The 288358-nt window shown below is 48.0% G+C and overlaps 1 protein-coding gene across 1 annotated transcript; it reads left to right on the forward strand.

Moving 5' to 3' along the window:
- Nucleotides 1-13817: 13817 nt before the first annotated feature.
- On the forward strand, nt 13818-229115 carry LOC138535513 (14 kDa phosphohistidine phosphatase-like). The gene is made up of 3 exons (XM_069641301.1): nt 13818-14152; nt 122585-122709; nt 228465-229115. The coding sequence occupies exons 1-3, from the start codon at nt 13867-13869 to the stop codon at nt 228555-228557; spliced, it is 504 nt and encodes a 167-aa protein (XP_069497402.1). The 5' UTR covers nt 13818-13866; the 3' UTR covers nt 228558-229115.
- Nucleotides 229116-288358: the final 59243 nt, after the last annotated feature.

The following is a 288358-nucleotide window of genomic DNA, read 5'->3' on the forward strand; positions in this document are numbered from 1 at the left end:
AAACTCGCAATGAGGCCCAATATTTAAGAACAGAGAGGGTGGAAAAACCTACTATGCCTTGTGAGTATTCAGAACGTGCAAGTGCGGACAGGAAGAGGTGGTAAGTGCTGGGGGTCTGAGCTCGGGGGAGAGCCATAGATGAAGTGCTAGGAATGTTGAGTGCTGTATGGCCTGGGTAGCGGGAGGTGAAAGTGCGAGCCTCCAGAGTGGAGGGTGTGCAGATGCTAAGTGCTGTGGATAGGCAGGAGCTGGGAAGAATTGGTGAGGGAGGTTGAAGCCCGGGGGATGCATATGGGACAAGTACACCGATTCAGAAAATGTAGGATTAACAGAGGAGAGAAGGAGGGAAAGAGGAGAAAAAGAGGAAGGTCTTAAGGAGCTTCTGGAATTTGAGAAGATCCTGCTCAAGTCATGGGGGATGGGGAGGCTATTCCAGAGGAGGGAGCCTACAGAGGAAAGAGAGCGACCACCTGCCCTCTGTTTAGCAAAACACTTTACACACAGAGAGTTGGTGCCAGAGGAACAAAGTGGTCTAGAGGGAGAAATTTAGTGAGATAAAGTTGAAAATAGTGTGGTCCCGGGCCCAGACAGCCTTGTGGATGATGCAGAGCGATTTGAATTTAATCCGTGCAGCAACCGGGAGCCAGTGAAAATGTTTTAATGGAGGAGAGATGCAGTCCCTGGGCTTGAGGCCAAGGATAAGTCTTGCAGCCCTTTTCTGGATAAACTGGAGGGGTCTCAGAGTTGTGGAGGTAAGGTTCAGCAGGAGGCTGTTACAATAGTCAAGTCTAGAGAGAACCAGGGCTTGAGTCACATTGAGCCTCTGAGGGAAAGTGAGAAAAGGTAAGATTCCTTTGAGAAGGAAGAGCTGATAGTTGAACTTCTTGGCAATGTCCTGAGTGTGAGGGAGGAAGGAGAGAGATGAGTCGAAGATGAATCCCAAGATTTCTACCTTCAGTTGAAGGCTAAAGGGGAGAGGCCAAGGAGGAAGGCAAGAGTGAGGGGAAGTAGGAGGGAGCAGGGGTCCCAATGGGAAGGATCTCAGTTTTACAGGTGTTGACGCAGAGATCATTGGAGGCGCACCAGAACTGGATGGCTGATAGACAATCACGGATAATGTAGGGTGTAAAAGGGTCAGCAGGGAGTCTATAAAAGAGCTGTGTGTCGTCTGAGTAACACTGGAAGTTGGAGAAGGAGGATATGAGGCGTGCAAGGGGAACAAGGTAGATATTAAAGAGCCAGAGGGAGAGACTAGAGCCCTGGGGGACACCACAGGTGGAGATGGAAGTAGGAGAAGAGAAGGGGCCAAGGATGACTTTAGAGAAGCGGTTAGTGAGGAAAGAGGATAGCCAATACAGTGCCCGTTCCGAGATACCAAATGTATCATGGAGCCTTTGTATGAGGATGGAATGGTTTACTGTGTCAAATGCAGAAGAGATATAGAGAAGGATGAGGACCGTTGGAAAGTTGGAGTCCAGAGATGCAAGCAGTTCTTCATGGGTGTTCAGAAGAGCGGTTTCTGTGCCTCTTGATGCTCGGAATCCAGATTGATGGTTGTGGAGGCCATCAACAAGTTCAGTGTGAGAGTTGAGTTGGGGCAAGGCCAGCTTCTCCAGGAAGGGGTTGATGGAGATAGGGTGATAGCTGGCAGGGCAGGTAGGATCAGAGGATGTTTTTTCCAGGAGTGGGCGCACAAGGGAGTGCTTAAGGGGGAGGGGGAAAATCAAGTGACAAGAGTGATTGCAAAAATCAGCGAGAGCAGGGGCAAAAGAGACAATGTTATCCTTGATGGTCTTGGAAGAACAAGGGGAGACATGTTTAGGAGAGACCTTCATGGAGCGGACAACTCTGGTAACTTCTTCAGGTGTGACAGGAGAGGAGAGGAGTAGGAGAAGGAGGAAGGAGATGGAGGGAGGGGTGGAGTTTAGATGGGGGTGGGATGGGATGTGAGGGAGTGTAGAAAGAATGTTCTGAGTTTTTGTGGCAAAGTGTGAGGCCAATGTATTGCAGAGGGCCTGGGAAGGAGAAGGGGAGGAGGAGACTGATGAGGCTTAGAGGCAGCGGGCCATGGTTCCCCCAGTCAGGGATTCATCAAGAGGCATTGAGCAGTTGGGGAAACCTGCAGGCAGCATGTCCGGGCTGTGCCAGGATGCCCCCCACACCCTAAATAGGAGTTTCACATGCAGAGCCCATCGGCACCGGGGCTTTCCCCTGGCTGTGGGCTGATGGCAGTCCTTGTGGGTGCCATGCCGGGGAGGCTGGCGGATCCTCCTAGTGCCAGGGAAGCCGGCGGATCCTTGTTGGGTAAAGTCCTTGCCTTGCAGGCAGTGAGGACTCCCGCTGGCAGGAGTCACTGCCGGCAGCATGTGGGCCGCGCCGGGGCTCCCGCTGGCAGGAGTGCTACCAGCCGGACATGTCAGTGCTGCGGGGAGGCAGCGCACCTCGTTGTGGCCACCATCCCGGCCTGGACCGGCTCCCCCTTTCGGGAGCGTGTCCGTATTGGGAGTCAGGGAGGCCGACATCCGGGAGGTCTTAATGGCCCCTAGTGGCGCACTCGACCCAGCTTCATCAACGCCGGTAGCAAGCTTTACGATGCCAGTAGCATGGCAAAGGCTGGCTGTGTCCCTTTGGTATGAGGGATTGTGGGAGACACACATCCCACCTTCTTTGCAAGTTGTTGTGTGGCCCCGGGGTGCAGGGCCAATGACATGAGGGGCTCTGTAGGGCAGGCCCTCTGCCTTGGGATGCAGTGCTGGCGTGTGCTGAAATGGCACGCTGAAGGCAGGAGTCTGGTGGCATTGACTGGAAAGCTGGAGTACTGCTCGCCTCTTTATTTCCATTGTCACATGGTCTGTGCCATTTGTACATAACACATGACGGTGCACGAGCCCAGGAGGTGCTAGGTCACATAGTAATCATCATAACTTCTGGTCCTACTCTTCCTCGTCCCAGTACTTACCTTTGAGGCCCTGGCTCGGCCAGCAATGCCAATCTTCCTGATTTGGACAGGAGACTCCTGGCTGTTAAAAATAATGCTATTTATTCTCCCGCATAAAATAATTCTAACCCCAATGCAATCCTATGGGAAAATTCAATTCTATGTCAAGACTCAGAGGCTCAGATTATGCTCTGAACTTTCCTTTACTTCTCGAGCAGCAAAGTATCGATAATCAATTATGAAAAACATTAAACATAAAAAACTACAATTCCCAAAACTTGCAGTGAATTTGTAGTCCGTTTTTCATAAGCTCACAAAACCATGTGATTTTTCCATTACAATCATATCTCACCATCTCCTATAAACACTGCTTAAACCACAGTCCTTCCTCTTTCTTTGCTGCTTGAGCAGCCGCGATAAGTAACTTGCTTATTATCACAATATGAATGTTTTCGTTATGAATGAATGTTTATAGCGTTTATTATGCATGTATGCACGTACGTAGATAGTGTATGACAAAACACGTGGCGCGGCAGGGATCATTGGCGGAACATATCCGCATAGGAGTGGAACGATGGGATTTTCGTTCCGGCGTCTTATCTCGCCTCGTTAGGAGGCATTATGGAACGGAAGTTCGCAACAGTGCGACAGGACTTTTCGGTTCCAGCGCCATTGCGAACATTCATAGATAGAGAGCAGGAATCATTTCAAGTTATGAGCGACTGAAAAAGGGCAAACTTAACTCTTTATCAATGAGTGACAGCCTTTGTTCAACGCATACTTCATGGGGGAAGAGAGCAAAGCTCTGTGAATGCACTGCAGACGCCATCTGGTGGCCGAAAGCAGCACCGCAGGCTTGATTAGCCATTTCAAAGTAAGTGACAGGCTCAGTCCCAAGTGAAACTACGAGCAGACCCCTCATTAACTGCCTGTTTTATGAGGTAATACCTTTTAAGGTATTGAATAATAATTAACTCTCTCAATCAGACAGGCTTAGTCCCAGGAAAAACTATAATATTACTAAAGAGCCGCCTAGCTACGAACAAAAGATAAGCAAATTGACGGGGCAGCCCAAAAAAACTGTGCATTAATTACACGTCACGAATTAAGATGAGTGGTTACTCTGATGGCTCTGAGGGACCGCATGTTAGCGGTCTACGCATGAGTGAAGGTGTGCAGACGATGAATAGTGCCGAAAGACCCCATAGAGAAAGGGGCATAATGCAGGACTTGGCTGCTTATTCGGAACGGAACAAAGCGTGAAGGTATAGAGGGTCAAGCGAATCAGCTGATGAATACTGCAGAAGCAGTTCTAAATCTGACGAATATAGTACGTCAGAAAGTCAGACCTCCTCAGAAAAGGAAGAGTGGGTGCCCAAGAACAAAAATGGCAGGAGGGAAGATGATGAGTCCCATAAGGACGAATTTGACCCGGACAAATTGGTGCACCCAAGGTCAAATGAGTGGGAACCCCCCCCCCGAAAGAATTACAGAATATATAAGGAAGAGACTGAGAACACCCCTGAGCAGGCATGCTAGAAGTAAGTTAAGAGCTGAATGCCCCAGGCCTAGAGTGCCTGACGCGATGGTTAATACCCCAGATATCAACGAGAGAATAATCACGTTCCTGGGGAGATACGGCAGGGACCTGAAGAAAAGAATCGACAGATCCAGGAGATCCTGTCATGATAAACTGTTAGACATACTGGGTCCTATCACTAGGATATGGCAACTCCCTGAAGAAGCCAAGGTAAAGAAAGAACCCATCGATCCGGAGATAGTGGCTGGATGGGTGCAGAGAACCCTATGCCTGATGGGGAATGCCAACACAGCATTGGCAACAGAAAGGAGGATATCCATACTAATGAAAGTGGACTCTAGACTGGGAGAGCTGGCTTCTTCTGAGCAAGCAGCAGCAGCGAAAGGCAAACTGTTTGGGGATCTATTCATAAAAGATATGGCAAAGTTCGCCAACACGTATGTGTCCATGGACAAGGCACAATCATCCCTTAAGAAAATCTTTGGAAGAAAGTTTTTTGACAGGGCTGGAGGAGGAAAGGGCCGCTCGTCCAGCCATTATCAATACAGAAGGTGACAGAGCCAACTGGAAGCAAGAGGACCGGAGGTTAAACCCTTTTTTCCCTTCCAGAGAAAGAAGCAGGGGTAGAGGCTGTAGAGGAAACGGTAGACAGCAACACCAGAATAACACAGGTGAGAGAAATAAAAGCGCTGGCAGAAAAGATGGAAACACACATTCCTCCAGTAGGACGGAGAGTGAAGTTGCATGTCGAAAAATGGGAGGAGATATCCTCAGATGATAGGTGATGCAGACAGTTCGACGTTTTCAATTAGAATTTTGGCAGGAGCCGTCACAGGTAACCACACCAAGGCAGATAAAGTTCAGCAAACAAGACGAGGATCTGTTAGACAGAGAGGTAGAATTACTCAAAATAAAAAAGACAATCGACCAGCCTCAGAAGGACAGGGAGGTTTCATAAGCAACCTGTTTTTAGTGAAAGGCAAGCACAAGGTAAGACCAGTAATACATTTCAAGGGTCTGAACTATTTTCTAATATACAGACACTTCAAAATAGAAGGGATTCACCTTTTAAGGGACATCCTACAGAGAGGGGATTGGTTAGCAGGGATAGACTGCAGGGATGCATATCTAACGATTCCAATTCAACAGAATCAGGGGAAGCTGTTACAATTCCTCTGGAAAGGAGAGACGTGAGAGTTCAAATGTCTTCCGTTTGGTCTGGCTTCAGCTCCATGGTGCTTCACCAAACTATTGAAACCGGTGGTAAGTCGCCTCAGAGAACAGGGAATCAGAATAATTATTTACCTGGATGACATTTGTCTGATGTGCCAGAACAGAGAGATTCATGTAGAACAGATTCAGAAAACAACAGATTTATTGCAACAACTGGGATTTCTAATAAATTGGGAAAACTCAGAATTAGAGCCAGCTCAGGAGATGGAATTTCTAGGTTTCATTTTAGAGACAGCTCAGGGTTCACTCAGACTACCCTTGGGGAAGGTGAATTCCATAAAGAAGGAAATAAAGAGTATGATGACAAGACAGGTCATTTCTTTGAGGGAGATAGCGAGACTGGTAGGTTGTCTGTCATTGTCAATACAGGCAATCTTTCCAGGACCTCTGCACTACAGAGCATTACAGAGATTGAAGATAGATACCCTCAGGAAGGGTCTATCTTACGAACAGAAAGTGCCCATATCTCAAGAAGCGAGAACGGAGCAGGAATGGTGGCATTGCCACATGGAGGCATGGAATGGCAGGGCGATATTGGGCTCATTCCCGGACCTGGTAATAGAATTGGATGCCAGTCGGTGGGGATGGGGCGCCCGATGTGGCGATCAATCGACCGGGGGGGAAATGGTTGAGCGAGGAATTGGGATTACACATCAATTGCTCGAACTTCTAGCAGGATCCTTCGCAGTCCGCTGTGGGACACAGGAAGGAGTGAAATGTGTCATTCTATTAAAGATGGACAATGTCTTGGCAGTCAGATACATAAATCGACTGGGCGGGATGAGATCCAGGATGCTGACAGAGATAGCCAATGAGTTTTGGCAACTATGCCTCCAGAGGGGAATCAATGTGAAGGCAGAGCACCTGCCGGGAGAACTCAACCAGGTGGTGGACTGGAATTTGAGATACATGAGGGACTCCAGCGATTGGCAGCTGGACAACTTAGTATTTCAAGAGATCATGCATTGGAGAGGTCTGTGTTGGACAGATTTGTTCGCGTTGAGATTGAACAGGAAGATCTCCCGATTTTACAGCTGGAGACCAGATCCAGAAGCGACATCGACAGATGCAATTCTCCAGGTATGGGGATCAGCGAAGGAATACGCTTTCCCTCCATTCGCCATGATAGCACGCAGTGTGGCGCAGGTCAAGAGACAGGAAGCAACTGTAGTTTTAGTGACACCCGATTGGAGAGGTCAAGCATGGTTCCCGGACCTGTTGCAGATGTCATATGATTTTCCAATTCTGTTGCCACACAGCAAGGACATAATATTAAGTTCAATAGGAGAAATGCACCCATTGGTACATTCAGGGAACTTGAACCTGATAGCATGGGCGATTTCAGGAAGGCCTGGGCCAAGCCAGGACTTTTAGTGTTGGCTCAAGAATGTATCAAAGAGTCATGGGCCACAGCAACTGGGAAGGCCTACAGAGTGCCATGGCAAAGATGGAATAATTGGTGTATGGAGAGAGAAGTTAATCCCATACGAACTGATGTAATTCACACAGTGAATTTTCTGGCAGCTCAGGCAGCTCAGGCTAAAGCTTACATTACCATTAACAATTACAGATCTGCAATATCAGCAGGTCATGAGTACATTGAGGGAAGACCAGCGGGTGAACATCCTTTAATATGCAGATTACTGAAAAGTGTCAAGTGCATGAGATCACCGGCTCCTAGATATTCGCATCTTTGGGACGTGAGTGTGGTCTTGAGGATGTTTGAGACCTGGCCGGACAATGAGAACCTTTCTAGGAAAGCTCTATGGGCTAAATTAACTACTCTGTTATGTTTAATTTCATGCAAAAGAGTGTCAGATGTCAAGGCATTAAAGACAAACAGGAAATCTTTCTCGCATACAGGGGTTATATTTTACATTGAGAAAAGGTCAAAAACAAATATTAAGACTGTAGAATACATGGCATTCCTGGATAAGCCCAGGTTATGCCCTGTTAGGTGTTTGAAAGTTTATGAGAATAGGGCAATATATATATATATAGCGCCTATACACAATGGCCCTCATTAGGACCCTGGCGGTAAGGGGTTTACGCCAGCGTTAGCTGCGCCGACCCCTTACCGCCAACTACGAGTTCCCAAAGCGCCATGGTCACTTCTACGCCCGCTTTTTGCGGGCGTAAAAATCCATGGCGCTATGGGACCTTGGTGTTAATTACGCCACCGTAATGTACGGTGGCGTAATTAACGCCTTCCCCACTCCCATTGAGCCCTATGGGGCCGAAATGGGAATGGGGAAGGGTAAATGGGTCAATGGGGACTTACCGCCCCGCCAACCTCGGAATGGGGCGGTAAGTCCGCCATCCGCCATGGCGTAAACGGACTTTACGCCATGGCGGAAAAGTCCGTCGATGGCGGAAAAAATCCGCCAGGGTCCTAATGAGGGCCAATGTGTTTCAAAGCGCTTCAAGGCAGGGAGGGAACAAGGGAGAATACAGTGACATTCTTACAAGTCCTTGATATATTCAGAATGTGAAATTAACTATCGTAATCAGCCTGGTGACACTTCAGATAGTGCAAGAGCTATTGACAATGATAAAGAGGGGAGGGCGGTGGTAAGGAGAATTAGACAGACAAGCGGCTACATTATTATGCCTGACGACAATTGAGATAGTGCCGGAATTTAACAATAGGTGGGGGAACAGGGCGTTGGAGTAGAGGGGGAATGAGAAGAACAAAACAGGCAACTATCATACTGGGCCTGACGACATTTCAGATAGTGCAGGAGGGGAAGAGGAAGGAGAAAACAAAATGAGGGAGAGGGAGTGGGGGGAGGAGACATACAAGCTGCTATCAAACAGGTCAGGAAACATTAGTGATAGAGTAAGAGCTATTGACAATGATAAGGAGGGTAGGGTGTCGGAAGGAGAATGAGACAGACAAGCGACTACATTACTATGCCTGACAACAATTTAGGTGGAGAATACTACCACTCCACAACCAGTGGCGAGTGGTCCGACAGGACTCTCGCTTTATATTCCGAACTCACTAGTTTCCCTGTCAGCTCCGATGTAGCAAACACATAGTCCAGCCTTGTATGTAAGTCTTGCGGTACTGCGTAATGTGAATATTGTCTATCTTGTGGGTGGTGCATCCTCCATATATCTACTAGATGAAAGTCTTCCAATATGGTTTGGAGGACCTAAGCTGCAGGGGTGGGCTTCGCTGTCTTCCTGTCCAATCTATCTTTCCGGGGATTTAACGTGCAATTGAAGGCCTTACAGTAGTCCACTGTGTCCTGGTTCGAGGAGTACGTATTGATAATACTCAGTTCTCTATTTTCTACCAGGCCCTTTATCAATACCATCCTCCCATCCAGTTCTATGGTGGACTGTAACAACTTGAAGGGGACATGCAGTGCTATCCAAGTAATGACTCCTATGGCATATGCAGAGTATGTTGCTCCTATAGTGGTGCCTTTCCATTTCCTTCCCACTTTTTCCTGCTTCTCCCTCGTTAAGTGAGTTTCCTGTAAGAGCACAATATCAATTCTCTGTCGTTTCAAATACAACATGACCTTATTTCTCTTCAGGTAACTGTTTAGCCCCCTAACATTCCAGGTACCTATCTTCAGGTCCCCCATCTTACCCATATCCACTCCCGCCCTTTTCTTCCCTTCTCAGCCGCACCAGACACAATGGTGTACAGATGTAAGCTCGCTCCCGGACTATTGTTACCACACCAACCGACCCAACCCGAACATAAGCTCCCTAACTACCACTTCCCTTTCCCCCCTCCCCAACCCCAAATGATGCCCAGCTTCATCCCTGGATCTCAGGCTACCCCGCATCTAGCCCTTTCTTGGCTACTTCCAATATTCAGGACACAGCAGGGGGTATCACCCTACTGGTGATCCAACTAATCTAACTACTGGGGGTAAAGTTGTGCTCCTCTTACATCTCCCGAATTATGCTACAGTACGCCACACCCACTCGCCCCATGTGACGTTGTTCATATATATATTCTAGTCCAACAAGTCCACATGATGAGTGTGCAAAATGGTCAATTTCTACGTATCGCTTACGTGCCCAATATACCCCCCAATTTCCTTGCTACCGTAACATCTGTCTAAGCAACCAGTAGGGGAATGCAGATTCACTTACCCTGTCTGCCCTGGTCTGGGTCACCTGCATCCACCGGGCAGCCATGGGCTTCCAGCCAGTTCGCCGCCTCCTCTGGCGTCTCGAAAAACAAGGCTCTGCCCTTGTGTAGGACCTTGAGTTTCGCAGGATACAAAAGCACGTATTTGAAGCTAGCTGCTCTCAGTTGCCTTTTCACAGCCACATATTTGAAGCGTTGCCTCTGTACCAGCATGGTGTAGTCCGGATACACAGTGACAGTTGCTGATGCCCTGTCTATCGTTCCACCCTTACAGAAGAACTCCAGGATCTTTTCTCTGTCCCTGTAGTTCAATATTTTGGCAATAATTGCTCGGGGAGGGGCCCCTGGCTGGGGCTTCCTGGTCTGGGCCCTGAGTGCCCTTTCGACCGCAAACCCCTGGGTTAGCGCTCCAGCACCTATTTCCTGGATCAGCATGTCTTCCACGTAATTCATTGGGTCCGAGCCCTCTTCTCCTTCAGGTAGCCCAACCATACGGATGTTGTTGCGTCTTGCTCGCCCTTCCGCCTCTTCAGCGCGGTTTTCAAAATTGCGCTGAAAGGGGCCCCTAGGGGTCCCTAAAGTCTATGGAAACAAGGCGAGTCACCACACACGATAGATACGCCAGACACAAGATTGTATTCCCAAAGCTAGGGTTTATTGCAAAGCAAAAGTCTCAGTTGGCCAACTCGGTCTCACGCCCCGCGACGTGTATCTCTAGACCTCGAGGGACGCAAGAGAGTGAATTACGTACATCAGTTACATATATACAAAATGCATATCAAACAATCAGCTATGACATGTTCAACACCCCCCTCCATTGGGTTTCTTTGAACTTGGTGTGATGATGGACATCTCCGACAACTATGACACCTTCAAACATCTATTCTAGTAACAATTTGCAATTTGTGAGTGCGGAGGCATCTTTCAGTTGTTGAATAGAACACAGCGCTTCTGTTCTTGGAAGCGAGCTACATACGGGGGGAGATGTTGCATTCCAGACCTTGCTATCTATGAGGGGCTATTCATGTCCTTGGAGCCGACACGCTCTAACGGGGCTCCGCAATGGGGGGGCCGTAAGAAAAGCATTACTTCAAGCCTTTAGCTGTATTATTCTAACATATTCTACCATATAACGAGACTGGCTGGCAGCTGTGAAATGATTAAATGCCCTGCAGCTCTGCTTCAAGGCTACATTTGGGAGGGAGCCGGGCATTCTTCCTGGCGCTGCCTACGTTATGTTTCAACAAACTCTTGTTATCCTCACAGCCCTGCGGCCTTGTCCTTTTTACGTGCAGACAACAATGTTTTACAGTTGAGCAGTGTAAGCAGAAAATATACTGCGAAGCAATAGGAACAGAAAGCAATGAGCAATGGTTAGAAAACAAAATGGCGATTCTTGTTACATTAAAATGGCCGTTCATTGGCAAACTCGAAAACCTATATTCTGTCATATGGTGCATGAGACGGTTGGCCCAAGGCCACCAAAATACGTTTGCGGTCACACAGTAGAGGTATCCATTTTTCTAGACTGAGAGACGTGTTGTTGCAATATGTGGACCTCCTTAGCGTTGGCTGTTCTGCTATCTGTATTGGTTTCTATTGCGCTTTCCAGGCCGCTCGAACGTTCCGCCAGTGCTCTCACATCCTGTCGTAAGAGGTTTACGTCCACACCAACCATGTCTATTTTGAGTTCCAATGCCGCTTTCAGTACCGCTATGGCCGTGTCGATCTTGTCCACCCACGAGGATTTCAGTTCCGTTATGGCATCCAGGATCAGACTGTCGTTCCTTGTAGAGGCTGACGCCCCGTGCGTACCATCTTTGGCCCATGTGGGCATGCTCAGAGATTGTGGCGCTTTGGTGAAAATGTCCATCATAGGCTGTTTTCCATTAGCTTTGCCGCTCTTGAGCGCCATTACCCTCGCTGTCTACTGGGCCGGATTGCCTACTTCACCAGGGCATGCAGTGCCAAATGTAGCATCAGTTTACGGCTAGGCACTAACTCCCTCTCAGCAGTAGTAGTCTGGGGTCCCCAGTTGTAACAACTTCATATGTTCTCTTTACTGCCATGGATATTCCATCCCGAGGGGAGTGTTTGCGTCGCCTTTCAATAATCTCATTTGGTGCTGGGCGCCCACCGGGGGCTCTTAGTGTTTCTCTGCATTCAGCGTCCTTTGTTCAAGGACTACAGGGTGTTCCACCCATAACTATTTTTGTGTGCTGCCCTCGTCAGCTGCTTTGCATGCCCAATGAGTCCTGTAATGTACATTAGTTAGTGTGGATCCTCCATATAGGAGTGCTCCTGCACGTCACATCATTATCACCGACCTGAGGGGGCGCCTCCATTAAGCTGTGTCATGCCGGCAATGCTGTTAAGACTCCTTCTCCTGCAACACTCCCCACAAGAGACTTTTGTCTCGTCTCCCCCTTACCACTGCACGCAGTGCTATCCTGTCCACAGTGGCCCCATACACTGGGGCCAGGAGGTGTATATCACGAGCAGGGCAGTCTCTCTCCTGCGTGTGGGCCCCACAGTAATGTGCAGTGTTTACAATCCTACCCAATATATGGGCACAAGGTTCCGCTCAGCAGTGCGCTGGGGGCTCTCTCTGCAAGCCACGCCTATATGGCAGGCACCAGCTGGCCCGCCGCGCTGAGCCGGGGAGAGATACAATGTACTACTGTTATGCTGGAGCGTCTGTACCTCCAGCAGTGTAGCCACGATCCGGCTCCCATATACTCAGTAGCGCATTCTTATGAGGAGACTTTGTAGCCGTCCTCTTCGCGTCAGCTGGGGAGTGGCCGTGGACATTCCAAGCCTCTCACGGGTGAGACACGTCCTGTGTCAATGGCAAAAGAGAAGGGCACTATTCGTTCAGGTGCCACTGCTCTATGTCCAGTGTCAGGCTGCGCTGCGGTGCCCTCTCATGTGCACGGCCATTGCAGGGCGTCTGATGGATGTTCCTTGGGGATCGTATCGGCACACACACGCATGCCAGTTGCAAGCTTCTCTCCGCGCCGTTTCAGATGTCTTTCTGATTATGACACATCCCGGCACGAAGGGGCTGCCTCCACAAGTATATCCGCTGCGGTGTTGGGCACAACTCACAATGTGTCACCCCCGCCGCTCGGGGCTCACACTACGCACAGTCTCTCTCCAGCATGTTATCAGGCGTGTACAGCTATCTGCTGCTGTGGTCCGCTCTGGCGTCTGTCCAGCTGTTTCTTTGTCCTTTGTTATCACGCGGGTGCCATTTTAAGTGCCTCGTAACTGAGCTTCTGCTGGGCAATTCTAATGATTTTTGCAGTTCTGCTTCGCCAGTCTGCACCAAAGTTCACTCAGCGTGTGCACCTCATATTCACACAGCAGCAGTTACAATCATAACTCAAAACATAGCTCTCAACTCACATGCTTTTGGCGGGTGTCACCCACCCTGTAAAGGGCTGACTCCAATGGGCGTCTCACCCGCCAAAAACAAAATCGGGTGATTTCACCCGCCTTTGCAACACAAATGGTTGAGAGCTATGCTCAAAAGCCACAGACTCCTCAAGTGCTTCTGCAGGATAATGGTAAGATCTCCAGGAGCACCTTAGAAATAAAACCTAGTCCATGGCTCGTTAGCCAAGCCCCCCCCTCATAATTGTTTATTGATACTTTGCTGCTGGAGAAGTAAGGGAAAGTTCAGAGCATAATCTTTCACCTCCAAGTCTTTAATAGAATCATGACTTTTTGTAATGAATGAATGGAAATCTCTTTACTCTGCCACTTTCTGTGATCAAGTTTACTGGCGAATAATCATATAATTTCTACTTTTATTATGTGCACATGTTACATGTGATTTCCTTTAAGTTTTTTGAAAGTTAGTTAATGTCTTTTTACCCACCAGGTTTTATTGATGTGAGGGCACCGGTGATATCACTTCCTGCCATGTTTGTCAAAGTCCATCTGCAGTCCTTCCTGCTATATCATTGAATATGCAAATTAGTAGTATTAACGCGTAAGGAAGGATTTTGAAAACTCCAGAGCTCCGAGAGCAAGATGGCCGCTGTGTTGAGGAGGTTGCGAGGCGTGTGTTCCTTTTCTGTTTCTACTGATTCGCCAGCTTTCACACCTGCTCCTTTCCTTCTCTGCTTCGCACGCTTCAGTCGTTGTCACCCTTTGGGTACTGTGCGACTTGGTATCATGGCTGGTGCCCTGCAAAGCCTCACCGAGGTTGAGATAGACCCCGAAGGCACTTTTAAGTATATCCTAGTGCAGGTAAAGGTGCCGGGAACGGAGGAGCACCGGGACATCGTGCGCGGAACTCGCAGCGCTGAGTACCATAGTAAGTGCAGAGACACTGGAGAAGTTTTGGGTCAGATATGGCGGGACAGGGCATCTGTGGGTATTTTGGGCTTTGTTAACTGCGCGGTATCCTGTGAACTCCGGGGGTATACGTGCGGGTTGCTTTTCTTCCTTCGTCCCAAAGCAGCTTTTTCTCCTGAATTGTTTCTTCAGATATGATGTCAAGGAATGCGATTATTAGTTTTCAGGATGGCGACTTCCCATCTCGTTCAACCTTACTTAATGCAAGTCAAAATGCAAACCCCTGATGCATTTCTTGCATGTTTTCATATTGGGATGCTGCAAACTTTGGTATTCAGACTTGCACAGATACACTAGATGTAAACGTCAAAAAGGATTGATGCCTCACGTTTACCTCAGTGCCAGTTGAGAATATTTCAATCACCCACACCTCTGCTACAGAGAAGAGTGTAAAGGGGTGCCAGAAAGCAAATTTGTTGGTATAACAATTGGCAATGCTGTGGCATAATTCCACCCACTAAATGTTGTTTGCTGGTCTAATGCCATAGTGGCGTGTACCATGTCACGTTTTCGCTGCCAGAAGAAGTTGAGCTGTGTTTGGACTACTTTCCTGGCCCCTTTGGGCCACAAGTAAGTTTCACTTTCTAATACAAGCCAACGTTTTGAAGCACCTTCGAGGGAGATTTCTTCAGAGAAATCGTGAGAAATAAATTTTCCCACAGGAACGCATTTGGCTAGAATTATTTTAGATGGGAGCAAACGAAAAATAGCAATATTTTTCATTTAAAAATCGTGAGTCTCCTGCCTAAATCGGGACGATTGGCATATTTGCTTTCGGATACTGGTATACACTTTTTTTTTGAGAGGTGCAATACTGATGTCCACATAAGAAATTGATTTCTTATGAGGAAATATGTATGTTCTCTGTGATACTGCGCTTCTCCAATATCAATGTGATTTCTTATGGGGACATCTGTAAGGTGTAGTTCATTGGTGCAGGTGCATTTCCACTGAAATGTTTTCTCCTGCTCACAACCTATTTCCAGTTTTATTTCCTGTTTCCCTGGTTTAAATTGTGAGGATATCTTCAGGTTGTAGTTCATTGGATAATGACAGCACTACTGACAACATACTGGTGTCCTTGTAAGAAATCACATTGAGATCAACACTACAACATAGGACAACTTTGAACAAAGGTGGCTTCAGTTTTATATGCAAGCAAAAGCTGTCGCTCCCCCTTTGCACTGTTGGTCCTTTGCCCCCCCCCTCTAGTGCTGTTCCTCTTCTCTTGCCCCAATGCCCCCTTCAGAGCTGACCCTGAAAGTTATCAGTTCTGACTTTGCACTGCTGGTGCAAATGATACTTTCTGTATAGTGGAGATGACATAAAAAAAAAAGTGTCCAACATAGCTCTCGAGATGTGCTGTCTGGATTGAGAAACTTGTCCAGTCCTGCTTTTCGTCTGTATTCCATTGCTTGAAGTTCTGTTTTAATGATAGAGAACTAAGGGTACCAGAATGCAAAATAAAAGCCAGCACAGCATAAGGTATATGAAGAATATGGTGTGAAATGCTCTTGGGTTACTCCAAATCCGTGTCACTTAAGAACTATGATCTGAGGACCTTCATTATAACTTTAATGGGCCTGCATATTCAAAGAGTATCCCAAATAGTTGTATTCATTGTCACAGTAAAGGATTAGTGGCCTAGTTAATTAAAAAGAAGAGCCATAACATGGTTCACTCTAGACCTGTTGTATATAACCTAAGCCTTGTACAGCATGCTTGTTTGTTTATTTTTTGTATCCTTGAGCCTGGTCATAAGGTGCATCTTCCTCAGTTTAACCCCACAGTGCATGACAACACCAACAAGCTGTGCTTTGCTTTATCGCCCTATAATCCAGTTTACCCGGTCTTCCTTAGTCTAAAGAGATTGTGAAGTCATTGCATGGGATGAGAGGGGGGAAGTGCAGGAACGGGAAGAAGGGATGAAAACAAACAAAACACATTCCTACTAGGTCGTGAGAGGATTCGGATCATGCAAGTGCTGAACATGAAAATGGGGGATATTGGGGCGAAGGGAAGTGCAGGAGCAAAGGAGGAGAGGTACATTAAATGTAAAACAGGTTAAAGTGCTGGAACAAGTAAGTCAACTGCATTAAGGAAAAAACAGACGTGCAATTATGACAAAGCAGGTATGAATGCCTGCAGCCTGGAAAAGCCTTGCCTCATGGCATGAGGGGCTACATCAGGCATGTGGATGACAGTGCAAATAGGAGGGTGAGGGTTGCAGGAGATAATACAGAGGACCATAGTGCAAGGTGAGGAGTCAAGAAAGTTAGCTGCAAGCACATAAGCAGGCAGCAAAGGCTGAATAGAGTCAAGAGATTGCAGGCAGAAAGGGATGCAGGAGCTGCCAGGCTGATGAGGGGAGAAGGCGTGAGGCGCAGGCTAATAAAAGTCATTTCTTGGATCTTGCCGGCGAAATGGAATAAATATGCAGGTAACATAAGGAACGGTACACAAGGGGTTGTGGGTACAACTAAAAAGTACAGGTGCAATATTCTAAGAGCAGCAAGGTCTGATATACTCAATCCAGTGATGAATAGGTAAATTAGGTAAGAAGCAGCAAGGGTTGAGAGTTACAAACAGAGTTATGAGGCAGAAATGTGGCTAGGTCCCAACCTGGAGGCGCAGCGAGGGCTACAGAAGTTGCAGGAGACCAAGCCAGGGGTTATTACTAACACGTGTTTTGGGGCTGGCTCGGGGTGTACGAGACATGCTGAGTGGTTAGCAGCACTGGGAGGGGCAGTGAATGCAGCTGGGTGAGTGCGCACAAGGCATGCCAAGTGCCGCAGCGAGTGATTACAGTGGGATAAAAGGAGAGCAAGGTAATAACAGTCACAGGGCAGGAGTGGAGGCCTCTTTACCTTGCGCCGTGCAGATTGAAGTGCAGCACATCAGGTGGAACGTGGGACTCTTGATGCGAAAATGGAGCTGAGATGTTGAGCGGACGCAAACAAGGAAATCTAGGAGGAAGCTTCATGGCGCCGTCCGTGACCAGACATGCCCAGACAGGTGACAAAAATGAGGCCCTTTGATGGGAGCTGGCTTCACCTGCCGGCGCCATCATTGAATGATGTAAAGGAGGTCTTATCTAATTTGCTTAAAGCAGAGGCAGGATCAGGCAGCAAAGGTGAATGGAACGCTGCAAGGGCCCAAGGTGGCCATGATGAAACGGAGCAGCACTCCTTGCAGACAATGAAGCCCCACGAGGCTTAGCTTGGCAAAAAGTAGTTTCATGATACAGACTGTGCATGCACTGGGCCAAGATCTAATTTAATTTAGGTTGCACGTTCTTGGGTCACATGTAGTTTAATACATTGGTTTGCTGCAGCCTTTTTCAGCTGTTTTTTTCCCCCCTTAATAGCGAGATTGGAGTGGGCTACAAAACCATTAGCTGCAATGCGTGTGAAACTAGAAGCATGCATCACATGTGGAAGCGATGGGGAGCAGGTAGGGGTTTGCTGTTAAAGGCAGTGATGGAACCAGGGGTTTGCAAAGTCCAGGTTTGCTGGAAAGTAGGTGCTGGTTTTTATTCTGTTGCAAGATCGCACTATGGAGATTGACTGGCAAAAATTAAGAATGATAGGCAAAAAGCTATCATGGGTGTTGGAGCAGAGATCGGAGGCCTGCACCCAGAGATTCTCGAGGAATCCTGTGAGCACCCTTACACATGCAAGCAGCACTCAGAAGGAAGCCAAAGGGAAGACCTAGGCTGAGTCGGAAGCGGCCTCTGAGACCAGAGAGAGGGAGAGAGGTGTGGCTTGATTCACGCATCATCCCACGTTTAGAGGTTCCTTCCTCTAACTCCACTTACTCCTGCCCCCTGTGTGAGTCGTCGCATTACTGAAGCTTTGGCTCCTTCTGTCCGTGGGAGACCGGTTAGAGCTAGAGCATCGGAGGGGAGCCACGGAGGGGAGCCTGCAGGGGAGTGCCGAGCTGTAGGGGAGTACCGGGCGCCAGGCACAAGCTCCGGAGCTCTGAGTCAAACAAGGTTAAGGTTATCACCCAGCAATCTGCCAGGCATTCCAGGCACACCACGGAGAGCGTTGAAAAGGTTCTATGAGTTTTTAGTGCTGCAGGGGTCGCCAGCCGTGTTTTGCTGTACTCTAAGTTATTGGAGCCCATGTGGGGAGGCAGTAATCAACCTACCTACCCTTTTTTTACTCTACCTACCCTGTTATAGATAAAGCATTGTTTGTAAGGGCACAAAGCACAGGGTATTTAAGTAGCTCGACCGGTCGGCAGACTGGGAAATGGATCCTATAATCCCGACCGGAGCTTGAAACTTCCATCTACTTTTTATTAAATTTAAAATCTGTCAGTTGACAGAGTTGACCAATAAGGGAGCGAGTTGAGCCGAGCTCACTAAAAGGAGTGATGAGAGGAAAGATCTTCTCCTCCCTCGCCCCACCCCCTTTTTTTTTCTTTCTCCTTTTCTGCTTGTTTTAACTGATTTTCAAGGCCAGAATGAAGTTAGGCAGTAAGGCCTTCCTTGATGATATCAGAAGTCCAGAATTGGACGGCTCGTATGTAGAAGGGGCCCCGGTACAGGGGACAGACTTCAATGCAGAATATACCAATTTAACATCTATTCCCTCGACACATAAGGGAGCGCAAGTGCATGCGCAAAGCCCCAATCTGGGTAATTCTTCCTCCAAAATAACACAACTATGGAAGCGGGGGCTCGAGTATACTACTACGACAAAAAAAATTCAAAAGAAAATAGATGACCACTTCAGCAAGAAAAGAACTAAAGGCTTAAATGACCTAATAAGGTAACAGTACCTGTATTGGGGGAGAATCCTGCACGCCGGAAATTGCAGAACCTAGTCTCCGTATGAGGATGAGATTGAAGAAGGAAACAAAGGAAATGAGTTTCAAGAAATCAGAGTGGGTCCTTCAGACGTTGAACTAACGCAAAAGGAGCAGAACAAGAAGAACAGGGAAATTATGACCAAGTAACTAAGTCGCATCCCCAGGCCACGATAAAGATGGAGGTGACCGACCAGCTGGGGTTAGCAGCACTTCCAGGGTTGAATTTCGTTCTCATCTCTTTAGTAACAGTGTTTGAGCATCTCAAAATAGAAGTGCAATCGCAGGCAGGATGCCTCGTAGAACTGACAAAAAAGACATCAGACTTTGAAACGGCTTTAGTGGGGCTAACCAGCACAATTACCACGGTCATTTCACCAACCTTAAAGATCTGAGGCTGGAGATAATGAAACAAGGACTTGACCTCTCAGCCACACAAGTGGTTCTCGGAAAAAAAGGCAAAGAGGAGGAAAAGCAAAACCTCATGCTTCAAGAAGTCCTCCTCTCGCTGAAAAATCTTTTGCGGGAAAGAAATGGAGTAGAGAAAGAAGGAAGGATAGAAGAGTGTTAGGGAGAATTCTCTGTTTAGGCTGAATTTCCTAACCTAGTGAGTCCCCCAGCAGCTTTGCTGGATTTTTGGGGTTTATTTTTTTCTCCTGCCAAAAGTGAGACTTTTACCCTCACTCTTGGGCATGATTTGAGTGTGTTTCTTTCACTCTAGATGTGTTTTATGGGCTATGGGGTCTTTTACTGCATAGGGCTTCATGTGTTTTTGTGATGTGTGTTACACAGCACCCTCAGTGCAGTAACACAGGGGTGTCATAGTGACCCCCCAGTATAGACTCCATACCCTGGGACTGACTACTGTCTCCCAGGGCATGTAAAGTCACCATTGACTTTACTAGTCTCAAATTCTGAACAGAACCAGTACAAACCATCATATTGTGGACGTACTGGCCGGGGCAATTCGACTGCCGCGGGGTCTGTTAACCGAGGGGGCACGTCTCCGTCCCCCCTGATCGAGTTTTGGCTGGTGGCAGTGGATACTAATTTTTATATTCGACCGCAAATATATTCCTATGGGATTTTCCCATTGTTCGAGGCTACCAACTTTAATTATTTAATTCCTATAGCCTCGAACATACCGCCGGTTTATTTAATGAATATTAATTCTCCGGTTGGTATTTTTTGCCAAGACTCGGTTCTAAAATGGCGGTTGTGTTCTCTTCTGTGACTCCAACCCAAGTCTAGCCCTTTGTTCCACTTTTTGGCGGGCTTCTCCACAGAAGCCTCCAAAAGTGGTGCCACTCTGTCTGGGTACCACAGGGGGTGTGGGAGGGGGTTTAGGCACCCTGGACTGAGTTGCCTAGGCAACTCAAGTCGCACTCCGTCCTGATTGGCCCAAGTGGTGAGCCGGCCGGCTCAACACTTAGCATGTTTGAGTGACAGCTAGGCTGAGTGAATGGGGGTTTTCTGCATAAAAGCAGGGCTTTGGGGACTGGAACTTCAGAAGTCGCCACAGGACCTAAGAATCCGATGAGGGAGAAGCTGAGCCGACCTGCTACGACGACACCACCGGTGGAGCCCTTCTGAACCGTCTCACCACTTTTCCCAAAGACAGAGGAGATCTCCAGTCCGGAGAGTCTTCTTCCTTCGACTGGTGGGGATAACCAGTCTGCTTCCTTTTTCACTTCCTGGAACAACTCGTGGCCGCCTTGCCTGTGCCAAGCACCCCGGCAACCGGGATACCATCTTTTACCACTACCGCGAATCAAAGGGTGGTACCTTTTTAACCGGAAAACTCAGCGGCTGGTTTCTTCCTTGGCAGTGCAACGACCTTCATCTTTCCTCCACGTCAAGATCTTCTCTTCCTCTGGACGATGCCGCCAGGAACAACTGCCCCCGCTGGAGGATCCTTTCCACCTAAGGTACCGTGTTCCGCCTGGCTTCCCTTTCAACCGACTGTACGGGGTAGATTTAGCCCCGGCTTTCGAACCTGGGTTAGCCTGGGACACCCTGGCTAAACTTTTCTGAGCCTAACTAAAACCTCTCTGAACTCCCTGCAAGACTTTTTAAGCCTGTTGTCATTGTGTGATCGTGGGTTCATTTGTGCCCTGCTCTCTCCAAGAGTGGGCCCGGCCTATGGACTTTGGCTCACAAGTAACTTTTGACTTTCCTGCCTTGCTTAAGAGTTCCGAAGTATTAGTGTGGTGTATCTTCCTACATTCTTCCTTTTCCCTCCCTTTTTTGTTAACTTATTGGAGTGCCATCTGTAGTTAAGCACTCACCTCTGTCTGGAAATAAGTGGTGTTAACTAAGACTTGTCTGATCAGTAATAAGGGATGTATATATAATAATAGTAACTGTTTAGAGTGATTTACAATATTAGTGCTGGAGTGTTTCAATAAGTGTGTGGTTTTTTTAAAATTTTTTAAAATTGTTTTTAAAATAAATAATTATATACCTTGATACCAAAGCTCTGGTCAGTGTTTGCTTGTGCTATTCTATCTGAGTGCCTATTGTGTATACTTTACATACTGCCTAACTCTTCTTGAGGGAAGCCTGACTGCTCAGCCACAGCTACCAGGTAAATCTGGGTGGTACAGACTGCTACCAAGTGGGTTTACTGCCAACACCTGTAGTCCTAAATCTTTTGCAGTGGTCCCCAAGGGAACTGCACAGGTTTCTGCCTAACACTGGTGTACAGCGGTGGGATTTGTATTAAGTATACACTTTAGAGTGCTTTAGGATACCTTAGTGCAACTAACCACAAAGCTTAGCACTGAAAAAGTAATCTTTCTAACATGTCAACTATGGAAAATTATAGTCAAGAGTCCCTTGCTACAAAAACTGCTGATTGTTTAAGAGTTCTCTGTAAGCATAAGAATCTCCTGACTAAAGGTAAGAAAATGGAATTAATAGAAAGGTTGCTAGCTAACCAAAGTGTGGATGATGGTTAAGAGGAACCTACCATGCCAGAAACAGTAGATAACAGTATAGAGATTGATATTGATCAAAATGTTGATAATCTTGAGGAAGAGTCAGAAGAGGAGGGGTGAGGCTGCTGTGACTGTCCCCCCTAGGCCTCTGCCTGCTCTGCCAGCTGTACCTACTGGACCTTTGCCAGGTCCCACACTTAGTCCTCAATATCTTGAGCTTGTAACGCTCACCTGACTCCCACGGAGGCGCTGGCCTGGTTTGGATTGCTGTGGCCTCTTCTAGGGTGATGCGCAGAACTCGGAAGATGGAATGGACCGGACCCCCAAATCTGGCTTGTCTGGCTCGTAGAAATATCCTTCTGTGTGTGAAAAGGGAGTATTAACAATCTGCGGGATAATGCGTAGGCCTCCCACTTCCCTTCTCACCCTCCACGAAACCCTTCTGCGATTCCCCGTGAAGTCTCACCTTAGGGTCTGAAAGGACGAGCTCTCCATCCTGCTTCTGATGCAGGGGCGCGTTGTTATCCAGTTACTTCACTGGATCTCGGATTGGTGAGAGTTCAAGTTCGCTTGACTTTTCCGGTAAGGTACCGTAAGAATTCTGTTGCAAGTTCAAGCTTTAAATAACCATTGTCTGTTTTCTCTATTTCAGGTGCTGAATGAAGATTCCGAGTTAGGAAATGGAACCGTCGAAGGAAAACTCTGGTGAGTTTTTGATGAGTGGTTCCTCTAGTGTTCTTGCATTAATGCACTAATGCTTGTGTCTTTTTCCCCTTAGGGGCCGGGGTTCGGAAATGCCGAAGCTATGGCGCCGACCCGAAGTGAAGAGGGAGTGACCCAACAGGTAAGTCTTATGGTGGAAATTAAGCCTTTCTTATTCTCTTCCCTCGCTCACCTTTGTTCTTGTCTTTTTCTCCTTTAGGCGCTGAAATGCGGCGGATGATCCAGATGGTCGCTGATGGGCAAGAAGGCGCCTGGTAAAGGTGAGTGGAATGCGGCGCTGCAGCGAGCAATGCGATGTGCTTTTAAAAATGAATGTCTTCCCTTTAGGATCGTCGGCGAGATGACTCCGGAATGTGGATTAAGCAGGTAATGTCTCTTCTTTCTCCTGTTCTCTTCTCCCTTTACAGGTGTTCCAGGATGCTGTCGGGCGTGGCTGGAGTCCGGATGCAGGAGCGGACACGGTGAGCGTCCAGCTGCTAGGTGCAGAACAACGCGAAGCGTGAGTTGCTGCTTGGGCGTGGCTTAAATAGCCTTCAAAGTAGTTCCAGGTATGTATTCTTCCTCCGGCCACACCTGTGTTCTAAAGTAGTCCCATAGGTAAAATAGTCCCATTCAGGCCTCTAGGTGGCCTGGATTTTGCAGCACGGTCTGCATCAGGTAAGTTCACACAAAGCACTTCTTCACACACAGTCATCCTTTATGAGCCTGGCGCCAGGACTGTTGTCCAACATGAGCCTGGCGCCAAGACTGAGTCCAAAGGGCCCCTACCTGGGGCCGCTGGGACTTCCCTCGGGAACATGATGTCTGCCTCTGGGGTTGCTGGACCTGGTCTGGCTCCTTGGGGGTAGGCATCATGACAGAGCTAGAGAAAATGAAACTTGAATTAGAATTCAAGAGACTAAACAGGCTGAACAAAGACACCAGGAACTGAATCAAGAACTCAGGCTAAGGGAAATGGAGCTCAAGCATGAGCTAGAAATGAAGAAATTATCTGTAGACCATGCTTCTCTCTCCGACTCCTGTAGAAGTTCCAGTCCTAAAAGACCCCGGATGCCAAAGGAATTGATTGGTATGTATGAGCCTAAGTTGGATGTGTTGGATTGGTTGTCTGTTTGAATATAATCATGGGCTCCAGAACATCACAGGAAATGACTTACTCACCTGGTTGTTCTCTAAGCTTCCCCCTGATGCAACTGATGTGGTAATGGAAATGGGGCAGGAGGATAAGAAGGATTACGAATGTGTGAAACTAGCTTTGATAGCTAGATTTGGGAACACCCCTTCCCAGTATCTTAAGAGGTTTAGGAGCCTCAAAAAGCATGATAGTACCCCTTGGGCTACCTGGGTGAGTGAAGGTTTGAAAAACTTAGAGGGATGGATTAAGGGTTACAAGGTGAACACTTATGAAGGTATGAGAAATTTGTTTATGTTGGAGTCAATTTATGATGCCTGCTCTCCTGAGCTCAGACAGCACCTGGCTGATTCAAAGGAATTAGATTCCAGAAAACTAGCTAAGGCTGCTGACTTGTGGGTTGCCAACAGGGCCACTCACAGGGATTCTGGGCTAACTCAGAAAAAGGATGAGGGGAAACAGCCTAAAAAGGACTCCAAAGAGAATTCTAATACTGCAAATTCCAAAGAGGGCCCCAAACAAAACCATAAGGGTAAGCCACAAGGGAAACCGAAATAGGCTAGTGTACCTTCTGGTCCCAGACCAGAAGGAGGTCAGAACAAGCCTCCATTCCAGAGAGCCTTTGGCTCTTGTTATGTTTGTAAGGCCATTGACCATGTGAAAGGAGATCCCAGATGTAAGGGTAAACCTTCAGGGATCCAACTTGCCTCCTTAGCCTTCGCTCAAGAAGAGGAAGTCCCAATGGCAAGTGGAAACTTTCTACTGCTGGCTTATGAACCCATGGGAGTCTCAGCCAGTGTTTCTTTAGTCTCTCTGGGGTTGAGGGAACAACAGAATTTAGATGTATGTAATTCTATCCCAGATAATACTAAAGAGTATTATAAGGACAGTGTCCAAGTGAATGGTCAGGAGACTCCTGCCATTAGGGACACCGGGGCCAGCATAACTGTGGTGGATGAATCATTTTTCAAGGCAGAGGATGTTGCTAAGGCACCCAAATGCCTCACCAAGTTAGCTGGAGGGCCTGTGCAGATGTGTCCCCAGTTACCAGTTCTCATCCAGTGCAATGATATGACTGTAAAGATACCTGTCAGTGTACAATGCGAGGTGCCAGGAAGGGTTCTGTTGGGTAATGACCTGAAAGCTCTTGGAGTTGTCACATACCCCCAGACCACCTAGTAAAAGGTTACATGAGCTCACTAAACCTGCAAGAGAGAAAACCTTGAGAGGTTCTTCTCTGGAGATGATGAAAAAAGATATCACTCCTCCTCCACTGGAGCAAACTACTGCAGTCTCAACCAGATCAGGAGCCAAGGGGCAACCCAAGACTCCAAGGAAAAAGCCAGCAGCAAGCACTCCAGTGCTTCCAACAAGGACTTCCCCTAGGTTGTCCAAAGTTACACCAGTAACTCCCCCTCCAGCTTAGGCTGAGAGGGTGGATGAACCCTGTGTGGTTGAACTAGACTCTGAAGAAGAGCTAGTAAGGGGCCAAGACCTTATAGGAGATTTAGATCCAGCTGACCATCCTGAACTGCAGTCTTTACTGACGGAAGGTGGGCCCAGCAGATCAGCTTTCCGTAAGTGCCAAAGAGAATGTCCAACTCTGGAAGGCCTCCGCCAACAGACAACTTCTCAGGCTGATGGGCAAGAGCCGGGGAAGTACAGGTTACACTGGGAAGATGGCCTCTTCTACAGTGAACCAACTGAGTCTGAACCTGGAGACTACAAGCACCTTGTAGTACCTCAAGAAAACAGACAACAGTTCTTACAACTAGCCCATGAGATACCTTTGGCCGGTCACTTGAGTTTCAAAAAGACCAAGAAAAGGCTCTCTCTCTACTTTTATTGGCCACAAATGGGGGCTGAAGTAGATAAGCACTGTAAGAGCTGCCAGACTTCTGGTAAGGTGGGTTCCAAGAATGTGGCACCTTTAGTCCCCCTCCCAGTTGTGGGAGTCCCATTTGAGAGGGTAGGGATTGACATTGTTGGTCCCCTTGATTTCCCCAACCTCCTCAGGCAACAGGTTTATCCTTGTTGTAGTAGACCATGCTACTAGGTACCCTGAGGCAATTCCTATGAGGACTGTTACAGCTCCGGCTGTGGCTAAGGGCCTCCTTGGTATTTTTACCAGGGTTGGGTTTCCTAAGGAAGTAATCTCTGACAGGGGGTCAAATTGTATGTCCCACTACATGAAAGCCATGTGGAAAACCTGCAGAGTTACTTACAAGTTCTCAACAGCATACGACCCTCAGACAAATGGGTTGGTAGAAAGGTTTAACAGAACCTTGAAGAGCATGATAGGTGCTTTAGAGGAACCCCTTAAACGAAAGTGGGACCTTCTACTGCCATGCCTTCTCTTTGCTTATAGAGCAGTCCCTCAGGAGGGAGTAGGTTATTCTCCCTTTGAGCTTCTTTATGGCCATCCGGTCAGAGGTCCATTGGCCCTGATCAAGGAGGGGTTGGAGAGTGCTCGTTCACCCAAACCAGTCAGAGTGACTGACTATGTGATAGGTCTCCGACGGAGAATGTCACACATGATGGCAGAAGCAAGTGACAACTTGAAAGCTGGACAAGCTCTGGTCAAGCTTTGGCATGATCAGAAGCCTAACATGGTTGAGTTCACTCAGGACCAGCTAGTTCTCGTTATGCTCCCAACAAGGCAGAGGGCCTTGCAAGACAAATGGATGAGACCCTTCAAGGTTGTGGGAAAACTTGGAGAGGTCAACTATCTGGTGGATCTGGGCAGACCCAGGGAAGCTCCCAGAGTCTTCCACGCCAACCGCCTCAAAGCCTATGTCTCTAGACCTGAAGTAGGAGCCTTGCTTCTAGTTTCATCGGAAGAGGAGGAGGAGAGTGAAGCTCTACCTGACCTCCTTAGAGGCTTACCTTTGGACGAAAAGGTTGAAGGAGTTAATCTCTCTTCAGATCTGACACCTGAGCAACAAGAGGAGTGCAAATCTATGTTAAATCAGTTTGCCTCCCTGTTCTCCACTTTCACCAGGCTCGACCCCTTGGGGCCAGCATGATATTCTCACTGGTGACTGTCTGCCAGTCAAAAGCAGAGGGTACAGAATGTCAGAACATGTCAGAACCCACATCAAAGGTGAGGTGAAGAAGATGCTTGATCTCGGGGTAATAGGGCCCTCTACTAGTCCATGGTCTAGCCCAGTTGTGTTAGTACCAAAGGCAGGATCCAAAGAGTTGAGATTCTGTGTAGACTATAGAGCTCTTAATCAGTCACCAGGACTGATGCCCACCCTTTGCCAAGGACAGATGAGTTGGTGGATAGGCTTGGCGCAGCCGAGTACCTCAGCACATTTGACCTTACGTCAGGCTATTGGCAAATAGCCCTGACAGACCATGCCAAGGAGAAAATTGCATTTTCCACCCCAGTGGGCTTATACCAATTCAAGGTTATGCCTTTTGGACTGAAAAATGCACCTGCTACATTTCAAAGGATGGTAAACCAAGTTCTAGCTGGGATGAAGGACTTCTGCATGGCATACTTGGATGACATTGCAGTCTTCAGCCACTCCTGGGAGGAACCTGTGAACCACCTGGGACATGTTTTGCAGGCTCTTGAGCAGGCCCATCTGACCATAAAGGCAAGTAAGTGCCAAATTGGACAGAGTAAAGTGGTCTACCTTGGGCATGAGGTAGGAGGTTGAGAAATAAGGCCTCTGCTCAGCAAGATTGAAGCTGTGCAGAATTGGACACCTACTACTCAAACCCAAGTGAGAGCCTTCCTAGGCCTCACTGGGTATTACAGGAATTTCATAGAGCACTATGCGACCATAGCTTCTCCACTGAATGTGATCTCCTCTCCTAAATTCCCTAAAAAGGTAAAATGGAATGAGGAGTGCAATCGGGCATTTGAAAACCTGAAGAAAGCTCTGTGCCAAGCACCAGTACTAAGCTCCTGACTACCACCAAACTTTCATTGTACAGACTGATGCTTCCAATGTAGGTATAGGTGCAGTCCTTAGCCAACTGGATGAGAAGGGTAGGGAGCACCCCATTTGCTTCATCAGCCGTAAGCTGAAGGATCCTGAGACAAGGTGTGCAACAATCGTAAGAGAATGCTTTGCTATTGTGTGGGCACTGAAGAAGTTTAGGCCATACTTGTATGGTTCTACTTTTGTCATTCAGACTGACCACCAACCCTTGAGATGGTTGATGCAAATGAAAGGGGAAAATCCAAAACTATTGCGATGGTCAATCTGCCTTCAAGGGTTTGATTTCACCATTGAGCACAGGTCAGGGTGTCGCCATCAAAATGCTTATGGACTCTCTAGGATGTATGTCATCGACTAGCGGCATGAGGTTCATCCAGGAGTGGATTAAATCCTGTCCCTTAGTCAGGGGGGGGGTGTTAGGGAGAATTCTCTGTTTAGGCTGAATTTCCTAACCTAGTGAGTCCCCCAGCAGCTTTGCTGGATTTTTAGGGTTTATTTCTTTCTCCTGCCAAGAGCGAGACTCTTTTACCCTCACTCTTGGGCATGATTTGAGTGTGTTTCTTTGACTCTAGATGTGTTTAATGTGCTATGGGGTCTTTTACTCCATAGGGCTTCATGTGTTTTTGTGATGTGGTTTACACCGCACCCTCAGTGTAGTAACACAGGGGTGTCATAGTGACCCCCTAGTATAGACTCCATACCCTGGGACTGACTACTGTCTGCCAGGGCATGTAAAGTCACCATTGACTTTACTAGTCTCAAATTCTGAACAGAACCAGTACAAACCATCATATTGTGGACGTACTGGCCGGGGCAATTCGACTGCCCCGGGGTCTGTTAGTCGAGGGGGGACGTCTCCATCCCCCCTGATCGAGTTTTGGCTGGTGGCAGTGGATACTACTTTTTATTTTCGACCGCAAATATATTCCTATGGGATTTTCCCATTGTTCGAGGCTACCAACTTTAATTATTTAATTCCTATAGCCTCGAACATACCGTTGGTTTATTTAATATTAATTCACGGGTTGGTATTTTTTCCCAAGACTCGGTTCTAAAATGGCAGTTGTGGTCTCTTCTGTGACTCCAACCCGAGTCGAGCCCTTTGTTCCACTTTTTGGCGGGCTTCTCCACAGAAGCCTCCAAAAGTGGTGCCACTCTGTCTGGGTACCACAGGGGGTGTGGGAGGGGGTTTAGGCACCCTGGACTGAGTTGCCTAGGCAACTCAAGTCCCACTCCGTCCTGATTGGCCCAAGAGCTGAGCCGGCCGGCTCACCACTTAGCATGTTTGAGTGACAGCTAGGCTGAGTGGGGGTTTTCTGCATAAAAGCAGGGCTTTGGGGACTGGAACTTCAGAAGTCGCCACAGGACCTAAGAATGCGACGAGGGAGAAGCTGAGCCGACCTGCTACGACGACACCACCGGTTGAGCCCTGCTGAACAGTCTCACCACTTTTCCCAACGACAGAGGAGATCTCCAGTCCAGAGAGTCTTCTTCCTTCGACTGGTGGGGATAACCAGTCTGCTTCCTTTTTCGCTTCCTGGAACAACTCGTGGCCCCCTTGCCTGTGCCAAGCACCCCGGCAACCGGGATACCACATTTTACCACTACCGCGAATCAAAGGGTAGTACCTTTAACCGGAAAACTCTGCGGCTGGTTTCTTCCCTGGCAGTGCAACGACCTTCATCTTTCCTCCACGTCGAGATCTTCTCTTCCTCTGGACGACGCCGCGACTTGCACTTGCTGCCAGGAACAACTGCCCCCGCTGGAGGATCCTTTCCACCTAAGGTACCGTGTTCTGCCTGGCTTCCCTTTCAACCGACTGTACGGGGTAAATTTAGCCCCGGCTTTCGAACCTGGGTTAGCCTGGGACATCCTGGCTAAACGTTTCTGAGCCTAACTAAAACCTCTCTGAACTCCCTTCAAGACTTTTTAAGCCTGTTGTCATTGTGTGATCTTGGGTACATTTGTGCCCTGCTCTCTCCAAGAGTGGGCCCGGCCTATGGACTTTGGCTCACAAGTAACTTTTGACTTTCCTGCCTTGCTTAAGAGTTCCGAAGTATTAGTGTGGTGTATTATCCTACATTCTGCCTTTTTCCCTCCCTTTTTCGTTAATTTATTGGAGTGCCATCTATAGTTTAGCGCTCACCTCTGTCTGGAAATAAGTGGTGTTAACTAAGACTTGTCTGGTACGGAATAAGGGATGTATATATAATAATAGTAACTGTGTTTAGAGTGATTTACAATATTAGTGCTGGAGTGTTTCAATAAGTGTTTTTTTGTTTTAAAATAAATAATTATATACCTTGATACGAAAGCTCTGGTCAGTGTTTGCTTGTGCTATTGTATCTGAGTGCCTATTGTGTATACTTTACATACTGCCTAACTCTTCTTGAGGGAAGTCTGACTGCTCAGCCACAGCTACCAGTTAAATCTGGGTGGTACAGACTGCTACCAAGTGGGTTTACTGCCAACACCTGTAGTCCTAAATCTTTTGCAGTGGTCCCCAAGGGAACTGCACAGGTTTCTGCCTAACAAAGAGCTAGACAAAAACCTTTTTGATGACCCCCCCCCTCTTTCCGGATCGGTTTTGGAAAAATTTATAAGGTTAGCACAAGTGGTTGAAGAGGAAGAAGAAGAAGTAAGCCATCTGCAAGTATCCTCAAACACTCGAACAGGCTGCACACACCCTGCGTGGATGGATAGCGAGGACGCAGCACTCCAAAGGCAGAAGGAAAGTTAAGAAAAAAACTGCAAAAACAAGAACAGTACTACTGCCTTTCCCATAATCCTTAGAAAAAATTAGAAAAATGCTGTAACTGAAAAGAACATGGCATCAATAATCCCTGCAATACAAAAGGGCAAGATAACAAAAACCTCTTAAATAATCACGAAGTCCAAGACCTCAATGGAAAAATCGCAAGAAGATGAGCAAGATGCTCAAGAGTTACTGCCCTCCACGGGAAGGAAAAGGAGTGAAATAGGCAAGAACTTGACACCAAAAACCCCCGCAGGGTGCAAAAACCGTTAACGGAAGCGCAGGGATTCAGTCGGCAGGAGAAATAAGCGAGCCCCTAATTATGCAAATAGAAGAATCATGTCAACAGTGCATTGAAATGAACAATTCGGCAAATGTTCTAAATAAAAGAGAAAAGAGGGGGGAGAATGGGGCAAGACAGCTGGGCCAGTCATACAAAGGTCCACCATGGGCGCCCATCTTTATGAAGATGAATGGTTCAAGTGTCCCCAAGGAAACAACTAATGAATCAGTAGATAAATCAACTAAGAAAATAGCACCAATCTTCCTGAAACACCTAAACCTAGAAGAGACTAAAGACACAAAGCGTGCAGAAACGAAAAGTGAGCCACAAATGGTAATAGCAAAATGGGCATGCAAATGACACAGAGCCCTAGAAACAAGAAGCCTAAGGCTAGCCTACGGAACATCCCGGAACCAGATGACGATGAAATGGCTGGATTGGAATATGCTGTACCAAGATTGTGGCTCAAAGCAGTGGGCAAAACTTTGCAGTTTACCTGATTGTGTAGAGGTGTCATATTGAGCCTCTTTTAAAAAAACATCCAACCTATTTCTGTTTGACTCAGGGGACATAGAATATGTGAAATTCCCAAACAAATGTAACATGACATGGGTGGAAATCGGACTTATGTCTAGAAAAGCACATAAGGCTGTGGTAACCAACAAAAAAGAATTGGAGAAGCATAACCTCTTGGTTTTCCTGGTGGCTCCAAATGAGGCAAACATTGACAGAACGAAAAGTAAATCTTTAGAACCTGGGGCATTATTGCATCATTAGGGGGCCCAAGTGATTGCAGCCCTCCCAGTGTGCCGAAATGCTATAGAAGCTAGGACTGGGCTCACAAAGTCTTTAGGCAGAATAGCCTAAATATGGTGAATTGGAGCACGCAGGGCCCAAAGACATTCAGTTCTAGCTCAATGAGGAGCACCCTGTTCGGTAGTATGGATATTGTTCTCCTCCAGGAAACATGGTGAATTCGTCCTGCGCATATAGAGGGGTACATGGTCTTCTCAACCCCCAACCCAACAAAAAGCAAGGGGCTGTCTATTGACGGGACTACATTTGGCAATTAAAACTCGCTGGCCAAGCATGCAACATTAATTTTTACGAACAGTAAAGGCATCCTCGCATGCATATTTGATCTGCAGTCGTCTTCAGGAGATACCGAAATAGTAATTGTGAATGTCTATTGGAACCCCGCTTGGATCAACCTCCAGGCTTTTCTCTCCATTTTATCAACAGTATCAACATTTTATCAACAGTATTGGAAAAGATAAAATTGGACTTTGGGGGAGCTTATGTAATCTTGGCGTGGGACCTAAATGCCCATTGCATTCAGGCCCCAAGACGCAATGACAACACAAGATGTGTTGGAATCTCCAGGAACGGGAAACAATGGGTGGACTTCCTTAATTCGTGGGGTCTAAAAATGCTGAATGGGGCAGTGTCGGGGTATAACCCGCCAGGTATGACCTGGACATGAAAGAAATCGGTATCTACCTTAGATTATGTTTTTGTTACAGAAAGTCTTCTGGCAAATAATGTTCAGTTCGAAATTAGCTGGGGGGAGGGCGACCATGCACAGCTAAAAGCAATAACAACAATCGGAGTGTGGCCAGGCAGGGCACCATGAAGACGTGTCTGCTGTAAGCTCCGAGACGGGCCCCAATGTACAAGCTTTTAAGTTCCCTTTAATCCCCTAAATTTCGACATAGAAGGGGCGGAGAGTGCCTGGTGGTGTGGCGGTGACGGGATGTGAAGCTTGCAGTCGCTTGCGAGCTGTTTATCCCGAGATTCGGAGCCGAGCGGAGGGAAGCTGATGGCGCGCAAGATGGCGGGCGCGTGGGAGCCGTGGTAGCTGAGTTCGGCCGGGAGCCCTGAAGAAGTAAGCAGGGCCTGAAGATTGTGCATGGCCGTGGGAGAGGAACGCTGCTGTGAGCTGAGGGGGCCGAGGCAGAGAGCAATTGCCGGGCAGGAGACTGCGCCCTGTGGACCTATCGTGCAGCCCGACACGAAGGTAGTGAGTAGCCGCGGGAGATGTGGAAAAGCTGTGGCGCCGCGTGACACCCGGTGAGCCCAGCATAAGCGGAGCCGGAACGAGGAGGCAGTCCCCCGGCAAAGCGGGTCGGAGTATTGGAGGAGTCTGCGGCTGGAGGGGCGAAGGTTGGGAGAGCGAGACAGCGGATACTCGCGGGCTGGTCGATCGGAGAGTGGGATCCCAGGAGAGAGAAGGGATGCTGGAGCGAGTGGCCTGGTGAGACGTAGTGGTGGAGTGCTGAGGCGCAGATCGGCTTGGTGCGCGCCTCCCCTTACCTGTGGGCTGTCGGCTCGGGGGGAGGTGGCTGCGGGCGGCTCGCGCTGGGCTGCCTGGTGCCGCTGACTCCACGGAGCTGGAGTGCGCCTACGCCCGGGGTTCAAGAGCGGTGTGGCGATGGATGACAGAGGAACTGCTGGCTGTATTGCGACCTAACTGCAACATTTTGAAGCCTAACCTGGATGCTGAGACCTTGACAAAACGGATTCGACAAGCTGGCTGTTATGGAAAACGAGACCCTGATGTAAGCAGGCATTTGGGTACTGGATGAGAAGCTAGTGTGGTAAGCGCACACGCCTCGGGGAGCGGCTTTCAAGGGAACTTCGTGGGGCACTTCACTGACTTGAGCACCCTCTCCCAGGCGATGCCAAAAACAGGAAATAAGAACAGAGGGAGTAAAATCACAAATTACCTGACCGCAGCAACGCCTACCCCACAGAAGATGGAAACGATCGTGGCTGAGGTCCATGCCTCACGGGTCCGATTCAACCCTCGACCCGCCCCTATCCAGACACGAACTAGAGGGAATGCTGAGAACACTTAAGCAGGACATTACGACAGCAATAACAATGGAGATTCAGTCCTCAAAGGACTCGCTGGCACGGTCTATTGCGGAAATGAGCTCCAACTTGAGTTGTCTCGAGACTAGGGTTGATGAGCTGGAGAATATGGCGTGTGAGCACGAAAGGGACAAGAAGGACCTCGCCAAAAGGATGCAGAATGTGGAGAGCAAACTGGAAGAAATGGCGTCAAAGCAGGCGGACCTGGAAAATCGCTCGAGGAGAAATAACATTACGATCCGAGGGGTGCCGCGACAGCTCCACGACCAGGAACTCGCTGAATATGTGCGGGATCTCTTTAAGACTCTGTTAAAAATTCCGGATTCTGAAGAACTGATCCTGGACAGGACCCATCGAGTATATTCCTCTATTCAGCAAAAGCATAATCTCCTCCCGGATGTCTTGACTAGGGTCCACTTCTTTCGGCAAAAAGAGTAGATAATGGTGGCGGCCAGAAAGATGGAAAAGGTGGGATTCTGTGGCTCTGCCATATCATTGTTTCAGGACCTCTCACCATACACCTTAGCAAACCGCAGACGCCTCCAGAAAAGGTTCCGCTACAGATGGGGATACCCGTGCAGGCTACTGTTTGAATATCAGAGCCGCCCCTGCAGCATCGGTTCTGAGGGAGAGGCAGAGGAGTGGTTGCGAAGCGCTTCGGGTGAGACAGACGGCACAGGGACTGTCACGGAGAGAGAGGACTGATGGTTAGCCCCACGCTGAAGGATAAGAGGCGAAGACCCAGGGGCTGGACACTGGTTAAGGCACGCAAGATACCGGAGGACATGGAGCAGAGGGGCAGCTCTCCCCCTGGAATGGATGATGAAAGTTAACATGAAGAGTTCATACGCCTCAACGTGGAGTTTATAGGGATTATGGGAATACAGCAAGCTGGGTGAGTGATGATGGACGGGTGCTTTACCCAGTGGCACGTAACTGCATTCATACATGAAAGAGGCCAGCAGGATGACCGATAGGAAGTGAGTGGACATGGTCGCAGAGCTCTCCAGGGGGAGTGGCCACTTGAATAAACTGGGCTAATACTGATGTACATTCACCGGCTCCGGGCACGGCCATTTGATGTCTGCAGAAATGGGACAGGATGTGGACCCTGAAATGACTGAATAAGACAGCAGCGCAAGTACAATGATGGGAGGTCTGCCTGTCCCAGATTCTGGCATGGGTGTTCTAGAACATGTAAAGATGGAACAAGGTTTAAGGGGATGTATATGTATGCTCATTGGTTGGGCGATTACAGCAAATTGGGGGATATATGGGAACGATTCTGGGAGCTGGAGGTTGGGGCCCGTCACACGGATTATGCCAGACATTGTTACCCTGGAAGGGTTACTGTTCGTATCAGTTATGTTACGAGGTTGGCAAGCATTTGATAATCTATATTTAGTTATTTTTCTTCCTTTCTTTTTATGTCTTTTGGGGAGCCTGATCATCGAAGGTTGTGGTGAGGTTTGCATTGGTCTGCAGGGTTTGAGGTGTTATGGGAGCTTCTGCAGAATGCCTGATTTACAGCGGGGGGCAAATAAATGATGGAGTTGGTGATGGGTAGGAATTTGCTCCTGGTTATGCTGGGACCTTTGAGTTTGAGGAGTTGGGAGACTGGGGAGGGAATGGAGAAGGGGCATTTATGCCTCGTCAATTCGACTGGAGAAGGAAGAGGGGCGATCACTGGAGGGAGATAATGATTAGACTATGACCACCCCAACTTGTTGCTGTCTCTCCCTGAATGTGCAGGGGTTGAATTCTCCGATTAAAAGAAGGGCATTGATGCACCACATGGCCACCTGAGACTCCTCGATCCTATTTCTTCAGGAGACTCACTTGCTCCCGTCGGATGAATTCCAGCTTAACGGTAAATTATATACCACAAAACGTTGCGCTTCATCAGGGAGTAAGAGAGCTGGGGTGGCCATCCTGGTTCGCAGAGGAATCTCGTTAGGGGTCTGTAAGACGCTGAAGGATGTGGGAGGCAGATATGTCTTAGTAGTAGCCGATCTACAGGGGAGGAGGGTGACACTGGTCTCTCTGTATGCGCCCAATGTACAGCAGGACACGTTTTTTGAATCTGTCTCGAAGCTACTGTTTGAACATGCGCAGGGTGAAATAATAATTGTGGGCGATTTCAATGCTGTAGTTGACCCTCTGAGGGATAAAACTCTTACCCCAACTAGCGCTGATAAAAATAATTTTTTGGCACTTACTACGCTTCTGCAGAAACATGCCCTTATAGAGGTATGGAGATTCTGCCATCCAGAAGAGCGAGAATACACATATTATTCGGTGGTGCACAGGGGATTCTCCATGTTGGGATGTTCTTAGTGTTCGATAAGTTAATAGCCCAAACAATTGACCTAGATATACTGCCTAAGGCCTTGTCAGATCACGCCCCGGTCCTACTCAAGCTGGCCTCTTTTCAGGCCCGGCCAAGCCCACCACGGTCCTGGCAATTGAATGAATTCCTTCTGGGGGATTCCCAGTTCCGCTCATGTATTTCAGAGGCTATTAACCTTTACTTTAACAGGAATGAGACAAAGGCACTGCCATATACAAAGAAATGAGATGCAGCGAAGGCTGTGCTTCGGGGACAGGTAATTGCTTACTCGGCAGAGAAAGGTAGGGCCAGGAAACAAATACAAGCCCAGCTGGCGCTGGAGCTCCGAAAAAAAGGGAAGAGGCACATAGGTGCAGACCTACTCAGAGTCGGAAACGGGAGGTGAGGATAGCCCAGAGAGCCCTCGAGACTCAAATGAGCCGTGCAGAGTATAGTATGATGAGAGTTGAGCAATACTACTATTCTAAACGTAACAAGGCCAATCGGCTGTTAGCAGCCAAGCTGAAACAAAGGGCGGGCCGCAATAGGATTGAGGCACTGGTGGATGGGGAAGGAAAGAGGGTCACATCAGAGAGGGAGAAACTTCGCGTAGTGGAAGAGTACTTTAGGGCTCACTCTGCCCCCCACCAGACGGATGTACGTATGGTGGAGGGGTTCATACAAGATGCGCATTTGCCACAGTTGCCTCAAGCATCCCGTGAGCTTTTAGAGGAGCCAATTACAAGGGAAGATATAGAAAACGTGATTCGCTCCCTTCCTCTGGGTAAGGCCCCAGGACCCGACGGGTTCACAAATAAATTCTATAAGACCGTTAGGGCAGAGCTCTCCCCTTATTTAGCAAAACTCTTTAATAACATCTGGGCAACGGGGTCGGTCTCGGAGTCTATGGTAGACTCCACCACGACATTGGTTTTGAAACCCGGAAGAAACCCGATTGAATGTGCATCTTACCGACCAATTACTTTACTAAATACGGATGTGAAAATACTAAGTAGGGTGATAGCAGGGCGCCTTGGGGAGGTTCTTCCGACGCTAGTGGAGAGAGACCAAACAGGGTTTATACGGAACCGTTCGACCCAAGATAATATACGTCGGACGATAGGTTTGATATCTCTGGCCCCTAGACTTCCAGGTAAATTGTCGCTGTTATCATTAGATGCCCATCGGGCTTTTGACAGTATGTCTTGGATTTACTTACAGTTGGTGCTAGAGAGATTCGGGTTTGGCCCCAGATTTTTGAGGTTGATTCTTTCTAATTACCAGTTTCACTCCACTAAAGTCAAAGTGAATGCGAACATGACCCCAGCGATCTGTTTGTACAGGGGCACTAGGCAGGGTTGTCCCCTGTCCCCTTTGGTTTTTGCATTCCCTTTAGAGCCTTTAGCACAACATGTCAGATTGAGTAGGGAGATCATGGGCTTTGAATTTGCAGGATAATGCCATAAGATAGCGTTATACGCTGATGACCTGCTATGTTTCCTGAAGGATGCAACTAAGTCCATCCCGCCGCTGATGTGCTTATTGTCCAATTTTGAAAAAATGTCTGGCTTTGGGGTGAATGCAAGTAAATCGGTGGGTATGGCATTAACTGAGTCCGCGGAGAATCTGGAGGAGATACAAGCGGCCTTTCCCGTTGTCATGATCTCTGCTTCCAAAAGGTCAGGGTTTTCCCAACTCCCTTGGAAGCAGATCCACAACCCAGGTTCCGAGTGCCAACCAGTCCCAATTGGGACCTTTTGGACCCAGTCCTGGCGCCAGTGGCACCAGGCTCATAAATATGCCCAGTCCCAGCGCTGGAAGCGCCGGGCTCATAATGCTTGGGTGGACTTACCTGCAGCAGACCATGCTGCTTACTTGCCTGCCAGTTGAGCCTCTGATCCTCTTCTGTTTGGAACTACTTTTCCTGTTGGGTGGGGCTGGAGCCACTCCCTAGATTCAGAACACTGGAACTCTTCTGGAAGGCAGGAACTCTTTTCTTACCAGGAACTCTTTTCTTACCTAGGCGTGGCTGTGGAAGGAGACCTCTAAGCACTACAGGAGGCTATTTAAACCACACCCGGTGGATGAATCTTGCTTTGCGTTATTCTGCACCCTCTGCAGCAGAACGCTGATCGTGTCTTCTGCATCCGGTCCTGGGCCTAAGGAAAAAGGCTTACCATCCTGAATCCAGTCTTCAGCAACACCTATAAAGACAAGAAAGAACAGGTTAGCATTCCGGCATCTGAAAGGCAAAGGCTTACCTACTCTTCGTGCGCTCCGGGGGTCTTCACACTGCATTCCGGCATCTGAAAGACAAAAGCTTACCAACTCTTCGCACGCTCCGGAGGCCGTCGGCGCTGCATCCCGCATCTGAAAGACAAAACAAGGTGCGTTTAAAGACATTGGGGAACTTTAATACTTACGTGCCAATACTCCTTTCCACATCTAACCCAGTGGGTATTCCGGCACCCTGCAGCCGCTCCGAACTTGTACCTGCAAAATAAAAAGACAGTTAGAGCGCATCGTGAAGCTGGCAACAAGCGCTTACTTACGTGCTTCCAGGCGCTTCTATTCCTCACACGGGCTCCATCTTCAACTCACTTCAGCCCGTCATCCGCCATCGCCGGAACCCTGCAAAACAAGAGACATCATTATTAAAGACTTTAAAGACATTTGAGTTACTCGAAACTTACCGTTCGTGCAGTAAACGACGGACAGCAGTCCTCTGAAGTCAAGAGGCCTGCGCTACCTATCCAGTGAAGAAACTGGTTACAGCACCCTGCCCCGAGGCAGATGGAGAGCTCGGCATTCACTTACCTAAGACACCTTACTCTACATGTCAGGCATACAGTGCACAGAGGTCCAGCCCAAAGAGCCAACCGGGTGCTGCACATCACCTTTGAAGATACGGTAGTCGCCCAGTCAAGACCGGCGCCTCTGCGAGAATCAGGTGAGCGTTACACCCGTTCCCTGGTCTTCTACAAACCTTCCCTAACTAGGGATTAAACTGACCCCGATCTATGCAGGTCTATTTAAGGCAAATATACCAGCACTATTTAGAGAGGCTAAAGAATGGCTTTGTTGATGGGGTTCACAGGAAGTGTCATGGTTGGGCAGGGTGAGTGCGGTAAAGATGTCTCTTATCCCGAAACTGCTATATGCCTTCTATTCGTTGCCGATACGGATTCCCGAGAGGGATCTTATAGATATGCAGAAGGAGATAGGACGCTTTGTGTGGGGAAACAAGAGGCCTAAAATACCCTATAAACTCTTGACGTGAAAGGCGATACAGGGGGGTATAGGTCTGCCTTCGGTTCAGTGCTACTACAAGGCGGCACAAGTGGCTCCTATGTTAGCCTGGGGGAGTTCCACTGAAACTCCTAAATGGCAGGAAATGGAGCAGGAAGCCTCTCCATTGCTGTTAGAGTATTTCCCTTTCCTACCCAAGGAGGCGCGAAACTATCAGGGGGGACCTCTGCCCACAATGCTTGCTACGCTTCAAAGCTGGGATAAGGCGAGAGTGCAAAGGGGGATATCTCTGGGTCCGCTGTCCCCTGTGGCACAAAATCCAGCATTTACACTGGGACTAGCTCCCAGCTCATTTCAAGGGTGGGAATCAAATGGACCATTGAGGCTTAGGGACTTTTATGTAGACCAGGAACCACTGACATTCCAGGAGTGCAAGGAGAAGTTTGGACTGTCGGAGGGGGAACGGTTTAGGTACATACAGCTACGACACTGGTTGACTAATAGGGAAACTCGGCAAGCTGTCAGCAGAGCGCCATTTGGTATCGAACTGAGAATTCTTGAGGGGCAGAGCTCTCGTAGGCTGGCGGCTTGTTTTGGCCTTCTAGAAAATGTCTCCGAGGGTGAAAAGCTCCCCTACATGTTATCGTGGGAAAGAGAGCTAGGGGTTGAAATCCCAGAGTAATAATGGCAGCGCATATGGCATAGAGCCCACAAGAGCTCCAGATGTACATTGGTAAAAGAAAATACAATTAAGATATGCTTCCGTTGGTACTTCCCACCGACTAGATTGCATGCCATGAACCCCGGGTATCCGGATAGATGCTGGCATGGGTGTGGAGAAAAGGGTGATCTAGGGCATATGTGGTGGCATTGTGTGGTCATCTAGGTCTATTGGTTAGAGGTCTGTTCCAAGATCAAGGATGTTACTGGCGCGCTGCTTCCTATGGACCTACGTATACTAATCCTTGGTGACGTGCTGGAAGATGGGTCCTTCCCGATGACGGGGTCCAGAGCAGCCCTAATTGCGCAGTTACTTACTGCGGCACGAATCACCAGGGCTCGATTTTGGAAGGCGGTGGAGGGACCACAGGTGGCATACTGGTGGGTGAAGGTGTGGGAATTGATGGGTCTTGAAAAGCTCACTGCTATGCTATAGGGGAAGCTATCGAGGTTCAGACGGATCTGGGACCCTTTCTTGGACTATGTGGAGGATAGGGAGCAGATGTACTTTAGGCCAGACCTGATGAGGCACTTTATGAACTCCTGACAGACTTGAAAATGCGTACTTTGCACACAATGGATATTGCTATGAATTGCACAGGCTCCAATTTTATTGAATGTTTTTTTTTTTTTTCTTGCACTTTTTCCCGCTTCTTCTGTTTGTTTGTGCTTACATTGTTCTCCAATTGATTGTTGATAAATGAATTTGTTCATGATCTAGCTAAAGTTGAATTGATAATACAACGTTATGCTTCGCTGAATGGAGATGGACTCAAGGGAAGGTACTTTGGACTGAAAAATATGACAAATTGATGTATGTGCTCCTTCCCATTGCATTATTACTGTTAGATCAATTGGTTTTCTTGAAGAATTTATCAATAAATAAAAAAAAACGGCAATAACAAACATCAATGTCGCCAAAATAGACCAATACAGTCACTAATTGGCTGTGAGAAAGGACAGAGTGCGTCTTGTAAAATACAAAAGAGGGGGGAGAAAATTAAATGTCATCCTCTCCGCTTTGTCAACTAGAGTGGCAGGAAAACTGTCGCCCCATAAAATTTGTGAGTTTTATATGGTCGGTCTGTCCGGCCAATTTAGGAGAAAAGACAGGAAGTCGCCAGCATCGTCACTCATTTGATGAAGAAACATGGTTACAGAAAAAATTGCAGAGGAGCAAAATCAGACACTTAAGGACCCTTAAACTCGATCCAAATGTGTTACAGGAAGAAGTTAAAAAACGTACCAGAATATACAAGCAGTGGTTCCTTTTCAAGGAAATTTCAGCGCTATCAACGAGACCTTGAGACGATGCTGGAAGCACTTTGTAAAGACAGTTCTAGAAATTTCTGGTCGATGATAAATCGACTGGAGAACAATAACAGTGCCCAATGCAATCTAGTCTCAGGGAAAAGTTGGTCAGAATACCGCCCCAAAATTTTTGATAGCCAACACAAAGATAACGAAAGCAGGCGAGATGAGACCAATTGGGTCCTCACCTTCGATGAACTAACCATAGAGGACTTAATAACAAAATCCTCGACATCAAAGGCGGCAGGACCCAAAGGCCTAATTTACCAGGTACTGAAAAGCAATAGAAAAAAATGTCGGATTTACTATGCAGGCTGTTTCGAGAGATTCTGGCGAGACGCACCTTTCCACCTTCCTGGAAATCAGCTATAGTAATTCCATTATATAAGGGGGCGACCGGTCGCAACCAGTGAACTATCGACCAATCGCCCTCCTAGACATAGAGAGTAAAACCTTTATGAGAATCCTAGTGAAGGAATTGGAAGATTGGGCCATGAGGAAAAAATCCTATCAAGGTTTCAAACGGGCCTCAGAAGAGGGCTATCTACATCACTAAATGGGCTACCACTTAATTTGACATCTGAATACACAAGAGAGTCAGGAGTAGGCCAAATGTATGGAGCCTGGGTAGACTTCTCAAGAGCGTTCGACTTAGTGAATAGAGAATGGTTATGGGCCAAATTAAGGAGTTGGGGCGCCCCAAAGGAATTATTAGCCATCCTAATCTAACTACACAGAGGCACATCACAAAGAGTTCGTTTAGATGAAGCTGGTCATCTCACAGATCTAATTAAGGTTGAGAAAGGAGTAAAGCACTTTGTGAAGACAGTTCTGGGCGCACCATTCTTCTTTATTCTGTATTTAGCAGACATGTGTCCCTTTTTGTCATCATGGGCATTGGCGAGTCCAAGGATCAATACAACCAAGGTTCATTGGCTCGTCTATATCGACGATATTGTCCTGTTAGATAGGACAGCAGTGGGCCTGCAACGCCTCCTGAATGGATTGAGTGAATATGCCAAAATCAATGGCCTAATTATTAACCCAAAGAAATCTAGGGTGATAATATTCAAACAGCCTCGCAAACGAGCTAAATTTGTAAGTTGGGTACTAGAAGATCAGGCCATCCAGAGAGTGGATGAAGTACTGTACTTGGGCTACATAGCTCATGCTTCACCATCAAGAGGCAAAATAGAACACGAAATACAAGAGAAAGTGGACAAGTTAGTGCCGCAGCTGAAGAAGATTCTCTATGCACTTTGCAAATTCTCCATTAAACCCTTAGTTACATTTTATGTGGCAATAATTGTACCAGTGATCCTGTATGGCTTAGAAGCCAAACCTTGCTTGTGGGACATGGATTGGCAAAAAGTCAAAGGGTTGATCTGGAAAAGGGTACTTGGGTTCCCTCCGAGCATCCCAATGCCATGCTTAAGGTTTGAATTGGGCCTCAAATCTTTGGGATCAATGGCAGACTCGAGGTTGACTTCCTTGTATAGACTCATAATCTTCGTGCAAAAAGAATCTCTATATGAAGAGATTAAACTACATCTAACAGCTCAAAAATCTAAGATGCTGATTGAGTTAGAACAAAAGGTTCAAAAAGTCTTTGGGAAGGCGGGCACGACTGTAGTGGTGCTAATATCTAATCCATTGAAAGCTAAAAAAGGATTGAAACAATGGATTGGATCTCGACAGTGGAGAAGCTGCGCCAGAGTAAGCCCTGGAATGGCTTTATGGTGGTGGACAAGGAACTAGGCCACCTGCTGGACTATCTAACAAAATTCCCAGACGGGGAATTTAGAAATATATTCCTGAGAGCACGCCTTAATGTTGTACACACTGGGAAAATCCTGAACATAAGAAAACAAGGGAAAACTACAATTTAATTATGTAGTATTTGTGAGAATCCAGCTATGCAGAATCTGAAGCATATACTGATGGACTGTGAGGACACATGGAAATTAAGGCTACACTATTTCTCTAAATTTGTGGAAAGGGAAGAATGGTTGCTCTTTGAAAGCTTTTGGAACTGGCTGACAGCCATAACAATAGCAGTAGTACATGTTTTAATTGGGAATGGAATCATAAAGGATCAATCCTTGCGCCCCACAGATAATGTTTAAATTACGTATTTGGAGAAATATACTGGGGACATAGGAGGGCTACAGTTGCATTGTATAGTAGCAAGCTACAAAATTCCACACTTGTACTATTTTTCCTAGTTTGGCATTACCTTTCTCCTTCAGTAATTTTTTTTTGCTTGTTTTGTCAAACTGATACTTTTCAAGCAAAATACATAATATTAGATGAGCATTGTAGAGAAAAATATGTATGTTTGATTTTATTCCTGAAATGTCTTGTTTAGTAAAGGTTGTTGTTCAACCATAGATTAAAAAAAGAAGACCTAGGCGAACATGCGTTTGTAAATCTTTTTTATTTGTGGGTGTTTATTTGGATTTTAACAAACCATACATAAGGCATGTCTGTCGATTTCGTTCAACTTTGAGTTGATAAGTAATATGAAGACCGACGGAACTAAACGAGCCAAGATAAAAGCGGGTTACATATTTAGTGCGCGATTGTTACAAGACATATCTAAACAATTGATGGAATAATAAAAATAAGTATAGCAACCTTTCCTTGTAAAAATAAATATTTCAATTAATTATAATTAGAAACTATAATTTAACTATGCCAAAATTATTGACTCGTTTGATAGGGTTATTTTGGGTGATAGCTAGCATGAGGCGTGCTTGGAACATACTAGCAGCACCCTAGTGTAGTGTGCATACAGCTCATGATTTAATCCTGTTTGTTGCCTAATCATAAAATAAGAGAATGGAATATAGATGGTGATTGTAAAACCTCTGTGTAACTTCTTGTACTGCTCACATTCCCTCTTGAGATAAGCCTGGCTGCTCAGCTCGCTAACACAAAACCGGGTAGTACAGATTTATACCAAAGGTTGGTTTTTGCTTATGCCTGTAGTCCTAATTGTATGTGGTGGTGCCAGAGGGTACTGCATGCAATTCTGCCTAACGATGGTGGCAAGCAGTGAGGGTAAAATATAGTTGTTACATTGAGAGTGCTGCTCTTACTTTTGTTCAAATAACCTTCACAAGGCTAAGCACCACTAGAAAACCAATTGTTTTATAATGCCAGATATGGATAACTTCAAACAGGAAGCCCTGATCATTCTAACAGTAGATCAACTGAAAGATATGTGTAAAGTCAGGTCTCTCTCTGTTAAAGGCAAGAAAAAAAATGAATTGATTGAGAAATTGTGAATCATCAAAGATGGGAGGTAGAGCTCTAACACCTACCCCCTCAGCACATGTGGATAATGTTGATGAGGATGATAATGATTCAGAGTCTAGCTCTAATGTTATTGATGAGTTAGAAGAGCCAGAGGAGTCTCAGGATGTGAACCCCACTGTACCTCTACTTGCTTTAGATCCTCAAGCTATAACCACAGGGACCCTACCCGGTCCAATACTGAGTCCAGAATGTGTCTCCCTTGAAAAGATGAGACTTGAGTTAGAGTTTAAAAGAATCCAAATGCAAACTGAAAGTAAACATCAAGAACTCGGGCTCAGAGAAATGGAACTGAATCAGGAACTTGAAATGAAGAAATTGTCTCTTGAAAATGGTTCTCTCCCAAAGAGGCCTCACATTCCTTCACTCGGCCCTCACGGCGGGATGTCTCTTGGAATCTGCTCTGCGCAGATTAGCTACTCGTACCCGGTTACATTCAGATTGCGTTGTCTTGCCTCTGCACTTGTTTCTATCCACCGTGAATGTTGTATGCTGCACTGTTCTTTCCACTCACATTTATTTGCACCATCATATCTCTGTTGGATACATTGCCTAAGGTGGTATACTGGGCCCAGTTGGTTTCCGATCCTCGACTGACCTGTCGCTGTGGACTCCTAGTCTAATCCTCTTGTCGTCTGTACACGGCTATTGCCCCTGGGTTGCCCACATTACTGCACTCGGGTTGCTTCGTTTTTGTCCGTCATTAGTACATGTGCCACCTTGATCCCTCTCTTGGTCCCCGGTTCGGAAGCATTGCTACCCTACTAGTGCACAAACCCCCCGCCCAGGTGCTGATGCCGTTGTTCTTGTTTGCGGTTGTTGGGAGTTGGGATTTCACTACTATGATTGGGAGAGGGTTGTGGGAGGGGTCGGAGGGTTAAGGAGTTATAGCAAAAAACACTGACAGGCATGGTGTGGTGGGAGTATGTGCTCATATTACGAAGTACGCATTTCATTAATGGGCATCTGACACGGTGTCAGCTGTTTCCCATGACTTTTGCTTTCCCTGATGGCTGATAACGGGTTAGTCTGCATGAGCTGGAATGTGAGAGGGCTTGGAAACTACAAGAAGATGCAGTATTTGCAATTGTATGTGGAACTTCACAAGATCAAAATCCTTTTTTTTTTTTCATACAGGCGACCCGCTAGATCTGAGGGGTGCATTAGGTTTGCCAAGAATTGGGGTCCCCAGAGGTAGTACACAAATTATTCCACCGAACAGGGGTGTCATGATTATGATTCATAGGAGCATTACGTTCCAACACATTGTGTCCCGCATGGACCCTTTGGGATGTTATGTCCTGCTTTACGGTAGACTACTGAACAAAAATCATTCTTCTCAATGTATATGGGCCTAACACCGACCCTGAATTTTACACACACTTGATCTCCCAAATTATTGGTTTCCCCCTTGTCCCGATCCTGTGGGGTGGAGATCTCAATACGATCCTTGACGTTGACTGGGATAGATCGGGATCCCGGCCCGCCAACTCTCCAATGCAGCCAAAGTGATTCTGTCCGCTCTATCTCCACTATCATTGTCAGATGCATGGAGACTCATACACCCTGTTTCTCGTATGTACTCATTCTATTCCTCGGTGCATGATTTGCACTCCAGGATAGATAGGAGGCTCACTTCCAACATACTCATTAGAAGCATCACACACATGTCAATCCTACCCCGCATATACTCGGACCACTCTGTGCTAATCTTCCTCGATAGGGGCTCCGCCTGCAGTGTGACCCACTCATGGAGGTTGAAACAGCAGTCCTTGTCGGACCTAGCACTTGACATGGACCTGCAATCAGCAATAGACTATTATTTCACACTCAATACCGGGTCGGTAAGCACACAGGCTACCCTCTGGGAATCGTTTAAGGCCTACATTAGGGGCATTGCCATTTCCAAGGAATTAGGGATCCTTAGTGTGATTCGAAGAGACATATCGAAGAGCGAAACTACACTCTCCTCCCTTGAGGCCCAATATGCTCAGACGAAGTCAGCTGAAGTCCTTTCCAATATTGGTATAGAACTAGATACATTCCGTATGCACGCTCAGCGGGAGAGGAAATTAATAGACGCCCCTGGCCTCGCTAGGAGGTATGGCGAAGGTGAACAACCTGGCCGTGTTCTAGCCAGACTACTTCGCCAGGAAACCGGCTCCCCTAATATCCCTGCCATGGAGAAATCTGACAGTTCCCTAGCCCTCCTTCCACAGGACATCACTGCTGAGTTCCTGGCCTTCTATGAATCCTTATACTCTAATGTTGATGTTGCTTCTTCGTCTGAAGTGGATGCGTTCTTGGACAGCCTCCCCCTATCCGTCCTCTCCAAAGAAACTTGTGACGTTCTTGACACACCAGTTACGGCTGAGGAAATATCCAAAGCTATCGCTTCCCTGGCTTCTGGAAAAACCCCTGGCTCGGACTGCCTCACTATTGAATTTTATAAACAATTTAAATCACAGCTAGTCCCCCAGCTTCTGACAATTTGGGAGAAGGCCTGCGAGGTGGGTATGCTACCACCCTTCCTCTGTGAGGCCATTACAACGATCCTCCTGAAACGGGGCAAACCCCCTACCCAGTGCAGTTCACATCTGTCTCTTTCCCTCATGTTAAGATTTATGCTAAGATCTTAGCCCTGCGTCAGACCCCTACATGCCCCACATTATTCATTCAGATCAGTCCGGATTCATCCCTGGTAGATCCACAAGTCTTAACCTATGACGACTATTCAACATTATTAGTAGAATTGACCCCAACACTCAAGCAGTAGCGGCGGCCCTGGATATGCAGAAGGCTTTTGATTCTGTTTCATGGGACTATCTGGCAGGTGCTTGCCAAATGTAATTTCAGACCCCGCTTTCTGTCTTGGGTGAAATTATTATACTCTGATCTGATAGCCAGGGTCCGTACTGAGGACAGCTGCTCACTACCCTTCCCCATAGCCAGAGTCACGAGTCAGGGGTGTCCGTTCTCCCCTTTGATCTTCGCCATAGCCATTGAACCCTTAGCGGACAGGATACGACAAGCTCGCTCACATTGGGGTCTGAGATTGCTGGGTGCACCTGACATTGTTTCTTTATGCGCAGATGACTCATTACTGTTTATTCGATCACCGGAACAAAACCTCACCCCTATCCTAGAGGATGATGTCCACTATCCGGACTCAAGGTAAACTGCTCCAGATCCACACTTTTTCCCCTCACCGACGCTACCCCTCCTCCACCCGACCTCTTGGGGTTCACCTGGACACATTCTGAATTCACCTACCTCGGGGCAATCATTGCCTGACAATCTGCACTAGTATTCGAGTCCAATTTCCAGAATTATTTGACTATACTCCCTAAGAAATTTTCAGGATGGGCTAAGCTTCCTATATCTCTGCCTGGCAGGGTTTGGATCTTAAAAATGATTGTGCTCCCTCAACTCCTTTACTGTTTCCACAACCTTCCTCTCTGGCCCGGTAGTGAATTTGTCTGATCTCTAAATCGGACTATTAACACGTTCCTATGGCACTCCGGGGTGGTTCGCCTTAAACTAGACACACTAGCTACCCCAAAGGACAGTGGTGGCTTCAGAGCCCCCAATTTTGAGAAATACTGGAAGCTCGCCTAGGCACAATTCGAGTCTCACTGGTTTAATACTGCAAATCCTCCACCACATGTTAGGCTGGAACAGCGGGCGTTTGGCGGGCGTGACATCTGATCCTTAGTCCTCTACCCCCGTCTTCCCCCAAGTTCTGGTCACCAAAGAGAGGTGTTTATCCTCACGGCGTGTCAGACTGAGGTGAACACGCCATGCGGATCATGTGACCACCACGTCATAAACAGAACGCCCAGTACGGTAGCCGACTATGAGCTACGGCACGACTGTGGCGTTCCGACAAGCGAGTGGAATAATGATTCACGCACAGAGAACGGTGACTGTTAGCACATCTCTTGAACTTAGTCTGCCTAGAGCATATACGCAGCCATAATAATTCCGCGAGCAGCCGCTATTAACCAACGATATGAGTGAGTTTAGCAATAACATGCGGTGAGATCTCGGTTCCAGTTCATGGCCCCCAGAGCTCACGCATCACTGTGCTATGAGCCACTGCACATCAACCAAGTGCAGAGAAACAGTGAATGACTGGGAAATTCGCTCGAGGGTACCCAGTTGGGCCAACCCTGTACCTCAGGCCAAGCTCTCCGGGAGCTGACCTGTATAGACAGCAAGCTAGGTTCTAAATTGTAACTTTTAAATGACTTTTTTTCTATCACACTATAATGTTTATGTAGTGAGATACTGACAGTGCCTGTTATGGTTCAAGCACTTACAGACCATCCTTTTTGTAGGTGGGCAAACAAACCCAGTGGATTCGCAAATTAAAAAACGCATGTTACCCGAATCCAGGACCCTGATAGATGGGATTTGATTAAAGCATTATTGGGTAAGATACAGATCCTATATCTTTCCTTGTTTGAGAGCACTGTTGGGACACATTTCTAATGGTATTCTCCCTCTCTCCTTCTCTTCCTATTCCCACACCCTGTTTTATGTATCCCACAGGGTGACTCTCCACTCCTGAATCTTAGAGACCCAGTTCTCCTGTGAAGGATTCTACAGACCACAAAATAAAAACCAGTGCGCGTCTATAGCCCTGAAGAAAGTGGTGACATCCAGTCTCGATACCACTGAAACCGGTCGGCTTTTTTTGCGACCTGAGTAGTCAAATCTTGATCAGATAAGATCCCTACATCAGTTTGCTGGTAGACCCTACCACTAAGAAGGGATCATCCTATTGTTCTCTTTTCTTTCTTCAAACCTACAGACCAACGGAGCTCATATATTAAGGAAACAAATCTCCGAACCCACTCAACAACAGGAGTCAGTATCAACAACCACCATCTTGTTGGTATAGGTCTGAGATTCTATTTTTAACCATTTCTTTTTAAGAAAATAATTTGTTTTAACTAGTTGCAAAATCCAAAAAACGAAAATAAAAAAATGAATGTTCATTTGGAAAACAACACAGTAAACTACATAAAATAAAATTTGTGGAACTTTAAAGGCACGATTCAACAATCAATTACCTTGGATTAATTCTAAGAATGAAGCAATATATGAATAAATATGACTCTGATCCGAGTGTGATATAAAATTAGGGAAGTCCCGAGGTCTCGTTTCCCAACCCAGGTTCCAGTTTTGTGGATACGGTCCCTTAGAGCCAGGAACGTGGTGCCTACCGGATCCATCTAAAATCTGGGCACTGTCTAAGGTGCCTCGCCCCTTTCATGGCTGTCTACTGCTTTGGAATTTCCTCCTGGGCGCTCCTTCCATTCCGCCCCCTGTGGCGCGCCTCTGGGCAGAATCCGGGTTTGACTCCATTTGTGATGTTTTTGATCAAAATAACTTCTTGGAGTGGGTGGACTTAGCTGAGGCTGTACGACTGAGATCACCTATCTGGCTTCAATACCTCCAAGGGGAAGATCTCCAGGCTATATGCTCTGCTACAATCCAAATCCATTCCATCTTTTGACAAACTCGAACGCTCTTGGGCAGAGGACTTGGGGATCGACATCACTGATCAATGCTGGAAACGTATGTGTGCTTGCACCCACAAGGTGTCATTTAATTCTCGCTTTAAACTCATTAGATTCAAAATCTTACACAGATTCTATTATACTCCCATCAGATTGCACCGCATGTCACCAGATCACTCCCTCAGGTGCCCTAGGTGCTGCTCCGAGGAGGCGACTTGCATCCATATGCTCTGGGCCTGCCCATCCCTTGCCCAGTTCTGTGGGGAGATTTTATCTTCAATGTCTAACATCCTAGACCAGGACATCACCCCACCCCCACTAGGATGTTTATTCCATGATTTCCCTGGCCGAGACTCCAGGAGATTGGCCGGTCTTTGCATGCTTCTTGCAACCCGTATTCTACTATGCTGGCTCAGGCCCTGGGCCCCCACACATTCACAGTGGCTGGCTGCTGTGACCTCGGCCTCAGATACTGAGGAGGCTTGGGTGAGTCAGCTACCCCTGATGTCAAAGCCCAGGAATGTTTGGTCCCTGTTCCGCTCTTACCCCATTTCTATACCTGCCAGTGATGTTGATGGAGCGTCAGAGTCCTCTTCTCCCATTAACAGCTCCACCTGAATAGTGTACGGATTGCTGTTTATTTGGATGTTCTTTGTAATCAGATGCAATGTCTATTCTACGTGACCGTTGTTGCTGTACACTGAATATTTGTATTTTACTGTGATTGCCGTGCGTGGCCTCATGGTCACCCTTCCTTGTAATGGCTTGTAATCACCCTTCTGGAGATGTTGGGGGATGTCGGAAGCGGCGGTTAAGGCCGTGCGGCTTGACGTCCACTATTCTTGTCAATTCTAGGTCCTTTCCACGAATCGGTGTGATCCAGCAGGCGTGTCGGCTGTCGGCCGCAACTTCGTGGAGGTTGCGGGTGCGGTTGGGGGCCGATCGAGCCGACAGCAACGAGAAACTACGCCCAGGGAAACTAGAAGTTCCACCTTGTACGTATGCCTCGTAATTGCTGCCATCACAGACCTTAAACGGCAGCCGAGTGAGTATCGGAGGTACGCGCAAGGCTCGATGCTCAAGCTCTGCTTTGAGCTTCGAGCATCTGTATTTTTCGCTGTGCTCGGCCCATACCCCTTCCCATTTCAGGCTGCCTAGCGGGGGAAGTGTGAGTCAGTTGGAGAGGAGGTGTGCGGTCTCCCGTTCGCTTTTTCACGCAGACCGGGTTCTTCCGGGAGAGTCAGGTCGCATGCACGCTTAGCTGGCCCCCACCCTGCTGGCTATCAATCAATCTGAAAGGGATACCTTGCTTCATGGCCACTAGGGGAAAAGGGAGTGTCCACAATTAATGCCCTAGGATTAGGGAGCAGTCCTGCCCCCACCCAGTGTGTAGTGATAAAGTCCATATAAATCCTACCGAAATGGAAATAGGACAGGCAGGCCCGGAGACATGTGAGAATCCTTCAGGAAATGGTAAGGAGCACTTCAAGTCTCCTATTGATGTCCCGCAGGAGGAGATGGAATCCCCTCCCTTATCCCTAGATAAATCGGTACTAGATCACTGGCCGGACTTCATGGCTAGCATTGCCAAGGAGCTGCTTCTGTGTACGAGCCCTTTTGATCTTGGACTTTTAGTCGACTCATTGAGTAAATTGGTTGTGGCTCCAAGCTCATTGAGTAAGAATAGGGCCTCTCAAACTAATAATTCCCTCTGTTGTAGTGTGGGACTCAGACAGGTAACCTGGATAAACCCTGTCAATTTAAGGCTCAAAAAGAGTTAATAGACAAAGCCTCACAATCGGACAACTACCGTAGTAAGGAAGTTCTGGCTTTGCACAGTCCCTCGATCAATAAAAAGAGCATAACTACAAAGCTAAACATCGTCAACTCTATCTTGGAACCTTCTGCTGCCATCATAGCAGCGGCGCAGAAACCATGCCAAGAAGCTTCTAGACCTCTGCTACAGATGAAGGCCCCTTTCAAGCCAGGTTCCTCCCAGAACCTGTGTATCAGAAAATGCCAGATGCCCATAATAGAAGACACCAGCGTCCAGGATTTTGTCTCGGACCAGAGGAACTTCATCATTAACAATATCAGCAAGGTTAATGACCATGAGCCCAAAGAAGCTCTGAGGCTTAAAGTCCTAGCCTGGCTGAGACAGAGAACGGGGCCAGGTGTGGTCAGACTTTCGGATCTTAAAATCCTCCGTAGGATGGACTTGAGAGACTGGAACATGAATGGCATTAAGGACTGTGTCCTAGTGGGGTGTGGGTCTAGTTCACTTCCTACCTTCCTAAGACTATGCAGATACATCCCGAGGGGATCCTCGTGCTGTAATCTGGTCATTTAATCATTTACTCGGTTAAGGGGATCTCCTCACACTCTTGTCTCTTATAGTTGGACGTGCTGTCTTCTGTCTCTTATATGATATGCTTGCTTTTTGCCTCATGTAAGATATGTTTTGTATTGTTTGTTTGCTTGTTGTCTGCGCCCATAAGCCTTTGGGTACCTGGAGCGAAATATAAATTAATAAACATAAACATGTCAAGTGCTATAAATAGAGGTTAAAAAAAAACACTCCTTTGCTAGCAACAAGGACATCCCCGCGAGGATTGTCCAAAGTCACACCTGTGACTGCTCCACCAGCTGAGACTGAGTGTGAGGAACAACCAGGGAAGGTTGAATCAGCTGCTGAAGATTCAGAGCTGGAAGAAGACCTTACCCCTGTTGGAGATCTGGATCCTAATGACCATCCTAACCTGCAGTCTTTACTGGCAGAAGGTGGCCCTTGTAGGGCAGTCTTCATCAGAGGTCAAAGAGAGTGCCCTACTCTTGAAGGTCTTCGCCAAACAGGCAGCTTCCCAGCTGAACAGGCAAGAGCCAGGTAAGCATAGGCTGTACTGGGAAGATGGACTCTTCTACAGTGAACCAACTGAGTCTATCCCAGGGGACTACAGAAGACTTGTAGTGCCTCTAGAGACAAGATACCAGTTCATACAGTTGGCCCACAAGATTCCTTTGGCTGGTCACTTGAGCTTCAAGAAGACCAAGAAAGGCTTTCTCTGTATTTCTACTGGCCTAAGTTTGGGTCTGATGTAGGTAAATTCTGTAGGAGCTGTCACACTTGTCAGATTTCTGGCAAGAGTGGAGCCAATAATGTGGCACCCTTGGTGCCTCTCCCAGTGGTGGGACTCCCTTTTGAGATGGTAGGAATTGACATTGTTGGTCCCTTAGACCCTCCAACCTCTTCAGGCAATCAATTTATATTGGTTGTAGTAGACCATGCTACTAGGTATTCTGAAGCCATACATATGAGGACTGTTACAGCTCAGGGTGTTGCTAAGGCCCTACCTGGTATTTATTTTTTACCAGGGTAGGTTTTCCTAAGTAAGTCATCTCTGCCAGGGGATCACATTTTATGTCCCACTACATGCAGGCCATGTGGAAAAACTGTGGAGTAACTTGCAAGTTCTCAACTGCCTACCATCTCCAGGCTAATGGGTTGGTAGAGAGGGTTAACCATACTATGAAGAGCATGATGGGTGCCTTAGAAGAACCCCTTTGGAAAAAGTGGGACCTTCTACTGCCATGCCTTCTCTTTGCTTATACAGAAGTCCCTCAGGAGGGAGTTGGATTTAGTCCCTTTGAGCTTCTCTATGGTCATCCAATTAGAGGTCCATTGGCCCTAATTAAGGAGGGGTTGGAGAGTGCTCCTTCTACCAAGCCATTGAGAGTCACTGACTGTGGTCATTCTCCAAAGGAGAATGACACACATTGCCAGTGCATCTGATAACTTAAAAGCAGGTCTGGCTCGGGTGAAGCATTGGCATGACCAGAAGGCCAACATGGTTGAGTTTACTCAAGAAAAGCAAGTTTTAGTTATGGTTCCTACAAGGCAAAGGTTGTGGGAAAACTTGGAGAGGTCAAATATCTGGTAGACTTGGGCAATCCTAAGGAGTCCCCCAGGGTCTTTCACACCAACCGTCTAAAAGCCTGTGTCTCAGAACCAGAAGTGGGAGCTTTGCTTTTAGCTTCAGCTCAAGGGGAGGAAGAGAGTGAACCTCTACCTGATCTCCTCAGGGGTCAACCTTTAGAAGAGAAAATGGGAGGTAATCTCTCTTCTAATCTGACACTGAAACAGGAGGAGTGCCCGTTTCTGTTAAATCAGTTTGCCTCCCTGTTTTCACTATCACCAGGCTTGACCCCTTGGGGTCAGCATGATATTCTCACTGGTGACTCTACCTGTTAAAAGCAGAGGTTACAGGATGTCAGATAATGTCAGAACCCATGTAAAGGAAGAGGTCAACAAGATGCTTGATCTCGGGGTAATGGAACCCTCTACCAGTTGTGCTAGTGCCAAAGGCAGGATCCAAGGAGTTGGGATTCTGTGTGGACTATAGAGTTCTAAATGCAGTCACTAAGACTGATGCCCATCCTTTACCTAGGACAGATGATCTGGTGGACAAACTTGGTTCAGCCAAGTACCTCAGTACATTTGACCTAACGTCAGGCTATTGGCAAATAGCCCTGACAGACCATGCCAAGGAAACAAACTGCATTTTCAACCCCAGCAGGCCTCTACCACTTTACGGTAATGCCTTTTGGACTACAGAATGCACCTGCAACATTCCAAAGGATGGGAAGTTCTGAATGGGATGGAGGACTTCTGCATGGCATACTTGGATGACATTACAGTGTTCAGCCCTACTTGGAAAGAGCATGTTAACCACTTGGGATATGTTTTGCAGGCTCTTGAGCAGGCCCATCTGACCATAAAGGCAAGTAAAGATCTCCTTGGTCAGAGCAAAGTGGTCTACCTTAGACATGAGGTAGGAGGAGGTGAAATAAGGCCATTGCATAGCAAAGTACAAGCTATACATGAATTGGCCACCCCTACTACTCAAACCCAAGTGAGAGCCTTCTTAGGTCTCACTGGTTATTATAGGAACTTCATAGAGAACTATGGGTCCATAGCTTCTCCCTTGAATGTGGTCTCCTCGCCCAAATTTCCTAAATAGGTTAGATGGAATGAGGAGTGCAACGAGGAATTTGAAGGACTTAAGAAAGCCCTTTGTCAAGCTCCAGTCTTAAGAGCTCCTGACTATAGCCAAACCTTCATTGTGCAAACAGATGCTTCCAATACAGTTATAGGTGCAGTTCTGAGTCAGCTGGATGAAAAAGGTAGGGAGCACCCCATGTGCTTCATCAGCAGAAAGTTGAAGGAACCAGAAACAAGGTGGGCAACCATTGAAAGAGAATGTTTTGCTATTGTGTGGTCACTGAAGAAGTTTAGACCATACTTGAATGGATCTAATTTTGTGATTCAGACTGACCACCAACCCTTGAAATGGTTAATGCAGATGAACGGGGAACATCCTAAATTGTTAAGATTTTTACCATTGAACACAGGTCAGGGTGTAATCACCAAAATGCTGATGGTTTCTCCAGAATGTTTGACCGACTGGAGTAAGGAGATTCATCCAGGGTTGGATTAAATCCTCCTTCCCTTAGTCTGGAGAGGACGAGTGTTGGAGAGAATTTTCATAAATGTGTTAATTCCCTTCACATTAGAGACCCCCAGCAACTTAGTTGGATTTTGAGGACTTGATTTTTGTTTTTACCTGGAAAGAGTGTGAACCTTTTTTCCCCACCCTTTCATATATTTTGATGTAGGTTTGACTCTTGTGTTCTTTGATTATGGAGTTTTAAGATATGCATCTTTTCATGTGTGTTACACAGCACCCTCCATGCAGTGACACAGGGATGTCTTTTTAGACTTCCCAAAGGTTTAAATACCTTCTCTGGGAAGAACTACTGTTTCCCAGAGAATGTAAGGTTAAATTGACTTTACTAGTCTTTTTAAATTCCTAGACCCAGCACACACTATCTTCCTATAGAGTGCTGGAGGGGTTACCTAGTATGCCCTTGTCTAGAAACTCATGTAGCAGTCAAATGCTACCCTCTTCTATCGAAATGGCTGGTAGCAGTGGTTTTAGAACAAACTACCGTGGTTTTTCACGACCACGAACACCGGTAGCTAAAAATCACATGAGCCATGTTTTTCAAGATGGCGCCTTAAGGTCCCTTTTTTTTAAACTGGTCCCGGTCTTCTTTTTTTTGCCATTTCTTTTTGGAAAGGACCTTCTAGTGTTTGTCTCTGCGCGCCAAACCAGGTTTGGTCCCTTTGTTTCCATGCCTTTGGGGGGGGCTTCAGGACTGAAGACCGCCTCTGGTATCTGAGTGTCTGAGGTGGGCAGGAAGTGAGGGAGGTGTTCGAAACTCCCTGTGCTTAGTCGCCTAGGAGACCCAAATGCACTCTGGTGTGATTGGCTGGCTGACTGTCCGGCAAGGACAGCCACCCTTCTAGGTGAGTGGTAGCTAGGCTGGAATGAATGGGAGAAAACTGTTTAAAAGGCGAGTCTCCTGGACTGGAAAGCAGTCAACCACTGGAATGAAAGAACTGAAGAGGACGGCAGCTGCAACTCCTGGACTGTTGGTTTGCCCGGTGAAGCCCTGCTGCAGGTCCGAATTGCCAAGTTCATCTCGACAGAGAAGCCCCTTCAAAGACGACTTCTTCCTTTGAGTTGGTGGGACCAATCAACTCGTAAGCCACCTGGATACCATTCTCGAAGATGGTTAGGATTAACCAGGGGGAAGGACACTGTCACACTCCATGTGTCTCTGCAGGAGCGATGGATGAGCCTCCCTTGACCCCAGAGTTCTCACTTCCCCTGTTTTCACCCGGAGGGATTCCTGTCAAATACAAGGTAAACACTCAGACCTGAATTCACCCGATTCCCCTGGGCCCCTCCCTTTACTTTAAGGTGTGCTGTGATGTCCCCTAAGGGCTTACCTTGATCTTTAGTGTGGTGTGCACTCCATCCTGCATTTGCAGGGGCACGATTCGCTCATATGGATGATGCCAATGTCAGTTGGCTGAGTTCAGATGCCACACGCTGTTATATGCCTTCACAGCGAGGCCGAGTGTTCAAGGCGCCAGTTTCTTCACTGGCTAGAAAGTCTTTTCCAAGTGAACTTTGCGCAGAGACTGTAGTTAAGTGCAGCGCCTTAAATCTGAGCACGCCTGGTAATGTCTCTCCTTTTTCTTCCCTTGCAGGAGTGGATTACGTGATATTAGCGCCTCGAGTCAAGGTTCAGCGCTACCGAAGACTTGGTGGTCTGGTAAGTTTGCACGGAAATATGGTAAGTATATACTGCGTTATTAGGGCGAGCGCAATGACTAATGTCTCCTTTCTTTTGCAGGGGTTTGTGCGCTCGCACAACTGACCTGGATACCAGCGTCGCGGGAAGATTCGGGGAGTATGTGTAGCGTTATTGCAGTGCGCGCGCTAACGCTGTACTTCTTTGTTATTACAGATGCCGGTGTTGAAGTCCCCTCTTGGCCGGAGATAGCCGTGGCATGGTGAAAACACAGAGTACCTGTAAGCGGAAGCGGAAGGATCCGAAAGCAGGTAAACAGAAGCAGGATGATCCGGAGCAGTAAGCAATAGCTGGCTGATCCAGAGCACGGCAAGTGTGTTGCTGATGCAGCTCACAGTAAGCAACATGAAGCACTGGAAGATTCTTGGGTGTGGCTTATATAGCCAGCTACACCCAAACACTAGAGAGCTCATGGATTGTCATGCACTTCCTGTTTGGCAACAGGAAGTGGTAACCAGAAAGTTACTACAAACACTAGGAAGGATTTAAAGGATGGGTCTTCTATGGGTTCTTTGTGTGCCTATGCCAGGCCTGCCAAGCCTCCACCCAGCTTGCCCCAACTATTTGCCTGATACCCATGACTGACACCAGCTTGTGTGCTTGAAGAACAGCTACTCTAACTGAAGTGACTCCATTTTGTCAGCGTTTTCTGACGATCCCGTGCAGTGCAGGAGTCCCCCGACGTCTTCCCTCTGTCCCCACGATTGAGGCTCAGGAACCGTGAGATCTGCAGGAACTAATGTCTTCAGCTGCATCTTTTGCTTCATACAAAGGTATTGTGCCAACCCGATTGAGAGAACGCTTCTCTCGCGGGCAAAGTTTTGTGGAACTTTCCCAATTTACAGGCCTAATCAGCTTGTGACCCAACATATGATTCTTTTTCGTACAAACTACTTTTGAGAACTTTGGCAACGATTTTACCGTTTACTTCAAGAACTGCTCTTTCCTATCCAAGACACTGGTCCATTTACTTTGGTCTATGCCTATTGAACTGAATCGACTCCTCTAGTGAACTATAATTATGTGCACTGCCTAAGAAAGTATTTGTGATCTATTCTATTAACTTGTGCCTTTAACTCCCATTCAAAGTTACTGAAATGCCCTTTGGCACCTATTTCAGGGGAGCTTAAATTGTTCAGAAACGTATTGGTTTTGGGTTGAAGTATATTTGTGTATATTAAGTTGCCTCCTTCTAGTGAATGTTTTCTAAATGATTGTGTAATAAATGTATAAGTTTTTTACCAAGAAACCTGAGTGTGTCTACTTGAACCACTGTGATTGTAAAACCTCTGTGTAACTTCTTGTACTGCTCACATTCCCTCTTCAGATAAGCCTGGCTGCTCAGCTCGCTACCACAAAACTGTGTAGTACAGATTTATACCAAACGTTGGTTTTTGCTTACACCTGTAGTGCTAATTATATGTGATGGTCCCAGAGGGTACTGCATGCAATTCTGCTTAACAACGGGTGAAAGCTGAAGATATCGTTCTTGAAGAGTAGTGGTGGACGAGAGCAATTAAGGAGGAGACAAAGGAAAGTCTTGGTGAGGTAGTGAATTAAGGATGTCAAAACTTGTAATTGATGCAAAGACTCAGAGTGGGCACGTCCAGCAATAGTTATATTTTGTGTTGCCTACCTAGCGGAGCAGTGGTACTTGTTGATCTTTGTTCTCCAGTTATTCAGTCTGTGGTTCTTGTTCTCGTGCTGCAAGTTGGTGTTTTGGTGTTGTGCTGGGAAAGCCTTGCAGTGGCAGAAAGCCAGTTTATATTTGTGTGTACAGTAATTCGCAATGTAAAAGGCTGGAACGTCTAAGGTTTTCTCTAACGGCCTCAACCTGGCACTGGAGGACATTCAATGATCTATTTATGTTGTTCTTACCTCAAAATTGACTTTTGGATGTTCTATGGTTCATTGATGTTTTCTCTACTTGCCTCATTTTGGCGCTCATTAGCCAGGAGGCCATTCAATGATCTATTTACGTTGTTTTTGCCTCGAAATTGACTTTTGGATGTTCTATGGTCCATTGATATACAATAATGATAAAAAATATTCATCCTATATGAGCTAGCTAGGGCCAGCTATAAAGACTAATAGTGCTTTTACCCTGGTATGACTTTTCATGCCCTCAGAAGTTAAATTCTCTTGTGTTGAATTTGCTCAATGACTGTGTTTTTCTAATAATTGTTTGTGTTTCTGCTTCATTATATATGAGTGTTTTGTTAAACTGTCTCGCCAAGCACCTCTAATATACTATTTGTCATTGTCATACCAATGTTTACTTATTTATTCAATGGTATTTTTCATATGAAATAAACCTATTCTGATTTATTTTTCTCTTTAATACTCTGCTTTCACTTACCTAATTGTTTTACTTTCACGATATACGTCTACATATACCAAATATTGATGAATTACATGCATGATTAAGTCATTTGCTGATGTAATATTAAGTTAAATTCATCTTATTAGGATACAAAATCTTTTTGTACACAGGAACATTGTTCTGTTGTCCACGTCTAAGGGGTGTAAAGACAGTTAATTATGGAGTTTATGAACTGCAGAATTATTTTTAAGATGTCTGCCATGGAGCGCTGTGAACGATCAAGAAAGCCCTTTAAGAGATCCCATCCATTCGAAAATTTTGCGAGTGGCACCTGCTAATTAGCATTATTTTCATCTGTGTCTGGCAGTCTGAGTTGCACTGTAAGGGAGAGGACTTGGTTCTTTCCAGTGACATGCAATAGTTTGGATGGCCGCATTTAAGAGTATATCTAATAGTTGTAAGTGCCTTATCATGTAGATGTGAGCCACGCTTAACATGTTGACACTGTATTCCTTCAGTGATTGATTTTAATATGAAGAAGATGGTCTGTGATATGTCTGAGTATTATAAGATTGCAGGACACCAGAATATCATGTTTTCAAGTGAGCCTACTTCATCTGCATTTGTACAATTCCAAAACATTAATTTTTGAATGATATTGGCTTTGTGCAGCTTGTCAGACGACCAAAGCGTACTGTGCAATAAAAATAATAGGGTTTGGGAATTGCTGGCCGATCTGGAGGTTTAGAAATTCTTTTTTTATACTTGTGCCCATTGACATGGTTTCTGTTTTATTGACAAGTTATGCTCTCTTTTCATTTTAGACAAGAGTTAAGTTTTGCTAGTGTGTTAAAGTTCATTTTGTTTCATGTAAAACGTCCTGGGGCTGTGTACTTTGTCCTTTTCATAAGCTCATCTTCCTTTTTTGTGATTGCAGCAAAATTATTTAAATGTAGTACTTTGACTAACTTCAGAGAGTGTGTGTGAATTGGTGATTTTGTGGTCCATAGTTGGTTTGCATTTCTGCAAAAGCGAGGGGTGTTTCCTATTTCAGTAGTTGCTTAATGTCGAATATGTTCTTATCTAGCCAACCATCCCCGTGTAATGTCTTCTTGTCAATTGTTATCTAGGGGTAAGCTAGATTGAGGACTCCTGTTTTTTTTGGATCATACAATTACTGCGCCGGCTGAAAAGGTTGACCTTATTTTATTTATTTTCGTCCCCCTTTTCACTGCATATATATGTGGGGGGATGGGTACAGTAGATAATGTTGTGGGGAGCAAGGGGGGGGGTTCCGCATATATATGCAGTGAAGTCGAAAATAAGTCACATTTTATTTTTCCCCTGTCGCAGTAAAATCGGCACAGTAATCACAAGTTTTTTTATAACTGGTTTGTAGTTATTTTGTGAATTGTTTAAATGTGTTACAGGAGACCTTGAGTAACAGATGATTCTTGAACTCTTGAGAGTCTGCATTTAGACGGGAACAGGAGAGAGAGCTTCTTCTAGTTCGATCCATCTTGATTTTGCCCCTACCTCCCCACCCCCATTGATGAGTAAAGGACAGCATGTGAAATCGTTAATTTGTGTTTGTTAGGATGGAGTTTAGTTTTTACTGAGTTTATTTTCAAAAGGTACAAGGATCTTTGCAATTGGAAAACTAATTGCTGGAAATTGCATCATGTTTATTGTGTCTAGTCTGTCCTCCAAGAGGGCTGATCATTTTTCTAGTTTTTCCTTTCACTTTCTGGATAATGCAATATTGGGTTTTGAGAATGGTGGTTTTGATGCTTGGAGTGATTTCTGTTCCTAGACACTTGATTATAGTCTATCTTCCAAACAGACCCTAAGCAGACTAGATCGTCTTTGGAGCAAGTGATTGATAGAGATAAAACAGAGCTCTTCCCTTCATTTAATTTCTCGAAACCGTTGCACATTTCTGAAGGTGAGATAAGACATCATGAACTGCAGTGCTGCGATTAGGTAAGAACAAAATAAATTCAATCGCGTACAGGGTGATATTTTTTTTTTTTAGTTTTTTGGATAAGATCATGGACTTGGATCGGATTAACTCCAACACTGGGTCTAATGCAAACCTATATAGGAGGAGTGAAAGAGTACAACCTTGTCTGGTGCCCCTACGTAAGGTAAAACATGGTGAGGGCACGTTATTAACATAGATTAAGGCCCTGGCAGCGTGCTATAGACCTCTAGCCAACCCTATACATGTGCCCCATATGCCATGCCATTTCATTGCCTGAAATGGGAAGTCCCATTCAATGCGGTCAAACGCCTTTTCCACGTCGAGTGCCAAGATCCATCTGTGTTGAGGGCATGAATTGGAGAGCTATTTTGTCTTTGGATGCCTTGTATTAGTTGGCATGTCTACCCTTTCCAAAGGCCACTTGATTGCTTTTAACTAGCAATGGTCGAACTGTCTCCAATTTGCCCACTAATATTTTGGTGCACAAGGCATAAAATAAATGGTGTCGCATAGGATTTGCTATGCAATTTATGTTGATTTGCTAATTGAACTGACACATATGTAGCACATCTTGCTATTTAAATTACCCTGTTCTATGAAAGCACAGCTAACCCTGCATTCCTTTCCTGCCCTCAGGGGTCTCTCTCCACCCTCTATTCCATGTTCACTGAAGTTCAAAGGGCTAATGGAGAGGGAGAGTGCAACAGTTATAATTTCCGACACTCTTTAAAGTGCCAAAGGCCATAACTAAATATCAGTACGACAGATGGTGGATCCGAATACCAATGGTGATAAATACCACTTTCATGGGTATGCATGGCTGAAATGACGTACCTGGGCCTACCTGGCTTGGGGTTGAGGTTATTAGCATCCTTTCCTTCCCCTGAAAGTGGTATTGAATGCTATTATGAAAATATCAATGACCGGCAAGGGCCATCTTGTCCACCTGAAGTTGACAATAACCCTGCCTGCTGCAACACCATACTACATACTTGGGGCCCGATTCATGGAATTAATTGCGCTGAAAATAGGGTGCTTGCGCCTGAAATCGCACGCAAGCGTCAGTTTGTGTATTCATGGAACACAATGCGCGGAGCTTACCAGGGACTTGCGAGGAATCCACGCCGGTTCAACACATCACTGCGACACTACGAATGCCTTTCACGAGACTCGTAGCGAAGGGGTGTGCGGTTCTGCGCAGTCACCTAAAAAGGGGGCAGAACATGTGGAATGGGGAACAACAAGCGACAATGTGGGCGTAACAAGGGTAGTCCCACAGTAAACTCCTCGCAACGCCCATATACGCACGCTCATGGAATTGAACGGGGCTCGCCTGCGTGCAGAAAGATATGCAAATCCTGAAACGCGTACGCCATGCTATAGCTGGCGTAATCTCGTGCTAAAACAAATGCATAAAAAGCTTGCGCGACCAACAAACTCACGTATACAGCTACGATTAATGTACCATCTCCCAGCAGTGATTGTGGTACACTGCAGGAGGAGGAGGGTGGCCAGGGCCCAGATTTTTCTACCCAGGACCAACCTTTTTGGGATGCCTGTTGACCAGGTCTATGACAGGTATAGGTTTACATATCATATTAGACCTGGTCACGGACTGGGAAGATGACCTTACATCACCCACCCTGTGCTCCCAATCACTGAGCCCCTTGGAAAAGGTGCTCAATTTACTGCATTTTTGGCCTCTGGGTCATTTCCGCAGCCAACTGCCATAGTTGGGGGGGCATTTCACAGGCCATGCAGGCACGCTGCCTACACCAGGTGTTGGCAATAATGACTGCATGCAGGCACATCTACATGCCCAGAACACCTGCAGAAAGGCAAGCCGTGGTCCAGGGTGGTGCACTTCCCTAAAGTGCTTGGTGCCATCTGTTGCACCCATGTGGCTCTACGTCCACCTAGGGCGACGGAGCACATATATTGCAATCGCAAGCACTGGCATTCCATCAACGTGCAGGTTGTATGTGATGCCAAGGGTATCATTACTTCTGTATATGCAAACTATCCAGGGACCACCCATGAAAGTTTAGTATTCAGAATGTCACCCTTACACCGGGCCCTGGGAGGCATGGCAACACATGGCTCATTGGTGAGTATAAATACCTGTGCACATGCATGCATGCATGTCGCACACAGACAAATACACACAATTGACAAGCATTTGTCAAGCCTACCCAAGATTACCACCCACCTTCTCGGACATCCGACCCATGAAGCGTGTGTCAGTCGAGGCTTTTGCTGCCACCTTCTCACCCCAGGCTGACTCATACCCTGACACAGCCCTGTCTCTGCTCTACTCCTCTATCTCTGCTACTCTTGATGCTCTTGCCCCTGTCATGAGGATCCGTTTGAAGCCCAAAGTCAAGTGCAATTCTTGGTACGACTTTGACCTAGCTACACTTAAACGTAAGTGTAGGACGGCCGTGAGGAAATGGAGGGCTTCTTGCTCATCCTCTGACAAACTGCCCTGCTGCCTGCTCCAAAGGCAATACTGACTCTGTACGCACCAAGAAGCGAGTCTACATTCAAGCCTGTGTCTCTGCAGCATCTGACAACTTTGCTGAACTCTTCAAAATCTGCAAGGAGCTTGCTAACCCTGCTGCAGTATCAACCCCTTCTCTCGCCTCTCAGGCTCTTTGCAATGCCCTTGCCTCACACTTTATCTCTAAAACCCAGGACATATTGTCCACACTCTCCTCCTCCTTCCTCTGCTTACGAACCCACCTTCAGCTACCCCCTCCCTCTTTCTCCTTCTTTCCTCTTTTCTCCCCTGATGAGGTCGCTAGACAAGTCTGATCTATGAAAGCCTCATCAAAACAGGTCCATCACTGTTCCTCTAAAACCATTAAGGACCACATTGATACTCTCGCTCCGGCCCTTGCCAATTTCTGCAACCTCTCCTTTGCCTCTGGATCTTCCCCCTCCCCTCTGAACCATTCCCTTATGCATCCTCTCCTCAAGAAACCTACTGCTGATCCTTCTTGTCCGGCTAACTATTGCCCAATTTCCATTACTCCCTTCTTGGGTAAGCTCCTGAAAAAGCTTGCCATCTCTCAGCTTAACCTTCATTCTGACTCTATTGGCTCTCTCCATGACCACTAATCTGGCTTCGGAGCTGCCAGAAGCACGGAAACTGCTCTCCTGAACATCCGTGAAGACCTGCTCTCCAACCTTGACTCTAACATTCCCTCTGTCCTGATCCTACTTGATCTCTCATCTGCTTTCGACACGGTCAACCATACCACCCTGCTCAATCTTCTCTGTGATAACCTGGGCATCACCGATCAGGCTCTGGCCTGGCTGACCTCTTTACTTTCTGATTGACCCTCCCAGGTACAACTTGGGCCCTTTCTATATTCTATCTTCCTCTCTACCTGTGGTGTTCCCCAGGGGGTCTAACCTCTCGCCCTGGCTTTTCAATCAATACCTGTCAACTCTCGCCTACTGCATTTCCATTTTCTGCTTAGATTTCCAGTGGTATGCTGATGACACCCAACTCATTTTCAGGGTTCCTTCAGCCACTTCCTCTCCTTCCCTCATCTGACTGTCTAATCGCTATTCAAAACTGGTGTGCCGCCAATGATATTTGTTTAAATGCCAACAAGACTGAGAACCTCCTCATTGGTACACCCTCTCCATCCTTTCCCCTCACTCTCTGGCCGGCCGCCCTTGGCCGCCCTCCAGCCCTTACCTGCGAAGCTAAGAACCTTAGGTCATCTTTGACTCCATACTTTCCTTCTCCGCACATATCTCTGACGTCTCTAAAAAGTCAAACTTCTTACTGCATCTTCTCAGAGGTACTCTTCCTTTCCTCTCCTTCCCTCAGAAGCTCATTGCTTCCAAGCTCTGATTCTCTCGAAGTTGGACTACTGTAACAGCCTCTTTCTAAATCTACCTGCCTCCACTCTCCACCCTTTACAACTAATCCAGAACAGGACCGCGGGACTTGTCCTTGGCCTCAAGCCCTGGGATCGTATCTCTCCAGCTCTGAAATCCCTCCACTGACTCCCAGTGGATTCAAGGATTACATTTAAAACCCTTTACATTGGCCACAAAGCTGTCTGGGGCCTGGCTCCAAAATACCTTCAACTATCCCTCCGTAAATACCTCCCCTCTCGAGCCCTTTTCTCCTCTTAACTCCCTCAGGTTCAGTCGTTTTTCAAAGAAGTGAGCTGGGGGTAGATCTCGGTCCTCGGCTGGGACCTGCCACCTTGAAACCTGGAAAACCATCTACGGTTCCGGAAGCTCCTCAAGACCTTCCTCTTTGCTTCAGCCTTTGCCTCGCTTCTCCCCTGCTGATCTGCTTTCTCTCTCGGCACTGTGCACCTGGCCACCCTCTGTCCTTTGGACCCAGGTACCTGTTCGCCCTGCCACCCTCCTGCGCTGCCTCCGGGCCACCCCTTGCACTGGGGCCTTTATCTGTACTCATACAGTCCCCTACCCACTCTTCTTCTGCACTTATCAGATACACCCTATCTGACTAACCTAGCACTTTGCCACTTACAGGCTGCACTACCACTGTTTTTCTTTTTTCACCTTATTTATTTTTTCTTTCCTATGCTCAACTTTCCAACTTCTCCCCCTTCAATTCACTTTCCCCCTTTTTCCCTCCCCATGCACTTGCGCATGTCTCAATGTAAGATAGTTGTTTTTGTTTCTCCCCTTTTCCCCTCCCCTCGCCTAGTCGCGCTCTGAAACACGTGTACGAACGCGATATAAATAAAATATCATTTCTCCAGCATGGGGTCTGGCATGGATTCACATGCTCATGAATATTCCCCGTCGTCAGGCTGGGAATCCTCGGTAAAGAAAAAACCAGTATCAGTTTCGTTTCTGATCTGTCTTTCGTACTAACAACCAATCACTGGTCTCTGCGTCATACTGACCACAGCCAATGACTGCCCTCTACCTAAGCACCGCCTCTGGCAGCCATCTTCAGATTTTTACTGCACGTTCATGTGTTGGGATCCTCGTGCTATTGCTCTCGAGCGTTAGTGCTATTTTTTCACATTTTCTCTAAAAAACTTTGTTTTTTTCGGTCAAAAAGAGCCTCAAGCTCCACCGACTTTCCATCCGATCAATGGGGACCCGTGTCGGATTCGTCTGTGCCCCTCAAGGGTGAAGATCTCGTCGAGCTACGCTTTTGGAGGATTCCAGAAGTTTCTCAGGCCCGGACATGGCCCAGGAGAAGGGAAGCTCGACGCCCGGAAAGCTGTTCAGGATCTGCCCTGGATGCCAGCTTCAGAACGTCTTTAAGGAGGACGAACACTCCTTTTGTCTCTACTGCCTACATGAGGACAGAACGCACGTGGAGAAGGATTGTGCGTTTTGCAGCAATATGTCGGAGCGGACCATGAAGGACCGCCATCAACGTCTCGCCAACTGGCTGGAAGGGAAGAGCCCGTCAGGCGAGAAGAAGAGGAAGAAATCCGAGCGGTCTTCTAAGACCTTTGAGGACGCCCCGGCGACGGGGGTCCAACACAAGGCCAAGCACCGCGAGTCCGCTGGCACCGGGAGCGCCGAACGGTCGGGCTCTACGGGCGCTAGGCAGGGCGCACCCTCCCCAGCACCTTCAGCCACGAGCCAACGCTCTGGGAATGAGGTAGATGCAGGCTCCGGATGCGCCCGTTGCAGGAGTTCCTGGACGCGCGCTGGATCCAAACGACGGGCGGCTTTGAGGAGAGGATCACACTCGACGAGAGTTTCCGCCGAGCGGTCCGGTGGTGGGGCACCCGTGCGCATTTGACAGCGGGCATGGACTTCCAGACCCCAGACCACCAGGAGACAGTGACCGCGGATGCTTCCCTGGAAGGGTGGGGAGCGCACACCGCAAATCTGCACGCGAGAGGCCTATGGCTCCCGACGGAGAAGTCCCTCCATATCAACGTCCTGGAGCTCCGTGCAGTGTTCTGGGCCCTCGGGTCCTTCCTTCCGTCCCTCAAGGGCAAGGTGGTGAGGATCTTCACCGACAACACCACCACCATGTTTTACATCAGGAAACAGGGCGGGACCAGGTCCCCAGCACTGTCCAAGGAGGCGCAGGACCTGTGGCATTGGGCAATCGCCCAAAGGATGTTTCTGGTGCCGTTTCATCTGGCAGGGATAAAAAACACCATCGCCGACTCACTCAGCAGGGAGCTGCGCTCGTGCCACGAGTGGGAACTACGGCAGGATCTAGTGGATCGCCTCTTCCGACGGTGGGGCACACCCCAGATCGACTTGTTCGCGACGGCGACGAACTCCAAGTGCCGGAGGTTCGCCAGCAGGTTTCCCCAGGCGAGGAGCATGGGCGATGCTTTCTCGTTCCCCTGGGAGGGCCTGTTCCTCTACGCGTTCCCTCCTTTGCCACTGCTAATCCAGCTCGTCAACCAGCTCAAGAGGTCACGGTGCAGGATGATCCTCGTCGCACCTGCGTGGCCGAGGCAGATATGGTTCCCGGACCTTCTGGACTTGTCAGCGTCCCCGCCAATCAAGCTGCCGGTGGACGCGGATCTACTCTCCAGGGAAGGAGGCGCCATCCTCCACCACGACCCGAAATCGCTGAACTTGCAGGCCTGGCTCCTGCAGCGCTAGAGTTTGGAGGATACGACTTACCGGCCGACTGCAGAGAGGTTCTTGCAAAGGCCAGGGCGTCCTCGACTCTTAAATGCTACGGACACAAATGGAAGAGGTTCTCTGTCTGGTGCCACGCACAGACGATTAACCCTCTACGGATTACGGCTCCCCAGGTGCTGCCGTACCTGCTGACGCTGGCCAAAGCTGGACTGGCACACGCGTCCATCAAGATTCATCTTGCTGCGATCTCCCGATACACCAGAACCACGGGCCGGACGTCCCTGTGGTCTCATCGTCTGGTGAAAGAGTTCATGAAGGGACTGTTCAGATCGTTCCCGCCGGTGAAGGCGCCGGCCCCGGCGTGGGAGCTCAACGTGGTGCTGACCAAGCTCATGGGACCTCCGTTCGAGCCTCTGCACTCGGCCCCGTTGAAGTTTGTCGTGGAAAACAGCGTTTCTTGTGGCCATCACCTCCGCACGACGGGTGGGAGAGATCTAGGCCCTTTCCTGCAAGGCCCCGTACTTGACTTTTCATGACACGAGGGTAGTGCTCAGGACGCACCCCTCCTTCATGCCCAAGGTACCGTCGGACTTCCATCTCAACGAACCCTTGGTGTTGCCTGTGTTCTTCCCGTCGCCTTCGTCGCCGGCTGAGAGGACTTTGCACTCGCTGGATGTGGCTAGAGCGCTGAAGTTCTACGTGGACCGCACGAAGTGTTTTCGGAAGACGTCACAACTCTTTGTGAACTTTGGACCTGTCAATCAGGGGAAGGCTCTCTCGAAGGCTTCCATTTCCAGATGGCTCTCCGGCTGTATCATGTACTGTCATCGGTTGGCAAACCGACCGCTGCCTGGCCGTCCGAGAGCCCATTCCACCAGAGCGATCGCAGCTACCACGGCGTTCCTTTCTGGTGTGCCCCTGCTGGACATATGCAGGGCTGCTACGTGCAGGTCGACGCACACCTTCACGAAATTCTACTGCGTCGATCGGGATTCCAGGGAGGAGTCCAGGGTCGGCCAAGCAGTGCTGCGCAACCTGTTCGCCTGAGGTGAGCCTGGTGAGGAGGTAAGATGCTTAATGTTGAGTTTGATGTAATGCTTAATGTTGAGCCTTTGCCACCTCCCGTGGTTGTGCATGTGTGTACTGCTAGGTATTCTTTATTCATGAGCATGTGAATCCATGCCAGACCCCATGCTGGAGAAGGAACAAGTTACTTACCTGTAACTGTTGTTCTCCAGCATGGGTCTGGCATGGATTCACATGCAAACCCTCCCGCCTACCCCTCTACGGCTCTTCACTTGGTCATACTGCCACTTCACGTGCTTCCAAATCTGAAGATGGCTGCCAGAGGCGGTGCTTAGGTAGAGGGCAGTCATTGGCTGTCGTCAGTATGACGCAGAGACCAGTGATTGGTTGTTACTACGAAAGACAGATCAGAAACGAAACTGATACTGGTTTTTTCTTTACCGAGGATTCCCAGCCTGACGACGGGGAATATTCATGAGCATGTGAATCCATGCCAGACCCATGCTGGAGAACAACAGTTACAGGTAAGTAACTTGTTCCATATCATACCTCTATAGGGGACAGTGCCTACCCTCTGAGCACCTACATGCTGACGCCAATACAGAACCCTGCCACACAACCCCAGGTAAGATGCAACACAGCCCATATTGCAACTCGGCAAAAGTGGAGCGCACAATCGGAATGCTAGTTTCCGCTCCCTTGACCACTCTGGTGGGGAGTTGCTATAAGCATCACCAGTAGTGTGCAGGATCATTGTGGCAGCATGTGTCCTGAACAATGTTGCAAGACGGCGCGGCGTACCAGTGGACATGGTGGTCGTGCCTTCACAACCCCAACCACATGCACGCCGCTTGGGCATGGTAGGGCAAAGGGCACGTGGCGAGGCAGCCCATACCCAGCTTTTGGCACCATTTTCACCTAAAATCCAACCCCTGTGGAGTGCACACATCCCTGGCACATTCCAGGTGGCATTCAATGATGACAAAGGTACAATCATCTGTGCCCACCAAACCACCCTGGCAATGTGTCCCTGGAAGTGCTACATTGTGTGCATCTCTTCGAACCAAAGCAAATATTTTCTGTTTTTAAAAATAAAAAAGACATAGAAGAGGGAGTATGCCACTGCCACCATGCCAAACTAGACATCAGATTGCCTGTGTCCCATAAACAGTCCCATATGTCATGTAAAATCATCACCAGACTGTGCTATGGTATGTAATGTCAAAGGAGATAGAGGAATGGCCAATACATAATTCTAGTGTCTCCAAAGCGCTCAACGATTCATGGAATAAGTACAAAAATAACACCTGCTCATAGATCTCCATAATATAGCTGACATGAACAGTAATTGCAGACTATATTATACTATTCACAGTGGATCCAACAATCTGTCGGACAGTAATTCATCATATTGTCTCAAGTGCCTCAATGTGCCATCATGAAGGGACCAAGAACATGGTGGAACAGACAGACACCGTACATGCATGTTGCAATCGGGAGGAGGAAGTGCACAGATGATTAGAGGGGTGTGGTATTCAGAGGGTGGTAACAAGTTTAGGGGTGGTTCAAGTGCAAGCAGTCAGTGGATGCTTGGGTAAGTGCAGAGAGATGCAACTCTCCCGGGTCATTCCCCAAGTGCAGTGATGACACGAGTCCAGGTCACAGAGGCAACAGCCACACACATTGTGCTGGTGTTCACAGGGGCATGTGAGACCTTGATGTACATCAAGCAGACAGTCATCAAGCAGCAGGACCAGAGGAATGGAGAGAGAGAGAGCGAGCAGAGGCATTGCGTACCGGGTAAGAGGGAGAGAGAAGGAAAAGTAGAAGATGAAACACATGGGTAGTACATGAAAATTAAGGAAATGAGTCCCCAAACAGAGGGCGGCCGGATGTGTATCCCAGAGGTTGGCCCCTGATGACGAGAAAGATCCCCTAGAAAAATTCTCCATCACTAACTGGCTCACCTGAAGAAGGTTTGAGTAACATGATGAAATGGCTGGGGAGGGACAGCAACGAGGAAGTAACATAAGCAGAAATGGAGTAAGCAGGCTTCACAAATCACAGTGCACAATGCATACTTATGTAAAGCAGCCTCGGTACGCTTTGCAGGTCAAACACTTAGGATTTATTCTTAGTTGCATCAAGATCTTACATTAGAGCACACCACTGGGTCCCATCACCCAGGTAGGCCCAGCTATAACTGGTATAGGCTGGAACTTTCACACACACTCGCAGGACAACATTCTACAGCAAGACTCCAACATTCTCAAATCTCATGCATTCACAGATAAGCACTTTACAATACATACCTCCTATGACTCTACGCTGTTTGACACGGCTAGCCAGCGGAGGACAATCAGTGGCAGACGGATGTGGTGCGTGGCCTTGACGTCAAGCATAATACTTGCGGTCATAACCCAAATGAATTACACAGGCTGTGGACTAGAAGCATGGAGTAGGTGCAATAGGCAGATAGGCAGTAGCTGAACTGTAGCCTGGAGAGTATCACAGCAGGTGTAACATTGCACCCCTGGGTGATGAATGCCACCCTCCAACACTGTGAATTGAAGGCAAAGGCAAGTAAATGCCATCCTGTGCACCCCAATGCAAACATACTAGTTTACTTAACTAGGCATGCCTGCACGTACACCACTGCACAAGTATAGTCCTTGAGGAGTTAATGGCACACATCAAGGGCAATCTAAGACCACAACCAGGAAAGGGCAAAACAAAACATGCCAACATCTGGCCTGGGGTCTGGGAAATAAAATAAGAATAAAAATGTCCATCTTGGACCGGGGGGCCAGGGGAGCTCCACCCAGGAGCGGCAGGGTGCATGTCAACACCCACATGGTTGGATGTAGAAAAAAACAAATCCCTCTATGGGTTCATGGACCGCACGGCTATCATGGATTGGGAGGGCTGTCGTGGCTGTGTCCACCTTCCTGTGTAGAATCCAAAGGTGGTAGTGGGAAGGGAGGTTGACCTGGCCTGGTCCTCCATGGCAGCAGCCAGGTGGGACTCCGATGAGTGCATCCGCAATATGAAGCCTCGGAGGTCCGCATGCAACACCTAATGGGATGCACAGAGTTCCTCCGAAATTGTATGATTTAACAGTTACATCTGCTGTACTGCGGGATGCCTCTAGCACTTCCATTGAAGCTCTGAGGGACAGAAACCCTTGCCTCAGGGCTTCCCTGTTGGCCCGACCCTCTGCAAGCAGGGATGCCTTCAGAGACCTCTGTTCGGCCCGTCTGATCCTGTTGCTGGCCTCCATGTGCAGCCTGTGTGAGCGGCATGTAGATCGCAATACCTGCAGCTGGTGCTCTACCTGTGTTTCTGGGGGGAGTATGGGGGATCAAGGAATTGGCCATCCTAGTATCCATGCCCCAAGCCAGCATCTCGTAAATGTATATATAGAGCAACTAGGGGACCGAGGTATGGGTTCTTGTTTAGGTGAACAGGCAAAGCTGGAGCTATGAGAGCACAGCTGATCCGAAGTGCAACTGGGTAAATACAGACCACTTCATAAGGCAGGAGGTGAAAAAATTCAATTCACATCCTAAATTCAATAGAAATGTTTATTTAATATACTAGAATGTATCATAAGAATTTTAAAATCTCATAATGTATCGGAAAACAATATACATGGACTGCTCCCACACTGTATCCCCAGCTGCCACACGTCTACCACATGTGCGGGCCCCACACCTGCCTGACCCAAGGGAGCATGGCCCTTGATGTGATGCCGCTCTCTGTGGCTGCAGGACTGCATCTCACCCTTGGTCATCTGTCCCAGGACCAGGAACCAATACTGTGGAGCGTGACCCTGCAGCCATAACCACCACAGACGGATGTGACAACACTGACTGGCCCTGTGAGGGGACGTGACCCCCTGCAGATGCACGGGCTACAACAGCTCCAACACTTGATGCTCTCACCTCTGACAGCATAGAGGAATTGACATCCGGTTCACCAACAGAGCTACTGGTTTCATCAGAGTCAGTCTCATACTGAGTCATGCCCCGAATGGCCTGTAGCACCAGTGAATTTTCATGGTCTGGCACAACACTTCATCCATTGGTGCTCTGTGGCGGCTCAGGATCCCGTTCCTCCTCCCCTGCATCCAGTGGCTCATCTCTTACACATGGACATAAAGACATGAAGAGTCATGTAAATGGCATCACCTTCATATAGGTATCACAATGGTGTCTTTACATGCATGTTACCATGGCATTATTGGTAAATACAAACTATGTAGCAAAAGCACATGCATCATGGCGTATGCAAACTTGCCACTACATCTCATGTCCCCGACTATGTAAGCACTGCACACATTGACAACACACATGTATGTGTGTGCGCAACTCCTGTCTCATGGCAAACCGACCAGTAGAGTCAAATATTTTAATTGTGACTCAAAAAGTGGATGTGCAACATGCCATTAGGGTACATAAGAACATGTCCACAGATAATCACAGCCAAGTACACTACAATTACATCTGACAGTGTACCACTGGCACAGGGAGGACACACAATGTGGAAATGGTCCGAGTGTGGTGTCCCAGGTGTGTGATGTGGAGAGAGTGATGAAATGTGCTGGGAGATGGGAAGAGGGGACCGTGACACACATGAGGGACGGGGCCATGCACCCATGGGGGGTGTTGTGTGGCAGGTCAAGATGGATGGCTGCAGACAAATATTGTACAATGGGGTCAGTGGCATAGCTGCATCTGTGTTAAGGACAATTCTCTTCAAAGGCTAATTTCCCTTACCTATAGAGTCCCCCAGCAGCTTTGTTGGATTTGAGTTTTTTTTCTTTTCTCCTGCTAAGAGCGAGAACCTTTTTTCCCACTCTTAGACAGATTGCTAGTGTATGTTTTAGGCTATCTTGTGTGCTTATGGTCTATGGGATTTTCTCACCCTCATAGGAATCATCTTTTTTTTTTTTAAACTTATATTTATTAGTTTTACATAAATATTACATGAAGAAGTTAACATTGAATCTTATAACATTCCCTCCCCCCCTCCCCCCTCACGGGACGGATGGAGTCATTTTGTCCAGGGATCCTGTTATGCGTTAAATATGTCTGAGATTTTTATGTTATGGGGGCACCATTGCTCCATAAAGTCTGACTGGAGGTATTGCAGGGTCCCTTCCCATTCCTTTACAAATTTGTCTCCTGTTCCTTGGAGTTTGTGGGTAATTTTCTCCATTGTTATATGGGCCCAAACTTTCTGTAGCCAGGTGTAGGTCAGTGGGGTATTTTTATTTTTCCAGTTCTGTGCAATGGTGGTCCAAGCTGCAATGAGTAGTCCCATGAATGATCTCCATTGCGTTTTGCTGTATTGCCTTGCTGTGTCGTCTTTGATTCCACAGAGCCACACCTTCTCCCCCATCAACCCCACATCCGGGAATATTTTGCCCATCTCGTTTTTCACTTCTTCCCAAAAGGGTTTTATGCCTTTACAGTCATGCCATATGTGTCCAAGTTCCCACTTCGTCACATCCTCTCCAGCAGTGGCTGGACGTGTTGGGGTACATTGTGTGGAGCCTCTCTGGAGTGTAGTGCCACTGTCATTATTTTGACCCACATCTCCCTAGTTTGTGCCGAGCGGGTCATTCTGGGGATCTGTTTCCATAGGTCCTCCCATTGTTTATCCGTTGGTTCCTCCCCCAATGTTCTGCCCCATTTTATTCTGTATGACCATTTAATGCTTTCCCCTTGTGAGTTTATGTATTTGTATAACGTTGATACCCACTTTCTCTCCCCCGTGTTGGATATGATGTATGTTTCGAACCCTGTAAGGTCCCTGGTTGCTGCCTCGGTGATTATTGGAGAGTTGAGCCAGTGTTTTAGCTGTTCATATCTGTATCTATCGCTTTTAGGGATTCTCGTGGTTGCCACGCACGACTCCAGGGGGATGATTTCCTTGTCCATAAACATCTCTCCTATTTTAGTAATACCCGCTTTCTCCCAGGTGTCATATGCCCCTTGTTCCATCCCCGGTGGAAATAGTGGGTTTCTACAGATGGGTGTAAAGGGTCCTATCGCTGTGGTCATTATGCCTTTTTTTTTGTTTGGCTATCCCATGCTTCTAACGTGGTTTTCATGATTTCGCTTAGCCTTAGATTTTCATGCCTGTGCTGCTTCTGTTTCCAGAGAAGTTCTACCAGTGGGGTCCTTGCTACTGCTCTGTCTTGTTTGGCCCATATCTGTTGCGGATCCTCCCCCACCCACTCCCTTAGAACTTTAAGCTGTGCTGCCTGATAGTATTTTCTAAAGTGGGGTAGCGCCATTCCTCCTTCTCTGGTTGGGGCCGTGAGGACCTTCCTGGCAATTCTCTGTGTTTTCCCTTTCCATATGTAGGACAATACCATTTTTGTTAAGGTTTTGAAGAACGTGTCTGGGACCCCCACTGGGAGAGCCTGAAAATAATATAGTACCTTTGGGAGGATGGTCATCTTGATTGATTGTATTCTACCCCACCAGGATATCTGTAGTGGGTTCCATCTGTTTAATTCTCTTCGGATGTTTAAAATTAGCGACGGGTAGTTTTCCCCGTAGAATTGTTCTATTTTTGGGGGTACACTCATTCCCAAATATTTAATGCCTTTCTGTGCTATCTTGAGGTCCAGTGTTTTTGCCTGCTTTTCTATGTTCGTTCTATCCCCTGCCAGGATGAGGATCTCTGATTTTTTCCTATTTATTTTTAGGCCAGAGATGGTCCCATAGTTTTCTAGTTCTCTAACTGTGGCCGATAGAGTAGATTCAGGGTCCTCTAAGGTTATTAGCATATCGTCTGCATACGCAATTACTTTGTGTTGCTGACCCGCCATTTCTATCCCTTTAATGTGTATTGACTCCCGTATTTTAATTAGGAGGGGTTCTAAGAAGAGAGCGTACAATAGTGGTGATAGGGGGCAGCCCTGTTTCGTTCCTCTCGTTATCGTTACCTTGCCAGTAAGCTCGCCATTAATGGCTATTCTGCTGGATGGGGAATTGTAGTTTGCTCTAATACTCGCGATATATTTTTCCCCAAACCCCATGGATTCCAGAACCCTAAACAGTATGGACCACTCCACTCTATCGAAGGCCTTCTCGGCGTCTACTGACAGTAGTATCGCTGGGGTGCGGGTTATCCCTATTTTTTCGATCAGGTGGACTAGTCTCCTAGTATTATCGTGGGTTTGCCTGCCTGGAATGAAGCCTGATTGATCCTCGCTAATCAGTTTAGGGAGGAGCGGGGATAGCCTTGTTGCCAGGATTTTAGTATATATTTTTGCATCTAGGTTGATTAGGGAGATTGGTCTGTATGATGTGGGATTAGTTGGATATTTGCCTGGTTTATGAAACACCAGCACCTTCGCTTCATTCATTGTGGGGGTCACATTACCGGTGTCTTTGAATGAGTTTAGGAGTCTTGTTAGGGTCGGGGTTAGTATGTCTGCGTATTTTTTATAAAATGGGGCCGTAAACCCATCCGGGCCTGGAGCTTTGTTACTTGGGAGTCCTTTTATGGCTTTAATGACTTCTTCTCTAATAGGGGTCTCTAGTGCCTGCTTGTCTTCTTCTGAGATTTTCGGGATCTTTAGGGCCTCAAGGTATGAAGTCTGGGCGTTTATATCGGGGTGCTCTGTGGAGTAGAGCGTTTGATAATATTGCCTCATTGTTTCCCCCATGTCGTGCGTAGAAGTATGAGTGGCGCCTTTCGCATCACATATGGCCTTAATCGTTGTTTCTTTTTGTTTCGCCCTTAGTTGTCGTGCCATGAGTCTATCTGCTTTGTTCGCTCTTATATAATATCTCTGTTTCAGATAGAGTAGATTCCTTTCTGCGCCCTTTGTATGTAACATCTCTAGTTGGCCTTGTGTATGTTTCAGAGATTTTTTTAATATCTTTGTGGGTTGAGTCGTCAATTTCTCTTGGATCTCCTCAATTGTTTTTTCCAGCTCTTTTTCCCACTGATCCCTTTGTTTGTCTCTCGTGATTTTCATCGCTATCATCTTCCCCCTCAAGACTGCTTTAAACGCGTCCCAGACTGCGCTCATTGCGACCTCCCCCGTATCATTTTGTAAGAAGTATTCTGCTATCATTTCCCTTATGGCCTCCCCTGCCACTGGGTCATGGATCAACTCCTGTGGTAACCTCCATTTCCATAACCCGCTCTTCCTCCCTGGGAGAGTCACGTCCACCCATAGAGGGGCATGGTCCGAGAGGGTTATAGAGCCCTTATCTAGCCCTTGTATCTTTCCCAGTAGCCAAACTGACACCCAGAGATAGTCGATCCTGGACATAGAGTTGTGTACATGTGAGAAATAGGTGTACCCCCTCTGTTCACCCTTCAGTTCCCTCCAGACATCATTCAGAGCCATTTGGTCCATTTGCTGTTTCAAACGTTTTGATGGCGCCCCCTGTCCATGTGTGTTTCCTGCGCTCCTATCTAGCATTGGGTTCCATGCCAGATTAAAGTCCCCCCCCAGTATCACCTCTCCTCTAGCGAAATCTTCCAGTTTCTGAGGAAGCCATCCTGTCCCTGATTGGGTGCATATATTGAGGCGAGCGTCATGCGACATCCTTCAATCTCTACGTTGGGGAATCATCTTTTTAACATGTGTGGCACACAGCACCCTCCGTGCCGTACCACATGGGTGTCGTAGCGACCCCCAAACAGACTCCATACCCTGGGACTGACTGTCGCCCAGGGTATGTAAAGTCCCCATCGACTTTACTAGTCAATAATTATGAACTAAACCAGTACAACCCATCTTACTATGGAGGTACTGGGAAGTGTTCTTTTTCGAGGGGGTACCGTACAGTCCCTCTCTCAAAAATTTCTGGCTGGTGGCACTGGTTACTACCGTAAATATTCGACCGCAAATATTTCCCTATGGGATTTTCCCATTGTTCGAGGCTACCACTTTTACTGACAGCCTCTAACATACCGCCGGTTTATTTTAATATTAACTACTCCGGTAGGTTTTTATTAGAAAATATTTCTTTCTCGTGTCTTTCTCTGAAATCCTAACCTGGATCGGTGATCCTTTGTTCGTCCTTTTGGCGGGCTTCTGCACAGATGCCATGCCATGACCCACCGATGCTGTGACAGTAGTTGGCCCTGCAGATCCCTGACCCTGGGTCCTGGGGCCAGGTCCTTTAACTGAGCATTCCTTCCCCTTGGGCGCACGTACAGCATCTGCCTCTGCGTGTCCGTGTACCTGTACTGGGACCACTCCAGCTATTGCTGCAGGTCCCTGACCCTGGATGATGGGGATAGGTGTCTGAAGTGGATGTCACTTCCCCTTGGACGCACGGACAGCATCTGCCCCTGCTATGTACCTGGGCAGTGACCACTACAGCCGTTGCTGCAGATCCCTGACCCTGGGTGCTGGCGACAGCAGCTGCCCCTGCAGCTTCATGACCCTGGGTGGTGGTGAGAGCAGATGACCCTGCATCTCCTGGACCCTGTTGCTGGTGGGGCAGAGCTCCCTCTGTGCGTCCCCGACCCTGGCCACCTCTGCCACCTTTCCCTCTTGTGCCCTTCCCACTCATGGTACAGATGGATTTGTACAATGGGAGGCACACCAAGCAATGGTCCTGGGCAATTGGAGTGAGGGGGCAAGGTACGGGATGTAAAATGTACTAGTATGGTCCAGCAAAGCTCAATATTACCCCTGGTGAAAAAATGAACGGGATGCGTAACGCACAGGCACCCTTAATATCAAAAATGTGTGTACGCAAGCCCTCGTTAGTTCACGTGAAAAGAAAAAACTACGCGGTACGGTGTGGCATCCAGCAACACCAAAAATGCGTACGCGAAGCACACATGAGCTACTGTAATGTTGCGACTCACTGTTAGCCTCAGAAAAAAGAAAAATATACGCGGGTGAGGCAAATCCTCCACCAAAATAAGAAATTCACACTGTCGCAGTAGTGAACAAATTGCGTGGCACCCCAAAAGTCTCCAAAGTCCACGCGTCCATCCGCTCCGATTCGCACGTGCGGTTTAATGTTCTCCTACGCACTCCTTTAACCTGAATGTGAACGCCGATGCCCAGCGCGTGTCACGTAACTTACGCGATAAGGCCCTGTCCTCTGATTTCATGTGTATGCTCTAATTTTGCACGAGCAAAGTAACCGTCACTCTGTTTCCGGCTGCCCACGTGAGAAACACGGAAGACCCACGCGCTCCTGCCTACGTGCCTTCTAATCTGCCTTCTACGAGCCATCTGCTGCTGCCTGCCCACTGTGTGTTCCTGGTGCCCACCTGCCCTGATATTTGAGTGCCTGCTGACCAGCCATTGCCAGTGCTCCTGTCCTTGGCCATGTGACCACCTCATCTGTTCCAGAAGACTCCCAACGTGCCATTCCATCACCAACGCTCCACAGGCCAGCCCGAGGAGCACCTTTCCCACCAACACCTGCCTTGGGGGTTGCCATGTCTCAGGTTGTCATGTCTCTGGCACCATCATCTAGGTGAGTGGCAACCCCACTGCAGCGAGGCAGAGGGCTGTCAACTTTACAACCAGGGAAGTTGACATCCTGGTGGAGCATGTCTTGGGGCATTATGATGTCCTCTTCCAAAGCAAGGAATGACGGAAGCTGATCTGGGACCAGAACCTGGGTGCCATCAACGTGGAGGTGGTGGCACCCCGTCACTACCACCACGTGCACAAGCGCTGGGAGGACCTGAAGTCCAGGACCCACAACAAGGCCCTGCGCTTCCTCCAGGCTGGTGCGGGTCAACACCACCAACATGCGGGTCCTGGAAAAATTCTACCCGGCGCTGCACACCCAGATCAGCAATTTGAAGGCCCGTCTGGAGTCAGGTGAGTCCATGTGTTGCTTGCCTCAACAGTGGATGTGCATGTTGATCTATGGTAGGAGTGTGCACCTTGGCCTTACAGCAAGTATGCCTCTTGTACGGACGTCTGTGTGCATGACCCAGACAGTGCTCTACATGTGTTCAATGAACCATGTGTATTTTCAATGGTCTTACTTTTGCATTGTGTTGTACTGCAGCATTTCACGACATGCATGTGGTTTGTTACATGTGTCTGAGACGTGCCTGTGTGAGAGGTGTGACAGATGGGTGGTGTTGTCAGCCTCATGCACATGCATGGTGTTCATGTGTCTAGAATGTAACTGTGTGACTGGCCATCACTCCTGTATGGATGTAACCGGTGCATTTCAATGTGTGACGTCTTGTTGCATGATTGCTGTTGAGGGGACTCTGATGTGATAGCTCGGTGTACTGCTCTTGGACGGTCGGGTGATGTGTGTGCATGACATGTGTATGGCACATGACGCATGTGTGTGTAGATTGCGCAATTGATAGGTTGTGACAGTGCTACGTCCGCGGATGTGTTTCTGTGGTGAAGGACAGACATGTATGTGTATGCATGTACATTGCATGTACCTGTGTGTTGTGGAGGGTGATGATGGTTGTACCCTTTAACAGTGTACTTCATGTGCATATTTTTGTTGCCAAACACACATCGGTGCAGTACCCTGATGTTTGTGTTATGTCTTCTTATCCGCAGGTGCGTTGGAAGAAGAGGGTGGAGAAAGTGCTGTGGAGCAAGGCAGCAGGGATGCCTCCACCGGGCAGAGACGCAGAGCCCAGTCACACCCCCTGGACACTACATCATCGGGGAGCGAGGAGACTGGTGCTGCGTCTCAAACATCGGCCACAGCTGCTGAGGGGAGGTCCAAGAGGGCGAAGGTGGATGTGGACTTCCCGGCAGCGCGGGGTACAGGTGAGCAGACACAGGAGCCATCCGCTGCAGAAGACGCTCGCTAGGCATCCAGGTTGGCAGAGGAGGAGGGTGCCGTAGTAACCCAGTCCATGGGGCTCGGCGGGGGTGGTGAGGTGGGTGTGACTGGTGCAGTCCTGGCTCTGGGCGTGAGTTAGTGCAGGTCACTGTGGAGGTGCCCGTGCCAAATCCTGTCCCTGGGCCAGAGCCTGCACTAGTATACACCTGCCGGCAGGCCTCCGGCTGGACCGAGCCACTGGTGTCAGATGGTTCCACCCAGACTGACACCCCAATGCTGTTGCCATTCGAGACAGAGTGGAACCCGTGCCGGCGGTATACCGGCGGAATCTGTGATGAGGTGCAGGCTTGCACTCGCATGCTTGCACATCATCACAATGACGTCTAGTGTCTCGCATCTCCTGCACTGGCTGGCCGTTGTCTCGATTGTGATGCGTGGGCTGCACCCTAATTCGACTCCCTCCTCTATGCGCCAGTCGTACTCCCGGGTGCCTTCCCGTCCATATACTACCAGGGCCCCCTGTGCAACTGTCCAACCCATGTTGGCCCGTCTGGTCGAGCTAACATCCCTGCCTGAGTTGGGAGGTGGTTACTGTGCCGATCCAGGCTACGACGGGAGCAATGGAGGGAGAACATGCACCCAGGAGCATGGCACGGGCCCGACGCCCCCGCGTGATGTCATCAGCCCGGTGGGTGTCCTTACAAAGCAGGCACCGGGCAATTTGGCAGCAGCAGGCTCAAAGTACGAGGCTGTTGTACTCTGGGCATCCCATCTCAAGGAGGCTGGTATCCGGCGTCGGGCAGGACGCAAATGTGGACCTTGGAACAAAGATGTCTTACGTGTTTGTGTGATACTGGCAGCGTATCCGGGCCGAGAGGCAGCGGGCTCTGGAGGCGAGAGTCACCATGGTCAGGGCAGAGATTGCACTGCGTTGGGCAGAGAGGCGGGCTAACCTCCACGATGATACTTGCAGGGAGTGGGAGGGGATGGACAGGGCCATGCTGCAGTCCCTGCAAGCCCTCAAGGAGAGGGCGGAGGCCCGCCTAGGGGAAGTGGACGCAGTGTTCGATGATGCCCTGGCTGAGACATTGACTGAGATTGGTGACAAGGAGGACTAGCCCGCTGCCTGTGTACATAGTTTTGTAGATAAGTTTCCTTTCATTTTTCATTATTATTTGGAGCATGGATCACAGACATTACTCCATTTCTTGTGTACATAGTTCTGTAGGTGTAAGTATCCTTTTTATTTTTCCTCTTGTTTTGAAGTGGACTCTCATAGTTTTTTGGTGTGTAATAGGTGTCTTATTAGTGATTTTAGTGTTTTTTAATTTTTTTACTGTAAATATTTTTTATACACAAACATTTTAAAGTTTTCTATTTTTACATGGACATCTTTTCAGATTATGATTTATTTGATTTACAGTATGTATGCTTGAAATACAACTGTTTTTATATTTTTTTATTCTCACTTATTGTCAGTACCTTATTTTTGCAGTGTTCTTGTTTGGTAGTCCATTTAGTAGCCCTGATCCTGCCCATTGTTAGTCATGTGTGTGGTTGCTTACTTGCATGCATTATGTTCGTGGTTTGTTTGCGGGTTGAGTATACACATGGGGCGGACCAGTAGTGATGTGTGTAGTGAGATTTTGTGTGTGCACAGGCGAATGGCATTTCCTTTCACATGTGCAGAATCGCTGTGTATTTGCCCTCACTGTGTTTGTGAGTGAGGTGGGTGGGTGGGGTGAGTGTGGGAGTGTTGCATGTTCAGGACATTTGCACATGATTTGCTTGATGCTGTGTAACACATAGGTGGTGCTTTCCCAAATCACCAGCATGTGTTTACAGTGATCATCTCTGGTGTTGGTCAACCTCTTGCACTGGGATACACTATTGCCATTTCATGGTATTTACACATTGGCTGCCCGTTGCAGCAGACTCGGTGAGTGATTTACTGTCTGATTGCCATGTCCTTCACACATGGGCATACCAGTGTATTGTTTATTAGGGATTCTCTTCTAGGAAGAGCAGATCAATGAAGCTCAGGCTGTGGGACACCTGGCCAGTGTTTGTTCATGTGGCACACATTGAGTGAGTTTATACTCTGTCATTGGTGAACAATTTGTCCCTGGGTATTGATGCCATGACATTGTCACATGGCCAGCAGACACTCGCTTTTACATTCACTTGTTTAATGTGTATGTTGGAAGATGGTTGAGGTCAGCTATTTTCTTTGCCCAGCTGACACTCATGGATGTCGCCCCGGTGAATGCATTCATTTTTGCTTGCAGGATACTTGGAGTGATGATGTGTCACTATGTCAGGGTTCATCATTTAGGTATTGTTCCATGTGGAGGGGGCTGCCTGCAGGGTGGCGTCCCGGGTAATGTGATGGGGGGGGGGTATTCCAGGTGGAGGGGGCTGCCTGCAGGGTAGGGTCACAGGTTATGTGGGGGTATCCCATGTGGAGGGGGCTGCCTGCAGGGTGGGGTCGCAGGTGATATGGTGGGGGTATCCCATGTGGCGGGGGGTGCCTGTAGGGTGGGGTCACGGTGATGGGGGGGCTGCTTGCAGGGTGGGTGGTCACGGGTGATGGGGCTGGGTTTTCCCATGTGGAGGGCGCTCCCTACAGGATGGAGTCACGGGTGATTGGGGGGGGGGTTGGTTTCTCCCATGTTGAGGGGGTCGGCCTGCAGGGTGGGGTCATGAGTGATGGGGGCTGTTCTCCCATGTGGACCTGGCTGCCTGAAGGGTGGTGTCACGGGTGATGGTGGTGGGGGGGTATATCATGCGGAGGGGGCTGCCTGCAGGCTAGGGCCACAGGTGATTTGGTGGGGTATCCCAGGTGGAGGGGGCTGCCTGCAGGGTGTGAGGTCACGGTGATGTGGTGTGGGGTATCCCTTGTGGAGGGCACTGCCTGCAGGGTGGGGTCACGGGTGATGGGGGTTGGGTTCTCCCATGTGGAGGGGGCCGCCTGCAGGGTGGGGTCACGGGTGATGTGGGGCTGTGTTCTCCCATGAGGAGGGGGCTGCCTGCAGGGTGGGGTCACGGGTGATGGGGACAGGAGTATCCCATGTGGAGCGGGCTGCCTGCAGGTTGGCATCACGGGTAATGTGATGGGGGTATCCCATGTGGATGGGGCTACCTGCAGGGTGGGGACACGGGTGATTTGGTGGGGGTATCCCATGCGGAGGGGGCTGCCTGCAGGGTGGGATCACGGGTGATGTGGTAGGGGTATCCCATGTGGAGAGGGCTGCCTGCAGAGTGGGGTCACGGGTGATAGGGGCTGGGTTCTCCCATGTGGAGGGGGGCTGTCTGCAGGGGGGTCACGGGTGATTTGGTGGGGGTATCCCATGTGGAGGGGGCTGTCTGCAGGGTGGGGTCACATGTGATGGGGTATCCCATGTGGAGGGGGCTGCCTGCAGGTTGGCGTCACGGGTAATGTGATGGGGGTATCCCATGTGGAGGGGGCTGCCTGCAGGCTAGGGTCACGGGTGATTTGGTGGGGCTATCCCATGTGGAGGGGGCTGCCTGCAGTCTAGGGCCACAGGTGATTTGGTGGGGTATCCCAGGTGGAGGAGGCTGCCTGCAGGGTGTGCGGTCACGGTGATGTGGTGTGGGGTATCCCTTGTGGAGGGCACTGCCTGCAGGGTGGGGTCACGGGTGATGGGGGTTGGGTTCTCCCATGTGGAGGGGGCCGTCTGCAGGGTGGGGTCACGGGTGATGTGGGGCTGTGTTCTCCCATGTGGAGGGGGCTGCCTGCAGGGTGGGGTCACGGGTGATGGGGACAGGAGTATCCCATGTGGAGCGGGCTGCCTTCAGGTTGGCATCACGGGTAATGTGATGGGGGTATCCCATGTGGATGGGGCTACCTGCAGGGTGGGGTCACGGGTGATTTGGTGGGGGTATCCCATGCGGAGGGGGCTGCCTGCAGGGTGGGATCACGGGTGATGTGGTAGGGGTATCCCATGTGGAGGGGGCTGCCTGCAGAGTGGGGTCACGGGTGATAGGGGCTGGGTTCTCCCATGTGGAGGGGGGCTGTCTGCAGGGGGGTCAGGGGTGATTTGGTGGGCGTATCCCATGTGGAGGGGGCTGTCTGCAGGGTGGGGTCACATGTGATGGGGTATCCCATGTGAAGGGGGCTGCCTGCAGGCTAGGGTCACGGGTGATTTGGTGGGGGTATCCCATGTGGAGGGGGCTGCCTGCAGGGTGGGATCACGGGTGATGTGGTGGGGCTATCCCATGTGGAGGGGGCTGCCTGCAGGGTGGGATCACGGGTGATGTGGTGGGGGTATCCCATGTGGAGGGGGCTGCCTGCAGGGTGGGATCACGGGTGATGTGGTGGGGCTATCCCATGTGAAGGGCGCTGCCTGCAGGGTGGGGTCAGGGGTGATGGGGGGGGGGGAAGGTTTGGGTTCTCCCATGTGGAGTGGGCTGCCTGCAGGGTGGCATCACGGGTGATTTGATGGGGTATCCCATGTGGAGGGGGGCTGCCTGCAGGGTGGGGGTTATGGGTGATGGGGGCTGGGTTCTCCCATGTGGAGGGTGCTGCCTGCAGAGTGGGGTCACGGGTGATGGGGGCTGGGTTCTCCCATGTGGACCTGGCTGCCTGAAGGGTGGTGTCACAGGTGATGTGGTGGGGGTATGCCATGTGGAGGGGGCTGCCTGCAGGGTTGGGTCATGGGTGATGTGGTGGGGGTATCCCATGTGGAGGGGTCTGCCTGCAGGGTGGGGTAACGGGTGATGTGGTGGAGGTATCCCATGTGGAGGGGGGCTGTCTGCAGGGTGGGGTCACAGGTGATGTGGGGAGGGTATCCCATGTGGAGAGGGCTGCCTACAGGGGGGGTTACGGGTGATATGGTGGGGGTATCCCATGTGGAGGGGGCTGCCTACAGGGTGGGGTCACAGGTGATGTGGTGGGGGTATCCCATGTGGGGGGGGCGCTGCCTGCAGGGTGGGGTCACGGGTGATAGGGGCTGGGTTCTCCCATGTGGAGGGGGGCTGTCTGCAGGGTGGGGTCACAGGTGATGTGGGGAGGGTATCCCATGTGGAGGGGGCTGCCTGCAGGGGGGGGATAACGGGTGATGTGGGGAGGGTATCCCATGTGGAGGGAGCTGCCTACGGGGGGGGTCACGGGTGATGGGGCTGGGTTCTCCCATGTGAAGGGCGCTGCCTGCAGGGTGGGGTCAGGGGTTATGTGGGGGGTTGGGTTCTCCCATGTGGAGGGGGCTGCCTGCAGGGTGGCGTCACGGGTAATGTGATGGGGGTATCCCATGTGGAGTAGGGCTGCCTGCAGGGTGGGGTCACAGGTGATGGGGGGGGGGGGGGGGCTGGGTTCTCCCATGTGGAGGGCGCTCCCTGCAGAGTGGGGTCACGGGTGATGGGGGTTGGTTTCTCCCATGTGGAGGGGGCGGCCTGCAGGGTGGGGTCACGAGTGATGGGGGCTGTGTTCTCCCATGTGGAGGGGGCTGCCTGCAGGGTGGGATCACGGGTGATGTGGTGGGGGTATCCCATGTGGAGGGGGCTGCCTGCAGGGTGGGGTCACGGGTGATAGGGGCTGGGTTCTCCCATGTGGAGGGGGGCTGTCTGCAGGGTGGGGGTCACGGGTGATTTGGTGGGGGTATCCCATGTGGAGGGGGGCTGCCTGCAGGGTGGGGTCACGGGTGATAGGGGCTGGGTTCTCCCATGTGGAGGGGGGCTGTCTGCAGGGTGGGGTCACATGTGATGTGATGGGGTATCCCATGTGGAGGGGGCTGCCTGCAGGTTGGCGTCACGGGTAATGTGATGGGGGTATCCCATGTGGAGGGGGCTGCCTGCAGGCTAGGGTCACGGGTGATTTGGTGGGGGTATGCCATGTGGAGGGGGCTGCCTGCAGGGTGGGATCACAGGTGATGGGGGCTGGGTTCTCCCATGTGGAGGGCGCTGCCTGCAGGGTGGGGTCACGGGTGATGGGGGGGGGGGTGGAGGGGGGACTAGGTTCTCCCATGTGGAGGGGGCTCCCTGCAGAGTGGGGTCACGGGTGATGGGGATTGGTTTCTCCCATGTGGAGGGGGCGGCCTGCAGGGTGGGGTCACGAGTGATGGGGGCTGTGTTCTCCCATGTGGAGGGGGCTGCCTGCAGGGTGGGATCACGGGTCATGTGGTGGGGGTATCCCATGTGGAGGGGGCTGCCTGCAGGGTGGGGTCACGGGTGATAGGGGCTGGGTTCTCCAATGTGGAGGGGGGCTGTCTGCAGGGGGGGTCACGGGTGATTTGGTGGGGGTATCCAATGTGGAGGGGGGCTGTTTGCAGGGTGGGGGCACGGGTGATGTGATGGGGTATCCCATGTGGAGGGGGCTGCCTGCAGGGGGGGGTAACGGGTGATGGGGCTGGGTTCTCCCATGTGAAGGGCGCTGCCTGCAGGGTGGGGTCAGGGGTGATGGGGGGGGGGGGTTGGGTTCTCCCATGTGGAGGGGGCTGCCTGCAGGGTGGCGTCACGGGTGAATTGATGGGGTATCCCATGTTGGAGGGGGCTGCCTGCAGGGTGGCGTCACGGGTAATGTGATGGGGGTATCCCATGTGGAGGGGGCTGCCTACAGGGTGGGGTCACGGATGATGTGGTGGGGGTATCCCATGTGGAGTAGGGCTGCCTGCAGGGTGGGGTCACAGGTGATGGGGGCTGGGTTCTCCCATGTGGAGGGCGCTGCCTGCAGGGTGGGGTGATGGGGGGGGGGCTAGGTTCTCCCATGTGGAGGACGCTCCCTGCAGAGTGGGGTCACAGGTGATGGGGGGGGGGGGGGGCTTCCTGCAGGGTGGGGTCACGAGTGATGGGGGGTTGGTTTCTCCCATGTGGAGGGGGCTGCCTGCAGGGTGGGGGTCACGAGTGATGGGGGGCTGTGTTCTCCCATGTGGACCTGGCTGCCTGAAGGGTGGTGTCACGGGTGATGTGGTGGGAGTACCCCATGTGGAGGGGACTGCTTGCAGGGTTGGGTCGCGGGTGATGTGGTGGGGGTACCCCATGTGGAGGGGGCTGCTTGCAGGGTTGGATCACGGGTGATGTGGTGGGGATATCCCATGTGGAGGGGGCTGCCTGCAGGGTGGGGGTCACAGGTGATGTGGTGGGGGTATCCCTTGTGATGGGGGCTGTCTGCAGGCAAGGGTCACGGGTGATTTGGTGGGGGTATCCCATGTGGAGGGGGCTGCCTGCAGGGTGGGATCACGGGTGATGTGGTGGGGCTATCCCATGTGGAGGGGGCTGCCTGCAGGGCTGGATCACAGGTGATGTGGTGGGGGTATCCAATGTGGAGGGGGCTGCCTGCAGGGTGGGATCACGGGTGATAGGGGCTGGGTTCTACCATGTGAAGGGTGCTGCCTGCAGGGTGGGGTCAGGGGTGATGGGGGGGGGGTGTTGGGTTCTCCCATGTGGAGGGGGGCTGCCTGCAGGGTGGGGGTTATGGGTTATGGGTGATGGGTTCTCCCATGTGGAGGGTGCTGCCTGCAGAGTGGGGTCACGGGTGATGGGGGCTGGGTTCTGCCATGTGGACCTGGCTGCCTGAAGAGTGGTGTCACAGGTGATGTGGTGGGGGTATGCCATGTGGAGGGGTCTGCCTGCAGGGAGGGGTCATGGGTGATTTGGTGGAGGTATCCCATGTGGAGGGGGGCTGCCTGCAGGGTGGGGGTTATGGGTGATGGGGGCTGGGTTCTCCCATGTGGAGGGTGCTGCCTGCAGAGTGGGGTCACGGGTGATGGGGGCTGGGTTCTCCCATGTGGACCTGGCTGCCTGAAGGGTGGTGTCACAGGTGATGTGGGGAGGGTATCCCATGTGGAGGGGGCTGCCTGCAGGGGGGGTAACGGGTGATGGGGCTGGGTTCTCCCATGTGAAGGGCGCTGCCTGCAGGGTGCGGTCAGGGGTGAGGGGGGGGGAGGTTGGGTTCTCCCATGTGGAGGGAGCTGCCTGCAGGGTGGCGTCACGGGTGATTTGATGGGGTATCCCATGTTGGAGGGGGCTGCCTGCAGGGTGGCGTCATGGGTAATGTGATGGGGGTATCCCATGTGGAGGGGGCTGCCTACAGGGTGGGGTCACGGGTGATGTGGTGGGGGTATCCCATGTGGAGGGGGCTGCCTACAGGGTGGGGTCACGGGTGATGTGGTGGGGGTATCCCATGTGGAGTAGGGCTGCCTGCAGAGTGGGGTCACGGGTGATGTGGTGGGGGTATCCCATGTGGAGGGGGCTGCCTGCAGAGTGGGGTCACGGGTGATAGGGGCTGGGTTCTCCCATGTGGAGGGAGCTGCCTGCAGGGTGGCGTCACAGGTGATTTGATGGGGTATCCCATGTTGGAGGAGGCTGCCAGCAGGGTGGCGTCATGGGTAATGTGATGGGGGTATCCCATGTGGAGGGGGCTGCCTACAGGGTGGGGTCACGGGTGATGTGGTGGGGGTATCCCATGTGGAGTAGGGCTGCCTGCAGAGTGGGGTCACGGGTGATGGGGGCTGTGTTCTCCCATGTGGAGGGGGCTGCCTGCAGGGTGGGGTCAAGAGTGATGTGGTGGGGGCATCCCATGCAGAGGGGGCTGCCTGCAGGCTAGGGTCACGGGTGATTTGGTGGAGGTATCCCATGTGGAGGGGGGCTGCCTGCAGGGTGGGGGTTATGGGTGATGGGGGCTGGGTTCTCCCATGTGGAGGGTGCTGCCTGCAGAGTTGGGTCACGGGTGATGGGGGCTGGGTTCTCCCATGTGGACCTGGCTGCCTGAAGGGTGGTGTCACAGGTGATGTGGGGAGGGTATCCCATGTGGAGGGGGCTGCCTGCAGGGGGGGGTAACGGGTGATGGGGCTGGGTTCTCCCATATGGAGGGAGCTGCCTGCAGGGTGGCGTCACGGGTGATTTGATGGGGTATCCCATGTTGGAGGGGGCTGCCTGCAGGGTGGCGTCATGGGTAATGTGATGGGGGTATCCCATGTGGAGGGGGCTGCCTACAGGGTGGGGTCACGGGTGATGTGGTGGGGGTATCCCATGTGGAGTAGGGCTGCCTGCAGGGTGTGGTCACGGGTGATGTGGTGGGGGTATCCCATGTGGAGGGGGCTGCCTGCAGGGTGGGGTCACGGGTGATGGGGGGGGGCGCTAGGAGGGGGGGCTAGGTTCTCCCATGTGGAGGGCGCTCCCTGCAGAGTGGGGTCACGGGTGATGGGGGTTGGTTTCTCCCATGTGGAGGGGGCGGCCTGCAGGGTGGCGTCACAGGTGATTTGATGGGGTATCCCATGTTGGAGGGGGCTGCTTGCAGGGTGGCGTCATGGGTAATGTGATGGGGGTATCCCATGTGGAGGGGGCTGCCTACAGGGTGGGGTCACGGGTGATGTGGTGGGGGTATCCCATGTGGAGGGGGCTGCCTACAGGGTGGCGTCATGGGTAATGTGATGGGGGTATCCCATGTGGAGGGGGCTGCCTACAGGGTGGGGTCACGGGTGATGTGGTGGGGGTATCCCATGTGGAGTAGGGCTGCCTGCAGGGTGGGGTCACAGGTGATGGGGGCTGGGTTCTCCCATGTGGAGGGCGCTGCCTGCAGGGTGGGGTCACGGGTTATGGGGGGGGGGCTAGGAGGGGGGGGGCTAGGTTCTCCCATGTGGAGGGCGCTCCCTGCAGAGTGGGGTCACGGGTGATGGGGGTTGGTTTCTCCCATGTGGAGGGGGCGGCCTGCAGGGTGGGGTCACGAGTGATGGGGGGCTGTGTTCTCCCATGTGGAGGGGGCTGCCTGCAGGGTGGGGTCACGAGTGATGGGGGCTGTGTTCTCCCATGTGGAGGGGGCTGCCTGCAGGTTGGGGTCACGGGTCATGGGGGTTGGGTTCTCCCAGTTGGAGGGGGCTGCCTGTAGGGCGGCGTCATGGGTGATGTGGAGGAGGCTGCCTGCAGGGTGGGGTCACGGGTGATGGGGACTGGGGTATCCAATGTGGAGGGGGGCTGCCTGCAGAGTGGGGTCACGGGTGATTTGATGGGCGTATCCCATGTGGATGGGGCTGCCTGCAGGGTGGGGTCACGGGTGATGTGATGGGGTATCCCATGTGGAGGGGGCTGCCTGCAGGGTGGGGTCACGGGTGATGTGGTGGGGGCTGCCTGCAGGGTGGGGTCACGGGTGATGTGGTGGGGGTATCCCATGTGGAGGGGGCTGCCTGCAGGTTAGGTTCACGGGTGATGTGGTGGGGTATCCCATGTGGAGGGGGCTGCCTGCAGGTTAGGTTCACGGGTGATGTGGTGGGGTATCCCATGTGGAGGGGTCTGCCTGCTGGGGGGGGGGTCACGGGTGATGTGGTGGGGGTATCCCATGGGGAGGGGGCTGCCTACAGGGGGGGGGTCACGGGTGATGGGCTGGTTGGGTTCTCCCATGTGGAGGGGGCTGCCTGCGGGGTGGGGTCATGGGTGATGGGGCCATGGGGGGGTGGGTTCTCCCATGTGGAGGGGGCTGCCTGCAGGTTGGGGTCAAGGGGGCTGGGTTCCCCCAGGTGGAGGGGGCTGCCTGCAGGTTGGCGTCATGGGTAATGTGATGAGGGTATCCCATGTGGAGGGGGCTGCCTGCAGGCTAGTGTCACGGGTGATGGGGACTGGAGTATCCCATGTGGATGGGGCTGCTAGCAGGGTGGGGTCACGGGTGATGTGATGGGGTATCCCATGTGGAGGGGACTGCCCGCAGGGTGAGGTCACAGGAGATGTGGTGGGGGTGTCCTATGTGGAGGGGGCTGCCTGCAGGGTGGTTACATGGGTGATGGGGGCTGGGTTCTCCCGTCTAGATGAGGCTGCATGCTGCGGATTGCGAGGTGTTGGGCCGCCATTTGGCTGGTGGTCGGCCAGGCCTTGCATGGGTGGGCACGCGTTTCCTATGGGTGGCGCACAGGGTTTGCGGGGTGTTTTCTCGCAATTACCCTGGGGGCGGACGTGGATTACGTGCTGTTTTCGCGGGATTGCGTGCTGTTTTTGTGCGATTACGCTGGGGTGCTGCCGGGTGTTGCGTAGGATTTCGCTGAGAGGGCTGTATGCTCGGCCAGGGATTTCGCAGAGGCTTGCGCTGTTAAGCATTTCACTTGCTTTTTACAGTGCGTGGGTGCGTGTTGGGAGCATTTCTTGCACAGCTTGCTCTTACTTGCGTCATGGCTACTGTTGCCTCTAGGGAATCCATAAATAGGCGTGCCGCGCAGGTTTTTCTCTGCCTCTGCGTGATATGTCAAGAGCCCATCACGTGACAATCGCGTCACGTGGATTGCTCTCAATCTACAATGTTCAGTTTCTTATGTAGTAATGCTGTTGCCATTTTTAAATGTACCACATCTAACTGAGGATCATATTACATATTGTGTATATGCTTGTGATGGCTCAAGCATACAGTTCTCAATGCCCCCAAGGAGGACAATAAATATAATTATCAGGTGATATTGAGTAGCCTAGTAAAATATATATATCTGTATATCGATGAATCATATGCGTGTAAATGTCAATTTTTGTTGGACTAACTACAAAAAAATGTAATTATTTAAGCAATATGACAACCATATCAACCGTTCCAAATAATACCATATTCGCCAACAATCACTTACTCCAATGATGATTAGGACTGTTGCATTGATCTAACCAAGTTAATTACATTTTCAAACAATTTACTACATTTTACTCACATTCATTATTGGCATCATAATCAAGAATTTTCACTCGAATCATTCTTTCGATACAACTGTCTTCACTTGTAAGCGTAATATATTTCAATACATTATCAAAGAGATACTGTTGTAATCTCAGGTAAGATTAGGTGTATTTACATAGTTTCTCATGTTGTCAAGTAACATCAGACTAAAACTCTCTCCCTTGGGTTATCCTCATTATTTTAATCAGCTGTCAGCAGAATCATTCTTTTAATACAACTGGGTTTCACTTATGATCATTTCAATACTTTATCACAGATACTGTGGCAATTACAGCTCAGTTCCAGGACATTAACATAGTTTCTCAAGTTGCCAAGTACTAACGGGACTGAGTCATTACATATTTAATAGGTTATGACAGTACATTCCTAATGGACACCCACACGGTGTACTGTTATTTCAAATTCGCAATTACAACACCTATCCTAAATGTTACATTCAAGAAGAAACACTTTTCATTAAAAGCATGTCAAGTCAAACTCAGGATTCATGCCTCTTGGACTCGACGCTTCCAAACGCTCAATCCAAAATATCTCCTTTTGTTGAAGTAAATTCATTAAATCTCCACCTCTTTTTGGACATCTCACTTGTTCAAAGATTGACTCTCATCTGTGCTATGTTGTGCTTAGCAACACCAAAGTGTTGAGCCACAGGTGAATGTTGCTGTTGTGTACACACATTTGATTTATTTTCAGTCCACCTTAGTTTGACTTTTCTAGTGGTTAAGCCTACATAGAAAATGCCACAAAGGCATCAGATTCCAAATATCGCATTCAATGAATCTCATGTAGTTGTGTGTCGTAATTCAATCTTTTTGCCCATATAAACATGGTCAATATAATTGCCATTTATAACATTATTGCAATGCTGACAATTATTGCACAGTAATGTTATTTTAAAAGATGTTTTTATTTGTGTTTTCTGTATATTCTGCCCGCACCAAATAGTCTCTCACTGATTTACTCTTCCTATATGCAAAAGTCAGCAATTCTTCAAATAGATGGGCAAGTGTATTGTCAATTCTCAAAATCTCCCAATTCTTTTTATGATTTCTTTTAATTCTTAAACTTTGTTGAGACTAAGTCGTAACATACACCAATTTCTCTTCCTTAGATTTTTGCACAGGGGTGAATGCTGATTCTCTGGTCACTGTTGTAGCTTTGTCTTTAGCTCCTGATATTATTGCCTCAGGATATCCCCTTTCTGTGAATTTCATTTGCAGATTTCATGTATTAGCAAACTCATGTTCTGATATGATTCTCTTGTACCGTAAAAATTGACTATATGGTACACTCTCTATTCATTTAGGATGAAAGCTAGAAGCCAATATAAGACTCTTCCGGTCTGTTGGCTTATTGTGCATTGTAGTCTCCAATGTGTTGTTTTTTACATACAGTTCAACGTCCATAAATTGAATCTTGCTAGTTCTCATCTGGGTTGTGAAACAAATTCTTGGAGCCAGCTGGTTCATAAATTCAAAAAACTCATTCAGTTCATCCAGTGTACCCCTCCATATTCCGAATAAATCGTCAATTAATCTGAAAAGTCATTTCAAATGGGTATTCCATCTTGTATTGTTCAAGACAAACTCTTCTAGATAAGCCATGTAGGTATTTGCATAGTTTAGCGCCCTTGCTGCACCTATTGATGTCCCTGAAATTTCAACAAAATACTTTTCTTCAAACGCAAAAAATATTGGATAGTACCAATTTCAATAAACTTAGTACAAACATGTTATTGGCAGTATAGTCATCTGTTGCCAATAGAAGCCATTCTATAGCTTCTAGACCCGCATTATGTCTTATGTTAGTGTATAAACTGCATACGTCCATAGTAAATAGAATATCATGTCTCTCATATTGAATTTCTTTGATTTTTAACAAAAAGTCAGTGCTGTCTTTAATATATGTTCTTGGTGACTGAATCAGGGGTTGAATTGATTTATCAACATATTGCGCAAGGGGATCCAAAAAACTCCCTGCAGCTGCTATTATCGGTCTTCCTGGTGGTTCATGCAAGTTCTTATAAATCTTTGGTAAGATATAAATTACCGTTTTTTTGAAGATTTTGTTTTCTCAGTTATCCATTTTGTTCAGCTTCATCTAACAAAGATTTTATCACACGCCTGGCTTGTTCCGTCTGGTCCTGCAAAAAACTCCATATGCGTGTCTTTGTCAGACAGCTGATTCTCAATCTCTGCCCTGTATTTATTTCAATCGATAATCGCCAATGCTCCCCTGCAAGCTTTAAAATGTTCCGATTGTTCTATAATTTCAAAAGAACATTGTGTTCATGTCTAGTAAAATTTCCTGTTTTCTCCTCCTTGAATGAGATTTTCCTCACATCATTGAGAATCTTTTTCTGAAATGCTTCTAGCATTTGATTTGGACTTGGAGGAAAGAAAAAGCTTTTAGGATTAATCTCCAGGTATTCTGGTGTTTCTGTAGATGTAGACCAGTCTGTTGTAGTAGAAAAAAATAATTTCAGACGCATTTTACTTGCCAGCTGAAAAAAGTCCATCTTTTCTTTCAGCAAACTGCTACTATATTCTGGAGAAAAGAAAATACCTTTCTGCAAGGACTTGCGTTCGAATTGTTAGTCTATACTTTGAAATATTGATCACTAAGTCTTTTTGTCTGGAACGTTACTTTTCGGATGGTTTTTTGTTTCTTCTTGCCTAGTTTTTGCTTTCATAAAAAAGATCCCGGACCGGTCCTGATTCGCCTGAGTATGTTCTTCCAACAAATCCCTTGTAATATCCTCTTCTGTTTCACCACTCAATGCTTCTGAAGATGTTGTACTTGTACCCAAATTCTTTCGTGGTCTCTGTGGGTTCTGTTGTTGATTACGTGAATTATAATAGTCTTTCCAAGTATAGGCTATATCTAATTTATAGTCTAATGGCATGTCTAAATTTCCAAACTTTCTTTGCTTCAATTTCCTGCTTGAAACTGTCAGGTTTCGTGTTAATCTCTTCTAACGCTGTTGAAATCTGCACCTTGGTCATCTGACTCGATAGAGCTACTTTGATCTGATTTTCTTCTGTTAATTGTGACAATGATTTGTTTTTAAATCTGTTTTTTTATTGAAATTTTGCAACAATAAACAAACTACCCCTTATACATAGTGGTTACAACCTGAAACCTTATTCCTCCCTCCTCCCCCACCCCCCCAACCGTGCAGCAAGGGGCATATGTGAGCAGATAGTGTTCAGTTACAAACATGGGAGAAGCAGAGCGGTATAGAATATGGAGACCGGTACAGTGGCATCTATATAACATTGGGACATCAGCTGTTAACATGAGGTAATTCAATTCTACATTAAGATAGCTACAACATTTCCATGAGAGGGGAGGGTGTGCTGGTATATCTTCTTTTGAGCCAAAGTCTTGTCTACAATTTCTTACTATGAATGAAATGGGGGTGCTCCGGTTCAAGGAGGTATGATCGAAAGGGGCCACAATAGTCCGTGGGTCTCGTACCAGGAGAGGGAGGGTGTAGGAGTAAAATGTTTCCTGTCTTTCACAATCTTCAGCATATTAACCCATTCCCTCACAGAAGGCGATGAGGCTCTCATCCATGCTTTAGCGATTAGGACCCTAACGACCACAGAGGCCATGGCCAGTAGCTTCCTATCGGTCTTAGTGGGAACATCGAACCAAGCCAGTAGCATTGCCACTGGAGAATCACTAGGGCATCCAGGGACCATTTTGTCCATGGGACCAGAGACCCCATCCGAGAAGAACTGCATGTGGCCACAGCACCAGACCATATGAAGCAGGACCTGGATTACAGTGTGGACAGGTGGAGTCGCTCTCGGGGTAATACTTATGCAGTTGTGCTGGACTGAGGTTCAATGGTGAAGGAATTTAAATTGTATAAGGCGGAACCTGGACTTCAGCAAGAGCTTTTTTGTCCGCGTGCAAATCACCCACCATTGGTTTTCATGTAGAGGTGTGTCTAAAACCCTATCCCATCTGGCCTTGAACAGCACCCGGGGAGACGGGTGGAGAGATTTGATCAGTTTGTATAGGGCAGAGACCCCCCAGCGAAAGTTGGTTACAAATTGGGGCAGGGGGCGGGAACTGGGAACGTTGAAATGATTTCCCTTCAAAGTGCCTCCTGCAATCTATAGTAAAGTAGCAGAGAGACGGCTTTCCAGGGGCCAGGGTCTTTCGAGGTATCCCACTGTATGAATGTGCTCTCAAGCACCAGGTCACCCAGGGATAATACCGCCAAATTCTTGAGCTTCGTTTTAAAGGTCCGTTCTGCAGTGAGAGGGATACTGTGTACAGAGTATATTGCGAAGTAAGCGTGATAATTGTTATCGGTGTTGTTCACGAGGGTGGTGCGGTCCCATGCCCACCTAGTTACCTCCATGGGCTGTATTTCCCCTATGGGGATCGTTTGGCCGTACCCCCAAAGTAAGCCTTTCACGTCGTAGTGGTGAGCAATGACCCTTTCGAGTTTGGTGTGTGGGAGTTCCAAGGAGGGATTCAACCACCGTATAGCATACTGGACCTGGGTGGCGTTGAAGTAGATGTATAAATCGGGATAATCCGGGCCGCCAGGGGCATACGGCCAGGCCCGGCTCCAGCGGGGAGGCCAGGGGGGCCAGGCCCCCCAAGAACCTGCTCTGGACCCCCCTAGAAAGGATGCCTCTGCTCAGCCTGCAACACCCGTTTTCTTTTCATGTACTGTTTTTTATTTTCATTCACGTTAAATGTTACGTAACGTGAATGAAAAGAAAACGGTACATGATGATGCACACAGTGGCGCACGGGAAGGTTAAGCCATACAGGCATGCTGGTGCTGCTATTATTAGATGCAGCCAGGCAGGAGCAGTAAATCACAGGGCACTCGACACCTGTACGCAGGGCAAAACACTGTAGCAACTTGCAAGGCTGCTGGTGCTGGATCTCTGCACAGGCTGCCTTGGCAAGGCCTGCGCATTGGTTGAGCAGTGACTTTCTAATTTCACGTGCCCTCTCTTTGCGCAGGCGTGGACCAAGCCTTAACACCCTTCCCTTGCTGGCACAAAATCGTACTACAGTGCAGTTGGCCTAGTCCAAGGGTGGACACACGCTGCGATTGATCTAACCATATACTGGCAGACAGGACTGGCAGACAACTCAGGACTGACAGTTTGACAGGTACATCAGAGAAAAAAAGTCCCTGTCATTGATCTTACGTGCTTTCCGTGCTTCACTTTGCGATTGGGTGCACCTGGGTCTGCTGCATTACACACAAGTCCTCATCGATTCATGGCTATGCCCACTTGCACTTGGTTGACACACACTTCATATAAGCTGTGCAACGGGTGGACTGGCAAGCAAAAGAGGCCCTTGAAACAATGTTCAAAGTGGCCCAAAATTACACATTTTCAGCAAGCTCAACCATTTTCCTTTGAGAGAATGTGGAAATGCCACACAAAAGAGGCCCAGTGTGATGTGGCCTACCAGGGAATCTTCAGAGTTCCCTATAGGCCAGTCCATCCCTGGTGAGTGAGGAGGGAGCGCCACTGATGTGAGGGGGAAATGATAGCGTGAGGCTCAGGAGGGTTGCATGGAGAATGAGGAGGGGCAAGGGCAGCCACTCTGGAGGGGAACTGGTGGTGTGTATGAGGGTGGTTGGTGGAGATATTAAAATCCAGGCAGGCATACAGAGCAAGTGGCGTGGCAAAAGGAATGCACCCACATTCAGTGCGCCCCCTGCAGGGCTGCTCCTGCACACACTATTGAACCAGCGATGCTTGCCTGAACTGTTGGATTATAGTAGCCTGACCCCAGTGGACAGTGTCATGGTGGACTCCATCACTTGGCGCTGGCCATTGAATTGATATTGCATTCTGGGACTTGTAGTTTGGCATTCTCAATCTAAACATGAGACTGCAAGACCCGACATTTAAAGTGTTGTTGGCTGTAGCACAGGATGACCATGTCACTCATGCCATGTATGTAGCGAGAAATATTGAAAACAGCTACCGAAATCTTTCCAACCTTCCCTGGGGATATTGATCATGGCAGTGGCAGAAAGGCGGGGATCAGAAGTCAAACAGCTGAAAGACATTGCGAGGACGTGCTGCACAGATTGCACAGTGAGTTAAGCACTTGCTGCTCTGCTGAATTGCCATCTGCAGGACGCTGATTGGAATACTGTCTGCGCCGATACTCCCTGTGCCAACGTCGATACAGAAAGTGCCCCCCATAAAAAAGCGTGCTACATGCAATGCTAAAAAAACAACAGAAATGGAGGTGAAAAGCACTATAAGCAAACACGCTATTATTATCTTTGGTGTAAACCCCCAGATAGCAGCGCTGGAGGTCACAGGAAGGCCTTGTGAAGGGGGTGTAAGCTCCAAGGTTAGAGATTTCTGGGTTCTTAAGTGAACAAGGGCAGAGCTGGCTCAAGATGTGTGGGAGCCCATTTTAACATGATGGTTGGGGCGCCCCTATTTAGAGTGAAAACAGCCTGCGACAGTGACCCCACACTCGCAAACAAAATAATTAATAGTAATTTTGTAACCTGCACTCTTCACACCTTAGATTCCATCTCAGCGCACACAGGTGTAGGAGTGAGCTGGCTCGGCCCTGGCAACCCTTAACACTTGGCAGACAGATCGTTTGTACCATACCTGCGCTGAGCTACAGGCTGCCCTGGCAGCCATAGCAGCACGTGCCCATACCTTTTTGAGTTTGGTTGACTTGTAATGGAACAGAATCCGAATTCAGGCAGCAGATAAGCTCGCCTCGACGTCAGAGGAAGGTCAGCACTCAGCACGAGCAGTCTGTACTGCACCTGCACCTGCTCACATGCACATGAGGAGCAGTCAGTGACACGGACACTAGGGCACGTGCGGTTTGCTAAATGCCGGGCCCCAGGCATTAACCCTCACACATGCGCAGATGTGAGCCACAGCCTGCAAGTCCCAGGGAGAAATGCAGCAGTCTGAGAAGAGCAAACCATTCGTTCCCATTATGGATCCTTCACCAAAGCAGGAAAAGGGGCCCTATGCCTCGAAGCCTACCGGGGAAAGTCCTGGTGGGCCAGCACTGGGCTGTGCACAGTAATAAGTTCACGTCCATTGGAAGTCAGGGCAGCTAATGTCCATAAGTGCCTACTGGAGTGGTTATGTGCCATGGGATGCTGGGCTTGGCTGTCTTTCCGTGCCCATTATCACTGGCACAGGATTTACATTTTGTCAAGACCTGGTGTTTTTTTAGATAGTTTCTCTTATATCCGTTCCCGATGTCTAAGTAGGCCGACAGGCCGTCTGGAATCTATAATCGCCCCCTGTGATTGTCATTGGGTATTGGGTATAGTTTTACTCCCAGGTGTGCACGGGTGCCTGCCAGTTTATGGCCGTGGCCATTGCTATGCTGCTGTTGGAAGTTGCTCTCAACACGTCATTAACTCATGTCGTGCTAGGCTGGAAAGGGTACTGGGGGCAGCTGGTGCCAATAAACCCCCCCTCTTTCTCTGGGCCACTGTCATTGATAGCGTTAGTCATGGCAACCACGCAGGCTCCCGGGTTGCTGGAAACGCATGCACCTGCTCGTACCTCTTGGGGCGCCGTGAATCACCACCGCACAGGACTTTGTGCGCCCATTTCATGAGTTTGTTTGAAACCTTTGTGGGTTTGGGCTTTTCCCGGCCTGGGCCATTGTGTGCACTCCTGGCCTGAAGCCTGTGGATGCCATGGTCACCCCGAGCTTTTGAATTAGGGGAGAGTGTATTGGAGCAGACCCAGTGACAGCCACATTGAGGGGGCGCTGGAGGGAAAGGTCGGCTCTCCCCGAAAGCAGAGGGTGGGCTGTCCTGAGAGAGGACGGATGCAGATGCGGCTGAGGCTCACAGCAGCAGACCCTAGGGGGTCATTCTCTGCTTCCACACACCCTGGCTGGCACCACACTGCTGAGGGTATATGTAATCCTAACACCACCAGGTCTCGGAGAGGGCAGGGTCTGCTCCACAGAACTTGGCACCACACTGCTGAGGGTATGTATAATCCTAACACCACCAGGTCTCGGAGAGGGCCATGTCTGCTCCACAGAACTTCGCACCACACTGCTGAGGGTATATATAATCCTAACACCACCAGGTCTCGGCGAGGGCAGGGTCTGCTCCACAGAACCTGGCACCACACTGCTGAGGGTATACATAATCCTAACACCACCAGGTCTCGGAGAGGGCAGGGTCTGCTCCACAGAAGTTGACACCACACTGCTGAGGGTATATATAATCCTAACACCACCAGATCTCGCCTTCCGAGATGCATGCTCATCGCAATAAAAACAGCTGTGTGGAACATTTCCAAGTTTAATCCAAGAAAAAACAGTTTCATTTCGGCTTTAGTTGACACCTGGTCGGGAATTGAATAGGAAATATTGCACAAATATATTTTAAAGGCATGCACTTTTACTTTGAAAAAAAGATTATTTTGAATTAAAAGCAGCAAGCAGGACACACTTTTTCACATATTGGAACTTTTTAAGAGTGCAAAATCCGATGCAAAGCAAACAGTCCTTGGAAATGGTGCACTTGACAGTAGGGTGCATGGGACGGTTGAAGTCATAGAGGGAGAAGTAAACTGAGAATGAGCAGCTTAAGTAATAGTGAGGTAGGTTCAGAGAGCGTGGTCTATGAGAAATATAGCTAGCAGGACCTGGAGACCGGGTTTGCACAAGAGAGCTCAGCTATTTAGGAGAGAACTGTGCACTGTAGAAGTGAGAATGTGGCAGTATATAGGGAGAACCCAGTATTGGTTGCTTAGGGAAAGAGAGAAATATGCTGTCGGTGAAAGTGCTAGTGTGAGAGGGGTACAGAGACCGGGACTATGCATTTAAATGCTTTGTTGTGCTTTCTATGCATTGCCAGCCTGTTTCATGCACATTACTCTATCAAACTGTGCCATGCTATGCACAGTCCGGCTTGAATGCCGCGTTAAGACTTGTCATACGTTGTTATGCCATATTGGTACCTGTTAACAATGGTCGATGTGGGGGCTAGCCTTTGGGAGCGGTGCTCCTCTAATTTGTTTTCTATGTTTTACTGTTCCTATACTTTTATTTTTTAAACAAACTGTTCCGGAATGGTTTAGTTTTAACAAAGTGTGGGGAGAAGTTGAAACTGGAACTTCAGTGCACTGCAATGAACGTTCCTTTAAATAGCAGGTATGCTTGTTTGGGGGTTTGGACTGCACGTGGGAGGGGGTGGGCAGGTCAGCAGGGAACATAGTTCCACTACTTCTTTTCGGACACTTGGACTAGTGGGCGCAGATTGCCGGTTAACATATTGGCATACACTGTGCCACAGTTTCCTTGCATCTGTTCCTTTCATTAGATTCCTGTTAAAACAAGCATTTGCAAAGCCAACAACATTGGACCTGGCATAGGTATTAGATAAGAATTTTCCAGGCAGTGTCATACTATGCTCATGTGCTACCTGCCAGCTGGTGCCGTATTATGAACAGGCAGTACCATCATGGCATTGTCTGCAAAATGCCCATGTCATGCCTCCAAAAATGCTAAAATTGTTTTTTTGTATTGTTTCAATAAGTCCCAGGTGTTAAAGAGAGCAGCATCCCCAAAGAGCCAGAGAGAAGGATGGAAATCTTCTGGTGTCTGTGAATGGGCGATAGGGTATGGCTCAATATCCATGCACAATGTAAAAGCTGCCGCTGGGGAAGAGTTCATTTTAAGGCCCTGTATTCAGAGAGCCTAATAATGGGAGTTGTATTACTAAACATCAGGAGAGCTACAGGTTGCAGACTTCATTGTCTAATCATTCAGTGCAAAGCTTCATTCATGCAACGAGGGGATCAATTTTAATAACAAAACACAGGCCTCTTAGTTGGGTAAGGAGGAGGAAGGTGTTCATGTAACACATGGCTCTATTTTAGTTGCACCTTCTCTTTCGCATAATGTTTTCAATGATCTTTCCAGGATCTCGAGAGAGCAAAGCATTTTTTACATTTGAGGAACAAAACAAAGTGCTTGCCATAAAAGGGCAGGTGCTGTGGCCTGCAGACATTTCTAATTGGGTCACTCTGGAGTCCATTTTACTGTGTTTATTTCATAACTAATCATCTTTTTTGTTTTGTTATGTATTGCAGTTTTTTACTCTAGCTCCAGCCGAGCATCATGGACAAATTCGTCATTAGAAGAGGTTCTGTAGAAGCCACCTACAGTGCCTCACGGTTTCCATCAAGTTCTCTGTCCATACCACCCTCTTTTTGTGCAAAAGAGATGAAACGGCCTGATCAGCTAAGCACTATTGACCAAGCACAGCATCAATCATGTGCTAACACAGACAATATTATTGATTTGAATAGGGAAAAACCATCCCAGCCTTTACTGCAGTCCCATCCAAAAAGTACGTTTGGTACCCGTGAAAGAGCATTCAGTTCAGAATGGTACAAAACCCGAAAATGGCTGGAGTATTCTGTAAGCAAGGATGCTTGCTTTTGTTTTCCTTGTCGTGTGTTTACCACTGGGCAGAATGACAAGGACATTGTCTTTAATGCAACTGGTTTCTGCAATTTTAAACATGCCTTGGAAAATGGCAAAGGTTTTGCGAAACATGTTTTAAGCCAAACGCACACCTATGCTGCTCTTGCTTTAGCAGAAAGTGCAAAAAGAATGCAAAAAGGAGACACAATTTCCTTTTTATTAGATACAAAAGTAATTGAAAACAATAGGTATTACTTAAAGAGCATTGGAGAAGTGATTCAGTTTCTTGTTGTTAATGAACTTCCTCTTCGTGGTGACACAGAAGATGTGCTGGATTTCTAAGGTGGCTTGTTTTTAAAGCTGTTTCAGTACACTTTAAAAAAAGAGAAAAAGCTGGCTGATATTGCGCAATCCGTTCCCAAAAATGCCAGATATACCTCAAAAGATATTCAAAATGAACTAATAGATACTTTAAAAGTATGGTTCTCTCTAAAATTGAGCAAAGGTGTGACAATTGTGATTCAAAGAGTTTTTGTATCAAGTGATGGTACTCGTGACAAATGCAACATTGAAAATTTGTCACTGATAGTACATTTTGTAAGTAAAGCCAAGCCAGAAGAGCATTTAATCGGCCTTTTACAGTTAGAAAAGCTGGATGCAGAACACATTGCCGAACAGATATTAAGCCACCTGACAAAATGTAATTTTAGACCAGAGCACGTTATAGCTCAAAGCTATGATGGATCGTCAGTGATGAGTGGCTGTAATGGGGGAGTTCAGGCTGTCATACAAAGGCAGTTAAATCGATGTATACCCTATATTCACTGCTATAATCATCAGCTCCATCTTGTTGTTATACATGCAATTCAGAGTGAACCAAGCGCAAAACGTTTCTTTGATTTATGTAATCTTTTGCATACTTTCTTTCATCGCCATTACGTAAGCCAAAGATATAATGGGCCAGCTCTTAAGAGATTGCTTGAAATCAGATGGACTAGGGGGCGTGGCTTCGAGTCATGGCGGTTGGTTTGGCTCTGTGAGAGCTCCCGGCTGGCGCCACGCTACCAGCCACTATGCCCGGTGAAATTTGAGAGTTGAAGCAGCAGAGGAAGAAAATCCTGTGGAGCAGAGGCTGGAGCACGTCCTGATATGCTCCCGACGAAAATCCTTGGGGGCTAAAGGCGGTTCCCCCGAGCCCTGATGGACACAGAGCCCACCTGCATAGCGGAAAGAAAATGGCGGACTCCACATAATCTCGCCGGAGCGGCCCGATATTAGCCTGGGACAGAGGCTTGCGGCGGCGGGGCTCCAGGCCCGGCACCCGACACGCCAGACCATCAGCAGTATCCCGCGGTGCAGCAAGCTGGGGCTCCCCGGGCGGGAGGCGCTCTCCGCTCGTTGCTCTCCCGGAGACTGGTGGCATCCCCCCTCCGCTGCACGAACCATCGGAGCAGTGACCCCCCCCCCTTGCAGGCCGTAGTAGAGTGGAGCTGCGGTCTGGGGGCCTCTGTCGGTGGACCTGTCTCACCACCCTGACCTGCATCGGCCTCCGCATCGGAGGTGGGGCCTTCCCGGGGGAGGCTCACTGGAGTCCCGCGGCTGTTTCCTCGATCCCTGATGGACTCAGAGCCCGCCTGCAGCTCATAAAGCAAAAGGCGGACTCCACCTAATCCAGCCGGAGCAACCCGATCCGTGCCTGGGTTGGGGGCGGCGAGGCCTCAGGCCCGGCACACCGGACCATCAGCAGTATCCCGCAGTGCAAGCCGGGGCTCCCCAGGCGGGCAGCGCTCTCTGCTCTCCGCTGCCCCGGTGCCAGGTGGCGCCCCTCCTCTTCGCTCCGCCGCACGTACCATCAGAGTGGTGTTCCCCCAGCGGGCCGTGGCGGAGTGGGGCTCAGGCCAGGGGGACCCCGCCGGTGGACCTGTCTCCTATCTCCAACATCCAGCGCCCCACCGCTCCGTTGCCAACCCAGGGAGCGTGGCCTCCCGTGAAGAAGCAGCGGCAAAGGGGGGGGGGTTCCAGATTATCCAAACCTGAGACGCCCGGCTGCCCTGGGGGGTCCTGGTCCAGCCGGAGCGTCCCTACTACATCCCGGCCCGGATCGCAGGGGTCGCACCGCCACGGGGGCCCGGGCACCCTCCTCCCCCCGTCTATCTAGACACTCACCGCGAGCCCACGAGGCCTCCCCCCACCTGCCGCTGGCAATCAATGTAAGCGGACCCCCTGGACCCCGGGGGTCCCCCTTCAAAGAACTCTTTTGCCCCACACCAGCTCTGGACCCTGCCTCTTCTGCTGGGGGACCTTGCAAGCATCCACCCCCTCCCCAACCTCCTGGATTGAAGCCCGGAGGGCGTCCGGGTCCGTGCCCAGTGTTGGCTGGCCGGCTGGAGCCCCGAAACCCTACTCTGCACCCGGACCGGCCCCGGGAACTCCGGGGGAATACCTGCCATAGCCCTCCCTAATCCGAGGCCATCCAAGCTTTGCTCCTCTCTGGGGGGGGGGGCGAGAGTTCCTGGGTCCCACAACCTGCATAGACCAAGGTAAGGCAGCACTTGCCGCGCCACTCCCTATGGGGCACCCCCGACAGACTCCAAGAACTGGGGAGGCGCCTATGGATCCCCCGATCGAGACCGGCCAGGCCCCTACACTAAAGATTTGGGTGTAGGGCTGCGAGCTTCTGCCGAGCTCTAACCTGGCCCCCCAAGAGTCCCGATTCCCCTGGACGCTCTGCAGATTGGGGGTCTAACCGGGGTTCCGAGGCCTGGGACTGCCTCCGAGAATCTCTCCACACAGCGGAATCCCAGGGAGCGATCCTCACCTCCCGAGTTAGCTAACACCCCCTTCCCGGGTTATAAGACTGAGTAGAAGTCCCTGTGGCTCCCGCAGAATCTGGTTGGGGCTAGGGGCCTACCGGCACAGCAATGTCCAAAGCGAATAAATAAGTGAAGCAAGCGGACATCGCCACGCTGCTGAACATGTCGTCAGGGGTTGAGAAAAGCAAGAAGAACGAACGCGGCGAGGGTGGAATGGGAAGTGCCCCCCCCCCCCCGAAGACCAAGTAACTAAGGCCTCCCAATCTGTCACTAAAGCTGACCTGCACAACCTCTTATCTGCCCTCACCAGAGAGTTCCAAAAGGGAACAGAAGAAGTAAAAACCCAAATTGCTCGATTGGACAAGAGAGTGGGGGAAATTGAGTCAAGAACCGAGGAAATTGAAACTACACTCTGAACAGAACTTGGAGAGCGGAGATGGGGCTGACAGAATCGGAGCACTGGAGTGCAGATGTGAGGCACTTGAAGCCAAACAAGAAGATGCGGAAAACCGCTCTAGACAAAGCAATATCAGGATTCGGGGCATTCCTCTGGCGATCCCGGAGAAAGACCTCCCATCTTACGTTGCCGATCTCCTCCGCCATATCATGACCCTTCCAGATGACGCTCCCCTGGAACTGGACCGGGTGCATAGAACCAGAACTAGGCAAAATCCTAATGGCTCAGTGGATGTGTTGGTCAGAGTCCACTTTTACAAGCTCAAGGAGGAGATAATGCAAGAAGCTAGGGCAATGGGTCAAGTCCACTTCCGGGACTCTGAGATATCCCTCTTTCAAGACTTGGCAGCAGTGACATTGGCAAAACGTAGAGCCCTGAAACCCATGACTGACTGGCTACGCGATCGCAAGATAACCTACCGTTGGAGCTTCCCCTCAGGCCTCCCTTCCCCTGGGAAGGGAAAACCGGTCAAATCCCGAATCCCCGAGATGCGGAACTATTCATGAACCCGGAAGCGGAGGGGGAGGCCCCCGGGAGCGCGAGCCACTCACCCGAAGGAACTAATAGAGAGTCGCTCCGCTTGTGGCCCCGAGTTGAGAGGCGTCGCAGGATGCGGTGCCCGCCCATCATGGAAAAGAACATGACCAATCGCTGAAGCCACCCCCTCGCTGTCTACTGAAAACTCCACCGAAGATTAGGGAACGCAGCCAAGGACGGAACCCAGGACGATTTAAATCTCAGTCAATGCACAAGGCCCTAAGGCCTCAACTAGCTGGTAGCCACAACCCAGCCGACAGCCCCGTTGGTAGAAGGCTGATCTGGATACCGACACCAATTCCCTGTTTTAAGTTTGGTTCTAGTTTCTTTTGTTTGTTAACCATGGTCAGAAGGAAGAGGGGAGCTGGAGCTGAGAAGATAGCTGAAGGAAGGGGCGAACCAAAGGGCAAAATGCAAGTGACATGGGAGGGGGAGACCGCAACCTGGCAGTCGGACGGAAGCAAGGAAAAGTCACTATCCAACCCATTGACGAATGGCCCAGCCGGATAGAGAGCTAACTGTTATCCTGGAATGTCCAGGGCCTGAACGCCCCGCGGAAGAGGAAAGCCGTAGAACACAGGCTTTCCCAGCTGGCTCCTGATATTATATGCCTCCAGGAGACTCACCTCCTCAGGACAGATGAGAGCCGCATCGCTTTCCGATACTACACAAAACGCTTTTTTGCCTCTGCAGGCCTCAAGAAAAGAGGAGTGGGCATCCTGATAAGCCGAGATCTCCCTTTTATGAATGTCACATTCAAGAGAGATCCAGAGGGGCGGTACATTCTTCTGAAAGGCCGGCTGGTAGAGCTTCCCATCACCATAGCAGCCATATACTGCCTGAACACAGCACAAAGCCTATTCCTCCGCAACCTGCTTCCCATAATTTCAACCTTTACTGAAGGTCAGCTGCTCATAGGGGGCGACTTCAACCTGACCCCAGATCTTAACCTGGATAAAACACTCCCTCCATCTAAGGAAGACTTAGGAACTCTGCCATAGCGAGAGCTTTGCCGGAGGGAAACCGACTCCATAGACGTTTGGAGGTGGGCCAACAGGGGAACTAGGGATTACACATTTTTCTCCCATGCGCAGCTGGGACACTCCAGAATCGATCTCCTGCTTCTTTCAAGTTCTCTCATTCCCTGTGTGGAAACTATCCAAATAGGACACAGAGCCCTTTCGGGCCACGCTCCAGTCATAATGAAATTGAGGGTTCAGAGCTTCCCCGTACCGACCCAGCGTCAATGGAAACTGCAAGATCAGATCTTGACGGACACAGCGATCAGAACGGAAATAGTGGAAGCACTTAAGAATTACTTCAAGGAAAACACCATCAAAGACACAGCGATTTCCACGATCTGGGACGCCATGAAACCGGTGATCGGGGGTAAGGCTAATGATTGCACGGCCAGGCTACGACGTCTACGCAAACTACAGCAGGACAAACTCGAAGCGGAGGTAGCTGAGGCGGAGCATATCCTGAAACAAGGTCAGGGCAGGAAAGCGAGTCGCGTCCTCCAGAAAGCAAAACTCTCCCTAGAAACGCACCTAGCAGACAAGGCAGCCAGAGCACTTGCATACACCAAGCGTCCCTCACCCACTAATGGCAACTCTGGAAGCCCCGATCTCGTCAGAGGAAGTGAGTGAGGTTATAGCAAAGTTGAAAAACTCAACGCCTGATCCGGATGGGCTCAAAGCCCCTTTTTTACAAGAAGTTCTCTTTCATACTCACCCCCTAACTGGCTCTCCTTTTCAACTCCTTCCTCTCGTCAGGGACGACCACCTTCTCGATGGAAGAGTCGCTAACAGTGCTGCTTTTAAAACCTGGCAGGGATCGGAGCCTTTGTGCCTCGTACAGACCCATTACACTCCTGAATTATGACGCTAAAATCTTTGCCAAAATTCTGGCTAACAGACTCGCTCCCCTACTCCCGGACCTCATACACCCGGACCAAACGGGATTCATCCCCGGCCGCCGCACTCACGACAACATAAGAAGAACGATTAATGTCATTGAATCAGCCAGCAGGAAGGGCCAGGAGCTGATGGTGCTCTCGCTAGACGCTCCTAAAGCTTTTGACATGCTTGACTGGGGCTATATACAAAAATCATTAAAGCACTATGGATACGGCCCTAACTTCATAAAATGGACACTAGCTAACTACCAGCATCCATCCACCAGAGTGAGAATCAACGGAACCCAATACGACACAATTCATATCGCAAGAGGCACAAGGCAAGGATGTCCCCTCTCCCCATTGATCTTCGCCCTCTCCATGGAGCCGTTCGCAAGCAGGGTTTGGCAAAACAAAGCAATCCAAGGCCTGACAATCACATCCCAAATATACAAAGCCGCCTTATATGCCGACGATGTCCTCTTATCACTAACCAATCCCAGGGAATCTATGAAAAATCTGTGGACCGAACTGGAAGAATTCGGGGAAGCATCAGGGTTCAAGGTCAACAGGTCTAAGTCATCAGCGCTGGGCATCAACCTTCCCCGGCCTCTGGCCACAGACCTGGAAAACGAATATCGTATACCCTGGGCGGAAAAGTACTTATCATACCTAGGGGTCCAGCTGCCTAAGACACCGCACAGACTATACAAAGCCAACTTCCTGCCGCTATTTAAAGAAGAGCGATCTACTACGCTGGCAGAAACAGGAGATCTCCTGGTTCGGAAGAATCACGGCTCTTAAAATGAACCTCATTCCAAGTTTGCAATACCACTGCACAGCCCTTCCAACTGCTATCCCGAAGCAAGCATCACAGAAACTACAAAGGAACATCATGAGATACATCTGGGAAGGAAAACAGCCACGCATTCCAAGGAAACTCATGCTGCGGGGCCGGGCGGTGGGGGGACTGGGAGCACCGGACGTTGCCAGATATATCCTAGCTGCCCAGCTCTCGCATGCATTCGCTTGGCCACCTGTCTCCCCTAAGCCCCGGTGGCTGGAGCTGGAGGAGGCCTGGAGTCCAGTCTTGATAAGCGCACTACCTCACTTGAAAGTCTCCACGGCCCGGGCAGACAGGGGGCCTCTCTCAGCAACTGAAAACACAGTGGCGAGCTGGAAGAAGGCAGCGCGGCTGTGGAAAGTCCGAAGCACAACCGGCCCGCTCACCCCGATCTGGGCGAACCCGGAATTTTCACCGGGCATCATCCCCAAGCACTTCTCGAAGTGGAGGGAGGGAGGACTGGGGAGAGTGCAGGACTTTTTCGAGGAGGGAAATCCCCTAGACTTCGAAGCCTGCAAGGCGAAATTCAAGGTTGTTGAACGCGAGAGGTTCAGATACACCCAACTTCGACACTGGCTCTCCAGCAGGAGCATGAAAATCCTCAGAAGCAGAGACCTGACAGCCCTGGAGCAAACCCTTACATAGCCTCCCCCCAAAGGCAAGATTTCTACCCTCTACAAGATTCTAGATAGAACCGACCCGACAGGAACCATATATGCTCAAATGTGGGAGAGACATCGGGAGACCCTTCGAGCCGGAAGAATGGGACCAAATCTGGACGAGAGCAAATGGAAGCTCGAAATATATGTCCAATAAGGAGGGAGCATTCAAGGTATGCTACAGGTGGTACCGAACCACAGAATCGCTCAACAAATGCAACCTGGCGATCCCACCGTCGTGCTGGAGAGGGTGCCCGGACAAAGGCACACTATACCACCTGCTCTGGACATGCCCCAAAGCGACTCAATTTCGGAAAGCTGTGCTCGCACAAATCAACATGATCACAGGCTTGTCAATCCCTTGGGACCCAGGTATCGTACTGTTGGGCGCAAGCGGTGAAGGCCAATTCCCTCGCTCAGGCCACAGAGCAGAACTCTGCTCCCACATGCTGACGGCCGCCAAGATCTCAGTGGCAAGGCTCTGGAAAAACCCGGAGGGCCCATCGGTCCAAATGTGGTTGACTAAATGCTGGGACATAATTGCGGTTGAAAAAATCACCGCACTCAGGTTCGGGAACAGAGACAAATTCTTGCTTACGTGGTCTCCCTTCCTGGACTACGCACAGACATACCCAGGCCTGGCCCGACAACCCCCCTCTCTTCGGTGGTTGGACAAATATGATTGAAAGAAAATACGGAAGAGCTGTCTGGAGGACACTCCTGGGGAGTTCAGCTCCCGCAGGCATAAGTAGAGCCAAAACAGCAAAGCCCCGGAACCGGAAGGGGCCTTCTCCCCTCAGGATCTCGGAGCAGCATCAACTGCCAGGAGCCCTTAACCCGAAGAGAGTCCTTGAGGAGTGCACGCAAGACCTCCTCACGCATTCTCACCTTACCCACTGACCTACAGTTATTGTTTGTTTAATGTTTATTTTTCTGTTGTGTCTTCAAGCTAGACAGTGCTGACTGAAGCACCCACATTGCACAAGCCTAAATGTATAACGTGCTTGCTGAAAAACCAATAAAAACAAGTTTGGAAAAAAAAATCAGATGGACTAGCCTTTATGAGGTAACCAAATGTGTAGTTGAAAACATAGATAAAATTTATGATCTTTTATCAGAAATATATAATGACAGTGCTTCATCTGAATTGCGTGCTGAATCACGTGGCATATTGTCTCACATATGAAGAGAAAATGTAAATATTGTTGGTACATTTTTATTAAACTTACTGTTAATCCTGAAACCAGCTAACACTGCATTCCAAACAGCGCACAAAAATCTTTCAGTTGCTGTAGAGATTGTGCAATCTACACTTGAGTCTCTAAAGTATGTGCGCTGAGCCAATGTTTTATATTAAATATTGCTCTCCTTCTACTGCTGAAAATATTTCAGGTGATGTCACGCATTTAGACAATGGACCAAAAAGACGAAGAACCCTAAATTGCCGATTTGCAGATTCTGTGGTATGTACCACAGTTGGACAATCTGAAAATGACAATGATTCATCAATTACAGAACAACAAATGCGAAGGAAACCACTGCTGCACATTCTTGACAGAGCAATTGCTGAAATTGAAACCAGATTCTCCCAGAAAAATACTATGCTAATAGAAGCCATTGCTGCTTTGGTTCCCTCATCACAGCATTTTCTGGATGTCGGTGTATGTTCACCTCTTTTAGACCTAAAACAGATCAGCAAATCCACTTTGGAGGCAGAACTGGTAGTGGCAAAACCATTGCTGCAAAAAAAAAATCACAGCAGGTTCAAATATTGCCACAATTTGTGAAGTGGTAAACAATTATGCAGACGCTTTTCCAGGACTGCATGAGATATATGTATCTGCACTTGTCATAGGCATTTCAACTGCGTTCTAGAGAACTCATTTTCTACTATGTCCCGTGTAGTCACAGCCTTTCGGCGCTCAATGCTTCATGATCATAAAGAAAATCTGACCATATTAGCACACGAGAAAGAACTGATGGAAAATCTTTGCATGGATATCTTTGTAAGGGAGTTTTCAAAGTTAAAGAGAAAATTACCCCTTTAGTTTAAATCAGTTGTCAAAGGACTATTCCCATTTGTCGAGAATACAGTTTTTTGGAGAAAGAAATGAATGTCTTGCTCATTTTTTCCTCTATTGTTTTTTTCAAAGTATTTTTGTTTTTGGGGAGTACACCTTAAGTCTAACCTAATTAATCCTAAATATGTATGCAGTTTGAATTCTACAAATGAAAAAAAATTGAAAACACAGATAGGCTGCTTGGTTAGAAAGACAAGGGCAAAACCAACGGTTTGAGCTTTTGGTTAGGTATGTGGTAGGCATTTGCTAGGCACTGATATTATGGTGGTACTACCTGGCCATAGGTTTGCAACAGTGCCGGGAAAATTATGTGATTACCTAGACATTTGATAGGAGTGCTTGGCAAATTCCTATGTAATACTTATACATAAGCCAGGTGGCTTGGTCAATGCTTGTTTTTAACAGGACGTCAGTGCAAGAAACAGATAATAATCAAGTGACTAATATCACGCTTGGTTCAGACATGTTTATTACACCATTAACCATTTACCTCTGCAATAAACGCTCAGTAGTCTGCTTAGAAATAACTCTAGCATCTATCACACTTTTGTCTGCCAGAGTGATCTCAGAGATCTCAGGGGGATGTGTTTTGGGTGGCTAGGGGCAGGTAAGGGGTGTGGCCCTGGGCAGTGCATGGGTGTGTAAATAACCAAACAGCTGCAAGCTATGTGTCCTTTCTCACTTGCCAACTCCCACTTTGCGAAGCGCCACCTAATTGCCCAAACTAAAAATACAATGGCTAAGATGTGCAGGTATGGACTTTGTAGCGCTCTTAATTTTTACACAAACTGCATGCAGAATGCCAACCTAATAACAATGCTTGATGACTGCCCTAATTGAAGATGCCAAGAATGTGACTTTCACAATGTCTCTCCTATACTTTTGGGTGTCAGGCAGCCTGCTCTGCCTGAAAATGTGTCCCGGCAAGAATGATGACTTTTTTCCTCTTCACTCTAAGGGTACCTCTCATAATGATTCCTACCTAATCAGAATGTATTCTTTGTACTTGGGAGGGTTTAGCCGCTTGCCCTGCCTGACAGGGACTAGGGCAAGATGGTGAGTATGGGCCGTGTTTCAGTGCTTTCTGTCATACGTACTTACTGGGGGGTTTCTGACCAAACAAGTGTGGAAGACTGCCCGGCCAGAGGATGTCATGGCTGGACTGTTTATAAAGTACTGATCTTTATTAGCTCATGCAGTTTGGGTAACTGTCCATAGTGTCTGTATGGAAACAGAATCTAACCTGTGTATTGTTTCTGCTAGAGGTTTGGAAGGCTATATAAAGTATCTCCGGGGTGGGTTAGGCTACTCTCAGATCAACTGGACATTGGGCCCCCCCCCCCCCCCCCAAATAACATCTCTGGCCCACCTAGAGGATACATTCTGGTGCCGGGCCTGCATACGGCAGTTATAAAGTGCCAAGCGCGGCCCGTGCCACACCACCCACCCAGACAAGTCTGGACATCGGCGACCGGACCCGTTTCCAGAACCACAAGGGTGGTACCAGCATCTTTGGGACCACCACCATCTTGGCCAGCGTGACACGAGCCGCCTGAGACTGAGGGAGACGGATCCAAACCCCAACCTTCTGCTCCAGTTGTTTCAGGACTGTTGAGTAATTATCCTCAAAAAGCTTGGGAGGGGTGGTGGAGACCAGTACCCCCAATTATCTCATCCCGTTGGGTCACCGGCGAAATCAGTCGCCCGCGGCAAGTGCAGCGGGGGTGAGTGGTAGGATCTCTGATTTGGACCAGTTAATGCGTAGCGCCTTGAACTCACCGAAGACCGACATTTCTTGTACTAGTGGCTGAAGATTTTGTTTAGGATTTTTAACGTACAACAATATGTTTGCATAGAGAGAGAGAGAGATAATAGAGATATGGGAATAAATTGACTCTCCACCCCCCCAACCCCCTCCCTTATGTACGTGGAATTCCCTTATTGCGCATGCCAGGGGTCAACCGCCAAAGCAAAAAGGATGGGGGAAAGAGGGCACCTTTGTCTCGCTCAACTGGTAGGGGAGATCCTGCTGGAAGTCAACTGGTTGGACAATATCATGGCCTGAGGAGCAGTGTACAGCAATCGGACCCATTGAATGTAGTGAAGACCTAGTCCAGATCTGTGCAGTATCTCAATCAGGAAGGGCCATTCGACAGAGTCGAAGGCCTCCTCGGCATCGTGGACAGCAACAATAATGGGGACCTCTTCATTAGCGTTGGGCATCACGGTAAAGAGTTGTGTTAAGTTATTTTGGGTGGATCTGCCAGGGATAATTCCGCCCTGATCAGGAAGGATTAGGGTGTTCATATGGGGGAGGAGACGATCCGCCAGTAATTAAGCCAGGATTTTGTTGTTAATGAGGGATAGGGTTCTATATGATGTACAGTTTTGGGGTTCTTTACCGTGTTTTAGTAGAAGTGACTGCTGCCGTCCTGGTGGACTCTGGAAGGAGGCTAGCACACATGGAGAATTTGTACATGCTGCACAGATGTGGTGCAATGAAATCTGCATATTCTTTTTAACATTCTGCAGAAAGTCTGTCTTGTCCCAGGGCCTTACCACTAGGAAGTTCACAAATCACTCTAAGGATCTCCTCTATGGAGGGAGGGGCGTTCCTATGATCTGCAAGCGAGGGGTCCAGCCAGCCCAGGGCGACCCGGTCTAAGTAGGATCTGATGTCTTCAGCAGAGACATTCAATTGGGACGTGTATAGTCTAGTATAATATTCATGGAACAATTTATTGATCTCTCCGGGTTCACGGATCAGGTTCCCGTCGGGGTCCTCAACCTCCATAATTCCACTCTGTCCTTTCTTTTCAGATCGCCCAAGCTTGGGTGCGGCTAGGCCTATCTCCCTCTACGTATTTAGTTGCAAGGATAGGGTCTCCCATGTATTTATCTTCCCTGAGCGCAGCCTAAGTGTGTTCCAACCGCTTCTCGGAGAGTAACTACTCAAGCTCGGTGTCGCTACCCCAAGCCTGTTTGTTTTAGGACTTTGATCTCCCCCTCTAACAACGGAGTGTAGTCCGTAAGGATTTTAGAAGGCTTACCTCCCTGGAGATACAGCTACCCTTTATACACACCTTGAAGGCCTCCAGACAGTTCCATAGTCGGGGACAGTCTACAATATTATGGAAATATTCTAGGATGTCATCTCAGATGCCGTCTAGGAACAGTGTGTCCTCCAGGGCACTAGGGCGGAAGCGCCAGCAAGGAGGGCGGCGTAGTGTGTAGGGGACAAGGATTGTTAGGCAGAATCCTGTGCAGTTCCCTTAGGGAGCACTACAGAAGATTAAGACTACAGGTATGAGCAATAAATACCCTTTGGTATCAGTCTGTAACACAAAGATTTAGTTGGTAGCTGTGGCTAAGCAGTCAGATTTATCTCAAGAGGGAGATGAGCAGTATTCAGGGTTTACACAATAGGACTACAGTACTAGAGTACAAGGAAACACTGACCGAAGCTTTGTATAAAAAATAATATATATTTATTTTACACACTTCTAGTTCAACACCTTAATCACAATTAATAAAGCAAGTTAAAATCAGTCAAGAAAAGTATACACAACTCCCTAGTTAAATTAGTTAAATTGTAGACCAGTTTGAGCAAGAGTGAAAACTGAGCAAAACGGGACAGTGAAAACCAAACACAAATGGCACTCTATCAATTTCTCACAATGGATGGAAAGGACAAGTTATACAGGAATATCTTCTTAGGCACCTTAGCAACACTTCCCAATAGTTTGTGAACAAGTTTAGGCAAGGCAGTACTTTAGCATAGAGAATACGTAAATGAAAACCGAGCAAAATGGCACTTCACAAGTTTCAAAAGTGGGAAGGAAAAGGTGGTTAGAAGAATTAGATGCATCAACACAGTTCTAGTTGAGAAGCAATCTAGAGAAGGCAGTTCGAACAAATTCAGCCGAGTCAATATGCCTGTGCCAGAGTCAGTGGTACAGGGCAAAGGGCCCAGGAGAAAATGTTTTCTTGTAGCTGCAGTCAAGTCTTTGGTTAATGATTTGAAAAGGTGGATGTAGGAGGCGAAAGACAATGTTAGATGATAGGGGCGGCCAACCCAACAGGTAGGTAAAGGATTTAAAACGCCTTTAGCGCTACCACACGAAACAGGAGGCCTGGCGGAACAAAGTACCTTAAAATGAAAAAGAGGCTCCTGGCGTGGCGGTTGTTCCTGGTAGTTCCTGCAGTTCAGGGGATCCAGCAGAGGAAGAGAGGCTCTCGTCGTGGAGGAAGGTTTGAGTTACTGCACTACCAGGGATAAAACCAGCCGCGGCGCTGCCCAACGAATAAAAGGTACGCTCCTTTAAATCGCGGTCCGGGTGGATGGCTGCCTGGCTATCCGGCCTCCAAGTGCTGGGCACTCGCAATTCGACCAAGGCAGTTCCAAGAAGGCGATTGGCAAACTGGTTGGCCCCACCAGCTCAAGGGAAGAAGGCTCCTTCAGAAGAAGATCTCCTCTTGTCATGTGGAGAAAAGTGGTGAGACGCTGCAGCAGGGCTTCACCGGTGGTTCAGTTGTTGCAGCTGTCTTTGGCTTCTCTTCGGTTCCGCAGTTCCAGTGGCGACGTCTTGCTATTCCAGTCCTCAGGACCCTGCTTTTATGCAAAAAGATCCCCATTCATACAGACTGGCTGTCACTCTCACAGTGGAGTGGTCATCTTGGCGGGAGACCCTCCAGCCTATCAGGTTAGAGTGCGACATGAGTTGCTGCGGCAACCCTGTCCAGGGGTCCTACTCTCCCCCCCCCCCCCCCCCCCCCCCCACACAATGGACCCTCCCCAGACTCAGTTGTGCCGAAAGGAGGGCTTCTTGGCAGAAGCCCGCCAAAAGGAAGAACAAAGGATCCCCGAAAGACACGAGAAAGAATTTATATAAAGGTTCTGGCAAATAAAACCTACCGGAGTAAAGTTAATATAATAGTAAACCGGCGGTATGTTAGTCTGTCAGTAAATGTGGTAGCCTCGAACAATGGGAAAATCCCATAGAGAAATATTCGCGGTCGAATATTTTTGGTGGTAACCACTGCCACCAGCCAGAATCTTTTGAGAGAGGAACTGTACGGTACCCTCTTGAAAATTAACACCAGGGAAACATTATTAACCCTTCCCAGTACCTCCATAGTAAGATGGGTTGTACTAGTTTAGTTCATAAAAATGACTAGTGAAGTCAATTGGGACTTTACATGCCCTGGGAGACAGTGGTCAGTCCCAGGGCTTGGAGTCTAGGTTTGGGGGTCGCTACGACACCGCTGTGTCACTGCACTGAGGGTGCTGTGTAACATGTGTAAAAAGATGGTTCCTATGAGGGTGAGATAAACCCCATAGACATTAAACACAATAAAATAGCCTAGAACACACATAGCAAATATGCCTAAGAGTGGGAAAGAGTCGCACTCTTAGCAGGAGAAGAAAATAAACCTTCAAATCCAGCGAAACTGCTGGGGGACCCTATAGGTAAGGGAAATTAGCCATAAAATGAGAATTCTCCCCAACAAGGATCACTGTCATTACGGGAAAATGATCGGGCAGTTTTCTCGATAACAGTTTAGTGGTCTGTGTTGTGCCAGCTAAGGGGACGGACTGCATGATGCAATCTATCCTAGAGGATGTCCCATGTGCCCCTGAAAAGAAGGTACGCTTGTTTGTGTCGTGATACAAATGGCTCCAGATATCTACTAGGCCGAGAGTTTCAGCAATGATGCCACAAGTAGTGGCATCATTGAAAGTGTTGATTGTGACCTATTTGAGCGGTCCAGGTCTAATGATATTGCCATGTTAAAGTCCACCACCACTTCGTATGTTAGGTATCTATGGCCCATGGCAGCACATTTCTGAAAAAACTTTGGTCTACATTGGGAGCATACACATTTGTAAACAAAACTTTAGTCACCAGCAAGCAAGATAAACCTCCCCTCCATATCACATATATTCTCATGTAAACGGAATATATATATATTCAACGCCCCACAGGACATTGACCCCCTGCAATTTGGCATGATTAGTCGCCAACTGACATTTCTTGCCATTGGTGACCACCCCCCTAATATTCTAAGACACTATATTTAAGGATTCACCCTTCATCTAGCGTTTGAATGTACAGCATTGAAGTGTATTTAGATGTACAGCGTAGCGTGTCATTCCTGTATATATCCATGAGTATCTTGCTTCCAGCCGGCGAATAGGTTAGCAACAGTGGACCAAGTTTGAATGAGCACCTTGTACAGAACCCATAACTCCCCACCAACACTGGAAACCGCAACATACCGGCACATGTCCCACCCCAATTAACCCAAACTACAATGAGCTATGAACGCAGTGGCTGCGTCGACGGGGTACTGAGCGCAACCACGTAGCTCAAGTGACCAGCAACCATAACAAAATGTCATACTATTGCGGTTCAAACAAATTGTTCAAGTTGAGAGGAGTTATTACATATCAAGCCTCTGTAGGTAACATTAAGGAAAAGACAATCGGTCCACTAAGCAGGAGATAAACCGGAGAGGGCAGTAAACCAATATGACAAGTTACTTGGGCAAGAGGAAACCTGGTTCAGCAGCCATGGGTAGCCTGGGCATCGGTTGAGTCTGGCAGTTTGTGAAGAACCAGGATTTGCCATTGTAAAGGATGCAAAGCTCAGCACGAAACATCATAGCGTATCGCACGTTTGTTTTTAACAGCTTGAAACTATTTCCGCTGTTCCTGAACTTGTGAGCTGACGTCAGGAAATAATCTGATGATTGATGACCTGAATCTTAGTTCACCCTTGTCCCTGGCCGTCCTAAGGAGAGCTCTGTCCCTGTAATTAAGGATCCTGGCGATGATGGTCCGGTCCGGGGCGCCAGGGGGTGGCTTTGGGGCGAAGGAGCAATAGGCCCTCTCAACCAAGAACATGTTGGACACCGGGGGTTGATCGAATATATCTGTGAGGAGCCTTTCAGCAAATCTCTCCATGTTGTCCATCTGGGTAGACTCCGGAACCCCTATGATGCGGACGTTGTTCTTGCATGATCTCCTCTCATGATCATCGTTTTTGGCCTCTACACGTCTCACTGACTGCTGTAGCACGGTCCCTTCCCTCTGCGGAGATGACAGTCTGTCCTTGTCACCGATACGTTGTTCGGCCTCAGTCATGCAGCCACATGATTTGTCAATTTGAATAGCAGAGGTATCCACCTTGCATGCGAGTGGGTCTATTTTAGAGCCCAAACTGTCAGTGCTGTTTTTCAGGGAAAGAAGTGTCTGATTCAGGTTGGAGACGTGTATTGTGCTGGATGAGGAGGCACTGGCAGGTGAGGGAAGAGGGCCTGTCCTGGCGTGCACATGAATCAATTTTTGCCTTCCTTTTGTTGTTCCCCCATTGTATAGCCCGGGTCACTCCCAGCGAAGGGTCGTTGGAGGAGAGGCTGGCTCTATTGGGGTCTCATTGCAAGTGGCCAGGCAAGGCTGGGCAGCCCTGTCCAAGCGCTGTGGCGGGCACCTCCCATGTGGAAGCGATCCAAGGGTTGGGGGGGGGGGGGGGACTACAGATGCAACAGTCCTCACAGGCTGGAGGCACAGTCTTGAGGAGTGGGCATCCTGCTTGAGGAAGGAGGTGAGGTGTGGCAGGCTGAGGATATGGGCCCACGGGAGCAGCAGTTGCAGCCAGGGGCGGGCGCCCACCACCTTTTTTTTTTTTTTTTTTTTTTTTCTCTAGCCGTCTCAGCAGGGATTGCTCCTCCTCCAAGAGTGAGGGGACCGACTCTCAGGGCTCTGCGCCGCAGGCTGCCACCGCAGCCCTTGGGAGGCTGGGGGACTGGTCCTGAGGAGCAGGCTCCCCATTTGAGATGGTTGGGGCGGAAGCAATGCGGGTGCCTTCAAGGGTTCCATGTAGTAATGTCGCCACAAAAATATCGCCGAAAAATGGTTGTTTTTTGTGGGGACATTATTGCAAACATGCGGAGGACACCACCGCAACACCCACATTTTTTTTTTTTGTTTTTTTTTTGTGCCCCTGTCGCCATATATATGGTCACCCAAATAATATATCCACAACTTTTTCCGGGCGATATTATTTACGGCAACCATATATGTGGCGATATTATTACCTGATACCCCTTCAAGTAAGCAGAGATGTGGCCAGCCGAGGATGTGGGCCCCCAGGAGCAGCAGTTTAATTCAGCGGTGGGTACCTTCCCAGGTATTCCCTAGCTTGTCAGCAGGAGCCATTCACGCTCCAAGAGTGAGGGAGCGGTACCACAGACCCCCACGCCATAGGCCGCCACTGTGCCCCCAAGCCGGGGTGCAGGGAACACTTATTCAGGGGGGGAGGGTGGGCAAGCGGCCTAGGCGTGGGCCGGTCCGCAATGGAAAGCAGTGCCGCCGTGCCACCCGCAGCTAAGTGAGCGGAGCGCCATCGAGGGTTGCCCAGAGGGTGGCAGACAGCGGCCGTGCCGCAAAGGGAAACAAAGGACAGACTTACTGCTCCGGGGGGCTGGTGTAAATTGGTGCATGCGCTGGTGTCGGACCATGGGTGTTGTGGCGAACTGCCATTGGGGTTGCTCCTCCAGCACCGCCGCCGGGTCAGGCACTCCACTATGGGGAGGCAGCCCTGATGTTAGCGCCGCAGAGAGGTGGTGGTCACCTGAGGGCTACAGAGGGGTTCAATCGAGGCAGCGTTGGAGTGCCAAGCTGGAGAGAGGGTGTCTGAGCACTGCTGTGGTCGCAATATGGAGGATAGTTTAGGATATTTCAGGCTGCTGTGTCTGAGCTCTCTCAGGCTGCGGCCATCTTGTAGCCGCGCAACAGCGCCCCTCTAATTGTGACAATGATTTTGCCAATTCCTCTATTGTGAGGAGAACCAAATCCAAAGATCACTTGTTCAGAATTTGCTGCCAACGTTTAACAAAACCTGGATTATCTCTACACAACGTGGGTTCCAAGTCCACTCTCAGGCCTCCCGGTATTCGCTGAGCTCTAAAATATTGTGACAAAGTACTGGCATGTAGTTTTTGATCTCTCTCCTTATCAGCTTCTTCGGGGGTGCACTACTGTTGATACTGATTTTTAATATACTTTTCTAAACCAAAACTTAACATTCAAATATATTTCAGGTGCCCTGGGTTTGTCCCGACCTACAGGGACAAGAATAATAACAATCTGCTTATCAAAATCATTTGACAAGTTACCCACTCACTCCATTCCTCTTACAGTTTCATGAAAAAAGTGTAATGCATCATTGTAATCCCTAGCACTGGTATTCAACATTTATGTATTCACAAAACAAAGTCGGAGATATTTCCTTTGTATTACAAATGTCAATTTTAAATCTCATCTTTCTCATTCTATTTCATTGTTAAAGAAAAGAAGAAACACAACAATGATTCTTATTTCACAATCTTAACCAAATGATACATTTTGTTGTTTTTATCATCTGTTATTTAACTCCTCTGATAACAATTCAAAATCATATTGGAGCAATTATTTGTCCATGAAGATGGTATATCGTTGAAATTCTCTCATATACATTCTACACTACGCATTTTGAGGCAGACCGCCCTATCTTTTTCAGAAATCTAATAAACAAAAATATAAACGAGAACAAATGTCAGAACAACCAGTCAAACATTCATTAAGGATGCAAGAGTATACTGCAGCCAAGCAATTTATCTTTATCTGTAGGTTGTCAATTGGTGCATTGCCTTGTATACAAGTATATAAAAAATGGAGACACTAAGCCATCACTATAATCGATCCCATGGAACCTCAACCACCTTTTTTAAATGTCCCTCCAAGTAACCTGCAGATCTGATGATTTTCATTCATACATAGATCATGTATTAATAAGGCGTTTAATTTACTATGCCGGGTGGAAAGTGTTTCTGAAATGGCTCATGAAATCCCTGGTTGTGTACTATTTTCAGCATCTGCTGTTTATGGATGCGTGTATCAAGCCCTGGAGTGATGGGATCCCATACGAATAACCTAACCCACTAATTCCCATGCCTGCAGCATTAAACTTCACTTTCGCTCTGCTTGGATTTATTTGATAAATGTTTTTCTGATGTTTTTCAATGGTGTGGACTTAAATAGATTTGAATCATTTACAATTTGACTAATTACAGAATAGTTGGTGTTTTTGTAACTTATAAGATCATTTTGTTCTAGATCATATATTTGAAAAGCTAAATCCTCAATTGGAAGCATTGGGTTTGGAGTCCAAATGTCTCGGAGGAGGAAAAATAGAACACAACAGCAAAGATAAGAAAATAAGAGTGTTTGGCGAATCCACTGTAAGTTGGTCTATTTTCTTCATTAATATTTAGGAGCAACACTAAAGTTGTATGCTAATGTCTATATGTGTATCAATGCCTTTCAGCAATCTACAAACTCAGTCCTTCACTGCGCTTTAGAGTTTGTGTGCCTTACATGGAATTGGAATTCTGCACCATGTCTCTCTGCCTTGAAGTCTGCAAGGCCTCTTAAAACGTGTACATATGGGTCCACACACTCCACTGCTTTGGAGGCAGCAGCCACTGATTGTTCACCTCCCACATATGGATGGGGAAGAAATTAAGTGGAATTGGGTTAGTTAAGTGCAGACAAGTCAAACCTTGTTTTGTACGGTGGCTGCATAGGTCCTTGAATATTATTTGTGTCAATCTGCCCTTATCTGTACAATCTTGAGTTTGGTCGTATGTCTTTGAATGTTAAGGTTTCAACACTCAGTTAAAATTACCCATTTCCATAATACAAACCAAAACCACACCTATTTACCCTAAACGCCCACTACAAGACAAGAAGCTGGCGTGTGATAGCTAACGTTTCATGTTTGTGTTGTGAAATAGTGGTGTAGTGCGCATTAAGGTTACATTTATGGTGCAATGGACTTGGTATGAGGGGAAACAAATCATTTGCACTGAGTGGTTGTACTCTAGTATCGTCATCCCCATCGTTTGTAGAGTGTGCCTTTTTAAATGTAGTAGCCTTAACTCTATAAAAACGTTTTTCCAATGATTCAGTTTGTGTATGTATTCCGTGGACATTTTGCTTGCTCCCCTATAGCCATCTTATTTTACTCTTGTGTGCGTTCAGAACCTGCTTATGTGCATCATAAATGTCTGTACGTGTTGTCTGTGCATCTTGCATGGTATGGCGTCTGTGTCTCCTTTTTGTCATTCGTGGTTACATTATTTCCATACATAATGTTTGTTTTTATATTGCGGCATGAAATATTTTGCGGCATAATAAAATGCAAGTTTTACAGCACACAATTGCATTTATTGCAGCATTTTTGCAGGGACTCTTAATCGGGCAAAAATGCTGCAATAAAAGCAATTTTGTGCTAAAAAATATTTCATGCCGCAATATCCTATAGGGTCTATTTAATTACGGTTATGTGCATTGTCTACTGTAGGTTGTTGCATTACACCATTCTGCAGATATACTGCCAATACATGTTGCCTGTCTATTGTTTTCTGTTGTGATCTGCACATATAGTTGGTATACACATTTATTGTGGCAATTGTGTCATGTGCTCTTTTACTAAGAAAATTTGAATCCGTGGATATTGGGCTATCCAGAACATGGGAGATTAATGAACACACTAATTGCAACTCAGAAAATATTGTATATCTCATTACTTGTCCATGTAAACGTAATTATATTGGTAACACCAATAGGAAGTGTTAAACTAATAGAGCACAGAAGCTGTATCAAAAATACAATTGAACAAGCGCCCCTAGTTGAGCATTGTATAGAATTTGACCACTCCTCTACTGATTTAAAATGGGTGATTCTAAAGGTTTCTCAGGAGCATGTGAATACAAAACTACTCAATTTGGAACACATATTTATTTTTTTAACTAATAGTCATCGAACTGGGCTGAATGATTATCTGGAATGGCATAATGTGACTTAGGAGATGTGCCTTTTCAATCATTTTTTTGTTCTTGTCGACTCTGTTGGTCGATATTATCACGGTTCCTCGTTAGTGTGACAAATAATGTAGGGGACCGTGTTCCATGAATGATGGGAGTTTGTCTTTTTCCTATCTATGTAATATTGGATTCTACCAATAACGGTACATCAATGTAACTCTTATGAGAATGGTGCAGGAAAAAAACATTGAATCAGTGTCCTTATGCTCTATGGGTCAAGACAGCATGGTCCTCACCAACACGAAAAACAATGTAGCGGATCATGTCTCGTGAATTGTAGGAGATCATGTCTCATGAGCTTGCTTTGTGTGTACCCTACCAGTGGAATAATTGGTTACCTTTAATAGTCATCAAACTGGGCTGAATGATTATCTGGAATGGCATAATGTGACTTAGGAGATGTGCCTTTTCAATCATTTTTTTGTGCTCTGTTGGTCGAGTTATCACGGTTCCTCGTTAGTGTGACAAATAATGTAGGGGACCATGTTCCATGAATGATGGGAGTTTGTCTTTTTCCTATCTATGTAATATTGGATTCTACCAATAACGGTACATCAATGTAACTCTTATGAGAATGGTGCAGGCAAAAAACATTGAATCAGTATCCTCATGCTATATGGGTCAAGACAGCATGGTCCTCACCAACACGAAAAACAATGTAGCGGATCATGTCTTGTGAATTGTAGGAGATCATGTCTCATGAGCTTACTTTGTGTGCACCCTACCAGTGGAATAATTGGTTACCTTTTGACGTTTGGATTTCAACTATAACGGTAATGTAACCATTACACGAGAAATTATGCATGCAACAATATCATTGAATGAGTATTTGCGATTCCCGAATGGGATATGTTTGCAGGCAATATAATGTGGCTTGTTAAATGTTTAAATCCATACCATCCAGTTCCATCTAATCGCAATAAGATGGAAACTCCTCCAGACCCGGGATGTTTACATTTAAGGTTTCCTTACTGATTAGAGCGGCACTCAAACAGAACCACATTATTGTGCGGTCAAGTGATGACGCAATTGCGTCATCACGCTCCATTTTTTTGTATATTTCTAGCGCCGGCCACTTTGAATTCGCACACGCTCAAACGGAGAAGGAGACTCAAATTCTTTTCTAGGCGTTTAATGAAACAAGTAGGTAAATCAGACTTGCATTTGGGAGCATTATGTCATTGTTGAAATCTACATACTTGAAGACGAGGGAGAATGGGTTGACTAAGAGGTTTCCTCTATGTTCGCGTTGTCTCCTTGTTTTATACATCAACTATTGGAGTACTTGCAGAGGGTTCCACATTATCGGATTCAGAACACATTGAATACAACATGGCTATGTGAGCTCCCTCAGTTAGAGGTAAACTACATTGTACCGAGGTGGTTGAACAAGCACCATAGGTACCAGACAATGAAGGTTGTTGAATAACTATAGTGGGGATACCTTTGTATCTTCTCAGAATAGCAAGAGGGTGTTTTTATTTTGATGCACTTTAAGTAATGGAAGTAGTGTGATCAACATTTGAAGTTGAAGGTGGACTAAAGAAGCTTCTGAGAGACACCTGTAAGATATGTAGAAAACATTTCTTGTATGTATATATGTTAGGGAGAATTCTCATAAATGGCTGGTTTCCCTTACCTAATGAGTCCGTCAGCAGCTTTGCTGGATTTCTAGGGTTTATTTTTTTCACCTGGTAAGAGTGTGAACCTTTTTCCCACTCTTACATGTGTTTTGCTGTGTGTATTTTTTCAATTTGTGATATCTTGGGCTCTGGAGCCTCACCTTCAGTGCAGTGACACAGGGTTGTCTTTCAGACCTCCCACTGGCTCCATTTTTTTGGGACCGACTACTGTCTCCCAAAAACATGTAAAGTTGCCATTAACTTTATGTAGTCTCTTTAAACCACAGGCCTAGTACACCCCATCTTACATGGGGTATTGGAAAGGGTTAATTCTTATCCCTTTTTGTCTGTTTTTCTTGGAGCACTGTTTCACACCCTTTTCATCAAGACTTGGCTGGTGGCAATTGTAACTACCCTATTTCTTCTACCACGGTTTTCTTAAATAACCATGGTATTGCTTTAGGCTATTATATTAGCCTCGAACATAAACCCGCTTGACCAAATAGATTGTATTTTGGCTCCGGCTGGGTTTATTCGCCATTTCTTTTTGTTAGTCTTTCTCGTGTTTTACTCTGCGCACCAAACCAGGTTTGGTCCATTTGTTCGCCGTCTTTTCGCGGGCTTCTACAGAGAAGCCCTCCTTAAGGCATCTGAAAGTCTGGGTAGGCAGGATGTGAGGGAGGGATATTGGGACTCCTGCTATGGGTTCCCTTGGTAACCCAAGTCGCACTCCTGTTTGATTGGCTGGGGGACTGTCCTTGCCAGGACAGCCACCCTGCTGTGCGATTGACGCCAGGCTGTATGAATGGGGGAAAAATGCATAAAAAGCTTGTCTCTGGGACTGGAAAGGCAGAGACGCCGCTGGAAAGAAAGAACGAAGGAGGAGCTGACAGAAGAGGACCCCTACGATGACTGAACTGCCCGGTGTGAAGCCCTGCTGTAGGTCTGAATCTTCAGAATCCGACGACAGAGAAGATCCTCCAGGAAACTGCTTCCCTTGAGCTAGTGGGAACAACCAGTTCACCCAAACTTCAAGCCAGGACCCCCCCCCCCCCCCCGGTCGAATTTGATGTACACAGCTACAGTGGGCTGGATAGCCAGGAAGGTCAGACCCTGCTTGGGTTTTAAGGAGCGCACCTTTTATTCGTTGCTTTGCTGCTGGTTTCTTCCCTGGGTAGTGCAGGACCCTCCAGTCTTCCTACTTCTTGTCAGTCCGACAGTCGCTTCAGGAACCGTGAGCCTGCAGGAACTACCAGGAACCTCTGCCTCAGCTACAGCTTCCTCTCCATTTTAAGGTACTGTGCAAATCCGGCTGTTTTTCGTTCAGCCACGGTGAAAGTGTTTAAAATCTTTCTCCAAACCGAGTCTCTTCTCTTCGAACTAACTTTTCTGCCACCCAACTTCTCCCGGAACCCGTGGCATGAACTTTACTGCGAACTACCCGGAACGGTGTGATCTTGAGCAAAATACTTTTGACCTAGTGACTTTGGCCCCAAGCCTTTTCGATCTGATTCTATCATTGTAGTTCCTCTTCCTCAATTGCCCTGAGTACGTACCTGTTGGTGTGGTTCAATTTGTATTAACTTTCTCTCCCTCCCTTTTAAATTGCTGGAGGGCCATTTTGCTCCCACTTCATTTTGTGAGCTGTCTGGAACTTATTAGGCGTGGTGTGGTGCATTAAGAGTGTGATTTTTAAACTGCTTTAATAATAGTGAAATGTTATACAACTGAAGAGTAAAATAAATGTATTTTTTTACTTGAAAACCTTGAGTCAGTGTTTGTTTGAATCATAGTAATTGCTGTCCTTTGTGTAACTATTTGATAATGCTCACTTATCTTGAGATAAGTCTGGCTGCTCAGCCATCGCTACCACTTAAACTGTGTAGTACAGGCTAGTACCAAAGGTGAATTTGTACTGTCACTTGTAGTCTTAATTGTGTGTGGTGTTCCCAAAGGGTACTGCATATAATTCTGCCTAACAATATAATAGGGCAAACCTAGGTTTTTTTTTTTTTGGATCAATTATCGACCTATTCTAATGAAATATATTTGGTTTATGTATTTAGGGAACTTTGAAAGGAGTGTTCTGCACTGATTGAGTCAAGTAGACTAAACATACGTATTGTAAATAACAGCCCCTGATGAATGTCAGACGGAATCGAGCCTTGAGGACAGAAACTTGGACAAGTTCGGCTAGAGGAGGAGTATAGAATTGCATACTATTTGTACATTGCTCCCATTTTTTTCAAAAAATAAAGGAGTGCATTATGGCACGGTTGGTTTTAAATACGTGTTTTATGTTTCAAGAGATCTTCTTTTTCTATGACATGGATTTCATCTGTATATTATATTGTCCTTGTGTGTGCATAAATGTTTAATAAAATAAATTTGGGATATTAAATGTGTTTTAGAATTCAAAGTTGGCATAAGTGTTCTGATGTGAACAGATATAGTCTGCATACCAGATTTGCTCAACCACCATGGATGACTTAAAAAAATTGGAATTTTGTTCTGATTTCCATATGTGGGGTCTTGTAGCCTTAAGTATACTGCTGCTTATACAGTTTATAATTTGTATTGGACATTTGTATGTGCACCAGTTGAAAATATAACTGTTTGTTTGAGGGCATGCACACTGGTGAGTCAAAACAGTAGGCAAAGGAAGACTTTATTGGCGTAGAATGGCAACATTGGGGAAGGAGACTGGGTCACAAACCCTACCATTCATAGTAGTTCTGCAACTCCCATAAAAGTTGTAGTTTTCTTAGTTCTTACCTTGGCCTTGGTGTCTTTTTGCCCCAATAGATGTTTTGACATTTTTGCCGTTCACCTCCTGTTATAGCAATAGAAAGATCTTATTCCAAAGCTACAGGCTTGTAGGATAAATCCTGACACTTCCCTTTCTGCCACAATTTTACTATGGGATCTTAACTAAACATATATAGGCCATGTACTTTGCATTTACCTCTAGGTGCAACCCAAAAGGAAAACAAACTAGACACAATAATAACCACCACACACTTTCACAATTATGCACTTTTTATATTCGCTTCACTCATCGGAAAATACAGATGGACAACCCCGCTCGTCATTGATAAACATGGAAACATTTGTGGTAAGTGTTTGCATTGGACACATGAGAATAAAAGAAAATACACTCTATAGCGATACGTACCTTTCATTGGGTTAGCATAGCAATTCAAATGCAAGTTGTTTCCCTCTAACCTAAGACATCCTATCTTGGCACTCTTTGGCTATGAAAACAATGCAGTATGAACAGTTTCAGCTCTTGGTTACTTCCTTACCTAAGGTATTATCGAATGATTTAGAGATCATTCGATTGGTGATTTTGAAATTCGGACTCCTTCTGCGTGAATAAAGAAACCCCACAGCTAATACTTTTGATTCTGGCTACTGTGTCCGGTATGACACTTTGCCAATTAACAGACCCTGCAGAAGGAGTCTTAATTGATCATCAACCTAGTTATACTTGCACTGAGCTCTTTGTTTTTCAGAATGGTCGTCACACCCTCAACTCGCTAGGCCCTTTCTGAAGCTAAGAACGATCCAGCTGTTTCTGCAGGGACACTGCCCCTGATTTATACTGCGGCCTCCCAGAGCTCCTTCTACAGGGCTACCAGTCTCCAGCCCTGCAGGGTAAACCTCAGAGGCAGCCAATTAGGGCAGCCCCTGACTTCACCTGCCAGCCACAAGCACCTCTTCCTCCCCAGGAGCTCGAAGCACCGGAAGCAGTACCTCCCTCTCACCAGAAAGCTAGAACCCCCCTTATTCTTCTTTCTCCCTCATTTAAACCTTACAGTGAAAATCGCCCTTTAACCTATGTCTCAGTAAATCTTTTCCATTTTCGAGCCTCTTCCTTAGTGTCATCTGTCACACCATATGCCAGAACTTTCCAGCACCCACATGGCCCCCTTCTGAATCCACTTGCCTAGCTTTCCAGCCCCTGGCTTAAATGACCTTTGTATAGTATTCTGCATACCACACCCTCCCAATACTGTTTTATCTCCTTCCTCTCTTCCTGCTCTACACAATGAACATTGATTTTTCAAGGCCCATTGCGCTGTTACACTGCACGTTCTGCCTCGCATCATCAATTAAGACACTTTAAAGCTGGACAGCTGTGTTTCGCGAGGCAGAAGTCTTTTCATTTCCACGCACTTTTTGTTTTGTTTCTAGTGCGATGGTCCTGCTTAGAATGTTTTGGACACACGGACGCCTTTTTAAGTTACTGACTACTTGACACAGACAGATCCTTAGTTTTCGTTTTCACGTAGGGAGAACTCTGTTTAGAATAGGGCTGGAGAGGCATTTTTCAAACCCATTTCTGTTTATTAAAATGGCTGACTTTGATAAAACAATTTTTGTGACCACCTCTTATTTCTTAGTCCTCACAGTGCGTTGTTAGAAATTATTAGCACGTGGGTGTAGTAATTTAAGAAATTAACGTTGCAGTTTAAAAAATAAAATGCAACACCTGGTAAGTGTGTACGCAAATGTGGTGGTAAATATTATTTGTAACAAAATACAAATAGCAAAAGTAGAGAAAACAATCTGCTTCACCAAACTAATATCACAATATATAAATGTTGTTATTAATCTTTAAAACGCATCTTAAAAAACATACAGATTTTAAAAACTCATAAAATATAAAGTGCAAGTGACACGAAGCAAAATGCTAACAAATAAATTGTAACAATTCATCGCTAGTCTTTAACTAGATTAGGGCACAACTCCTGTTTACACCTTAGTATGACATATACAGGAGAGGAAAACATTCTTGGTCGATAAAGATCCAAATACACAAACCAGAAGATCTAATAACTGGTGTAATGCCTCAACATGTTTCAGTTCGTATATTTTTCTTTTGAACTTTCTTCAGGAGGGTGTTTTCGATCCGTCACTTTCGCTTTATCAATCAATGTGGCACATTAACATTATAAAGTGCTCAAACCAAGTTGGTGCTGCTAAAAAAATTTTAAAAATCACTGTGCGCGTCAAGGTATTCACTACAGAGAAGACAGATTCAATCTGTTGTAGCTTGACAAAAGAGAAACAAATACATCTTTTACCTAGCATCAGAGTGGAAGTAGTACAGGGGAAGGCTGGATGTTATTCCGTCTTCAAACACTTAGTGCACCCTTTACAGTTTTCAATATCTGTGGAGATACATACAAATCGTATCAAAACTACTATTTAGAACCTCTAACTGCCATCTGTTAACCGTGAGTGTGCACAAATGTCCAAATCAACATATATTTTCTTTTCTTAAAAAACCCAATTGGTGTAATGAAGGGCCACATTTCCTCAATACTTGATCTCAAAATAGCCTCAGTTGTTCAAGACAAAAACCACAATGCTGTGATGCCTCAACAGATATGAGCCTAGACAGAAAAAATACCATGGCTAATCAGAGAAGAAGACATTAAAGAGTGCACCTCTTACCTTGTAATCAACAAAATTATTAGAGTAGTCTCTGTGGGCGTCGCGATTATGGTGTGTTCTAAATACAGTCCTTCACTGGGATCAGCGAGGAATCAAAACGCCTGGGTGGGGGCTAGCATCCACTTGAAAAAAATGAAAGCGGATGTCATTAAAATGTTCATGTGTTTACAATGGAAACACTGTACTCACTGTACTCAAGGCTGTTGTAAACTGTGGGTGACACCCTAATGTCCCAGCAGCGTAATGCTACGCATGTCCAAAGAGACTTACCCTCACTGGCGCTTGTAGTCTAAGCATCTGGCGAGTGCCGCAGTAAAAAAAAACGCTCCTCAGTTCAGCTTGCGGGACAGTGTAGGCGCGTTCCCTTGCAAAAAGAGCAAAAATGCGTGTGTATTTAAAAACAAATTACACTCCCGACAACCCGCGGGGAATGAACCACACAACGCCGTCGGCCATCAAAAGATAGTCAAGCCAGGGAGGGGAAAGGGAGATGTAGAGTCCCTTGTTTGTGTCCATGCAGAATCCTTAGTCTGCTAGTGGAGGTGTCCTAGTGGTGGAAAGAGGAAATGCAGGGTGGAAACATGAATATTTCACCAAGTGGCAACCCAGTCAGGTATTACCGCAGAAATGAAAGGTAATGGGGACAGCTAATTGGGTGCAGTGGTGTGGTAGAAACACGGCAAAAAGTCAAAGGAACTGGTATGACAATGTACTTCCTGGAAACTTATTTAACTTTGTGCCACTCAATGGCATCATTTAACCCATAGAGGTCACTGCGTGTTTGAAAAATAAGTTGTACTTTCTGTAAGAGTTTATAATTTTGAATAACCAGGGTATCCGCTTTGACCACCAACAGCACTGTCCAGCTAAAACTCTCAAAACCATGTGCTTTGTCGACAAAATGTTTTACCATCGGAGCTTGGAGTGTTTTGTTCTTAATACAACTCTTGTGTTCATTAATCTGAATTTTAATCTTGCGATTGGTTTTACCAATATAATGGAGACCACAAGGACACGTAACCATGTACACTACATGGTCAGTGTTACAGTTCGAAAATGATTTCTGGGTCAAAATTATATTGCGACCTATGTTGACTTCATGGGATCTGGATGTCGTTTTACAAGCTACGCATTGTCCGCAAGGGTGATGGCCCGTGACAGGTGGAAGGTCCTATTGACTAGTGATACTAGTCGTGGGCACTGTGGGATTACGAAATCTACTTTGACTGACTCGATTATGCCTACACTAAATCTGCCTCTATAGGTAAAGACTTGGTGGTTTTTAACACTTTCCATTGTTTAGAAATAATCTTCCGACTAGCCAAACTGATTAGTGAATGTGTTCACACACACTATTCTATCCTCCAGGCTTTTTTTAGGTTTATCTTCCAATAAGGCTTGTCTATTGTTATTAAAAGCGCGCTTCGCCGCCTTTCTAATAAGTCTCTTTGGATAGCCTCTATTCAGAAGTTTGGCCTTAAAATGTTGAGCTTCCTTTTCATAAGACTCTTAGCTAGAACTGTTACATTTTAGCCTTAAAAATTGCCCGAAGGGCAAGTTGTCTCTTAGATGTTTAATATGGTGCGATTTATAATGCAAAAGAGTTTTTCTCTGTATCTTTATGAAAAGGTCCGACACTGATTTTGCCATTTTCATGGTATAGAGTCAAGTCTAGAAAATTGATTGCCTCTTGCTCTATGGTAGGAGTGAATTGAAGGTGTCTATTTAGGCTATTCAGCCAGTCTAGGAATTCTGCTGCTGTCTCACGTGTGCCCTCCCATATCACGAGCACATCGTCAATGTAGCGTGACCAGGCTTTAATGTTATTACTGAAGGGGTTGCCCGCAAAAACAAACTTTCTCGAAAAATTCGACATACAGGTTTGCCAAACTGGGGGCCATAGTGGCCCCCATGGCAGTCCCTTTTATTTGTTGATAGAAAGTACCTGCAAATTCAAAACATTTTTTGGTTAGAGCTGAAGTGATGCATCACATTATAAAAGAAGTGGGCACCGGATCAGTATCTGTTCGAGTCAAGAGTAGTGCTTCTATTTTCTCCAAAGTATCCTGTTGTGGTATGTTAGTGTACAAAGATGCTATATCGAGGGTCAACATTAGTTGAGAGTCTCGATTGTATTACATGTCCTCAAACTTCTTGATCACATCTTTTGTATCTTTTAAATAGGATTTCATTGTAGAGACCTACCCTTTGAGGTAGTGATCAGCAAAAATTGAGAGCGGTTCCAAGATGGAGTTGATTCCCACACAAATAGGCTTGCCCGGTGGGTTCACAAGGGTTTTATGAATCTTGGGAAGCGAATAGAAACATGGAATACTGGGATTTTTATTGATCAAAAAGTCACTTTCTTGGGGGCTAATCCATTCTCGCGCTTTAGCTTAAGAAGTTTGATGAGTTGGGCTAACTCCTGAGTGGGGTCCCCACTGAGTTTTTTATAGTAGTCCTCATTTAAGAGTTGTCGATTACATTCATTAACATAATCGATGCGATTCAGTACCACTATTCCGCCACCCTTGTCTGCTTTTTTAATTGTAATAGACTAATTTTGAGCCGGGCTTGTCAGGGCCATGGTTTATAGTTTAGTGAGATTATGAAATACTTTAGTATTCTGTTGTTCGAGTTTGGCAACTTCCGCCAGAACTCGCTTCTCGAAAAAGAATGAGTGGGGGCGGTAGAAACGAGAGGGGGGCGAAGGCCAGTGTGGTTCACCATATTATTGTCATGATCTCTGCTTCCAAAAGGTCAGGGTTTTCCCAACTCCCTTGGAAGCAGATCCATAACCCAGGTTCCGAGTGCCAACCAGTCCCAATTGGGACCTTTTGGACCCAGTCCTGGCGCCGGTGGCACCAGGCTCATAAATATGCCCAGTCCCAGCGCTGGAAGCGCCGGGCTCATAATGCCTTGGGTGGACTTACCTGCAGCAGACCATGCTGCACTTGCCTGCCAGTTGAGCCTCTGATCCTCTTCTGTTTGGAACTACTTTTCCTGTTGGGTGGGGCAGGAGCCACTCCCTAGATTCAGAACACTGGAACTCTTCTGGAAAGCAGGAACTCTTTTCTTACTAGGCGTGGCTGTGGAAGGAGACACCTAAGCACTACAGGAGGCTATTTAAACCACACCCGATGGATGAATCTTGCTTTGCGTTATTCTGCATCCTCTGCAGCAGAACGCTCATCGTGTCTTCTGCATCTGATCCTGGGCCTAAGGAAAAAGGCTTACCATCCTGAATCCAGTCTTCAGCAACACCTATAAAGACAAGAAAGAACAGGTTAGCATTCCGGCATCTGAAAGGCAAAGGCTTACCTACTCTTCGTGCGCTCCGGAGGTCTTCACACTGCATTCCGGCATCTGAAAGACAAAAGCTTACCAACTCTTCGCACGCTCCGGAGGCCGTCGGCGCTGCATCTCGCATCTGAAAGACAAAACAAGGTGCGTTTAAAGACATTGGGGAACTTTAATACTCACGTGCCATTACTCCTTTCCACATCTAACCCAGTGGGTATCCCGGCACCCTGCAGCCGCTCCGAACTTGTACCTGCAAAATAAAAAGACAGTTAGAGCGCTTTGTGAAGCTGGCAACAAGCGCTTACTTATGTGCTTCCAGGCGCTTCTATTCATCACACAGGCTCCATCTTCAACTCACTTCAGCCCGTCATCCGCCATCGCCGGAACCCTGCAAAACAAGAGACATCATTATTAAAGACTTTAAAGACATTTGAGTTACTCGAAACTTACCGTTCGTGCAGTTAACGACGGACAGCAGTCCTCTGAAGTCAAGAGGCCTGCGCTACCTATCCAGTGAAGAAACTGGCTACAGCCCCTGCCCCGAGGCAGATGGAGAGCTCGGCATTCACTTAGCTAAGGTGAGAGCGTTAACCTGTGGGGGTCTACAGGAGAGGAGAAGAGGAAAGAGATAGGGACACCCCAATAACCCCAGTTCATTAACCCTGTATTTTCTATCTGCAGACATCTTACTCTGCACGTCAGGCATACAGGGCACAGAGGTCCAGCCCAAAGAGCCAATTGGGTGCTGCACATCACCTTTGAAGATACGGTAGTCGCCCAGTCAAGACCGGCGCCTCTGCGAGAATCAGGTGAGCGTTACAATTATTGGGACTCGATTTGCTAGAAGAGATAGCAAAGAATTCCTTAATATGGATCTTCTGCATTAATTTGTAGAAATCGGTGCGGAATTCGAAAGTTATGCGTCTTGGTCATCACGAAACCTAGGCTTTTCTCTAAAACGGACTGTTCTTTTTCCGTTAAGACCTAATTCGACAGATTTAGTAAAAGCGACTCCCGCTCCGCGTTTGCTTGTGGTTGTCGTTCCAAGTCCCTTTGGACGGGCCCTGATATAAAAAAAAAAGGTCTCCATGAATTGTTCCGATTTCCTCGTGTTTGTCTAAAGTTGGGATTGCCTCTCCCTCTTTTGGGTGGTTGATTAGAACTTCCTACAGTGGAATCATCTGGATCATTAGTGCTACTACTATTGGTACTACTGCTATAGGATGTAGGACGAAAACTGACACTTCTTGACCGATTATTCTGACCGTTTTGTTGGAAAGCTGGGGTTTGATACCCTTCTTTTGTGTATGCAAATGCTCTTTCATGAGAAATTTGGCTAGGTCTTTAAATCTAGAGATTCGATCTAGACTATTGTTTTCTTTAAACTCTCATCTTTCTCAATCTCCTCTATTCTTTTTTTATGTGTCAAGAGCGGTGAGTTTTTTTTAATGTCTTTAATTTTTGAGGTTCATTTCTATTTTGGTAGCAGTCTCCTTGGCAGTATCAATGATCAGGATTAACCAATCCCTCACACACCGGTTAGATATATAACTCCATTGGAGTTTAAATATGGAGTTATCCAGGAAAATCCTCGGCTCGTTACGGACTGTCAGACCTAGTGGTAAAGATTTATTTTTTAAGTACTCGAGCATTATCGCCCCGTGTAATATCGGTGCAAATAAGTCTTTTCTTTAATTGGACGACTTCGTCCCATCAGTACTTTTATCATTGTTTTCTCCCAAGGTGCTACTATTGATAATTGAAAAGGTGTTCATAAGAGCAGTGGCATAATCATCGCTATATGACGATATTATTTGTAGTCATTAATATTAATGCATATTATCATCTTTTCAAAGTTTTGTAAGTAGATCATTCATATGCAATATAAGTTTACTTAGCATTACGCATGCGTTTGTATTATTGTTGCATACGAGAGGAAAAGAGCGCATACAAATCGACATATGAGCCCAGCTCAACAGATCGCCACAGCTCCCGAAGAGCAGAGCTGAAGGCTCATTTTGAGGAGTCTACAGATCAGTCAAAGCGCAAATATTCGACGGACTCAAGGGAGGTATTTTACGATCAGGATTATAAAGAAAGAAACGAAACAAGATCAATTTACCCGAATACTGACAGGCAATACAGATATCAAAGAAAACGGAGCGCAAGAGAACGATCTCCACGTTGTGGTAGAACCAACAGCCACAGAAACTATAGAAAGGAATCACTGTCAAAGAGAGTATGCGTTGCACCTGCCAGCTCAAAGAAAGAAGCACCGTCAGGCAGACCATGGAACTGGTTAAAAGGGGCGCTGACTTCGAACCACAATGAGTTTAACTTCGTGGAATACTAGAGGTCCCGCCCATTTAACCAACCCCAACAGTGAGGACCTAAGACGATTGGACATTCTGTCTACAAGAGACGTGGCTGCTCGAGGAACCAACAATGGATGGTTTTGAAATTGAAACTTCACCAGCAGTAAAAGGTCTGTTTGGTCGTCCATCTTCAGGGTTACTCATTGCAGTACGAATAGGCCAAGACCTGAAGACCATCAAGACAATCATAAGATCGTACGGGGTCTTGGCCGTCCTTCTACAATTGACTCACTTTTCAAACATTGAAGGGTCTTGGACCACGACATATCTTGCTGTAATTACAACCTATTGGAATCCCCAAAGAATCTCAACTACAGACTTCTGTCAAACTATGGCCGATATCATTGATGCAATTGTTATTGAATGGAACATTACGTCCATAATAATCTGTGGAGACTTCAATTCTAACTGTGTGCACCCAAAAGATCAATCCACACCAACGACTACTACGTCGCAAGCAGATATCAGATGTTGAGCGTGGATGAACTTGATGACCTCAAGGAACTTTCACAATGCCGCTTGGACAAAGGATTGGAACATACAAATCCCGACTTGGGAAAGGGGAACGTCCGTGGCCACTTTGAATTATATCTTCATTTCTAACGCTATGTTAGAAATCAACAACTATCAAGGGGTTAAAACAAAGGCAAGTGCTCACAACATATTGTCTATAGCATGGGCGGCTAACTCACATCAAACCGACTTGTATTTAGCGTCTGTCGAGCCTAACAGTCAACAAACTCGCCTGCGCCTGTCAGCAGCAAAGGTGCGAGCCATTACGCAAGAATATGCCACAGCAGGTGTAGATCTTCAAACAACGGAGACTATAACCAGACCAAACTATATTCCAATCCTGATCAAGTTTAAGGCTAAACAGAAATATGTGAAAGAAACTCCAGTCAACCATACGCATGTATATGACCAAGTATTAGCAGGCAAAAAAACTGCATTGAGAAAATAAAAACGCAAGGCGAAAGCCGAAAATAACGAGACAACGTGGGCGTTATATACAAAAGAACAAAAAATGTATAGATCATGGTTGAGAACGCGCAGAGCTGTCCTATATCAAAATGATGCTGAAACCATGCTAAGAGTACTCTCATGAAAAGGTCAGCAATCTGGGAGTCAATATGGCAAACTCAGTCACTGAATCTGCATGGGATTAATTTTTTAAAGAGCTTTTTGCAATGCCATCAACTAACGACAATCGATACCCGGAGACCAGTCGACATCCCTGGATTGACCTGTCATCAAAGCCTGACATAAGGCTAGTCATCCAAAACCTGAAATATTCGAGAGCTCCGGGCCCTGATGGCCTTACCAATATCGATCTAAAAAGCTACATCGATGAATGGACTGAATTTATTAGTCGTCTATTCAATCATTGCAGAATCAGCAGACAGATCCCGGTGACATGGACCAAAGCAACAATAGTCCCGATTTTTAAAAAGGATCCACGGAAGACCCGGCGAATTACCGCCCTATAGCCCTTCTGGACATCATTGGAAAAGTGTTCACAACTCATCCTTTATAGCACTTCCGAATCTGGGCGAAAATGGCACCCTGCAATGACCATCTGCAGACTGGTTTTAAGAAAAATGGCAGTACATCGGTGAATATTTTCCTCTTGAACATCTTGAAGGCCAAAATAAAACAAGGTTCCCCAACTGTCTGTCGCATTTATAGACCTGTCTCAGGCGTTTGACAAAGTCGACAGAGCGCTCCTATGGGGTAAGCTAAAACTCTGGAAATGCCCAGAAGCTATTCTCGATCCTATAATAGCGCTACATACAGAGACCTCTCTTCGTGTCCGTCTGAACAGGCAAGGCACACTGTCCAGAGAAATTCGAGCAGAAAGAGGCGTGAAGCAAGGCTGCCCCCTGGCGCCGGCCTTTTTTGTGGCCTTCCTAGGGGACTTTAAAGAATCAGAAGTAGGTGTCCGCTCCTTTCCGCCAAAAATCGCAAATACTAAGGTATCACGCATTTTATATGCAGATGACATGATACTTCTGGATCAGATGCCGGTAGGCCTCCAACCACAGTTTGACAACCTAGCCAAATACATGGAAACCAGCAACCTCTCAATCAACAATACTAAGACTAAAATCATGATTTTGCCAAAAACCAACTACTACGCAAAGCATCCAAAACTTGGTCAGTAAATAGTACTGATATTGGAGTTGTTCATCATTTAAAATATTTGGGTGTCATCATTGATGGTTCACCCAAAGAGACCAAAATGCAACAATATCTCTGGGAGAAAGCAAAAAACCTGACCTCTCAAATGAGGGTGATTGACCGAAAATTTGGGAAATTTTCGATGCTGCCAGCTATCAATTTTTACAAAGGTAAAATTGTACTCACGTATGGCATGGACGCAACCATCTCCATGCCGACATCGATCTGGCAGAAACTGGAGGGTTACATTTGGAAAAGAGCTTTGGGTTTGCCCAACTCTATACCAATATTGACACTAAGAGACCTAGGACTTTTGTTCTTGGAAGCAACTGTGAGTATCTCATCTATCTCATTGTATAGGAAAACACTGCTACAAGATGAACTCTTCAATTTTATCCGAGATGAGCTAAAAGCATTGAAATGCAAAGTGGTCCGTATGTGGACTGACCAGCAAAAATATATACCCTAGCCTGCACCGAAGACAACCTGTTAACTAACCCACAAAGAGTTATCCAAAAGCTCAAAAACGAAGATTGGATAAACCACAGTGGAAAAAGCAGTGGCGATCAAATTTCTGAAAGATTTACCTCCAAACAAGCTGAAAACCCCTTTGGCGTACTGTATAAAATTTTCTGACAAAAACTTGAGAACAACGTTCTTAAGAGCATGTCTTAATCTTCTGCACACAAGAGAAATCTTAGCGATAAGAAGCCAAGTGAAGATGACAACCTGCAGACTGTGCAAAATTCCAGAAAATCAAGAAACGGTTCGCCACCTCTTGTTAAACTGCCCAAACCTAAATACAGACTGTACAGCCTTCTTAGCACCCCTGTGGGTCAATTCGATACTGGTAGAAGAAGATGCATGGTGGTCAAGGCTGATTTCGGGTGAAAAAGTAAGATGGGCGGTAGCTACAGCCAAATTGATGGAAGCAGCATTTGGGAAAATAAATTCTTCCGAACTAGTTGAATAATCTCTAGCTCGGGTACTGTACAGCGATGCCATAGTGATGTTCTCTACGCCCCGAAGAAGGCAAAGCAAAAAGCAAAAGGCGACAATGCGGCGCTCTGGTTCGCTTTTACCAGAAGTTTTCACTACAGTTACTTGATTTTAGGTGCTTGACTCAACTTAAGCGACATTTTTCGGAAGCTGTGACCTTTTTGTAAAAATCAATTTCTTTTTGATTGTACACAAAAAAAAAAAAATAAGTGTTGCAATTTCATTCCAGTCACTTGTGTAAAAGTATTGGTGCAGCTGTATTACAGTATACAAGCACACAATGTATATCAAAGTAAGCCTGTTGTGTTTTTGCTATGCGAGTACGTTGAGTGTTTTGTTCATAATGTACAGTAGGCATACACTTGTGAAGCAAATGATTGTAGTTTACGTTTTGCATGTTCATATGTATATTGTGTGTCTTTAATTACACGTGCTTGTAAACTTATGTTTCCATCAAATGGAGCAAGTAAGTGCTGTAATAGAGGTATGTTTACATGTATGTACGTGTGTGTGTGTGAAATATGTTGAAGGTATTCTATATTTTTCTTTACATTTGTTTTCCTTTAAAAAAATTCTTTAAATGTATGGAAAAACATTGTTAATAAATGGTGATTCCTGTATTTTCTGGCTGGAACATTATTTGAGACGAGTGCCAACTATTTTACCATTTGGAAATACGAATGTGGATTGGCATGGCTAGCGCGGTGGAACATGGAAAGACCTAATGGAGAAACATGTGTATTACAACAGTGGGAAAATACTGGATGTTATTTGGATGCACACTGGAGGAAATGATGTTGGATACCAAAGAACTGAATTCTTTTTTTTTTTAAATTAAAACTGACTTGGTACACCAACAGGATTGTTTCCAGGAACAAAAATTGTATTTTCATGCTTGGCAGCACATCGAATTTGGATCTGTTGAATTGTGAATCATCGAAAAATAAATCCTGTGGGAATCTGTTAATAGATTATAAATACATTTTTTGTTGAACATGGCTACGTTCTATTTTTCGCTGCAATTTAAAAAGTAAAAAAACATTTAAGTAATGAGGAGCATGGTTTTTATTTACCCAATATTGCTGAAGTCCTACGTTATGTATTGCAGTAATGAGCTGATTTACCTTTTGTTTGTGTATACAGCATCGTTATCGTTTTTGGTCAATGCACTAAACCAAGTAAATGCATACAAATGTGTGTTTGTAATGTGTAAGCAGTAGGTTTGAGTGCGTCTGTTGTGTATGTGGTCCTAATGCTGGCTGAATATTGCTTATTATGTATTTCGTTTGCTTTAGTGTATGTTGTAATGTGTACACAGTGGGCAGTGAGTGTATGTTGTGTGGTTATGGCTGCTGTGCATATGTTTTGCTTGCATTTTGTTCATACTATTTTCAGTCAAAATCTTGTCATTGCGCATACGTCATATATAGGTCTATTTTTAAATTTTTTTACTGCACCAATTCCAGATGAAATCTAGGCCCTGCAAACAATTGTGAAAATTGAAGCAGCCAAATTTTTAAAACAAGCTTTTTATTTATTCAATATATATATATATATATATTTTTTATTTTTTTATTTACACAGGCATATCAACATTACTTCAACTTTACATTGTTAACGTTACCATTATTCCACATCGTATATACTGGGTACACATCACATCCATTATTACAGTACATCTGAACCTTCTTCTCTTGTAGATTGATCCGACAGGTATTGCCTATATCCGCCCCATAAGTCTCTGGGGCGACTCTGCACAGGTAGTAGGCCGGCATACACCTCAGTCATTCGTCCATGTCATATACTTTTCTCAATCATTCCTCGTGGGTGGTTCTTTACATTTCCAACACATCAATATTGCCTTTTTCGCTAATAATAGACTAAGATTAAGTAACTTGCGCTACGTGGGATTAATTTTCCGTGTTGTCCCCAACAAACATATACCCGGATCCCATACTATGGGCTGATCTGACATTTCGTCTATTGCGCTACACACATCTGCCCATTATTTAGATAGTTGTGCGCACGCCCATAGCCTATGTAGTAAGCCTGCCTCTTCACTCCCACCTCTGGGGCCATTTCCCTCTGCCGTAGGGTATATGGTTTTAAGCTTGGCGGGGGTATAATAGGTTCTGTGTTGTACTTTATAATTTAACAGTCGGTATCTCGAATTGCAAGAAATATTCCTCGTCCGTGCGCACAGCTGCGTCCAGTGCTGGTCTGTGAAGGCGTGGCCCAGGTCATGTTCCCATTTCCCTCTAGCGTCCGGGGGCAGAGCCTCCCTAGTGGAGGATAACATTTTGTACAGTGTAGAAGCGGACGTCTTGGTCACAATGGCGATGAATGTGTATCCCAGACCCAGGTGTACCTGCGGTTCAGTGGGGAATGCCTCCCAAACATTTGCCGTGGCAGAGCGCAGTTGTAAATATTGTAACTTTCGTAAAGGGGTGTCCCCTACGGTTGATTTGATTCCCCTCCCAACTGACAAATTGTTTATCTGAGAATAGGTCACCGAACCAGTTTATTCCCATGTTCCCCCACCCCTCCCTCCAACCCCCTCATGTGTGTGGAGAGTGTTTTTATCTTGTATTGGGGAAGATAGTGAGCATCCCATAATGGCATGTTCGGATTGTATAAAACCTTGTGTCCGGGTCGCCCTGCTATTCTGGTCCAGGCGGTGCATGTCACAATTGCCAGGTTAGTGGTGTTATTGTTACTGTTTTGGCTTCCGCAGTTCTTTGTAAGAGCTTCGTTGGGCCCAGTGTGTGTGTTTCAATTGTTGAGTGTGGTGCCTGAGGGTTTCCTTCCTTCTATCCAGTGTGTCGCTTAGTGTGCCTGTGCAGCGAGATAATATAATTCAAAGTCCGGGGCGGAGAGGCCGCCCTGTGGGTATGGTTTGATTAGTCTTTGCCAACTCACCCTAGGCTGACCATTCCATACGAATGTTGTGCATGCCCCATGGATTCTAGAAAAGAATGACCTGCCTGGCCATAAAGGGACTGTACTGAATAGATAAAATAGCTTGGGTGGGATGATTATTTTAATCACAGCAAGTCTGCCTATAGAGATTGGAAGGCACTGCCATCGTACGAGTTTGGCACAGAGCGCTTCTGTAAGCGCCGCATAGTTGAGGGTGCGCACAATTTGTGCTGTGCGTGCTATTTCCACGCATAGATACTTCATCTGAGTGGGGGCCCATAAGTGTCCGTGCAGTGCTGTGGGTTTTTGGGTGGCCTCTGTGAGGGGGAACATCTTGGACTTGGTTGAGTTCAGTTTCATACCAGAGTATTCCCCAAATTCCTTAACCGTGTGCAGCACTATTTCAGGGTCTTTCAAGTATAACATTGTCATCTGCATATAAGTTGATGATTTCCATTTTGCCAGCCAGAGGGATCCTGATCTTACTTTGTCTAGCCCTTAGTAGGTCTGCAAGCGTTTCTATGACCAGTGCAAATAGTAGTGGTGATAGCGGGCAGTCCTGCCAGGTGCCTACTGCCAATTCCAGAATCGCTGACAGGGTCCCATTGACGCACACACACACATATTCTGGCGTACGGGTGGGTGTAGAATATCCGTACCCAGTTTACAAAGTTCGGCCCGAACCCGTAGTTCATCAATACCCTGAACAGGAACGGTGTCAAAAGCTTTTTGCATATCTAGTGCCAGTGTCACTCCCTGCATGGTCTTGGGGACTGATGTGAGTATGTTATAGCAGCGGCGGATATTCGTTGCTGTGGACCTACCTAATACAAAGCCTGCTTGGTCTTCATAGACCATATGTGGCATCAGAGGGTTCAATCTCGTGGCTAGTAATTTTGCAAATACCTCCTCTAGATGATATTTATGAAGAGGAGGAAAGGTCTGAGGTTGAGGAACCTGGTGACCTTGATGATGATCCACTTTTTTCTGGAGACAGTCAGTTGGAGGAGTTGAGGCAGTCCCTCCATGATGCTAATGCACTGGACACTTCCCCGGAAGTGGAATTTGGTAGACCGGATCCTGGGGCTCATGCAGACTCTTCTTATAGGAGACTCATGGCGCGAGTCTCGGAGTATCTGGGCTGGTCTAGTCCTCCGGTAGACTTTGTGCAGGATGATCTGACGGACATCTTGGATCAAGGTCCGTCCTCTGACCCTGTTTTGCCATTTCATCTTAACTTACAGAAAAGGGTGGCAGCTGCTTGGCAGTCCCCGTAATCTCTTCCGGCTGTTAATAAGTCTTTGACCAAGAAATACTGCCCTTCCGTTAGCGAACCCAGCTATCTATCTACTCACCCCACTCCTGAGAGTTTGGTGGTTCAGGCGGCTAAGGCCACCTCGAGGCAAGCGGCGTACCCTACCATCCCTCCAGATGGGGACGACTAGCACTTCGCCGGTTGGGCCCGGAAGGTATTTTCTGCTGGGAGCATGGCCCTGAAATCTGCCAACTCCACGTGTTCCTTGGCAAGGTTTTCACACACTCTGTGGAATTGTTTCTTTGGCGGCTGAGCATATTCCCGAGGGGGGAAGAAAGGGATGGGTTCCTTGCTCTCGTGCAGGACGGCAAGGATGCCATGTGTGAATCCCTTCAGTCGGGTTTGGATACAGCCGACAGTGTTGGCTGATCCATGGCTGCGAGCACCGTTATCCGCAGATTTACATAGTTGCGGAAGTCGGGGTTTGCTCCAGATGTGCAGGCCCGTCTTCTCAACATGCCCTTTGATGGTGCACATTTGTTTGGCAGCAAGGCTGACGAGAGCCTTGAGAGGTTGCAGACCACAAAAGCTGCGGCAAAATCTTTAAGCACTACAGTGTGTCAACCTCTGCCGTTTTCGTCGTAAGGGACAGCAGTGGAGGGGGATGTTCCTTTGGTTACTACTCCTCCTTTGGTAGGACGAGAGGGGCCGCCAGTCAATGGGGCCAGCGAAAAAGTACCTGTTGTGGTCGGGGAAATCGTGGTGCCAAAGCCCCTCAGGCAGCTGCCTCTTTGCCTTCAGGCACTGTCGCAGCCGCTTCCATACAGTTGTGATGCCAGGTCCCATGGTTCGCCGGTTGTAGGCAAACTGTCTCAGCCTCTCGAAGAATGTCGTGCCATTACTTCAGATGCGTGGGTTCTGGATACCATTGTCCACGGCTACTGCCTTCCCTTCCTTCAGCGGCCTCATGACAATCCACCGGGGAAACTCTTTGAAGCTTCCGGATCCGCTCCTTGCGCAGGAAATTTTGAGCCTGCTGGAGAAAGGCGCTATAGAACTGGTACCTATAGCTGAGAGGAACAAGGTATGGTAATCCCCTTATTTTTTGAACCTAAAGAAAGACTGGGGATTGAGACCCATCATGGACTTGCGTTGGTTGAACAAACTTCTCAGGAAGGACGAGTTAAAGATGGTCACTCTTTCTCAAGTCCTCCAGGCCCTTCAACTTCAGGATTGGTTGGTGTCTCTGGACCTCAAGGATGCTTACTTAGATGTGCCGATCCATCCCGCGCACAGGAAGTACCTGAAGGTTTGCGGCTGGCGACTCGAACTTTCAGTTTCGGGTCCTGTCGTTCGGATTGACCTCCGCCCGAGGGTCTTCACCAAGCTCATGGTGGTGGTAGCGTACCTCAGGGGTGGGGGGATTCACGCCTACCCCAATTTGGACGACTGGCTGATCCGGGCGCGCTCTCCCAAGCTGGTGTTGGATCATCTCAGTGTCACCTGCCACACCCTTCACAGGCTGGGCTTCTCCCTGAATTTCAAGAAGTCGCACTTGACCCCTTCCCAACTGCTCCAGTACATCGGGGCTGTGTTGGACATGTCCTTGGGGATGTGTTCGCCTTCCAAGCTAAGGGCTCATCACATTGTGCAGATGGTGGACAAGTTTCAACATGCCCAGAGTCTCCCGGCTTTCGAATTCTTAAGGTTGCTCGGCCTCATGGCAGCCTGCATTTTTCTGGTGCCAGAGGCCAGGCTGCAGAGGAGATCCCTGCAGTGGATGCTCAAGATGCAGTGGTCGCAGTTCTCAGACAAGGTGTCGGATCCCGGTCAGATTCCATTCTCGGTCTCCCAAGATCTTCTCTGGTGGGCCAACGAAGGGAACCTGATGAGGGGGGGAACTGTTTTGGCAACCGTGGCCGGAGGTGACGGTAGTGACGGATGCTTCCCTCACAGGATGGGGCGCTCATGCCAACGACACCGCCAGCGGTCATTGGTCTCTGGAGTCCAGACTCCACATCAATTTGTTGGAGCTGAGAGCCATAGCCCTGAAGGCGTTTCTGCCCTCTGTACAGGGGAAGAGTGTCCTAATCATAACGGACAACCTAGTGACCTTGCATTACCTCAACAAAAAGGGGGGGGTAGGGTCACTTCCGTTGTGAAGAGAGGCAAAATGCAGCTCTGGTTCTGGGCCATCCAGCAGGAAATTTCAATCTCTGCAGTTCATCTGGCCAGAGACGACAATGCAGCGGCGGATGCTCTGAGCAGGCGGAGCGCGGTCTCCCACGAGTGGGAGTTGGCTCAGGAAGTCCTTCAGGAGATCTTCGCCCTTTGGGGAACCCCGCAAGTGGATCTCTTCGCAACAGTGTCAACCGGAAGTGCGAGAGATTCTGCTCAAGGGAATTTCCTCCAAGACAAGCCTTAGGAAACACGTTTGTGATGGATTGGTTTCCTCCAGTCCCCGTCATTCCTGAAGTGTTGCGTAGGTTACGGAGGTTCGGTTCCCACATGATCCTCATTGGGCCAGGAGAGTGTGGTACCCAAACCTTCTGGAAAAGTCCATCTGCCCTCCACTCCGTCTTCCCCACTGAGAGGATCTGCTCTCGCGGGCCAGGGGGAAGGGGTTGTTTTCAGGTTCTCCATCCAGAGGTCAAGACCCTCACCCTGTCAACCTTCACGCTTGGTATCTGAAAGGTAGAGGTATAAGGATTGGTACCTCCCGGATGACGTGATGGAGGTGTTGCTTTTGGCCAGGCGGCCTGCAACAAAATCCCTGTACCGTTGGTGTAAGTTCTGTGACTGATGCAGAGATCACAATGCTGATCCTTTTCAGTGCTCCATTCCTATGGTTTTGTCTTTCTTACTTTGTTTGGCCCACAGGGGCCTTCAAGTAGGTACCATTAAAGATTACCTGGCGGTGCTGTCTATCTTTAAGCACACGTCTGAAGAATGTTCTTATTCCTTTGATTTCTCAGTTTCTCAAAGGTCTGACTAATGTATTCCCGCCGTCTCCTTTCCAGTTTGGGATTTCAATTTGGTTTTGAAATTTCTTATGGGTGCTCCGTTTGAACCTTTGGACTCTTGTCCTTTGAGACTGTTGTCTTTCAAGATTGTGTTTTTAGTTGCGGACGCAGAGTGAGTGAATTGCAGGCACTTTCTGCCAAGCCAGCCTTTACTGTTTTCCATAAGGACAGGGTTGTCCTGAGGGTGCAACCTTCTTTTCTTCCGAAGGTTGTGTCTAATTTTCATTTGAGCCAGAAGATAATTCTTCCGCCATTTTATCCTCCTCCGCATCCTGGTAGGGATGAGGAGAGGCTCCATAGGTTGGATCCTAGGAGAGCTTTGAGCTTTTATCTTTCACGGATGTCCCGGGTCAGAGTGGATGATCAGCTCTTTAGAGTTTATGCTGGACACCGCTTGGGTCAGGCTATTTCCAAACCGACCTGATCCAGAGGGATTCTCCTCACTATCACTGAGTGCTATGGTTTGGCTGGGAAGGACCCTCCGGTAGGTTTACCAGCTCACTCAACTAGGGGTGTGGCTACCTCCACTGCTCTCCAACGGGGGAGGGGGGTTCCTATTCGAAATATTTGTGAAGCAGCCACATGGGCCTCTGTCCATGCTTTTGTTAAACACTACTCCCTGGATTCTATCCATGGGCAGGATTTGGCCTTTGGGAAGGCAGTCCTCTATTCCGCCATTTTGATTGGGTAATCTAAATTTTACTTTCTAAATTCTTTTCCCTCCTCCTTAGTCTGGTACTGCTTTGGGAGTCTGTCATAGATGTGCCCTTCTCTGCTACAAGTAGCATCTGCATTGCTCCCAGCTCCCCTGATTTTGGAACCCTGTATTGTATGTTTGCTCATATTTTGGCCCAATTCTTCTGATGCTTACTTATTTCAATGTAACATTACGGTTTGTAACACCAAGTACACTTGTATTTTGTTAAAAATGTAGGCTTTGTTAGGCTGCTACAAAACCAAATCTGTTTGTCAAGGTACACCTTGCTATTTAAAAAGGTACTGCATTTACCTACTCGGTACACTATTATCACTTTCTTTACTTGCTCGTCTTTACTCACTGACTGACATGTCGTTTGTTTTACCATGACCTATTAAAATGGTTCATTCGCAGAGAAGTAGTACATGTGTCGTCATCTCAAACATTGTTCACTAGGTTTCATCCAGTTGTAAAAATCCAAAGTGAATGGTGAATTACATTGTTATTATGTTTCAAGAGGACATTGTGTTGTACTGAGGAAGAAACTGGGGACACTATGTACACGTCACTCATTTGGTACTTCTCTTTTATCATGATGGGTCAGAGGAAATGGGATGGAGCACACCAGGCTCTCCACTCCTGTGATCTCTTGAAGGCCATATACCAAGTCATTTCCAGTGATGTCATAAGGTCAAAGTTAATGTGAAATAATTTCCTGATGTTATGTCCTGTCATTTCATTGGGTGAAGTTGATGTGGCATCATTTCCCGTTATGTCATCAGTATGGTAGGTACGATTTTTGAAACGTTAACATCCCTACACATTCTTGGGCACAGAATGTTGGCATCTATGCTTTTGGATGACTGTCCGCTGGATGCGTTTTGGCCGCACTACGTTGTGCGCATGTGTGTGGGTGTACTATGCACATTGTTGCCAATTTTCTACGGACTAATGGTGCACAACACATGCTCCAACCATTTTGGGAAGATGCTGGCTATTTATAGGGTGCACCAGGTGGGATGCTTATTTGCATACCTATCTGTAGGAAGTGGGTGGACGCCCCGACCACATTAACGTTCCTTCGCATATGCTCCAAGTGCTGATGTTACCAGGACACACGGGCACACATACATATGCCTGTACTTGCAGTATGCACAAAAGTCTGTTCCCACACGCATTGCTAGGTGGTGGACAACATGCAGGCATGCAGAGCCTGCTGCCGTCGTATGGATGCGTCCATTGTGATTGTGGGTATTCCGTGTATTCCGTAAGACACTTATCTTTTGCTTAATTGCAAGCATTGCAAGGAGGACTGTGTGCCGTTGAGTCTGAACGCCATTTCAGGAAAAACGGTATACCACCCAAACACTTAGCAAAACTTATGATTATTAATGTTCACTTTTGCACATTTCTACAACCCATTAGGGAAAGGAAGGGGTAGCACAATTCCATACTTACTGTGGGGAAATGCGGATTTGCAGATCTTGGCTGTTAGGAAGGAAGAGATTGCTGTGTCACTGTCCCGTCTCCCATGACACGATTTTTGAGGGGATGGCGGACTGCGACATGGGGAAGGAGTATACGTGCAGGTGTGCCACAGCCATTTCATTTTGTCCGAAACATTTGTTTGTAGGCAACTTGTAAGAGGGGCTCAATTGTTCCCCATTTTCTTTCACGTGCCTTCCAGCCTCTCCATTTTGCTATTTGCACAGTTTCTTTCCTTTGCTATGCGCAAATGGTGTTGTGCAAGGATTGCGGCTTCCACTGCCTTGGTTTGCTTTCCAATATGTCTTTTTACGGAAAAGAGAATGGGTTTGCTATAAATGCAGGAATATATAGTACATAATGCGTGCGTGCTAGGCCATAAAGACTGCATATGGAAACTAACCATATACATAAGTGACACCGCAGGCACGAGCTTCGATTTCCAAACAAATCTTGTTGATTTCAAAGTATCTCAGTCGGCCGACTGGGTCTCAACGTCTCGCAACGTGTGTTCCCAGACCTAGTGAGAAAGCGAGCAACGCTCAAGCAACAATATATATGCATAAACATGCAATCTTTTCGAAGGCAATTCAATCCGCCCAATAAATGTATCATTGAAGCTAGGGTTCGGTGATTGGCAGTCATGACAATTATGACACGTTATGACAAATCTCTATTCAGTCTAAGTCTACTTATTCTAGCAATAGTAGCAGAGACAGGTTTCTATTTTTGGGAACATAGAGCTCTTAGTTCAGCAAAGATATTATGTTTGTAGGAGAGAAACATTCCTTAGCACGTTATCTGTATGTCTCGATTCATGAGCTAAAGGTCAGACAGTTCTGAAGCTGAAATACCAGTCTCTGTGAAGGAGTACCGCTTAAAGAATATAATTCATGCTTTAACTGCCTTTTGCTACAGTGTTTGCAAGACAGGCCGGCACCTGGACCGCTGATTAGATGCGGCTTCTGCTCGCCTCCAAGGACTTCGTGAGGGAGGAAAACAATGTATTTCTGTATAGTTTGACATTCCTGTCTGTTAGTCTTTTGGCATTCAGGCCGTGGCCTTGCACCGTGTGTGATTTCGAAGCATAGAATACATTTTGCAAAGCATTTTGACAGAAAGGAAAAAAGCAAATGGCTGACATTTCACAAAATTAACACCCTCTGGTTACATTGACGTTTCTGCAATTGCGATGTTTCTCATATGATGCGATTGGTTTCTGGCCAACATAACATACATACTGTACATACTGTACATACTATAAGGTTGTATCCGGTCTAACATGCGTACAAATGGGGTTACTGTAGAAAGTAATTCTGTTATGAGGGACTTTTCTTTCCTGCAACTCGAAGGTGCTTGGCATTGCCGCGTAACAGAGACCCGTTCTACATATGTACCATTGCATACTGCAACACCTGTGCAGTCATTAGAGACAGTTCTGCTTCCTTACTACATTGTACCAACGTTTTGCTCTAAGTCGTTACTCTGGCCGTTACTACTTTGTTACCATGTACAGTAGCAGAGATCTTTGATAGTTTTTTGCAACCATTACAATAACAATCCCTTGTGGTGGCTTCCCATGAAAACTAAATGCGAATGTGCTGTCATCAGTGATGTCATGAATGAGATTTGTGATGGCATCTTTGATGTCATGGGTGTTAGTCCTTGCAGTGCACACTGGTGGTGAGAGTTAGTTGCTTAGCTTACCATTACTCCCAAATTTTTGTATTTTTTTTTTCGGTTTTACCTGTAGCCATAACGTCCCTGTAACGTTTGTCCATTGAATTGCATAGGTTTTTGCTAGTGCAACTTAACCATAACCTTCATTTTAATGTTTTTTGCCAGTGTACGTGTATGATATATGGTATTTTTCTGTAGGCTTTTTTAATGGGTTGAGTGGCACTATAGACCAGTGGAGGAAGGAGACCAGGGCTATTGATGGGGGCCACCCTTCCTTTATTTCAACATTGGCCATCCTGAGTTGCTACCGCACCTTGCAGTACACACCCATCCTTGCATGCTCACCATAACCTCACTGCTCCCTTCCTCACCAAACCAGGTTTAATGATCCTAATCCTGCTCCTAGTCTGAGATCACACTCCCTGTCGCAGTGAATCCTGTTGGATCTCCTTCATCCTCCTTTGCTTTTGCTCCATCTTTGTGCACAATAAAGATTTTCCATAATGTCTTACTAGAAAGTCTTAATTCTATTAGACACGGAGGCGAGCATTATGCTTCTCTTTCTTTTATTTAATTAAGAAAGGCTCAGCAGCAAAAATATTTTCTTTAGTGCTTGGAAAATATGTAACTGAAAACAAACAGGTAATCATGTCAAATGTCTTTAACAGTCCTGAAACACATAAAACTCCATTTCCCAGGAAGCCTGAGGAAAGTCCAACGTGATGTCACCAACATGTGACTAAATCCTCCAATGAGATAAACATAACCCTCCATAAACAGTCCAGGATATGATGACACTTCCTCTTTCGAAGCTGCGAACTGTCCAGTAGAAGGTGTGAAACTGAAGCCATCTCATAGAAGTGAAAGTATGCCGAGTATTAGGCAGACTTGTCTGTTGACGCTGTCAAGAGAGAAAAAATCGCAATCAGTTCATGTATATTACAACCCTAGTTCCCATATAGGGGTGGGAGAGAAATACGCTGTTACTTTAATGAACAATACTGTATTCAAAATCAAGCAATCATTTTGCAATATATGTATAACCATTCAGAATGATGTTTTAAAATTTCTCGCCGGGTGGGATAATGCTCGCCTCCGTGTCTTTAATAGAATTAAGACTTTCTAGTAAGACATTATGGAAAATCTTTATTCTATGTCAAGACCGGAGGCTCCCATTATGCTAGTTTAAAGCTTACCACAACGGATGCCGGCTGTTCTACCGGTTTCAGGTAGAATTGCTTAAACACAGATTCACTTGCCCAGTCTGCCATTTTCATGATGGCGTCTAGTCGGATCCCGACTTGGAAGGCCTTGGAAGCCATGGCTCCTCTCACGGAGTGGGCTCCGAAGTGCAAGGTGTCTATTCCTGCTTGGGTCAAGGTCCACCGCACCCAGCGTGCTAGAGTTGGGGCGGAAACTGCTTTGTGAGGTTTGCGTAAGGCTATCAAAAGTTGCCCTTCTGGTGCGGTTTGAGAGGCGCCGTAACCTCTTCGTAAGTCTTCAGGCATCTTACCAAGCAGAACTTGGGCTGATCCTTGAAGGCAGGATAAGAGAGCACTCTTGAGTTGCACTTAGTCCTTCTATGTATGTGGAATATAATGCGATCGGGGGAAAAGGTTCTGCCTGCCAGGTCTAAGGCTTTGACATCAGAAACTCTCCTGCAGGAGACGAGGCAGAGCAGTGCAGTGAGTTTGCCGGATAGGGCAGTGCGGGATAGTTCCTTATCTGGCCAGGACAGAAAAAGGTTGAGCACTTTATTAACGTCCCAAAGCTTGCTGTAACAGGACGGAGGCGGGACTGTAAGTCTGATGCCCTTGAGTAGCCTGCAAATTAGATGGTGCTCTCCTGCTGGAATCCCTTCTATAGGATTGTGGCCTGCTGAAATGGCAGAACGGTACGCATTGACTGTTCTGTAGGCTAGACCTCTTTCTGCTAAGAAATTCAGAAATTCCTCTATAGGTACTGAAACTGGATGTAGTCCTTTTTCTTGACACCAGTTTCTCCAGGCATTCCAAGAGTTAGAGTATCTTTTGAGAGTGGCAGGAGCCCAACTTTCTTCGATGAGGCTGACTGCCATGTGAGACATGCCTGGAACTCTCCACTTTGACCTGAAATCCTCCATGCTGCCAGGGTCAGAGATCCGTGGAGGAGTAGAGGGTGACGATGTCCCGCTGGATCTAACAGGAGATCTGGAAATTGGGGTAGAAGGATTAGAAAATCCGAAGAAAGTTCCAGAAGAACTGGATACCAGGTCTGAGAGGTCCAGAATGGTGCTATGAGAACTAATTCTGTTTGTTCCTGACGGACCTTCGCCAGGGTCCTCGCAATCATGTTGAAGGGGGGAAAGGCATAGTGCACCCCTTCTGTCCATTGTTGGAGGAAGGCATCCGTCGCTGCTGGATCCGGATTCCAGCTGAAGAACACTGGAAGCTGAGTGTTCAGGCGAGAGGCAAACAGGTCCTTGGACATGGGACCCCATATTTGTTGAATTCGGAGGAAGACTTCTCTGTCCAGTCTCCAATCGCTGTAGTCTGTCGTGTTCCGGGAGTACCAGTCTGCCACTACGTTCGTAAGGCCTGGCAGATACTCCGCTGTGACCGAAATCCGGTGTTGTAGACAGAAATGCCAAAAATCTTTGGCTAATTCCGCTAGAGGTCGAGATCTGGTGCCACCCAGATGATTGATGTATCTTACTGCAGAGACATTGTCCATTTTCAGTAAGAAACAACAACTCACTTTGTCTTTGGCGAAGGAGCGTACTGCGATGGAACCCGCCAAGAGCTCTAGGCAGTTTATATGCATCTCGAGTTCTAGAGGAGACCAAGTTCCTCCTGTGGCTACTGAACCGCATCTCGCTCCCCAGCCGGAACGGCTGGCATCTGACTCTATCACTATGTCTGGTGCAGACCCGAAGATAGCCCGGCCGTTCCAGGCCTCCATGTGCGTAAGCCACCAGTTGAGTTCTGTTCTTGCTTCCGGTGACAGTCATCCGTTGTGAATAAGAGAGACTGCGTCTTAGGTGTTGTCCTTTCAGTCTCTGTAACTCTCGATAATGCAGAGGTCCGGGAAAGATAGCTTGGATAAAGGAGGAGAGAAGTCCTATTACCCTTGCTAAATCCAGAAGAGAAATCTTTCTCTCTGTAGAAGTCTGCGGATCTCCTGTTTGGTAGAATGAATCTTGGCCGTGGGAAGACGAAGTTGAGCTAACTCGGTGTCTACCACAAACCCTAGAAACTCTAGGCTTCTGGATGGAAAAAGGATTGATTTTTCCCAATTTATGAGGAATCCGAGACTGTGCAGTAGGTCTATGGCTAACCTGGTCTGTTGCTCTACCAGTGCTTGAGACTGAGCCATAAAGATCATATCGTCCAGGTATATGATCAGTCGAACATCTTGTTCTCTTAAATGTACTACTACCGGTCTCAGGAGTTTGGAGAAAGCCCAAGGAGCTGAAGAAAGACCGAAGGGCAGACTCGTAAATTCCCAGTTCTGAAGATTCCAAGAGAATCTCAGATAGCTTGCGTGGTCCTGATGTATGGGTACCGCGAGGTACGCATCTTTCAGATCCAGACGCATAAGCCAGTCGTTGGGTCTCAGAAGGTCTCTGAGCATGTAAATACCCTCCATTTTGAAATGGCGGTAGGCGATGAAATCGTTGAGAGCCTTCAGGTTTATCACTGGACGCACTTTCTCTTTTCTGCGTACCAGAAATATTGGACTGAAGAAACCGCCTAGGCTTGTACAGGGGCGAATTGCTTGTTTCGTTGCTAAACTGCAAATCTTTGTCTAATGCAACCTCGTCCTCTTTGGACATTGGAATGGGAATGGGACGAGCTGTTTGAAAGGGCTGTGGGAAAAATTCTAGGCGCAAGCCGCGAACTGCATCTCTGACCCATGCGTCCCCTGATAAGGAATCCCAAGCATGCGCAAAAGGAGCTAGCCTCCCTCCTATAGGCATTTGCGGCGCTGGTGCTGCAATGGGTAGACTGACCTGAGGCTTGTTGTTGAGCTGGATATCGGCCGGCTCTCCTCCAACCGCGACCTCTTCCTCGCCCTCTCGATGGGAAGAAGGTATCTGTGCGATCTTGCCAGGCTTGTTGATCCCTGGATTGTTGAGGTCTTCTATCGAAAGAGTATCGTCCGGAAGAGCGACCTCTGCCTCGTCCGGCACTGGTGAAAATTTTTGACATCTCCTTCATGAAGGAGTCTCCGAAAAGGAGACCTTGGGCTGCCGCTCCAGATTCCGAATCTGCTAACTCACTTAGCTTGGCGACAATTTTATAGAGAATACCTTTGCGGCGCTCGGTTGATATGGCACAGCAGGCGCTTCCGAGCAAACATATGGCTCTTTGAGCCCAACCTGATAGTATCAGAGGATCAATGGGTTCCTCTGTATTTATGGCTGCTTCTGCCAGGTCCATTATCTTTGCCAGTGGACCGGTGACGTCCAGCACTCGGTCTTGGCATGACTTCCAGGCACGATCTATGCCTTTACGTGGATCTTTAGTATTCTTTCCAAGGAAAGTGATCATTTTGGAGTCTAACTCCGGTGTGAGGGCCACCTTATCTGGGATCTCTGGGCGTGGACATTCTGCCCTGAGTCTTGCTCGGACTTCTTTGTCCAATGGCTTACGTAGCCTGTCTTTAATGTAGTCTGTCGTCCTAGAAGATGGTTCCCAGTGTGAAGACCTGGGGTGCACTAAGTCCTCTGGAGCAAACATCCCTTTTGAGGAAAGGGAATCTTTGGCTGGCTTACTAGGGGTGGGGACTGCCGCAATCCCTGAGGTTGAGGGTTGTGACCCTAGTGTCTGCGCATCTTCGTCCGAAGAAACTGGAGATCGACTGTGACGGTCATATTCCTCTGGGTCAGAGCCCAGATGACTGGGTTAAAGGGTCCGAAGTCCCTGTTTTCTTCCTCGTGGTAAGAGGGTTCGTCACTGGAAGGGAGTTCCTTCCTATTCAAAAAGGCCTTTTTCAGCCTGGAGAAGGCGTCTGATAGGGCAGCAGTGGCTGGTACTGGCTGGCTCGGGGGGGTCGTAGAGTCTTTACTTAGGCGAGCCGGTATACATCCCCCATCTAAAAGGTGCTTTCTTTTTTGTGTCTTTTTTCTTGGTAGGGATTTTTCTTGTAAATGCTCCTCCATGTTATCTAGGCGTTGCTGTATAGGCAGGAGCATTTCTGACACAGCTTTCTTGATGCTGGTCTCCACCGTGGAACTCAGCACTTTTTCCAGGCTGGAAGCCATAGCCACTTCATCAATATCCAAAGTATCTTCCTCGTATCCAGACCAATCTTGGCCCTCCTGAGGGAAGTACTGAGCTGCCATGTTGTTAGCACCTTTAAATTACCTTACTTCTTTTTTTTATTTATTTTTTTTATATAATTATTATATATATTTTTTTTTTAATATATGTGGGCAGACCACCTTCTCTCTATGCCCACAGTACGAAATTGGGAGTCTTGTATTAGCCCAGATCCAGAAGTGCATAAATTAGCTGTTCGCTGTCTCCCTTTATTTTCTCTCACTTTGAAATGATGCTACAGCTTCTGGCACTCGCGATCGCTAAATTCGTTGTGAAATGCAACGGAAAAGCGATCGCAAGCGCCAGAAAGCTGAGGAATAGACCTGCAGCAGCAGGTGCTCCCTCTGGTGACCGCGAGTGGAATCGTGGTCACCCTGAGATTAAACCGCTGCTTCCCGAGGCCCGGCGACGCAAGCCGCCTCGGGAAGTAAAGCGGAATTAGATCGCGAGGGTCTGTGAAGACAGGCCCTCGCAAATAAAGAAAACGCGGCTTGTAAAAGCCTAATGAGGCATAAACACCTCGCGCAGTACTCTCCGACGCCAGCAGGAAGCAGCTGGCGTCGGAGATAATTCCAGTCACGCTCGACTGACGCGAGTGCGTCAGACTGTAAGGAATTAACCCTTTAAATAACGCGCGATGAACGCAGCGCGTGTAAACATAAAATGTATATTAAAATTCAGTACAATCAAGGTCAACCCTTACAGTGGGACCGTTCTCCAAGTTCAGCCCCCTTATTTTCCTCCATCTTGTTACTGGCCTAGCAAGAAAACACATTCTGTGTCATTCTCCTGACCTGGGAAATGTTTCACTACACAATCTAGAGCTTGCATTGCTGTGGCTCATTGAGTTATTCTTCTAAATGAGATATTGAGCCACCACCTTTTGAAAAATAGGCCCACCAAGGGCTTATGATCTAATGTTGAAACTCCTCCCCCAAAGGAAAGTGAGAAATATGGTCACAGCCCATACACCGGTTATCTCCTCTTTCTCTGACACACTATGTATGTTTTATCCCCCGGCGGTGTATGATGCAAAAGTCACAACGTTTTTTTAAATACGGTTCTCTTCTTATAGTAATACCATACCTAGGCCTGCGTCTGTGGCATCAGTCCTAATCATAGTAGGACAACTGTTCTGAAAGCTGGTTAAGGCGGGAACCTTCACAATGGCTTTCATGACATCTAGGAATTCGGCCTCAAACTGCTTTCACCAGGTTTAGAAAGAACTTTTTTTTCCTAGCCTCATAATAGCTTTTCATATAGCTGCAAAAATGTGAAACCAATCTCTACGCTACCAACCCAAGGAAAGACAGTCTCCTGCAGACTGAGGTCTTTCAATCTGCTTGATGGCCTGATCTAGCATATCCTTGTTCTACTCCACTAGTACTCAATTTATGTCCTAGATTTGTGTAATCTGTCACTGATGCATTTCTTCCTTTAGCGTTAATCCAGTTGGTCCAGCCTCTCTGCGAATCTGCCACAGACGTTCCAAACAATCTTATTCCTGAGCACTCTCCAAATACCAAGATATCATCCTGAAAACATATGAAACTTTGTTTTCCCAGTAATTAGTGCATTATCCTCTGAAATACTGCTGCTGCCAAAACCAGACTGAACCTCCTCCTCATAATGCAAAAAGTCCCCTGTGGCATAATGAAGCTAGTGATGTCTCGAAAAGTAGAAAACAATTTGATTTGGTGGTATGCAGCGGACCAATCCAGCAAACTAAGAATCATTGCTTATGAGTAAGTGCAACCATCTCCTTTTTTTGGAAAGGGGAAACGGTCAACAATGAACCAAAGGGGGAGCCACCCCCTTTAGGACCAGGGAGGTGATCCCTGCTACGCTTCGCCCCCACACCTCAAGGACAAGGAATCCCCAAACAGGGTTTTTAGTCATCCTCCCTTATTTGTTGGTTATATGGGAATTAAAGAGCACAATTGTTCATTTAGGCATGGCTGCAAAGGTTTCTGCCCCCTATAATAACTACAGTGTCTGGCTCATCGAACGAGGAGGTTGTCCAATCTCGTTTCAACCTGGAGTTTAAAAGACTTGTGAGGGCAACGGAGCGTGCAGGAATTCCTATGGACTGAACAGTAGGAAGAGACATCCCACTGGAGGGCGCAGTCCAAAGACTGCCTCATGCAGACTGTGTGCAGGGGACTCGGCTGCGCCTGAAGTGGATCTGACGCGGCTGTTCCAGGGAACAGGGTGGAGGGCGGAGAGGATTGGCCAAGCCTGGCTAAGAGACAACCCCAAGCAGGGGTGAGCGAGAAAGCACCCTAAGTCGCTGTGAGGGAGAGAGCCCCAAGCCAGAGTGAGAGGAAAAGCCCAGAGCTGGGGTGAGAAAGAGCCCTAAACTGGGGCGAGGGAGAGAGTACCCCAAGCAGGAGTGGGAACCTAGAAACTGCAAGAGAGGTTGTGCAGTTCTACAATCCAGGAAGGAATGAGAAATAATATTCCCTCAGTGTGGGTGAAAATTACAATAGTCTATGGTGTAGCTCTGGAAAGCAAAACCTATGACTGGGAGAAAAGCACAAATATGAATTTGGAACTGCAAACCAAGCACGTGGCTTGGGAGAAACTGTAGTAAACCGATTGTTTTCATAAGGAACTTTGAACTGTGTAGAGGGAAAGGAAACGCTCCCATGAGATTTTGGGCATGGTTCAGAAATCAGTCAAGACTTTGTAAGGCGTGCCCTTGCTCCATGCCTCTTGGGACACACCTCCAGCCCGCTCCGGACCTTTCATTTTGTCTGTTGCCTGCTTCCTGCATTTGAAAGCACCCTGCCAGTTTGTGTCTCTCCGCCTGACCCGCACAAGGCCCAGCAGCGGACCATCTGCCTGCAACTTGCATCTGCCAGCTCTTCTCTGGCCCTTAATGCCTCGAGCCCGATAGGAGCACTAGCCTGAGCCGTCCGGCCCCCTCCTCCTTAGCTCCAACGCGACAGGCGTTCCCACGTCCCATACATCCAGCGACACACCTCCTTCCCAGCTCGGGGCCTGATCTTGCGGCTCCTGCCCGCACCCAGCGTCAGATGTACACAACTAACTCCTGCAATGCTCTGCCTATCCCGCTCCTGATCTGCTGCTGGTCGTCTGCCTATCTTATCTCCTGACTCCTCTCAAGCCCTTGTTGCCCTGTGCCCTAACAAAGCGCAGGCTCCGGACCCTCCTTCCAGAGCTTCCACACTGCAGTCTCTCCTGCGCTCCATTCCTCCAAGGACACTCCTCCGCCCGCCCTGATCCTGATAGTGTGGCTTAAATCTCAACTTCCGACAGTTGGCACCCTGCCTGGCATCCCGTGCCAGCTTTTGCCTTCTGTACGTGGAGCCCAAGACTGTGGAGCCCTCTGTTCCTAACAGAGCACAACCATACTTTTCATCTGAGCAAACTTCCTCAGCTGATCCTTCCTTCTACAGCTCCTCGACTGGTTCACTGCACCCTGGATTGCTTCTCTGCCTGTAGCGCACACCTACCCAGCTTCCGCTTATAACTGGTGACTATTTGCACCCTGTTTGCCCCCCCCCCACCCCCAACCTGTGTCTACATCACTCATCGCCCTGGACTTCGAGATCTGTGATCTTATCAGTGCAAATCCAAGCTTTTCATTTTGGCGAACTTTCTCAGCTGACCCTTCCTCTTACGGCTCCTTGACCGGTGCACTGCGCCCTGGATTTCTTCCCTCTGCTTGTGTAGTGCACCCCTATCCAGCTTCAGCTTGTAACCGCTCCACGACCTGTCCACAGCACCCTGATTTTTGCTGAGACTTCTGTTGCTCACCCAACACTGCTTCCAGCTAAATTGAGCCTTCCACTGTCTGAGTCTGTGCTCTTACAAAGTTGACCAGCTATCCGGAACTCCCTATCTCCACGTCCCGTTGTTCTCTGGAACACTCCTGTCTCCTCCTCCTCCCGCACTATCCCCGCCTGCCGACTGACATCTTGGCCTCCCACGTCTTCGACTTTCTCTCCTTCAGAGGCCTCCTGATTTAGCCCCACTTTTCTGGTCATCCTTAGGCCTGCACTGGTACCCCCTGGGTTAGCTCCTTATCCCTGCTACTCCCCCACCACTGCTGTGGTCTCCGCCCTTAGACTCACTGCCTCTCCTGTTCTGCCCCTTCCCACTTAAACCTTCTATCGCTCTGAGGCATCAGACTTCAGCCTGAACTCACTGGTCAATTCTGCTGTGCCCTCTTCTCCCACTCCCACAAACTCCCCCTCCCTCCCTCCCTCTTCTCAATAGCAACCTTTAGGATACTCCTATCATACCTGCCTCACTCTATTCCCTGCATCGTACTCCCTCTTCTATTACGCCTACACCTGCTCCAATTGCTCCTCCAGGCATGCAAAACCTCTATTACTTCCCTCCACTCCTTCATTCCTTCATCCCCCACTTTCTCTCCCCTCTCCCCACGTCTAGGCCCGTCCTCTTATCCCTCTTCCTCCTCATCATGGCCATCCCTCATTCAACCCTCCTTCCCCCTTCTCCTCCCATCCCCAGTCTACCCAACTTCCTTCTACCCTTACTCATCGCCCAAACCTCATCTATCCCCATGTCGTTGACTCCTCCAGCATCATCAACATCGCCCTCTGGAATGCGAGATCTCTCTGTAATAAGTCCACTGTCGTACTGGACCTGTTTCTTCGACTAAAGCTTCATTTCCGCGGTGGCGTCCTTGGTCTTCTCTATCATCCCAAATTTCTGTCTTCCCCCTGTCCTACTCCTCTCCCTGTCTTCCCTTCTTTTGAATACTTGTACAAGACCTTCACCTACCCCCATGCTATTTCCTTTCTAATTATTTACCGCCCCCTGGCCCTCTTTCCTCCTTCTACGATGAGCTTGACCACCACCTCTCCCTCATCTCCCCCACCCCAACACCCCTAACCGTACTTGGTGACTTTAATATTCATCTTCCACTTTTTCTCTATTCTTGACTCCTATCTTCTTACCCCCCTCCTTACATCATCCATTCACTCTTCTGGCTCCACTCTCGATCTTATCTTCATCTCCTCTTTCACCCCCTCCTCGGTATCATCCCTCACTACCTATCTATCCGACCACGTTCTACTCTCCTTTTCCATCACTCCCCCTGCCTCTCCCCTCCCTCACCCTTCTATTTTTCTCCCGGCGAGAACGCCACAATTTTAGCCCATCTCATTTCTATGAAACCTGCTCCTCTACCCCATCCCTCTCTCACTTCTCCTCCCTCTCTGCTAATGATGCTCTGTCTACTCTATCCTCTTCTCTCTCCTCTAGTCTTGAACTACTTTACCCGTTCTTCCCCCTTCCGCCCCTCTTGCAACCCCGTCCAACCCTGGCTTTCTTCTTACCTTCTGTCAATGCGCCGTTTTCTCAGACGCCTTGAAAGACTCTGGTTTAAACATCACAAACCAGCCAACCAAGCCTCTTACTTCTCTTTCCACTCCCTTTATGACTCCTGTATTACCTAGGCCAAACACTCCTACTTCTCTAACCTTCTCCACTCTCAATCTTCTCATCCCAGACGTATCTTCCAAACCCTAACTCGTCTTCTCTCCCCTCTCCCCCCTCTCTCTCTCTCTCCTTCCGACTTTGCAGACTTCTTCTCCTCTAAAATATTCACCTTACGCCAAAACATTCTACTCCCCCCCCCCACTCTCCTCCCTCCCCATCTCATTCCACCCCTTCCTCCTACATGTATAACTTCACCCCTGTTTCTAACGCTGATATTTCCCTCCTCTTGTCCAAAACTCACCCTACTGCTGTCCCCTCTGATCCTCTACCTACTCCTTTAATTCCCCAAATATACCCTCTTCTCATTTCTTACCTCGCCTCCTTCAACATATGCCTCACCACTGCTACCTTTCCTTCAGCCTTCAAACATGCTACTATCATTCCATCCTGAAAAAACCCTCTCCTGGCTTTGAACTTTCGACCCATCTCTCCTTTACCATTCCTCTCTAAGCTCCTTGAATGGCTAGTCTACTCCCAACTCTCTGCTTTTGTTTCCTCCCTCCTCCCCCTACTCAATTTGGCTTTCGCCCAAAGCACTCCACCGGAACTGCTCTCACCTCCGTTCTTAATTCCTTGCGTACTGCTCGCTACTCCAAACCCTCTTCTATTCTCATCCTCCTGGACCTTTCTGCCGCCTATGACACTGTCGATCACCGCTTACTCGACACCTTATCCTCATTTGGTCTCAAAGGCTCTGTTCTCAATTTGTTCTCCTCCTACCTCTCCAATCGCTCCTTTTCCGTCTCATGGGGCGGCCGTTCCTCCCCTACTCTCTCGACTTTGGTGTTCCCCAACGCACTGTACTTGGCCCCTTCCCCTTCTCACTCTACACCTCATTTCTTGCCACAATTATCTTACTTTGTCATCAGCATAAAAGTGGTGAGAGATGCCGCTCAGCTCTTCCTTTCCTTATCTTCGTTCACTCCAGATAATCACCTCAAACTCTCTTCCTGTCTCACTGCTATCAAAACTTGGATGTCTTCCCACTTTCTCTCCCTAAACACTGATAAAACATCTTTTATTCCTTCCTGCCAATACTCGCCCCCCCCCCCTCCTTCCATCCTCTTCCCCCGCTACTGATCTCCCCATCTCTTCTTCTGTCCACAATCTCGGCCTCCATTTTGACTCTAACGTCTCTTTTACTCAACATATCTCTTACCTCCTGCGCCTGTCGTTTCCATCTCTATAATGTTAGCAAAACCCGTTCCTCCCTCACCTTCCACGCCACCAAACTCTTAATGCCCTCCCTTATCTTTTTCCGTCTCTTCTACTGTTCAGCTCTCCTCATTGGCCTCCCTGCCTCTCCTCTTGCCCCCTCAAATCTCTTTACCACAACGCAATGCGCACTCTGCTTCCTCTCTCCTTATGATTCCATCTCCTCATCGCTCTCTTCATTTGGCTGGCTTTCCTTTCACTCTCTACTTAAGTCCAACTTCCTCTGTCTTGTCTTTAAATCTCTTCATGATATTGCCCCTCCCTACCTTTCCTCCCTCCTCTTTCTACTCTCCCTCTCGCCCCATCCGCGAGCTCTTCCTACTCTGTCCCACCCTCTCCTTGTGCCCCTTCCCGCTTACGCTCCTTTCAACTCCTTGCCCTCTTCACTGGAACTCTTTTCCTCTCCCTATCTGTTCCATCTCCTCATTCCGCTCCTCCTTGAAATCCCACCTTCATTCACCCTCCTGACAGTCCTTCTCTACTCCCTCACCTGCTTCTCCCCTTCCCCAGTTCCTACTTAACTACCTCTGCAAATTGTTCCATATACTGTTCTTGTTTATTTGATTCATGAATTGTATTTTACTGCTTATATTATACTCTTGTTGTTTTATGTAAAGTGCTTTGGCATAAAGCGCTATATAAAAATTAATGAATACAAATACTTTGATTTGCAAATAAATATCTTTCTAAGCGTCTTTTTTTTTAGAATATCCGTTAATCCTTTCTTGTTAGATGAAGAGGACAGAATTAGAGGAGACTAGGCTCATGACCCAGGATTGATTTTTCATTTTAAGACATCCTGACAAGCACCTTTATTTTTCTTTTCTGTTATAGACGAGGGCAAAGACTTTGTTAGACATATTAAAGGGGACCTAAGAATCATGGCCTCTTGATCACCTCCTGAGTCTGAGTTAACACATCTGTTTACTGCCCGAAGGTCCACGCACATCTGTATCTTTCCCAGGGGATTCCGTACCACCACAATCTGAGAGAACCATTCAGAGGCCCCCACTGGTTCAAACATTTCCAGAGTTAAGAGTTTCTGTAACTCTTCCGCTAGCTCAACTCTCAAGATGATTGGGACATTTTGCATTTTGGGCCGGACAGGGACGGCTCCCACCTTAAGCCTAATGCAATGTTGAAATCCTGTCAGACAACCTCAAATTTCTCAGAAGATATTGGCAAACCAATTCTTACATAGTGGCTCCAACTACTGCCATTGCCCCTCAGGAGTCCTGTGGTGAAGAACTATCACTGTTACTCTGTTAGAACCATCCCAGCAAACTCCCAGCCACTTGGGACTCCCATACCATGGTTTGCACAACCCTTACTCCGGTACTGCAACTCCCTGTCAACCTCCTATTATTTCTATAATGAACCCTCCCCTAGGGATTAGGACAAATATCCAACGTTCCCAACATAAAACTTGAATTGGCAAATGTACTCTCCCTCTTTTTTGTAGATTATGGTGTTGTCCGATTACGAGTCAATCAGTATGTTAAATGCTTTACCACAAATTTTAATCAATTTATGGATCTTAAACTTCTTCTTCGGCCTGTTTACTCCAACCTCACTCACGGTGTATACAGCCTCCTTCTCCGCCTCCTACTCTTCAACTACCAAACACTTCTACCCAACTGTAATTTTTCTGACTCTTCATTGGGCATGGTTCCTGTAACATTGGGCATAGTACTACATTTTGCCACACATTATGCATACCGTCCTCCAACCTGGACAGTCTTTGAGGCTGGCAAAGTGCAGTGTGTTTCGACACTTGAAACATATACAAGCCCTATGCTTGTCCCAACAGTTCCATCAAACAGTTCATCCCTTTCGAAGCTCCTGGTCCCCTCTGTGGCTTGGGCTTGGACCATGTATATAAATGGCTGTAGTACTCTCAACTTGCTCCTCCCTCTTCACATGCATTCCCTTAAACAATTGCACTACCTTTTTTTTTTTTTCTCTCCATCCCTTTTCTATGTTCTTTCACACACATGAACGCTTATGGTGCATTACTTTTGCTATTCCTAGGACTTCCTACAATATGGGATACCCCTTACTACAAATCTATTCCCTAATCCTAGTATCTCTTATTTTTAACATAAATTGGTCTCGAATATGTTTCTTTATAGCAGTGTAAGAAATACATTTGGTGGCTTGTTCCCTCGGGGCAGTAACAAACTCTAACGCTGTCATGATGCCTGCCCCCGAAAGACCAGACCAGGCCCAGCAGCCCCGGAAGCAGGCATCATGCCACTTGGAGCATGCTCAAAAGCCCCAGTTAGGGGTTGTTTGGGTACAGTCCTGGCGCCTTTGGCGCCAGGCTCATAAAGATAAAGTCAGTCCTGGTGCCATGGGCGCCAGGCTCATTATTGATAACTTACCTGAAGCAGACCATGCTGCATGAAGACTCAAGCCAAATGAGGTTTAGGAGGGACTATTTTACTGAAGGGACTATTTTGTTACTTGGGTGGGGCTGTGGAAGAATACTTACCTGGATCTTCTTCCAAGGCTATTTAAACCACGCCCGGACAGCCACACGTGCTTCGCGTTATTCTGCTTGCTGCAGCGTAACGCTCACCGTGTTTTCAGCAGCTCCAGTCTTCAGCCACGCCCGCTTCAGTCCTGGGACTCCTGAAACAAGAAGACAAAAAGGATAAAGGTTAGAACAGGAGTTTTAACTTTAATCCTTACCTGAATCCTGATCCATTTCGCCACGGAACTGAAAGACAGAAGTCTTTGAAGCATTGCTTCGCATTCCTACAGCGCCGCGCTGAACTCACCTGCTTGGCGGTACTTCAGCATTCCATCACGCTCTCTCCATCTCGCGGCCGCCCTCCGACACCTAAGGAGACAAAGACAGCAAGGTGAGCAAGGGGACTCTCTAAGGCCATACAAGCTACCCCCAAGGACTTACCTGATTTACCACGGGAGGTACTCACCTCATTTCGGGTCGGCGCAGTCAACTCTGCTTCATCGCCGTACCCCGGCCCCTAAGGGGAGAAAGCAAGGACAATACCAGTTACCCCCCACAAAACTTACCTGATTTACCACGGGGGTCTCACCTCATCTCGGGTCGGCACAGTCAACTCTGCTTCATCGCCGTACCCTGGCCCCTAAGGGGAAAAACACAATAGACTTACCTGAATCTTACTGAGTGCCATTTGGAAATCTTCGAGTGGATTAATCGGCAACTTGCAAGGAATTGGACAGAGTGAAGAGCAGACATTTGAACTCTTATGAACAATCGGACTTTAGAGTCAATACTGGAACTCACCAATTCCTCTACGCCAGTGAAGTAACTGGTCATCAACGCGCCCCTGCGGTTGACGCAGGATGGAGAGCTCATCCTTCCAAACCATCAGGTGAGACTAAGGAGGGGACATCAAGAGTGATCAGTGGGAAGACAACAGGAGTGGGGAAGGTGGGTTGACACTCAATTCCACGGGTGGTTAATTCCTCTTCTCCTTTGCAGAAGAATATTCTTGCGAGCCAGACAAACTAGGCTGAGCAGTCCAGTCAGTCATCTCGGCGCTACACGTCACGCTGGTGGAAATACAGTGGCCCAGTTCCGGTCGACCCCCCCCGTGGGAACCAGGTGAGCGTAACAAACACAGATTCTCCTGTTCTTTGCTCTCTAATACCAAAATAGTTTTTCTAGCATGGTGGTCCTTTGTAACGTAGATGCATTTTTTTTACAAGGATCTCATATGGATTTAGGGTCTCCTCTCCCCCACCTTAATCTTCACTGTTGGAGTGACTCCCCACTTGCAGTTCTGGAAGGCTTTCCAATACTCCTCTCCCGTCAAAGCCAAACCTATATGGAAGGATGGCTTTCTTTGGTTCATGAAGGCCTGCAAATTGGCAAACGATTGGGCAAAAGATAGTCCTGGAAGTATTCCTTCCAGGTAGACCATTTTAACAATGGAGAACATTGGCCGGGAATTGGAGGGAATCGAGGACCTAGTATGTTCGACATGCAGGGGGGGTGGGAACCAGCAAATTGATTATATAGCTAAGATTTCAAATAAACTAGTACCACAATTAATAATTAAAAAACTGGCGAGGCATGGTTGTCACCTCCAAATGTGTTCCCTGATTAAAGGTTCCTTTGGTAGCTGTTAACTTTTAGCTGCTCCTCTGTATAAGCAGGGACACAATGAGTGTTCACGCTTCCTCGTTTAGATAATAACCCTTAATACGATTCTATCTCAACACAGGAGGCACGCATTATGCTTAAATTTCTTTAATTCACTCTTCATCGGTTTCAACATTTAAAACTCAAAACATCTCCTTTCTTTTAAAACTATAGTTCCCTATCTTCTTCCTTTCTGTAGTCCTCTGCACTTCCTGTCTCTGTAGCCCATTAGCCACTTCCTGTATCTATCTAACTCCTCCTTCTTTAGCTGCTCTTCAGCAAGATAAGTCCTCTATACTGCAGAGCTTATGTTTGCTCTAACGTTTGTAATTAGGCATAATCATTTGTTGGCTTTTATGTTGCCAATTATGCATATTGGCACGTCATTACTTTAAGAGGCACATGTGCGGTGAGCTTGTTGTGCCCATTAGCAGACGCTCACCCCGGTCAAGGTCGGGGCTTGCTTCCCAGGCGCGGAGCATTGTTTATTCATTACAGGTTTACAGTACTCATGCCAAGCTCAAAGGCGCTTGTGCCAAGTTAGTAGGTATGGTGTTATTGCCACATTATACAAGACTACATAAAGTGATGAATATGCTGACCTATTTTATTAGACAAGTTCGTAGTTACTATGGTTTGCCAAAACGTGTTTCGATCAGCTTGGTCTTTTTCAAGGCAAAGTTCTTTATATAGCCAATCATATCATAGGCAATCAAAATTGAACATATCGAAAATATAACCATTCAGCATTGACAAAATACAACAAACATGTGATAATGATTAATTGACGTCCAAAATGGAGGAAACCAAGTAGCAGTTGAGAAAATAAGGGACCGGTCGAAGGCAAAACATGTTTTTGTTTGTATAAGGAAAGAAAGAAAAAAAAAGAGAGAATTTGGTCTATATCATATCCAAATACGCATCCTATAGGTCACTTTCTGTTGCCAATTAACATATTAGCAAGTCAGTGAACCGTATCCTTAACTATATCTCAGTATATTGAAACGTATTGCTCTAAGAGTGATCCCCCGCAGTCAAATCCCAAGAATGACATAAACCATCATCGATTCATCATTCGGAAGAACTACAAATTACTTGATATGAAGTTCTAATTACAAGCTAAGGTAAGTTCCCAAAACACACAAACATTAAACCTTTCCGAGAGACTTAATAAAGTGGTTACCCGAGGGCAGGATGCTTAATAAAAGTTAATAAATCAGAAATGTGGGCTTGTGAAGTGGATAAATGGCTACTTGCCCCAAATCGGTGTTTGTGGTCCTGTCTGCAAAAACCTTTGTAGATAGTGGAATCTCGAGATACAGGAGCTTTAAAGTAAGTCTAAATGTACTCCTCAGTCAAACAGAGTGTTATTGAAACATTTTGCAGAGCCGTTACATCAGATATCCATCATTATATGGAGAAAGTTAAAAGGGGCGGGGTCAGGGTTACAACCTCACAACTAAAGAAAGACCGTCTTTAAAGATGCTCGCTAATGACTGTAGTCTTGTGATAAAAGAAGCTGATAAAGGTGGTAACATTGAAGATTGTATCACAATGGCAGACTTTCATTTGTCTACTCCAGGATGTTACACCAAATTATTGGCAAACCCAACTAACAGACAGTGAAAGAGTTAACGTTCGTCCTGGGTTGGCACATGAAAGGCATGTTAACTGATGAGCGATTGTCTAATAAGGAAACATCCAGTTATGCCAAACATGTACTTTTTGCCTAAAATTCATAAAATGTTTGAACGATTACCAGAGGTGAGCCCTATTTTGAGTGGCATAGGATGGGCCACAGAAGGCCTTTGAGTATATTGACAAAGCTGTTAAGGAGTTAGTTCCATCACTGACATCTTATCTGAAAGATTCAACTCTAGTATTACACATTTTGCATACGTTTCAATGGGATTCAGTTTCTATTTGCAACCCTGGATGTTAAATCCCTTAATACCTCGATTGAGAATTGTTTGCCTATTCAAACCTTGGACTTTATTTACCAAGTATTTTCAGCTTCTAATAGGGATCATGTGGCTATGATCAAATCCTTTTTAGATTTCACATTGCAACACAATGTTTTCCTATTTAATAACTGTTATTATGCACAAAACCAGGGTGCAGCCATGGGAGTGAAATACGCACCATCATTGGTTAACTTATTCATGGGATATTTTGAGCATAATTACATATACAGTGACAACTAATTCTGTAATGGAATTGAGCTCTGGAAGAGGTACATTGACAATGTATTTCTAGTATGGAATGGTACATCTGAAAGCTTCAACAGATTCACTGAGTATTTGAATGACAATACTTTTGGAATTGAATTTACAGGAACAATTGATATGACTTCTATGGATTTTCGTGATCTAACAATATATTTGGTGGAAGGGCATTTGGAAACCAAGATCTTTAGGAAACCAACAGAAGTGAACTCAACCTTATTTGCCAGTAGTTGTCACAAGAGATCAACCATTGCTAATATTCAGGTGGGGGGAATTCTATAGAGCCAGAAGGAATTGTAGTATGAATACAACTTTTGATCAGAAGTGTGATTTGCTAACCCAAAGATTTAAAAAAACAAGGGTACTCGCAAGGTTGTGTGTGTCAAGCCCGAGATGAGGCATACTCTGTCCAGAGAGAGGACATGATAAAATCGCAAGATGAGAGGACAGAATCACATGAAACGGGGGTGAAGTTTATTACTAATTATTCATATGATAGCAATCTGATAAATGCAGTAGTGCTGAAAAACTGGCCCTTCCTGCTATTGGATACTGATTGAATACGTATATAGAGGACAAACCTGGATTTGTGTATACTCGTGCACCCACTATTAAAAACAAACTGTCCTTTTCTAAAACCAGCTATTGAGAAGGAGAGTGGCAGCAATTGGCTAAGATCCACACTTGGGGCTTTCACAAATGTGAGACATACAGTGTAGATATGCCCACTGTATACCACAACACTTACATGCCATGGAGGAATTAAAACGCTTTATCACTCTGCCATCCGTACCCTCTCTTTACTCTCTCCCCATGACTCTATCTACAACTCACTTTCTTACCTAGGATGGCTTCCTTTCCGCTCCCAACTTAAATTTCACTTCCTTTTGTCTTGTCTTTAAATCTCTTGATGACCTTGCCTCTCCTCTCATTCTATACCCCCTCTCGCTCCCTTCGTCTGCTGATCTCTTCTTACTTTGTTCCTCCACCACCATGTGTCTCTTCTCATTTCTGCTCCTTTCAGCTCATTGCCCCCTTACACTGGAACTCCCTACCTCTCTCTATCTGCTCCTCCCCCACCTATTCCTCCTTCCGCTCCTCATTGAAAGAACTTCTTCACTCCCCTCCCTGACACCCCCTCTCTCCATTCTCCCCTACCTTCTAATACCTCTCCCTGTTTTCTTTATCTTTTCCCGTCTCTCCTGTGATCTCCTCTCTTTTGTTGCTCTCTTCACTCATTACTCTCTCCTTCTTTCCTTCCCTTCCCCCCTCCTCTCCTTTCTTGCATGCAAATTGTTCTAAATGCCAATTTTATGGTTTGATTCATGTATACCGTTATTGCTTCTAATGTTCCATGTTTGATGTGTTTTTGTTAACTGTAAAGCACCTTGGTTTAAGGCGCTATATAAAACAACAAAATACATATACAAAACTGAGATACGTGAATCAGTATATGCGATCATCTGTAGCTGTAATAAGGTGTACATTGGCAGTACAATAGGAGAACTATGCGTATGGATCAGAGAATCTGTCTCACCTCAGTGGTCCAGATCCAAAATTACCTCTGGCCAATCACTGGCAGGAAAAGCACCAGACGGGCACCAAAGCAGATATTTGTTTTATTGGCATACAGAAAGCTTCATGCGGAAAGGGAGGTGGAGACTTGCAGCAGCTCCCGAGGCAACTTGAATCAAAGATGATGTACATTGTACAACACAGGGTCTCAATAAGGAGCATGAGATGCAGGTTTTCTTGTAACAATGTCTTTTCATATTTTCTCTTTTTTTTATATATTCTTCCAGACAAGTGTCTGGCTGCACGAGCATGATCACTTAATGCACTGACCGGGTACAAAACACAGAATTAAGTTTGTGTCTCAATATCGGCAGGAGCTTGACCAAGAGATGGTTGAATTGTCATGACTAATCTTCATTTTTTATCAGCCCACCGCTGCCACTCATTCAAATAATGTGAATGATCACCACAGGCGTTGTGCGAAGTGGCAGGACGTCTCCTATTAATTTAATAATCTGTATCTAGCTCAGCATTAGTTATCTCATATGGACAAAAATGCCATGACAACAAAACATCTGTACATAATAATTAAGTACCAGTCCACGTAATCTAAACCATGTTTAATTTTATGGGCAAATCCCAATGTGCGGTATTGACATATGAGTTAATACGATGGTAACAAACCTTCAAAATGGCAGCAAGCTGTATTATCCATACAAGCCGAACGCAAGGGAGTTCACTTTTGTAGCGATTGACGCCATTAGTTCTATATGAATGAATTCAAAGATGGAGCCTGTGAGTAATTGTATGCGGACGCCAGACCTTCATTGAAGAGGTGCCTGACGTGGATTGGATGAACCTTTAAAATTTGTGGTAAGAGCTTAGGAGGTGAACGAGTAGGAAGAAATCCCACAGCAACTATACCAGTTGGCAAGCACTCATCTGAGAATTAGGAATAAAGGAACCGGGCATTTGATGGGTTTACTACACATGTGCCCTTGCCTTTTGAAGACTTATCAACTTTATACAGGGTGAATAGTACTGTAGGTATCTGTATGCACTTTTACATAACCTTGTATACAAATCTATTCGGTAATCCATAAGCAAATGGGGGGGCCTCCTTTAACACTGAATATATAATCATACATTTTCAGAGTCATCGGACTCCACTATCTAAAAAATATTTTTTCAGACAGGACCACAAACACAGATTTAGGGTAAGTAGCTATTTATCCACTTCACAAGCCCACATTTCTAGTAACTTTTATTTAGCATCCTGCCTTAGGGTACGTCGCTTTATCAAGTCTCTTGGAAAGGTTTAATGTTTGTGTTTTGGGAACTTACCTACTAATATTCACTTGTAATTAGAACTTCATATCAAGTAATTTATAGTCCTTCCGAATGATGATCGATGATGGTTTATTTAATTGTTGGGATTTGACTGTGGGGGATCACTCTTAGAGCAATACGTTTCAATATACTGTGATATTGTTAAGGCAACAGGTTCTGTGACTTGCTAATATGTTATTAATTGGAAACAAAGTGACCTACTAATAGGATGTGTATTTGGATATGATAAAGTCCAAACTGTTTTTTCTTTTTCTTTCTTTCCTTATACAAACAAACATTGTTTGCCTTTCCCCTTATTTTCTTTACCACTACTTTGTTTCCTCCATTTTGGACATTAATTAACCATTATAGTGTTTCGGTGTAAAGCGCTATATAAACAAATAAAAACAAATGATTACATGTTTATTATATTTTGGCAATACTGAATGGTTATATTTTCGATATGTTCAATTTTGATTGACTATGATGTGATTGGCTATATTAAGAACTTGAAAAAGACCAAGCTGGTCGAAACGTGCCTTGGCAAATCATAGTAACTACGAACTTCTCTAATAAAATAGGTCAACATATTAATCGCTCTGTTGTCTTGTATAATGTGGCAATAACGCCATACCTACTAACTTTGGGGCAAGCGCCTTTGAGCTTGGCACGAGTACTGAAAACTTATTACGTTTTAGGCAGGGGTGAGCCTAAATAGTGCCAGGATCTGCAGCTGTTACCATCTATTACTGTTGCATAATCTTGATTAATACCCAAGCATGACCATAATCTGGTTTGGACCACACCTCATTTGTTTATTCATCAGTGAGTTTAGGGAAGCCCAGTGCCCGGAGAGAGTGTGCAGTGCAAGAACCCCAGCCGCTCTGGAGAGAGGCGATTGCTCGAGAACGATGGAGCAGCAGTCGGGCACATAAACCACTTAAGGGGCACAACGTCCAGACTCCTGACAGATCTTACAAAGATTTCTACCACTATTGCCTGCAGGACGGAATATCAGTGATGGCAAAGTATCTGCCTGGATCCCTCAACGGCGTTGCAGATTGGAATTCCCAATACCACTCCGGCGGCGTCTTCCAGCGGCTGGACCAGTTGTGGGGGCCGGATCACATGGACCTCTTTGCGTCCAGACTGAACGCACAAAAAAACAGTTTCTTCAGCTGGAGGCTGGACCAATCTGCTGTAGGGGCGAATGCGTTCATGCAGGAATGGAGCAGAGGAGTGTATTACGCATTCTAGCCACCGTGATGCTGAGCAGAGTACTGGCGATTATAGCCATAGTGGCGGCGCCCATGTGGACGTCGCAAGTGTTTTCTAACTCACAAATCCAGTTGGATTGTTACTTCGTCTGGAAGTGAGAGTACTGCCATAGATGGTTTGCAGGTTATTGCGAGAAGATGGTTGATGCCCTGCATTTCGAATCGGGCTGCCCAGCTTCTCACTCTTGTGCCGCGTCCACCCGCAGGAGCTTTGAGTAAGTTGTAACTCTGTTGCAAAAGAAGAGATATTCATCATTTTTCTGCCTCATGGAGTATCCGTCCTCCATTGCCTGGCCTCTCTCCCGGAGGACAGCAACGCTTTCAGGATGGTTGGGGTCCATAGTTCGGCGATCGTAGAGGGACATGCAGCGGTGGATGGCTCCCGTTAGGGGACCATCCAGCAGTAGTGAGACTCCTGTAGAGAGCAAAATATCACAGTCCCCTCACCCTGAAATTCACGCACATGTGGGATGTGAACGTTGTGCTACAGTTCCTGGCGGACTGGCCGGCAAATAAGTACATATCGATGACGCAGCTGTCTGGGAAACTGCCCATGCTCCTGTGTCTGGTATCATATTGGAGGGTACAATAAACCAGTTCATTCACTATGCACTCCTAAGTTAAATAAGACCGCAGTTATTATGCAACCATTTTTAGTGTTGTGTAACGGTGGATGGATTATAAGGATTTTGCCAATTCTTCTATGGTCAATAGGATACGGTCAAGTGAGCATTTATTTAGGATTTGCTCCCACCTTTTCACAAATGCTTGACTATCTTTGCACAGTGTCGGTTTCAAGTAGACTCTAAGTCCTCTAGGTATTCTTTTGCTTTTATAATACTGTGCCAAAGTGGTGTTTTTTGTGCAATCTCTCTCTGTATTAGTTTTTCAAATTTGAGTATTAATCTTTTGGGATTATCATTGCCTGTTGTTTCTTTATCTGTGTCTTTTATCAAGCCTAGAATACAATTAGCTGCTTCCTCAGTAAATGCAAGGGTAGTTGCTGATTTGTCTGTTAGTGAATTAATTTTAGAAAATGATATAATTGTAAAGATTACTTTGTGGATGCTGGTGAATATGTATATGCCACCCCAATAGGGTATATACATACAATAAACCAGTTAATTCACTATGCACTCCTAAGTTAAATAAGACCACAGTTTGTATGCAACAATCTTTAGTGTTGTGTAACAATACTCATTGAAGAAAACTTCAGGTGCAGTGGAGAAAACTGTCAACCCTGGCATATGGATTGTAAATCATAAGAACAAAAGTAAAGTTCCTTGTGAAGGAACTCCCGTCCACTGCACACTTTCAATTGCTTAATCAATAGGCCCAATTTATAAAAGATATTTGATGTATATCTGTTTAACAATCTTTGACTCTCATTAGGTTAATCTTGGTCAAAGTAATAATCATAAAGCTCTACAGTAGTTTTCATTTTCAAAAAATGTTCACATGGCCCAACGCGTTTGGAGAATTTCTCTTCTTCAGGGGTAAGTATGTACATTCACAATATTTCTAGGAAAAATTAAAGATCTATCATTAAATTACAAATTAACAACTATAAATTCATTTAACAGTTTTACAGCAAACGTAACGTTGCAAACACATTGGTTATTACTGGATTCCTATCCTTATTTACATAATATGCAAAATATACTTCCAACACAATTCATATTTCATGACCATTACTCCGAGGTCAATTGTGGTCCACATTGCCTAAATCCTCATTTGTTCTAATAGATCTCTTAGCTAATATGCGTCCTGTCTGCATATCCAATGAAGAACTAATGGTAGGTTTATATAGATTAGAACTCTCTGGGTAAACTCGAATTAGTGCTAGTACTAACCTTAATGATTCCTTAAATATAATGAATACAGGAACTCCTGTTTTCTGGTGATGTCATCTATCACTTGGCTTAAGTATCCTAATCCTAAGGGGTCATAACCACTCCCCCTAAGAGAGAGAATACATGATGTAATTGCCGGTATAAATTGCTAATATATAGCTTTTACCATGATTATCAAAAGAAGGAATAATTGTCTTACCCAAAAATGGGCTAATGGTGATGAGCAATATGGTTGACTCCGGATCGATTTGTGGTAACTTCTTCAATTAGTGAACACCAATGTTCAAAGAATTCCAAAATAGGGCATAATCTCACTGTAGGTAAATTATCTAGATGTTAGGTTTCTCTATGTATTATTGGAATGTTGTATAAACCTACTTGAATCATGGCTTACCTATAAAGTGAATCAAAAAGATAAGTTGTTGCTGTTTGTCACTGGTTATGGCGCTGTATCCAAAGCAGTCTTATCCATATAATTAGAAGAAGATAACTAGAAACGCAAAAAGACCTGTATCAGGGTGCTGTCTTGAAGTAATCTATGGTAATGTCAGACAAGAGTGGAGTATGTATCTTACCTTGTATTTTACAAGAGGAGAGTTCATTCCTAGTAGTGCCAACGTTGCGAAATGCTTTGTGTGTGTTTTTAGAAGACAAAATGGCCGCTAATTATAGTGGCGTTAGATGATGATGTAATTGTGTATGAACGTGCAATGACGTCACAGTATAAACAAAGCGTCATAAAAAATGACGTGTGCTCTTTTGGTCTGTTTTTATTGGAAAATAAAAGAAGGTAATCTATACTTAAATGTGTTTAAACCTGAAATTGTGTTTCCAGAACAGATGTGCTATCTTTTAATAAATTATTGACCTGTAGCTGTAAAGATATAGAATCAGTTAGGTACTCGCAATCGGGTGGTTGGATAGATTAATGGAATAAGATCCCAATTCGAGTAAGTCGCCCTTCTTTTTATAAAAAAATCAAAAAAGATGTTTATTTGCGATCTTATTAATTATTAGAAACTAGTTATAAAGATTTAGCGTCAACTAGAAATACTCACAACCAAGTGCGAGGCTGGGTTTAGAGGCACTGAATCCCAAATTGAGGAAATCCTAGAAGTGGATACGGTGGAAACTCGACCCTGCTGGGATCTACCTGATTACTTAGATACAAGATTATAACATTATTATTGTCATCCTCTCTGTGGAGAATGGTGAGAAATACAAGCAACCCATGAAAACACTAATCTAGTTAATATTTGGCTTTCTGGAGATAGTTTCAAAACAGTAATTAGTCCCATGTTAAGAAAGAGGTTATTAAAAACAGGATGTTAGAGTACAGGTGGTATGGTATATAGCATATGTCTGTCTCCCAAGGAGTTCAGTGTAGTGCTTTCTTTTATTAAAAAACCGTTTCGAATGGATTGTGTCCTCCCACGTATTCCTTATCTTTGATAAATCCACTTACAACTTGCTGGCCTCGGAAAAAATGTTCACAGTAGAGGGCGCTGCGCGTCGGTGTCCCTCGAAGGCCTCTGTATCGGCGCCAACGTCACCATAGGTATAAATTGTCTCGCGCAGCGTCAGTTGATCAGTTCAGTTTTTCCGTGCTTCGTGAGCCTCGGAGATGCAACCCTCGGTTCTACACTATTTTTCGAAATTACTAAAATCTAAAATATCTACAATGGCATCTTCGTCCGAACCATCGACGCCACGATCCGGCTTAAAAAAATGTCGAGATTATGGAAAGATGATGTCACTAACGGATCCTCACAGGATCTGTTTGTGGTGCCTGGGATCAGAGCACCAGTGTTCGGAATGTGAGGACTGCATGTATATGACAGCGAAAGCCTTGAAGGAGGGGAAGTTGGAAAGAGGTAAGGCTGTTAAATCTTCTACCCCTTCAAAATTGTCCTCGGCTGAGTCGAGACCTTCATCTCCTCACCGTCAAAAGAAACATTCCTGATCGAGATGTCGAAGCGGTTCCCATCACTCTTCGCGATCGAGACACTCTAAGAAGAGGCGTCATAGATCTCCCTCTTCGCCTGCTTCACACAGCTCTCGGACTAAGTGGGAAAAAAAGATGCTTAGGGTCTTTGAGAAAGCGGCCTTGACCCCCTCGGAGATGCCTAGAGGTGATACCCTGGGGGAAAGACCCAAAAAACAAAAACACCACGAGTCATTGAACCCGGCGACCAAAAATCCTCGAGAGCATCATGAACCCTCGATTAAAGGTAAAAAATATCGGATAAGGCTGCGTCATCAACGCCATCGTCTAAGGTACCTTCGACGCACAAATCTGTGTCATCGACCCCCGATGAAGGATATGGTCTCGAGGCCTCAAACCTCAACTACGCCACGAGCACCAGAGGTGTCGAAGGTTCCGACCAAGGCGTCGAGAGTGGCGTTGACAACTTCGACACCGAGTAGGATTCCGGTCCTCTCGAGTACATTAAGGCCCTTTTCGATGCCTTTTACGGGTTTGTCGAGACCTACAACGTCTACATTGACAACCACGATGTTTTCACAAGCAGTAACCACCATTCGAAGGGATTGGTTCCTCCGACGTATTCCACATCTATGACAGGTAATCACCACAGCGGTGCTGATTCGGAAAATTTTCAGCGTCTGCGTCGATGACGACGATACGCTGTCCTCGAGGGCCTCAGTCGAGCCGACGTCACCGGATGTTATAAGTAGGACGCACGATGTCTGTAGCCTCAGTTCCGTTTTTTCTGCGAACATGTTCGCTTCAGAGATATCCGCGCGCCTCGGTTCTTCTGAGTATTCTATCGGTTCTTCGAACTTGTTTGTATTGTGTTATCATGTTTTCGTCTTCTACCCCGCGGTCAGGATTCAAGAAGTGTCGGGACTGCGGTTCCAAGATGTCGCTTACGGACCCGCACAACACCTGCCTCTCGTACCTCGGTGAGGACCACGCCAATGATGATTGTGAAGATTGCCAGTCGTTAACATTGAAGGCCTTGCAGGAGCGGAAGAAGCTTTCTGTCAGTAGGGTTCCCAAGCCCCGAAAGTCAAAATCCGCTGGGCTTTCGACCAGCGATTCGAGAGGCGACTCTCTGCGTCATCGGCGTAAGTCCAGGGGGTCTCGGTCCCGGAGTGGTTCCCCCATTCCTCTGCTTCTTTGAGGCACTCACGGAAGCGCCGTCACCGGTCGCCTTCCTCGTCCGAGGACTCCGCCTGTCGGCGGGTTGCTTGTCCCAACAAGCATTCCTCTCCTGCGGAATGGGATGCATTTCGTAAGGAGATAATGGCGATTTTTTTTCATCGCAGGGCTCCGTTCTGTCCACGCCTTCTAAATAAGCCGGCAGGGAACATGCTAGGGTCACCGCTCGCACGCCTTTGGGCTCGGGTGGTCGGTGCCATCGTCGGGAGCCTTTGAGGTCCCGATCGGACAAGGTGGATCGCTCCAGGTCCCCGTCCTCGACACCCTCGAGACCGTCGGAGCCTGTGAGGTCTTCGAAGAAGACATTGACGCCATCAGCGCCATGTCCGTCGAGGGGCTCTTTCGAGGCTCCGCCTCCGAGGAAGCCATCGGCGCCGAGGCCGTCGAAGGACATGCTCGGGGCACCACCCTCGAGGCCTGTGTCGAAGCCATCGGCGCCACGCTAGACGTCAACGCTGATTCCTTCAATGCCTTTTGAGGTGGCTTTATCAGAGGTACACCGGAGACCGGTGGAAACCCTGAGGAAGGCCCTGGCCAAATCGAAGAATGTTGTTGTGCCTTTTTCTGTGCCCTCATCCAGGGATTTATTCCAGCCTCTGGATTATATTTCTGCGGTGGATGAAAGGGTCTGATGATGGTTTGGTTCCTGATGAGTTTCCGGATGACCTGTTATCTGGTCATAGCCAGATGGAAGACCTGCGTCAGTCGTTGCACGACGCCAGTGGCCTGGACACATCTCCGGAGGTTGAGTTCGGTAGGCCTGAGCCTGGCACGCATGCCGAGTCTTCATACCGGCAGCTCAAGTCGAGGGTGACTGAGTACTAGCTTTGAACGTTTCACTCACTCTGTGGAATTTTTTCTTTGGCGGCTGAACATATTCCAGTAGGTGAGGAAGGGGATGGCTTTCTTGCTCTTGTAGAGGATGGCAAGGATGCCATTTGTGAATCCGTTCAGTCGGGTCTGGACGTGGCAGACTGTGTCAGCCGATCCATGGCGGCGAGCATCGTGATGCGCAGATTTGCTTGGTTGCCGAAGTCGGGGTTTGCTCCTGATGTGCAAGTCCGACTTCTCAACGTGCCCTTTGAGGCATCTTTTTGGCAGCAAGGCTGACGGGAGCCTTGAGAGGTTGCAGACCTCCAAAGCTGCAACAAAGTAGTTGAGCACTGCAGTTCGCCAACCTCTGCCTTTTTGTCCTAGGGGACAGCAATGGAGGGGAGGTTCCTTTCGATACTACTCTACCTTTTGGTAGAGCGAGGGGAGCTGCAAGTCAAAGGGGCCAACGTAGGAGTACCAGAGGTGGAAAACAAGGTACTCGAGGTGCCAAGGCCGCTCGAGCAGTTGCCTCTTTGCCATCAGGCACTGCCGCTTCAGCTCAGTCATAAGGCCATGTCCCATGGCTCGCCGGTTGGGGGAAGGCTGGCGCAGCATCTTGTAGAATGGCGTGCCATTACTTCAGATGTGTGGGTTCTGGAGATCATAGCCCACGGCTACTGTCTTTCTTTCCGCCAGAGGACTCACGACAATCCACCCGGGAATCACTCTTTGAAGAGTGCGGATCCGCTCCTTGCGCAGGAAATCAAATCCCTGCTGGAGAAAGACGCCATAGAACTGGTGCCTGTAGAGGAACAAGGGATGGTATTCCCCATATTTTTTTATCCCGAAAAAAGACGGGGGATTGAGACCCATCATGGACTTGCGGGGTTTGAACAAGCTCCTCAGAAAGGACAAGTTCAAGATGGTTACTCTCTCTCAGGTCCTCCAGGCCCTTCAACTTCAAGACTGGTTGGTGTCTCTCGACCTCAAGGATGCTTACTTTCATGTGCCGATTCATCCCAAGCACAAGAAGTGCCTGAGGTTTGCGGTTAGCGACTCGCACTTTCAGTTCCGGGTCCTGCCGTTCGGATTGACCTCCGCCCGAGGGTTTTCACCAAGCTCATGGTGGTGGTGGCAGCGTACCTCAGGAAAGGGGGGATTCATCTCTACCTCTACCTGGACGATTGGTTGATCAGGGCGCGCTCTCCCGATGAAGTCCTGGTTCATCTGTCTGTCACCTGCCACTCCCTTCACAAGCTGGGCTTCCCCCTCAACTTGAAGTCCCACTTAACACCAACCCATTAGCTCCAGTACATCGGAGCAGTGCTCGACACATCCCTGGGGCAGTGTTCGCATTCCCCGGGTGAGGGCTCCTCACATTCTGCAGATGGTGCAGAAGTTTCAACACGCCCAGAGTCTCCCGGCGTTCGAGTTCTTGAGGTTGCTAGGCCTCATGGCATCCTGCATTCTACTGGTGCCAGAGGCCAGGCTGCGGATGAGATCTCTGCAGTGGGCTCTCAAGATGCAGTGGTCGCGGTCCTCCGGCAGGATGTCGGATCCCGTTCAGGTGCCGCCCTCGGTCGCCCAGGATCTTCTGTGGTGGGCCGTCAAAGGCAATCCGATGAAGGGGGCTCCATTTTGGCTACCCTGGCCGTAGGTGACGATTGTGACGGACGCATCCCTCACAGGATAGGGTGCTCATGCCAACGACTTGACAGTCAGCGGTCGTTGGTCTCAGTCGGAGTCCAGACGCCATATCAATCTGTTGGAGCTGAGGCCCATCAGGCTATCTCTGAAGGCTTTTCTGCCGTCTGTGCGGGGGAAAAATGTCCTGATTCTGACGGACAATACAGTGGCCATGCATTACCTCAACAAAAGGGGGGGCAGGGTCTCTCCCTCTGTGCAGTGAGCGATGCAGCTCTGTTTCTGGGCCGTTCAACTGGAAATTTCGATCTCGGCAGTTCATCTGGCCGGAGACGAAAACGAGGCGGCGGTCGCTCTGAGCAGGCAAAGCACGGTCTCTCACGAGTGGGAGCTGGCTCAGGAGATTCTCCTGGAGATCTTCGCCCTTTAGGGGAACCCACAAGTGGATCTCTTCGCCACCAGTGTCAACCGGAAGTGCAAAAGATTCTGCTCGCGGGAATTTCCTCCAAGAGGAGCCTTGGGGGACGCGTTCGTAGTACTTCCCACTGCTGTACATGTTTCCTCCAGTCCCCGTCATTCCGCAAGTGCTGCAGAGGTTACGGAGGTTCGGTTCCCGAATGATCCTCATTGCTCCGGCATTGGGCCCAGAGAGCCTGGTACCCGAACCTTCTTGACGTGTCCATATGCCCTCCACGCCGTCTTCCCTACCAAGACAATCTGCTCTCACGGGAGGGGGGGTCGGGTTCTCCATCCAGAGGTCAAGTCTCTCAACCTTCATGCTTGGCTTCTGAAAGGTTGAGGTATAAGGATTGGGACCTCCCTGAGGATGTGATGGAGGTGTTGCTTTCGGCCAGAAGGATTGCAACAAAGTCCCTGTACCGTTGCCGTTAAGAGAAAGTTCTGCGACTGGTGCAGGGTTCAGTATGTGGATCCTTTTTCATGTGCCAGTCCTGTGGTTCTGTCTTTTTTGCTTTCATTGGCCCAAAAGGGCCTGCAAGTGGGTACCATTAAAGGTTACCTGGCGGCGCTGTCCATATTTAAGTGCTCGTCTGAGGAGTGTTCTTATTTTAAGATTCCTTTAATTTCTCAGTTTCTGAAAGGGCTCACTAATGTGTTCCCACCGTCACCTTTCCGGGTGCCCGGTTGGGATTTGAACTTGGTTCTATAATTCCTAATGGGTGCTCCATTTGAGCCTTTACATTCTTGTCCTTTGAGACTGTTGACTTTTAAAACTGTATTTTTAGTTGCGGTTACTTCCGCTCGCAGAGTGAGTGAGTTGCAGGTACTATCTGCTAAGCCACCCTTTTCTTCCGAAAGTTGTGTCGGAATTTCATTTAAGCCAGAAGGTCATTCTGCCTGCGTTCTATCCTCCTCCACATCCTAGTAAGGAAAAGGAGAGGCTCCATAGGTTGGATCCTAGGAGAGCTGTAAATGTATTCATGTCACGCATGTCCCGGGTCAGAGTGGACAATCAGCTCTTTGTAGGTTATGCTGGAAGGCATTTGGGACAAGCTGTTACTAAGCAGACTTTGTCTAGATGGATTATCTTGACAATTTCTGAATGTTACCGCTTGGCGGGTAAGGACCCTCCTGTAGGCTTACGGGCCCATTCTACCAAGGGTGTGGCTGCCTCTACTGCTCTGCAGAGGGGTGTTCCCATTCGTAACATTTGTGAAGCAGCCACATGGGCCTCTGTCCATACTTTTGTAAAACACTACTCCCTGGATTCTATCCATGGGCAAGATTTGGCCTTTGGCAAGGCGGTCCTTTATTCTGCAATTTAATTGGGCATTCAAAAATTCAAAATTTTTTTCCCACCTCCATACGTTGGTACTGCTTTGGGAGTCTGTTATAGATGTGGAATATGTCGGAGGAACCAATCCCTTCGAAGAACTAGTTACTTTATTACCTGGTAACGTTCTTTCGATAGGTTGTTTCCGACGACGTTTTCCACATCGTGCCCTCCCTGCCTGCCCCGCTACAGAATTTCTTATGCGATTGCAGCTTACGTTTCCTCAAGGCTTTCTGTAGTCATACTGGCAGAAGATTGGTGCCACACGTTCTGGGAAAGAACTACAACTGAAGCTATGGGTGTCGTGCGTCCTACTTATAACATCGACGGAGGCCCTCGAGGACAGCGTATCGACGTCATCGACGCAGGACGCAGACGCCGAATATTTTTCCAAAGCAGCACAGCTGTGGTGATTACCTGTCATAGATGTGGAATAGGTCGTCGGAGCAGCCCATCGAAAGAAGGTTACCAGGTAAGAAAGTAACTTGTTCATTTGGCTCCTTCTTCTCTGGAAATGGGTTTTACCCCTTATCCAAGATCTGATTATTTCAGAGCTTTATCCTCTATATATGAGGAAGGGGAGGACTCTGACAATGAGACCTTTTGGGTTACAAAGAACAGTACCCATTCCAGAGGAACTAATTTAAGAAGAAATTAGATTAAAAGATCTACAAGAGTCTTTACAAGATGCCAGCGGCATAGATACCTCTCCAGAGGCAGAATTTGCTAGACCAGAACCTGGAGAACATACAGAAATACCTTACAGAGCCCTTATGGCTAGAATTATGCAATTTATGGGGTGGACTACTCCTGCACCCTCTTTCCAGCAATATGATTTTACTGATATCTTGGATAAAGGGCCCCAAGAGGACCCGATCGTCCCTTTTCATGCTGCATTGCAGAGGAAAATATCTGCAAATTGGGAGACACCTGAAGTTATCCCTGCAGTAAATAAAAATCTCTCCACTAAATAGTGTGCCGCTTCCGACCCTGAATATCTAAGCAAGCACCTAAGTCCAGAGCGTCTAGTAGTGCAGGCAGCGACGTCGTCAAGTAGTTAGTCGGCATACCCCACTATACCGCAAGACAGAGATGACAAAAGATTTGATGCCATGTCAAAAAAAGTCTTTTCAGCATGCAGTATGGCGCTTAAGTCTATCAACGCCACTTGCACGCTAGCGAGATTCAGCCACATCCTTTGGGAGTGTGCTTAATCAGTAGCTGACTGTCTCCCGGAAGGGGAGGAACGAGAAGCATTCTGGAACATCATCAAGGATAGGAAGGATGCGATGTGTGAATCCCTCCAAACGGGCATTGACTATGCTGACAGCATCAGCAGAGCCATTGAGGCGAGTACAACAATCTGCAGATTTGCGTGTCGGCGGAAGTCTGGTTTTGTGCCTGATGTGCAAGCCAGACTTCTGAATATGCCCTTTGACGGCACTTCCCTATTTGGCAAAAAAGGCTGACGGCCTGGAGAAATTGCAGACATCTAAAGCAGCAGCGAAATCACTTGGGTCTGCGATCCGGCAAACTCCAAATCGTCCCACAGGTACATCCTGGTGGGGGTGGGGGGTCCTTTTTGTTTTTACTCCGCATTCGGAAAAGGCAGAGGACAGCCAGCTCAAAGGGGCAAGAGACGATTCACCTGTGGTGGACGGGTCAAAGGTACCAAACCCACATCAGCAGGTGCTGCTTTACCTTCAGCATCTGCTTCAGTCGCTTCTAAACCTCTCTGAGGTCTCCCCTCACAAGACACCAGTAGGAGGCAGGTTAACTCAACATCTGACAGAATGGCAGGCTATTATGTCAGATGCTTGGGCATTGGAGACAGCCTGCCTTTCCTACAAATTCCTCAGAGACATCCACCAGGGAACAAATCTTTGAAGTTTCCAGACCTGCTCCTTATGCAGGAGATTTCAGACCTGCTAGAGAAAGATGCCATAGAACCGGTACCTGTAGCGGAGAGGATCAAGGGTTGGTATTCCCCCTATTTTCTAATACCGAAGAAGGACGGAGGATTGAGACCCATCTTGGACTTGCGAGAATTGAACAAATTCCTCAGGAAGGACAAGTTCAAGATGGTAACCCTTTCTCAGATCCTTCAGGCCCTCCAGCTTCAGGATTGGTTGGTATCTCTAGACCTTCAGGATGCTTGCTTCCATGTGCCAATCCATCTCAAGCACAGGAAGTACCTGAGGTTTGCAATTGGCAACTCTATCAATTTCGAGTTCTGCCATTTGGGCTGACCTCCCCCCGAGGGTCTTTACCAAGCTAATGGCGGTTGTGGCTGCAAGTTTAAGGAGGGAAGGGTTTCACGTCTAGCCCTACCTAGACGACTGGTTGATCAGAGCAGTGTCCCCGGAACAAGCTCAGATTCATCTAGATTGTTTGCCATTTCCTCCACAAGCTGGGCTTCTCCCTCAACTTAAAGAAGTCACAGATGATGCCATCACAGAGACTCCAGTTCATTGGAGCATTCCTGGACACATCCCTGGGGAAAAGCCTCGCCACCAGAGGTGAGGGCCCAAGATATTCTACAGATGGTCACCAGGTTTCAAAATGCCCAACATCTACCAGCCTTCGACTTTTTGATGTAGCTCGGTCTCATGGAATCCTGCATTTTCCTAGTGCCACAGGCCCGCCTGAGGATGAGATCTCTCCAGTGGGCGTTGGGGACCCAGTGGTCACAATTCTCAGGAAAGATGTCAGATCTCCTACTAATCCCAGACAGAGTAGGTCGAGACCTTCAGTGGTGGGCCTGTCGGGAGAACATCTTGAAAGGAGAACAGTTTTGCCAACCATGGCCAGAGATAACAGTAGTCACAGATGCCTCACTCGGTGGGGAGCCCATGCCAACGACTTGGCCATAAGCGGTCGTTGGTCTCCATCAGAGTCCAGACTACACATCAACCTATTAGAGCTGAGAGCGATCAGACTAGCGCTCAAGGCTTTCTTGCGATCAGTACAGGGAAAGAATGTCCTGATAATGACGGACAACATATTGGCCATGCACTACCTCAACAAAAGAGGGGGCGAAGGGTCACTGCCACTGTGCAGAGAGGCAATGCAGCTCTGGTTTTGGGCAATTCAAGAAGGAATCTCTATCGGCAGTTCACCTAGCCGGAGAGAAGAACTTGACGGTGGACGCTCTGAGCAGGCAGAACACAGTCTTCCACGAGTGGGAACTAGCTCAGAAAGTCCTTCACAAGGTCTTCGCCCTTTGGGATCTGTTCGCCACCAGTATCAACCCAAAGTGCGATCAGTATTGCTCAAGGGAATTTCTCCTGAGAGGAGATCTAGGGGACGCGTTCGTAGTGGATTGGGAGTTTCCACTTCTGTACGCGTTTCCTCCAGTCCCCGTCATTCCTCAAATGATCAGGAGGTTGAGAAGATTCTGAAAACCCATGATCCTAATTGCCTCCGATTGGGCCAGGAGAACGTGGTACCCGGATCTTCTAGACATATCCATCTGTCCTCTGTTCGTCTTACGCAAAGAGGATTTTCTCTCGCAGAAGGGAGGTCGGGTTCTCTATCCGGATATCGGGACCCTCCACCTTCACGCCTGGTTTCTGAAAGGCTGAGATACAAGGATTGGGATCTCCCGGATGACGTAATGGAGGTGTTGCTTTCAGCCAGAAGGCAAGCAACAAAATCTTTATCCCGCTGCCATTGGAACAAATTTTGCAGCTGGTGCAGAGAAAAGAATTTTGAACCCTTTTCATGTAGTACACCGATGGTGTTATCTTTTTTGCTATATTTGGCAAATTCAGGTCTTCAAGTTGGGACAATCAGGGCTACCTCGCAGCGCTGTCAATCTTCAAGCGCACTGCGGAGGAGCCTTCATACTTCAAATTGCCCATAGTGATTCAATTTCTGAAAGGGTTAACTAATGTTTTTCCCCCAACTCCTTTTCAAGTTCCAATGTGGGACCTAAACTTAGTCTTGAAAATTCTAATGGGTTCTCCATTCGAACCCCTTCATTCCTGTGGCTTTAACTTCGGCCAGAAGAGTGAGCGATTTACAAGCTTTATCTTGCAAACCTCCATATACAAAGATAACCTTACCCTTGTTTTATCCTCCTCCCCATCCAGGGAAAGAGGAAGAGAGATTGCACAGGCTGGATCCAAGGCGTGCCTTGATGTTTTACATCAGCAGACTTGCGAGGATTAGGCAAGCAGACCAATTGTTTGTGGGGTATGCAGGGCACAAATTAGGTGTACCTATTACAAAACAAACCATCTCAAGATGGATTATATTAACCATTATAGAGTGCTATAAATTGGCAAGAAAAGAGCCCCTCAACATCTCGGGGCTCATTCAACCAGGGGTATTGCAGCCTCTTCAGCTCTCCAAAGAGGAGTTCCATTTAAGGGCATATGTGCGGCTGCCACATGGTCGTCTGCTCACACTTTTAGTAAATTCTACATTCTTGATTCCTCCTCCTCTAGCCAGGAGACATTTGGAAAAGCTGTGTTGCACTCTGTATCTTTAAAGTGAAATGTTTCAATTTACTGCTGCCTCCTCTATATACTACTTCTATGGGAGTCTATCAAAAATGAGGAATACGTGGGAGGACACAATCCATTCGAAGAACAAGTTACTTACCAACTAACGTTCTTTCGACTGGATGTTCCTCCCACGTATTCCTTACTGCCCCTCCCATCCTTCCCTGCAGTAAAACTTCCGTTGTAGTTGCAGCCTACGTTCTTTCAAGGTTATTAACCATTTCATGCAAAGCAAAACCACCTCAAAATGGAACTGAGCAACGGATACTGCGCAAGACTATTTATACCTATGGCGACGTCGACGCTGATACGGAGGCTTTCGAGGGACACCGCCTTGAGGGACGTCGATGTGCAGCGCCCTCTACTGTGAAAAATGTTTCCGAGGCCAGCAAGCTGGAAGTGGATTTATCAAAAATAAGGAATATGTGGGAGGAACATCCAGTCGAAAGAACGTTACAGTTGGTAAGTAACTTGTTCTTTGTATGAGGACACTGTATCCATTTTACATTTGAGACACGTTTGACCTTGAAATTATAAGACGGGTAAGTTTTGATCTTCCTTGATACATTGGTCCCCCTTAGGAGTCGCACCTTCTGGTGAATTACGCATTCTGAAGTTACTCAGTGTGAGTATGCTCAATTCAACCAAACTGGTTACATAGCTGTCTCTTTTACAGAGTTCACAATCTGGTACAATACATTTACACTAATTGTTGTCACATGAGAACTTATTGTGTACAGTTTTGATAATGAGCCCAAATGGTTTAGAACCAAGATAGTCCAATGTAAATAGTCATCCATCACATTTATGATCTACCCACTATAAAACATTATTTGCTTTTCTTCTGGGTCCAATGGGTTGGGATCCCTAGTTAGATCTGTGTTCTACGGGAAAGGGCCTAAGTAGTACTCCTCGTTTAATCCTAGAGGTGCCATTGCATCTAATCTATGGCTCCAATACAAATCTCTCTGTGATAATCTTTTGGCTATATTACCTCCTCTTGGGAATGGGTGGATCCTTTCCAAAATGACACATAACTGTGATATACTATGTCAATTTTCCTGGAAGTGTCGGAAAACAGGTGACTTCATATTTTTAGTTCTGATATTAGATTTGTGTTCTGTCCAGCGATCTCTTGCTCGACGTGCCGTCTTTCCTACATAGTATTTGCCACAAGGGTATTTGAGGGCGTAAATGACATTTTTGCTCTCACGTGTTGTGTAGTCTCTTAAAGATATTTTCTTTACATTAGTTGGATGTCGTATGCGATCACCTTTTATCACATTTGATCAGTGCTGGCAGTTTAGGCATGGAAAGGTATATTTTCATAAACAAAGAGATAGGACAACAAAATGCACACCTTGCGTGTGTAATACTGGGAACAAAACACCTCACTACCTGGTCTGCCCGTACTCATATCTTGAAAAAATAGATAGTGTATACTCAAACAACTGCATTGTAGTAGGAACCACTCTAGGGCTTCTATCCCCTCTTTATGGGGAATTGACGTGTATAGACTATTCACATCTAGTGTTTGTTTGTGTATTTGGTATAGCGCAAAAAACCAAACCCGCAGGGGTAGCTGGGCACAGGCAGCACAAGGATACTTGAGAACTTGGTTACAAGAAAAACACGGTTATACAAACAAGATGAACGCATGTACAGGCAGTACAGAAATACAGAAAAGCAGATAGAGCAGGTTGTCTAGAAACCAGTAATCTAGTTATACTCATCCGCAGTCTCTAGAGTAAGTGGTGGTATGGCGGTCAGGCTAAGTGTCGATGGAGTGAATCCAGGTGAGGACTTTCCGCCTGAAGCTAGTGTAGGGTTGGTCCATTCTGAGGTCAAGGGGGAGTCTGTTCCAGGTTTGAGCAGCTATGACCGGGAAGCTGGATCCGCCCGCTGTGCTCTTTTTATATCTGGGCACCACTAATGTGTAGGCATTCGTCATTCTGGTGGGCCGGTTTGAGATTCTCTTGTTGACTCTGTTTACCAGGTAGGGGGGCGCTATGTTGTTAAGGCATTTAGAGGTAATGGATAAGGTTTTAAGCGCAATCCTGTCTTTGATTTTTAGCCAATGGATATTCTTCCTAGCGGTGGAGATATGAACTCTCTTAGGAATGTTTAAGGCTACTCTGATAGCGTTATTTTGGAGCGTTTGGAGTTTGTCATGGATGTATTTGTTAGAACCAGCATATAGGGCATTACAGTAATCCTGCTTGGATATGATAAGTGCGTTCGCTAGAGTAATGCAGCTAGTTTCCGTTAGGAATGGTCTGCATGCTCGGATCAGTTTGCAGGTGTATGCAGTGGAGGATGCTAGTGAGTTGGTTTGTTTCTTGAAGGTGAGTGCTGAGTCAAGATAGACCCCGAGAGTTTTGACTGCGGGCATCACTTTAATGACATTATTGTCTATGTTAAATGAAGCATAATTAGGGCCCAATTTTTTGATGGCCAACTCTGAGCCAAGGATCAGTAACTCAGTTTCGAAGGGATTGTGTCCTCCGACGTATTCCTTATCTTAGATAGAAATCCTTCAGCTTTGCTGGCCTCGGAAAATTTTTTTCGCCAGAGGGCGCTGCGCGTCGATGATCGCCGAGTCGATGACCCTCGACGGCCTCCGTGCCGACGTCGACGTCATCCTGCCTATAAAGGCCGCGCGCAGCGTCCGTTGCTCAGTTCCGTTTTTCCGCGCTTCGTTGTGCCTCGGAACACCGTTGCTCAGTTCTCGTCAAGATAACGTATATAATAACTACTATTTACCTCGATATCGATGGCATCCTCCTCCGACCCGACGACCCCTCGGTCCGGTTTCAAAAAGTGCCGAGACTGCGGGAAGAAAATGTCGTTGACGGACCCTCACAGGGTCTGTTTGTGGTGTCTGGGAATCACGCACCAGAGTTCGGAGTGTGAGGAATGCCTTTCCATGACGGCGAAAGCCTTGAAGGAGCATAGGGGGAAGCTCGAGAGAGGTAGGTCAACTTTAACTTCCTCGAAAGCTTCTTCGGTAGAGTCGAGACGTTCGTCTCCTCACCATAAAAAACACTCTCGATCTAGATCACGAAGTGGCTCCCACCACTCGTCGACATCGAGACACTCGAAGAAGAGACGTAGGAGATCCCCTTCGTCATCTTCGTCGAGTTCTCCTGAGAGAGTTCATTGCCCCACAAAACGCAGCTCGCAAGCTGAGTGGGAGGAATTCAGGAAAAAGATGCTAAGCGTCTTCGAGAAAGCGGCCTCGTCCCCCTCGAAGACAGCTGAGGGTGATACCCCGGGTAAAAAACCCAAAAAATCTAAACGCCGCGAGTCGCAGTACCCGGCGGAAAAGTCAACCCGAAAGCGCCTCGAGCCATCGGGAGATAAAGCATCATCGACGCCATCGTCGAAAACTCCTTCGAAACAGAGGTCGGCGCCATCGACGCCGTTGTCGAAGGATTCATCGGCGCATCAGTCGATCGAGTCGACGCCGACGTCGACGCCGATATCGACGCCGGTGAAGGAAAGAACCACGGCTACTCCACAGCCAACGGTTAGACAAAAGACCTCCGACTCGACGCCGAGAACGTCGACGTCGTTCTCGAGCAAGACTCCGATCCTTTCGAGTTCTTCGAGGCCTAGTACACATTTCTCGACGCTTTTCACGGCGCCTTCGAGTACTTTCACGTCGGTGTCGACGACATCGACGTTTTCAAGGCCTGTGATGATGGCTCCTTCTGCATTGGAAATGGGGTTTATACCATTCCAAAAACCAATGTATCCCCCTTTAACCTCGATTTTTGAGGAAAGGGAGGATTCAGACCAAGATATTGATTTACAGAGGACCACATCACCAGAGCCAGAGACTTTCGCCTCTGAGGAAGGAAGATTAAAAAATCTTCAGGATGCACTTCAGGAAGCTAGTGGCTTGGACACTTCTCCTGAAGCAGAATTTATCAAACCAGACCCAGGAGAACATGCGGAGACTCCATATAGAGCTCTGATGTCTAGAATCATAGAATTTATGGGTTGGTCTGCACCTTCTCCTGCCTTTCAGCAGGATGACCTCACTGACATACTGGACAAGGGCCCACAGGAGGATCCTGTGGTTCCATTTCACTCTGCTCTACAGAGAAGGATTTTGACAAACTGGGAAACGCCAGAAATTATCCCGGCAGTAAATAAAAAACTGTCAACAAAATACAGGGTGGCTAGTTCTGACCCTGAATATTTGTCAAAACACCCTACTCCTGAGAGCTTGGTTGTACAGGCTGCAACCTCATCAGGCAGCACATCTGCATACCCCACTGCTCCGCAGGATAGGGATGACAAAAAGTATGATGCCATGGCTAAGAAGGTTTTTTCTGCCTGTAGCATGGCGTTAAAGTCTATTAACGCGACCTGTACGCTCGCTAGGTTCAGCCACACCCTTTGGGAGTGCGCTTCATCAGCGGCTGACTGCCTCCAAGAAGGAGAGGAAAGGGACGCATTTTTAAACATCATCAGGGATGGTAAAGATGCGATGTGCGAGACCCTACAAACTGGCCTAGATTCTGCTGACAGTATCAGCAGGGCCATGGCGGCAAGTACCACAATCCGCAGGCATGCGTGGTTGAGGAAGTCTGGTTTTGCCTCTGACGTGCAGACCAGGCTTTTGAATATGCCCTTTGACGGTTCTACCCTCTTTGGAAAGAAGGCGGATGACAGTTTGGAGAAACTGCAAACGTCCAAGGCAGCAGCCAAGTCATTGGGAGCTGCTATCCGTCAGAATACCTTTCGTCCTTCGGGATCATCGTGGAGAGGACGGTCCTTTCGTTACTATTCCTCATATGGAAGGGGCAGGGGACGACCGGCTCAAAGAGGCCAAGGAAGATTTACCCGTGGTGGACGGGGTAGGGGAAAGAAAGCCGCACCCGCAGGAGCAGGAGCCACTTTACCTTCGGCAACTGCATCAGCCGCTTCAAAACCACTCTGAGGTCTCCCCTCACAGAACACCAGTAGGGGGCAGGTTAACTCACCATCTGACGGAATGGCAGGCTATTACGTCAGATGCTTGGGCTCTGGAGACAGTGGCCCAAGGTTACTGCCTGCCCTTCCTACATATCCCTCAGAGTCATCCACCGGGGAACAACCCTTTGAAGCTTCCAGATCCGCTCCTCTTGCAGGAGGTTTTAGACCTGCTAGAGAAAGGTGCCATAGAACTGGTACCTGTAGCGGAAAGGAACAAGGGTTGGTACTCCCCCTACTTCATAATACCGAAGAAGGACGGAGGACTGAGACCCATCTTAGACTTACGGGAATTGAACAAATTCCTCCGAAAGGACAAGTTCAAGATGGTGACTCTCTCTCAGATCCTTCAGGCCCTCCAGCTTCAGGACTGGTTGGTATCTCTAGACCTCCAGGACGCTTATTTCCATGTGCCGATCCATCCCAGGCACAGGAGATACCTGAGGTTCGCAATTGGCAGCTCTCATTATCAATTTCGAGTTCTGCCATTTGGGCTAACCTCCGCCCCGAGGGTCTTTACCAAGCTAATGTCGGTTGTGGCTGCAAGTCTAAGGAGGGAAGGGATTCATGTCTACCCTTACCTAGACGATTGGTTGATCAGAGCTGTATCTTCGGAACAGGCTCAGAGACAACTAGATTATGTTTGCCACTTCCTTCACAAGCTGGGCTTCTCCCTCAATTTAAAGAAGTCACAAATGATACCATCACAGAGACTCCAATTCATTGGAGCAGTCCTGGACACTTCCCTGGGAAAAGCCTTGCCACCAGAGGTGAGGGCTCGAGATATTCTGCAGATGGTCATCAGATTTCAGAATGCCCAATATCTCCCAGCCTACGACTTTCTGAGGTTGCTAGGCCTCATGGCATCCTGCATATTCCTCGTGCCGGAGGCTCGCCTGAGAATGAGATCCCTCCAGTGGGCACTGAGAACTCAGTGGTCACAGTTCTCAGGAAGGATGACAGATCTCCTTCGGATCCCGGTCAAAGTAGCCCGAGACCTTCAGTGGTGGGCCTGTCGGGAGAACATCCTGAAAGGAGAAATGTTTTGGCAACCATGGCCGGAGATAACAGTAGTCACGGATGCCTCACTCACGGGGTGGGGAGCTCACGCCAACGACTTGACCATCAGCGGTCGTTGGTCTCCATCGGAGTCCAGACTACATATCAACCTGTTGGAGCTGAGAGCCATCAGACTAGCGCTGAAGGCTTTTCTGCCGTCTGTACGGGGAAGAAACGTCCTAATAATGACGGACAATACAGTGGCCATGCACTACCTCAACAAAAGAGGAGGCGTAGGCTCACTACCACTGTGCAGAGAGGCGATGCAGCTCTGGTTTTGGGCAATTCAGGAAGGAATCTCTCTATCGGCAATTCACCTAGCCGGAGAGAAGAACTTGACAGCGGACGCTCTGAGCAGGCAGAGCACAGTCTCTCACGAGTGGGAGATAGCTCAGGAAGTCCTTCAAGAGATCTTCGCCCTTTGGGGAACCCCTCAAGTGGATCTGTTCGCCACCAGTATCAACAGGAAGTGCGACAGATTTTGCTCAAGGGAATTTCCCCCGAGAGGAGCTCTAGGAGATGCGTTCGTAGTGGACTGGGAGTTCCCACTTCTGTACGCGTTCCCTCCGGTCCCTGTCATTCCTCAAATGATCAGGAGGTTGAGAAGGTTTCGGAAGACCATGATCCTAATTGCCCCGGATTGGGCCAGGAGAACGTGGTACCCGGACCTTCTAGACATGTCCATCTGCCCTCCAATTCGACTGCCATACAGAGAGGATCTTCTCTCGCAGAAGGAAGGTCAGGTTCTCCATCCAGCCATCAAGACCCTCAACCTTCACGCTTGGTGTCTGAAAGGTTGAGGTACAAGGATTGGGACCTTCCGGATGATGTTATGGAGGTGTTGCTTTCGGCCAGAAGGCCGGCAACTAAAACTCTATACCGCTGCCGTTGGAACAAATTTTGCAGCTGGTGCAGAGAAAAGAATATTGAACCCTTTTCTTGTGGTACACCTATGGTGTTGTCATTCTTACTTTACCTGGCTAATTCAGGCCTACAGGTTGGCACAATTAAGGGCTATCTCGCAGCGCTATCAATCTTTAAGCGCACTGCAGAGGAGCCTTCATACTTCAAAATTCCATTGGTAATACAATACCTAAAAGGATTAACTAATGTTTATCCCCCGAAACCTTTTCAAGTTCCCTTATGGGATTTAAACCTAATTTTAAACTTCCTAAAGGGTGCCCCTTTTGAACCACTACACTCTTGTTCATTGAAGCTTCTCACCCTCAAAACTGTTTTGCTAATAGCATTGACATCTGCTAGAAGGGTTAGCGAGTTGCAAGCCTTATCGTGTAAACCTCCACATACAATCTTTTACAAGGACAAAGTTGTTCTTCAGGTGAAGCCTAACTTCCTCCCGAAGGTAGTCTCGGAGTTTCACATCACTCAGAAGATTATATTACCTTCTTTCTACCCTCCTCCTCATCCGGGGAAGGAGGAAGAGAGACTGCACAGGCTGGACCCTAAGCGAGCCTTGAGCTTCTATATCAGCAGATTGGCTAAGATCAGACAAGCAGACCAACTCTTTGTAGGTTATGCAGGACATAAGTTGGGCCTTCCAATAACAAAACAAACCATCTCCAGATGGATTATTTTAGCCATTCTGGAGTGCTACAAATTGGCAGGAAAGGAGCCTCCTCAAAATCTAAGGGCTCATTCTACCAGGGGTATCGCAACATCCTCAGCCCTTCAAAGAGGGGTGCCAATTCGAGATATATGTGCGGCTGCCACATGGTCGTCCGCACATACATTTACCAAATTCTATAGCCTGGATTCCTCCTCTAGTCAAGAAACTAGATTCGGCAAGGCTGTGTTACACTCTGTCCATTCTGGAAGGGTAACATAACTTTTATTACTCCCGCCTCCAGTCACAATACCACTGCTATGGGAGTCTATCTAAGATAAGGAATACGTCGGAGGACACAATCCCTTCGAAGAACTAGTTACTCTTACCTTGTAACGTTCTTTCGATGGGATGTTCCTCCGACGTATTCCTTATCGACCCTCCCATCCATCCCCGCAGTATGACTTCCTGTGGGTTTGCAGCCTATGCTCCTTCAAGGTGATTAGTCTAATCCAAAAACATTACTGGGGACTACAAAACGGAACTGAGCAACGGACGCTGCGCGCGGCCTTTATAGGCAGGATGACGTCGACGTCGGCACGGAGGCCGTCGAGGGTCATCGACTCGGCGATCATCGACGCGCAGCGCCCTCTGGCGAAAAAAATTTTCCGAGGCCAGCAAAGCTGAAGGATTTCTATCTAAGATAAGGAATACGTCGGAGGAACATCCCATCGAAAGAACGTTACAAGGTAAGAGTAACTAGTTCTTTGTTGTCGTTCAGGCAGAGGCCGTGAGATGCCATCCATGCCTGAATGAGGAGATATATCTTATTCACTAAGGCTGTGTCCGCCAGAAAGTTGCCCGAAAGGGGGATAAGTATCTGCGTGTCATCTGCCTAATTAGTGTAGATGACACCCAGTCTGTCCAACTTGTCGAGCAAAGGCTTAGTGAAGATGTTATACATCGTTGGAGATACACATGATCCTTGGGGGACACCGCATGAAACTTGTGTGGGATCAGCAGCTGCTAGGGGGGAGAATACTCTCATTGTCCGGTTTGCCAGGAAGGATTGTACCCAGGTTATGACATCACTTGAAAAATGAGCGGCAGAACTGAGGTGAGAATGTGAATAGTATCCATGTTTCCTCCATCTGAATTTCATTGATTAGTTGTAAAAAATGTGCTGTGTCCTTCAAGTAGGTTGATGTCTGTTGTACCAGAGGTTGTAGTGATTTGTCAAGGTAAATAACCAGTGGATGAAAGTTGCTTTCTGTCCCTGCTACGATGGGTCTGAATGGTGGATTATTCTTGTCTTTGTGGATTTTTGGCAGCACGTAAAATATTGGTGTTATTGGAAATCTTTTGATCAGGAATTTACTTGTATTTTCGGATATCCAATCCATGTTGAGAGCCATATCAACTGTTTCATTGATTACCTCTCTAATTGACGTAATAGGATCACTGTCAAGTGTTAGGTAGGTTCTTTCATCTTCAAGTAATCTTAGACAACCTTCATTAGGACCAGGGCGCCTCGTTTATCGGCTGGTCTAAGTGTTATTGAACTATCCTCTGGCAATTCTTTAATCAGTTTAAGTTGGTGTCTCATAATGATCATCTTATTTGAGGTGCCATATTTGAGGCGTCTGAGTTCTTTTGTTGTTTTCAGGTTGAATAGATTGATCACTGGCTGGTTAATTTGTGGATGAAATGTACTTTTATTTTTCATTTCCAAAAAATCAGATTTCTTTCGTACTTCTGATGTTTCTGGAAGGGAGTCAAAGAACACTCTCCATTCTCCATTCCATTTTTCGGATAAGTTTAAATAGGTTAACCCCCTCTTCAAATCCAGTGGTGCTGTTTCTTGGGACAAACGATATTCCCAAATGTAATTTATCCATCTGGGTTTTGGTCAATGTTTTAGAGGATATGTTGGATACTATTGTTTCTGTTATTTGTTCTTCTGTCTTTGCTTTCTTTTTCCCTCTTCGGGTTTGCCTCCTCCTAAAAAAGGTATTACACAACTGAAGGAGTAGCTGATCCACTTGGTTGTGTTGCTGTTTCCAATTCCGTTGTTGATCTAACTGGGCTGGTTGTTGGAATAATGCTGCTGTTTTCACCCTCTCCGCTAGAAACGTTGCAGCTGTCGGTGTTGCTTGTTGGTTCTGGTTGTGTAAGAGGTCTTGTGGGAATTGTTCTTGAATTATTATAAAACTCTTGCCATGAGAATTTCCTGATTTTCAGTTGTTCGATGTCCTTTTTTGTATGTGTTGTTTTTTTATTGGTGTCCTCTAATAAATGTTTTAGCTCATCCCCAGTTTTTAATTTTGATAATTGTTGTGAAATATCTTCAATAAACCAGTTCATTCACTATGCACTACTAAGTTAAATAAGACCACAGTTTTTATGCAACAATCTTTAGTGTTGTGTAAAAATACTCATTGAAGAAAACTTCAGGTGCAGGGGAGAAAACTGTCAACCCTGGCATATGGGTTGTAAATCATAGAACAAAAGTAAAGTTCATTGTGAAGGAACTCCCGTCCCCTGCACACTTTCAATAGCTTAATCAATAAGCCCAATAATTTATTAAAGATATTTGATGTATATCTGTTTAACAATCTTTGAATCTCATTAGGTTAATCTTGGTCAAAGTAATAATCATACAAGATCTACAGTACTTTTCATTTTCAAACAAATGTATTTTTCATATGGCCCAGCGCGTTTCGAGAATTTCTCTTCTTCAGGGGCAAGTATGTACATTCACAATATTTCGGTTACCTTATTACAATCTAAGGTCAAGTGCTTCAAAGTCTCTGGAATAGACGTACAATTGCACAATCTACAATGCAACCTTGACCCAAGCTCGAGTTCCAGCTGGCCACCCATCCCAGTGCAGGGCGCTGGTTAGGTCTGAAGCGCAGGTAGAGAGATTGAATTTTACTGCAAGGATACAAGTAGACGAATTTAGGGAGCCGCTCCCTTTTTCTGGGGAATTTTGCATATTCGCTATAGGTCTTGTAGCGAGACAGACCATTGATCGTGGTACACTAGACCATATCTAAAAGGTTTTATTTTTTTTGGTTGCGGTTGGCCTCGAAGATAATTCTTCTGTGGAGTTAATAACCTCCAGGATGTTCTTACAGTTGACCTTGACCCTATGTAACGATTCTAGGGACTGGTATGCTAATAATTCACCCAGGTCCTCGTATAGGGAGTTGGCGGGAGGACAATCATTTTTGAATAGTTGGATAATTGCCTCCATTGGACCCTGGCCTGAAGCTAAATCAGACCTAGCTCATGCCTGATAATGCCATTTGGTACCGATTTCGACAATCCTAAGGTCTCTTTCCATATTACACCCTGAACGGTGTTTAGGTGTAAACCCAAGTCAAGGGTAGTCCTATCTAAACCGTATAAAATTGTGGGTTCCACTTTAGCTAAATAATATTTGATTACAGGAAGGAGGGAGAATTGACAAAGATGTGGAACTAACCTTTTCATCTGACGGATCATAGGCCTATATTTCTATCTGAGACTGTTCTTGCATACGGTCAGCGAAATGATGGTATTCGTGAGATTGTATCCTAGTTGCCTCTCCAGGCTGTATTTGCCTTCCTTCCAGTGCATCATTTTTGGTTTCGTTTTTTTTTTTATTTTTTTTTTATTTTATTCAAACCAAACAACAATACAACAAAACATAGTTAAGAACATTTAACAACATAAACACTGCACTCCCCGTCCCCCCCCCCTTTATGAGCCGTTTGTTCCTCACCCTCAGTATCTGTTCCGTGTGTCAGGTCATCGCTGCTCTCAGCCTCCGCTGGGGCCGATACTGCTCCAAACATTTCAGCTATCAACAGATTCCATGCCATGAGGGAGCCCATTTCCTCATCCCCCCCGTGTTACTAGCCTCTTGCCACACCACTGTTTCAGCCTCCGCCCATTTTTGTAAATCCTTCCACCAAACCTCCATTCTCAGCTTATGACATTCCTTCCAGCCCATGGTAATCCTTCGTTTCGCGAGCACATATGCCAAATCTTTCAATTTCCCCACATGTCTGCGTTTCCGCGCCCTAGGATACCCCCCTAGCAAGCAGGCCTAGGCCGAGCCTATTATGAGCGTGACCCCTTTCTCCGCTAGTTTCTGTGCCACTTCACCCCAATAGCCTTCAATTACCGGGCACGCCCAGAACATGTGTATCATGTCTGCGTTTTCTTCATCACACTTAGGGCAAGCCTGGCGCCCAACATTTCTGAACTTTGATATTCTCCGGGGGGTCATATACGCCCTGTGCGTTATGTACAGCTGTAGTTGTTTGAACCTAGCATTTCTCGATACCTTCTTATGATATCCCAAAGCCTGTTCCCACATCCCATCCTCCATCGGGGCTCCCATCTCTGTTTCCCATTCTAATCTTAAATGCACCAGGTCCTTTCCGATCTTAGTCATCAGCATCTCGTACAACCTGGACACCTCATGCCCACCCTCAGATGTATCGTATATCACCCCGACAGTAGTGTCCGGCTCTTCCGCCAAGATGGTTTCAGGCCACCTACTTCGAATCTCCTGTACCACCCTGTGATAAGTGACATATTGGCCTACGTGTAATCCCGACGCTGCCCCAAGTTCCCCCAACTCCATAATAGCCCCATCCTGCTAAATGTCTCCCAAAGTGACTAGACCCACCGATTCCCAATAAGTCCTAATGATTACCCTCAGTTGCTTGTCCCCCTTTGCCAGCGCGACCAGCGGAATCTGCGGGACACATGGGAAAGGGTCCCCCATCATACGGCAGGCTCGGTGCCACATGTTCCATCCCAACAACAGCATTCTAGGGCGCTCACTCATATCCGAGCCAGCCACCCAGATCATTTCCCACAAATAAAAAGGAGCACAGTTCCTCCCGAACAACCTGTGTTCAGGGGTCTCATCATCAGAGAGCCACTAAGCCACATACTGCAATTGCGCCGCTACATAGTAAGCTTCAAAATTAGGCAGTTTAATACCCTCTTTCTCATGGAAATTCTGCAGCTTCCATAATGCAATTCTGTTTCGGGTGCCATGCCACAAAAATTCTCTGCACATACTGTGCAGCTTAACAAAAAACTTCTTAGGGATCATGTAAGGGATATTGTTGAAATAATGTAAAAGCCGAGGCAGGACCACCATTTTAAGCATAGCACTACGGCCCATCATCGCTAGGGGCAACCTCTCCCAAAACCTCATGCATTTCCCGATTTTTCCTATGGCTATTTCAGTGTTGCGCCTGTGCTCTTCCTCAATCGAGTGATATACATCTATTCCCAGGTAGCGGAAGGAACTCACCGGCAACCTCTCTACAGGCCTTCCCACAGAGCTACCTAGTGGAAACAGGCAAGATTTCCGAGGGTTCACCGCTATCCCGGACAGCCCGGCATACCTCTCCATCACCTCCAAAATATACCGAAGATTCTCCTCCGGGTACTTTAGATATAACAGATCATCTGCGTACAAGGATATGAGATGACTCTCCCCTCCCACCCCGATGCCAATCGGTTCATATTGTTGCCTGAGGTATATTGCTAATGGCTCCAGGGCCAAAATGTACTGCATCGGGGACCATGGGCCCCCCTTCCGAGTGCCTCTGCCCAGCTGCCATCTTTCCGACACCACTGCACCCGTACGAACCCTGGCTAGCGGTTCGCTATACAACATCTCAGCCCATTTAATATAGCAGGGCCCCATACCGTAGCCCCGCAGGGCCGCCAGCAACCACGGCCACTTAACAGAATCGAACGCTTTGACTGCGTCCAATGCCACAATCGCTATTTCTCCGTGAAAACTGCACCCCCATTCAACCACTCGGTGGAGTCTTCTGTGATTGTGAGTGATGTTCCTACTCGGGACATAGCCCGTTTGGTCTGGGTGAATTAACTTTCCGATCACTCTCCGCATTCTGTTGGCCAGAACCACTGTTAGGATCTTATTGTCTTGGTTCAGCATTGACAGGGGCCTGTAGGAGCCACAACTATGTCCCGCTTTATTGGGCTTGGGGAGCGGTATAATAATTGCCTCCCTAAGTGACTCCGGCAACCGTCCCACCTCAAACGCCTCATTGAGCATTTCTATCATGGGTGGGAGCACCTCCTCCTCATACATTTTATAGAATTTGCTAGGGAATCCATCTGCCCCCGGGGCCTTACTGGTGGCCAACTGCCTCAGTCTCTTTCAGTTCCTCAAGGGTGATCAGTGCGTCTAGCTCCTCCCTCTCCTCATCACTAACCTTGGGCAGGCCTATGTCATCCAATACCTCATCAATCTCCTCTCGGCTGCTCCCCCCATCATCCTCATATAAAGCCGTATAGTATTCTGCAAATGCCCTCTTTACTCCTTCTTGAGTGTCTACCGTCTCGCCCTCTTCAATGGTTACAGTTCGAATCGGGGACCTAGGGGTTTCGCTCTTATACAACCATGCTAAAAGCCGGCCCGTTTTATCTCCTCCCGTATGTTGCCTTTCTATATATTTTTTATGGTTTAGGTTACAGAGCCTGTCCCAGTAGTCTGCGCACTTCCGCTGCAATCTGAATTTCGAAGGGATTGTGTCCTCCGACGTATTCCTCATCTTAGATATATCCTTCCAGCTCTGCTGGCCTCGGAAATTTTTTTCTTTAGAGGGCGCTGCGCGTCGACGCCCCTCGAGTCGATGTCCCTCGACAGCCGCCGTATCGACGCTCGACGTCATCCTGCCTATAAAGGCCGCGCGCAGCGTCCGTTGCTCAGTTCCGTTTTTCCGCGCTTACTCGGTGCCTCGGAATACCGTTGCTCAGTTCTTAGTCAGATTAATCCTATTTACCTCGAGTTATTCGATCCATACTCTATGGCTTCCTTGTCGGAACCGACAACTCCTCGATCCGGCTTCAAAAAATGTCGAGATTGTGGGAAAAAGATGTCGTTGACCGATCCTCACAGAAATTGTCTGTGGTGCTTGGGAGCTGAACACCATTGTTCGGAATGCGAGGACTGTATTTCCATGACAGCTAAGGCCCTGAAGGAGCGCAGGGGGAAGCTGGAGAAAGGTAAGACTTTTAAAGCTTCTTCTTTGTCGACGAAGTCGAGACATTCGTCTCCTCGTCACCATTCGCGCTCGAGGTCTCGGAGTGGGTCTCATCACTCCTCGAGATCGAAACACTCGAAGAGGAGGCGTCGAAGATCCCCTTCTCAGTCTTCCTCTTCCTCTGTTTCGCCAAAAAGAATCCCTTGCCCCACGAAACATAGTTCCCGGGCTGAATGGGAGGAATTCCGAAAAAATATGATGAGCGTCTTCGAGAAAGCGGCCTCGACCCCCTCGAAGACTGCCGAGAGCGATGCTCTGGTCGAAAGACCCGAAGGTCAAAAACGCTGCGAGTCGCAGTACCCGGCGAAAGAAACCTCTCGAGCGCGTTTCGAACCCTCGAGCAGGACTATGACCTCCAAACCTTCCTCGAAGGTTCCGTCGACGCCGTCGACGAAGGTTCCGTCGAGGTCGATGTCTTCGGCGCCGTTGTCGAGGGGACCTTCGACACACGGGTCTGTCGACTCGACACCGGCCTCGACGCCAAGAAAAGTCACGGTGACCACACATCCAGTGACTATCCCCAGGTCCTCGACGTCGATATTGTCGAGTAGAATTCCAATTCTGTCAAGGTCCTCGAGGCCTCCACCTCTGTTTTCGACGCCACGCTCGAAGCCTTCGGCGTCGACGACATCGACGTTTTCGAGGCCAATAATGACAAGTTCGGCACCATCTGCCTTGGAAATGGGATTTACTCCCTTTATGAGTTCAGAACAATTGAGAACTATATCCTCAATTTTAGAAGAGGATGATTTGTCTGAACAAGACACATTTGAGTTACAGGGACCTGTAACCCCAGTTAGAGAGGAATTCTCCTCTGAAGAGCGCAGATTAAAGGATCTTATTGATTCTTTACATGAGGCAAGTGGGTTAGACACTTCCCCTGAGGTGGATTTTGCTAAGCCAGACCCGGGGGAGCATGCTGAAACCCCCTACAGAGCCTTAATGGCCAGGATTACAGAGTTCATGGGGTGGTCTGCACCTTCACAATCTTTCCAGCAAGATGACCTCACGGATATTCTTGACAAAGGCCCACAAGAGGATCCTGTGGTGCCCTTTCATAAAGCTCTTCAGAGAAAGATCATGACAAACTGGGAAACCCCAGATGTAATACCAGCAGTAAATAAAAAACTGTCTGCAAAGTACAGGGTATCTTCCACAGACCCAGAGTTTTTGTCTAAACATCCATCCCCAGAAAGTCTGGTGGTACAAGCGGCATCCTCTACCGATGTCAAGACGGCTTATCCTACAGTCCCACAGGACAGGGACGATAAAAAATATGATGCTATGGCAAAGAAAGTCTTTTCAGCATGTAGCATGGCGTTAAAGTCTGTTAATGCTACTTGCACCCTTGCTAGGTTCAGCCATACACTCTGGGAGTGTGCTTCTACAGCGGCTGACTGCATCCCGGAGGGAGAAGAAAGGGATGCGTTCCTGAATATTATACAGGACGGTAAAGACGCTATGTGCGAATCCCTCCACACGGGCATTGATTCGGCTGACAGTATCAGCAGAGCAATGGCGGCAAGTACATCAACCAGGAGATTCGCTTGGTTGAGAAAGTCGGGTTTTGCCCCAGATGTGCAAGCCAGGCTCTTGAACATTTGGATACTGTTTTTTTACATTTCCACATGTTGACAGCCGTTGAGCTTAACTTGTTCGAATTACTCTACCTCATGTAGCCTTTTTTTGCTTTATTTTCTTAATTGTCTGGCAATTGTTGCCTTTTGTCTAATCATGTTTGGAGCATTCTAGCAACAGCCCTAGTGCATGTCCCGGACGTATGTCTGGGACCCAAGGTGCCGCCCCAGGGCGACACCTTACGCACTGTGACTGTACTTCAACTGCTCATCTACATTTGAATAGTCTTACTATTACCTTAACTTAATTTCGTTATGTCTTGCTGTCCAGACAGCTTAAAGACCTGTGACAGTATATTTTCTATCTTTACTACTTTGTTACTTCATATATTTATTTGGAATTTTGTCATTACAATTATGGGCACCCATTGGTGATGCCCCATAAATACTTGGTTTGACATCTTTGTGGGCCCTGGCCTATTTTACATCATTATTTGTGACCACCTGGATAAATCCATCACTACTACTTTGTTTTTTCATAATTTTTTTTTAATTTGGGAATTTGTTATTACAATTATGGGCACCCATTTGTGATGCCCTATAAATACCTCATTTTTTATTTTTGGGGGCCCTGGCCGAATTTACAGCAGTATTTGTGACCAGACAGCCACAGGACCGACAGTATTTTTTCTATCTTCATTATTCTAATGTTTAATTTTTTTCGGATTTTATCATCACAATTATGGGCACCTATTGATGATGCCCCATAAATATTTGGTTTGTCATTTTTGTGGGCCCTGGCCGATTTTACATCATTAATTGTGACCACCTGCATCTCACAGAAACAAGGTGGTCACATGCTGAACAAAAGAACCGTTGCCTAGACAACGGCTTCACACTGCAGTCTATGTCACTGCCCTGCAGCTGCACAGTGGAGGATCGTTTCTCTCTGTGTATTACAAGGTAAGAATCTGATTGCAATCCTTCTCTTTGACCAAGTATGAGTGTAAAACACAGTATCTAATTGGATCTTTTATGATCCACAGATTGGTTTCCTTGTAAGCACGAGTGGATTTTCTCCATGCCTTTGTGCATAATGTCATTTACAACCCACTGCTGAGTGGGCATGAATGCAGGACATTCTGTTTTTCACCACTGACCACACCAATGAGGTAAATCCACACCTAATATTCTTTGGTTTCATTTATTTACCTTATAAACCACTTACGGCATTTTTCTTTTTCTTTTTTCTTTTTTGCTATTGATATTTACCCATGATGTAACATCTACTGATTGGTATGTTTTCTTTCATTCATTTTTTTCAATGTATATTTCGTTTGAAATTGTCACCATTATATGAATTTATGTCACATACTTGCATTTGTTATGTTATATACTTGCTTGCTGGACTATAATTAGACTCGCCCTGATGAAGGAAATAATTTCCGAAATGCATTGGCTTTTTTAGTCTAATACATGTGGATTGTGGCAACTGCTTCCTCACTAAAGATTATTAGTGATAGCTTTTTGTTTGAACTACTATGGATAAATCATTTTTGATATGAATCAGAAAGACTCATCTTCCTTTCTCTAAGAAGTATGGTATATTATGGATACTTGAACATATTGTCGTGAATCAGATATAAATACGTGCCCATCTTGGGCCCCATATGAGAGCGGTTGTGTGACCCAGTATTATTACTTGGTCTCCAGCGAGTGTTGCAATTATAAGTCCGGGTGTCTCCAGACTTGTCACAGCCAGCTCCTTTTCAATTGGATGTATATTCTTTTTTGAAATATTTGATTTTTACTTGAATATTCTGAACATTTTTGAATACATGGTGGTGCCCACTCTCTTCTCTGTTTGTTCCCTTTCCCTCCCCCACACAGCCCTCCCCCCCACACCAAACAGATTCCTGATTGTAGTACTTCTACAAAGGCTCATTTAAACTTAAACACCCCAAACCCCCAACCCAACTAACTGCCCAGCTCCATCCCTGGATCTCGGGCATCCCCGCGTTTGGCTCTCCCTTGCAACCCAATTCCGAGAACCCAGCAGGGTGTCACCTTACTAAGTGACCTAACTAAACTCTAAATGGGGGTATAAAGATCGGCCCCGGGAGGCTCCTTCCTCGCGCAGCAGTATCCGTGCACACGGATCATGTTTCCCACCAGCCAGGACGTACCTGCCGTCCAGCTGCATCAATGACTATAATCCAGTCCCACATTCCGCAGTCCCACCAATTCTCAAACTTCACTTATCTCGTCCGGCTCCATCTTCTTTCTGGATATTTGGCTCTTGGGGGCAGCTCTGCATATCTAGCCACCCTATGGCGTCTTCTGGAGTTTCGAAGAACAACATCTTGCTTTTATAAAAAACATTTAGCTTGGCCGGATAGAGCAGCATGTATTTGTGGCCAGCTTCCCGCAATCTCCTCTTAACCGATCCAAAGTTCATGCGGCTTCGCTGTACCTGCAGGGTATAGTCCGGGTAGGCAGTGATGCTCGCCGCACCTCGCTGTATTGTTCCCCCTTTACGGAAGTGTTCAAGGATTCTTTCTCGATCCCGATAATTGAGGATCTTGGCGATCATTGGACTGGGCGGGTTTCCCGGCGGTGGCCTCCTTGTCAGGGCCCTGTGCGCTCTCTCCACGGCAAATCCCTGAGAGAGGGTTCCCCCAGTGATTTCCTGTAGCAGCATGTTTTTGTCACGCTCACCTGATTCCCACGGGGGCGCTGGCCTGGTTTCGAGTGCTGATGCCTCTTCAATGGTGAAGCGCAGGGCTCTGAAGATGGATAGGACGTGCCCCTCTACTCTGGCTAATCTGGCTCGCAGGAATATCCTCCTGTACGTGAAAAGGGAGTATTACAATCTGGCGGAATAATGCTCGAGCCTCCCACTTCCTTCCAACCCTCCTCGATACCCTTCCACGATCCCCCGTGAAGTCTCACCTTAAGGTCTGAAAGGACGAGCTCTCCCTCCTGCTTCTGACGCAGGGGCGCGTTGAACCCAGTTACTTCACTGGATTGAGGTTGGATGGGAGTTCAGGTAAACTTGATTATACTGGTAAGGCACTGTAAAAGTTCAAAAGTTCAAGCTTTAAATAATAATGTTCATTGTCTTTTTCAGGTGATGAAAGAAGATTCCTTTGGAGACTTCTTGCAACAAAGCGCTAATGTTGATGTCTTTTCCACATAGGGGCCGGGGTTCGGAATGCCGGAGATATGGCGCCGACCCGAAGTGAAAAGTGCAGGTCCAGTAAAGATCTGGTAATGTTTTTGCATTCGCTCATCTAATGTCTGTCTTTTTTCCCCATAGGGAACGGGGTCCGGAAAATGCCTGGAAGCAGCAAGACCCGAAATGAAATGGGAATGACCCAACAGGTAAGTCTTAGAAGGAAACTGAGCTTTTCCTATTCCCTTCCTTCTCTCACCTTGTGTTCTTGTCTTTTTCTCTCTAGGCTCTGGGAAGTGGCTGCGAATCCGGATGATCGCTGCTGAAGATGGAGGCGCCCAAGAAAGTTGAGTGAAATGCAGCGCTGCAGCAATCGGAGCGAAATGCTTTTAAAAATGATGTCTTCCTTTTCAGGATCGTCGGTGAGATGTCTCCGTGATGCAGGTTTAGCAGATAAGGCCTTCTTCCTCTCCAATTCTCTTCTTATCACCCTTTGCAGGTGTCCCAGGATGCTGACAGGCGTGGCTGAAGTCCAGAAGCAGGAGCTGACACTGTGAGCGTCCAGCTGCTAGGTGCTGAACAACGCGAAGCACGTGTGGCTGTTCGGGTGGGGTTTAAATAGCTTTGGAAGAAGTTCCAGGTATATATCCTTCCACCGATCAGGTATGTATCCTTCCCAGACCACACCCGTGTGGAAAGTAGTCCCACAGGTAAAGTAGTCCCATTCAGGCCTCAAGAGGGCCTGGATGTAGCAGCATGGTCTGCATCAGGTAAGTGCACATAAAAACACTTGAACACATGTCCAGCTTTATGAGCCTGGCGCCTAAGGCGCCAGGACTGGGGTCCAACATGAGCCTGGCGCCTAGGGCGCCAGGACTGCGTCCAAAGGGCCCCAGCTTGGGCCCGCTGGAACTTCCCTGGGGGGGAATGATGCCTCCCTCTGGGGTTGCTGGGTCGGACCTGGCTCCTTGGAGGTAGGCATCATGACAGTTTTCCACGAACTCTGTCGGGTTGTGACCCTCAGCCCCTTCCGGCAGACCAACGATACGAATGCTGTTCCTCCAAGCGCGCCCTTCTGCCTCCTCCCCCCTACTCTCCAAATTGCCCACTCGTTGCACCAGGGCATGTAGCTCCCGTTTGTGTGCAGCAGAGTCCTCTGCGGTTGGTCCCATCTCTTTCTCCAGGGTCTCTGTGCGTTCTGCCAGGGTCCTAACATCCTGCCTGAGGAGGTTCACATCTTCCTGCACCGCCCCAACTTGGAGCTCCATCGCCGTTTTCAATTCCGTCACAGCCAATTGGAGTTTGGACTCCCAGGCCGCCTTCAGATCCGCGATTGCCTCAAGGACCTCCTGGTTTGTGCTCACAGCGGCCATTCCCCCTGCTAGAATCTTATCTTTGCTCCTGGCTCCTTCGGGGCCAGTCGGGGTTCTGGCATATTCATCCAGCATGGGCTGTTTAGCCTTTGTTCTCAAGGGCTTACTGGACATTCTTTCGGTTAGCGACAGCTTCCTATCCACACCTGTAAGTCCAGGGACGGCCTGTCTATGGTATACGGGAGGATCGTGCCCCGCACCCTGGACAGCGCTGTTGCCCGGCGATGTGCCCAAGCGTGGCTCCGCTCACAGTGGCCTCTTACCTTCCATAGAGCTTGACTCTCCACTGGCCACACTGCAGTTCACTTCTGTGGTCCTCTCAGGCCGTGGTCTTCGCAGCTTATTATGGGAAGGGTGTCCCGAGTTCCCCCTTCAACTGTCCTGGGACAAGTGTCTCCCAGCGCCTACCGTGCCAACTGCATTCCCAGATGGGCGACAATGTAGTGTGTTAGTGCTCTTCTGCCGCTGATTCAGGAGAAGTCTCTCGGGGGTTGGTATGGCCCCCTATGCTGTGGCGTTTGTATGGGCTTCCCTCCGGGCCCCTCTACCTGCTCAGTTGCAACAGTACCCGGCTGGTGAACAGGGGATTCTCCTCAGGCCATCGCCTGATGTTCACTGATGGGCTTTGGAGCAGAGCCCCTGCTCTATCAGCCCTAGGCAGACGTCCATAGAGGGGCGCAGGGCATCCCCCCACGCAGCTTCACTTCTCTCTCTGCAGAGCACCCTTCGTCAGCTGTTTGCACGGCCCCCCCCCACACCTCTGTTATAAGACTTTCTCTGTGCGTGCTGCGGGTGCATTTGATGTCCGTGTGTGCTCCGGTGGAGCCCTTCCAGCACTCCTGGGGCTCAGCACTCCCCAGCACGTCCTCGTAAGCTTGTGGCCACAATGTTACTACTCCTCTAGGTCCTCGCGCGTGATGCATCCGCCAACTGAGTCCCGCTGGCGCTTGTCACAATGTATCTTCCTCAGCATGCGCGGCCTCCCTCGCGTCTTCCGTTCAGGGCGCCGGCAGATCTAAACGTCCATGTTCATAGCCCGCATATAATGCCAGCCGTCTTCACCCAGGGGGCACTTCCCAACTCTGCGCGGCGCTCCGCTGCAGGTTTCTTTGTCCTCACTGGGGCCCGCTCAGCATACCTTGCGTGCCGGTTCCCTCATCCGTTCGCGCCTCTCCTCCTGCATTTACCGGGTCCCGCGCAGCTGACGGTGCCGGCATCCGCACCGGCGGCAAGCGTGTTGCAGACCTCAGCGACCCCTATCCATTCCTTTGTTCCGGGCGGACCGCCATTTTGTTTTATGTTTCGGCGAGACACGGCCTGTTGTTTTCAGTTCCAAAGTTCTGCGTGCCGGCCTCGATCCTTGCGATCCGTTCCGTATGTGTGCGGTGGGTCTTCATACAGCTGCTCCTTTGTTTCTAGCACTGATTACAACATTTCTCGCGTGTTTTTGCACGCGGCATCAAGGATCATCAGGAGCTCCATCTGAGACACGTCCTTTCTCATGGCTCTGTAGTCACGCTCCGTCCTTTTTGGTTTAGTTTTATTTGAAAAGAGAACGATCTTGCATTTCTCCCCATTGATCATGAGATTGTTCTCAATAATGTAGGCAAAAAATAGGTTTAGCTTTCTTTGGAGGCCTATTGCGGTTTTATCAAAGAAAATTAGGTTGTTGGTGAATTAGCTTTACATGACCCAGTTTAACTGGGAAGGTGGTTGCCTCTGACCAAAGTTTTTCTAGGTCGCTGATGTAAACATTGAAGCGGATAGGTGCCAGGACACAACCTTGTCTAAGACTCGCAAAGGTTTGAACTGGTCCTGACACTACCCTCTTTCGTCAACCTGATGTTAATGTGGGAAGGGGGCTTGGGCATTCCCTGTCTAAGGTCTTATTACTGGGCGCCACAGCTCAGGGTCTTAAATGACTGGCTCCACGCAGACCCTGCTCTGCCACATATTGGGAATGAGATCAGTTGCATGGGCGGAAGAACACTCCTCCCAGTCCTATATGGACCAGAAACCGCGGTGGCCGACCTGCCAGGGATGATACGGCAGATTTGTATGGTGTGGGGGGAGGCGCTCCAATACATCGGGTTGGGAGGGAGGCTGAGAATGGGACAACCCTTGTAGGAGAACCGGTATATCACTGAGGTCCTGACAATGGGCGACTTCCTGAGCTGGGAGGCCCTGGGGCTGCGAACCCTGACAGAAGTGGTACAAGACGGGCATGTGAAGCTGTTCGAGGCAATGCGGGAGGAGTTTGGTCTCCCTCCTGGAGACATATATAGATATATACAACTGAAGCATGCCCTACAGCCCAGTTCTCTGTCCTTTCAGACATTCCAGAACGCTCCCCCCTCGAGGTTACCGTTCTTTAAACACAGATCCTGGCAAAGCCCAAGTCAACGCTTTGCCAAGTGATCACAGTATTTGGGGCCCGGGATCTGGCCGGCCTGCGGGAAAAGTGGGAGAGATTGCTGTGCCCCTTGGAGTCGGAGGAGTGGGTGGAGGCACTTATGCTCTCACGCGACATAGGCATAGACGCCAAACTCGGGCTCATACAATACAAAATACTTCACCAGGCTTACCGCTGGTTAAATGAGGGCTGGTGGAAGACGCTGCTTGTTTGAAATGTCATAAGGTGGTGGGCTCCTTTTACCATATGCTTTGAGAATGTGAGGTTATACACACATTTTGGTGCAAGTGCATTAATGAAATGAACAAGGTCCTAGAGACTCTGGTTTTTCCGGAGACCAAAATGGCACTCCTGGGGATCTGGGGTGACGGAGACCACACACGTGCTGAAAAAACGTTCTTCGCGGTTGCGCTGGGCCTAATTAAAGAGGCTTGTTGCCATCACATGGGGAGTGCCAGAAGGACTGGCCCTAAGTAGATGGACCAACGAAATTAACGGGTGTGCGTTCCTCAAACGTATATATACACCGCCAGGGGTTGTCCTGGGAAATGCCTGAAAGTGTGGGTTAAATGGACTGGTGTTGTATGATGTGGAGGCAACTACGGGTTCCAGACTGGGGGACACTGATGCTGCCGTTGAACACCCCTGGTTGTTGCCATAGCATCGACGGTGCGTCGCCACAAGAAACTAGGCTTTGCCATCGACTACAAGAAATCCTCACTACAGCCATCAAGGAAACAAATTTTTCTTGGAGCAGAGTTCTCCATGCAGGAGCCCAAAGTGCGCCCATCTCTAGAAAGGTTGGACACACTCAGGGTGCTTCTTCCGATGTTCGCACCGGGCAGGTGGCTGATGGTGCACCACTGCAAGTGGCTGCCCGGAACAGTGGCATCTGGCATTTCATCCTGCACTGCACACTCCGCATGAAACCGCTGCAGGAGTTCCTGGCGGCAAACTGGTCCCAGGTATCTGCTCATGGGGGGAGGAGGGGGACAAAGTACAAATCTCTCTCGGGCTCTCCACACATCTCCAATGGTTGTCCAATGGGGCCAACATCAATAGAGGGAAGACATTCCAAGAACCGGCTCCCAGCAAGACACTTGTCGCGGACGCCTCCCTACAAGGGTGGGGCGCACATGTGGACCAGCTACACGCCAGAGCGCTATGGTCTCCCCACGAAGCCTCCCTCCACATCAATGTGCTCGAGCTCAGGGCGGTCAGTCCTTCCATACTCAAGGGACAGACGATCAAAGTCCTAACAGACTAGAATCACAATGTATTACCTGCGAAAGCAGGGAGGGACACAGTCCAAGACCCTGTTTGGGGAAGCGCAACGAACCTGTCACTGGGCCATTTCGCACAGCATCACCCTACAGGCGTTCCACCTTCCAGGAGTACAGAACCAAACAGCGCGCAGCCTCAGCAGGCGGATGTCATAGAGCCACGAATGGGAACTCACCCTCGCCATAGTGCAATCGCTATTTCGGTGTTGGGGCCGCGCATCAGTGGATTTATTCGCTACAACAAGAAATGCACAAGATAAGACAGCAGGACAACCCAGCAAAGGGTCAATGGGGGATGCATTCTTGTTCCCGTGGTACAATCTCTTCATGTGTGCTTTTCCACCCTTCGCAGACCTGCGCAGGACGGTGCAAATGATCCGGAAACACCCATGCAAGGTAATACTCATTGCCCCGAACTGGCCATGCCAAACCTGGTACTCGGACCTCGTCCAGCTCTTGGGGGACAAGCCCATCAAGCTCGGCTATCACCCAAACCTCATCATGCAGGATCAGGGGAAGATACTACATCACAATCCGCAGTGCCTCTGCCTAACGGCATGGCTCCTGAATTTGGGAAGTTCATAAACCTAACTATCTCTCAGGAAAGCAGAGGCATCTTGTCAGCAGTCAGGGTTCCCTCCACAAATAAATCATATAGCCTGAAGCGGAAACTTTTTTGTAGATGGTGTGAAGGCCAATGGGGCATCAACTGCCATACTGCCTCTCATTGGCAAAACAGGGCCTCACCCACAACTCCATACAGGTACACTTGGCGGCCATTTCCAGATGCACAAGTAGGAGTACGGGCACCCCCCTTATGGCAATAGTGTCGTCAAGCATTTCCTGAAATGTTTGGAACCTTTCCCCCAGCAAGACGGATCTCGCCGGAGTGAAGTCTAAACACTGTGCTGTCATGCCTCATGAAGCCCTTTGAACCTATGGCGACAACATCACTTCGATACCTGTCATGGGAAGTAGGCTTTTCTGGAGAGGCAGCACGCCGCAGATGTGTAGACCGGAAGGGTGGTCCAGCAACGCCTGTTCCATGAGGTGCACTCCCATGTTTGGGAGTTGTGAATTACTGGTTTTTACACAAACTACTTAATCTTTTCACAGCATGTGAATCTATGAAAGATCCAATACTGGAGAAGGAAAAAGCTTCTTACCTGGAGCTGTTCTCCAGCATTGGTATCTTTCATAGATTCACATGCGCCCTCCATCCACCCCAGAGTGTGAAAAGACTGCTCGCCCTCTGGGCGCTCATTACGGGGTCAGTATCTGAGGGGAAAAGGAGCAGGGGGAGGGGCTAGTGTCTAACTACTAGAGGTTGCATTTGGGACCAAAACCACCTATAACAAGGTTGACAACCTACAAAATAGTTGTTCTTGCTTTAGCAAGGCAAACCAAAGGGTAACCGAGGATTCCCAGTCTGACACCCGGGAATATTCACAGCATGTGAATCTATGAAAGATGCCAATGCTGGAGAAAAGGAGTTTACCGGTAAGAAACGTTCTCTTTCCCTTGTGTTAGTGTTGGGAAAGAGTTCATATTGTAGGTAATTTTCCTTCTATAGGCAACCCCCAAACTTTTTGCTGTTGTTTTACACCCTGATCTAGACTTAGCCAGAGAAGCGCAGCCTTACGCCGCACTCCTCTGGGCTTTTCGCTCACTTTGCACGGGGAAACTGACATGCCCTTAAGACAGTCAGTACTGGGAAACGTCATTTTCCGTAGTTCTTTTCTCATGTTGCAGCTTTCGCGCAACATGACACAAGAGGGCACTGTAAACTAAATTACTGCACTCTTGGGTCTCTAGTCATTCTACAAGCCCTAGAAACTCTCGATGGATTTATAACGAACTGTGCAAGTGTGTCACGGACGGGACTGGTGGCAGCGATAGTTTGTTTGTGTTTTGAACTCCTTTTTGCTCTGTTAACCGCGCTTCTCGCGTTAGACCAAAAGGGGTGGCCTGGCTTCCAAAATGGCCAGACCATGAGGTTCTTTGTCCTGTCCGCTGACCGTCTTGCCCCTTCCCCCAGGTCGAGCCGACCTGGGGCCATCCTTATTTGGGCATGTACTTTCCCACGAAACACAGATGCTTTTGCGGGCTTCTACAGGCCTGGTGTAAGCCTCCAGGATGTGGGCTGGGATGTCTGGTCCCAATACACATCCTGGGTGCCAGAGAGTCTAGTATGTCTTGAATGCCTGGGACCACCGTGGTCCCTGATAGGTCCACGTATGGTGTGAGTGTTTTACGAGCAGATCTCCCATTGGGCCCTCTCCGTTTTGGCGCGAAGGGACCTCTGGATAAGAGGATGCTGGAAACCCCACTACCATGTCGATCTCCTGAGTTCTCACGAAGGATAAGGAGCCAAGTATCCTGCAACTAAGAAGCTGAGTCGAGGAATCGCTGGTGACCCGCTGAAGGTTTGGCACCCTACACTGCTGTCGTCCTGTGAGACCCCTCTGCCTCGATCGTACGAGAAGGCCTGTATTGGTGCTTTGACCCTTTAAAATAGTGGGAACAACTATTCTCGGCATCTTCATCAACTCCTGTACATATGCCTACGGAAGCGTCCCTGGACCATCCAGCGGACTGACCAGCCTACACAGGAACCTTGCTCTGTCACTGCCGTCAGGCTGCTGCTAAATTCCGAGCCCTCGACACTCACACGATTCGTACACTTGGCGTTCCCAGGTCTGAAGTGAGAAGTGTACAATTTGACTGGAATACACGCGGCTACCGAGTTGCCCTGCTGAGGTAACAAACTGTGCGTGTTCGCTGCATTTGGGACACCCTCGACCCTGAATTCTGCTGCCGTGGAATCTACACGGCGCCGAGACGTCCCTCTGATGGCATCTGAACCTGCCAGCGAAGAAAGTAACCCGGAGAAGCCCAGGTCTGCCTGCATCGGGGACCGGTGAGTAGTCAATACCCTGAACGGGTCGCCCTCCTGCAGGAGCCTGTGGCTTTCCCCCGCTGTTGAAAAACAGCACCCCTTTTTATGTACTCGCGCCCTGCTTCTGCCCCCAAGTGGAGGCCGCGCTTGAGTAGTGGAGGTCGGTTTGCCATAGTATGTTCACCTCTCTGAACTGCCTGGTTTCCCCGAAGAGAGACTCCTTGGCCCGTTGGCACCCGCGTGTGCAGGTACTTTTGAGCACAAGGCCCCACTCTTCGTAGGGCTCGGGCTTCCTTCTAGTTAGGTGATCTCCGATGTCGAACTGGGCCTAACTATTACTTGCACTGCCCGTTTTTCTCCCCATCTAGGTGGTCTGCATATTTCGTGCTTCTAACTCGTTAGACCCCTCAGTCTTGTATATATATTGTAATGATTGTGATGTGTTGGTTTACTTGAGTTTTACCGTGATTCTTTACTATGGTTGATGTTACAAAGGCCTGTAATAAATGTGTTTATATTTTTAATATAACACCTGCCTGGAGTAATTTGTAAGTGTCCTTGCTTTTTGTGCTCATTGCGGGCTTTCCGTCACCCTCACCCCTCTTGAGACCTATTCTTGACCGCCGCCAGCGCTACCCTGATTGGTCTGGCTTGTCCAGAGGTTACCCTGTTCCAAGAAACTAGGCTGGCCTTCTGGACCCCTGCCCCTCCAGGACAGAGTTCAGAAATCCATCTTAACAGTTAGTGATAATTCAAAGAAGCTATTCAACAGTTTTATTGAGTTAAGTAAATGTGTTATTATATTTCAGGTTACTCTACCCAGGTTCGACGACCAAAAGGTGAATGGAATGAAAGAAACAAAGGGACTTTTTACCAATGTTATCCTATGAAGGACAAGGGTAGGGGGGGACTGTGTTTACTTACCCCATGACTCAGATTTTCCCGATGCCCTGAGACATCGTCTGCATGTTGCTAGGGGCTTGTTCTTTCGCCATTGGTTCCAGTGAGTGATGCCCCGGAGTTGCGGGCTTGAGGACTCTTCTAGTAACTGCAGGTTGCAACCTTTGGCGATCAAGTCATGCAAGAAACGCTGATGCAGGCCTCCTCGGGATACTTCACAGGTTGGAGAAAGAGAGTTCCAGTGACTGTCTCCGCACACAGGTGATGACAGGCATCCTTCCAGTTCGCGGTCACAGGAGCTGCTCCAGGACAGGATCCCTTGATGCTGGGATGCTAAAATTCGGTGAGAACTTGACTTGTGGTATGAGCTGGCTACAATTTCCGTGCTTGAATGCAGAACGACGTCACTTCTGGCGAGGTAGCTCACAAAAGAGCTGGTCAATCCACCGGGCTGGCTAGGGACACATCCAAAGGCTCAGTAGGGTGGGATCCTTGAAGATTTTGAGACTAGTTCGTCCCAGTAGCCCATGGGCGGAAGCACTGCTCAGGGTCTTCGGAGATCAGGTAGTTGCACAGGTCTTCACCGGGCCAGACACAGGAAGTGATGTTTGGCCACTTCAGGAGTCTTCGAATCTTCAGCAGGCTGTGCCTCAAGGGATTCTTGGCTCCAACGATGATCTGAGGAAATGGCTGCAGAGGTCCTCTTATACAAAATCTGAGCTGGAAGCCAGTCCAAGCCCTCAAATGGGAAGGATCTGCACCATTCAAACAGCGAGTAGTTGTTCAATCCGGGGCAAGTACTGGTATCACCTTTGCCCCACACCTAGAGACACTGGCACCACGGATGTGGAGTGCACTGGACAGTCGCACCCCATTCCTGGGTCACACACATACAAAGGCATTACTAGCCTGCAACCGCAGCAGCTTTATCTGGCAAATGCATGACCTTATAAGGGATTTCCTGACCTTGCAAGGCAGTAAGAAGGCTAAACAACAATATAGCCAAAGAACTAGTGAACAATCTCATCCGATATATTTATATTTTCAAATTTGTTTATTGGCATTTGTTATCATACATTCACACATACCAAGAGGAATGTGTCTTTAGAAGAAGAATTAACGATATTACATAATAAACAATAACATTTTTACTTTTGTAACAGTAACTTAACAATGTTTAACTGTCTCCTAGTGTCATGATCTCTGCTTCCAAAAGATCAGGACTTGCCCGACTCCCTTGGAAGCAGACCCATAACCTCGGTTCCGAGTGCTAGCCAGTCCCAATTGGGACCTTTTGGACCCTGTCCTGGCGCCAGTGGCACCAGGCTCATAAAGATGCCCAGTCCCAGCGCTGGAAGCGCCGGGCTCATAATGCTTGGGTGGACTTACCTGCAGCAGACCATGCTGCTTACCTACCTGCCAGTTGAACCCCTGATCCTCTTCTGTTTGGGACTACTTTTCCTGTTGGGTGGGGCAGGAGCCACTCCCTAGGTTCAGAACACTGGAACTCTTCTGGAAAGCAGGAACTCTTTTCTTACCTAGGCGTGGCTGTGGAAGGAGACACCTAAGCACTACAGGAGGCTATTTAAACCACACCCGATGGATGAATCTTGCTTTGCGTTATTCTGCATTCTCTGCAGCAGAACGCTCATCGTGTCTTCTGCTTCTGATCCTGGGCCTAAGGGAACAAAGGCTTACCATCCTGGAATCCAGTCTTCAGCAGCACCTGTAAAGACAAAGAAAGAACAGGTTAGCACTACGGTCTTCAGTGGCAGCGCATCTCTTACCTGGTCCATCGGCTGTCACCAACGCCTCGCGCTGCATTCCGGCATCTGAAAGACAAAGGCTTACCTACTCTTCGCATGCTCCGGAGGTCTTCGCACTGCATTCCGGCATCTGAAAGACAAAAGCTTACCAGCTCTTCGCACGCTCCGGAGGCCTTTGGCGCTGCATCCCGCATCTGAAAGACAAAAGAAGGTGCATTTAAAGACATTGGGCAACTTTATTACTCACGTGCCATTACTCCTTCCCACGCCGAATCCAGTGGGTATTCCAGCACCCTTCAGCTTCTCTAAAGCTCCGAACTTGTACCTGCAAGATAAAAGGGACAGTTAGTGCGCATCGTGAAGCAGGCTACAAGCGCTTACTTACGTGCTTCCAGGCACTTCTATTCCTCACGCGGGTTCGATCCTCAACTCTCATCAGCCCGCCATCCGCCATCGCCGGAACCCTGCAAAACAAGAGATATCATTACAAAAGACTTTTAAGACATTTGAAGTGCCCAGAACTTACCGTTCGTGCAGTTAACGACGGACAGCAGTCCTCTGAGGTCAAGAGGCCTGCACCCTTATCCAGTGAAGAAACTGGTTACGGCACCCTGCCCCGAGGCAGATGGAGAGCTCGGCGTTCACTTACCTAAGGTGAGGGCGTTAACCTTTGGGGTTCTACAGGAGAAGAGAAAGGGAAGAGGAGAGAGGCACCCAATAACCCCAGTTCATTAATCCCATATTTTCTATCTGCAGACATCTTACTCTTCGAGTCAGACATACAGTGCACAGAGGTCCAGCCCAAAGAGCCAACCGTGTGTTACACATCACCTTTGAAGATACGGCATTCACCCAGTCAAGACCGGCGCCTCTGCGGGAATCAGGTGAGCGTTACACCTAGTCACTATGACTTAACTCAGTCTATTGTTGAGGGGCAAGGTGGGGTTTTTGTCCCGGGGGGGAGGGTCTCAGGGTTCGAGGGACTACCCCAAGGTTACATGTTTCTCTCCAGTGAGTGTCCTGTTCGCTGGATACAGTATGGTCTAAGCAATGTTCATTCATGGGGGTTTATCGTCCGAGGGGTAAAGTATGTTTCTGGTTATTTCTTTCCATGCCTCCAGGGTTGTGCTTGATTCATCAGTTGACCTAGTAACACTGTCTTCCCATGCGTTGGTTTCTGCATTAATCCATCTTTCTAGTTCACTGCGCCAGGCGTTGTAGTTTGGCCCTGCTGGTTTCTTCCAAGACATGGCAATGTGCCGTTTGGCTAATGTAAACGTTAGGTCCATGAGTTTCACCCTGTGTGAGTTTAGCTGGTCTGAGATATGTTCCCAAGAGGCACTCCTCAGGGGACCACTCGTAGTTGGAGGTGCCAGCCTTCTCAAGTGTCTGTTTTATTTTCCTCCAGATGGTTTGCACTTTGTGGCATTCCCAGAACATATGAAGTAGGTCTGCTTTGTCCGCCCCACACCATGGGCAATTGGGACTCATTTGTTTTTTTGATTGTGGCTAGTCTACAGGGGGTCAAATACGTTCGGTGAAGCATGTTTAATTGTATGAGCTGAAATCTATGGTTTCTAGATACAGTTTTAGGATGTGTCAACGCTCTATTCCATTCGCCGTCTGACAATTCCCGTCCCAAGTCTGTTTCCCATTTCTTTTAGATTGTCGCACTTTTTGGGTTGGGAGTGTTGCTGAGTAGTCTATATATCTGGGAGACCGCTTTCTGTCCCTCTCCTAGGTTGTATAGTAGAGTCGTGAGGGGGTCCGACTCTGGTTCCTGAGGCCAAGTGTCCCATTTTTTTTTTCTGTTTCTCCTATCCTACGGTACCAGAGAAATTGGTCAGTGTATATGCCATCCTTCCTTTGCAATGATTCAAACTCCCTGAAGGAGCCCTCATCATATAGGTCCCCCCAAGTGTATACACTGGTTTTCTCCCAGCGCCTGAAGTGCGGCAAGTCTGCTGCATTTTGCACATGTCCTGGATCATAGGTATTTCCGGAGAGTATGGGTGCTTAAGTTGGTTTATTGACTTCACTCTTTGCCAAACTTGCCTTCCCAGAGTAGCTATGAGAGGTTTGTCTCCCAGCAGGTGGTGTGGCGCCCAGATAAGTTCCTTTAGTTGCACTGGAGAGATCATGGATTGCAGTAAGGAGGTCTCAGATGTAGGTTCATCAGACAACGATTTGGAGACAAAGCTAAGTTGGGCAGCCAAATAATACTTCTCGAGCTTCGGGAGTTGAATTTTGCCTTGTGAATATGGTAATACTAGAGTGGAGTGTGCTACCTTGTGTCTATTCTGCCCCCAGAGGAATTTGCGGACAATTGTCTCAAGTAAGCGAAAGAATGAGTTTTTAATGTAGTAGTGCACGTTTTGGAATTTGTACAGGAACCTGGGAAGGACAATCATTTTGACCACAGAGGCTCTAACCATTACTGGTAGGGGGAGTTTCGCCCAAAAACCTATCAATTTACGCAATGCGGGTATCGCCGCTTTCGTGTTGTGTTCGTTCATCAGTTCCGGTGTGTGCATTACTTGAATTCCAAGGTAACGGAACATTGTAGTCTGCCACTGTATTCCCAGCACCGGAAGCCCCTCCACTCCTCTGTCTTTGAGTCCTGCCAGTGGAAACGGGCCAGATTTTGCTCTGCTGAATTGTATACCGGAGACCTTGGAGAAATTGTCAAGGACCTCCAACATTGTTGGGATATTAAGGTGCAGGTCTCTGACGTACAGCAAGATGTCATCCGCATAGAGTGAGATGATGTGGTCTACCCCTCCCAGCCGTATCCCTGCATCAAAAAATGGTTTCCTAAAATAGATAGCAATGGGGTCTAACCTGAGGATGTAAAGCATGGGAGACAGTGGGCATCCCTGTCTAGTACCCCTGCAAATGTCCCACGCATCTGACACATTTTCCCGTTTTTACCCGGGCCGTTGGCTTAGTGTCGAGTATTTTAAACCACCTAATAAACCCTGGGCCAAATCCAAATTCCTTTAGGGCCATCAGCAACCATTCCCAATATATAGAATCGAACGCCTTAATGGCATCTAGTGACAGCAAGGCATAGGACTCCGTGCCTATGTCCGTTTGTTCGATAATGTGCTGAAGTCTGCGCAGATTCATGGTTGTGTTGCGGCCTGGCACAAACCCACACTGGTCCGGGTGAATAATGTCTCCTATAAATCTGGACAACCTTTTGGCTAATATGATGGTCAGTAGTTTAACATCATAGTTGAGCATGGCCAGGGGACGGTACGAAGCACATAGTTCGGGTGGTTTGTTTGGTTTAAGGACTGGGATCACCATAGTCTCTCTCATGGTGTTAGGCATAGCTCAGCGTTCGAATGATTCTTGAAAGACCTCTTGTAAGATTGGTGTCAGGGAGGGGGCCATACGTCTTGTAGAACTCTGGGGGGGAGCCCATCACTGCCCGGGGCCTTGCACGTAGCTTGTGACTTAATAGCTTCAGCTATATCCTCTATCGTGATGTCAGCGTCTAGGGATTCGGTTTGCGCGGGGGACAACTTGGGCAATCCTATTTCCTCAAGGGTGTCTTATCTGGTCTGGGGGTATACTAGCGCTGTGTGAGTACAGATGTGCATAATAATCACTGAAGATATCATTTATGCCCTGTTGGGTTTGGTGTATGTTGCCATTCTTGTCCTGCAATGTAGTGATTGTGTGTCTAGGTTGTTCCCTCCTCCAGAGCCAAGCCAACAGTCTACTAGGTCTGTCTGCTTCCATGTGGGCCCTGTTGGTTTTAGTGGCGTAATCAAACTTGGCCAGTCTGCCCCAGGCCTTCGTGCATTCGTTTTTGAGGGTTCTGAGTTTGTCCTCCCGTTGTTGTGGGCCTAATGGACTAGTGTCAAGCCTCTCAATCTCCTGTTCCCCTCTCGTTAGTTCTTCTCGCAACTGTTTTCTTATGCCATCAGCTTTTGCTATGACTTCACCCAGCACCACTATCTTCAGGGCCTCCCATATAGTGCTCACATGGTCCACGCTACCCGTATTCAGTTCTATGGAGTCTAGTAACTCATCCTTGAAAGCTTGATCTCTCAAAGCTTCCACCGCATTCGCCACATGGGAATAGGAGGTCTGGGGCCAACGTGGTTCCATCCCACTATCAATGGGGAATGATCAGAGATCGTTCTCCCCAGGTATCTCGCGTCTTCCATTTGGGGCAGGTGTTCCCTACCTACAAAGACATAATCTAGTCGTGTGTATAGATTGTGGGGGGACGAATAGTAAGAGTAGTTGCGTGTCTGGGGGTGTAACTCTCTCCACACGTCGGCTAGGTCTAATCTTTGTGTCATTGAATTCAATGCAGTCGTGGCCACTGAGGGGCCTTTAGGTAGAGGGAAGGATCTATCCAGATCTGGGTCGTGCAGACAATTGAAATCTCCCCTCCATATGAATAAGCCATTTCTATGTTGCCTGAGTTTGGTATACATTGAGTCCAGGTGGGTTGGAATGTTGGTATTCGGTAAGTAGGTGTTCACTACACACACTTCTTGTTGTCCAATGTGCCCCCATAGTATCACAAATCTACCCTCAGGATCACTAATGGATTTGGTTAGCTGAAATGGGAGTTGAGGATGGATCCATGTGTATACGCCTCTCGCATACTTGGAGTAGGCAGTTCCAAATCCCTGCCCGCCCCAATGTTCCTGGAATTTGGCCATTGACTCCATTGTACAGTATGTCCCCTGCAGTAGTGCTATCATTACCCCTTTCCTGTGTAGGTAGGACTTGATTCTGTTTCTCCGGAGGTAAGTGCCAAGGCCCCTCACGTTCCATGTCATTATTTTAGTTCTCATAGCCATGTCGCTCTATGGATGCCGCTTGGGTCTCTGTAGTATCCCGGGTGGGGCCCTCGGAGTTGGGACTGCGTAGTGAGGGGCTTCTTTCAATCGGCCGAGCCTTCGCACTCGCATCCACCATCCCTCTCCCCGCTCCTGTCACAAAGCAATTCGGAGACTTACCAACTTTGTTAACTGGCATTACAACAAATAGGCTGAACTGCCTAACAGCAAACTGCCCCCAGCAGTTGCAATGGACGTGCAGCGCTCATGGGCTCCCAAGATTTCTGAGCCTCTCCAGGCATTCCGGCGTGGGCATTGTACAGGAATATGACCTGCACATATCTCGTAGGGGTGGGCCATTAATATGTCCGCTTGTGGTTTCCGGTACTCCTGTCCGATGCAGCTATCTATGTGCTGTGGACCCAAATGCACATTAAGAGTCTACGTCGAGCTTTAGTGTAGGATCCGCCGCCGGTATTTGTAGAATCAGTTTCTTGTTTATCTTTTGTCTGTGTTTGGAAGTTCCTCGTCATCTGCCAGATTATTGTGTTCGAGCCACATGTTTGCTGCCGCTGGGGATTCTAAAAAGACTGCTTTGCCTTTATAAAGGACTTTGAGGCGAGATGGTTAGAGCAGCATATATTTAAGATTGTGTCCGCAATCTTGCCTTCACTGGAATAAAGGAGTTCCTAGCGCGTTGCACTGCAGGGGTATAGTCAGGATACATGACTATTTTGGAGTCTTGTTTTCTAATCACTCCTCCTTCTCTGGAGTATCTCAGAATTATTTCTCTGTCGCGGAAATTAAGGATTTTAGCTATCATCGGTCATGGGTGCGAGCCTGGTGGTGGGCGCTTTTCAAGGGATCTGTGGGCCCGTTCCACTGACAAGCCTTGCGAGAGTTTACCCGCACCAATTTCCTGTTGTAACAATGTCTCTATGAAGTTTGTTGGGTCCGGGCCTTCTATATCTTCGGGAACACCGAGGATCCTGATATTATTGCGCCGAGCGCGTCCTTCTGCGTCCTCGGGCGCACTTCCAGTCTCGCTACTTTTAATTCCAGGTCACGGACCTGTATTTTCAATTTTGTGGTATTTTCTACATTTTCCTACAGGGTAGCTTCATTGGTATTCATTCGCCCCGTTAAGTTGCGGGCGTCTTGGCGCATAAGTTGCATGTCCGCTTTCACTTCATCAATCCTGTTTTCAATGGAAGTTCGGAGCTATGCTATGGCCAGGAGGACCTGTGTGTTGTCAGGCACAGCTTCCAGACATGATGGTCCGCTATCGACTGCGGATTCAGATTGCGGCAGTTGTTTGGGCTTTACCATCGTGAAGCAGTCCATTGTGGTTTTGGATTTGGCCTTGGGTGGCGACATCACTTTCCTTAGAGACGTACAGTCTCCACAGTCCGATGGGCACCAATGTGGTTTCAGCGACTTTGCTTTGCACTCTAAATGGGACACTTATCCGGCGATCGTTAGGTTGTGTCTAGCTAGGCTTCCTTATCCGTGACTCTGTAGGCATTACTATCGTCTATGGTGCGGCTGTGCATTGCAGTAGTTTCCGGCAAGCTATCAGATCAGGGAAAAAGCCCAAGAAGGGGGTGCACGTGTAACGGTCAACCGGGGTTGGGCATAAGGGAGGCCGCCCAGCTTTCACGGTTCTGTCGTTCAGTGCGTAATTTAGGCAGGCCAGCGGCAAATGCTTCTCAGCCCCGGTTGTCACATGTGGGATAGCAATGGAAGAAGAGGTCAAGGATCATGCCTCGTGGGCCCTTGTTGGTGCAGGGACTGTTCAGTTCTAATTTATAATCTTGCTGCACTGGACAGCGTTGCCAAGGTATTTTAGTTTCCCCTTTTTAAAGATTACATGTGCAGCTGTGCACGTCACATGGTTTCAGCCAAGTTATTAGTTCCGCTCGCCTTGTCCTCCCCTCGCACTGGTCGGGGCGCTCTCCTTCTCTAGCAGCAGCGGGAAGCCAACCTTGAGTAGTAAGAGCTGGAGGGTCCAGCGCAGCCACTCACTGTCATGCGCACGAGGGCCCGTGCCAGCCGCCGCTCTCGACCTGCTTGTTACGCGGGCCGGTCAATGTAACCCCGCTGTGGGCCACGCGGGCTAGTATCGTTCTCCCACGGACCAAGTTTACAACAAGCGGCGAGTGCTAGCGCCACTGTGTTCCGGGCTCTCCACTCACTCCCAGATCCAGCGGAGCACCCATCCGTATGAGCTCGGGTGGCAGAGGGAGGCTCGTGTCACTAGTCTCCAGCCCCGTCTCCCGCTTAGTTGTCAGTAGTAGCGGTGCCGCCCGATGCTCGTATGACCGAGGCCGGGACCCGTGGTGGTAATAGGGTCTTTGCATGGAGGGCAGGCAAGGATAGTTCCCTCAAGTTTCGCCGCAGTCCCACCGTTCACCTAGCGGCTCCGGGGGCCGCGCGAGACTCCGCCATCTTGGGTGTGCAGAGGCGCTTCTTCGTTCCACTTGTTTCTGGTGTCGCTGACCCCGTTTTCTTTCGGAGGTCGGGTCGCAGCTGCAGGGAGAGGTTCTTCTTTCAGCAGGTTCTGATTTCACAGTGGTTATTTGGTTTTGTCAGCAGAGTCCATAGTGTTCACTCGGAGGCGCAGGGAGTCACGCGGGGCTCCGCCATCTTGGGTGTACAGGGGCGCTTTTTCTCCCTGCTCGTTTCTGGCGTTGCCAGCTCAGTTTCCGTTCAGGATTCGAGTCGCTTCGGTGGATGGAGGTTCTTCCTACAGCAGATGTTTTTGTGATGATTGCTTGGTATCATCAGTTTAATTCAGGCGGTCAAAGGATCGCGGACAGGAGCTTCCCTAGTGTGCGACTTCACAGCATGCGTGCTGGCCACGCCCCCCCGTGAACAATCTCATGACACCAGCCACATATGCACTCTAAAAATAATGCAAAAATATATCTGCTGCCCCCAGCTTGTCTTTAGGCACATACAAAAGTAACCAAAAATCTGAAGTGTAAAAAGCTAGGGTGTTAAAAAGTTCACAACTTCAAAAGGGAAACTGAGTTTTCCAGTACTGATCGGTTTGCTCATAACAATGAGCAAAGTGCAAGGGAAGTGAAGCAGAATGCTTAACTTGCCTTTAAAAATTCGGAACATGTTCAAAAACAGAGCAGAAAGAAAGGGGGTCCATAGAAACTATGGAGGGAAAGTTGCAAAAAGAGTAATCTTTCCTAACACTCAGTCGCACCTCCCACCCCACCTCAAACACCCATCGGTTTACTGTCCTCACTGTTTTTCGAGCACTTTCCACAGATGGTTATCTTTTCTCCAGTTATGATGTTTACAAAATCATTATTTGGATTCTAACGTTAGCCTCAAGAGGTGTTTTGCCCACACTTTGTTAGAGTATATAAAGAGATTTATATTGTATAAATCTAACTCTCTAGGGACTGGATGCTGCACAAGGGGAACAATACAAGTCCTCATGTTTGCGCCAAGCTGACGTCTGTGTGTTCAGGCAACACTTCATAAGCACCTGAAGATTAGGGTTTTCAGTTTCTAAATTGTTTGGTAGAGGGAGCTTTCTTTATGCCAGTCACTAGGTTGTTGTAGATGTTTTAGTAATAGGAGAATGTCCGTTTTTAATCATTTTTGTCTGTCCTGCGGTTCTTAGTCTGGAGGAGTCTTTTCTTTCATTGGTGCATAATGTTTGAGTGTAACAGCTGCGTAGTTTGGTCAGCTGGAGTTCATACTTTTTTTGAGGCGTGTTGTCTTGAAGAGGAGTACTTGAAATGGGATTCACTGAAGTGGTCTCAAGACCAGAATGATGTGATGGAAACCTTGAATACCAGTGATGAGCTTTGTGGCCTGATAGAAAGCTTTCAGAGCTGCCATAGTGGCCACTGGGATGCTTGTTGGAATAGAAATGCCATAGTCAGTGGGAGACCAAGACTTTACAGTAGTATGGAAGCTGGCAGTGGGGAGGGAAGGTCCTGACTTTTGCAAAGGAGTCAGAGCCGTTACCAGACTGATTTTCTTTTTGTGTGGTGTGTTTGTGTCTATTGAGAGATTGCTGTCTACAGGGACGCCATGGGAGAGTGTATGAAGAGAGTATGGGCCAGAATACATCCGATTGTATTGCTGAGCGCAAATTGTGGATTGGTTAGCCAGGTTACAGAGTAGGATTAACTGTTCTGGTAGGCTTGAGGTAGCTTTTTTACTTCAATGCTTGAATGAGAGGGAGGTTATGTGTGAGGAAGTGAATGTCCTTGTCTGTGCAGATAAACAGGGACATGTGTGGGTCATCTGCATATTGTGGGTGTTGATGTTGACGGTTGAGATACCCTAAGAGTTCCATGTAGAAGGAAACTTATTGTACACTGCAAGACGTTGGGTAATGCCTAGATGGCAAGATATTGTCTGTTGGCGAGACAAAGAGTGTAACCAGCGAAAAACGAATTCATTGACACAAGGGCGTTTGAGGATGTTGGGACGGGTGTCATGTCAAATGAAGGGGAGTGATTGGTTAAAACTAATAATGGGTCTCCTTTATACAGGATATGAAGTGCATCATGGATGGCGTGGGTGCTGCCCGTTAGCATGCGGCATCTAGGGTGGACACATGACTGGTAATCCGGAAGCACATTTTGTTGGCAATTGTCTTGTGGAATTTGTGTGGCAACTTTTAATTCAATGATTTTACTGATGAAAGCCAGGTGTGTGATTGGCCAATAGTTTGCCAGTGTGGCTGGATATGGTGGGTGTTTCTTTAAAAAAGGAAGGCTCTAACCAGTAATCAGTTATTGATGGTTCCTTGTGAGATTGAGGCGTTGACGGTATAAGAGGGATGAGTGTTTCTCCTACGATGATTTTGATAAGGCTGCGGGTTGTCACTTTATTCAATGGCTCGGATTGAGTTGGGAATGGTTCTGTGCTTTCAGTAAAACGGCTTTAAAATTAGTAATTTTGGCATATTGTGTGAGTAAATGGGATGCAATTTGAGTGTTGGTTGCTGCGTTATGTTTTATTTTGACAGTATATTCACAATTTGAGTACAGGCTCTAACCATGCTCGTTGCAGTACGTTTTTCCCTTTATCCAGCAAGTTTTACACTTTGAATTTATTATTGGTAGCCTAAACTTGCTGAAAAATGTGTACGCTATTCTATACTTTATACTAAATGTTAGAGCAGAAAAAGCTAATTTCCTGCAGAAGCGACTGTTAGCATGTACATGATAAATTCCAAATGTAATGCATAAAATGAATTTGCGATTTTAATTGTTTTCCACATTGCTTACTGTTGAAATAGTCACATCGGTCATCTCCAGTCCTCTTGTGCTTTGATGACATGTTTTCGGTCTCCTGCACACTCTTCTCAGTGTGTGCACTCGCCTCCTTTTTTGTGTCAGTGGATCTTACAACACCCCTTTGATCTCTTGCTCACCTAGCACATCGTACTTCACAGGTGCTTTTGGTAGTAAACTTCAGCAGCCAGCACTTATAAAGTCCTGATGCCAGTGTCTGCTTCTTTGCTGACCCCTTTAGAGCAGTCAAGTTGCCGGCCATATCCAGTCAAATGCATTGCAGGCAGTGCATGGTATCCCTTGGCAGAGTTGGGCGATAACCTTGGCTCTGTAGTTGAATGAGGCACTCGGGCTAAGTGGATTCCCTGCACGGGCCCTCCCACTAGTGAGTTCTGCCCTGCCTCCCGAGCTTCAACCATTCCTTTCTTATTGATGCTTTAATAGCCTGTGCTGCCGAGGAAGCGGGCAGAGACAAAAGTAGTGTGGGTGGTTTTCGAATGCTATTTAAAAAAGAATTATGAAATTGAAGTAAAGTGGGGGGTTTTTATATTAATTGAACTGTGATCGAAAACAGCCTTGCTGATTAAAAAAAATGCATTCTACAAATAAAGATTTTTTTTACACTTTTTTTTTTTTTTTAATTTTACCTTTAGGGATATGGCAAAGCTGATCATTCTGTGACTGCAGAGAAACTGAAGACAGCATTTAAAGACTACGATGTTACTTGGTCCGATGACAAAAAATGAACTTTGTAGGACAAATCAGTCCATAATGCTATAAGCGTCTGTCTCCTTTGTGGCTAAATAGTGCATTTCACTTATGTTTGTGGTTCGTATGTTACTTAATTGGACTATTATTTATCAGTTATTCAAAATTCCGTTGTGCCGAAAAGGAAATGCATTCGAAAATCTAGTAGAAAGTTCTCTTCCAAGGTATAACTGTTACTCTTTTGAAATGTGTTACCATAATTGCGTATGTTTCCTTTACTAAACGTTTATTAATACGGTATAATTATATACAACCCTTACTATGTTTACGTTTTTAAATCTACAGTGCTTCTTTAGAACGGCTTTTCCATAATCAAAAATCCCGCGAAACATTACTTTCCTCTCCCTAGGAGGTAACGCATTTATTAAAATAAGTAAAGCAATGTAATTGTTGACATTGTATTGTAAGTGCATATTTGTGTGCTTGAAATATATTAATTAGCCTGGAACTGCAATCACACAATGATTTATATTATATTGACCGTTTTTTTTGTTGAAAAATGTTCATATTAAAATATTCTCGCAAATTTAAAATAATTGCCTTTACCATTCCATGTCTTTACGATGTAGTGCTTCTTGAGCGTGGTGTCGGGAGCTTTTATATATGTCCAAGTACAACCTGTTTTCATGAAGGTTATGTGCATTGGTAACAGCTATTATAGAAAAACGTTGATGAGGTTATCATTGAGCTGACCTTAAGTGTTTGAACATTTAAATGCAATTAATTGGATACTCGTAAGTATTACGCATACTGCATGGATAGAATTTCCAAACGAGCAACGTAATTATTTTCTGCATTTCTATGACAACCTGAGCGTATACGCTGTAACTGGAAAGATTTAAGACAATGCACACATAGTACATGAAGTGGATATCGTAACGGATTAGCTTTAAAAGATCAATGTGACAATTTAGTAAACACAAAGGGGTCTGATTTCTGCTGTTTGGGTGAGATGGTAGTCTATATAAAAACAACCAGAGTTGCTTCAGGAAAGTAGCGGCAAAAGGGTGTTGCGCCTTGCCCAGGCAAATATATTGGACATTTTGAACACACCTTTGCTTGAACTAATGATCTACTTGTGACCCAAACCCTATAAACTGGTCATGCTAGATCAATGATGCTTTCTTAATTCAATAGAGTCTGGTGAATGATCTGAAAATTAGTCATCAAATTGAATAACAATTTGTTTTCAGAACGGCAGTAGCCAACATCCCCTGAAGAAACATGAATCTTCTGATCCTCTTGTTCAGTGACAGAGTGGGTTCAGAGGTCACATGTATCCTGTTTGACAGCTTCAAACGTTTAATTTCTCTTCATTTCAGAATTTAATTTGGACTACAAGCATGCAAATGGTCAAGTTACTGACAGTCTTTTACTACATACTTTTAGAGCATTTAACTTTAATTAACACATCTCAGCAACCTAAAACGGATTTCGTAATGAATCAATTCCTGATACCCCAGCTTTCTTCCCTTTTCTTTTTTCTTTACACACTAGATTTAACCAGTAGCCCTAAATATCACGCATATACAGCAATTTCTCACTGAGCTACTCCTTAAATGAACACCATACCAACCTAATGACTGCTTCCCTTTCTGACGCTCCAGTACCGCCCTTTTTTTTTTTTTTTTTGTATTCACAACTTCATCTCTAGCACATTTTTAAAAAAATCAAATTGTGTCATTTTATAACATAGCAAAGGACAATACAGGGCAATAACCTCAACAGCTCAATAACACTCCTAGCTGCCTTCCATATGCTTTTAACCCCCCTCCACCCCTCTGCCGCATTCATCCCACCCCCTTTCAAGCACACATCATATTAAACAACATATAACTGTGAGGTTCGAGGCAGTTACAAAACATTACCATTTTCACGTTGTATCATTCCTTCACTTTGATTAATTACCATATTTTGCAAAAAAGGGTAACCACATTTTCGAATGGATTGTGTCCTCCCACGTATTCCTCAGCTTATGATAATGTTATCTCCCAGCTTTCCTGCTTCGGAATTTTTTTGTCACCAGAGAGTGCTGTGTTTGAGGCCGCAGAGTCGTAGTCCCTTGAGGGCTGCCGTCGAGCGTCAACGTCATCCGCTGTACAAAGCGCTCGAGCAGCGCCCGTTACCTCAGTTCTGTTTTTCCGGCGCAACTGCTTCGTGTTACGAACAGCGCATCAGGTTTTTTCTCGACAATGTCCTCGTCCTCTACTCCCCACACCCAAGAAAGGGTTAAAAAAAAAAGGTCAGAAGTGTGGTAGGAAAATGTCAATAACCGACCCCCATCGGAATTCCCTCTGGTGCCTCAGCCCAGACCATCGGGTTGACGAGTGCGGTTCCTGCCAGGCCATGTCCAATAAGGCTCTTAGGGAACATAGAGGTAAGCTGGCAGTGGGGGAGGAAACTTAGAAGTCTTCTAAAAGACAAAGATTTGGATGAATCTAGTCGAAAATCCAGACATGGGTGGAGGAGGTCGAGATCAAAGAGTCGCTCGGGGAAATCCTTGTGTTCGACTAAGAAGTCAAAAAAGCGACGTCGCATGTCTTCTTCCTCCTCTGAGAGGAGAGTCACTTATCCATCCAAGCACAATTCCCCTGAAAAATGGGAGGCCTTTAGGGCTTCGATGCTTAGAATATTCGAGAAAGCGGCCCAGACCCCCTCAAAGTTGCCACGTGGTCATCATGCCTCTACCCACTCTAAAAGTGACAGAGGGAAATCAAAATCTAAACACGCCAGAGCCGAAAAGGAGTCAAGAGTGTCTTCAAGGGAAAGTTCCCCAACGCCTCGTACCAAGACAAAACCTCTGGTGCATAAATTGGTGGTAGCGGAATCGACATGGCTGTCGAAACTCGACTCGACACAGTCTACTACTGCGTCGAAACCGCAGACAAAAATGGCGTTGACACCTTTAACTGTATCGACGCCTTCTTCGACAGTATCGAAGCCTCCTTTGAAAACATCGAAGCCAGCGTCTTCTTTATTGATGCCTTCGACGCCTTTATCGAGGCATTCCTTAATCCTGATACCCAAGTCGACGCCATTGCCCATGCATAAGTCAATTCCACCCTCTTTACCTGAAAAAGCTTTCCATCCTCAACCTAGACAGTCATTTTTCAGATCCATGTCATTCATTTTTGAAGAACACTCCTCTGAAGAGGCTGTCACATCAGCTTGAGTTAGGTTTGGAGCCAGAGAGGTTCCTGAAGAGCTAGTGGACCCAAATTCCAAAAAGACAGATCTTTGACTGTCTACAAAATGCCAGTGGCCTAGACACTTCACCTGAAGTTGAATTTCAGAGACCAGACCCTACAGATCATGCTGATCCTAGTTATAGAAATCTCATGGGGAAGGGTCATTGATTTTATGGGTTGGAAGACATCTTCCCCAAATTTCGACCAGGATGACATGACGGACATCCTGAGTGAAGGTCCTCTAAAAGATCCTGTTCTTCCATTCCATAAAGCACTTCAGAAGAGGGTGTTGGTAAATTGGTTTTTCTATTTTATTTCAGCAGTAAACAAGAAATGTGTACCAAAATACAGGTCATCTTAATCAGATCCGGAATATCTATCTAAACATCCCTCCCCTGAAAGTCTAGTTGCTTAAGCTGCAACCTCCACTAGGCAATCGGCTTACCCCTCAATACCACCAGACAGATGATAAAAAAAATTTGATGCTTGGGCCCGGAAAGTTTTTTCTTCGGGCAGCATGGCCCTTAAATCAACTAATGTAACTTGTACTTTAGCAAGATTTACATATACCCTGTGGGACTGCATGACATCAGCGGCTGATCGCATCCCGGAAGATGAGGAACGTGATGGTTTCCTGGCTATAGTAAAAGATGGTAAAGAGGCTATGGAGGAATGCCTTCAGTCAGGACTGGACACTGCTGATAGTGTAAGCAGGTCCATGGCATCTAGCACGATCCTATGCAGGTTTGCATGGCTAAGGAAATCTGGCTTTGCACCTGATATGTAATCTAGATTACTTAATATGCCCTTTGACGGCTTGAGGTTGTTTGGGAGCAAGGCGGACGAGAGCTTGGAGAAGCTGCTGACCTCAAAAGCGGCAGCAAAATCACTTAGCGCCGCTATAAAACAGCCTAAACAACACTCTTTACGCAGGCTCATCTTCCTGGAAGAGTCACCCTTTCTGTTTTTACTCCTCTTTTGGAAAGGGGAGGGGGCAGGCCAGTCAAAGAGTCCAACAGAGTAAACCCTTTCGTGGTGGAAAAGGGAGAGGTGTGCTAGATCAGCCACAGCAGCGGCTACTACCTCCTCAGCCGCCGCTGCAAAGCAACTTTGAGGTCTTCACCCACAAGACCCCGGTGGGAGGCAGAATCACTCGGTATCTGGACGAATGGTGGGGCATTACGTCAGATGCCTGGGCGCTAGAGATGGTGACCCATGGTTACTGCCTTCATTTTCATCAAAGACCTCAAGAACATCCACCGGGAGCCAACTCTGTAAAAATTCCAGACCCGCTCCTTGTGCAGGAGATTTTAACCCTGCTAGAGAAAGGTGCAATAGAACATGTACCTGTAGCGGAAAGGAACAAGGGTTGGTACTCCCCTTATTTTCTCATCCCCAAAAAGGACAGAGGATTGAGACTTATCTTGGACTTAAGAAATTTGAACAAATTCCTCAGGAAGGACAAGTTCAAGATGGTGACCCTTTCTCAGATCCTTCAGGCTCTCCAGCTTCAGGACTGGCTGGTTTTATTGGACCTTCAGGATGCTTACTTTCATTTGCCAATCCATCTCAAGCACAGAAAGTACCTGAGGTTCGCAATTGGTGGTTCTCATTATCAGTTTCGGGTTCTCACCAAACTGATGGCGTTGGTGGCAGCGAGTATCAGGAGAAGGGGGAATTCACGTCTATCCTTAGCTGGACGATTGGCTAATCAGGGTAAGTTCACCCGAACAAGCCCAAGAACATCTGGCCTTGACCTGCCACTTCTTACGCAAACTGGGCTTCTCCCTCAATTACAAGAAGTCACACATGATTCCAAGCCAAAGATTCCAGTTCATCGGAGCAGTCCTGGATACTTCCTCAGGGAAAGCCTCGTTCCACCCCCCCCCCCCCCCCCCCCCCCCCGAGGAGAGAGCTCACCACATTCTGCAGATGGTAACAAAGTTCCAAAATGCCCAACATCTACCGGCATTCGACTTTCTAAGGTTGCTAGGCCTCATGGCATCCTGCATTTTTCTGGTGCCAGAGGCCAGATTGAGGATGAGATCCCTTCTATGGGCCCTCATGACTCAATGGTCCCAATTTTCGGGGGAGATGTCAGATCTTCTGCAAGTCTCGGCCAAAGTGGCTCAAGATCTCCTATGGTGGGCTTGCGAGGAGAATATTCTCAAGGGGAAACCTTTTTGGCAACCATGGCCAAAGATGATAGTAGTGACGGACGCCTCACTCACAGGGTGGGGAGCCCACACCAACGATCGGACCATCTTCGGTCGTTGGTCTCCATCGGAGTCCAAACTACACATCAACCTTTTGACCCTGAGGGCAATCGGACTAGCGCTGAAGGCTTTTCTGCCCTCTGTACAGGGAAAGAATGTCCTAATAATGACGGACAACACAGTGGCCATGTACTAACTCAACAAAAGAGGAGGCGTAGGATCACTCCCACTGTACAGAGAGGCAATGCAGCTATGGTTCTGGGCAATGCAAGAAGGAATCTCTCTATCAGAAGTTCACCTAGCCGGAGAGTTGAACACCGCGGCGGATGCTCTGAGCAGGCAGAGCATTCTCCCACGAATGGGAGGTAGCCCAGGAAGTCCTTCAAGAGATCTTTGCCCTTCGGGGAACCCCTCAAGTGGATCTGTTTGCGACCGGTGCCAACCGGAAGTGCGAACTTTACTGCTCAAGGGAATTTCCTCCAAGAGGAGCTCTGGGGGACGCGTTCGTAGTGGACTAGGTATTTCCACTCCTTTACGCATTTCCTCCAGTGCCCGTGATTCCTCAGGTAATCGGAAGGTTGAGAAAGTTCAGGAAAACCATGATCCTAATTGCCCTAGATTGGACCAGGAGGACGTGGTACCCAGACCTTCTGAACATGTCCATCTGCCCTCCAATACGTCTTCCACAAAGAGAGGATCTTCTCTCGCAAGAGGAAGGTCGGGTTCTCCATCCAGAGGTCAAGACATTGTCATCACGCATGGTTTCTGAGAGGCTGAGATATAAGGATTGTGATCTCCCGGATGACGTAATGGAGATTTTGCTTTCGGCAGAAGGCCAGCAACAAAATCCCTATACCGGTGTCGTTGGAAAAAGTTCAGTAACTGGTGCAGGGATAAGAATGTGGATCCATTTCTTTGTAGTACTCCAACAGTACTTTCTTTCCTCTTACACTTGGCCAATTTGGGGCTCCAAGTTGGCACTATAAAAGGATATCTGGCAGCGCTATCTATCTTTAAGCGTTCCCTTAGTAATTCAATTCTTGAAAGGGCTGACAAATGGGTCACCCCCCCCCCCCCCCCAAAACACCTTTTCAGGTGCATACCTGGGATTTGAATTTAGTCTTAAAATTTCTCGTGTGCCCCTTTCAAACCTTTACATTCTTGCCCATTAAGACTTCTCACTCTTGAAACAATTCTGTTGGTGGCTATAACATCAGCCCACAGGGTAAGTGAGTTGCAGGCACTGTCTTGTAAGCCTCCTCACACCATTTTCCATAGGGACAAAGTTATTCTAAAAGTAAAACCATCGTTCTTGCCTAATATAGTCTCTGATTTCCATCTGTCACAGAAAATTATCTTACCTTCTTTTTATCCTCCTACTCAAGCTAGTAAGGAAGAGTAAAGGTTGCATAGACTGGACCCAAAAAGGGCTCTCAGGTTCTACATTTCCAGATTGGCAAATCTTCGACAATGTGACCAACTATTTGTTGGGTATACTGGACACAAATTGGGCCTTGGAAGGTCTAAACAAACTCTATCCAGATGCATAATTCTAGCAATCTGAGTGCTATAAATTGGCTGGAAAAGAGCCTCCAGATGGATTGAGGGCTCATTCAACCAGAGGCATGGCAACTTCCACAGCTCTTCAGAGGGGTGTCCCGGTACAGGATATTTGTGCTGCGGCCACATGGTCGTCCATGCACACCTTTATGAAGCATTACTGCTTGGATGCTACTTCATATCAAGGAGGACTAGTTGCAAAAGCTGTCCTTCATTCAGTCCATAATTAAAATTTCTAGTACTCCCACCTCCAAAATTACCACTGCTATGGGAGTCTATCATAAGATGAGGAATACGTGGGAGGACACAATCCATTCGAAGAACAAGTAATTTACCTACTGTAACGTTCTTTCGATTGGATGTTCCTCCCACGTATTCCTCATAGACCCTCCCAACCTACCCCTCTGTACAGTTTACGGCAGTTGCACTCGAACTTCCTTAAGATCCTGAAGACTTAAAGCCTGATCAGCTGATGCGACCATGAACACCGTAAAAACAGAACTGAGGTAACGGGTGCTGCTCGAGCCCTTTATACAGCAGATGACATCGACGCTCGACGGTGGCCCTCGAGGGACTACAACTATGCGGCCTCGAACACAGTGCCCTCTGGTGGAAAAAAATAAATCCGAAGCAGCAATGCTGGGAGATAACATTATCATAAGATGAGGACTACGTGGGAGGAACATCCAATCAAAAGAATGTTAAAGTTGGTAAGTAATTTGTTCTTCTCCAATCTTACCCTGGACTCGTTAATAATATGCGTCATATATTCCATTTCATATATTCCCCTGACTTTCCTTAGCCATTCCTCCTCAGTGGGGACTTTGTCTCGTTTCCAAAATTGTGGCACACATCACCTGACCGCTACCATCATGGTGCGGGTCATGCGTTTTCCCTGGTCTTCCCCATCATTTATATCCCATACCCCGAACATTGTGACAGTCCTCTTGAAATCCCATTGATCCATGAGAGGACCTCCCCCAGTAGATCTGTATATGGGTACATCCCCATCACCTATGGTAGTAATCAGCGGTTGGGTGTCGGCATCTCCAGCACTGCGAGTCCACTCCTTGGTACGTCTTAGTCAGTAGTTCCGGTGGGTGGTGTCAGTGGTGTATGATTGCCTGCATCCTATATTGGGGGATGCTGAGAATTGTGTAACCCTTCTGCACATGGTGAGCCATAGGTTGTGTGTCATTTCCCTTTGCAAGTCTTTAGCCCATCCTTCCCGAGCCGCCAGGCCTTGGAGGCGTTCTGTCCTCAGCAACAACTTATACGGGTACGCTTTGCAGCCCTTTGTGTCCCTGTTTTGTATAAGTGCTGATTCAAAAGGGGCGAGTTCTCTATGCAAATTATTGCCCCATCGTGAGTCATTGAGGGCTCCCTTCAACTGCAAATAGCGGAATGGGGAGAGTCAGATAATTTTGCGGAATGTCTTCCAATCTCTACATACATAGGAACTCCCCCTTATCCCACATCTGTCCTGCTCTGCCAAGGCCCGCCTCCTACCATTTTTGGAACTGCAGGAGTTCCGCTATCAAGTTTCTCAACAGGGTATCCCAGATTCAGCTCATTGAGGAGGGCTATGTCAGTATCCACCTCATGCTGTTCCCTTCTTTCCAGATCGTCCATAACACCTCTAGGATGGGCTGCTGCAGGATCCTACGTGGGATCTCTCTTTGGGGTACCTATAGCCATTCCCCCAGGGAGACCGGGCTGAGGATAGTTATCCATGGCCACCCATTGCTTCTCTGACTGCAGCTCTAGATCATCTAGAAGTATACTTAGCTGGACCGCTTTATAATAGGCCTCTAGGACTGGGAGCCTAACGCCCCCACCCCCCTTCCTTTGCAAGTGTAAGTACTCTAAACGCTATTTTGGGTCTTTTCCCTGCCCACAGAAATTTTAGGAGTCTCAATTTGACCATCTCTAAAAAGTGTACGGGGGCTATTACCGGGAGCATCTGGAACAAAAATAGAAATGTGGGGAGGACTGTCCTCTTCAAACAGTTGAGTCTGGCCATCCAAGAGTTAAGCCTGGAACAGCGATCTAGGTCTGTCTTAACCTTTTCCCACAAGGGGGGATAGTTTTTGTTGAACAGGTTGCTAAGGTCCCTCGGGATCTCAACTCCTAGGTAGCGGAACCTGTCTCCCCTAACATTGAAACCTAGCCCCTTCATGTAGACTCCGTTCTGGTCCCTCCCTGGCCCTATCGGGTGTGCCACTGATTTGCTGCAATTCACCCTGAACCCAAATAGTTGTCCATACACTCCAACCTTTCTAGCAATTTCGGAAGGGAGACTTGGGGTTGGGTGATATATAAGAGAGCATCATCTGCAAAAAGGCTGGGTTTATATATCACCTCTGCCACCCTGACTCCTCTGGTGTGGCTATGCGTCCTAACATCTATCACCTGTGGTTCCAGAGCATATAGGAGAGGCGACGGGGGGCAACCCTGCCGCGTTTCCCTTCCTAGCCCGAAAGGCTGTGACTCCTCCCCATTCACCACCACCCTCACCCGGGGCCTCGAATATAGGGACGATACCCAGCTCGCCCATCTCTCTCCCATTCCCAACACTGCAAAGCCCCCCCCCCCCCAGCAATTGATTCAACCAATCGAAAGACTTTTTGGCGTCGAGTGATAATATTAGCGCTCCTTGTTTTCTGGCCTTGGGCGAATGAAGTACATGAAGGGTTTTATAGAGGTTATCGGGCCCCCTGCCTGTTCCTGATGAAGCCTGTCTGGTCGGGGTGGATTAGCTTTGGAAGTTACCTTTCCAGCCTTGTTGCCAGTACCTGTGTGAAGAGCTTAGCATCGACTTTAAGGAGCGATATGGGTCTATACGGCTGGCAATATGTGGGGTCCTGCTCTGGTTTTGGTATCACTACTATCTTAGCTTCCAGAAAGGAGGGGGGAACCTTACCATTATTGCTAATGGCGTTGAACACCTTTGCCAGTGGTCCAGCCAGCAGTTCTTGAAACTGTTTGTAAAAATCTGCCATACTGGTGCCTCTCTCTATACAGTACCTCATAGTACTCTGCAAAGTATCTGGGGATCCCTTCCCACGGGCCCACCAGTTTCTCCTCCCTATCTCCAATTTTCACCACCTGCCTGTCCCCTCTACACCCCTGGATCCTCTCAGCCAGCATCAACCCCACCCTGTCACCCTTCTCGTAGTATTGTTGTTGTATCTCATTCTGTTGATTACCTCCCCTATTAGCGTAGTATTTAGGGACTGCCTCTTATCCCTGATCTCATGCAGTAGGGCTGTTCTGTCTCCAGTCCACCCGCTCAGCCGTGCCCTAAATCCCTGTAAATCTGCCCGTAGTCTACTCTCAATGAGCCCGCTTTCCTGCTTTTTCTGTGCCCCTTCCGCTATCAGCAGCTCCCTCATTGTGGCTTTGGCTGCTTCCCACACCAGGGTTGGGGTGTACTTCCCTTGTATCATTGTTCTCAAAGAATACGCAGATCTTTCCCCATAAACTCTCTGAAAACCGGGTCCCTAAGCAGGGTGTCATTGCAGTGCCACCCTGGAGTGACCCTTCTCTTGGCATCGAACTTCCAGGATGCCATGACCTTCTCGTGGTCTGACCTTGGGGGCGGCAATGTCCGCTGCCTGTTCCTTTGGGATCAGCAAGAGATCGATCGTAGTGTAGGTTGAGTGCGGGGGGGGGGGGGAGTGAGAAGAAGGTATAGCCCCATGTCTGAGGGTGAGAGGTCCTCCAAATGTCTACCTAAAAGTTGTCCTCTGGGAGGCTGGCAAAATCCCTATTCTCCTTTCCCATTTGCTTGTCTGCTACCAGTCACGGTGACCACCAGTCCAAACTCGGGTCAGCCACCAGATTGAAGGCCCCCTGTCCCCCTGTCCCCCTACCAGCATGTGTCCCTCTGCCCACTCCTTCTTTTTTTTTTTTTATAACATTTTTATTAAGTGTTTAAACAAACAATACAAACCAAACTTGCAGTGCATACAATATCATTTCAATTACAGTTCACTTGATTGTGTTCACCGCTCCCCATATCCCACCCCCCGTTACGAGCCCACTTCCTCTAATGCTCTGTGCCCGCGTTTTACGACCAGGCGTTCCCTTCCATGAGTTCCGTTGGGTCTAGCATTGACCCAAATAATTCTGCTATTAATACTTTCCATGCCATCAGGGTCTGTCTCCTCCTCCCCCCCTACATTGCTAGCTTCCTGCCATACCAAAGTTTCTGCCTCTGCCCATTTCTGCAAATCCTTCCACCACACCTCCACTCGTGGTTTGTGGCATGTCTTCGATCCCATGGCAATTCTTCTCTTTGCAAGTACATATGCCAAATCCTTTAGTTTACTCACATGTTTAAGTTTCCGTGGCCTAGGGAACCCCCCTAACAAGCAGGCCCACACTGTGTCAGCCGTAATCTTAATGCCTCTTTCTGCTAGCTTGTGTGCCACTTCGCTCCAGAAGCGCTCGATGACCGGGCATAACCAAAACATATGCACCATATCCACATTCTCTTCATCACATTTGGTGCATGCCTGCCGTCCTGCATTTTTAAAACCTAGATATCCTCTGGGGTGTCATATACGCTCTGTGCGTGATATACAGCTGTATCTGCTTTAGTCTGGCATTCCTCGACACCTTCCTGTGATAACCTTGGGCTCGTTCCCACATCCCATCATCCATCGGGGCTCCCACTTCCCTTTCCCAGTCTTGTCTCAACTGTACTATCTCCTTCCCCACTTTAGACATCACCATCTCGTATATTCTAGATATCTCGTGTCCCCCCTCTGCTATGTCCTATAATATATCTATGATAGTATCTGGTTCTTCCTCCAGTACCGGTTCAGGCCACAATCCCTTGATTCTCTGCACCAGTCTGATATGTGATATACTGGCCTGTATGTAGCCCAGTTTCTTCACTCAACACCTCAGTCTATTATGGTCCCCTCTTGCCAAATATCTCCCATGGTCGCTATTCCAACAGATTCCCAGTGGTTTCTGATTATCATCCGTAATTGCTTTTCTCCACCTGCTAGTGCAACTAGTGGTATTTGAGGGGAACATGGGGATGGATATTCCATTACCTGGCAGGCCCTGTACCACATCCTCCATCACATCTTGGGACGCCCTCCCATTTCTGCTTTGGGCAGCCACATAACCTCTCAAGTAAAATGGGGCACAATCTTGCCTGAACAACCTGGATTCCGAGGTACTCTTCTCAGAGAGCCATTTGGCCACGTATTGCAGCTGGCCTGCCACATAATAGACTTCATAATTAGGCAGTTCAATACCCCCTCTCTCATAGAAATTCTGTAGCTTCCAGAGGGCCACTGTGTTCCGTGCCACAGGATGTCCCTGCACATACTATCCAGTCTAGTGAAGAACTTCTTTGGTATCCAGTGCGGGATGTTCCCAAAGTAATGCATTAGCCTAGGCAGGACCATCATCTTCAACATCGCCCCACGCACCATCATTGCTAACGGCAGCCTTACCCAGAACCTCATGCAGTTTTCGATTTTCTTGATGGCTACCTCTGTATTGAACCTATGCTCCTCTTCCACCGTGTGGTATATGTCTATCCCTAGATAGCGAAACGTGCTGATCACCCATGGTATATGTAACACTGGTAGTTGTTTCAAGGGGATCCCTTTATATCTGCCTAATGGGAGCATGCTGGACTTCTGAGGGTTCACCGCTACACCAGACACCTTTCCGATATAACTACTCCAGTTTTAACTCTAGCCAGCGGTTCGCTATATAACATCTTAGCCCACTGTAAATATCCAGGACCCATCCCCTATCCAGCCAGGGCCGCCAGCAGCCATGGCCATTTAACCGAATCAAAGGGCTTTATTGCGTCCAATGACACAATTGCTAGTTCACCTTCATTCTCGTTTCCGTATTCAATGACTCTATGGAGCATTCTAAGATTGTTGATTATATTTCTATTAGGGACATAGCCTGTCTGGTCAGGATGTATTAATTTACCAATGACCCTCCTAAATCTATTTGCCAAAACAGCCGTCAGTATTTTGCTGTCTTGATTTAACATCGACTGGGGACTGTATGAACCGCAGCTATGCCCAGGCTTATTTGGTTTGGGTGGCGGTAATATAACCGCTACTCTTAGTGACTCAGGCAGTCTGCCCAGCTCATATGCCTCATTCAGCATATTCAACAGCGGGGGAATATGCTGAATGAGGCATATGAGCTCCTTTAAATGTTTTATAGAATTCACTTGGGAGTCCATCAGCTCCTGGAGTCTTACTAGTGGGCAGCTGTCTCACCACCTCATCTAGCTCCTCCAAAGTGATCGGTGCATCTAGCTCCTCTCTTTCCTCAGCACTAATCTGTGGCAATCCTATGTCCTCCAATGTTTCCACTATCGTCGCGCAATTATCCTCCCCATCATCTCCATAAAGCCGCCCGTAATAGTCTGCAAACTCCTGGTTGATGCCCTCTTGGGTGTCAACCACCCTCCCCTCTTCCCTTGTTATTGTCCTGATCGTGGGTCTAGGGGTTTCACTCTTATATAGCCATGCCAAAATCCTCCCAGGTTTATCTCCTCCTGCATGCTGTCTCTCTATATATTTTTTGTAGTTGAGGTTACACAGTCTCTCCCAGTGCCCAGCACATTTCTGCTGCAGCCTGAGTATCACTTCGGTATCTTCTTTAGTATTATTTCCTCCCTTCAGTACCCTTTCCAAATCACTCTCCGATTCCTGCAGGTCAGCCAGGATCCCTCCTTGCAGTCCTTTAGATTTTGATATAGCTACCCCCCTCATCACTACCTTGAAGGCCTCCCACAATGTACCCGCCGAGTCTACACTGCCAGTATTTGTCTCAAAATAGTTAACAATCTCCTCCCTCATATCCTCCCTAAAAAGGGGGTCCCTAAGCGCCTCTGCTCTGAGGCGCCATGTCTGTATCCTCACCCTCAGGGGACGATATTGCCATCTGAGGATCAGAGGCGAGTGGTCCAAAAGGACCCTCGCTTTGTATTCAACGTACGTGGTCTCTGCCATTATCTCTGGTGTGACAAAGACATAATCTAGCCTTGTATGTAATTGCTGCGGGGCAGAATAATGCAAATAATGCCTCTCTTGGGGGTGTCGCGCCCTCCATGCATCTTCAAATCCAAAGTCATTCAGCAGTATCTGCAGTGCTTTAGCAGCTGGGGCAGTTCTATCCATTTTCCCATCTGATCTATCTACTTTAGGATTTAATATGCAGTTGAAGTCTCCACCCCCCCCCCCCCATATCACCGCACCCCCTGCACACATGCTGAGGTTATTACACAATGTTTTAAAGTATGCTGCTGTATTTTGATTCGGGGTGTACGTATTTGCAACACTTATCTCCCTATTTTCCACCAACCCCCTCATTATAACCATCCTCGCATCCGTCTCAACCAGCGTCTGTAGCAGCTGAAATGGGACGTGTGGCGCCACCCAGATAATCGCTCCCTTGGCATACGCCGATTATGATGAACCCACCACAGTTCCCTTCCATTTCTTCCAACCATCTCCAACTTGTCTCGCGTCAGATGCATCTCTTGCAGTAAAGCTATTTGGAGGGGATTGGGTCCTCCAACGTATTCCATATCTATGACGGTAATCACCACAGCTATGCTGCTTCGGAAAATCTTCGGTTCCTGCGTCGATACGCCGCCCTCAAGGACCTCCGCCGACGTCACTGGATGGTATAAGTAGGACGCACAACGCCCGTAGCCTCAGTTCTGTTTTTTCTGCGAATGTGTTCGCTTTGGGAATCTCAGCACGCCTCGACTCTTTGGAGTTTCTGTTGCTTTCTCGGTTCTTCAAACCTGTTTGTGAAATATTTCTTCGTGAAGATGTCTACCTCGTCTTCCATATCGCGTCCGGGCTTTAAGAAGTGCGTGGACTGTGGGTCCAAGATGTCGGTCACGGACTCTCACGACGCCTGCCTCTGGTGCCTCAGGGAGGCCCATGACACGGATGACTGTGTCGACTGCCAGTCGCTCACGTCGAAAGCCTTGCGGGAGCGCAAGAATAAGTTATCGGTAGGTAAGGTGTCCAAGCCCCGGAAGTGGAGGTCTGCGGGGCTTTCGACGGACGACTCGAGGGGCGACTCTCCGCATCGTCGTTAGAAGTCCAGTGGGTCTCAGTCCCAGAGTCGGTCTCGCCACTCCTCTGCCTCTTCGAGGCACTCCCGGAAGCGCCGTCATCGGTCGCCTTCCCTGTCCTCATCCGAGGACTCCGCCCGTCGGTGGGTCGCTTACCCCACCAAGCATGCGACACCGGAGGAATGAAAATGTTGGCGATTCTCAAATCGCAGGCCACTGGACCATCCGCGTCTCAGAGTGGGGTCGGTCATGATCAGCCGAGAGATGCCGCTCGCACGCATTCGGGCTCAGGTGGTCGTCACGATTTGCGGGAAAGGTCCCGCTCGAACAAGGGGAATCGTTCTCGGCATTCCAGGTCCCGGTCCTCGACGCGCTCGAGACCGCGTGAACCTGTGAAGTCTTCGGGGAAGACGTCTACGCCTGTGGCGCTGTGGTCGTTGACGGACTCTCTCGAGGCCCTGCCTCCGAGGACGTTGTCGACGCCTTCGGCACCCAGGATGTCGAGGGACACGCTCGGGGCTCCGCCTTCGAGGCCTGTGTCGATGCTGTCGGCGCCGCGTCTGTCGTCGACGCCAATTCTCTCTACGCTGGCGCTGATTCACTTGACACCTTTCGGGGCTGTGTCGACAGGGGTACCCCGTGGCTCGGGGGAACCACCTAGAAAGGCTCTGGCCAAGGTCAAGCATGGCTTTGGTTCCAGTTCTGTGCCTTCCTACCGCCATCTGGAATTCATTTCAGAGGTGGATGAGGGCTCCGATGAAGGCATGGTGCCAGACACGGTGCCTGACTAGATTCTCTCGGGCCATAGCCAGTTTGAGGACCTGAGGCAGTCCCTGCATGATGCTAGTGGGCTGGACACCTCTCCGGAGGTGGAGTTTTGTAGGCCTGAGGCTGGCACTCATGCCGGTTCTTCGTACCGGCGCCTTATGTCACGGGTCACCGAGTACTTAGGATGGTCTGCTACCCCAGGGGAGTTTGTTCAGGAAGACCTTATGGATATCCTCGACATTGGTCCACCAACTGACCCGGTACTGCCATTTCATATGGCTCTACAGAGGAGGGTGGTGGCAGCTTTGCCGCGACAATACCGCCCAGTCAGTAGTGCCCCCTGCTACTTTTCCAAGCACCCTAATCCGGAGAGTTTGGTGGTGCAGGTGGCTACGGCCCCGGCAAAGCAGGCATCTTACACTACCATCCCTCCTGATAGGGATGACAAGCATTTTGACGGCTGGGCGAAGAAAGTGTTTTCTGCAGGGGGTATGGCGCTTCAGGCGGCCAACTCCATTTGTGCCCAATCTGTGGAACTGTTTCCTTGGCGGCTGAACATATTCCCGAAGGGGATGAATGGGATGGTTTCCTTGCCCTGGTTCAGGATGGCAAGGATACTGTGTGAGGCTGTTCAGTCGGATTTGGACATGGCAGATTGCGTCAGCCGGTCCATGGCGGTGAGCACTGTGATACGCAGGTTTGCGCGGTTGCGGAAGTCGGGGTTTGCTTCTGATGTGCAGGCCCCGCACCTCAACATGCCCTTTGACGGGGAACATCTTTTTGGCAGCAAGGCTGACGAGAGCCTTGAGAGGTTGCAGACCTCAAAAGCTCCAGCAAAGTCGTATGGCGCTGCAGTTCGACAACCTCTGCCTTTTCGTCCTAGGGGACAGCAATCGAGGGGAGGTTCCTTTCGTTATTACTCATCCTTTGGTAAAGCAAGAGCAGCTGCCAGTCAAAGGGGCCACCGTAGGAGTGCCAGAGGTGGAAAACAAGGTACTCGAGGTGCCAAGGCCGCTCAGGCTGTTGCCTCTTTGCCCTCAGGTAACGCCGCTTCAGCTCAGTCATGAGGCCATGTCCCATGGTTCGCCGGTTTGGGGAAGGCTGGCGCAGCATCTTGCAGAGTGGCACGCCATTACTTCAGATGTATGAGTTCTGGAGATCATAACCCATGGCTACTGTCTTCCTTTCCGGCAGAGGCCTCAAGACAATCCACCGGGGAATCTCTCTTTGAAGAGTCCGGATCCGCTCCTTGCGCAGGAAATTCAATCCCTGCTGGAGAAAGGCGCCATAGAACTAGTGCCTGTAGCGGAGATGAACAAGGGATGGTATTCCCCTTATTTTTTGATTTCCAAGAAAGACTGGGCATTGAGACCCATCATGGACTTGCGCGGTTTGAACAAACTACTCAGGAAGGACAAGTTCAAGAGGGTTACTCTCAAGTCCTCCAGGCCCTTCAACTTCAGGACTGGTTGGTGTCTCTCGACCTCAAGGACGCTTATTTTCATGTGCCGATCCATCCAAAGTATAAGAAGTACCTGAGGTTTGCGGTTGGCGACTCGCACTTTCAGTTTCGGGTCCTGCCGTTCGGCTTGACCTCCACCCCGAGGATCTTCACCAAGCTCATGGTAGTGGTGGCAGCGCATCTCAGGAAAGGGGGGATTCACGTCTACCCCTACCTGAACGATTGGTTGATCAGGGCGCGCTCTCCCGAGTAAGTCCTGGATCATCTGTCTGTCACCTGCCACTCCCTCCACAAGCTGGGCTTCTCCCTCAACTTGAAGTCCCATTTGACACCAACTCGGAGGCTCCAGTACATCGGAGCGGTGCTCGAAACGTCCCTGGGGCAGGGTTTTCCTCCCCATGTGAGGGCTCATCACATTCAGCAGATGGTGCACAAATTTCAACTTGCCCAGACTCTCCCAGCGTTCCAGTTCTTGAGACTGCTCGGCCTCATGGCATCCTGCATTCTTCTGGTGCAAGAGGCCCGGTTGCAGATGAGATCTTTGCAATGGGCACTCAAGCTCCAGTGGTCTCAGTCCTCCGGCAGGATGTCGGACCCTGTTCAGGTGCTGTCTTCGGTCACCCAGGACCATCTGTGGTGGGCCGCCGAAGGCAATCTGATGAGGGGACTCCATTTTGGCTGCCCTGGCCGAAGGTGACTATCATGAGGGATGCGTCTCTCACGGGATGGGGAGCTCATGCCAACGAGTTGACAGCAGTCGTTGGTCTCCGTCGGAGTCCAGCCTCCATATCAATCTGTTGGAGCTGAGTGCCGTCAGGCTAGCCCTGAAGGCTTTTCTGCCGACTGTGCGAGGAAAGAATGTCCTGATCCTGACGGACAACATGGTGGCCATGCACTCAACAAAAAGGGAGGGGCAGGGCCACTTCCTCTGTGCAGGGAGGCGATGCAGCTCTTGTTCTGGGCAATCCAGCAGGAAGTTTCGATCTCGGCAGTTCATCTGGCAGGAGACGAAAACAAGACGGCGGACGCTCTGAGCAGGCAGAGCGCGATCTCTCACGAGTGGGAGATGGCTCAGGAGATTCTCCTGGAGATCTTCGCCCTTTGGGGGACCCCTCAAGTGGATCTCTTCGACTCCAGTGTCAACCTGGAATGCGAGAGGTTCTGCTTGCGGGAATTTCCTCCAAACGGAGCCTTAGACGCGTTTGTGGTGGAATGGTCATTCCCGCTGCTGTACGCGTTTCCTCCAGTCCCCGTCATCCCGCAAGTACTGCAGAGGTTACGGAGGTTCAGTTCCCGGATGATCTTCATTGCTCCGGCGAGGGCCCGGAGGACGTGGTACCCGGACCTTCTCGACTTGTCCGTCTGCCCTCCACGTCGTCTTCCCTACCCAGATAATCTGCTCTCACGGGAGGGGGGTCAGGTTCTCCATCCAGAGGTCCGGTCCCTCAACCTTCACGCTTGGTTTCTGAAAGGTTGAGGTATAAGGATTGGGACCTCCCTGAAGACGTGATGGAGGTATTGCTTTCGGCCAGAAGGCCCGCAACAAAGTCCCTGTACCGTTGCCATTGGAGGAAGTTCTGCGACTGGTGCAGGGTTAAGAATGTGGATCCTTTTGCATGTGAAATTCCCATGGTTCTGTATTTTTTGCTTTCTTTGGCCACCAGGGGCCTTAAAGGTTACCTGGCGGCGCTGTCCATATTTAAGCGCTCGTCTGAAGAGTGTTCCTAATTTAAAATTCCTTTAATTACTCAGTTTCTGAAAGGGCTCACTAATGTGTTCCCTCCGTCACTTTTCCAGGTGCCCGGTTGGGATTTGAACCTTGTTCTCAAGTTTCTAATGGGTGCTCCGTTTGAGCCTTTGCATTCATGCCCTTTGAGACTGTTAACTCTGAAAACTGTATTTTTAGTTGCGGTCACTTCCGCTCGCAGAGTGAGTGAGTTACAGGCACTTTCAGTTCAGCCACCCTTCACTGTGTTTCATAAGAACAGGGTTGTCCTTAGAGTTCGTCCTTCTTTTCTTCCGAAGGTGGTGTCGGAATTTCATTTAGGCCAGAAGGTTGTTCTTCCGGCATTTTATCCTCCTCCACATCCTGGTAAGGAAGAGGAGAGGCTCCATAGGCTTCTTTCTAGGAGAGCGTTAAGCTTTTATAGTTCACGCGTGTCCCGGGTCAGAGTGGACGATCAGCTCTTTATTGGTTACGCTGGAAAGCGTTTGGGACAGGCTGTGACGAAACAGACTTTGTCTCGCTGGATTATTTTGGCTATCTGAGTGTTACCGCTTGGCTGGTAAGGACCTACCGGTCGGCTTAAGGGCCCATTCTACCAGGGGTATGGCTGCCTCTACTGTCCTGCAGAGGGGTGTCCCTATTCACAACATCTGTGATGCAGCCACCTGGGCTTCAGTACATACTTTTGTACGTCACTATTCCCTTGATTCCATCCGGGGGCAGGATCTGGCCTTTGGCAAGGTGGTCCTTTACTCCGCAATTTGATTAGGCATGCTAAATATCTGTTTTCTAAATTCTTTTTCCCACCTCCTTGCATTGGTACTGCTTTGGGAGTCTATCATAGATATGGAATACGTCGGAGGACCCATTCCCCTCGAAGAACAAGTTACTCTCTTACCTGGTAACGTTCTTTCGATGGGATGGTCTGATGACGTATTCCATATCGCCCCCTCCCTGCCTTCCCCGCTACAGAATTTCTTATGCGATTGCAGCTTATGTTACCGCAAGGCTGTGTGTGTCAGACTGGCAGAAGACTGGTGGCACACGTTCTGGGGAAAAAACTACAACTGAGGCTACGGGCATCGTGCGTCCTACTTATAACGTCGGCTGTCGGAGGAGGTCCTCGAGGGCGGCGTATCAACGTCATCGACGCAGGACGCAGGCGCCGAAGATTATCCGAAGCAGCACTGCTATGGTGATTACTGTCATAGATATGGAATACTTCGTCTTACCATCCCATCGAAAGAAAGTTACCAGGTAAGAGAGTAACTTGTTCATCTATCTTCTGTCTACCTAGGTATAGCATGACCTTATTCCTCTTCAAATAACTATTGAGCCCCCTGACGTTCCAAGTAACCACTTGAAGATCCCTCATGGCATGGCAGAATCCCACTCCTCCCTTCCCCTGTATGGTCCAAATCAATTTCTTAACTCGTCTATATAGGCTTGTGTCCCAACTTAAACGCCCCTTAACTAAAAACACAGCAAACCCCCCACCCTCCCTCCCACCTCCTTTCCCTGTCCCAACAACAACCTCCCCAACTGTTGCCCAGCTCCATCCCTGGATCTCAGGCACCCCCGCATCTAGCCCTTTCTGGCAATTAGCCTGTACTTGCGGCTCAGCAGGGTAAAGTCGCCCTAATGGCCACCTTAGTACTAATTCCCGAGGGTAGGTTGCCTTAATCCTGCTACTCCTACTCACTTCAAATTCGGTACGCCTAATTCTATACAGTTTACTGGTGCATTCTATTCACTATATTCCAGTCCAACAGGGTCAGCGAGTCCAAAAAGTCCCACAATGCAGTTACCGGGACTCCCCTCCAGTTTGTCCCCTTAATGTTCACAATACACCCTCCTCACTTCTCATGTTTTTGACGCTCCTGCTCTTCGTCTCGCTCCGGACAGCCCTGCAAGTCCAACCATGCCGCCGCCGCCTCCTCCTCTGGGGTATCAAAAAAGAGTGCTTTACTTTTGTGGAAGACTTTAAGCCTTGCAGGGTACAGCAACATATATTTGATACCAGCCATGCGCAGTCTCCTCTTGACCGCAACATAGCTGTATCGCTGTCTCTGCACCAACATAGTGTAGACGTAGTGTAGTGATGTTGGTAGATGCCCTTTCTATCGTTCCTCCTTTGCGAAAGTACTCCAGGATCTTTTCTCTGTCTTTGTAATTGAGGATCTTAGCAATTATCGCTCGAGGTGGGGCCCCAGGGCGTGGTTTCCTCATCAGGGCCCGATGTGCATGTTCAACCGTAAACCCCTGCGAAAGCTTGTCTGCACCTATTTCTTGCAGCATCATATTCTCCACATAATCCGTGGGGTCCTGACCTTCTTCTCCCTCTGGCAAGCCCACCACGCGAATGTTGTTCCGTCTCGCCTTCCCTTCCGCTTCTTCTTGCTCGGCTCTCAAGATTTGCCACTTGCTACTTTAGTATGTGGACCTCCTTCGCATTATTTGTGCTAGTTTCCGTGTTGCTTTTCACTGCACTCTCCAGACGACTCGTTCTTTCTGCTAGCGCTCTGATAACTTGCCGCAGCGGGGTGACTTCTATCCCCACTGCGTCTATTTTGTTCTCCAGAGCTGTCCATAGATCCCCCATTGCTGTCCCCCATTTGGTACTCGGTCCATTGTTGCTGCTAGGACCTGATGATTTTCTCCCCTTGGAGTATCGTCCACAGAAGTTGTCGTCGAGATTTGTACCGGGGCGGTGGGAGTCCGCGGCGTCTTGGCAAAGGCCTCCATTGTGGGTTGTTTGCTCTTTGTCCTGAGTCCTTTCACCGACATCCTGCAACCCTGTATGAGTGTACAGGTCCGGGTCCCTTCGTGTCGTTTCCGTTCTGGTTCCCAATGTTTCTGTGGCGTCACCAGAACAGTCCCGGCCCGGGAGCACTCCCCCCAGGTAGCTGCAGATTTGCCAGCCTGCGCCACATCGTGACTTCAAGTGGGTTATATCCTCTCACGTATCTGCTCTGACTGTTACAGACAAGTCCCATTACCCTGTTCCCAAAGATCTCTTGGCGTACCTACTCCTTAGCCACCACCGTACTTCAAGCACGTGTGGCGCTTAGTGCTACGAGTCTAGCTCAGCGTCCACCGTCTTATTTCTGATCTTGCTCCGGCAACCAGCGGTGTGTTAATGCGGACCTTTCTTGTAGCAAGGGTCTCTGCTGCTCCTGGGGGTGATGTTATCAGGTTAGTAGGGGAACACGCATTGGGGGACTGAACACGTCAGTAAGGCCAGTTCCTATTTCCCATTGAGGACCAATGCAAACCTCACCTTGTAGGGCGCCTGTTCTATCCAGTATGGACTTCTGTGCCCCACTGTATGTGTATTTTGCAGGCCATGCTGCCTTCTCACTTGTAGCCCAGTTCCCCACTATTTTTTTATACAAATAATTTGCTCTGGCGGTTTGCTCTTATTTCCACTCCAGCTGCTGCTGGGGACGCACCATGCACCTCCAGGGCTCTCTATAGTTGTAGCGTGTGGGGAGACAATGTATCCACTCCTCCGTCAGCCAATTATTCAGATCATGTGTTTCATTTCAGCAGCGCACCACGTACCTCCAGGGCTTGTTACTGTTACACGGCTCTTGGAGCCACTGTGTTCGCTACGCCGCCCAGCAGCCTGGTGCCCACCTTGCACAGTGGGGCTCTGTGATGTGACCCGCGCACAACGCGGATCTCGCCCGGTCTTCTCCTCGAGGCAACACCTCAGTCCCGCGGTGTCAGCTCTTTGCCGCCGCCACAGGCACAGCGGGCCCCCCACTGCGGGCTTGTCGCTTGCGACCGCCGTGCCCTCTTTTTCACACAAAGCACTGTCCACGCCTTCCCAGGCAGGCGCGCCCCGGCCCCGCACTGTCCCTGGTCACCGGTCCTTCTCTCCGACCACAAGCGCCCAGGATTATGCGGTTTCGCGGCCGCTTACCCAGTTCCTTTGTTGTCTGCCATTTTGTCGTTGTTCGTTACGGCGGGGCTGCTTATTAAAAAGCTTTTATCTTGCTCCTCTCGCCTGCACTCCGTCTGCGTTTCTCCAATACTGCAGGGCTCCTATTCACACTTCCTTGCCTTCATTTCCAGGAAGCAGATTATTTTCCAGCGTATTTGTTAGGATCAATGTTGGATCCACCGGAGCAGCTCTCTCAGGCACGTCCTATTTCATGGCTAGTTAGCCACGCCCCCTGCCCCCCACTCCTTTAACGCCACAATGACCTTTCTCAAGAAGGGGAATTTGCCTGAGTTGGGTGCATATACCATGTCCAGTGTGAACATTACCCTGTCCATCTGTCCCTTAACAGCCAGAAATCTCCCCCCAAATCCCCTCTTGACCTGGAGCACCTTCATCTGGAAGAATCTCACCAGTATAATTCCCACCCCTTCTTTTTTATGTTCTTTGTTGGAGGCTCAGAACATCTGTCCCACAACTCCTTTCCACAATGGCTGTTCTGAAAGTGTGTTTCCTCTAGGAACAAAATGGACAATCAGAGGTTCTGTAACATATTGTATGTCGGCTACCTTTTGTTTAGTGAGTTAGGTCCTTTGATTGAGGGTTGCCACCTTGAGCTCATGCATGCCCATTTCTGGGGTGTTTCCTATACTTGGAACATCCCTGTCCGGGAACCCCGCTGCCCATCCCCTGTATGTTCTTGATACCCTCCCCCCTTGCCTATGTCCTGCCTCCCTAGCCCACAATGAAAAACCCAAATGGAAACCATAAACATTTAGGGAAAATAGCCCAATCAAGTAGAGACACATGGATATCTCCGGGTCACCAGTGTATGTGGAGTCTTGTGGTAGGCCTCACCACCTTTACCTCGACAAGTATATAAACATGCAGGGGAGCAGATTCTTGTGCAGGGCCCCCTTTTAGCGCTGTTTTGTCCATGTCTCTGTTCATTTTGGGGGTGTTTGACGCACCCTCGCTTTTCTGGCCCGTCTCGAGCCCCCCTCTCTCCTGCATTCCTTGGGCTGGGCGAATGCACTTGAAGCATTTCCTTAACTGGCGTTGGGTCTGCCTTTCTGGCTGTATTTCTTCGCTTTGCAGTTCCTTAAGGAGGTTGTCTGCCTCCTCTCCCTCGTGTATAACATAATCTTTCCCCCCCTTGAGCTCAAATGCCAGGGCAAAAGGGAAGCGCCAACATATCGCACCCCCTTTACCAGAAGCCATTGTAAGAGCCTGCATTTCTGGCATTGGACAGGCTGTACACTGATAGGTCCTGATAGATTGTCACCTGCGCTCCTTTCCATTTTATCGTGCCCCTCTCGTGCCTTTTGGAGGATTTCCTTTTTGTCCTGATGATAGTGGCATTTAGCCACCACTGCGCGCCGTCCCGCTGCGGACCCTGCACCCCTGTGGACCCTGTCACATTTGATTTCTCTCTCCTCCGAGGCCCCTAATAGCTTGCGCAGCAGTCATTGCAGGGACTTTTCCAGATCTTGTGGCGTTTCCGTGTCCTTGCCAGAGAGCCCCCAAATGCGCAGGTTTTTCCTCCGTCCCCTGTTTTCCATATCACCCACCTTGTCCTGGATCTCCCTGTCCCAGTGTTAAAGTTATTTGAACCTCATGTCGACCTCCATGTCTAGTATGTCTGCTGGCCGTTGCATGTGCTCCAGTGCTTCAACCCGGTCCTCCACCTTTCGTTAATCATTCTGTAATGACCCCTATTGAGCCCTGGACCTCAGCCCTGAAGGTCCGCAGCTCTGCGAGTACTGCGTGGATGTCCTGATGTAGGCCTCCCAGGGCCCCTAATTCTTGTCCAGCCCCCGCTTCACCTGCATTCTCACTTATTGCAGGGGGGCCCCTCTGTGTTGCTGTGCTTCCCTCCACCTCGGACTGGTGGGCGTGTGGGCCCCCTTACTCCCCTGGGCGGCAGATTCACTCTGGCAGAGTTACTCCTGGGGATGTCTCTCACCTCCCGGGCCTCAGCCAGGCCTGTGCCTTTATCCTGGTCCTCAATGTTGTTGCAGAGCTGCATGCTCCCAGGGGTCTGCTCCTCCAGCTCCGGCCGTCCCCACCGATGTCTGTCCTGGGCTTGGGGTCTCTGCCACACCTGATTCCTGCTCCTGATTTGGAGCTGGTGGTAAGGCTCCCCTCATCTCAGGGCACATTCCCGGCATCGCCCTCTTCTTCGTCGGGCCTTAATTATACTTCTTTTCTAGGCCAAGCGCAGAGCTCTCCTCTCACGCGGCCATCTTCCTCCGCGCCACCGCCCCGTGGTGGTTGTCCTATAACACATTTTTAACTTCTTTTCCCTTTATCCCCTGTTAATGGAAGGTTGGAACAATTTTGAACCTTGTATGGAATAGGATAAATTGTATGGACGTTGGGCTCTGTAAGTTTTATGTTGCGTGGACTTCATTTTGTCTTATGGAAGGCATTTGAAATGACAGATACACCGAAATTATATTTTGTATCGACAATTTGTTCCAGCAATCAGGTTTACATTTTTTACCAATTTGATCCAGCAGTCAGTTTCTCAATTTCTTTCCAGCAATTAATGTAATTGTAATGGACAAATTGATACAGTAATTGTTATTCGGATCCAGCAACTTATTAATGATTATTTGATCCTCCAATCAATATATTGAGTTTTCATTCAGCAATTAACATAATATCAGTACATCAACAAGTGCTTGTTTGTCATTCATTTAATTTGCTTTGCATGCCGATTTTAATTTGCTGTATGTCAATAGTAAACTAAATAAGCATATTATATTTATTCAAAGCAGACAAACTTTTGCTTTTGGTAATACTTAATATATTTTCTTACACTACTTCAGATGAGTTGGGATTTATATTTGTAATAAAAAAACTCATCAATTATTGTCTTGTCTGTATATCAAACAAATTGTAACCGTACAGCAATGTTTTAGTGTACTTCTCTGTGTAGGGAATTTTCCTGTTTTCTTTAATATTGATGTACGGTTTCTTACTGTAAGGGATAAAATGTAAGCAAGGAATCTGATTAAGTAACAGGATCCTTAAACCTACAGTATTTAGCTTGTTTGTTTTCGATTTCATGGCCAGTGTTGATTTATGGACTCTGTCAGTGGTGTTACTCTCTACCCATATCTAATCTGACTTTTCTAACCTTTTATTATCTTCAATTTGTTTTTTTTTCTTGAAAGTGATCATTAACTTTTCTCTTCATTACATCATGAGTAAAGCCCAAACTTTGAGCTTCAGTGAGGATCAAAGACTGGAAATAGTTTAAGGCCCTATTTTATGTAACCCAACAGGTGGATAGGACTATAGTAGCAGCAATTTTACATCAAGGGATACTTATTAAAATTCAAGAAAAAAAATTCCGTACTAAATTGCATGGACATGTGCAGCCCACATGGAGCCACCCTCACCCGTAATCTTCCACCTCTGAATGTAGACCATGGAACTCTTAGCCAGCTACAACATTCACATCTGCTAATATGCAGACAATGCACGACGTGACCTGAAAATATCACCCATCGAAGACCTCCAGCAACATGAGTCTTGCTTCACTCTGATACAGACTTTGAAATCCAACATGAAGCCAGAGGTTTGCCTCTGCACATCCTGGTTATCAAGATCGATCCCCTGAGCACAATTTGAGCAGGTCTTAACAGAGACAGGATCACCAGAAAACCCATTAATTGCTGTGAAAGTAGGCAGATATGCACATGATGGCATGGGAGGTCCAGCAACGAGATGAAGAAGAGGTAAAGTAAAAGGGGCAGACACTGCTGCTACCCCTGTTATTGGGTCGACCAACTGTAAGGACATCGTGTTTTTAGATAAGGGAGCAGCACAAGGACCTATCCACCTGTCAAGGGGTTCCTGTAATAGGACCAGTCTGACCGATCCATCCCCCATGACATTGGTAATCATATGTGGACCCACCTTAAGTGGAGGTGCATTTGGTGCCGCCTGGTTTACCACCAGCTTTGGAGAGGCTACTTTATTGCCCTCTACACTGTTGCAATGGCGTGGATAACTAGCAGGGGGGCAACGTTTTAGCATTTTTTTTCTTATAGGGGCGTGAAGATCTATTAATGAGTGCGTTCTTCGCACATGATGCTTCAAGCACACATGCCTCAGTAGCAGCAACGACGTGCACTAATCCTTGCTGTAAGGCCACTGGCTCTGATGGTATAAAAACCTGAGATTGAATAGCACCACACTGTGAAGATGACCATGCATTCCTAATGTAGAGATAGGGTGTGATTTTCCACCAGGTATTGAAGAATTATTTAATGTGAAAACAAGGAACTGCTCCAATGGCAGGCTCTTTTATGGACTGGGTTCGATACTAGAAAAGAGTATCACGTCGACCACTTTGGCCAATATGTCCTTCAGCCCTTGTTGCTCTTCCACCATGTTCGAGCAGAAGAGAAACAATGCGTCTATTTTTGGCTCCAAGGACCCCAGTATGGCTGTAGAGCAAGGACACGCATTGTATGGGCCATAATGGGAATTATTACCACTTGCCGGAGCTTCATCTTCTGTTTCGCTTTCACTGAATGACTGACCTTTCGGGGGAGGTAATCAATTTATCAAGATCAGGGCTAGCAGATAGATTTGTGCGTATATTGTCATAACTTATGTCAGTGGGTCCCATGGCATCCCTTTGAAAATTGAAGCAGAAATTTAATAAAGAACCGTTGTTATTGATAGTCGGTGAACATAAGTATTTAGGTCCAGTGGATTCAAATCACACTTTTCGGAGATGAGATCAGAGGTCATTGTACCTTGAGAAGGCCCCGCCAGCCACTTTGACAGCGATGGCGTTCTCAAAGAAACCAGTTCATTTCAGCTGCAGCGGGTCCACCATGTCCACCCAGTCTTTCTGGTCTTTTTTTGCTAAAAGGGGATGAGTTTGGAACATGTGTGTTACTCAAATGGCTGTAAGTACGTTTTCCCATTTGATGAGAGTCGATGTGTAAGTCATAACGGTGCTTTTTGTTTTTCATAAAGCCGGAGCACACTTTGTGAGAGGGAGGATACTAGCAGGCCGGAAGGCAGTAAGAACAAAGAGGGACACAGGCTGTAGACAGCAAGCTCTTTGACCCTGTAAACTTTCAAATGGATGCGCCCCAGCAAATGTTACTCACCAACAGTCCATGTACATAACGAACCAAAATCCCACTCTGCACGCAACGAGTCTTCATGTTTGCATTCTGCAAAGCACTCGCGCAAATGCGAGTCCTGCCACACTTAGTGCTTCCAGGAATTGAGGTGAAACTTGTCCACCCATGAAATAGCAGAGATTCAGTTATGAAGCATATCTGCAGCACCGTAGTAGAGGATAATCCTGTGCAGAGTGTCTGCACTCAGCAAAGCACTCGCCAAACCTGCCCCACCCTTGCTTGTAACCCGTCGGTTAATTTACAGGGAAACTGGTTACATTGGACATCACTCAACATTAAAAAGTTTTTATCTGCATTAATGGGTTGTGGCCTTATAGAGGATGACAGTATAATTGGAATCTTGAGATGTTGCTGGCCTATCGCCCCATGAAACATAGGTATTTAGCCTTCTGTAAACTCACTGATAAGCCTGGAGTAATGTATGACCTGGGTATAGATAAAGAGGTTATCTAGTGCGTAGAACTAAGAGAAGCACCTTCTTACAAAACGCAGACAAAATCAAAACTGTTGCCGCTGCTAGATCTTGTTATAAGCAATGGCTTTGGGAATATAAGTTCATGGAAGTCACCTCTGGTTGGAAGTTTATTTATCTTTTAATTAGAACCCTTGATACCAAGAATATTGGCACCTTACACGTAGTCATAGAGCCGGTAGTACTTCCACCCATATTTGTGGCATTACAGAGGAGCTCTGAGATACAAATTATGAATTCTCAATACAGGTTGAAATTGGAACTTGGACCTGCAGAAAAACCTAAAAAAAAAGCCTGGCTCTTTGGTCTGGATGCACATAAGTGATGCTGACTTAGTTGACATCATTAAGTCCATGGCTTCTTGGGCCAATGGCCCGGATGGACTGTGCAATGTGGTCATCAAGAATGACCCTCAGTTCTGGCAGCATTGTTTCAAAAGTTATTTCTGTATATTTGTGAGGCTGGATTTATTCCCTGTACCATACCGATTCCTGTGCATAAGAAAGGTCCTCGCCATTTACCGATAAATTGTAGGCTTTTGGCTATATTAGACTGTAGTGCAAAGTTACTTGCAAACATATTATTGGAACTTCTCTCCTCATGGGTGGCTCAGAGGGGTTTACTGAACTTCCAACAGGCTTCCGGAAGGGTTGCACTACTCCTCATTCCATCTGGGTACTACTTGCCCTTATTTCAGACACACATCGTAATTCTGGCACACCACCTTATTTGGGCTTTGTGGACTAATCTGCCGCTTTTGACAGTGTAATAAAATCTAAACTTTGGGACAAATTGGAAGGATGGGGCATCGATCCCTCATTACTATACTTTATTAAATCACTATATAATAATACACAGGTTAGGGTTAGAATGTCCCAGGAGGGCTTTCCATCCAAGGCCATCCTACCAACAGATGACTGAAGCAGGGATGCGTGCTCACACTTTTAATCGCTACATTGCTGATCTTGACCCTGTTCTAAAGTCTGCTCACAATCATCAGGCCCGTTACGGCAGTGAATGTATCCACTGCCGTAAGTATGCGAACAACAGTCATGCTAGACCGCACAGCTGTGGGCCTCTAGCACTCTCTAAATGCATTATATACATTTGTTTGTGAGCATGGTCTCTGCCCTAATGCCCTAAAGACTAAGATCATGACAATCGGCAAAAGGACATACGACAACCCATCATTTGCATAGAACTTAGGTGGCGCACGCTTAAAACAAATCAGAGAATGCAAGTACATTGGTATTTATATTAAAGCCACTGCTTCGTTAACTTATTTGGCTGACGAGATATCGCTAATGGCCTGGCAGAAGTGGTTGTCCATCATACGTTATTGACAATCATGGGGGGGGCGCCACTAATGAGGCCAAGATCAATGCTAATAGGATCCCTATAATTCCTGGCATTTTATACGCCTCGCAAGTGTTCCCGGAGAAGACAGTTACTAGCAAACAAAACTAGAGGGCAAAATCTTGCGTTCACTTCTTGGGTTACCTGGGGTGGTGCCAATTGAAGCTATTCGAATAGAATAAGCTTTGCCATCCCTTATCTCATTATGGAAAATCTCAGCCTGCAGGTTTTGGGCCATAATGTTTTATGGCCGGCCGGAGGACGGTACTTTCTTACCGTGGTCCATTTAAGGAGACTTAATAGTAGTGTTCCCCAGGGGTCTAACCTCTCGCCCTGGCTTTTCAACAAATATCTGGCATCTCTCACCTACTGCGTTTACATTTTCTGCTCAAATTTCCAGTGCTGTGCTGATGACGCCCAACCCATTTTCAGGCTTCCTTCAACAACCTCCTCTCCTTCCCTCACTCATCTCTGATTGCCTAATCACCATTCAAAACTGGTGTGCGGCTAACGATCTTTGTTTAAATATCAACAAGACTGAGATCCTCCTCATTGGTACACCTTCACCATCCTTTCCCCTCACTCTCTGGCCGGCCGCCCTTGAACCTCCTCCTACCCCTACCTGCGAGGCTAAGTACCTCAGGATCATCTTTGACTCAACACTTTCCTTCTCCGCACACATCTCTGACGTCTCTAAAAAGTCAAACTTTTTACTGCACCTCCTTAGAGGTAGTCTGGCTTTCCTCTCCTTCCCTCAGAAGCTTACTGTCTCCCAAGCTCTGGTGCTCTCTAGGTTGGACTACTGTAACAGCCTCTTTCTAAATCTACCTGCCTCCACTCTCCGCCCTCTACAACTAATCCAGAACAGTACTGCGAGACTTGTCCTTGGCCTCAAGCCCTGGTATCACATCTCTCCAGCTCTGAAATCCCTTAATTGGCTCCCAGAGGATGCAAGGATTACATTTAAAACCCTCTGCATTGTCCACAAGGCTTTCTGGGGCCTGGGTCCAAAATACCTTCAACTATCCCTCCCTAAATACCTCCCCTCTCGATCCCTTTGCTCCTCTACTTCTAACTAACTCCCTCAGGTTCAGTTGTTTTTCAAAGAAACGAGCTGGGGTTAGATCTACCTTCGGCTGGGACCTCCCTTTGGAGCTGCCTCCCTGCCACCTTGAAACTTGAGAACCATCTACGGTTCTGGAAGCACCTCAAAACCTTTCTCTTCGCTTCTGCCTTTTCTCCTCTCCCCTGCTGACCTCCCTTCTGAATCTGCACTGGTTACCTGGCCACCCTCTGTTTCTTGGGCCCAGGTCCTTCCACCGCCAGTCGCACATACCTGCACTGCCTGCCTGGCAGCGCCTGCACTTGGTGACTGTTTCTGTATCCCTACAGTACCACTACCAGCACTTGACACCTGTTGCCTGCATTTACCTTTGCACTTGCCACCAGCTGGCCGTTACTTCACTTATTATTGCATGCCTATTTACTGCACTATCCCTTCCCCCGCACTTCCTCCTTCCCCAATTCGCATGCACTTGCGCGATCTGAATGACACCTGGCCTATTAGCATCGCTGTCTGTCCTCCCTTTTGTTCCCCCTCCCTTGCCTCGTCGCCCCTTGAAACACCTTTTTATAGGCGGGTTATAAATGCTATATCATGTCATATCAGATACACCCTATCTAACTAACCTAGCACTCTGCCACTTGCTGGCTGCACTACCACTGTTTATCACATTTATTTATTTCACTTATTATTTATTCTGTTCTCTCCTCTGTTCCGCACTTTCCAATTCTCCCCCTTCCATGCACTTTCCTCCTTTTCCCTTCTCCATGCACTTGCACGTTCTCAATGTCACTGGGCCTAGTAAGATTGTTGTTTTTTGTTCTCCCTTGTTCCCCTCCCTTTTCCTGTTTGCGCTCCGAAACACTTGTGTACGTAATCGATATAAATAAAATATCATTTCATTTCACTTGGTATAGACATCTGAAGTGCTTGGTACATCGTCACTTCATTGAAATCGGCCTGCCTGGTGTTCGGAGTCTCCGCAGGCTCTCAAATTCGAGAATAAAACTAGACTCCATGATAGTATTCATTCACAGAACCATCTGGCCAAGCTACGTAGATACTCGGTTTATTCTGAACCAGGCATGTTTACCCCGTGTCTATTTAAGCAAACCACGAGCACTGGTACTGAGTCAATTCATACTACATCTGCATCTGCAAACACTTCCCGTATTAAAATACAGGGGCTTAGAGGGGTATTCCTTGGGGAGAGCGCATCTGCAGACTCTGCAGCAAAGAAGTGGAGACATCCCGTTAGGTCCTTACCCAATGCGAAGAACTCCGATCTTCCTCTGAGAGAGCCTATTTTAAATGTAAGTTCTATCATACCGAACAGTTTGGGAGCATGGTTTTTAGTGCCAAAATGTTGGCGGTTGCCTCTGCTGCTCACCACATATAGCAATTGGTGATTGCAAGATTGACAGCTTCTCCAAATTTTAATATTTAAGCTTAAATAATTTCCTTTTGCTGAAGAATTTGAAAAATGTATTTTATAACTTATTACGTATTTGGCTGTCTTTTTATGATTCATCATGTATCTGACTGTTCGTTTATGATCTCTTTTGAAATGTTTAAGGCCTTTTTTTTTGTTCTCAAACTTTAATATTTATCATAAACAAGTACCCAACTGGGTGCATAACTTCCCCAAATGGACCATCCCCCCACCATCCCGTCAAAGACTCTCAACATTACACATTATTAACTTTCACCGTCCAAACCATGTAGGTATCAACACATCAAACGGTTAAGCTGTCCGGGCTTGCATTTATATTCCATCTTTTCAAATTCGGGTTTTCATAAAGTTGTCTTCTGGCTTAACGACCTGCAAAGGAATCTGGGGACTGTGCCATCCGAGCGTTGTTCCGTTGGTACTGTCTGAAGTGGGGGGGCAAATAGTCAAACGGGCGACTGGAGCTTGGGAGTGAGGAAGCATACATGGTTTCCCTACGTTCACAGAGGTTCATGCAGTCCAACCATCTCGTGAATGTGGAAGGGTTGGCTTTCCCCCATGTTCTAGCCACTAGGTATCTAGCTATAGCCGAAGCCATGCCCAGTAGTTTCTTTTCAGTTTGTGTACCCCCTTTCGATCAGTGCTAGAAGCCATAGTTCCGGCGTGTATGCCCGCATCGGGTTAGCATTTCAGTCATTGCGCTCCGTTTCCCCAGAAGGTTTGAATGTTAGGGCAGATCTAGCTTACGTGATAGAAGTCTGCGATTTCAGTGCCACATCTTTTACATATGGATGGGCGCTCTGGGAAGAATTTGCTGAGCTTGAGAGGTGAGTAGTAAGTTTGATGAATGTATTTGAAATGGATCAGTCTGTATCAGCAGTTCAGGGATATATAGCGGGTCTGGTTGCAGATGGACTTCCACTATTCCTTGCTCAATGTTTTCCCAAGTGATGTCTCCCATGTGGTTTTGTACGGGTGTTTCGAGGGGATTCGGTCCTCCGACGTATTCCATATCTATGACAGTAATCGCCACAGCGGTGCTGCTTCGGAAAATCTTGGGCTCCTGCGTCGATGACGTTGATACGTCGCCCTAGAGGACCTCCTCCCACGGCCTATGTCACTGGATGTTAAAAGTAGGACGCACGACGCCCGTAGCCTCAGTTCCGTTTTTTCCACAAACGTGTTCGCTTCGGGAATCTCGGCGCGCCTCGACTCTTTGGAGTTTGTTGTTTCTCGGTTCTTCGAACCTGTTTGGTATTGTGAAGTCTTTCTTCGTGAGGATGTCTACCTCGTCTTCCACACCGCGTCCGGGATTTAAGAAGTGTGGGGACTGTGGGTCCAAGATGTCGGTTACAGACTCGCACAATGCCTGCCTCTGGCGCCTCGGGGAGGCCCATGACACGGATGACTGTGTCGACTGCCAGTCGCTCATGTCTAAAGCCTTGCGGGAGCGCAAGAAGAAGTTATCGGTAGGTAAGGTGTCCAAGCCCCGGAAGTCGAGGTCTGCGGTGGCTTTCGACGGACGACTCGAGGGGTGACTCTCCGCGTCGTCGTCGGAAGTCCAGTGGGTCTCGGTCCCGGAGTCGTTCTCGCCACTTCTCTGCCTCTTCAAGGCACTCCCGGAAGCGCCATCATCGGTCGCCTTCCCCGTCCTCATCCGAGGACACCGCCCGTCGGCGGGTCGCTTACCCCACCAAGCATGCGATGCCGGAGGAGTGGGCTTCCTTCAGGAAGAAAATGTTGGCGATTCTCGATTCGCAGGGCACTGGTCCATCCGCGCCTCCGAGTGGGGTCGGTCGTGATCAGTCGAGAGACACTGCTCGCACGCCTTCTGGCTCGGGTGGTCGTCACGATTCGCGGGAGAGGTCCCGCTCAGACAAGGGGAATCGTTCTCGTCATGCCCGGTCCTCAACGCGCTCGAGACCGTGTGAACCTGTGGTGTCTTCACGGAAGACGTCGACGCCGGTGGCGCCAAGGTCGTTGATGGACTCTTTTGAGGCCCCGCCTTCAAAGAAGTCGTCGACGCCATTGGCGTCCCAGCCGTCGAGGGACACGCTCGGGGCCCTGGCCTCGAGGACTGTGTCGGCGCCATCAATGCTGTCGACGCCGTGTTCGGCGTCGACGCCGATTCACTCAACGCCCTCGATGCCTTTCGAGGCTCAGTGGAACCCCCAAGAAAGGCTCTGGCCAAGGTCAAGCATGGCTTTGGTTCACGTTCTGTGCCTTCTTACCGCCATCTTGAGTTTATTTCAGAGGTGGATGAGGGCTCTGTTGATGGCATGGTTCCTGATACAGTGCCAGACGAGATTCTCTCGGGCCATAGCCAATTTGAGGACCTGAGGCAGTCCCTGCACAATACTAGTGGGCTGGACACCTCTCCGGAGGTGGAGTTTTGTAGGCCTGAGCCTGGCACTCATGCCGACTCCTCGTACCGGCGGCTTATGTCAAGGGTCAAAGAGTACTTGGGATGGTCTGCTCCCCCGGGGGAGTTTCTTCAGGATGACCTTACGGATATCCTCGACCTTGGTCCACCAACTGACACGGTACTGCCGTTTCATATGGCTCTACAGAGGAGGGTGGTGGCGGTTTGGACTGCTCCGGAGAGTCTTCTGGTAGTGGGCAAGTCTTTGCTGTGAAAATTCCACCCAGCCAGTAGCGACCCCTGCTACTTGTCCAAGCACCCTACTCCGGAGAGTTTGGTGGTGCAGGCGGCTACGGCCCCGGCAAAGCAAGTGTCGTATCCTACCATCCCTCCTGATAGGGAAGACAAGCGTTTTGACGGCTGGGCAAAGAAAGTGTTTACTGCTGGGGGTATGGTGCTTCAGGCGGCCAACTCCATATGTGCCTTGTCACGTTTCACGCACACTCTGTGGAACTGTTTCCTTGGCGGCTGAACATATTCCCGAAAGGGACGAACGGGATGGTTTCCTTGCCATGGTTCAGGATGGCAAGGATGCCATGTGTGAGGCCGTTCAGTCGGGTTTGGACATGGCAGATTGCGTCAACCAGTCCATGGCGGCGAACACCGTGATACGCAGGTTTGCGTGGTTGCAGAAGTCGGGGTTTGCTCCTGATGTGCAGGCCCGGCTCCTCAACATGCCCTTTGACGGGGAACATCTTTTTGGCAGCAAGGCTGACGAGAGCCTTGAGAGGTTGCAGACCTCAAAAGCTGCAGTAAAGTCGTTGGGCGCTGCAGTTCGACAACCTCTGCCTTTTCGTGCTAGGGGACAGCAATGGAGGGGAGGTTCCTTTCGTTATTACTCATCCTTTGGTAAAGTGAGAGGAGCTGCCAGTCAAAGGAGCCACTGTAGGAGTGCCAGAGGTGGAAAACCAGGTACTCGAGGTGCCAAGGCCGCTCGGGCTGTTGCCTCTTTGCCCTCAGGCAATGCCGCAGTCGCTTTAGCTCAGTCATGAGGCCATGTCCCATGGTTCGCCGATTGCGGGAAGGCTGGCGCAGCATCTTGCAGAGTGGCGCGCCATTCATAACCCATGGCTACTGTCTTCCTTTCCGGCAGAGGCCTCAAGACAATCCACGGGGGAATCTCTCTTTGAAGAGTCCGGATCCGCTCCTTGTGCAGGAAGTTCAATCCCTGCTGGAGAAAGGTGCCATAGAACTGGTGCCTGTAGCGGAGAGGAACAAGGGATGGGATTCCCCTTATTTTTTGATTTCCAAGAAAGACGGGGAATTGAGACCCATCATGGACTTGCGCAGTTTGAACAAGCTCCTCAGGAAGGACAAGTTCCAAGATGGTTACTCTCTCTCAAGTCCTCCAGGCCCTTCAACTTCAGGACTGGTTGGTGTCTCTCGACCTCAAGGACGCTTATTTTCATTTGCCGATACATCCAAAGTACAAGGAGTACCTGAGGTTTGCTGTTGGCGACTCGCACTTTGTTTCGGGTCCTACCATTTGGATTGATCTCCGCCCCGAGAGTCTTCACCAAGCTCATGGTAGTGGTGGCAGCGCACCTCAGGAAAGGAGGATTCACGTCTACCCCTACCTGGACAATTGGTTGATAAGGGTGCGCTCTTCCAAGCAAGTCCTGGATCATCTGTCAGTCACCTGCCACTCCCTCCACAAGCTGGGTTTCTCCCTCAACTTGAAGTCCCATTTGACACCATCTCAGAGGCTCCAGTAAATCGGAGCAGTGCTCGACACATCCCTGGGGCAGTGTTTTCCTCCCCAGGTGAGGGCTCATCACATTCAGCAGCTGGTGCTCAACTTTCAACTTGCCCAGAGTCTCCCAGTGTTCGGGTTCTTGAGATTGCTCGGCCTCATGGCATCCTGCTTTCTTCTGGTGCCAGAGGCCAGGTTGCGGATGAGATCTTTGCAATGGGCACTTAAGCTCCAGTGGTCTCAGTCCTACGGCAGGATGTCGGACCCTGTTCAGGTGCCGTCCTCGGTCGCCCAGGACCTTCTGTGGTGGATCAACGAAGGCAATCTGATGACGGGGGCTCCATTTTGGCTGCCCTGGCCGGAGGTGACTATCGTGGCGGACGCATCCCTTACGGGATGGGGAGCTCATGCCAACGAGTTGACAGTCGGCGGTCATCTGTCTCCGTCGGAGGCCAGACTCCATATCAATCTGTTGGAGCTGAGGGCTGTCAGGCTAGCCCTGAAGGCTTTTCTGCCAACTGTACGAGGAAAGAATGTCCTGATCCTGACGGACAACACGGTGGCCATGCACTACCTCAGCAAAAAGGGGGGGCAGGGTCACTTCCTCTGTGCAGGGAGGCGATGCAGCTCTGGTTCTGGGCAATCCAGCAGGAAGTTTTGATCTCGGCAGTTCATCTGGCCAGAGACGAAAACGAGACGGCGGACGCTCTGAGCAGGCAGAGCGCGATCTCTCGCGTGGGAGTTGGCTCAGGAGATTCTCCTGGAGATCTTTGCCCTTTGGGGGACCCCTCAAGTGGATCTCTTCACCTCCAGTGTCAACCGGAAGTGCGAGAGGTTCTGCTCGCGGGAATTTCCTCCAAAGGTAGCCTTAGGAGACGTGTTCGTGGTGGAGTGGTCATTCCCACTGCTGTACGTGTTTCCTCCAGTCCCTGTCATCCCGCAAGTACTGCGGAGGTTACGGAGGTTCGGTTCCCGGATGATCCCCATTGCACCGGCGTGGGCCCGGAGGACGTGGTACCTGGACCGTCTCTACTTGCCCATCTGCCCTCCAGGTCGTCTTCCCTACCAAGACGATCTGCTCTCACGGGAGGGCGTTCAGGTACTCCATCCAGAGGTCAGATCCCTCAACCATCACGCTTGGTTTCTGAAACGTTGAGGTATAAGGATTGGGACCTCCCTGAAGACGTGATGGAGGTGTTGCTCTCGGCCAGACGGGCAGCAACTAAGTCCCTGTACTGTTGCAGTTGGCGTAAATTCTATGACTGGTGCAGGGTTAAGAATGTGGATCCTTTTGCATGTGACATTCCCATGGTTCTGTCTTTTTTGCTTTCTTTGCCCCACAGGGGCCTTCAAGTGGGTACCATTAAAGGTTACCTGGCGGCGCGGTCCATATTTAAGCGCTCGTCTGAAGAGTGTTCCTATTTTAAAATTCCTTTAATTTCTCAATTTCTGAAAGGGCTCACTAATGTGTTCCCTCTGTCACCTTTCCAGGTGCCCGGTTGGGATTTGAACCTTGTTCTCAAGTTTCTGATGGGTGCTCCATTTGAGCCTTTGCATTCCTGCCCTTTGAGACTGTTGACTCTTAAAACTGTATTTCGAGGGGATTGGGTCCTCCGACGTATTCCATATCTATGACAGTAATCACCACAGCTGTGCTGCTTCGGAAACTTTTTCGGCGTCTGCGTCCTGCGTCGATGACGTCGATGCGCCGCCGTCGAGGACCTCCTCCGACGTCCGACGTCATCCGATGTGATAAGTAGGACGCACGACGCCAGTAGCCTCAGTTCCGTTTTTTCCGCGAACGTGTTGCTTCGTGTTTCTCGGTTCTAGCCTCGACTCTTTGGAGTTCTGTTCTTTCTGGTTCTTCGAACCTGTTCGTTTGTGAATATTCCTTAGCGATGTCTTCCACTTCGTCTTCAACCCCGCGTCCGGGCTTCAAGAAGTGCGGGGAGTGTGGGTCCAAGATGTCGGTGACTGACTCGCACGACGCCTGCCTCTGGTGCCTCGGGGAGGCCCACGACACGGATGACTGTGTCGACTGCCTGTCGCTCACGTCCAAGGCCTTACGCGAACGTAAGAAGAAATTGTCGGTAGGTCGGGTGTCCAAGCCCCGGAAGTCGAAGTCGGCGGGGCTTTCGACGGATGATTCGAGGGGTGACTCTCCGCGTCATCGTCGGAAGTCTCGTCGGTCTTCTTCTAGGAGTCGGTCTCGCCACTCCTCAGCCTCTTCGAGGCATTCTCGGAAGCGCCGTCACCGGTCGCCTTCCAGGTCCTCTTCCGAGGACTCTGCCCGGCACGTCGGTTATCCCACCAGCCGTGCGACGCCGGAGGAATGGGCTTCCTTCGGGAAGAGAATGTTGGCGATTCTTGAGTCGCAGGGTACTCAACCGTCCGCGCCCCCGAGTGGGGTCGGCCGTGTGAGGTCGAGAGACACCGCTCGCAAGAGTGGTCGGCACGAGTCACGGGAGAGGTCCCGTTCGGACAAGGAGGCTCGTTCTCGCCGTACCCGTTCCAGGTCCCGGTCCTCGACGCGATCGAGACCGTGTGCACCTGTGATGTCTTCGAGGAAGACATCGACGTCTGAGGCGTTTAGGGCGTCGACAGGCTTTCTCGAGGCTCCGGCTCCGAGGAAGTCGTCGAAGCCGTCGACGTTCAGGTCGTCGAGGGACACGCTCGGGGCTCCGGCTTCGAGGGCTGTGTCGACGCCGCCGATATTGGAGGCGCTGCATCTGACGTCGACGCCGATTTCCTCGACGCCGATCCTCTCGGCGCCGTTGCCGGTTTTCTCGACGGCGGCGCCGATTCGCTCGACGCCATCGACGCCTTTCGTGTCGGAGGTGCCCCGTGTCTCGGGTGTACCCCCTAGGAAGGCTCTGGCTAAGAGCAGGCACTCTCAGGTGCCTTTCCACCATTTGGATTATATTTCAGAGGCGAATGAGGATTCGGTTGGCCTGGTTCCTGGTCAGGTGCCGGATGACGTTGTCTCGGGCCATGGTCAATTTGACGATTTGAGGCAGTCGCTGCATGATGCTAGTGGTCTGGACACCTCTCCGGAGGTGGAATTTGGTCGGCCTGAGCCTGGCTCCCATGCCGATTCCTCATACCGGCGCCTTATGGCTAGGGTGTCTGAGTATCTGGGATGGTCTGCTCCCCCAGGGGAGTTTGTGCAGGATGATCTGACGGACATCCTTGATGTTGGTCCCCCAACTGACCCGGTACTGCCGTTCCATATGGCTTTACAGCGTAGGGTGGCGGCGGCTTGGACTGCTCCGGAGAGTCTCCCGGCAGTGGGCAGATCCTTGTCGCGGAAATACCGTCCAGCCAGTGGCGACCCCTGCTACTTGACCAGGCACCCCACTCCGGAAAGTTTGGTGGTGCAGGCGGCCACGGCCCCGGCAAAGCAGGCGTCGTACCCTGCCATCCCTCCTGATAGGGACGACAAACGTTTTGATGGCTGGGCGAAGAAGGTGTTTTCTTCTGGTGGTATGGCGCTTCAGGCGGCCAACTCCATTTGTGCCTTGTCACGTTTCACGCACACTCTGTGGAACTGTGTTGCGTTAGCGGCTGAACATATTCCCGAAGGGGACGAACGGGATGGTTTCCTTGCTTTGGTCCAGGATGGTAAGGATGCCATGTGTGAGTCCGTTCAGTCGGGTTTGGACTTGGCTGAATGCGTCAGTAGGTCCATGGCGGCGAGCACCGTGATACGCAGGTTTGCGTGGTTGCGGAAGTCGGGGTTTGCTCCTGATGTGCAGTCCCGGCTCCTCAACATGCCCTTTGATGGTGAACATCTTTTTGGCAGCAAGGCTGACGAGAGCCTTGAGAGGTTGCAGACCTCAAAAGCTGCAGCTAAGTCGTTGGGCGCTGCAGTTCGCCAACCTCCGCCTTTTCGTCCTAGGGGACAGCAGTGGAGGGGTGGCTCCTTTCGCTATTACTCGTCCTTTGGTAAAGCGAGAGGAGCTGGCAGTCAAAGGGGCCAACGCAGGGGTACCAGAGGTGGACGACAAGGTACCCGTGGTGCCAAGGCCGCTCGGGCAGTTGCCTCTTTGCCCTCAGGTAACGCCGCAGCCGCTCCTACTCAGTCATGAGGCCATGTCCCATGGTTCGCCGGTTGGGGGACGGCTGGCGCAGCATCTTGTAGAGTGGCGTGCCATTACTTCAGATGTGTGGGTTCTGGAGATCATAACCCACGGCTACTGTCTTCCCTTTCGGCACAGGCCTCGCGACAATCCACCGGGGAACCTCTCTTTGAAGTGTCCGGATCCGCTCCTTGCGCAGGAAATTCAAGCCCTGCTGGAGAAAGGCGCCATAGAACTGGTGCCTGTAGCGGAGAGGAACGAGGGTTGGTATTCCCCTTATTTTTTGATTTCCAAGAAAGACGGGGGATTGAGACCCATCATGGACTTGCGCGGTTTGAACAAACTCCTCAGGAAGGACAAGTTCAAGATGGTTACTCTCTCTCAAGTCCTCCAGGCCCTTCAGCTTCAGGACTGGTTGGTGTCACTCGACCTCAAGGATGCTTACTTCCATGTGCCGATCCATCCCAAGCACAAGAAGTACCTGAGGTTCGCGGTTGGCGACTCGCACTTTCAGTTTCGGGTCCTGCCGTTCGGTTTGACCTCCGCCCCGAGGGTTTTCACCAAGCTCATGGTGGTGGTGGTGGCAGCGCATCTCAGGCAAGGGGGGATTCACGTCTACCCCTACCTGGACGATTGGTTGATCAGGGGGAGCTCTCCCGAGCAGGTCCTGGATCATCTGTCCGTCGCCTGCCACTCCCTTCACAGGCTGGGCTTCTCCCTCAATTTAAAGAAGTCCCATTTGACGCCGACACAGAGGCTCCAGTACATCGGGGCAGTGCTCGACACTTCCCTGGGGCAGTGTTTTCCTCCCCAGGTGAGGGCTCTTCACATTCAGCAGATGGTGCACAAGTTTCAGCATGCCCAGACGCTCCCGGCGTTCGAGTTCTTGAGGTTGCTCGGCCTCATGGCATCCTGCATTCTTCTGGTGCCAGAGGCTCGCCTGCGAATGAGATCTTTGCAGTGGGCACTCAAGATGCAATGGTCGCAGTCCTCCGGCAGGATGTCGGACCCGATTCAGGTGCCGCCCTCGGTCGCCCGGGACCTTCTGTGGTGGGCCGTCGATGGCAACTTGATGAAGGGGGCTCCGTTTTGGCTTCCCTGGCCGGAGGTGACGATCGTGTCGGATGCATCCCTCACGGGATGGGGAGCTCATGCCAACGGGCTGACAGTCAGCGGTCGTTGGTCTCCGTCGGAGTCCAGACTCCATATCAATCTGTTGGAGCTGAGGGCCGTCAGGCTAGCCCTGAGGGCTTTTCTGCCGACTGTGCGAGGAAAGAATGTCCTGATCCTGACGGACAACACGGTGGCCATGCACTACCTCAGCAAAAAGGGGGGGCAGGGTCACTTCCTCTGTGCAGGGAGGCGATGCAGCTCTGGTTCTGGGCAATCCAGCAGGAAGTTTTGATCTCGGCAGTTCATCTGGCCAGAGACGAAAACGAGACGGCGGACGCTCTGAGCAGGCAGAGCGCGATCTCTCGCGTGGGAGTTGGCTCAGGAGATTCTCCTGGAGATCTTTGCCCTTTGGGGGACCCCTCAAGTGGATCTCTTCACCTCCAGTGTCAACCGGAAGTGCGAGAGGTTCTGCTCGCGGGAATTTCCTCCAAAGGTAGCCTTAGGAGACGTGTTCGTGGTGGAGTGGTCATTCCCACTGCTGTACGTGTTTCCTCCAGTCCCTGTCATCCCGCAAGTACTGCGGAGGTTACGGAGGTTCGGTTCCCGGATGATCCCCATTGCACCGGCGTGGGCCCGGAGGACGTGGTACCTGGACCGTCTCTACTTGCCCATCTGCCCTCCAGGTCGTCTTCCCTACCAAGACGATCTGCTCTAACGGGAGGGCGTTCAGGTACTCCATCCAGAGGTCAGATCCCTCAACCATCACGCTTGGTTTCTGAAACGTTGAGGTATAAGGATTGGGACCTCCCTGAAGACGTGATGGAGGTGTTGCTCTCGGCCAGACGGGCAGCAACTAAGTCCCTGTACTGTTGCAGTTGGCGTAAATTCTATGACTGGTGCAGGGTTAAGAATGTGGATCCTTTTGCATGTGACATTCCCATGGTTCTGTCTTTTTTGCTTTCTTTGCCCCACAGGGGCCTTCAAGTGGGTACTATTAAAGGTTACCTGGCGGCGCGGTCCATATTTAAGCGCTCGTCTGAAGAGTGTTCCTATTTTAAAATTCCTTTAATTTCTCAATTTCTGAAAGGGCTCACTAATGTGTTCCCTCTGTCACCTTTCCAGGTGCCCGGTTGGGATTTGAACCTTGTTCTCAAGTTTCTGATGGGTGCTCCATTTGAGCCTTTGCATTCCTGCCCTTTGAGACTGTTGACTCTTAAAACTGTATTTTTGGTTGCGGTCACTTCCGCTCGCAGAGTGAGAGTTACAGGCACTTTCAGTTAAGCCACCCTTCACTGTGTTTCTTAAGGACAGGGTTGTCCTTAGAGTTCATCCTTCATTTCTTCCGAAGGTGGTGTTGGAATTTCATTTAGGCCAGAAGGTTGTTCTTCCGGCGTTTTATCCTCGTCCACATCCTGGTAAGGAAGAAGAGAGGCTCCATAGGCTTGATCCTAGGAGAGCGTTAAGCTTTTATATTTCACGCATTTCCCGGGTCAGAGTGGACGATCAGCTCTTCATTGGTTACGCTGGAAAGCGTTTGGGACAAGCTGTGATGAAACAGACTTTGCCTAGCTGGATTATTTTGGCTATCGGAGTGTTACCGCTTGGCGGGTAAGGACCCACTGGTAGGTTTACGAGCCCATTCTAGCAGGGGTATGGCTGCCTCTACTGCCCTGCAGAGGGGTGTTCCTATTCGTAACATCTGTGATGCAGCCACCTGGGCTTCGGTACATACTTTTGTATGTCACTACTCCCTCAATTCCATCCGGGGGCAGGATCTGGCCTTTGGCAAGGCGGTACTTTACTCCGCAATTTGATTGGGCATGCTAAATTTCTGTTTTTCAAATTCTTTTCCCACCTCCTTGCATTGGTACTGCTTTGGGAGTCTGTCATTGATATGGAATACGTCCCCTCGAAGAACAAGTTACTCTCTTACCTGGTAACATTCTTTCGATGGGATGGTCCGGCGACGTATTCCATATCGCTCCCTCCCTGCCTTCCCCGCTACAGAATTTCTTATGCGATTGCAGTTTTTGTTTCCGCAAGGCTTTGTGTGTCAGACTAGCAGAAGACTGATGGCACATGTTCTGGGAAAAAACTACAACTGAGGCTACGGGCGTCGTGCGTCCTACTTATAACATCCAGTGACGTCGGCCATCTGAGGCGTAGACGCCGAAGATTTTCTGAAGCAGCACAGCTGTGGTGATTACTGTCATAGATATGGAATACGTCGTCGGACCATCCCATCGAAAGAACGTTACCAGGTAAGAGTAACTTGTTCTTCTGTCCCTCTTTCCCGCTTCTTACCAGTTTATAAATGGTGGACACCAGTTTCCTGCTGGATGTGGGGTTGATTACGTAGCACTGTGAGGTGGTGGGGCCCGTGGAAAGTCAGGCCATTTGGCTCTAATAATGCCCTGCAGTCTGTAGTAGTAGAATAGGGTTACCGCATCAAGCTCTCCCCTGGACCTTAACTCCTCCCAGGGTACAAATCGGCCATCCCGCACTAGATCGCCCAGGGAGTGTACTTCTAGGGCCTGGAACCATTTTATAAAGGACCTTTCGTGCGTGAGTGGAATTTCTATTATGTTGTACATCGGCAAATCGGGCAGAAAGTAGGGGGTGGTTTGTATTTCATTTATCCGCTCCCATGCCTTACAGGTTGTCGCTATGGGTCGGATCTCGCCTTTTGGGGTTGTGCCTCTATTGCCCCAGATCGTGCCCACCAGGGCATCTGGGTGGTTGATGGCTTTGGCCAACAGGGTGTGGGAGGAATCAGGGCTGGGGGAACTCCATCCAGATATGTACTGCGCATGGGCTGCTAAGTAATAAAGGTACATATCGGGGTACTCCAGGCCATACGATCTGGCCAGGGTGTCATAGGCCACCCTAGGCTGCTTACCTGCCCACACCAGTCTTGTCATCAATCTTTAAATGCGGGCCCAGTAGCTAGCGGGGGCCCATATCGGTACATTATTATATACGTACAGAAGTTTGGGGAGTATTACCATTTTTGCAAGAGCATGCAGATTGTGAGATTGGGAGTAGTATCCATGCTTTCACTTTTTGCTCTAGGGCCTCATAGCGCAATATAGTTGTCTTTATATACTGTGTCTTTAGTGGTGCTTATTATAATGCCTAAGAAGCACAATCCCTGAGGACACCAACGAAAAACATTGCCCACGTCAGCCCTTTGCACTTCTGGGGTCAAGGGTAGGACCTTCGATTTCTCCCAGTTATTCCTAAACCCAGATAGTTCCCCAAATCTGATCACTTCTTGCATCAATGGGGGTAAGTTTTGGCAGGGGTGTTAAACATAAAGAAGGATGTAGTCGGCGTACAGAGATATGATGGAGAGGTGTGTGCGTATACAGATCCCTCATTGTGCGTGGAGCTTGCGAACATGACAAGCCAGGGGTTCCATTGCGAGAATAAATAGAACCGGAGAGAAGGGGCAGCACCGTTGGGAGCCCCGTAAGCGGGGGGATATATATGCGAGGAGATCTAACAGTTTGTGTATATTAATGCCCTGAGAGCCGTGTATAGGAGTCTAGCCCATTTAATATGTTAGGCCTAAGCCAGATCTCTGGAGTACTTCAAATAGGAAGGGCCATTTGACTGGGTCAAATGTCTTTTCTGCGTCATGTGCCGCGAATACCATTGGTATTTCTGGGTTAATATTATGCATAAGGGTAAACGGGCGTCTTAAGTAATTCTGGGTTGAACGTCCAGGAATTAATCCAGCCTGATCCGGCAGGACTAGGGACGGCTGTGTGGAAGTATGCGGTTTGTGAGTATCTTGGCCAGGATTTTATTATCAGTGTTAATGAGCGATAGTGGCCTATATGAAGAGAGCCGGAGGGGGTTCTCACCAGATTTTAATAGGACAGTTACTAACGTAGATCTAGTTGATTCCGGGAGAATGCCATTGGACATAGCGCTGTCGTACATAGCCAATAGGTGAAGAATTACCAGGTCGCCGTAGGCCTTGTGGAATTCTGCGGTTATTCCATCCAAGCCTGGTGTCTTCCTGTTGGGTAGTGATTCTATAGCTTTACGTATCTCTTCCTCTGTGATAGGGTCATTAAGAGCACTCCCTTGGTCCAAGTCTAAGGCCTAGGGCAATTTCATCTAGGTAGCGTATTAATGCGTCGTGCCCAGGGGTGGGACGCAATGTATACAGCCTGTCGTAAAACTCTCTAAATTCATTGTTAATCCCTTGCAGGTCCCTTTTAAGAGTGCCACTTTGGCCCTCGACTTCTGCTATGCTGGTGGTTGGTTGTTCTCTTCTAATAGCCCAGGCCAGAGTCTTACTCGGTCTGTCACCCGCCCCATATTTTGCCGCCAGTATTGGGTCTCCCAAATACCTCTCCTCGCAGTCTGCCAGGTCAAGGAGCATCTCCCTATGCGCCTGTAGCTTGCGACGGAGCTCGGGGGTGTCCGTGACACTTTGCCTTTTCTCAACCTCCCGTATGGTATTCTCTAGCACTCTCATGGACTTCCGGATTGCCTTTAATACTCCACCCTCTTTTGAGATGCAGCACCCTCGTAGCTACACTTTGAAGGCTTCCCAGATTGTGCATTGATCGGGGACCAACCCCTCATTGGTTTGGAAGTATGTGTCTATACCCTGTGTGTAGATTCTGTCCGAAACGCCACGTCTCTAAGGGCGGTGGCTCGGAAGCGCCAGCAAAGCTGGTTGGGGGGGCTCTAGGTAGCCACAAAGCGGACCATCACTGGTGAGTGGTCAGACAAGGATCGGGAAAGGATAGTTGCTTCGGTGGCAGTCGTAAGGATAAGGGATGAGGCCATCACATAGTCAATCCTGGATGAGCTCCTGTGTACCGCAGAGAAGAATGTGTACTCCCTGTCTCTACGTCATGCAGATTGTATGAAATGGTGGACCAAGCTCTAGCTGCTTGAGGGAGGGTCAGTTGTGATGTCACAGACCTATCAAGGGCTAGTGTAAGGACCAGATTAAAATAGCCAGCCCATATCGTCTCATGCCCAGTGAATTTGTGGATATGTCTAGCGTATTGGTGGAAGAACTCAGGAGAGTCAGTGTTGGGTGCATAGGTATATATGATTAGAATTTTGACCCCTAGTATCTCACCCTCGAGAATTGGGTATCTCCCCTCCTCATCTCGGTTCTGCTCATGTAGTCTATTGTAGGGTTCCGTGGATGTAGGTGGCAACCCCTCTAGCGTGTGATGAGTAAGAGGAATCTTATCTGTTGATGCCCCATCCAGCAGAATATTCACCCCATGGTTCCTGCCATAGTTGGCTATCAGTTGTGATTTCTTCCCAGGTTGCCCGTTCATTGTGGATGTAGCCATTTATCCGGTATTAGCTTGATGAAGGATGTTGTGGTTTGTGTAATGTGGACGTATGATGGGGTGTCTCTATCTGTCGAGTAAGGAGCAGCTGTGAGAGTCATAGGGGTCAGCAAGGGCATAACAGTTGCCTCGATGACCAATAACGCCCCCCTACCTCCCATGCCAGAAACATAAACCTACCGGCTCCTGTTCCCTCTCCTTAAAAGGAACTTTGAACATTGTGAACAATTTAATAATCCATAGTGGCTTCGGGTATATGGGTTCTAGGGTGGCGGCTTATTCACTCCAAGTGGCTGTGGCTAATAATGTGGCACTTAGGTCCCGCCCCAGTCCCCAGAGCCGCCGTTATATCTTAGTCCGGGTTTCTTAGCATATTGTCTCCATGTAATGACCGTGGCAAGGGGAGCAGTCCGGTGGTCCCCCCGGGTCAGGGAGGTTCCCCGCTGATTCTGGCGAGGTGAAGAAGACAGTGGACCCACCATGTTGGACGTGAAGTTTGGCTGGAAACAGCTTCGCATATTTCACTCCTTTTTTTCTGCAGAATGTTTTTGCCATTTTGGAACATTTTACGTTGGTCTTTGACATTTGGGCTAAAATCTGGGAACAGTCAAATTGTGGCAGACCCCCACCGCAGTTCTCCTTTTTCCCTGGCAGCTGGCAGGATAGCGTCTCGGTCTCTGTAGCAGAAAATCCAGCCAATGATCAGACGTTCTGGGGCACCTGGGGGTGGTCTCGCTGCCAGCAATCGGTGCGCCCGCTCCACCATGAACATCGAGTTGAGTGGGGGGCTGTCGAGGATATCCCCCAGTAGAGATTCAATGAACTTTTCCATATTATCGATAGGGGTGGATTCAGGCATGCCTAGCATATGGATATTGTTCTGCCCTTCCAGGTCCTCATTTTTTGCGAGTACCTTCTTCACTGTTTGTTGTAGTTTGGCCATTTCTCGCTGTAGTGTAGCAACCTGTCTATTTGTATGGCCGATACGTCCACTTTGCAAGTTAGCGTGTATATACTCCTACGTCCCGTCCCCTTTCCTCCATACTTATGGGACATCTCTCCGTCCTGTGGGACGGGACCGGAGCACTTTGTAAAAAGCATCCAAATTTTTTCCAAAAATGTGTCCCTCTCTTTCCTGCGTGGGGCCCAGCACGTGGCCGTAACCCCGCCCACCTTGGCTCCGCCCCGCACATCGCCCATCAGTCCTTTTCTCCGCACGATCGGGGCCGGACGCAGTTGCATCCTCGGAAGACTTTCTTCCCTGTTTTCCTCTATGGCTCTCGCTAGCGTTCGATTACTAGTGTGTCTTTTAAACTAGATTTTCCAGACTGTTCATCGTGTCACCGTTGCTTCGCGAGGGCGGAACCCCATCCTCTTTGTTTAGAGTGTTTGGGTTCGGACTCCTGTTTTTACTGTGAATCCCTTTCGGGTCGGGCACTTCAACGTCGGTTGGAGCGGTGGGAGATGGTGTTCAGACAAACTCCTCCTTCGCATTTTCAGGCGTTCATCGACGAGAAGAAAAAACGCCCGTTAAGTTCTTTACTTTTCAGTGCACCCCAGCTGGGGGATACCTTTCAGGGTTCCTCTCGGGCCGGGAGGGGCGTTGATCGCTCTGTTACCGGGGTTCGCCCTGAGGTGCCTGTCGGGCCTAATAATTCTACCAGTGTTTTCTCCGAGGGTCTCTGTAAGGGGCCTGTGTTCACCGGAGTATGCTCCGAGGCCCCTCCTGTGGGGGCTGTTTGTAGACCCAGTTCTACTGAGTCGTGGGGTACCGGAGCTTGCTCTGAGGCCGCTCTTTCGGCTTCCCTCAAAGACAAAACCAGGGTGCGCCCCGAAGTCTTGGCTGGGCTTGAGGTTACCGAACGGATGTTCGAGGCCCTTACCGATAAGGCTTCTACCGGGCCTAGGTCCGAAGTCCCTCGTACAGAGGCTAAGGCTACCAACAGTTCTGAGGGGCCGGCCAAGGCCCTGTCGGTGAAAACGGTTGCTCACCATTCCCGCTCTTGTGGTGACACCAGATTTGTTGAGGGGGCAAAGAAGAAAGTTTCTTCTTTTACCGGCAGTGCCGAGGCCCTTCCTTAGAAGGCTCAGTTGGCGGTTGGTATGTCGCAGAAACATTCCAGGCCTCATAGTACCGGCTCTGCCGAGGTTCCTTACGTTAAGGCTAAAATCAAGAACCCTGACCCATCGACGGGGACCCCTGCTTCACTTCCTCACATGCCGCAGTTTCCCTCAGATGAGGACAAAATGGCGGCCATTCCGGCCACGACCACGGCGGCCATTTTAGGTACTACTGCTACAAATATGCCATCAGCCCCTGGTGTAGGGTTCGGTCCTTCGGGTGAACCTAAGGTCCCTTGTGCGCATCCTTACCGGCCGGTTTATGATTGGAACGCCCGGATGCCTCTTCCGCACAATGTTTCGTTGCCTGCGGGGGAGGCTCCCTTGATTTATGTGGATATGTCGGTGGAGGGGCGATGTGGCACCCTTCCCCGTTATGTCCCTGGATTTGTCCACCTCATGAGAGGCCTCCTCAGGTTCCGAAACAATCTCCTGAGGACCCTTTTATGGGTAAATTTCAAGCGCTTATGTGCACCGACTCCATGAGGGAATATTTCAAAGGGCTTTTCAAGGAGATATGTCCACCCGCGCCTCCGGCTCCACCCGTTCCGCCGGTGGTCCCGCCGGCGCCTCCCTTGCCCATGGTGCCTCCCCCTGCGCTTCCGCCTTTGCCAACATTGTCCCCAGTGGACAAGGCAGTGTCTGACACGGCTCAGCAGGATCCTGACCTGTCAGATGACCCTCAAGGCGATCAGGACAACGAGGACCTTCCCCGCTCTATCAGAGCTTTCCATGACCGGGTGCTGGACATGAGTTTCTTAGATGTTCCGGTGCCCGAGGCACCTGCTCCGCAGGAGGGCGTGCTTTCTGGGGTGTTCACCTTGTCTCCTTTGGAGCATACTGGCCTGTTCTTGCAGAAGGACGTTCTGGCCGAGGTCCGAAGAGTTTGGGAAAAGCCACACTCGGGACTTTTTGTCAATAAAAAGATTGACGCGAGGTACAGGATGCATTCTTCGGAAGAAGTGGCCTTGTCGTCTTGTCCGCCTCCCTCCTCCACAGTGGTGGCTGCGGCTACGTTGCAATCCAGGCCTGCAGCATCCTCCTCCGCGACGGCTACTCAGGTCTTGGGAAAGGAGGACAAGCTCCTGGACTCCCTAGGGAGGAAAATCTTTGCCAATTCAGCCTTACAGCTCAGGCAGGCCAATGTAGAATTGATTTTGGCAGGAGCTAACATGCAGATGTGGAGAGGTCTGTCGGAGTTTGAGGAGCACATTCCGGTCGAGAAGTTGGAGGATTTCAGAGGGGACCTTTCCGATGCCAGGGTCGTGGCCCACGATCTCCTGGAGGCTGCGGCTCATCACGCAGATACCTCGGCTCGGGTTCTGATGCTTGGGGTTGATACCTTGCGGCCAGCGTGGCTGCATGCCACTAAGTACTCGAAGGAGGTGCAAGACAAGGTTCTGGACCTTCCATTTGATGGTGAGGAGCTTTTTCACTCTTCTACTGATGTAGAGCTCACCAAAACCAAAGATAGCACTCAGACGGCTAAATCATTGTCTGTTCTGATTAAAGCTCCCTTCAAATCTCAAAGGCCGTTGTCGCAAAGTCGACCTTCCTCTGGTTTTAGGGGCTTCCTCGACCGCAAATCTCGCAGAGTGGATACTCCTGTGGGGAATAACCACCGTAGACAACAGCGTACGCGGTTTTTCTTCTCTCCCGCTTCTCATCCTCCTCATCAGGTTCAGGTGGCACTGCCACTGATGAGCCTGCCAAATGAGGGTTTTCCGCGCTCGCACGAGAACCCGGTGGGAGGACACATTGTGTCTCATTGGGAGGCGTGGCAGGCCATCACAGAAGACGGATGGGTCTTGTCAGTCGCTCGAGCGGGCTTCCGCTTACCTTTACCCCCTACCCCACCCCTCAACCCTCCTTTTCAGCTGTCGGGCTCACCCTCCCTCAAGGGCGAGGTTCAGAAAATTCTGCACCTCAGAGCTGTGGAACCCGTTCCCCTTGGGGAGCGAGGGGAGGGCTTCTACTCCCGGCTGTTTACGGTGCCCAAACCCAACCAAGCTGGCCTGCGCACCATCCTAGACCTTTCCCAATTCAATCTTTTCCTACCCCAAGAGAAATTCAAGATGATCACGCCCGGCCAGATTCACTGCTCTTTGCAGTTGGGCAATTGGCTCAGCGTGGTGGATCTTCAGGATGCGTACATGCATATACTGATTTGGAATCCACACAGGAAGTATCTCTGCTTCTCTTTGGGAGAAGAGCACTTCCAGTTTCGGGTGCTTCCTTTTGGCCTCAGTTCGGCGCCGCGTGTCTTCACGAAGATGATGTCGGTGATTGTGGCCTATCTTTTTTTTTTTTTTTTTAATATTTATTTGTTTGGTTAATACAATCAACCTTTCAAATTTTCCACATACAAGAGAAAACAAAGCAAATTGCATTTCATGATTATTTACCAGTAAACTTGTACAAAAACAACAATTTCAGTAAATGAATTTAACAGTCTGGGCTACTCAGTTGGTATTCTTTTTGATGTTCAATAGGATTTGACTACAGCTTATTGTGATCATTAGGAAATACAGCATCCAGAAATTGTATGGTGGCTATCTTTATGACTAGCTTAGGTGGTAAAAGATGAATTGCCACAGATCTTTGTGTATATACCTATTTTGTTCTTCCAAATGATTTTTGAAGTATAGCTTACGAGTAGCTGCTAATTGAGGGCAGTACACTATACAATGTTCCAAAGTCTCTTTCTGGTCTAGAACTTTACAAAATCGGCAGTAATTTTCAGCCTTCGGGATTAAATTTCTGCGAGACAAAACATCTCGAGTCGGCCACAAGTTTAAACGAAAGCGAAGCAGCTTGTGACGTATTTTGGAGCATGGAAATTTGACCAAATAATCAGCCATGACACTGTGACGCTTGTGACCAAATAAATTCCGTTTGAAATCTTTGTAAGTTACGCATTTATTTTGGGTAGTACACCAATCATGCTGTTGAATTTTTTTTTTTGCGCTGCCTTCATTTGATAATAGAAGCTCCAGCGAGATTGATGCATCAGCTAATACATTTAGAGTTAACTTACACCATTGTTGGGAGAACAATCGATCTCTGCTTAATAGATGGACAGCCACCTGACCCAAGATATCTGGGCGATCAAGAGAGAGAAGACATTTTCGAAGAAATGCACAGTATTTCCAAGTAACATACGAAAAAATAGAAAGAGAGCCCAGTTCAAACCTAATCAACGGCAGCGGAGTACTTGCCGGAACATGTAGTACTTGCTTCCAGAAAGATGCTTCCAATCTATCCCACCAAATTTCTTTTTTGGGGGCCTGGGCCTCTGACCCGTAAGTTAAGATTGGAAGGACTTTCTGCACATAGAAAGTTACTACATGTTTTGTTGTGAATTTGCCAAATTTGCCCATTAACAATTTAGCCTGGGCAACTAAAGTCTGAAGTTTGCCCTTAGTTTCCAAATCTTGACTGGGGTTTGCAGGAGTGTCAATAATCAAAGTCCCCAAATATTTATATGTGGGAACCTTGACAAGGGCCAAATTATGCAATTTCCATGTGAAAGGTTTGACTTTTACTCCCGTGTGCCATTTGCAAACCATTATTTGTGTTTTATTCATGTTTATATTTAGGTGGTTTGCATCCACATACAATTCCAGACTATTAAAGAGATTTTGTAAACCACTTTGAGTTTTTGAGATGAGAATCAAATCGTCTGCATACAGAAGATATTGGATTTTGGTCAAACCCATACTCGGAGAGTCACTACTTATCTGTTTTAGAGCAGTGCCCAAATCAAAAATAAAAAAATTAAATATAGAGGCGGCCAAAATGCACCCCTGTTTCAATCCTCTGTCTGTTTTGAATTTAGCCGACAGATCGCCCCCCAAAGCAAGTCTGACCTGCATGGTAGTATTTGTGTGTAGGAGAACTATTAGTGATGTCAGCGAAGAGGGGCAATTGTATTTAATTAATTTTGAGAATAAAAGAGATCTGTCGACAGAGTCAAAAGCGACTTTAAAGTCAACAAAGGCTAAAAATAAAATCTGTTTCCGGACAGTATGCTCAGAAAGAAGTGTATTTAGAGTGAAAATATTAGGAATAGTGCCTACTTGTGCCACAAAGCCTGCTTGAAAAGGATCATTAAGTCCAGCCTGCATAGTCCATTTTTGAAACGCTCTTAAAATTATACGTGAGAAGATCTTACCGGGAGCATCCAATAATGCTATGGGTCTGTAACATGTAGGGTCTTTCCTGTTCCCTTTCTTGAAAATGGGAATGATTATTGAGTGAGTCCAAGACGGGGGGAGCGTTTGCGTATTAATAATGGTAGAAAATATTTGAAATAGTATTTTGGACCAGATGTCTGGATGGTCTTTGAACATTCTGTTAGATAAACCATCAGGGCCGCATGCACCAGAGCGACTGGACTTCTTGATAAACAGGCGAATATCATCCAAATCAAAATTTAGATGAAACTTCGTCGTGAGCTTATCGGATGATGGTGCGGAACCCCCCTTTGGAATACTATATAAAATAGAGAAATGGGAAATCCAGTCCGCCTCAGTAACTTCGTTGGCCTGTATTATAGCCTGAGGCCCATTTGTGGCTTGATTGAGCAGGGACCAGGTATTAGCAATATTCAGGCTTTGAATAGTAGCCAATAACAGTTGGCTGTCAAGATGGTATAATGTGGCACGCCTGGATTTAATCCAGTTTCTATAACTGGTTTTGATTTTTAATAACTGACTGAAACGAATACTATGAGGTAATTTCATAGCTTCTCTTTTTTGAAGTCTGAATAATATCTTTTGATCTCTGACTTCAGAGTTGAAGTTATGAAGAGAGGGAAGTCGAGTCTTAGGTTTAGATACAGTGCTCGCCAGAGGAGGTCGAAAGGCTTGAATCATGTCAGAATAGCAGATGTTAGAGTTTGCTACATTCAGTTGAATTTTGTTACCTTCATGATTCAAATGTGTGTAAAAGCGGGCTAAAGCTTTGTCCGTCCATCTTACTTTATTACCTGCATTATTGGTGATCAATTGAGAATGTTGATATTTATCTCTCTGCAAGTTTGGGACACCATTGAACAGAAGTTTGGCCGTCAGTTGATTATGGTCACTCACGTCAGATTGTACAATTTCAAAGTCTATTACATCAGAGAAACAGCTGAGATTCATGTACATATAATCTATGATGGTGGAAGACTTCCCTCTATGCCATGTTGAACCTGGAGGGATATCGGATTTGAACGCACCATTGAGACTATAGAGATTGTGATATTTTACAAATTGTAACCATTTCTTAATTCGAATTTGGGAGTTTAAGGTTTTCCCACCTATACAATCTAGATTTAAGTCACCAGCAATCAAAATTTTGTGTACTGTGTTGTCCATATAGACCAGACTGATCATATCGCTCAACATTTCCAAAAAGCGTTCGTCCGTTATCCCCGCCGGATTCCAATATACATTAATAATGGCAAACGAGGTAGCATCCAATTTTAACCGTGACATTTGCATAAAGGGATTAGGTGAAGACCAGAAAGTGAGACTGGTATTAATGTTCGCTTGAATGGCTGTTAAAAGACCACCATAAGGTCTGCCACAAGAACTCTTGCTAGCAGTATTAATTAAAACATCATGTGCGTCCCAAATTGGCATGCTAGTTAGCCAAGTTTCCTGTAACATAATCAGATTGTATTTGCTTAGTGAGCTCAGATCATTATTCAAGAGATGAGAAAAGCCCCTGGAGTTCCAACTTAAAAGTGTGAATTCACTTGTTGTCAGAGCTTGGTCTAGTTACTGCTGGTGTTCAGAACCTATAAAAGCTCTGGATTCTTTAGGCCCATACGAATGGCTTTCATATGTAGCATGTTTTGACTGACTAAAAAAATGTTGTTGATGGGCAACCTGCGGATTTGAGTTAGATTCAGAGTGTACTTCAAAACCAAGGTCAAACAAGTCCTTTCTTGCTAACCATATTGCGTTTTGGATTACACGAGATTGCATCCAAAGTCTCACAATATGTAAGTTCGAGTTGTCAAAGAAATCTACCAATGTTAAGTCGTCCGAGCTGATATCCTCAAGTGCCGCTATGTCAGCGAAGATATTCAAAATAGAGTTTCTGTTCAAAACAAACTGCTTATATGGCAACGGACGACATTTCAACACTAGACAGAAGTTAGCTAAACGTTTTGGAGTAAGTTGAGTAGTGATGAATTTATTATTGGGAGCCAAAGAAACCGAGTGACTTGCGAGAAGTTTTTTATCACTAGTTAGAGCTACACTAGATGGCGTTTGAAGATCCTTGGCAATGGTGGCTTTAAGTAGGCTAAATAGTTCAGGAACAATTGCAGCCAAAAGTGATTTCCCAGACTTATCAGATGAGGGCATGGGCAAAAAGTTAGTTTCAGAACAATGCTTGATGGGAGATGCCTTGGGCTCGGTAGATACAGACAAAGGGTTACTCACAGGTTGACGATCTTGTTCAACCTCGGGCATTGCCTGTTTAGTCTGCATTAATTGAGTTACAGGAGAGAACTCATGTTTGCGAAAGCCCTGATCTGACATATAGGCATCAACAGCCCGTCTAAGTTCCAAACGATGGAGCTCTGAGGAAGAGCTACTGACTTTAGAAGATGAGGGATTCAAGGTGATATCTCTTTCATTAGGTGGAGTGAAATTTGATGATTTAGGGTCATTAATTGCAGTCACCAGAGCATCCAATGGGGCATAAGGCGGCACAATAGGCGCACTTTTGAGATTTTTAGTCAAGGAGATAGTCGAGGTGCGCAACAAGGCCAATTGTTGATATTTTTTTGATACTGCTGAGGAAGCAATTAAGGTATTTTTTTTCGGCAAGTGAATCTGACGAATGAAATTTTTAGTTTTGGATGTGTGATCTTGATTGATAGTGATTTGGTTTTTCGTTTTTTTTGTTTTTATGATTTTTGACTCCGCCCTCTTAGGAGTGACCCCCTTGCCAGCACCTGTCTGCGCTTTATCTGTAAATATTTCATAGGGAGCATTGGTAGTTGATGAGATGCCAGAGTCAGACTGAGTAGTGGCTAGACCTTGTGCAAAAGCACTTGGACGAACCGCGGCACTATGAATTATGCCTTCAATGTATGGAACGGCTGTGTATGCACAAGATTTGGATGGTATACTGTGCTCAGTGAGATGACTCACCAAAGTTTGCAATGGGCCAGAAGTTTGTGTACCTAAAGAAGCTTTCAATACCACAAGTGTATCACTTGATTCACATACTTTCTTTGCATTAGCATATTTTGAAAATAGGGTGGGGGCATGCTCCTGCCATTCCAGGATTTTGTCTAATTTTTGAGTATGTTCAGTGGACTTGTTTGTCCATACATCAAATAGTTTGATTAATGTTTGAAGTGAAGTATGCATGGCAGCTAATGTTAAGTTAACCAAGCTTTTGTTTGTCATTTCTGGGTCCACCTTACATGCTAAAATTGGGGATTGTGGACATTGTCGAGGGGTAGGAGCAAAATAAGAAGCATCAATGGCGGAGCAATTCGACTCACAATTTGAAAACATAATAGGAGATTCAGAGAGACGATGAGAAACATCCACATGGAGTAATTGGGAAGAAAGATCAGCATCACTCAAATTTAGATTTGCGGTAACATTTTTTGCCATAGCAATAGGAATTTGAGCCCCTACTGGTTGAGTAGGGGCAGAGGAAGGTATATTGTGTAATAATATGCTATCAGAAAGGGAAACATGTTGCACTGACCCAGGCAAAAGGGGTGTTACTGGTTTAACGGCTATTGGTACATCTTGGATATCATTACGCAAAACAGGACGCACATTCATTTCAACAAAGGATTGCTCATGAACCATGTGAACAATAGAAGACAATTTTGGAAGGTTTAAAACTGGCCACTTCGCAGATCCTTTGCAAAATTGTCGAATATCCTGCAAAGGAGGTCCGAGAGGCGCAGCTTTGCGACCCTTGCGCGTTCTGCTTGCTATTGGCGTTGAGCACAAAGACAATGCTGGTTGTTGTACAGTTAATGCTATAGAATTTCGTGAACATGAATTGCGTACCAATTGTGATTTTGGGGGCAATCCCATTGTTATTGAGGGCAGTCGTGACTGCATAATAGAAGAGCTGGTCAATAAATACTATAAATTTGATTGAAAATGCGATAAAACTGACAAGAAAAGACAACTATTCACTTTTGGTAGATATTAAAATCCTCCGAGTGGTGTGGCACTTACCACCAGAGCACCTCAGCACCCAACAGCCGCACAACAGCACAGCTAGCGGCCTTTACCCCGCCGGGCTTAACGCCGCAAGGGTGGCTGGCAGTGCACTTTAGCACTGGGGCAAGTCACGTGATGGGTCACGTGCCGAGTGGAGAGCCCGCCTCCAACAGACAGCCTTCACTCTCCTGCAAGAGCCCCTTGTCAGCTCGCAATGCAGGGTTAAGTAGGTAAGCAGAAACGAAAGATCCTCTCCACAGCAAGGGCTTTTTAAAATGAAGAAACACACGCCGCTCGGGCGGCTGGCAGTGCACTTTAGCACTGGGGCAAGTCACGTGATGGGTCACGTGCCGAGTGGAGAGCCCGCCTCCAACAGACAGCCTTCACTCTCCTGCAAGAGCCCCTTGTCAGCTCGCAATGCAGGGTTAAGTAGGTAAGCAGAAACGAAAGATCCTCTCCACAGCAAGGGCTTTTTAAAATGAAGAAACACATTTCTTCGTCTCCAGGGTATCCATGTGTATCCCTATTTGGACGACTGGCTCCTACGCAGCCCTTGTCCGTTGGCAGCAGCGGGCAACCTCCAGTCTCTCCTTCAGCTCCTGTTCCATCTTGGGCTGTCGGTGAACTGGCGGAAATCCTCCATGACGGTCTCACAGGACCTGACTTTCTTGGGTTTTCGTTGGAACACGATCGACTGCCGAGTGTATCTGACTGGGGACAGAATGGCGGATCTGTTGGCCACGTGTCAGATGTTTGTGCAGTCAGAGAGCATGTCAGCCTGGTGGTTCCAGAGGCTTCTGGGCCTCATGGCCTCGTGTGTACTGGCTCTTCCTCTTGCTCGTCTCAAAATGAGACGGACCCAGATGGCTCTTCGGAGTTCCTGGTGTCAGGTTGTGGACCCGGATTCCAAGCAGATAATGATTCCGGATTCCATGAGAGTGGACCTGGACTGGTGCTCATCTCTCAGCAACCTGTCAGTGGGCACGGGGTTCCAGGACCCAGCCCCCATGGTGAGGATCATGACAGACTCCTCCTGTTGGGGTGGGGTGCGACGTTGGATCGTCTTCAGGTCTCGGACCTCTGGTCGCCTCAGGATAAGCTCCTGCACATAAATCATTTGGAGCTTCTGGCGATTTTTCTGGCGCTCAAGGCGTTCATACCATTCATTGTCAATTAGGTGGTCCGCATAAGAACGGACAATGTGGTATCAATGTATTACATAAACAAGCAAGGGGGAACGAAGTCTCCCCCTCTCATGGACCTGTCCATCCAGATTTGGGAGTGGGCCGTGCTTCGTGGGGTCTGGCTGCTTGCAGTGCACATCCCGGGCCAGCTGAATGTCACTGCGGATGCCCTCAGCCGGCGGACAGTGGTCAGCTATGAGTGGGAGTTGAAGGCGGAGATCCTCTCATGGATTTTCTCGCGTTGGGGCACACCGGAGGTGGACCTCTTCGCCACGGCAGTAAACAAGAAGTTTCCTCGGTACGCCTCCAGAGGGGGGCTGGGAGCCTCCTCTCTGGGGGACGCACTCGAGATTCCATGGCACAACATGAGAGTTTACGCCTTCCCGCATCTTTCCCTAGTTCATCGAGCAATTTGGAAGTTGAAGAGCTCTGTCAACTGTTCTCTTCTACTGATGGCTCCATGGTGGCCGGCCAGGTTTTGGTTTTCAGAACTTCAACACCTGTCAGTGTGTCCGCCGATCAGGTTACCAGTAACTCCCGATCTTCTTCACCAAGGGGAACAGCAGATCTGGCACCCCTCCCCACAATCGCTCAACTTGGCGGCATGGTGCCTGAGTTCACGTCTCTAGAGCGTTTGGGTTTGTCTGCGGATAACATGCGCATTATCCAGGCAGCCAGGAAACCCTCGACCAGATCCCAATACAAGAGTAAATGGCTCAGGTTCGGTCATTGGTGTTTGGAGAAAGAATTGGACCTGAGGGTGGCAACGATTGACATGGTGCTGTCCTTCGTATCCTCCCTAGCAGAGTCAGGGGTTCATGTTCTGTCTTGCAGGACTTATCTCTCAGCGGTTTCTGCTTACCTCTCTACAGATCGGTGTTCTTATTCTTTGACTAACCCGGTGGTGAAGAGACATTTTGCTGGCTTGACACGCATCTACCCTCCGGTTCATAGTCTGCACCCGCCTTGGGACCTAAATGTAGTCCTGACGGCGCTGTGCCATAAACCCTTTGAGCCAATGGCTACGGTTGACCTCAAGTACGTGTCTGGAAAGTGTCCTTTCTGGTCGCCGTTACATCAGCGAGGAGAGTGAGTGAGCTCCAGGCATTGTCAGTGGGGCATCCTTTCTTGGTCTTTCACAAGGACAAGGTAGTCCTTTG

Source organism: Ambystoma mexicanum, chromosome 1q (genome assembly GCF_040938575.1).
Source record: "Ambystoma mexicanum isolate Mex_15411 chromosome 1q, UKY_AmexF1_1, whole genome shotgun sequence".
Classification (NCBI taxonomy): Eukaryota; Metazoa; Chordata; class Amphibia; order Caudata; family Ambystomatidae; genus Ambystoma; species Ambystoma mexicanum.

Coding starts and splice junctions, on each gene's coding strand:
- LOC138535513 (XM_069641301.1), top strand. CDS start 13,867: ATGGCCGCTGTGTTGAGGAGGTTGCGAGGCGTGTGTTCCTTTTCTGTT. Junction 14,153..122,584: donor TCGCAGCGCTGAGTACCATA/GTAAGTGCAGAG, acceptor ATTTTGTTCTAG/ATCATATATTTGAAAAGCTA. Junction 122,710..228,464: donor GAGTGTTTGGCGAATCCACT/GTAAGTTGGTCT, acceptor TTTTACCTTTAG/GGATATGGCAAAGCTGATCA.